This window comes from Mesoplodon densirostris, chromosome 19 (genome assembly GCF_025265405.1).
Source record: "Mesoplodon densirostris isolate mMesDen1 chromosome 19, mMesDen1 primary haplotype, whole genome shotgun sequence".
NCBI classification, from domain to species: domain Eukaryota; kingdom Metazoa; phylum Chordata; class Mammalia; order Artiodactyla; family Ziphiidae; genus Mesoplodon; species Mesoplodon densirostris.
In genome coordinates this window covers 37,145,792-37,378,272 of record NC_082679.1, presented here as the reverse complement: position 1 = coordinate 37,378,272, position 232,481 = coordinate 37,145,792, and the positions used below count along the sequence as shown (strand labels likewise).

Below are 232,481 nucleotides of genomic sequence, written 5' to 3'. Positions count from 1 at the left end.
ATGGGTGGCCCCAAGAATGAGGCCAAATTGCCCCGGCCCTCTGTACCCAAGGGGTCACATGCACTCACTTGGACACCTTTAAAAGCCTCTCCTGTTGCACCTGGATGCCAGAAGTCCCTGGCAGGCTGAGCACACACGGAGCAGCTGAGCACAGCCTGGAGTACGGAATCTGGTTCTCAATTCCTCCAAGTGGCAGGTCTCACTACTTCTCCACTGGGTTGCCAGGTTTCTACCGCAGTTAGTTGCACATCAGTTGAGACTGAGACCTGGAGGTAACACAGCTCATCAAAATCCTTGCATCATGTCCATGGATCACTTACTAGCCACGTAGTCAAGTGCTCCACCTAGGAGACGGCGGGGTCTGGGCAAGGGCAGTTAATTGGAATCCTCCGCACACCAACAGCCCAGGAAGGCCTCTCCTTGGCAATTCCAGTGGCCTTTTGAATCTAGTGAGGATGAAAAGTGGGGGTTGACACTGCTGCAGAGACCGTGGTGTAACAAGAGGCTCGTCCCCTCCTGTTACAAAGAATGGATCCAGGAGCTCCTCAGCCAGGACAAGCCTGCTGGTGAGCCAGCCAGGCCCACCCCTCCCCCAGTGCTGCTCCCACCAGCTCCCCTCGCCCCAACTTATCTGCAGAGGGAGGCTCACAGCCATCTCTGTTGATGGGAAGCCTGCGCTCCTGGCCACAGCTTGACTTCAGGACACTGTTCTGGGGGGATGCAGATGAAAGGCTGAAGGATGCCGTGACTTCTACATATGGCGTACCTGAACTCTAAAAAAAAATGAGCCATAGAATAACAGTTCTTGCATATGAATTTTGTAGATAAAAACGGAAGTTTCTTTGCCTTATCTTCCTTAAAACGGGATCCAGAAGCATTTTCTTGGGAAAGGGTGCAGGGAAAGACCAATTAGATGAGACACGTGGGGGCAGAGCCTACACATCATAGTCTCTAGACACTCCACAAGCGACTCTAAGGTGCAGTCAGGGGCGCCGAGAGATGGAGGCGTTGAGGCGACGGAGAGCCTTCAGGGCAGGCAGACGCTGTTCCCTGACCAGCTCGGCGGCAGGGCCACGGCTCCTCCTGCATGCGAGGCCCTGCTCCACAGAGCTCTCTCCACTTCCTCCCCGTAGTCGGGAAAGGCGCGCCCAGAGAGGACCACGTCTGCTGGCTAAAGATAAAAAAGCATACTGTCTGCACAGCTCAAGTGGGAAACCAGGTCCAAGTGGCCACCTGGGCACCCAGAATTTATATCAACACAAGAAAAACATCCACAAGGACCATCAATCTCTACAGTATATAAAAGCCTCAAAATTAGGGGGAGAAAAAAAAAGAAAGCGAGAACCCAAGATATCAGCAGAGCCAAAAGAAAACGGAGGGAGTAAGGGAGAGCACTTCCAAGAGCCCAGAGAGGGCAAGGGCACCTCCACCACCATTCACAGAGCACCCAAACACTCAGTTTACAAACGCGAACCAGCAGCCTGGCCTCCGCTTTGGGCTACGTGGCGGAGCACGAGGACAGGCTCCCTTCCTGGAGACAGCCAGCACAGTGAAGGGGCCATGGGATGGGGACCACCTGATGGAATGGTCTAGCCTCCTGCCCTTGCCCTTGGCATCTGTCCCAGATGGCCTCAAGAAGTGACAAAAGCCAAGAGAGACAATACAATTAGTGCCCAGAACCCTTTACTATCCAGGTGTAAAATCTAAGGGTGAATTTAGGACTTCTCTTTTGGGGTCATTTTAAAGGCATGGCTCCACTTTGATCACTGTCATACTGCTGTATTCCAATGTCTCAGGTCCCTCTAAAATTGACTCCAAAACATTTTCTCTTTTCACACATCTGAAACATAAGAACACATGGAATTGGTATCATCTTTAAATGTGTACAACATGCACACATACATAAGGACGAAAAAACCCTCCAACCAAAACGGAACACACAAAATCAAAACGCGTTCTAATTTCCGCACCTCTGAAAAAAACTGCCTTAGCTCCCAGCCACACACAACACACTAGGAGAGTTTGCTTTTTATTATCATTATTATTGTTTTACAATAAAAACAAATAGCTATGCTCTCAGCAAAGCCAATTTAAAAAGAAAAAAAATCACAGAAATTTACTAACAGCATTTCAAGATAAGGCTTTTGAAAGATGTATTGAAATAAATTATCTCAGCCTAAACATCACTCTATTTTCAGTTACTTCTCAACATTCTAAAAACTTTGTTAGGTAAAATACATTTAACTTTGCCAATAATTTTAGATAATACTGGATTCTTCCCAGAAGGACTACCATAAAACTATGCTTTCAAACATTAAAAAAAAACTTAATCCAGTAGGACATAAAACTGAACTAGGTAACCTATGATTGTATGTTTCAAATCCTTCAAGTTAAATGAGTCAAGGATTTGAAAAAGTTCAGACCTGGGTCTGCTCCAAGGCAGGTGGACTCAACATCTTACCTTTCTACGTTTAATTAAACCAACAGGAACACAGTTATGAAAATGAAGGGCTCCGGGGAAGAAAGATACAAAAGATGTCTTTTATTTCTTCAATAAAGCCCTCCAAAAATTTACTCTCCCATCTTGTAAGGCCCACATTTTCTCCAAGGACCAAACCCAGAGCCTTTGGCATTACCTAATTTACTTTAACAAGGAATTAAAACCATGAACCAAGGCTTGCTGCTTAACCCTTTCCCCGTGTCCGGGGGTATGGGGCGGACAATGAAATGCAGAGAGGAGAGGACAGACACACGGCGTGTACTCATGAGATATGGGAGCACCAGCGTTAACGGAAATAAAGCCAGCTTCGGATAGGGGGCTCAGAAAGCTAGTCCCGGATATACTGGGACACGATGGGTCACCTCCTCACACTACGTCCCTGGGCTTTCGTCTCCTCTGCTGCAGGTATCAAACCAAGCACTGTTCTTCCAAGATGCCCTGCCGGCCCAGGTGTCCAGGAGCCCATAGGTCTGGCCTCTGTGACATTCTGAATGCCTCCGCACCAAGAACAGCAGTGTGACAACATAAATTACCCAGTGGCGTGGAGTCAGGCTCAGGCTGCACACCTCCACACCGCTTTTTATGGATCCCGCCCCCTGCGCCTCCCGATTCCCCCCCAACCCCCCCATGCCCACTTCCTGCCACATTTGGAGCTAAAGACACCAGCATTTGTTATGACTTCTGCATAAAGCCGTCATGGAAGCGGCCCCCTTCAGGGTCTCTGGCTGCCCACTTCCTCTTGATCCTCCCCCACCCCTACGAAGTCCAGTCAACGCAGAAGAGATCATGCTTAGAGTTAAAATGTGCAATGTTTCTAAAGGGAAGAGAAATGTCACATAGAAGGTATTACAAAAACGGATTAAATCTGTCAGCTGTCCACACACTATTAAGACCACGTGCTTTACACGGCGCAATGCAGTTGAGCCCACTCCTTCACTCAGCAGGCAGAGCTGGGGACAGGCCTCTTCGGCTCGGGAGGAGGCGCTAGGAGCTCTGCTGCTTCTGAAGTCTCCGCTCCGCAGCAGCAGCCAGCATCCTTCGACGCAGGGTCATGGGGTCAGAGGTCGTGCCTTCCGAGGGGAGACAGCTGTCCGAGGCTGAGTCATCTTCAGAACTTCTGTTCAAGAAACGCCTACAAAAAACAAAGGACTTGAGGGATCAGGGAAGCTCTGGAACATGCACACACACAGAAACATACAATGTGCTTCTTTAATTCCCCCACTTTCCCGGCACCGTCATGAAGCTGTCACTCAGCACCACCCCGTGAAAAAGATACCTGTCCCTGAACAGACGGGCAGAAGTTCTCCGCATCAGGCGGCCGCTCAGCTCCTCGCTCTCCTCCGGCTACCCCCTCCCCATTTACACACACAGCGCGAAGTCCCCACTCACAAGGCCTGCGCTGGGCACGGAACCCACCCACGGGAACAGAACACCAGCCCCGTCCCTGAGAGTTTAAGTAACGAGCGCCTGCGCAGCGACAGAACATTCCCGCTCCGGCGGCTTCCGCCTGGGGCTGGGGGTCGGCGCTTCGAGGCCAGATGCATGCAGAGTGGCCAAGATGGAGGACTCAAGAGCTGGACATCAGGCCAGTGTTAGCCTCTCTAGGCCTCAGTTTCTTCAGCTTTAAGTCTGTCTAATGGGTATAATTACCATGCTCCCTCTTAGAGTTAAGGGAATTAGAGTAATTAACATAAAGGGTCTAGAACACACTGGCACAGAAGTGCTAACCGTGTAAGGGTGGCGGAGAGCATCCACAAGGAGATGCCTGCAGCACCAGCTGGAGGTTACTACTTGGGCTCAATGTTACCAGATCCTCAGGTTTTTCAACAGAGATTTGAAACCTGAAGCTTTAGCTGACAGGTGATAGGTTTTCAGCGCTGGCATCCATGACAAGGGCCTTCAGGCCCGGCGGGGGCTGCGGAACCCGCTCACCTCCGTGCCTGCTGCAGGAGGTCGTCCTTGCGCTGCACCAGCATGCGCTGTCTCTCGTCAGCGGACTTGGAGAAGCGGCTCCCTCGGGCCTCAAAGTCCTCCCCTTCACTGGGCTCCGCTTCCAGCTCGCCGAAGTCCAGTGCCTCCTCCAGCCGAGGACTGAGGTCCAGCGGCATCCGCTCGGTCTGGACACGCAGGAAGCAAGGGACTGCCGTGAGCATGGGCTGCCCTGCCAGGCAGATTCCCCATCTGACTGGTGCCCCAAATAATGCTCTTCTGGATCCCAAAGGAGGCAGGCTGCCCGGCAGGGAACCGCGGGCACACATGTAACGGCAGACATGGGCTCCTGAAGGGCAGGGCCTGACTCACATGGCATGTTCAACGTTACGGAATAAGTGAATGATTACCAGTATGAAAACAGAAGCACCTCAAAACAGTACTCTCAGAAGATAACAAAGTTAACTGCTTATTTGCATTCTGGGAATTTTCTGTTCAATGCTACTTATTGCTCTAAAATTTAAACAAGTCTTATCACATATACTGCACAAATTTTATACCCTCACTTGACTCTGAGAACAGTTAGGCAGATAAAAAATGGTAAATTCTGGGTTTCCCTGGTGGTACAGTGGTTGAGAGTCTGCCTGCCGATGCAGGGGACACAGGTTCGTGCCCCAGTCCGGGAAGATCGCACATGCCGCAGAGCGGCTGGGCCCGTGAGCCATGGCCGCTGAGTCTGCGCGTAGGAGCCTGTGCTCCACAACGGGAGAGGCCACAACAGTGAGAGGCCCGCATACGGCAAAAAAAAAAAAAAAAAAGGTAAATTCTAAGTATCTTTGTTAAAACCGATATAATATCATGTGGTTCCTCGCATAACAGGATATAATAATGGGACTCTCTCTGTTCTGGCTGCAGCTGTGAAGGCCAACACAATGCCCAGGAGCCCCCAAAGGCTCAGGCAGCTGCCCGGCCCTGCTCATGCTCCCAGACTCAGGCCCAGACCCAGGCTGGCCAGCGTCAGCCCAGCACCCACCTCCAGGCGACAGCAGAGTTGAGGAGGAAGAGGCTGAGAGGCTATTTTTAAGAGTTCTTGGTGTGCGCGCTTTTCTCTCACCCACCCTCGCCACCTCTCCTTGCCCTCAGCCAAGCGAGTGAGGGACTTCAAGAGAACCATGTGGGGACTTTCCTGGTGGCGCAGTGGTTAAGAATCCGCCTGCCAATGCAGGGGACACGGGTTCAAGCCCTGGTCTGGGAACTAAGATCCCAAATGCCGCGGAGAAACTAAGCCCGTGCGCCACAAATACTGAGCCTGTGCTCTAGAGCCCGCGAGCTGCAACTACTGAAGCCCGTGCCACAACTACTGAAGGCCGCATGCCTAGAGCCCATGCTCCGCAACAAGAGAAGCCACCGCAATGAGAAACCCCGCTCGCCGCAACTAGAGAGCGCCTGCGCTCAGCAACGAAGACCCAATAGCCAAAAAATAAAAATTTTTTAAATTTAAAATAATAATAATAATAATAAAAAAGAGAACCATGTGGCCTGACTCATGTGCCCTAGAGTTTGGGGGACACAGAGACTGGTGGTGACTAACACACCTGAGAAATCTAAGAGGAAGAAACTGGCTTGTAGCAGATTTTAAAAATGCTTCGCTGGGAGCCAGTTCAACTTCCACTGACTCTAAGGCACTGCTGTGTGTGTCCTGGGGGAGGGGATGTAGGTCCTGCGGGAGAACCAGCCTGAGGCTGTTGAAATTGACTTTGCCCAAGAGGACCACTGGGAGGGGTGAAGGGAGCCCCATGAAGGAAGGGGTGGTCATAAATAGCCAGCCCAAGTTCAAACTCAGTCGAGGTTTCCGGTACTAGACAGGACAGGGAGAGCTCTACAATAACAGCTGTAACACATATATATACAGATGTGCACATGCGTACACGTACACACACACACACACACACACACACACACACTGGGGTCACGTGGCCCATCTTAACCCTCTCTCCTCCTGAGTCCGACCCTAGAGGAAGTTAGAAAGAAGAGCTGGTGAGTGGAGGTGGAGGTGGTAGGAAGGGAATGGAAGGCCACCCTCAGGTCCCTGCCGGCCTCCAGCCTGATTCACGTAGGCCTGAGCTTGGGCAGAGGGGAGACCCCGAATTAAGCAACGGGCAGATCTGATCTGATGACTGGGATAAACTGAGGTGTTTATTAACTGTTATCCAAGAACTTTTTATTTCCTGAGAACGGCCAAAAGTGTTATATAGCAAGCTTCTTTGTGAAACAAGTGCCTTCCTTCCACTATGTTAAAAAAATTCAGAAACCTTCATGCTCACTCTAATAGAGATGGGCAATCAGGACAGAAATCGAACGTGCTGTACCCACAAGGCCCCCAAGCCAGCCTAGTATCCAAATCTGAGCGAAGCCAGCTACGATAACTGGAAACACAATGAGTCCCTTCTTCAGAAGCCAGATGCCATTTTACAAATGCTGCACGACCCAATTACAGACTTGGATACGAAAATTTTAACTCAGCAACAGATCTGAAGAATTCTTAGGAGTTTTTACTGTTTCCTATTTGCAGGGAAAGGCACGTGAGGTGAAAGCAGCCTGCATGTCACTCGTCAGTGAAAGCAGCTGCTTCCAGCAGAGCCCTGACCGACGCTGGCAGAGAAGGCGGCGCCATCCTCAGGCCCCAGCCCCTGTGTGGGGAGCCCCACGAGTCACACCAACAAGGAAACACAAAAATAGGGCTGCCTGAGGCTTCTTCAGTCTCTTAAGAAAACTTCTGGAAAGCACGGTAATTGAATAAGCAAATGGGAATTCCAGAAAAGGGACACGAACCGGAACCCCAGGCTGCGTGGGGCAGAGCATGGCGTGGGGCTGAGGCACCTCTGCCCTGGAAGCCAGACCCAGGAGCTCCCTCGGGTGCACGCAGCTACCCCGGGTCACCCAGCGTGGCTATCTAGGCCAACCTGGTTCCCAGGGGAACCACACTTCCCCCCACCCCAGGGGCCTCGTTTTTGTGAAATGCATGAAGTCCCTGCAAATGCTGAGCTGGACAGGCGAGGCGTGGGGGGAGAATAAGCTGAGGATTTGGGCCCTAGAGAGCGGAGCCCAGCGCAGTCACCCCAGGTCCCGGGCCCAGCCTCACGCTGCCCTGCCTAGTGCCGCCACTCAAGTCCACAGCGGCAGGGCCGGCCCGGCAGAGCATGACTCTTTTCTCCTCCAGGTCCTGAGGCCAGTCCCCAGGGAGGGGGCTGCAGGCCACGCCCAGGCACAGCAAGGTCTGTTACCCTTGGACACCGAGACGACGCTGGCATAGACGACGCTGGCGCACGGCCTCCTCCCTACTCTCGCCCTCAGCCGTACAAACGTCAGAGGCAGGGTGCAGACCCCCGCCAGGCCCCCTGCTGCTCCCCATCCCAGACGCGCTCTCTCTAGTACGCAGGCCTTACCTGAATGGAAGCTTCTCCGTCCTCCTGCTCGCCGTTTGGCCTCTCCACAGGACCGTTCAATGCAGGCCTAATGCTCTCTGACCGCTGAAAGAGGAACAGCAGCACCGACGGTGCAGAGCCGTTCTGAGCTCGGCGAACGGGCACGGGGGGACCTGGAGCATGGGGGAGCTACGACCCCAACCGTCTGAGGTCAGCAGACCCCACAGCATCGAAGACATGAGAGTGCTACTGAGCTTAAAGACACAGCAAAGGAGCCTGAGGCCTAAATCTGAGAGTCATCAGTGGGCCCACGTTTAATTTCCCTTTCAGTAACAGTAACTGCACAACAATAACGAAACCAACAGCAGTTAACACCGACAGGACACTTTGGAAAAGCACTGACACCATCATCGCATTCATCTCCTTAACATCCTGTGAACTAGGTACTGCTGTTCTCACTTTCATCCAGGCTGAAATCCTGGCCCACGCTGCAGACACCTCGGGGCCCTGCGCATGTCCCTGAAGGTCTGCCCGCTGCGTGCTGGCTGCCCAGTTTCTGTGTTTCATCGCCTGAGGACACACTCTGGCTGTGTGAAGGAACCTGGCCCCCGCTGGAGGCAGCCCTCAACCAACAACTGATGGGAACTGGTGTATAAGCACCCTGGCTCCTCCCCCCTCAGGAGGAACAATGCATTCTACACTGGACCCCAGAGGCCTCCAGCGGGCTCAAGCTCTAGCTGCCCACGATGGTAACTGCTGGATAACAAACCCTTTATCCACTTCACAGCCCCACCTGCTGCCTGTGTTTCCTGGAATACTTCCCATGTTTCCTGGAACACCTCCCAAATTAACTACTGGCAACTGAATCCCTATCTCAGGGTCTGCTCCTGGGGAAACCCAAAGTCACAACCAGGTCAAACAGGTAAGGACCACTGAGCCACCTCTAATACCTCAGCCCCTTTGACTCCCAAGTTGAGGCTCATTCCCTCTTCCAAGATTCTCACGCTTGAAGATTTTACTAACAGATTTCCATGTTTTTGCATACCTAAGTTGAGTAATTTCTTGGTATATGATTCCCTAATCACATATATCCTTTGGTCCTGCCAGAAAGCTTTCTTTAAAATGTCAATACTTTTGTACCCATCAAAGAGGTTACATGATGGGCCAGGAAAAAAAAAAAAAAGTCAAAAATATAAGCCTCACATACAGATAGGAATTATACCCAGTGGAAAGCCATACCAATGTGCAAAGCCAGGGACAGAGGGCGATACCTCCTATAGCCGGGGTTAGCAAACTATAGCCTGTGGGCCAAGCACTCCAACAGTTTTTGTAAACAAAGTTTTACTGGAACACAGTCATGCACGTTCATTTACATATTGTCCATGGCTCCTTCAGTGCTACAGCAGGAATTGAGAAGTTACAACAGATAATGCATGGCTTGCAAGGCCTAAAATATTTCAATCTGTCCTTTATAGGGAAAGACTGCCAATCCTTGTCCAAAAGGAACCGATGCTAGGACGTCCTGGACCGGCAAGGGCAGGCTGGTTTGGGGTGTATATCTGCACAAAAAATTAGGCAAAGAGTTTTGTCCTTGTCTTAATCCAAGCCTCTTGGATGGGTCTGTTCTCAGTCATAATCTGGAAAGTTAGGGAATTCACAGAAACCCTTCATCAAATCATAAATGATATTCAGCTGTTAAGTAACTAGAAAGTTAATCTAGAAGATTAAGCCTTTGTGAGGACAGAATTCATTTGTCATGTCTGAAACCTCAGTTTACCTGTGTGGGAAAAGGTACTTGAATCCGTCCTTCTAAAATGTTGTCTGTTGTTATTTCAACTGAGCGTGTCAGCTGGAGGTCCTGCAGTACTAGGTGGTATGGAACCTGGGGAAACATCTCTTGAATCTGATGAGCCTATAGGAATACAAACAAAGAAGCCATGAAATGTTCACTCTCAACAGTTACTCACTGAGGTCATGGGGTAAGGCAGCCTCTGGGCACTGAACTTGGTGACCTGCCTTGAAAACACAAGTAAGGGGCCACCTCTATGCCACAGATTACCGTCAAACTGCAGGGTTTTTTTGGTATTTTTCCAGAATGCCAAACAGAAAACTTGGGGACAACATCAACTTCAAATTTAAAAAGCCCAGAAATCCAACTGAAGCCCAAGACAGGCTGAACTAGAATATTCTAGTTTTAAAAAGCATTCATTTTAAAGCTCAGTAAAATTCAGGTATATAAACATGTTCTGCTTGAAGATTTAACTCCTAAAAGGAACAAACTTCTGATACACACTACATGGGTGAAATTCAAATGCATTAAGTGAAAGAAGCTCAACTCAAAAGGCTATGTACCCTATGATTCCATTTATATGACATTCTAGAATAAGCAAAATTACAGAGACAGAAAACTGATAAGTGGCTGCTACAGGCTGGGGGTGGGAGAGGAAGTGATTACAAAGGGGCATAATGGAATCTGGGGGGAGGCGGAAAGGAACTGTTCTATATTTTGATTATTGTGGTGGTCACATGACTGAATGAGTTTGACAAAACTCAGAGATGGATACTAAAAAAGGTGAATTTATTGTATAGAAATTTTACTTCAACTTAAAAAAAAGACTACAAAAAAAATGTAATTGCTGGGACTTCCCCGGTGATCCAGTGGTTAAGAATCTGCCTTCCAATGCAGGGGACGCAGGTTCAATCCCTAGTCGGGGAACTAAGCTCCCAAATGCCGCAGGGCAACTAAGCCCACACGCCGCAACCTCTGAGCCCACGTGCCACAACCAGAGAGCCTGCGTGCTGCAGCTACTGAGCCGGTGCATTCTGCAGCCCACACGCCACAACTAGAGAAGGCCATGCGCCGCAGCGAAGATCCTGCATGCTGCAACTAAGACCTGATGTAGCCAAATAAATAAAATAAATAAAAGTAAAAAATAAAAAAATAAATGTAATTGCTGATGTTGCTCTGGAGCTGCAGTTTTCAAACTGTACTCTAGAAACGTCTCGGAGGCCGTCAGGGCTCTAGGGTGGGCGCGTGTACAGAGGGGAGCAGGCAGAGATCTCGGCGCACCACCACCGGTACTCTTATCCGAGCAGCTCCAGACTTTTTTCTCATACGTGCATATTTATTTTACAAATGCTTATGTTCAAGGTTTTATTTGTGGAAAAGTCCCAATGATCAAAAGAAAAAATGACAAGGAAACATATAATTGCTTTGGGGGCACAATAAAGTCTACTGTTGGGATAGTGGCTCCCAAGGAATATGCTGTCATGTAGAAAAAGAGGAACGTGTCCCAGTATCAGGCCTAGAGAGAAAAGAACGGGGTGAAACCTGTGCAAAGCTTCACTTTGGGTCATCGTTGGGGCAGGGAGGACAAGACAAGTGTGTAGGACAGAAGGACCCGGAGCTCCACGGACCTGGGATCCCCTCATTGTTTCTATGAATGTGAGTTGATCATTTTTCAAAACGCAGGTCAAGTCAAAGCTAACTGGGCAAGAGTCCAAAACAACCTCAATAATCAGATAACATTCTCCTCTATTTTTTTTTTTTTCGCGGTACGCAGGCCTCTCACTGCCGTGGCCTCTCCCGTTGCAGAGCACAGGCTCTGGACGCACAGGCTCAGCGGCCATGGCTCACGGGCCTAACCGCTCCATGGCATGTGGGATCTTCCCGGACCGGGGCACGAACCCGTGTCCTCTGCATCGGCAGGCGGACTCTCAACCACTGCACCACCAGGGAAGCCCTCCTCTATTCTTAAAAAGGTCCCCTCTCATTTCCCAAATAAAATAAGCCCAAGATTCAGTTTATTGGGCCAAAGCTTTACTTCCAGAAAATCCAGCAAGTTATATATTAGACTTTTAAAAAAAATGTATTGTGACAGTAAATTACTTGTGCTAAAAATAGGCTATTCCAATCCACCATGCAATGGGAGGAAAAACACCAGGGCCTGCCTGAGAATTCTAAACACACCAAATCCAAGAAGGTAATTCTCATTCCTGGGAGGGTTACACGTCCATGAATTCTGATTTTTTTAAGGGGGCAGGTGAGGTGATCCACCTGAAGAGCTTCAACAGCTGCCCGACCCTGAAGTACCCACGCAGAGCCTGACCCGAGCCATCAGCGGCCACGCAGGGCTGTGCACTCCCAGTCCATCTGCCCTCACAACATCACTCTCGCTCTCTGCTGATGACCTGGCTGAGTGGCTTCACTGAGAAAGCAGAAGCCCGCGGGAAGCCAGGTCTATTTTTTTTTTTAATGGTCAAAATCGTATAACATAAAATTGCCCATCTTAACCATTTTTAAGTGTACAGCAATGTTAACTATACACACACTGCTGTGCAACAGGTCTCCAGAATGCTTTCATCTTGCAAAACCGAAACTCTACACCCACTGAACAGCGACCCCCCCACTCCCCCTCCCCCAGCCCCTGGCAACCACCATTCTGCTTTCTAAGAGTCTGAGTAATTTAGATGGCTCATGTAAGTGGAATCACGCAGTATTTGTCTTTTTGTGACTAGCTTATTTCACTTAGCATAGTATCCTCAAAGTTCTTCTTTTTCAGGCTGAATAATATTCCACTGTGTGGACAGAGCATTTTCATAATCTATTCATCTCTGATGGACACTTAGGCTGCTTCTACCTAGATGGTTATTATGAGCCATGCCTTCTTTTTAAACTGTATCTCAAAATGACACGCCTCTAGCTACGTCCATCCTGCCTCCCAACAAAGGTGAGAATGCCCCTCTCCTGGCTCCGGCTCCCAAGCCCACCCTCCACCTCAGGTCTTTGCCTTCAGTTAACTTTTCTGTTTGTTCTGTACCATCAATCTCTCCCCCTCCAGTGATCATTCCTATTCGCACACCAAGCATGTTTTAGAATCTTTTTAAGAAGACTCTTGGGTACTCAAAAGAACTGAAAGCAGGGTCTCCAAGAGATATTTGTACACCCATGTTCATAGTCCCATTACTCACGATAGCTAAAACATGGAAGCAACCCAAGTGTCCACCGACAGATAAATGGATAAGCAAAATGTGGTTTATTCATACAATGGGATATTATCCAGCCTTAAGAAGGAAGGAAATTCTGACACATGCTACAACATAGTTGAACCCTGAAGACATTAAGCTCAGTAAAATAAGCCAGTCACAAAAAGATAAATTCCGTATGATTCTGCCTATATAAGGTACCTAAGTAGTCAAATCCACAGAGGAAGAAAGGAGAATGGTGGCTGCCAGGGGCTAGGGAGGAGGGAATGGGGAGTTATTGTTTACTGGGTATAGAGCTTCAGTTTTGCAAGATGAAAAGAGTTCTGGAGATGGATTGTGGCTGACAGTTGCACAAGAATATGAATATGCTTAATACCACTGAACTGTACACTTAAAAACGGTTAAGATCATAAATTTTGTGGTACGTGTATTTTATCACACTTTAAAAAATAGAAAAAAAGAAGACCCGTGGGGAAAAGAAAAAGAATACATACTTAGCATTTGCTTATATGTGTATGTAAACATTCTGGAAAAACACAACACAGAAGAAACTAATTGAAGTTGTTACTGCAAGAGAGGAGGGTGTCTGGGCAGATGGAGGAAAAGACTTCACTGGATACTCTCTATAGGTTTTGAAATTTATGGATAAATGGCCTGCTCTAAAATCTTTTTAAAAATATATTAACAAAAACTCCTCTGACGGCACACCCCTATCAAGCCACCTCATTTCTCCACTCCCTCTTATAACACACTGCCAGCTACTGTGTGTCTTCAGCTCCCACTCATTTTCCAATCCAACAATCTAGTACTCAGCCCCTAGAGCCATGGAAACTGCTTGCTCCTCTCCAGCTGATTAACCACCTCCACTCTGCCAAACCCAACATGCACTTCTCTGGCCTCATCTTCTAAGAATTCCCACATGGTTGACTTGACGCTTCTCCTGGTTTCCTTCCTTCTCAATCACTGCCATGGCTCCTCCCATTCAGCCAGACCTCAGTCCTGAGCCCTCTTCTTCTGAGCTACCTTCTTTCCCTCGAAGAGATCCAGTCCCCTACAGACTAAAGCTCCCAAATGTCTCTCTCCAGCTGGATCTCTTTCCTGAGGTCCAGAACTGTCTACATGACATCTCTACTTGGATGTCTCATAGATACCCCAACTTCCCCAGCCAAACAGAAGGCCGAGTCCCTGTCCTTCATCTGTTCCTCCTCCCGTCCTGCCCATCTCATACATGATACCACTGCTCAGCTGCTTGACTGAAAACCAGCACTCCCCTCACCCCACTACCCCTCATCCAAATCAAAGCACTGTCAAGTCCATCCGTTCATCTTCGAAAAGCATCTGAAATCCGCCACTGCTTTTCATCTTGATTTCCAATGCGCTGGTCCAAGCCACCACCTGTTTTTGCCTGAACTACTGCAACAGCCTCCTAACTGGTCTCACTGGCTCCATTTTTGCCCTTCTAAAATTCATTCTCTCAGAAGTAAATTATTCTCTGTTAACTGTCCTGCCAGTCCCCTGGGGGAGGAAAAAAGCCCTGAATGGCCTTCTCATACTTTCATTACAGTATCTAAACTGGACTGTAGCCTACAAACCCCTGCGTGACCGGGCTCTGCAACCTCCATTTACGTCACAATCTTGGTTCCGACTCGCAGGCTCCAACCACAATCACCTGTTTTCAGAACATTCTCACCTCATGGCCTACTGTTTCCACTGCCTCTTTCCCCGATCTGCCTCCTTCTCTTCTCAGCCTTCATGTTTCAGCTTAAATATCACCTCTTAAGACTTCTCTGAATGGCTCCTCTGGAACAGCCTTCACCCACCACTCCACCACATCACCTGCCCTACTGCCTGCAGAGTCCTCATCCCCGTGGGCAACGATCTTATCTGTTCGTGTTTATAATCAGTCTCCTCCCCCCCACCCCACGTAGAATTCACACTTCTTAAGAGTAGGGCTCCTGTCCACCTTGTTGACACTACAGGTGCTACGCAATTTGTTGACACTGCACAGTGCCCGTCTCGGGAACAGACTTTCAGTACACATTTGTTGGACTAACACAGGTTGCATTTTTAAGACTCCTGCATTTATCATCACAATGAACACTACATTTCAAAAACGGTGAACCATGTTTCTCCAACACTGTAAAATAAAAATATACACCATATGACAAAGCTTTAGGAAAATACGAAGAATTTTGAAGTATGTGGACAATATCCTTGAACCATGAGCATGCTTGAATATCTCAAGGGGTGTGTGTGTATATATTTATATTTATATATGTATATCCACAGGCATGTATGTATGTGTGTGTATGTGAAGGTATACTCATTTATTTACTTTGGGAAGGGGGGAGAGGGGGCTAAAATAACACATTCAGTAGGCCTACGACAATTTTTAATAAAAGTCACATCATTCACTCCAGCCAATAACTCCCCAAATATTTTTGGTGAAAATCAAGAGGTGTCCCAACACTAGCCTAGATCATGAGAGTGAACTTAGTAGTGCTCAGAAAAGGTTAGATTATCTGCCACACAAGTAAAATGAAAGCTGGTTTCCAAACCAGTTTCAAATTTTAAAGCGCAGGGATTGAAGTCATCCCAGTGAATAAGATGCTCCTGAAAATCCTGCCATTTTTTTTTTTTAATCCCGCCGTTCTGCCAGAGCAGAGTGAGACCGACTGAGTCATGCACACTGCACACATTCTCTAGCTTTTCCTTCCCTCCCGATTATTAATCACCTTTTAAAAGCAGTGAGCGGTTCTTACCATTGCATTAAGCTGGGAGTTGCTTGCCTGAGTAATGCCTAGAATGTTGGTGGTGTGCATCACTTCGACTGAAAAACTTGGCAGCCAACTTGCAATCCGGGACCCTAAAACAAAGAAGAAGCCAGCACAAGTCTTAGAGACCTCTTTCCCCTGGCAGTTACTCTGCAGTCGGCCACTCTATGGTACCAGCTGGTACTCACTGAGGGCTTACTTTACACCAGGCCTTTTGACCAAGTGTCCCATGTGGATTAGCTCATTCAATCCCCACTAAAACCCCACATGGGGGCTTCCCTGGTGGCGCAGTGGTTGAGAGTCCACCTGCCGATGCAGGGGACATGCGTTCGTGCTCCGGTCCGGGAAGATCCCACATGCCGCGGAGCGGCTGGGCCCGTGAGCCATGGCTGCTGAGCCTGCGCGTCCGGAGCCTGTGCTCTGCAACGGGAGAGGCCACAACAGTGAGAGGCCCGCGTACCGCAAAAATTAAAAAAATAACCCCACATGGGTTTATTATTATTATTATTCCCATTTTACTCTTCTCAGAGATTTGACTCTAGTGCTCTTGTTGGTTCCCCAAGGCACTCGAAACTGAGGTAACTTGCCCAAGATCACAGCATTTAATTATGGTGGCCAGGACTTGAAGCCAGACAGTCAGGTTCCAGAACACTTCACCACTGGGCTTTCCTGCTTTCCAGTGGCCCTGGATCCACACAAACTCAATCCCTCTCTCAGGCTACACTATAAGGAAGGTTTTCAGGGCTCTAAAGCTGCTACAGTAGATGAGAATTTGCCCCTCTCTTTCACGATACACACAAATACTACGCATTTGCAGACATCATTTTCATGAAGTATTTTTTTTACTTAATAATCTGGTTTAAAGACTTTAGTTTTCTGATTCGAAATTCTTTTCAAAGAGTTCTATAACACAGGTTTGCAGACTAATGGTACCAAGAAGCCTGCTGCTTCTGCCATTTCACTAAGGAAAGGCGTTCTTAAGATATACCACCACCAGGGGGCTTCCCTGGTGGCGCAGTGGTTGGGGGTCCGCCTGCCGATGCAGGGGACACAGGTTCGTGCCCCGGTCTGGGAAGATCCCACATGCCGCCGAGTGGCTGGGCCCGTGGGCCATGGCCGCTGGGCCTGCGCGTCCGGAGCCTGTGCTCCGCAACGGGAGAGGCCACGGCAGTGAGAGGACCGCGTACCGCAAAAAAAAAAAAAAAGATACACCACCACCAGGTGTCAGCAGTAAAACAACTCCATTATCAAGCACACATTTAAGGAGGATTTCCCTTTCCTTCACAAAGGAGCACTGAGGCCTGGAATGTAAAACAAGTTCAATGGCCATCTCAAAGATCTTGCCTGGATAGATTGTACCCAATAAAAAGCTGGATACTTATTTCATGTACTTACTAGGGAGAAATAAAGTTAGTTACCTTTATCTATTTTGACTAAGTTTTCAGTAATAATTCATAAAATAATAGCTTACATAGCCAGGACCCATGTCCAAGATCTGCTAGTCTATTTCAGAAGTCTTACGTGGTAGAGGCCATAATTAGCAGCCACAAAGCAGCCCCTCTACACCTGCCCAGCATCCCTGCCCAGCCAGCCAAGCAGCCACCATCCCCTCCTCTCAGAGACTCCATTATACTCCTTTGGTCCTTCCTATCAGGGATTTCAATGTGTTGCCACTCCCACCGTGTTCTACCCTTAGAAACTCAATCAGAGACCTGAAGAGCACTCCTCTTAAACAAATAGTCCAGGGATACCTACTTTAGAGTAGGAAATATGAACCCACAGAATTTAATGGTATTGGAATTGATGAAAATCAACAACAGCCTGATGTAATGTGAATTGAAGGATGTTCAATCAGCCCTTGACATGGTGCCCATGACCTTAGAATTTTAAGTGTGGTTTTATTACAACTCCTTTCAATATTCTGGAAGATGGAATATTCATATTTTATGGGCAAAGAAACAGGGTTCTAGTTCTGATTCTCCTTCTGGTACCCACTGGAAAGGCTGCTCAATGACCCTTCATTATATGCTAAGTATCACATGGATTCAATAAATTACTAGCAGCAGTTTAACTACTAAGCTGATTCAGCATGCTCCTTGCGGTCACAGTTGATTCAACTGTAACTACTTTCACCTCCTCGCACCCCCCGTCCCCCCAGTTCACACAGAATCTAGCAAAATGCCTGGCACAGAATAACCCCTCGGTACTGTCTATACTTACCGTATAGACTTACCGTATAAGTATAGACTTACTTACTGTCTATACTTATAAGTAAGTATACTTACTTAAACATTTTCAATTAAAACTGAAATATAACATTAAACTCGCCCATACAGGGCAAGTTATAATTAAAACATCATCCCTTAAGGGGAGAAAACCTTGGCGGATGGTTTTAGAGGTTGAAACCAACTAACCATCGAAGTGGAAGAAGTGATTGTGTTGGTTTAAGCGAGGTCTGCCTTCAGCGGCTGCTACAGGAACCAAATTCTCATCCAAGTTCTCTCCTTGATGCTCTTCCCTGACACGATTATTGTCGGCAATATTAAGAGACATTCTGCATGTTGGACAGGAGGTGTCTTGTTCTAGCCAGGAACGAAGACAGGAGCTACCAAAAAGTCCAAAATAAGATATCCTTAGCATATTTTGTGAGAATTCACCAGAAGTACTCTGAATGTATCAATGAGTTGCAATTTTACTTTCTATTTACCACTAGCAAGATTTAAACGTTGAGAAACACTTGCTGACATTACCTCTTTGCCCTGCTTCACTCTAATGTACTTCTGGTGTATCCTGCTCCGAACGTTAATTTGTTAACATACGTGGTCATCTACCAAGCTCCTGGGCATGACCCTTCTTCAGTAAGACTTCATCACCTGGCTCACCATCCTCCTCTCCAGCTCTATTTGAGGAACTTAAGATCCATGTGGCTGAACCATCCAACACCCTTGCCTCTCATGTCTTTGAATCCTCTATTCCAATGATCTGTTCTCTCACTCTACTTTAGCCTCCACTAACCGTGGCCTTCTCTTTAAAATCACGACTTCTAAGATCTCACTCTCCAACTAAAGGTCCTCTCCTTCCAGCTCGCCTCTTATTTGCTAAGACCTCCCATCCACTTTTTCATCAAGCATCACCCCCCGCCACCGAGCCTTCCTTCCGTCTTCACCCAGAGTACCTACAACCTTACGTCCATAATCCCAACTTTTCAACCCTCTTATATTTGTATTCTGCTTTCCCAACCAGGCTGAAAAGCGTCTTGTGCCCTTTTTCAGGAGATGATAATGCCCTATTTAAGGCAGTCTCTCAGTAAATACTTGTGCTGCCCATTAAAGGAAGTATACTAAAAAAAAAAAAATGAGGTTGGATGAAGTGATCTCCAAGGTCCCTTCCCAATTTATAATAATACTTATCTTTCTCCTAAGATTTCAAGGGGCCTTCCATTCCATAATAATATATTATCTTTCTTCTAAGAGTTCAACGAGGCACTGAATAAAAATGCTCACTTCCTCTGTGTCTTTTCTTTTTTAGTATCTGGGAACATGTGCACACATAAGGTTACACAGGAGAACCTCACCAAAATGTGATGATCCTCAGCATCTCTAGCAACCAAATGGTACTTAAGTACCAAAACTTTCCCAGAGGCCAAGATGAAGCTACTTCTTACTATCTCTCTGCTGGAAGAATGTATGACAGTAATGTTCCAAAATAATGAATGTGTACATTCAACTCTATCACACTTTGAAACAATAAAGTACCTATAATTCCTGTTTGTGATCATGTAACTATTAGCCAAATAAATGATTATATTTTTTAAAGTTCATTTCCCCTTAATGAACACCCTTAAATCACACCTCTAGTAAAATCAGCCTTGTGGGAGACTACCAAAATGTGTAAAATCCTTGCCTTCCAATAATGCTACCTGTGACACACTTTTCATAAGCAAATCTAATTTTACTTCATACTCTGCAAAAACTTCCCACATTGTGTATGATAGCCTAAAAACTCCAAGTGAGTACAACTGGTCAGATATAGTTGCCTTCCTTGGGAAAAAAAAAAATGCCAAACTTACACAGCTAAAGAAACCAAACTTCAGAGAAAACAGTTGTATTTCTATATAACTATAATAATATTCTATTGAAGGATTCTTTCTTCTCTGTCTAAGTATGACACTTCAATGTAATTAAATATTTACTGGACTCTGAAATCTTGCCAAGACATCTTCTACAGCAACAAATTATCTAGCTATAATCTGTTGAAATCTAGACATTTAGCTTTATGGCAAATGAATCTGTCATAGATTATTATCATACAATCCTGCCCCAATCTATTAACCAAAGCTATAAAGTAAAGCAAACCAAGAAGAGATCCTAACAATTGTTTGCTCATGCAACCCCAGGCAGACAGGTGTTTTAAAAATTAAATCCTAACTCTTAAACAACGACTAGGTCAAGAGAAAATCACTTGGGCAGTTAGAAAATATTTTGAGACAAAAGAAAACAGAAGCAAAAGCACAACATACCAAAACTTATGAGATACAGCAAAAGCAATGCTCAGAGGCAAATTTATAGCTAAAAACGCCTAAAAAGAAAAAAGATTTCAAAACGACAACCTAACTTTATAACTTATGGAACTAGAAAAAGAGCAAATGAAACCCAAAGCCAGCAGAAGGAAGCAAATAACAAAGATTCAAGCAGCAATAAATGAAATAGAGAATAGAAAAACAATAGAGCAAATCAATGAAATCAAAAGTTGGTTCTTTGAAAACATCAAAGCTAAACTGACAAATTTTGGCTAGAGTAAGAAAAGAGAGAAGATATAAATAACTACAATCAGAAATGAAAGTGTGACTACTACTACCAACCTTACAGAAATTTAAAGGATTATAACAGAATACTAGAAATAATTGTACTCCAACAAATTAGATAATACAGATAAAATGGACAAATTCCTAAGCAACACAAACCCTAAACAATACACACACACAAAAAAAACTACCATAAAACTAATAAACAAATTCAGTAAAGCAGCACAGTAAAAGAGCAACATGGGGCTTCCCTGGTGGCACAGTGGTTGAGAGTCCGCCTGCTGATGCAGGGGACACAGGTTCGTGCCCCGGTCCGGGAAGATCCCACATGTCGCGGAGCAGCTGCGCCCGTGGGCCACGGCTGCTGAGCCTGCGCGTCCGGAGCCTGTGCTCCGCAACGGGAGAGGCCACAACAGTGAGAGGCCCGCATACCACACAAAAAAAGAGAGCAACATGAAAAATCAGTTATGTTTCTATACACCAGCAATGAACAATCCAAAATAGAAATTAAGAAAACAATTCCATGTACAATAGTATCCAAAAGAATAAAATGCCTAGGAATAAATGTAACCAAGGAGATGAAAGACTTGACACTAAAAACTATAAAAGATTGCTGAAAGAAATTGAAGAAGACCTACATAAAAGGAAAGGAATCCCATGTTCATGAACTGGAAAACAATATTGTTAAGATAGCAATCTTCCCCGAAAGTAATCTACAGATTCAATGCAATCCCTATTCAATTTCAATGGCCTTTTTTGCAGAAATGGAAAAGCGGCTCCTCAAATTCATATAGAACTGCAAAGAGCCCCAAATAACCAAAACAATATAAAAAAAGAAAAAGTTGGAAGATGCACCATTTCCCAATTTCAACTTACTACAAATCTACAGTAATCAAAACAGCAAAGTACTGGAATAAAGATAGACATATAGACCAATGGAACAGAATTGAGAGTCCAGAAATAAACTCAAACGTCTATGGCCAAATGATTTTGCCAAGGATGCCAAGAACATTCAATGGGGAAAAAAAAGATTCTTCAACAGATGGTGCTGGGACAACTGGACAGCCACAAGCAAAATAATGAAGTTGGACCCTTACCCTCACTTCATGTACAAAATTTAACTCAAAATGGATCAATGACCTAAATGTAAGAGCTAACACCATAAAACTATTAGAAAAAAACTATCATGACCCCAGATTTGGCAATGGATTTAGATTTGACACTGAAAGTATGACCTACCAAAGAAAGAATAGGTAAACCGGATTTCATTAAAAATTTAAAACATGTGTGCACCAGACGACGTTACCAAGAAAAAAGTGAAAGGACATTACAGAATGGGAGAAAATATTCGCAAATCATACATCTGATAAGGGTTTAGTATCCAGAATATATAAAGAACTCTTACAACTCATCAACAGAAAGACAACCCAATTAAATTAGGATAATTTGGCTTGAACAGATATTCTCCAAAGTTGATACACAAATGGCCAACAAGCATGTGAAAAAATGATCAGCATTACTGGTCATTAAAGAAATACAAATCAAAACCACAATGAGAAACCATTTTACGCCTCAGGATGGCTATTATCTAGTGTAAAATGTAAAATGGTGTACTCGCTATGGAAAACCATATGATGGTTCCTCAGAAAGTTAAACATAGAATTACCATATGATCCAGCAATTCCACCTCTGGGTATATACCCAAAAGAATTGAAAGCAGGGTCTTGAAAAGAAATTTGTACACCCACGTTCGCAGCAGTATTATTCACGATAGCCATAAGGTAGAAACCATCCAAGTGTCCATCAACAGAGGAATGGATAAACAAAATGTGATATATACACACAATGGAATATTTTTCAGCTTTAGAAAGGAATGAAATTCTGACACATGCTACAACATGGATGGACCTTGAAGACATTATACTAAGTGAAATAGCCAGATATAAAAGGACAAATATTGTATGATGTGCTACTGTGTGAGAGCAGTCAAATTCATAGAGACAGAAAATAGAATGTAGCTGCCAAGGGCTGGGGAGAAGGGGAGATTGAGGAGTTAGTGTTATATGGGTACAGAATTTCAGTTTCAGAAGATGAAAAAGTTCTGGAAATGGATGGTGGTGAAGGTTGCACAACAATGTGAATGTACTTAATGCCACTGAACTGCACACTTAAAAATGGTTTAAAAAATGGTTAAAAGCTAAATTTTATGTTATGTATGTATTTTTTTACCACAATAAAAGCATAACATTTGAGAATTATCATTTTAAAAAACCCACCATAGGGCTTCCCTAGTGGCACAGTGGTTAAGAATCCACCTGCCAATGCAAGGGACACAGGTTCGAGCCCTGGTCCAGGAAGATCCCACATGCCGCGGAGCAACAAAGCCCGTGCGCCACAACTACCGAAGCCTGCGCGTCTAGAGCCCGTGCTCCACAACAAGAGAAGCCACCGCAATGAGAAGCCCACGCACCACAACGACGAGAAGCCCCCACTCGCCACAACTAGAGAAAGCCCATGCACAGCAATGAAGATCCAATGCAGCCAAAAATAAATTAATAAAAATAAAAATAAAAATAAAAAACCCACCATAATGAAACACCACTTCCTACCAACTGGGATGACTATAATAAGAAAAACAGAAAGTAATACGTATTGGTGAGGATGTGAAGAAATTGGAACCCTCGTACATTGTTGATGGGATATAAAATGGTGCAGCTGCTGTAGCTAAGTCTGGTGGTTCTTCAAGAGGTTAAACATAGAATTACCCTGTGACTCAGCAATTCCACTCCTAAGTATATACCTAAAAGAAAATCAGGTACACAAATGGATACCCATTCACAAATGTTTATAGCAGCATTATTTGCAATAGCTAAAAAGTGGAAATAACCCAAATGTCCATCAATGGAAGAATGGATAAACAAATTGTTTATTGTTTTAAAAAATTTAAATTCAGCCATAAAAAGAAATGAAGTACTGATACATGCTACAACTTGGATGACTTTGAAAACTTTATGCTCAGTAAAAGAAGCCAGTCACAAAAAAGTCACGTATTATATGATTTCCTTCACATGAACTGTCCAGAATAGGCAAATCCATAGAGACAGAAAGCAGATTAGTGACTGCCAGGTAACATGGGGAGGGAGGAATGGGTAGTGATTTACTTTAATGAGTATGAGGTACTATTCTGGAGTGATGAAAAAGTTTCGAAACTAGAGAAGAGCAGTGGCCTGCACCACACTGTGACTCCACTAAATGTCACTGAATTGTATACTTTAAGATGGTTAACTGTATGTCATGTGAATTTTGCCTCAACCAAAAACATTAAATCCTAAAATTAATCTAATCATGTGATTGAAAACATTTCTTCTGGGGTGAAATACACTCTCTTTTGAGTTAGTCTTCCAAACTGTTCCCAAGCTCCTTAGGAACTACCTGAAAGTTTTTTCAGAAATGTGTGTGAATTCTCTGGTCTTCCAACCTCATCAAGCAGCACCACTACCCATCCAGTCGCACAGCTGCAAAACTAGGAGAATCCCCAACGCCTCATATTCCTTGTTTTCCCACAGCCAATCTAGCACCATGTGCTTCCTAATCCTTCTCACGTCTGTCCACCCTCCTCCAGCTCCACTTCCACCACACCAATCCACAGTCCTCTCAGCACATACCTGAACCACTGCAGCCCTTACTAACTAGTCCCCCTGATCTTTTCAAACTGCATCCCTGACCCCAAGCCCCCAAGCCCCTGCAGGGTCGCTCATGCTTCACCCCTGACCCTCAAGCCCCTGCAGGGTCGCTCATGCCTGCTTCTCCTGCCTCAGCAAACACCACTCCTCCTTTGACATTCTGAGCTTCAGCCCCACGGGTTCTCTTTAATTCCCTGGATACGCCACACTCCCTCCTGCTACAGACATGTTCCCTCTGTCTCAAATGCTCTTCCACCTGATCCCTTCTTCTGCTGACTTAACTCCTACTCATCATCAAGAGTCACTTTCTCCAGGTGGGAGTCAGGTTCCTTTGTTACAAGCTCTCAAGGACCACGTTCCTTTTCTTTAGAGCACTTATCTCAATTCATCATTACATGCTCATAAACACACGTGGTTAATTCATGTCAGTCTCCTCCATTAGGCTGAAAGCTTCGTGAAAGCAAAGACCACATCTGTCATTTTAATTTAATTCCCCAGAACCCAACACAGCACCCAGCACATTAAAAAAAAAAAAAAAAAAAGAAATCAATAAATGTGTTGAGTTACTGATACTCCAGCTCCAAAGCCCTTGTAATATTAAAAAGGAGAAGAAAAACTATTTGGGAATATAAAATAAGGAAAGGAAGATTAAAGATGTAAAGATTATAACTTTCTCAATATGCAAAATTGACCACAGATACAAAAGGCCAAAAGATACCTCAAGGTCCATCAACACCAAAAACATCCAATCTATAAACAGAATGATTTGGGTTAAACAGACACAGTTCCTGTGAGATCTCTAAAAATGAATAATGTAAGGCAGTGAGGACTGCAACACAGAGACAACAGGACTCCCTGGGAACGGAACAGCCTGTACCACACACAGATCTAGTCCAGTCGTGAAGGTTTGCAGAAGATCCCATTTTCTAATTCCTGATAACACAGTCACAGTTCTGGACTGCTTAGTGCTTCTCGTCTGATCCCCATCTCAGCACACTTGCCTGGTGTGTTTTTTTATGTTGCCTTAGGGCATGTGCAAAATGCAAAGATATATATTCTCACCAGGGTAAGAATAGGGAATAAGCTGTTAGAAAGCAAGGATCCCCCCACCCCTTTAAGTCTTACAGGCGTATTTGCTATATCTCAGAACTTAAATGGAGAAGGAATATGAAGACAGCTAACACACCCAGAAACTAAGATGGTAACCTGTGAGTGGGGAACAGTCCTGCCCTGCAGGCAAGAGGCTGAAGAATAAGGAAGACACACCCAGGCTCCCCATCCCACTCAGTACCAGCACCATGGCCAGCCTGAGGGAATGTCCCCACTCCTTGGCTAAGGCTGGTCTTAAGCCCCGGCACAAAAAGCACCCACGTGCCCCTGGACAGAACATCAGTCCCATGTGGCCCTTTGCAAAGCTCCTACTTGTGGAAAAGATGTCCACAGGGCAGTTTCCTCGCAGCCTGCATGGAGTCCCAGCAGATGGCACAGTCATCGTTATTGACAGCCAGCTCCTCTGGAGTTGCAACCGCAAACCTGTAAAAAACAAAGTGCAACTGGCAGGGATCTCCATCAATTCCACACACAAATACTGAGCACCACTTACTTCATAGACTTCACCTTTAACAGCACAGTTACAGAGGAATCGTGTTCAGTAAAAAAATCTCCACCCACGAAAAATTACACCTGCATTCTCTTCATAGCCCACCAAAGAGCAAGAAATCTATACACAGAAACTGACTGTGTCTTAACAATGGCTCCTGTTAGTGATGACTTAAGCGAACATTTCTGGGTAAATCAGAGGAGTTAAGACCCCTCAGAGAGCCAAACTGTTCCCTTGGACACAAAAAGGACACCCACTGATCTCACACTTTCAGGCGTGGTTTAGCCTCAGGATGGCAAGTGAGTACCTCCTCCACTGAGGTTAAGAGTATGAGAGAGAGTATGTGTGTGTGAGCACACATGCATAAGGAAGAAAAAGGGCAGAAGCCCAAGGAAACATCCATTTAATAATAATGATGATAAAAATAATGACCTAATAAAAGAACCTAATCTTTACTGAGCACATACTATGTACCCAGTACTGTTCTAAGTAATATTACGTTCATTATCCCATTGAATCCTCCCAACAGTTCCAGGAAGAAGGTTCTGCTATCATCCCTAGACTTAAGCAAGTGAGGGACAGGGAGGTAAGTAAATTGCCCAAAATCACACGGCAACTAAGTGGGGCTTCAAACCCAGGCAGTCTGACTCCAGAGCCTATACTCTTTACCATTCCGTTAACAGTTTACAAAAGCAGGTTCTCGTATAATCTGGGATCTGTTATTATTAAAGATCTCAAATGAGTCAACATGAGCAACGTCAACTTGTGCTTAATTACCTGGCTTCCATGTTTCCAACCACTCGCAAATAGTTCTTGTGCCGGCGGATTCGACGTTGTACCTCATGAAACAGGTAACGCAGCTGCATAAAGATGACCAAGCTGGCCATGGATAACCAGATGTTGCCAAATAACTTAACAAGAGGGAAAGAGAATAAAATATACAATAAAAGTGAATGTGAACTTGCTACTGCTGAGAGTGCGGTATGCAACAGAAGCTCTGAATTGTGGGCGAAGGTGAACTGGAGCAGTCATTCAGAAAGCAAATGCACACATTTCTCTCACTACCCTGAACAATGTACATGCTCTCTGGCCTAGTCATTCCATCACCAGCAATCTTTCCTGAGGAACTAATCAGAAATTTTAAAGCTTTATGCAAAATGATGCCCCTCCATGCAATTATAAAACAGAAAATCAGGAAATGGACACAATGCCCAGTAGGGGAATAATTATACTGTAAACTCATATAATGTAACATTATATACTCATTATATTTATTATAAAATATAATTACATCCTATTATTATATTTTATATATAACATTTTGAAGATGAATTACATGGGAAAATAATATTTAAGTGAAAAAAGGATAAAAGTACTTTAAAAAAACTAATATGTGACAAAAAAAGGTACGCAAAGATGTGAAGTAGCAAACAACTGAATACAATCTAAATATTCTATTATGGGAGCAGGCTGTTCAATGGCTGGGGGTGGGGGAATAGGAGGAAGGTGGTCAAAAGGTACAAACTTCCAGTTATAAGATAAATACGTAGTGCGGATAGAACGTACAACATGATGACTATAGTTTTAACAGTGCTGTATGGTATATTTCAATTAAATCATCGCACTTCTATGTTGTGGAAGTTTTATCTTAAAGGTATTAAAATGATTTAGAAGAATTGTTGCTAGCATAGGAAGATGTACATAATATACTAGCTACAAAAAGCCTAAACTATATGCCCAATACACAATCTCCATTGAAGAATGTATGGATTTGAATATATAAAGAAGCAGTAAACACAACAAAATGTCAACAGTTATCTCTGGATATTTGTTTTTGGGGGGGCCTTTTTATTTTTAAAGTATGTTTTGAAAGTTACTTCTAAAAAGTAGACTTATAGAAATGCGCTATGTTTTACCCAAAAATTTTTAAATGCTACTTTGATAGGCTTACAATTTAAATAAAATGCCCACCAAATATGTTGATTCTCGCCATTCACAGATCACTGAAGTGCTAAACCAATGAAGCAGGTTTTCAGCATGGTGATTTCTTGTACATCAAAGTAAAATGTAAACGATGAAGTAGGAGGAATTAAGAATAAAGACTTTGTTTTTAATTACAAAGATAGAAAATTTATGAATCCATGAAGTAGCTAACACAGTGGGAATTCCCTTTACCACCTACAAAGTAACTGTTAAATATTAGAAGCCACAGAAACTATGAGGAGAGGAATTCCCTTAATTTCATGCTAAAACAATTATCTACTGACTTGGTCAGCAGAGTCACCCACGTCTCCTACACAGCAAACACCTCCTGAGCTGGGCACCAAACTCATTCTACACTGCTTTATACCTGTTGGCCAAAAAAAAAAAAAAGGAAAAAAAAGGGAGGGGAACAGCTGCATCATTTTTACAGTCTTTAAGTGGGTCATCCACAAATGTTTCATCTGTTAAACCCTGTACTAAACAGGGTTCCTGATTATAAAAAACTTAGCTGTCTGTTAGAGCTCCTTCTGGGAAACTTACCAACATGTGAATATGATGCATGAGGTCCAGGGACAACAGAGTGAGCTCCATAACAAAATCTGTGTAATAGACATATGTTCCCTTTCCTTCCCACGTTCCTTCGTGATTGAGGTCCCAGAGGTGAATTACATATCTGCAGTGAATAGAGAAGAATCATGTTAATGACTTACTGTTACAATTGAATTTGTTTTAAACATGATATACTACAGTCACATTTTTATAAATTTTTTACATGTTGTATCTTTTTATTTTTTTTTTGGTATGCGGGCCTCTCACAGTTGTGGCCTCTCCCGCTGCGGAGCACAGGCTCCAGACGCGCAGGCTCAGCAGCCATGGCTCGCAGGCCCAGCCGCTCTGCGGCATGTGGGATCCTCCCGGACCGGGGTACGAACCCGCGTCCCCTGCATCGGCAGGCGGACTCTCAACCACTGCGCCACCAGGGAAGCCCCCTACATGTTGTATCTTAAAATCAACTGTATGAGTAGACCTCCATCACCACCCTCCCAAATTTCTACTCACCGTAAAATCACATGAGCAGTCCTCACTGTCACAAGAAGAGACTATTTTAAAAAAGAGAGATTTTTTTCTTTTTAGTAAAATTTAGGATTGCTCAGACCAAATTTACTTTTACAAAGTGATAAAAGTTCTCAGTTCAATTAAAAATCAGGTTGGAGGTGGGGGACTTGGAGGAGGGTAGTCACAAGGTACCAGTTATAAGATAAATAAGTCCTGGGGATGTAATGTACAACATGATGACTAGAGTTAACCGTGCTGTATGGTATATTTCAAAGTTGTGAAGAGAGTAAATCCTAAGAGTTTCTATCACAGGGTAAAAAACATTTTGGGGGGTATGAATATGCGATGATACTTATCGTGGTAATCATTTCACAACAAATGTAAGTCAAGTCATTATGCTGTACACCTTAAACTTATACAGTGCTATATGTCAATTATATCTCATTAAAACTGAAAGAAAAAAAAAACAAGTTACCAACCATTTTATTTCATGTGCTTCAAATTTCCATGGAATATTTTCATGACCTAGAAACAACTTTCATTGAGCCTTTTCCTGTTAATAGGTGGCAACCAATTACACCTGTCCATTTCTTGGGCATGCCTTCTACAATCTTGAGGTCATTGAGTTTGACAATCACTTATATTTTATACTGCATTAAGTCACCATAATCGATTATCCTAAGAGGGTGTCTGAATACTTGGTGACCCTATACCCAAGGTACAGCTTAGGTACTACTATCCTAGATATGAATCCCTGCTCTCTATATAATGCTTTCTGCACCCCCTTCACCCACACAGAATAAAACAGATGAAGGAAATCAATAACAAAATAAGACCCTCATAGTATTCTGTATTAAAGAAACTGATACTAAGAAAAATTTCTTCTTAATCTAGCAGAATAAAACTGTTAACATTCTTTACGTTTGAGATCAGGAAACTCCCGTTTACAATGGAAAATATTTTACATAGAAGAGAAACACTAGAAACATATGATTTAGTTCAAAATATCAAATCTGTAACATAAATTATCTTAAAAAAATTAATGAGCTAAAATGAAAATATGCCCTATGACCCAACAGACCTATTTTAAATGTCTTTAATTTTAGGTATACCGTTTTTCAAACTTTGGCCTAATACTAATTAAAAGTTAGAGAAACAAACAAGGAAAACCCAGTATCATTCAAATGGTGATTTATAGTAAAATATATCTAAATCAAACTAATTAATGTCAGAGTAAATAAAATTTTAAACATATTTTTTTACATTTGTATACCTTTCACATACAGAAAGTATTCAACTAGGATTGCAAATGTTTTTATTAAGTACTTAAATGTTCTTTCCTTATTTTTCTTACACTACTATATTATACTCTGAAATGAATGCTATTAAGCAAAATAAATTTTAACCCTATTCTAACTATTCCCAATTAGTACTTCAAACTTAGTGTTTTGATATTAGCTATCTACTGATACTGATATTAGATATCTATTATTTCATTTTTTCCATTAATAATAGCAATTATGGACAAGATAAAAGTATTTTGCCTTTGGCCTGAGGAAAAAAGCAAATATAGCCACTGAATATAAAGAACATACAAAAAATTTGATTTCTATCGAACAGAAATTAGTATTTTCAGAAAGGGTTTAAAAGTAAATTTTAAAATATACATGAACATCTCAGATTATTCTTTCAAAACAACAGTTTGCATATATACTGTATTATTCTATAAAATCTTAATTTATGGCCTATCTAAAATAACCAATTACAGGATATTTCCCTACTAATTGTTACCAATCATTGTTTACAATATCTTAAGGAGAAAACCCTTCCCACTTGGAAGTCACAGAACTTGGATTGTGCTACTTTTGCCACTTTGGCACTTCAAGCAATTCACTTCACCCTCCATGCCCATTTCCCCATTAATAAACAGGTATAATAAAATGAGTCAATATATGTAAGGTATTTAGAACAATCCCCAGCATAGAGTAAGCACTATATAAATGTCGGCAAAAATAATTACAGTTGACCCTTGTGCAATATGGGAGTTCATCCCCATATAATTTATAGTCGGGCCTCCGTATCCAGTTCCTTTGCATCTGTGAATTCAACCAACCAGGGACCATGTAGTACTGTAGAATTTATTACTGAAAAATACCCATGTATAAGTGGACCCACACAGTTCAAACTCACGTTGTTCAAGGGCCAACTGTACTTTTTATTATGTTGTAGCAAGGATCACGTGAAATAACATATGTAAAAGCAATCAGTACCAATACCCAACCCCAAACAAAGGAACTCAAAAAATACTTGTTAAAATGAAGACCAGATAGCCACTGTGGGTGAAAATAATCTGTCAATAATCCTCTAGCTTCCTTGAAAACACATAGGAACATAATCAGAGCAAAAACCTGTCTCTGCATCTTACCTCTGCAGCCATGAAAGCCAATGTGTGCATCCCATGGGTGTAGCCTGTGACACAACAGACAACTGCTAATCCACAGCAGGAAAGCAGCATAGCAACCAGTAGAGACAGAACTCGACCATGGCTACTCATTGGTGTGGTGGGAGAAAAGGAAAGCTAAAAATGCAAAACAGGAGAAGGAAGCTCATTCTTCAGCATGGCAGTGTTAATTAAACCTGACTAAGCATGGCAGTGTTAATTAAACTCAAGATTAACCTTGGGGTCTTTGCTTGGAGGTCTGTGCATAGCCGCACGGCCAAATGGAAGCACAGAAAAGTATCCCATCACCAGATGGTCAAAATTCTCCAACCAACCTAAATATGAGTATGAGCTGATATTTTGAGATCTCTATCATTTAATTTATGGAATATAACAATATACATTATATTTGCATCTCAAGTTCTCAAGGATCCTCCTACCAGTGGGATTATAAGCCTCTAGAAACAATTTGCCAAAGGAATGTAATTCTCTCTTCTAGCTTCAACAGGACTCAACTTCAACAGGGCAGCACCACATTCTGCTGTGTTCTTTCACAATCTTGTTCTAGCCCTAATCCCTCAAAGTCACTTGGGAGGACATTCCTAGCCCGTTCACGGCTAGGACAACTGAAGTGTAATCCAGGTGCAGACTGACTACTATCATAATGCTATGTTAACAGTATACAGCTTGGAAAGGAAGGCCTGGAGCTGTGACTCCTGAGCAGGAAGGTGTAGATACCAAACCAGTCGGGGAGGTCAGGAGCGCCTGTCCATGGCCTGGGATGGGGGTTGAATTATGAAACAGCTGAAGGCTTTGGAACTGAGATTAACTCACACAGACGGGCAAGGACCACCATGGTCCATGAGGACTGGGTAAAGAAAGGGGCAAGCAGGGTTGTGGAGTGGGTTTAAGGGAGGGGCAGGATTGTAGGCGTCCATTTACTGGGGATCCACGAGATTAGTTCGGGACTACTAACAAATGAAGATTCACCCACACAACTCTGAAGCCAAGAGGCAGATCTTGTACCCAGACAGAAAAGGTTCACTTCTCCAGGGACCAAGGAAGCCAAGAGAGCTAATTCAGTCCTGCCCCAGGGTGGAAACAATGTAAGCTAGTCAGAAAGAAGGGCTCCAAGAACCAGAGTAAGAAGGGGGAAAATGGAAGGAGATTAGAACAGAAAACATCTGGAAGAGACCAGCTTTTTTTCAGTTTATATATTAAGGTTTCCTTGCGCTGTGATCAAAACAGTTTGTGTAGGTGATCTGACCTCACGTGGGTTGTAATGCAACACTACTGGGGAGGGGAAGGAAACCTCCCTAGGGGACACTGCTCCTGCATTCCTTGGCTGCTGCAGAAAGTTTCTCAAGAAACAGGTAGGAGGTACCTGATCCAGGAGCCTTCCCTGGGAGAGCTATCCTGCACATGTGTGTCACTGCTCATTCATATTACACAACTGAGACCTGGCAAATGTGTGCCTAAGCAGGAGAAGAGCTTGGCTAAAAACTCACATATTCAAACCGGTCCTTGCAGAGCTGAACCATCAGATGCAGAAATACCAGTCCAGCAAACCAGAGGCACCACATGACCACTTCTTCCACTGTCTGGACATTCAGCACACCAAAAATGAAAATGAACTTGTAGAAAATGAAATTCCAAAACTTGTCTTTGAGGTGCTAAAAAGAAAAATATTTATAAAGGTGATTACCATTATACCTAACCCATTCAAGGAGAAGGTAACATAACAAAAGCTGGCTTCTAAGGAGAAAATAGTCTATTCTCAGCTTTCTAACACTTGTCCACAAGAAAATATCAATAGAAGGCAAAGAAAAAAATGAGCCCTCTGAAAAATAAAGGGAAGACACCTAGAAAGTAATCTATAGATTTTGGATTGAATTCCTTAGTTATGAAATTTTAGCCATTAAAAGGGGAGTGATATTAGTTTAGTACCTTATGTATTAATAATACATATACTTCTAACACAAAATAACAAAGAATGGTGAGAGCTACAAGTATCATTTTTAATACTTCTACTCTCTAGATTTTTAAAACAAACAAAAGAAAAAGACTGGACATTCTTCTTCCTTTTTTTTTTAAAACATACTTCAGATTCCAAAATAACATATGCTCATTTGCCAGCCATAATCAATAATGTATGAAAAAGTACAAAGAAAATTAAAACAAAAATGATGCCTTAACATTTTTATGCATTTTTCTTCCTAAATGTAAAACATTGATTTTTGTATACTTTTATTTCACTTATATTGTGAGAACCTTACCAATGCCAATGAATACTGTCTGAATAGACCACTTTAGTGGTTACACATGGACACCGAAACGTTTTTTTCACCATTCAGAAAATGTTGCAATGAATATGTTTGTACAAGTTTCTATTTTTTCAGCATCATAGAATCAAAGCTTACGGATATTGTTATGGTTTCTAATAAGTAACATCCATCTGATTTCCAAAGAAGTTATATAAATGTACACTCCCACAGAAGTATATCTGTTTCACTGTACCCTTTCTTACACTGAGGATGTCCAGTTTTAAAAATGTTTACTATCCTGAAAAAAAGGGCAATGAGGGGCGTCTAGCCAACAGATATTAAAAGATACCTCAAGCCATCTGTGGGAGTGGTGGCAACTGAGTGCAGAGGATAAGGATGAAAATATGGCTCCTAAGTATACTTTTATGTATAGTTTTGAACCATGTAAATATTTCACAAATTCAAAAACTTAGAAAGAAAAGCAAAATTGAATAAAAACATAAATAATTGAACCTACATGTGGAACAAATTGATAATGTGACTATTTAAAGATAAGAGTTACTTGGAGAACTTTAAAACACTGTACTCTAACTGTACACCCTTTGTTCAGAGAACAAAATGAACTAGGGATCCTTGGTGAATGTCTGTTTCCAGATCTGGGGCAGGAAAGCATGAAGTGAACCTAGAACATTTTGTGTCCTGGTTCTGAACCTTCACTCCACCATCTATCTGCTGTGTGGCTTTGGGCAAGTTACTTACAATCCCCAGGCTTTGGTTTCCCCATCTATAAGACAGGTATTATAACAGTGTATATCTCATAAAATAGTTGGGGTAACTCAGTAAGTTAATGTATGTACGGTGCTTAGACAACTGCCATAGTAGGCGATAAGTGCATTTAAAAAATTCCTTGTTCTACACCGCCACTTAACAGGTGGAATATTTGTCCAATTTTAGGTAGTCAATGTCTTTGCCTCTAGCATTACTCTATTTCTTGAAGTTTAAGCACACAGAGAGTAAACCCATGTCAATTCTGTAGCATTCTAACTCAAAACGGCACTTAATAAATGCTACTGGATGACACTGGTCAAAAACTGTCATCACTGAATAACACGAAAGACGTGATCTATACTGAAAAAAAACTGAAAGTAGAGTTGAGTGACAAATGTGCCCATCACGATTACCTCCAGGTATTCGAAAAATCTCTGTAATACTCCAGGGTTATGTTTTCTGTAAATTCTGAACTGATATTTAACATTTTAGGAAAAAGAAAGCCGTATGTAAGGCCCACTGGTGCCAGATCAATCCACCAGCAATGAGGTTGCTTGCCTGGCCTGACCAATTTCTGGCCCATAAGTCAAAAGTTTTTCTTGAAAACAAAAGAAGCATCAAAAAAAAGCTTCTGTATCCTACCAAAAAACCCTCTATGTTCTACTGATCCCATCTGGGAGACCTCTGGAGTCGATATTTTGGAGAAAGTACTGAATACTCACTAATGAAAAATTTCTGGGAAAACAAACAGTCCTGCCCTTAACGGCATCCAAGGGCTCAACTCTAAACTAGGACCTCAGCTGATTTAGTAACAAGAGATTTGGGTTGAAAAGGATACGTAAGGGGTGAGGTCACTGTTGTACTTTTAATGTAGTAGGTTCCTGTGTCTTACCACTGGGATAAGATAAAGTACAATATAGTTCTGTTTGTATGTTATTGTTTTAAAGGCCAGTTCTAAATTCTTACTTTAAAACACACTATTCTACACTCCATCCACTAAAATCCTTGGGGAACTGCCAATCTGTACAGTATGCTTGTGGCATTACTTCTTTAATGGAAGCACCTCCTGCTCATACATACATTCTGAGAGTAATGTTCAAATGTCAGACTATCTCACCTGAACACTGCTTGTAGAATGATGCATCTTAATACACTTTTCCAAAGGGAAAAACTAAAATCTCTTGGTAAATTCCTTTGGAAAAGAACCCATATTCTAAAGAATGATATATACAATTACTCAAACTAAAACACGTCTGAGCTTCTTTTAAAATTACCTCATAAAAGTCATGGGGAAACAGCTATAAAGAACAATATTGGGACAACTTGGATACATTAAATACGGATTGTGGATTACATAAAGTATTTCATCAATGCTGAATTTCCTGATTTTGATCACTGTGCTATGGTTACATAAGAAAATGTCCTTGCTCTTAGGAAACACATATTAAAGTACTTGAGGTTAAAGGGGTATGATGTCCCCAGTTTACTCTCAAAAGGATCACAAAAAATATGTATATATAAATAAAAGGCAACTGTTAGAGTAAATGGGGAAAAATGTTAATAACTCTGAATCTGGATGAAGTCTATATAGGAGTTCTTCATATTATTTGTACAACTTTTCTGTAAGTTTGAAATTATACCAAAAATTTTTTCTTTAATCTGGTCACAAGAATGCATCCTTGCTATCTGGACTTACCTGTCTTTCGCTCACTCGAAGAGGGCCAAACACAATACACTGGATTAGCTTAGCCACCAACATCAAAACACAGCAAGCAGTATTTACTAGAACCTGTACACAAACCAAAGAAAGGAAGTTTATTTCCTTCTGTTGAAAAATAAAAGCAGCTCTAAAAATTTTATATTAGGAATTCAGCCAACGTTTCTAATGACTGAGACTTTCCAGTTTTCTACCAGTACAAGATAAGTAATATTTGAAGGGGCACATTTTTATGGGTGGCAGGGTACGGATGAGGAGTGGGGAGGACGGCACCAGCTCAGCAGTTAACTCACAGAGCCCCGCCCCAACATGTACCCTCCAGAAGGCCATCCTCCCCTTCAGTCTTAACTGAACTGTGTGTAAACTTTGTACTGTATGCACCTGAAAAAACCGTAAGTATCTCCTAGGTACATCACTTCCTACATTAAGATTTTGACAGCCTAGAAGAAAACTTTTCCAGAAAATGCAGTTATCATGAACAGTGAAGTCCAGCACCCAAACATCCTGCCCTGCCCTGTCAGAAAAATAGGACATGTGGAGAAGAGTGTGGATGGTCATAAAAAAGTCACAAGGTCATAAGGAACTGAGAATCAAAAACATACACATTTTCAAATGTATTGCAATGGGACAAAAGATATCTGTGGTTGGTGTTGGCCTTAAAGTAAAGGTTCTGGGGCATTTGAGGGGAGTGGAACCAAGAAAGCAGGAAGAGCTGAGAACTGAAAGGCAACCATGAGACACCAATGACTATCCAAAGCCTTCTTCACCAGCAAGTGGAAAACTTTCTTAGTAATTAAGAGAGGGACCTCCTTACACCTAAACAACCAATGTAATGCTTACAAAATGAAAACGTGGGCTGCCCCTGACTCAGAGGCTAGAGGCACATCACATTACTGATGCTCAAATGATTTCTAAAACCACAGAACCTGAAAAAGCCAAAAGGACCTTGATGAAGATGGTAAAGAGGACTTTTATTAAGAGCAAATGAAAACAAACACCAACAACATAAAGGCTGCTTCAATCTTTGATTCACTAAGTTTACAGGAAGGTGGCCATATTCCTCTTTCCAGGTCATTCTTCCATCTACTTTTAAAAGAAGCAAATGAAATTTTAAGAAAAAGTAAATAAAAGGAAGGTGACGGAAGAGAGTAAGGTAAGAAAGCAAACTCCCTAAGATCTCTTCAGGTTCCCTAGTGCTTCACAGCATCCAGCCCTTTGGGAGCCCTGACGCATTACATACAACGAGTGGTAGCCCTGATTCATTACAAAAGATTAAATTATGTTTAGTTACATTCTGCCTGTCTAATGGGGCAAGGAAGTATGTGATGTATTTTCAAAGAACTGAAACAAAAATAGTGCTGAAAAATGAAACTCTTCTGGTAATTAAATCCTTCAAATAGCCAGGAAAAAACTCAAATTAGTTATCCAAAACATCCCACCTCCCTAACATGACTCCCTGTGGAGCAGCCCTATTCAAAACATTCCAACAAACAGTGTAGAATACTAAATTTTAAGGAGATGAAATAGAGGTTTAAAAGGCTCATCTTCATTGTGCTCTAAACCAGTTAATGGGAACCCCAATCAGGTTAAATTAAGTAAAATTAAAATTAAGTAAAATTAAGAAAAAATGTCATAAGACAAAACTACAGCCCCAATCCTTCATGCCATATCCCCCAGCTGAACAGGATTTTTAAAATCAGCCAAACATCTCCAGCCTAATTACAAAACAATTTTTAAAAATTCTTCCTGTTTTTGCAGGTAGGCTTACAAAGTAAAGAAATAAATTCAACACATTTAGCACCTACTTGCTCAAGGCATGTGGGACATTAAGAGAAATGAGGGTGATCTGGACCCTGCACTCAAAAAGCTTTTAGGATCTACAAGACACAGCTTGGTAAGCATCTAACAGACCAAGCCAGCTGCTGTGAGAAAAACAGAGGAGAAATCAAATTTAGGGTCACTTAATCATTTCTCTACGCTAAACAGCATTCTCATACACCTTGGGTTACAAAATAAGAAATAAAGTATTACTTCTCAGGTAAAACTTTTCTTAAGTTTTTCTAAGTTCAAAAATGAGGTATAGGGCTTCCCTGGGGGCACAGTGGTTGAGAGTCCGCCTGCCGATGCAGGGGACGCGGGTTCGTGCCCCGGTCCGGGAAGATCCCACATGCCGCGGAGCGGCTGGGCCCGTGAGCCATGGTTGCTGAGCCTGCGCGTCCGGAGCCTGTGCTCCGCAACGGGAGAGGCCACAGCAGTGAGAGGCCCGCGTACCGCAAAAAAAAATAATAATAATAATAAATTAAAATAAATAAATAAATAAATAAATAGGGAACTCTACTCAATATTCTATAATAACCTATATGGGAAAAGAATCTGAAAAAGAATGGCTATATGTATATGTATAACTGAATCACTTAGCCGTACACATGAAACTAACACAACACTGTAAATCAACTATACTCCATTATAAAATAAAAATAAAATAAAATTCCAAATCAGATCCCACTAGGTCACCAGTGATATCCTTACAGAAACAACACTTCAGCCCATATTTAAACCAACGGAATTCAGACAAACTTTCTCACCTCACTTTATCCTTGCAGACCACAGTAAAAGTACTAACCTCATTCTGCTCTACACAGCTAACTAATCTTTCTTTGTGGGCAGAATCCAAACTTAAATGTAAGTAAATCTAAGTACAAGGGGTTCACTGGAGCACTGTTTATAATAGCAGAAAAATGAAAACCAATTAAATGTCCATCAGGGAGGTTACTTCAATAAACCGTAAAACAGCCATTCAACAGAATACAATGAAGCCAGGAAAACTAAGTCAGCAGTTCTGCATTTACTAGCATTATACAGAAACTTCAAGATAACTTGCTCACTGAAAAAAAAGCAAAGTGTAGAAATGTGATTACTATGCTACCTTCTGTGTAGGAAAAAGAAAGAATATGTATACATACCATATATATTTGTATGATATGTAGATGTGAACTGTGTCGACTTGATCAATCTGGGTACTTCTTAGTCTTCTACTTAACACCAGCACTAACTACCCCCTCCCCCCACAAAACACACCTTCTATCAATCTCCTCCTTTAAGGACAACTGGAATGTTACTTTTCTGTAGGCTCCCAGTGACAAGTATAAAATGCCAGTAATGCAAACTCCCCCTTATTATACTGATGCTTGTGTTCCTCTTTGCACAACATTAGGGAAATAAATGAGATTACGTATACAAAGCATGCAGCATACATCTAGCAAGCAATCAAACAGCAATCTCCTTCCCTCCGCACTATAAAGATTTTTCCTATATTTTTAAGTTGTCTATCTAGGCTTATATCCTATTATTTACAAGTTTAGTCTTTTTCTTCAGCTGCCCCAACATTTCTGGAGCTAACATTTTTCTCTAATCATCTTTGGAATATTCACCTCATAAAGACTCAAACCTAGTAAATTACTTTCAGTTCTCAAGTTGTATAATTATGTGAAGATGGGCTCTTTGAAGCAGGAGTCAGAAACTTTTTCCCTAATGGGCTATCAGACAGTAAATATTTTTAGATTCTGTAGGCCACATGCTCTCAGTCACATATTCTTCCTTTCGGAAAAAAAAAAAAAAACTTTAAAAATGTAAAAACCATTATTAGCTAATAGGCCAAATAGGCCAACACGGTTTGCCAATCCCTGCTCTTAACGGTCAGATGACTTTTATCCATTTTCGTTTTTGGTGACTTTTTCCCTTGACACTTCTATTTAAACTACTTCATTTGCATATAATTAAGTCATCAGAACCTTAAAACTTGTTTCATATGTCTATTTCTCCATTTTACCATGTCCAGCTCTTACAGTTTTAAAAGCAAATACATAAAAAAGAAAAAGAAAAAACCAGAACTGAAAAAAAACCAGGAGAAAGTAATGAAACTAATGAGTAAGATTAATGAAGTTGAAAAGCCAAAAACACCTGAACAATTCAAAACAATGATGGAAACTGATCAGGAGGTACTTTAATGGAAGTGACATCTGAACAATGTAAAATTACCCAAGAAATGAGTAACAAAATAAAACCTAATCTGGAATGAAAGTTCTAGAAAGACATGAAGAAACAAATAATCATGCCAAACCTGGGTAGGTGTTAGTGCAACAACCCTGGGAACCTCCCCTCACACCTGTTCTCAATGTCAGTGCCAGAGGGCCACCTGGAGAACTTTCCTTGGGGACTGGAGTCCTAGGTCACTACATCTCCTGGCCTCTTCCCAGTCTACACAAATCCATCTTCCCCACTGCGGCTATAGGTCCGCCCCTGAAAAGATCATCTCATCATGACAGCCCCTCCTCCCCTCCACTCCCGCTTAAACCCTCTGGCCCATGAAATAATGTTCACACTCCTTAACAGAGCAGGCAAGGTTTACATCATCTGACCTTCACCCCATACCCCATCCTCTCCCTCATCAGTTTCTCAACCATTAACATGCCTAAAATCACCTAGGATATTAATCAAAATGAAGACATTATATCAGTATCTATATTCATCTAAACTGTGCCCTACAAAGATAAGTTTTAGAGATTCCAGTATGCAAAATAATATCTAGCAGGATTTGCAAACTGGCAGAAAGATCAATTGATTGTTTTGTCTTGCCGTTTTTTAAAAAAATATTTATTTATTTATTTGGTTGTGCCGGGTCCTAGTTGCAGCAGGCGGGCTGCTTAGTTGGGCTCCTTAGTTGTGGCAGGTGAACTCTTAGTTGCGGCACGCATGTGGGATCTAGTTCCCCGATCAGGGATCGAACCCGGTCCCCCTGCACTGGGAGCGTGGAGTCTTATCCACTGCGTCACTAGGGAAGTCCCTTGCTTGGTTTTTAAAAAATTGAATCTGAGTGTCCTTGGGCAGGGAAAGAAAGGATCCATTCTGACAAAGGCCCCGCCATATATTCTCCTAATAATGCGATCTGTCAGGCCTCCGAGGAAGGCATTTGAGATTTTGACTCCCACTCGTCTACTAAAGCAGAAACTTAAGTAATGAGGAAAACTGACAATGCATACATGGAGGGTCTGAGGAACCAAGGAAGACCAAGATAAGTGTGAAAACCACAGAGGAAAGATGGAAGAAAAACAGCAAGATCAACTGAGAAAGGTAAAAAATCATCAGCAGATAGGAAGAAATTACAAACTCGCATGAGGCAAGACCTGTTGAAAAAGCTGGGAAGAAAAGGAAATTTTCTTAAAAGTAATAATTTTCAGAGAAAATCAACAGGCTTTATGTAATGTTTTATGAAGAGGTGTTAACCTTGGAATTTGAACATGAGTTTTGTAAAAAACTCTGGCGAGGGGGCAGGGAGATCATTAAACAATACTAGTAGTTGTTAAATACTATAGCAGTTCCATTTCAAAGGCTTATTTGTACCTTATACTTAAATAAATAAATATATAAAAGACTACATTATAATCTCAACATTTGGCAAAATCACTCTTCACATCACAGTTTACCTGCCAACTGAAATGCAAAAATAGATTTTTTAAATCTATGTTTAATAGAAATTAAACAAGAGACGTGTGGCTGAGTTCTTTCTCTTCTCCCTTGTTCTGTACTGTAAGATTCAGCTTTACACAGCAGTGGAGGAATGGAACTTCACCCTTCACTGCCTTCTACTCATCTCTTCATCAGAAGGACCAAGAGACTTGATCCACACCCACAGTTCATAAATCCCACTGCTTCCTGATGAAGCACAGCGGGATTAATTATAACAAATGAGTTGTGTATCATTCTGTGTACTTGGAATATTAATCCCAGTCACTTACAGCCGGCTCTCACCCCAAAACGGGAATTTACAGAAGACAAGACTCTGGACCCAAGACACCACAGCACATCCAAGGGACAGACTTCAGTCCTGGAACAACCTTTCTGATCGCCGTGGGGTTTCTGTGAGGCATTCAAAGGCTAAGGTAGAAGCCAAGCTCTTAAGCCAAAATACTGTTGATCTACCCGCCTGAAATTATTTGTTCTAATAAGTGAAACCAGCATTTATGCCTTGTAAATGCTGCTTATCTTACACTGGCAGACAAACTGGAAACCGAGTTTTAAAATGGATCACTAAAAGGAGAAATCCTGAGTTCAAATGGAGAGACACCTCTTGACTCCGAATGTTTTGGCTGCCTTCAGACATCAAAGGAAACTTTCATGAACCACCAGGTAAAAGCAGCAGGAAAGGAAGCAGTTTGTATGTTTGTTCTACCCAAAGAGGACAATCACATAATAAATAGAAAAAAAAAAAAAAAAAAAAAAGGTCTCTCTCCAAACAGGAATGTCCGAACACACCCAGATGCCTAAAATTCTCCTATGCTCAACATCCTAACTGTCTCTTCCCTCTCTTCGTGGGAAACCTGTTAACATTTCCGGGTCTGACAGAGTCCGAAAAGCCTTCCAACTTCCCTCCACAGTTTAATAAAATAGCCGGGGTAACTGACTGGCCGGTCCCAGCCTCCCAGGTCAACCCGCTCTTTGAGGACTCCTTGTTTCCTTCCCGGTGGTCCCTCAGAACCCCAACTCTGCTCCGCCATCGTTTACTTCTCCCCCCAACCCACCCCAGCACCTCCCCCCTACCCCCCGGCCCTGACCCTCCCCGGCCGGCCGCGTCCCCTCGCACCCCGCCTCCTGCGCCTCCCCAACCGCGTCCCAACGTCCCTTCCTCAGGCCCTCAAAGGCGACCCTGCCCTCGGGACCCGCCGCTCCTCACGACCCCAAAGCCACCCCCGCCAACCCCTCACCGGGTCTTTCAGTGGCGCGCACGCGGGCGGGGCCCCGCCCCCCGGGCCTCGCACTCGGGGGTCCCGGGGGGAAGAGACCCCGGCCCCAGCCACGCCCCCCACAGATAATGGGTGACATGGCGGTCCCCACAATCCCCCGCCCGGCTCCTCTCCGCTCCTCCTGGGGGGACCCGGCAGCCTCGCTCACCCACACGAATAGGCTGTCCGAGAGCAGGTACTGGGCCACGTCGCGGGCCCGGGGTCCTCCGGTGCTCGGCCGGACGAGCGCGGCCAGGTCTGGCTGCACCGCGGGCGTTACCGGCTCCTCCTCGGCGGGCCCAGGCCCGGGCCTGGCCTCGGGCTGGCTGAGAGCGCGGTAGGCGCTGACGATGGTGCCGAGCAGGGCCAGGCCGCTGAGGCCCGTGTAGGTGCGGAGGCTGGGCCAGGGGAAGCGCTCGAGGAAGAGCAGCGGCATGGCGGCAGCGGCGGCTTCCAGCCCCCAGGCCTCCCCGCGCTGCGGCCGGGCCGCGGCGGCCTCGCGAACGGCGCCCACGGGCTCTGGCGTCGCCGTTGCCGTCGCCGCTGCCGCTGCCGCCTCGCCGGGCCGGGCCGGGCCGCTCCTGGCCGCTCGCGCCGCTCCGCCCCGCGCCACTCCCGCTGCTGCCCCTGCCGGCGCGGAAGATCCTCGGCTGGCTAGGGGCGGGCCGCCGCCCCCAGCAGGGTGCGGGCGGGACGGGCGCGGGGGCGCGGCCTCCGTCCCCCGCCCCCATCGGTCGCGCCGCCGCCTGGCTGGCGAAGGCCTCGGCTGCAGGCCCTGGGGCCCAGAACCTAGCATTATCCTCCGCCGACACCCCAGCTCGGCCTGGCCCGCGGACGCACAGGGCACCCGACCGGGGCCGAGCCCAAGCGTCACTCAGGCCCGACGGCGCTGACAAGCGGTCGAGACCTGGCTGCGTGGCCGATCCGCGGGACGCGGGGACCCCCACCCCCGGGCGTCCGGCCACTTGTCCCTTCCCTTGCTTCCTTAAAACTCCCCCTTAAGCAGGTTACCCCGGAGCACCCCCTTCGGGCCTAGGAGCTTCCTAGGTGGCTGAAAGAGGAGATGGTGCTTAGGGAATAATAGAAGCCCTGACCTCATAGAAAGAAAATTAACCAACGGTCTTAAATTCTTCGCAAATAAAATTTCTGCTGTTTACTCGTAACCTCCAGCAGAGTCTAAAACGAATCCGATTAAGCAGGAAATAAAAATGTGTTCCGTCATACACCAGGTAGGAATGTAAAATGGTGCAGCTATTTTGGAAAGTGGTCTGTCAGCTCCTCAAAAAGTTTAAACCTAAGAGTGACCATTTGACCTTGCAATTCCACTTCTAGGTAAGTAACCAAGAGAAATGAAAACACCACCGCACAAAATGTGCACACAAATGTCAATAGCAACGTTATTCTTAATAGCCAAAGGTAGAAACAACCCTAATGTCCCTCAAGCAATGAATGGATACCTAAGTGATACCCCCTACAATGAAATAGTATTCAGCCATGAAAATGAAGTACTGATACATGCTGCAACATGGACAAATCTTGACAACATGCTAAGTGACAGCAGCCACACAAATGGCCGCATAGTGTGATTCCATTTATTCGAAATGTCCAGCACAAGCAAAAACATAGGTAGACAGAGAAAGTAGATTAATGGTTGCTTAGGGAGATGAGGGAACTGAAGTATAAAAGCTAAACATGGATTTCTTTTTGAGGTGATGAAAAGTGTTCTAAAATTGTGGTGACTGTGGCACAACTCTGAATATACTAAAAATCTTTAATTGTATATTTATATGGTGAAATATGTAAAGTATAGCTCAATAAGACTGTTAAAAAAAGAAAGAAAAGCACTACCAAAAAAAAGTGCTACCTTGGGGGTCTTATTCCCCAAGGCCTGTACTAGTGCCTGATGCAGAGTAGGTATTCAGCAAATATTTGTTGAATCTTACAAACTTTCAAAAGAAAAGGACTAAAATATATTCAAGGTCTCTTTCATACCTAATATTCTAATTCTAAAAGTTTATTAGTTAGAAAACAAAAGATCGCTCAGCTCGTTATTACTACCCAATTTGTAATTTTTAGAAACATCCTATTAAAGGGCCTGTGATGAACACAACAGTATGGCTTTTACTGGGGAGGGAGGATGAGCGCGTACACACACACACACTTATTTATATGAGATCTATATGATTAAACTTTCAGTTTCCTTTGGTTCTCTACCTGCAGCCATTTGATTAAAATGCTGAACTTTCAACTTCATTGGTAAATCAAGTTTTATACGGAAAAAAGGATAGTGATTTTCCACAAGTAACAGTTCTACTTTATCTGAGCCCCCATAAATTTTAAACCACACTATCCAACTATCCAAATTCAATCCAAGCCACAATAGTTATAAAATATCATATACCAAACTTGTCCTGTCACCATAAGGGGCTACTGTTAATAAATCTGTCCTTATTAAGGTACAGTATTCCACCACCTTGAATTCAAAGTGTTATACTCTGAGTTATATTTTGAGAGAACCACTACTTTCTACGTGTTAAAACTTCAGGCAGCCTGTTTCCTGGAATGACTTTGTGTTTAATAGCAACTTTTAACATTTGATTCTGACTACATAAAAACTATAGTCTAAATATTATACTTTCAGAAGCTTGTAATTTCTGAAGATTCAATATGAGAATAGGTGACATTAACCTAACTATATAAGGTTATTTTTTATTTGCATTTTAAAAGATCTTAAAGGTTTGCATCTGGACATCTTACTGGGATAATTAGTATTTGTTCTGCCAACATTTTGTCCTCAACCCATTCCAAGAAGGTAGCCAGGCTTTTTGCACATCCTTCCCTCAAGGATTTTTTTTTTCAAGGACAGAACCCACCTTCTAAAGTCAACCAATGCTCCTGGTTCTTTGTACTGCATCCTACATCATGATAGGAGTGGGAAAGGAGACCAGACTCAGGGGGATGAATACTAGTGTGGCCAGGAAGGCTGGGCCATAGACATAGGGGCCACCTGCATCATTTGCATCCTAAGGCCCAAGTGTAGCAGGGAGGCAATGGAACCAGACTTAAGAAGCTAGTTCAAAGCAGCCGCATAGCACAGGGAGATCAGCGCATAGCACAGGGAGATCAGCTCGGTGCTTTGTGACAGACTGGAGGGGTGGGATAGGGAGGGTGGGAGGGAGGGAGACGCAAGAGGGAAGGGATATGGGAACAGATGTGTATGTATAACTGATTCAATTTGTTATAAAGCAGAAACAAAAAAAAAAAAAAAAAAAGCAGCTAGTTCAGCTTGGACAAATATCCATGGAGTCCATGATGGAAGCTAGAGGTCTCCCCACCCCCACCTTCATTTCAGAGTGCCATTTATGCTTTCTGGATTCGTATGACTTTGGGTAGGTCCCCTATTCCCAATAATGACTGAGACTGAATTCCCTGCCATTTTGTGAGACGGGGGCTCTGATTTGGTTTGATTTAAAGGAAATAAATATAACATTTCAGACAAACCAGAGTTGTGAAGATTCGTATCTAGATACATTATAGCTCTTTTCATTTTAAAAAATATCCAAAAGCCTTCTATATTCATGATCTCATTTGATTTTCACCATCCTGTGAGAAACGCTGAGTAGTCTGGGTGTTGTTTAAGGTTCTCAGCAGCCTAGGAACTGAACTTCATCATCTAATCCAGTAGCCTTCATTGTACTCCCATGGAATTCTGCTTGTGTTTTCATTAGCTGGACCAATGTGTTCCATTACTAAATCTAGCAGAGGGGAAAAAATAATCAACTCAAGTTCATAGGGAAAAAAGTAAGTTAATGGGAACATTTCAGTTTTTAGCTTTTCTTTCATAATTTTTCATAGCTCTTTGGTGCCTGCTATAAACTAGTAAAATTTTCAGAAAAACTCTGCAATAACTGTATCAAGTTTTGTTCAACTTTTGTTCAGATATAAAGTCTCAAGCCTATGGTTTTATTACACATATATTCTCACGTTTTGAGTAAACCGTTTCTATTACAATAACGAAATTGAATTGCAAAGTACTGGGTCGGCCAAAAAGTTCATTCGGTTAACGAATACATCGTTCAATAAAGTTCTTGGTGAAAATTAATTTTTTTTTTTTTTTTTTTTTGCAGTACGCGGGCCTCTCACTGTTGTGGCCTCTCCCGTTGCGGAGCACAGGCTCCGGACGCGCAGGCTCAGCAGCCATGGCTCACGGGCCTAGCCGCTCCGCGGCATGTGGGATCTTCCCGGACCGGGGCACGAACCCGTGTCCCCTGCATCGGCAGGCGGACTCTCAACCACTGCGCCACCAGGGAAGCCCGAAAAATGTTTTTTATTTGTACTTAAAACCAAGTGAACTTTTTGGCCAACCCAATATTACAAAAGTAGCAAGCATGGTGTCACAGCACATCATTACCTCCAAGCAAGTTTGATTAAAAAAAAAAAACCAAAACTAAAGTCAATACTCTCTTTGGAAACTGATGAGTCCCCAATGATATAACACAGTTAACAAAATTGCATGGCAACTTCTAAATGCCAGTCTTCAGGTTCCAAATCCAATGACCCTTTCACATTGCAGGAAATCGCATCTGCCTAAGACAACTGCCAACACACAATGGAGGAATGCAAGGGGAGGGCAATATGGATGTCCCAGGTCTTCAAGCCCTTGCTGTTATGCAAGTTGTCTCTTACCTAATGTAATGGCCTCTGGCCAATGACACTGAAAAAGAACCGTGCAGGATTTCTAATGGCACGCTAAGATTAGTAGCCACACACAAATTCAGAGCCATTCTAATTTTTTTTATTGAAATGACAATAAAATAAAAAAAGAACAGTGACCATTTTAATCAAACTTTTACTTTACAAATATAAAAATATAACCAAAATTTCAGTTTCTTTTATACATTTTTCTATAAACTTAATGCCAGAGAAATTCCCAAAGCCAAACTATAAATGATGCTTGTACATTAGAATGTGAACGCAGCAACCAAAGTTTAAGTTTTTAAATGCGCTGATCTTTCCCTTAACAGAACATAATACATTTTCTCAATTTAGCTCTAGTCTTACGATACAATCCATCACTAAAATACAAATTACATCTAAACTGGCTTAATCTAGATTTACTTCAGTTTTTAGTCAGTTTTTTCACAAAAACAAGCTAGATAAATATAAACTAATATTAAAATGTGTTTTATGGCTCAAGTCAAATTACAGTATTATGCTTCTCATTACATATTTAGCAAAGGCAAACTGCTTCAAATGAGTCCAGTTTAACCCAAATAATGAGTAATGTAAAACATGTGGAATAATTATAGGAAATCAAACCTCATGCTTATATAAGCTGACTTGTATTACAGTCAAAACCCACTAAGCCTTCTCTGATAATGGGACATACAAAATTTTGCACTCTCTGAAACAGTCTTAGTGATGGGCGCATACTGTTCCAAACACTATGAACTAGTGAAAACATCAGGTTTGAGGAACTCAAACATGGAAAAGGTACTCCAAAAATTTCATCTCAAAAAATGAAGTCATTAAAAACCCGAGAGTGTAAGAGTCGCACCATTTAAGAAAGGGAATTTTAAGCTGATTGCCTGTTGGCCTGCTGAATTTGGAGGACCTCTACCCCTCACTTCTAATTAACCATGTAAGAAAACAGACTGGCTAGTTTGGGTATGTTTTATCCAAATAAAATGCTAACTTAACAGAACCCTTAAATATAAAAAATAATAACTGAACCATACAATGCTAATTACAAGGGAAGACAATGATAAAAAGTAAAAAGTCTTAACTACTGTTAAAAGTACAAATTCATACACAGAATTATCATAATGCTATTTTAAGTATTATCTACTTTTAAAAAATCACGTCTTCACCACATAGAAAAAAATAGATTTCACTTTTCTTCAAAGGGATGTCAATTCTAAATATGATTTAAAACATTTGAGTAAAACTTTTTAGTTTTTCCCTCAACCTACTGAATATTTTCCAATGCCATTTAGTAGTCGTATAGAGTATTCACTACTTAGATTACTCAGGGAAAAGAACACGGCATATATTGTAATTATACAATGCAAAAGTGGGCTCTCATTTACAAACAAACCTGGAACATAGAAGGCATTCAAAAATATAAGTTAATCAAGAGCTCATTTAAAAACTAGTCAGTATTTATTATTTAGAGAATTGGAATGCACATTTTAAGACTGTTGGTTCTTGAAGAAGTGTGGTAAGAACTTACTTAATGAAAGTGTTAAACAGTACCCTTGTACCCTCTTTCTAATGGAATACATCAAATCTGAACTTCCCTAGTTCTACTATTTTCATCAGGAAACTTAACAAGAGAGCATTGGGATACTATAACTAACCAGTTCAAATACAAGTTTAAAAAATTTGTGTTTGTGTTATGAATTTTACACTCAAAACCAGATCTATTATATTCCAAAGTTACTAACTCAGCCAACTTACTGTTTTTCTCACTTAAGCCCCAGGGTATGGATGACTGACTCAAGCACTTATACAACTGGGAAGTAATGCTCAAGAAAGAATTTCTAGGTCAAAGCTTAAGTTACAAAAGGACACGAGTGCCCTCGAATCAGATGACTCTTCAACTCAAACACTCCTTACTGACAGCACTTTATAAATCACACCAAGAAAAAGTCTGCCTCTCCTCACTCTCCCCAAATGGCAGGAGCTCACACACCTGCAAGTCACCACTGCAGCTTTTCACTTGGATTCCAGAAACAATCATGGAAGGTGGGCTAGGTCGAGCCATCTCCATCTCTGCCTTCCCCAATCTTGTAGGATTCATCAGTGAGCTCACCAGTAAAATTACAGTTAAGTTAGAAACAAGTGAATGTAAACCAGAAGGGCAGGACTGTTACACTTGAAGGAGGACGACTATCCACAAAACTAGGGGCTTTTTCAAAGGAGATCCCTGGTCATTTTTGGTCCTGGAGACCGGTGCTCACCTACTACTAAGCATGGGCACAGTTATAGTCACTATTAGATACGTAATTGTGTGAAGATTTGACAGGACCTCAACTAAATAAACTTGAATGTTTATAAACATAATTGCTCAATTGCTCTTGGTCTGATTTTCTCAAGTCTAAATAGGGAAGAATGTATGATGTATCTGTCACATCACCCAATATTCAGGAGAACAGCCCTGTGGTCAGTACCATAAAGACGTACAACTAACCAAAAGGTCATTTCTATCTATTAAAAACATTAACTGTGTCAATCTCTTTTCTTTAAGTAGCTGCATCTTGTAAGATTTCCTCTACATTAAACCTACAGTCAATCATTTGTAATAAGGCATACACAATATACCATTAAGCAATAACACAACCAGCAAACTCTTTTGCCTTAAGATTTTTTTTTAATTCCCTCAAATTTGATCCTAATTTAGAAGTGTTTTTAAAACATTTTAAAATTTCGTATTTTTCTCTTAGGCTGACAAAATCTAATTCTGATTCAGATCATTCCAAAATATTTTTGAAAAGGCTTTGTGTCACTTGTTAAAACCAAATTTTCATCTCTTTCACTGTAACTTCACATCAACTGAAATAACTAACTTTACAATCCAAGAGTTCAAAACGTAACAGATCCACTTTTAGAAACTTCTTTCACCTTCACAGATCACCTAAGATACATAAATTCCAACAGCACAAATGTTGTAATTTGTGCATTATGGGGGAGGGCTCTAATGAGCGCTGGATCTCTCTCTTTTTATACCAATGCCCATAACGTTCCCCAGCCTAGTCAATTTTAATAGTTTCCCGTCTGTTTAATTAGGATCTTTTGTTTGTGAAGTAAGATCTGGTGATACCGGTATAAAATGTACTAGTCAGTAACACACTGGGAGTTCTGATGTAATAATACAACTCATTAAGAGTGTAAAACTGGTACAGGAGTTGCACCTTGGACTAACTCAAGCAAATCTAGCTCCCAAAAGTAACAGAAGATCCTCATCACAAAGATCTGTAACACGGTCTTGGAGTATACCCCCAAGAATGGTATCGGAGCAAGGGTCCCACAAACTTTATTGACCTAAACCTGTCATTGTCTCTTAACATTCACCTGCTTAGTAGGGGAAAAGCAATCCTTGCCTGTAAGAATTTTACAAGTTTAATGTGAAATTAAAAAACAAAACAACAACAAAAAAACAAATAGAAAGAAGTCCACTTTCTTTAATGTTGTACAAAAAAGTATGAGTAGAACCAAAAGTAAATTAAACATTATCACATTTGTTTACACCACAATTGAGTTTTTCATATTAACTTTACTATTCAAACAACAGAAAGTAGGTGGTCATTTAGGGACTGGGGGAGAGATAAAACCAAAAAAACTTTTCTAGCATGTTTATTCTACACTGTGTATAGCTGTGCTCACAGAGACGGCTTCCCTTACTTCTCTGTTGCGCAGGAATTCAGTTGTATATAAAATTGAACCTGAATTTTAAAAAGAACAATATCTTTATTAAAAACAGTATTATTTACATAGTTTCTACCTTACTTGATAAAGAAATTTATTTGGACATTTCAACCCTCCCTTGACATTTTGGGCATTTTCTACACAGAGACACCCTTTTCTTCCACCTGTCACATCTTACACATTAAATAACAGTATCGCTGAATACTTACAATTTAAAAAACTTTTAAGAGTGTAAATTTGATTAATTATCCACTTTCCTTGAGGGAAGGAAAAGTTTTTAAACCTCATTGTATTCTGACCACTCAGCACAATTCCTGTTACCTGATAGGTAGTGTTTAAATAAATGAATAATATGACTCTTTTTACATATCCCATACTTCAACGTGTAACCCATCAGCAGACCAAAGCAGAGAGCAAAAGATGAAGTCTGATTTCTGTGCCAAAATAGAAAGACCAATTTCATACTAAACAGGCTTTCATAGAAGGCCAAAATCACTACTGAAATTGTTTTTAAACTAACATTTATTAAGCACTTACCAGGTGCCTGGCATTATTCTAAGCACTTTATATGTGTTATTTCATTTAGTCCCAACAGTTCTATGAAGCTGGGACTACCATCCCCATTTACAGATAAAGAAACAGGTATAATAATTTGTCAAAGGTCACACTGCCAGGAGGCAATGAAGATGGAATTCAAATCCAAACCCTGGCTGTAGAATCCATATTATTAACCACTATGTTATTCTGATTGACTCAAGGACCTCAACCAGTACAAGTCAATTTAAAAAACAAAACAACACACATTTCTCATCACTCTATCTGCCTTAAAAAAAAAAAAAATCAAATTCCATGTAAAAATTCAGGACTTAATCCCACATGCCTCAACTTGGGCCTGAATAGATTTCCAAATGGAAAGAGAATATGTATTACACCTAGAGATTCAATTCTCCACGTTTTTATATATGTAACTCCTATCATATTTATTATCCTCATATTTATTATACATTGCTGACTACTATTTTACCATCTCTTCTTTGAATGAAGACTTCAAACTTAACTGTAGAGAATACCAGATTTGGGGAAGAAGAGATGCACAAATACCAGAATGTCATGCTGCAACTTAGGGTCTGAGGACACAGTCATATTTAATCTTTGGCTTAATCTGCACAAGACCTAAGGATCCATCTACTGTCTTAGTTTCCTTGAAGACCAAAATTTATGAACCGTCCCTCCTCAAGTGGCTTGGATTATTTTTAAGTCTGGCAGTTTAGACTTATCAACCACAAAACATCCAATTTTCCATACCTGCTCAAAAGCTGGGGGAGACTAGAAATGATGGGTCCATATCCAGGTGCATTGTCATACAGTTCAAAAAGTGGTGCAGCTACCAGCTTGTAATTTTTAGGGACTGCAAACAAGGCTAAAATAAGATAAAACAGTATTCATTTTCTATATTTTCTTATATAATCACTGCTTCTACTTCACTAGTAAAGTAATAACCAATTTTACATTTGAGAAACTTTTGAGGAAAAAGATAACTCTCATTAACACACTTTGGTTGTGTCTTTTAAGCGAAGTTCATAGTCACAGCTTTGAAACTGACTCTCTAAAGAGATCTATGCTGTTAACAACCAAGAGCACCTTATGAGTGCTGGTCCTGGGAGAAGGGGGAGAAGACCCCTGAGCTTCTAATTTACTTTGAATTCCATTTTAAAAGTAACAAAAAATGGAGCAATTATTTGTTAATATGCACAACAGAGCTAAAGACTATATTAAAAAAAATCAATTCTTCTGTCTCCTAAAATTTTCAGTTTATCACAACGTGAAAATCAATACAAGCAGCTAAACAGTTATTAAAAATACTTTAATCTGGTATTCTAGGCTCTAGTTACTTACTTTTCCCTGTAACATGACTGGCAGATCCAAGAAAAACTAGGTAATTCTGTATAAAAATGGTATGTGCTTTTAGTTTAATGATAAATCCCCAAATTCAAGGAACTTGGGGAAAACACAAGTAGAAGTATCCTTGACATTACACTGTAAAAGTTTTTAGATGGCTGCCTTCAAAAACAAAATAACTTACCCTTCTCTTGAAGCTGAACCAAAAACAACTTCTTATGTTCCTTAGGTTTTGTAATATGTGCAGGAATATATGGATACTAAAATAACAAGAAAATAATTTGTAGTTGCCAAGACATCCCTGATACCTCCCATGCCTCCACTGACCAACTTCTCCTGTTTCAGACATTAAGCTCAAATATCAGCCCTCTGAGACCAAGTTCCTCATAACCCCAACACAATATTAACATGTATACCATGGCTTCATTTATTTCTTACATGTTTACTCCCCAATATACTGTAAACTGCTTGGAGAAGAAGAATCCTTTCTAGTCTTCCCTTTACCAGGATCTGGTACCTAACAGATGTACTAATAAATAAATGCTTTAATAAATATAAAATATCAAGTAGTAAACCATTCAACTGTTCAAGACAATTAAATGTGTACACATAGGATTTATTGCTTGAGAAGTTTAAACTCAATGAAGTCTGATACTGATGTTTTTAATAAAAGTTGTCTTTTAAAAATACATCATTACTAAGTTAAATTTTCTAGAATCTTGATGTGGACATGTTTACTATATTAAAAGTTTAAATACAGCCCGTGAGGTATTTAACAGGACATTCCTCCCCACAACAACCACACATGCATATGGGACACATGCTGCAGGAACACCAGGTGAGCCGTCTTTGTCAGCTGGACAAAGTCAAACTGCTTGTGAAAAATGAGAAAATATTTTGAAGAATTTAAAGGGATGAAAAGAAATCAGAGAGAGAAGGTTGCTACCTGAGAAAGAAGAATTTTAACACAGAGAATTTTTTAAGTCTAAGACAGAGATTTCTTTTTGTTCTACTGTGTGCGTGTAATGAAAACCTCTCCTACATCTCCCCTTAATACATTCAGAAAAATCTACTTTTCTTTTGGAGTATTTGAGGGCAGGGGAATTAAAAAGTGCTGAAAATAGGCATAATGGGAAAGGAGGATAAAAACAGTGGCTGCCAAAAGGAGGTATTATCACCCCCATTTTATGTAAGGAACTTGTGCAGAGAGGCTAAGCATCTTTCCCATGACGATACAGCTAAGCAGCGATGCCAGGATTCAATTGAATCTATCCAACTCTCATCTAACTATAAAAGCCTATGTTATTTCCCACTATGCTGTCCCAGTGGCACCCAACCAGTACTCTGGCTAGAATAATTATGTACCAGAGCCATCCCTAGGGTATAATGAATCAAGACAGTTATCCTAGACTTTGGAGGTACCCTACACTATCATGAAAACCAGGCACATTGGCAGCAACAGAGACAAAGAAGTGAGAAGAGCCTGAACAGCACAGTGAGACCTGTGGTTCACATACAACAAAAGTTCCCAAACCATGGCCAAACCAGTGACCAGCATTACCCCAGTTTTCTTCTACTCGACGCTATATGTTCCTTTTCGTTTAAGCCTTTGTTTTCCATTCCTCATCTTGGTGTTTAAGCCAACTGCACTTTATACAAAAAGACCAGGGACATGGTGTGATGCTCTTTTCCCACTGACACCTAACCAATACCCTAAATTTACTAAATAAACACACAATCCTTATGTCATATCTTATACTAACAGAGCCAAGCTTAGGGTTCAGTGAATTAAGAGAACTGTCCTAGAACCGTGGTAGGGGAGGTGAATGAGGGTATTCAGAAAAGTAGCCTGGAAAATGGTATTATTACTGAGCATTTTCCAGTTAGATCAAGGAATGTTCAAGAAACCAAAAAAAAGTTTATAATAATTGTTCTATTTATCTTTGGACCAGGAACTTCACTACTTCCAGATGAAATTATACTTTCCTAACGCCAGGACAATTCTCAGGTAGTGAGCATGAGCACCAGCTTCCACAGCACGTTCTCTTCCTATCCTGCAGCTACACCAGAGTCAGAAGACAACAAACAGAACAGTCTTCTGCTTGGCTAATATTTTGAGCAATTCTTGACCTGGAACATCTTATCATGCAAAGAAGTTATCAAAGGCATAGAGCCTTGTCAGAAGAATTCAGGATCCAACTTACTAAGGCTCGCGTTAGTCAAAGATAGGAAAATTTGAGCATTAGTAACATTATCAATCATTACAATGGATTAAAACACATCAAATATATTGAAACCCATTAGGTCAAACGACACTTTAAAAGGTCACCAAAAGAGATGCTTTTTGTGCTTCTCATTGGTTTCTCATCCCACCTCAAATTTCAGGGAGGCTGTGCTTTAAACTGTCAAAAAGCTCCCTTGCTTGCTTCCAACATCACACTCTTGCTTTTCAGCCTCAAAGCATTTCCAAAGCCCTGGAAATTCTCTCAACCAGTGATAGGTCTCAACATGAAAGTGCAAGGGAGTTATTACAACCCTCATCCAATGGGGGATGGAAGTCCCTGGCCTTCCATCCTTCCAACAGACAATTCTGAGGTGCATCCCTCATGGTCCTTAGCAGGATCAATCCAGCTACCCACAGCTATAATAAGATCAATTATGTACCGTTTTTTAAAAAAACAAACAAACAAACATCTGCTGCTTCTGGTCTCCCTTTCCCTGCACTCTGCTGCTTCCTGGGATCACATCCTAAACAAACTACCTGCACCCAAGTCTTTGTCTTACTCTCTTTTTGAATAAAGTCATGACTTTGGAGGATGCTAAGAAATTAACTCATTCTTCTGAACACTGGTAGGTAGAGGAAAAGAAACATCTGTTTTTTCCTACACAAACTATACCTCAGGGTAACAAATAATTGGCAAGTTTTTCTTTACATAAGGAACACAATCCTGATGAATTAATAGATTTAGGAAACTATTACCCATGAGCTACTAACATTATGAAAAGAAACAACCAGACATTAGAAAATTCCTGATGGAAGTAAACAATACCACCTGTGTTAGCCAGGCTCCAAGATCACCCTCAATGATCCCTGTCTCATGGTATCTCCTCCCACAATGTACTATGTTGGTCTGTGTGACCAATAGCATACAGCAGAAGTGATGAAGTGATGGTATGTCACTGCGAAGATTAGGTTATAACAGACTGGGACGCCAGCTGTCTTACTAGGAGTTGCACTATGGAGATGCTCTCACAACAACTGAGGGAGGCCTTCGGTCAGCAGCCAACAAGGAACTGAAGCCTTCAGTCCAACAGCCCAGGAGGAACTGAGAGGTATGCTAACAAATAAATGTGTGAGCTTGGGATCAGATAATTCAGCCTCAGTCCAGCCTTGAGATAATGCAATACTGGCCAAGAACTTGACCATAATTTAGCTGGGTGACAGAACCACCCAGCTAAGCAGCTCCCAGATGCCTTACCCTGAGAAACTAAGACAATAAATGTCTGTTGTTTTAGGCTGCTAAGTTTTGGGAAAATACGTACACAGCAATAGATAAATAATATAGCACCTATTACAAGCCTTGTACCCCCTTCGCAAAAAACTGAACCCAAATCCAGTCTCGTGATCTAACTAACCAATTTATATAGGACACAGAGGAAAAAGCTATGTGTTCAATGATAACAGGGGAATGCAATCAGCAATGAAAACACTAAGGACTTTAAATGGCCTGTCTCCATTAGCAAATAAATTACAAGGAAAAAAAGAAAGATAGGGAGCCAACCTACAGAAGAAAAAGAGACTTAAGAGACTATCCTAGGGACTTCCCTGGTGGTGCAGTGGTTAACAATCCACCTGCCAATGCAGGGAACACAGGTTCGAACCCTGGTCCAGGAAGATCCCACATGCTGCAGAGCAACTAAGCCTGTGCGCCACAACTACTGAAGCTGGTGCACCCTGGAGCCCGTGAGCCACAACTACCGTGTGCTGCAACTACTGAAGCCCACGCGCCTAGAGCCCATGCTCCACAACAAGAGAAGCCACTGCAACGAGAAGCCCACGCACCACGATGAAGACCCAACGCAGCCAAAAATAAATAAATAAATAAATAAATATTTTAAAAAGAGACTATCCTAATTCAAACAAATTATAAAAATAAAATTTGAAACTATCAGGGATATGTGAACAGTGACTACACATTTAATGATATTATGAAATTATTTATTTTTAGCATGATAATGGTAGTACTGTGGTTATGTTTTTAAAAAGATCCTTACTTTTTAAGAGATGCACATTAAAATATTTACAACTGAAATTATATCTAGGATTTGCTTCAAAGTAACCCAAGATGAGGGCAGCAGGAATGGAGCAGTCAGGGGAGGGATAGGGTTGGTGAAGTTTGACCATGAGTTGCTAACTGCTGAGGGTGGATGACAGGTAATGAGGTTTGTTTACTTTTACTATTCTATTTTTGTATATATTTGAAATTTTCCTTTAAAAGAAAAAAATGCTTGGCTTTTTAAATTTAAATTAAGTAGGGAAGAAAGGAAATTTCAAGTCAAATTCTACTATGATCTTTTTAAATGGCTGGAATTAATCAGCTTCCTACTTCCCCAAATGCCCAGCAAATGTAACGGAACACTAACCTGAGGAGGTTCAAAATTTGGTCTCCACCAGTTACCAATGCAGTCATCAATAACCCAGTCTTGCAGGACTCCATCTTGACGACCCAATATCTGTCAAAAAGAAATGATAGAGCCAGTAAACAACTAAATATACATAGCCATGAATATCCTTCTTCAGTGAAGAAAATATCTTTGGCAGCACTCCTAATGGAGACTAATGGCTAATATGCCTCCCACATGGATTTCCTTTTGTAATTTGTTTATTATTTATTATCTGTGTCACTCTGCCCAAGACACACTATTAGTTCAAAATTAGCAGTCTAGCATCAACATAACCATGGAGGACCAACACATCTGGTCTCTGCCCTTGCTATGCATGGAAAACCAAAGGTGATCAATTACCTACACCAGCCAATAGCATAGTTTTTTCTAGAATCAACTGTAGCTTTTGTAAATCACCCATCTAACCAACCTATAGAAATAAGTGTGCAAAATTCACAATTTTCATTTCTATAAATATGTATAACATAAGATTAAGGTTATTTTAATCAAAGCTATATTCTATATATTTTAATTGGTCAAAAATTCGTAATGAGAAAGAACAGTTCCCTGTCCCACTTCACCATTCCCACTGGCTATAACTTTCAACTCTTAGCTGTTTTCCCCCAATATTTGCCTCTATTTTTAAAAGCATTCTTGTTTTTAAATAGACAGTTTATCTCAGTTTTACATTTACAGAAAAGTTGAAAAGATGGTACAGAGACTTCCCATATATCCCATACCCAGTTTTCCCTACTTTTAACATCTTACATAAGGACAGCACATTTGCCACAACTGATGAACCAATACTGATACCTCCTTATTAACTGAAGTCTGTATTTTAATCAGATGACCTTAGTTTTTATCTAATGTCCTTTTTTCAGTTCCAGAATCCCATCTAGGATATCACATTATATTTGCATTTCTCCTCAGGCTCCTCTAGACTGTGACAGTTTCTCAAACTTTCCTTATTTTTTATAACCTTGACAGTTGTGAGGAGTACTAGTTAGGTATTTTGTAGAATGTCCCTCCATTAAACTGCTAGAAGTCTATAAGTCTCCCTATTCAGGATGTAAACTTTCATGTATTCTCCCTGCCTCCTCAACTTTTTCATTGTTTAGTGTTTTCTGATTCAGTCTCTACAGAGAATTAATCAGCAGCCAGTCTTTGCCTAAATGTACAGAGTGGGGAAGATGATCTAGGTATATAAATAATCCTATACAGACTGCCAGTCAATTCAGTTTTCAGTCCGTACATGCCCCCTATTTCACTGGCACTAGGCACCCCCAATTCCTTGGCCTTTCTGGTGTTCTACAGTGCTGGGTCCTGGACTTGCCCTTCGGCTGGGCTGAGGTTCTGGCTAAGTCAGTTATGATTTGCTCATCTGCCTTCTAGCTTCTAACAGTTTTTTCTTGCTGCTATCTCATTTCGCACTCCCTCAATCCTACTGGATTCTTATCTTTCTATAACCCCTTTACTACTTGTCGGTAGAGTTCTGAGAAAAAGCTGAGGTAAGCAGGTAGGTTCAATCTACCATATGTAAATGAAAGTCCAAATGCAGCACAATATTTAAGAGTTGTAATGCATTTAAAAAATACGAAAAAGAGGGCCTCCCTGGTGGCGCAGTGGTTGAGAGTCCGCCTGCCGATGCAGGGGATACGGGTTCGTGCCCCAGTCTGGGAGGATCCCATATGCCGCGGAGCGGCTGGGCCCGTGAGCCATGGCCGCTGGGCCTGCGCATCTGGAGCCTGTGCTCCGCAACGGGAGAGGCCACAACAGTGAGAGGCCCGCATACCGCAAAAAAAAAAAAAAAAAAAAAAAAAATACGAAAAAGACAAACCAATAGGTCAAAGTGGTAGAATTACAGATGATTTTAGTTTTGTCTCTCCTACTTTCTGTATCTGCCAAGGCTGTTGTACAGATATGTATTAGTTTTGTAACTAAGCGGGTGGGGGGATTGCATGCTAAAAAAGAAAAATATTTAATAATGAAAACAGCTTACAATCTCAAAAACCTCCAGCATCTATATGCATTTGGCCCCAAGTCTTTAGAGGCAGACATTAGAACAACTTCTAAGAAGTAGCACAACTTGGGCAAAGCCTAAAAGATATGGGCAAAAATGAAAACAGGTATATAACAGAAATCATTCCCTTGTCAAAATTCTATTGACACCTCCTCTGGAATAAAACTATCTGCATTCAAATCTCCAGCTTCACAACACACTAGTTGTATAACATCAAGCAAGTTACTTGAACTCTCTGTGCTCTAATTTCCTTATCAGTAAAACAGGATTAATAATAGTACCCACTTCCTAGTGCTGTTATGATGAGTAAAGGAATTATCGCGTGTAAAGCACGTAAAGTGCTTAGCAGCCAGTACTCAGTAAATGTTGTTTTATTAACCATTATTGCTGTATCTACAATATTAATGTAAAATAATGTTAAGATAAAGTAAGTATAAGTTCAACTTGCAGAAAATAAACATTGTACTAACACTCTCAGGTTTAAGTTTTATTTATTGAAAACTAAATAGTTAAAACTCATCCTTTTCAAGACAAAAAACCTGATTATGCATTAAGCTGATGGTATTTAAATGAGCATTAATGAAACTGTCAAAGTGGTTAAATAGAAAAATACCTCTGTCATTAAGCGTTTTAGTCCTTCAACTTCATCTTCTCCTGGGTTAAGCTCACCACCAGGTCTGTATAAAGGTTAAGAATTTCAGCTTTCAACTTAATACAATTTTGGGATAACAGGAAGAACACAATAATAGTTATTTCTATCAAGTAACTGCATAACACATTTCAGTATCACATGATAAGGCAATCAAAGCAAACTAATGTCAAATGGAGGGGGAGAATGTGCTAGAAAATTGAATTCATAATGTTAAGTCGCCAGGCTAACAGTACACAAACCCTAGTTTTAAATAAACAAAATAGGTACCACAACATAAACATCACATATTTGCTGGAAACCAGTCCATCCCACTCTTTTCTCTCTGGACGTTATCTGGTGATAATGGAGTCGAGAAACGCCCAGAAAGCAGTGGACCCACATTCTCTAGATCTGAAGAATGGGGCATTTTTCAAAATTTCCAAACTAGGTATTTGAGAACTCTCTTTTTGGTACAATCTGGTCAAATAGTGGTGGACTAAACACGTATTGAGAGATTTATGAGCTTAAATGAGGAAACTAAACAATTATCTATAAAAATGTAACCCATTTTAAGAATAGGAAACACTATTCATCCTAAGCAGGAAATAATATCAATTGTTCTTAGTAATGCTACAAAGACACCTAGAAATTGAACTTAGACTCATTTGTTTCATAGGGCTCCTATCAAGCTCAGTCACTAACATCAACAATACACAGAAACATGCAGATTTGTACTTAGGCAATAAATGAGCACTGCACTGGAGAAAAAAATGCTTTTGAGTTTCTCTTTCTAAACACTCCATTAACAGCAGTGTTTGTTGAGATAAATGACTAAAAGCTAAAACTGTATTCCAAAGCTGCGGAGAACAGCAATCCTATTAAAAGTTGTTAATTTCCAATGACACTTACAGTTTAAAGAAAGTTGTTCCCAGCTGTAGCAGTAATACATGGGGTAGCCGGTGCTCATGGACAATCAAAACCCCTTCTACAGTCCTCCTCATGCCAATTTTATCAAATTCCTCCCTCATGCGCTGAAATCTGGCTGCAACGGAGCTGTCCTTCTCATAGAGGGGCTCTTTTGTACCAAAAGTGTAATTGGTAAGAGGGTACCTGTGATCCAAAGACAAACATCAAAGAACTGTAGAACATTAATTTACCAGGACAGATACCAATCACATATAAGGAAACCATGGTAAAAAGTTTATATATTACACTCAGAGACAATAGGATATGTCCAAAGTTAAACAACTAGTTAATAAGACAGCGGAGACCAGAATCTAGCTCTTTGGACTCTAAGGCCAGAGTTTTCATTAGATCAAGCTGCTACTTCATACTTGAACTTTCAAGCACAGATGACAGTATCCTTAAAGCCCTTAAATGCTTAGAGGAGTGGGTATCTGAATAACTGGTTTTAGATCATGGATGCTACACTAACACTGCCAACCTGGCTAATGTGCCCTAGAGTTCCTCTACTAATCTAATCATAAATTCTATTAATTATGGGTGCTAATGGCTAATCTCTCTTTTTCTACAAGCTGAGCCACCACTTTCCATCATCTCCCCAGTTATTTTCTATTTCTCCCAGTCAACTATCTTCAGACTTTTCTCATACCTTTCTTCTTCAGATGAACTTTTCTTTCCCTTCTAAGCCTTTTAACCTTCTGCATTTATTCTATTCAGTATCCTTATTCTTCCTTTCCCCTCATTTGAATCTTCTGCCCACTAGATGTAATCTGAATATTCTCTTCTCCTTTATCAAGAATTCAAAATACGACTTATACTGAAGACAGTTTTCTTCTTGTCTAGTAAGATTTTTTCCTTAAAGATAGTTTAAAAACTCATATTTATATTTCATCACAGGTACTACCTTGTAACCCCTCGATCATAAGACTTACAATAAGAAGCCTTTGGTTATAAGCCTTTGAGTAAGAATGCTTTGGCCACACTTGTCTGTCCCCAATGCATTTAGTCTACCAAAACACCTTGCATTAGAAATCAACAACAGTGTAACTAATCCACTTAGTTATTCTTGAAAGGGGAACAAACCAAGGTTACCAAAACTTTAAAAATTACTTTAATCCCAGAAGCCAAATTCTAGGCATAAGTGAAGCAGCTCTAAAATAACTAAAATGAACTATTTCCAAGATGCTTTAAAGATTTTAAGAATCTCCCCAGCAGACTCAATGCTAAATCTAACATCTTCATCACTAGCAGCAGCAATCCCATACAGCACTGTGTGCCCTGCAATTAAAAAGAAAATGCTTTATATATATTAACATTTAGTTCTCACAACCTGAGTTACAAAGAATTGAAGACAGCTATAACACACCTCTACTGTAAAAGCCAGCTCTCCCATCACGAGATGCCATCAAGATGAAATGTAAGAATTTTCAGCTGTGAAATGAGAGTGCCAGCCCAGACACATCTGTAGTATTCCCATCATACTGTGAGCTTTGTAAATCAGGGACTACACCTTACTTCCTCACCACTGTATACCCAGCATTATTCCCGGTGCCGGCTACAAAGTAAGCATTCATGCAATATCTCATACAATACTTCCTAATAAAATATATTGGAGAAGAGAGAACTTGTTTTCAATTCAGACCATTACTCACCTATGTGAACTGAGTTCGCAACACAATCATTTCTGAATACTGTTTTTATATAGGAGAGGGAAAGTACTGCAAATCCATTAACCCATAACTTTAATGGAGCAAAAATTAAAACATTTTCACCGTTAGTTCCATATAATGGCTTGATGCAAATTGATCCAATAATCAAGGTAAATCAAGGGAAAATTGTGAGTCCTAGTTCTAATTACCAGTGAAAGTAATCTAGAAGCTGTGCTTTCACATTTTTTAGAAGAAGATTTAGCCTTTCCCATTTCACGGGAATATTATGAGGATTTTTCTAAAGACATCATAGAAAATTAAAATGCTATTATGTTAGTGTAATAGCTAAAGATATTAACTTGTATACTATCTACTAGTTCCAGATTTCATAAACCCAACGTTTTTATTACCTAAATTTCCAGTACCTGTTTTGTCAAATAAAACAACAATAACCATCTTTTCAATTTCAAATCGCTTTTTTTTTTTTTTTTTTTTTTTTTGTGCTGTACGCGGGCCTCTCACTGCTGTGGCCTCTCCCGTTGCGGAGCACAGGCTCCGGACACACAGGGTCCGCGGCCATGGCTCGCGGGCCCAGCCGCTCCGCGGCATGTGGGATCTTCCGGGATCGGGGCACGAACCCGTGTCCCCTGCATCGGCAGGCGGACTCTCAACCACTGCGCCACCAGGGAAGCCCTCAAATCGCTTTTGAGGAAAGAAAGTTCATTTATTTGAATATAAAATAGAGAAACACCTAAAGTGTCCTACCAAAACACCAGTATCAGTAAATCCTTGCACCCTTTAAATACTGACCAGCATAAACTGGCCGTTTTCTTCCATTAGGGTCAGCACCACGGTGCCTCACAAACTTTCAGAGGTGATTAAAAAAAAAAAAAAAAAAAAGCACACTGATAATTTCTTGAGCAAGACACAGCCCGAATGTCAATTCCCTGTCACAGCGAGGTTACTTTTGAGAGTGGCTTCGAAATGCAATGGCTTGAAGAGCTTAAACAGAAAGATGCTGAAAATAAACGCAACCCGCAATGGGATCTCTGGAGCTACATTTTGGTCCTCGCCACGGTCTGAAAGCCCAACCACAAAGAAAGTCCCAGCCCCCTCCCAAGCTGGGCCCTCCTGGGCTCTTGGATGCTGTCGCTGCGGCAGGGAAGACACGTGAATGCATAGGGGGAAGCCAGATAGCCCTGAGCAGACGAATAAAATGTGTATTCAGGAGCTGAAACGCAATAAAGCAACAGAGGAAAAACACTAAACCTGCGCATTATAGCTAGATCTCGAAAGCTTACTATTAGAGCAAAGCGAAAACTGCAAAAGCGATGCTACGTTATACCACTCATGCCAAATAAAAACACACAAAACGATACCATACACGCGATGCTGAAGGATAAACACCACGGTTTGCGGCCGCTTATCTCCGGAGAGGTGAGGAAAAAATGAGTTCACAGCAAACGGGGTTTTCCTACAATGACTGAATGCAGGGGCATGGGAACAAGCCATCTTTCCACAAAAGGGAAAACCCTCTCAACTAGGACTCTAGCCCCGTGGTGCTGGAGGTCGAAGAAGCGGAGTCCCCCGAGGGCGCGCCAGAAGGAGAGGACTGGAGTCTTTAGGGGCGCTCACGACGAAAGGGATGCCGACAGGACAGCGCGCGAAGGCCAGGCCGCACTTACAGGTTGATGGTGCGCTCCAGGGTGAGGGGCTTGGTCTGCTGGATGTACTTGTTGCCGAACTGGTTGACCCCGCGGGGCCAGCCGGTCTGCGAGCGATTGGGCGGCACCACGGACATGCTGGCGAGCTCGGGCACTAGAGGCAAGTGGAAAAGGAGAGGCAGGGAGACGTTCCCTGTGCGGACAGCCGTTAACCGCGTCCCACTCAGTAGCCGCCGCCCGCCATTAACAAGAAAGCGCCTGAGGAGGCGTACGCACGCCGGAAGTGCAGCCGGAGCCTCTGGCGGCAGGAAGTAGAGAGGCGGTGGCCTTCCCGACCGAGCAACATCGATCCAATCGCTGCTGGGATGGCCACAATATCTGGAGCTCCCATTGGTAAGTCGGGTATGGGGTCCGCCTCCCTTTGCTTTGGTACTTCCTATTAGATAGCGGTGGAGAAACACGGGAAATGAGGCATTCTGGGAATTGCAGTCTCCGTAGGAAAAGAGCCGCTAGATTAGCGTGACGTGGGTCTTGCCGCTTGCGAGGAGATGAGTGGAAAGCGGCCTGCTGAGCCCGTCCCGAGCCGGGCTGGGAAAAAGGGAAAGAAGGAGGTGATGGCGAAGTTTTCGGATGCTGTCACGGAGGAAACCTTGAAAAAGCAGGTGGCTGAGGCCTGGAGTCGCAGGACGCCGTTCCGCCACGGTAAGCGGGTGCTGTGAAGGGGGAGGCGCAGCACCGGGTCGGGAGCCTCTGAAAAAGTCCTGGCACTCTAGCCGATTCCTGAGCAGCGAGGCCACAGGGGAAGAGGCTCTTGGAGAGAGCGTGACTTTGCCACCTCCGACTCTCCTGCCTGGCCTGCTGTCCCTTTTCCAAGTTCAGTTTGGATTTAGAAACCTAGAAGAGGAAGAAATGAAGGCCAGGGAGTTTCGGGAAATACAGAGCATGCAAGTTCATGGAAATTCTGGAATTAGAGGTGAGGTAGAATCTTCTTCACTGATTGTGCGTCGTTGGGCAATGAGTTCAGCTCCTTACTATGTAAAGTAGGATAACTAATAGTATTTCCCTCGGAAAGATGTTGACTGTGATTAATAAGCTAATGTATGTACGCATCAATACATATTTTTCTGAGTAAGGACCAGTAAACATTTGGACGCATAGTTGAGTGGCTTTTGCGGTTTTCCTCCGAAGGTAACGCTCGTTTGTCCCATGATAGCGTAGCCAGAGCATTTGTTGGGAGCTGCCAGATAGCAGGCACCTGAGCTTACTCAGTTTTGCCGGCCTGTAGTTCAACAACGTGACCCATGAAGGTAAACATGGTTTTGACCAAAGGAAGGAACCTTCATCAAATGATTCCAGCCTCAGCTTCAAATATCACCTCATAGGATAAGAACTCTGCTTAATGCATCATGCTTTGCCTTCTGAAGTTTGCCATGATTTTTGTTTCAGTGGTTGAGTGCTTTAAGAGATGAGTCCTTGGTGTCCCGGATGCACATAGAAAGTGGTAGCTTAGTGTTTGGAGTGTAAGCTCTGGACACTCAGGGACTTTTCAGTTTCCTTATATGTGGGATGGAGATAGTGATGACGTCTACCTTAAAACTCTTGAGAAGATTAAATGAGATAATACATGTTAAAGCGCCACAGTGCCTGGCAGCTGGTGGGAGGTGGTGGTGGTTTGTATTAGAGGGGTACATAATCTATCCCACCAGAAGCAGTGGGTAAAAAGTTGAGGTAAAACTCAAAGAGTTAGAGGAGGTTATGCCTGACCTGACTTTTTTTTTTTTTAAGAAGTATGAATTTTATAACTTCCTCTAGCTGTAACTTAGGCAAAGAAAAAGGGTTGAAGAAAAATTGGCTGCCAGTATTGTTATTCTTGTTTTTAATTTGCTACTCTCATTTGAAGTTTGGGGGGAAATGAATTAAGACTCTAAAATACATTCAGTTGAATAAGTAATCGTTGAACTAAAAAACCCCAAAAAGAGCAGAAATCTTAATTTAGTGATATCGTTTGTACTCATCTTAAGGACTAATATTTTTAAGCACAATACCTTTAAAAAGTAGTATTAAGTGGGAAAAAAAAAAGGAAGAGCTTATAATTCTTCCCCAAAATCTTAAATTTTAGGTACTAGATTTCTGAAAATTCATGACCATCCCTTTTGTATTCTCTCTACTGTGCTGCTCACAGGTCAGAAATACAAAAGGGGGCTTCCCTGGTGGCGCAGTGGTTGAGAGTCTGCCTGCCGATGCAGGGGACACGGGTTCGTGCCCCGGTCCGGGAAGATCCCACATGCCGCGGAGCGGCTGGGCCCATGAGCCATGGCTGCTGAGCCTGCGTGTCCGGAGCCTGTGCTCCGCAATGGGAGAGGCCACAATAGTGAGAGGCCCGAGTACCGCAAAAAAAAAAAAAAAGGGAAAAGTCATAGATAATGCTTTCCTCCCCACAGAAGCCATTGTCATGGACATGGACCCCTTTCTTCACTGTGTGATCCCAAACTTCATCCAAAGTGAAAACTTCTTGGAAGGACTTCAGAAGGAACTTTTGAACTTGGACTTCCATGAAAAGTATAATGATTTATATAAGTTCCAGCAGGTATTTATGGCCCTTTCACATTAGCTTTTCCACTTCAGAAATTCATTTTCTATAAAATCATTGAATACCTTTAGACTTGAGGTTTTAGTTTGGGTTTGCCATTGAGGGTCCTTGCCTTGACTTTGTTAAAAGCATTCATTTATTTAACATAAGCTGAGTGTTAACTATGTGTTTGGTGCTTTAATTATTATATGGAAGTCTTTGCCTGTTCCTACCCTGAAAGCCTTTAAAATCTAAAATAATAGAGGTGATAGTGATGGTGAAAGATAGTCCGAAAATACAGTAAGCCGGTAAGTAAATACATTATAAACAAAAAGGATAAGTACATTTTGGGGAGTGGTATAATGAAGAGAGTAGTATGTTGGAAGGTAATAACCATTTAAATTTTTGAGTTCATGTCTTTGTTTTAGGTGGCTTTCTGTATTGCAGTATGTCCTGCAGAGAGTTAGATCTATTCTTTTTAAATCGGTGGACAGTTGAATTTGGCAGAAAAGACTGTTTCAAAATCAAGGCTGGTTTTCCTACTCATAGAAGACAGGCCCAGTCTAGGTATAAAAACATATAGGTCATTGGTTTCCCCAGTTTGTGGGGGATATCTTTTAGTACATGGTGTACATCACTCTTAGAAATCGTTATAGAACCTCAAGGACATCAGCCTTTAAAATCACAAAAAATAAAATAAAAGTGAAGATTAAGAACTATTTTGTTTTCTTTCCATTTCCCGCTGATTTCTTTTTATCTGGGATAAAAGAGTAACAAATTTCTCTGTCTTGCATTTATTCTTTTACACTAGAGCCGGTTGTGTCCCCTAGTCTGGCTATCTTTGGGCCTTAAACATATGATTGAATTAACCAAGTTAGGTTAAATACACAAATGATGTTACTCTTAATAATTCAGAAAATCTAATGAAAAATAACTTTCATCCATAGTAAAGTTGTATAGGTTAATTAAAAACCATGGTTGTCTGCCTTTGTAATTATATCAGCTTTGATAACACTAGGCCTCTTTTGTTGATTTGGGGCTATATGCATCTGATTACTGAAATTGAGAAATCAAAGTGGTTCTTACTTAATGCAATTTGGTAGATGAAAATACTTCTAATTGTGAAGTCAGTGAGAGGCAAAATAATAGAAAGGGTACTGGGTAATGAGAGGAAAAAGAAGCAGCCATTACTTTAGATCCCCATGGGTGCTTGATGAAACTCTGCTGTGAATAATTTTTACTATGCTCACTTTGGGACTGAACTTCTTCATCCTAAGACAGTAAATATAAAACCTGCTTTCAGTCTCCTGTCCCATAAAACTTCAATTATATCCCTTTTTCTTTGCTTGTGCTGTGAATTGACTTGATAATTGGGTCTATAACAACTTCCAGTCCTCCTAACCAAGTTTGTCATTAGGAGTAGCCTGATACTCTGTATTTTAAAGCAAGCATTACTGAGTGCATGCTTTATGCCATGCTAAGTGCTTTATATTTATTAATTCATTAAATCCTTATAATGATACATTAGTAGTTCCTGTTTCACAGATAAAGAAACTACATCAGGTTTTCCTTCTCTTCTGGATCATTCCCTTCAACATACCAAAAAAAAAAAGAAAGAAAGAAAGCTGTTAGTTCTTCTTCTCTTAAGGAAAAAAATGCTGTTGACCTAACTTTCCCCTTCAGCTATCACCCCATTCCTCTGCTCACCTTGACAGTAGCATTCCTTCTGAGTTATCTATAGTGTCTCATATTCCTCTTCTGTTCTCTGTTAAGCCCACTTTATTAGGCTTTCACCTGTTACACACCACTGAAACTGTACTTGTCAAGGTCACTCACAACTTCCACATTAGTAAATCCAGTCATCAGTCTTCAGGCCTGGTTTTACTTGACCCTCGGCAACATTTGACCTACTTTGTTACTCCTCCTTCCTGGAGACTCTCCCCCGAACTCCCTTACTTTCAGGAAACCATGCTCTCTTCATTTTCCTTCTACCTCACAGGTGAGTCCTTCTTAGTTCCCTTCGATAGGTCTTCCTTTTGTACCTGGCTTCTTAATGACAGAGTACTCTAGGGCTTAGCCTTTGAATCACTTCCAAACAGATTGCAGAGAGTCTCATGGCTTTGCCTTTACTCTAGGATACTTAGGAAGTGTCTCACACTTTCCAAAACTAAACTCCTGACCTTCTCCCCCTAAATCTGCTCCACCTGCAATTTTCCCCATCTCAGTTCACGACAATCTTTCCAGTGGCTGAGGCCAAAAACCTTGAGGTTATCCTTGATTCGTCTCTCACACCTCATCACCAGTCCATTGGGAAATGCTGTGGGCTCTACCTTCAGAATATATTCAGAAAAGCCCACTTCTTTCCACTTCCACTGCCAACACCTGTCCAAGCCATCTTTTTCTCTCACCAGGATTATTCTCTTAGCATATTAACCAGTCTCCTTGCTTCCACCCTTGCCCACCTACAGCCATTGTGTTCTTTCATTTTTTCATTGTGTTCTTTTAAAATGTTAATGGAGGGACTTCCCTGGTGCCACAGTGGTTAAGAATCCACCTGTCAATGCTGAGGACACGGGTTCAATCCCTGGTCCAGGAAGATCCCACATGCCGTGGAGCAACTAAGCCCATGCACCACAACTACTGAGCCTGAGCTCTAGAGCCCGCAAGCCACAACTGCTGAGGAGCATGCCCCAACTACTGAAGCCCACGCGCCTAGAGCCCATGCTCCACAACAAGAGAAGCCACCGCAATGAGAAGCCCGCACACCACAATGAAGAGTAGCCCCCGCTCGCCACAGCTAGAGAAAGCCCGTGTGCAGCAATGAAGACCCAATGCAGCCAAAAATTAAAATTAATGAAGTAAAAAAAAAAAAGTTAATGGACCCAAGAGAACTGAAAACATTTGTTCACATAAAAGCTTGTACATAGATGTTTGTAGCAGCATTATCTATAATAGCCAAAAAGTAGAAACACCCAACGTCTGTCAACTAATGAATGGATAGACCAAATGTGGTGCATCTATACAATGGAATATTATTCAGCCAGAAGAAGGAATGAAGTACTAAGTACTGCTGCAACATGGATGAACCTTGAAAACATACTCCGTGAAAGAAGCTAGACACAGAAGGCCACATATAGTGTGATTCCTTTTATATGTAATGACCAACAAAACATATATAGAGACAGAGAGTAGATTAGTGGTTGCCAGGAGCTGGGGGGAGGGAGAGTGGGATGGGGAGTGACTGCGTGATAGGTACAGGGTTTCTTTTTAGTGTGATGAAAATATTCTGGAATTAGTGGTGATAGTTGCACAGCAGGTGAATATGCTAAAAATCCACTGAATACACACTTTCAGGTGGTTAAAATTGTAAATTTTATGTTATGTGAATTTTATCTCAGTTTTTAAAAATTAAATGAGATCATATTATTCCTTTGCCCCAAATCTCCAAAGGTTCTCATTTCTCCGAGTAAAAGCCAGAGTGGTTCTAAGGCTCCCATTGCATCTTTGGCCCCTTCTCCTGCTGCTCTCCCCCAAATCGCTGTTGCAGCTGCACAGGCTCCTGCAATTTCTTGAACAGGCCAGGCATTCTTCACACTCAGGACCTTGAATGCGCTTTGCTGAGATATTCCCTTGGTACACCTCCCAATCTCCTTCAAGCCTTTGCTTCACCTCAGTGAAGTCTAACCTGGCCACCAAATTTATAATTGCAAACCCTTCCCCACTCTCAGCACTTCTGGTCCCTCGTACTCTGCTTTATTTTCCCTCGACATTTGTCACCTTTTTTTATACTGATAATCGACTTTTTATGTTTGTTGTCCCTCTCCGTCAAGAATGTAAGCTCCACTGTAATAACTATGTAAGTATTTGTTGAATGAATAAGGCACAGAGAGGCTAGGTAACTTGCCCGAGTCACAGAGCTGCCAAATGGAGGGGCCATACCTCAAACCCAGGCAGTTTGGCTTCAGAGTCCAGGCTCTTAACGACAATGCTCTACTGCCAGAGTGTTCCCTTAACTAGTCTCCTCTGTGTGTCTGATTTATGAAGGAAATCCTTTTTTTCTCTTTTTTTCATGATCAAGTCTGATGATCTGAAGAAGAGAAGAGAGCCTCACATCTGTGCTTTAAGGTAAACAAGTGCTCATATTTGTTGGGTGCATAATATGTGCCAGACAGAGGAGTAAGTGCTTTAAACGTTATGTCATACAACCTTTGTTCGCATTATTGTCCCCTTTTGTAGAGGAGGAAACAGACGCTGAGAAATTAAGTAACTTCTTCAAAGTTAACTAGGTAAAAATTGAGGGAACTAAGATATAAACCTAAGTCTGTCTGATTCCAGGGCCCAAGTTCTCAATGATAAAATGTTCAACCGTTAGTAATCAAGGAACAAATTAACAATGGAGATACCATCTTTCACATGTTAGTTTGCAAGTATTTAAAACAAAAACTCCAGTGTTGACAGAGGGGTAGATACCTTTATACAGTGCCGCAATCTTGAAGATAGTTTTGAAAGGTGTATCAAAACCCTTAAAATGATGCTTGTCTTTTTGTAGTGTAATTCCACTTATAAGAATTTATCCTGAGAAAATAATTAAGGGTGTGCTCAAAAATTCTATACAGGATTGTTTATTGTGATGGTGTTTCTAACAGTGAAAAATCACAAATTAAATGCCCACCCATTAAGATTTACATAGCTAATGGTACAAAACAAAGTGAAAAACTATACAATCGTTGAATATGATGTGACTTATTATTTTTTTTGGCTGCGTTGGGTCTTTGTTGCAGTGTGCAGGCTTTTCATTGCGGTGGCTTCTCTTGTTGCGGAGCACGGGCTCTAGGCACACGGGCTTCAGTAGTCGTGGCTCGCAGGCTCTAGAGCGCAGGCTCAGTAGTTGTGGGGTACAGGCTTTGTTGCTCAGCGGCATGTGGGATCTTCACGGACCAGGAATTGAATCTGTGTCTCCTGCATTGGTAGGTGGATTCTTAACCACTGTGCCACCAGGGAAGTCCCAATGTGTGTGACTTTTAACACATGAGTATGGTAAAGTTATTTCATCATTCTAAGATACTTTTTGTGTGTGTATTTTAACCTCTCTGAGACTCAGTGTCTCATACAATTATTGTTGTATCCTATTTTTTGAAGTGATGTATAAAACGATGATACTTCTTGTAGGCAAAGGCATATTAGGCTAGATGAAATAAACTTATCAAGAGAAAAGTTAAAATAGCACACATGGTGGATCCCATATGAAAAACGAGACATATATTTGGATACCTACGTGTGTACAAAGGAAAAGACTTGGAAGGATGGAATGTTTAAATCTGGTTAGTAGGACTACAGGTTTTTTAAAGTTTCTTTTTACTTATAATAGGGTTTTTTCCTAGTTTTGCTACAGTGAGCCCATGTTACTTTGTAATAGCTGTCTATTTTTCATCTATACAGTACAAGTTATATTTTCTCATTCTTTTTTCTCTGCAATATTTCCATAAATGGTAGCAGTCTGCAGAGTTTATTTCTTCTAAATCCTGAAGTACTGCTCACATGTTAACTGTAACTCATAATATTTCATATTTATTTTAGAACTTTTTTCCCCCAAGACTATGCCTTAAAGCACTATCTCATTAGTTCATACCACACCTCTGGTAAGCATTTCTTTCCTGTGGGACTGAGTTACATTCTGTATCCAACGCATAACAGCCAGATGGTACGAGAGATGGAATTCCTTGGTCTTTACCGAAAGGTGATCTTTTTATTTCCCAGTTGGGTTCTGTGATTTCTCTCATGAATACAATTAACAAATGAGAATGACAGCAGAAAATAACCCTGTCGTGACACTTTCATAGGGTAACTAGAGAAAGAGCTTTCTATGGAATAAATTTGTGGAAGCTGATGTTACCAGTAACAGAGGGAGTGAAGGCTTTGATACTACTAGTTACATAAAACATCAAGATTCAAGATTTTGCAAAAATGTTGACCACCTACATTACCTGAAGCCTGGTTTAGCAGTTTGCTATGCTGACCTATTATGTCTAATTTGCAACTCTGCCTACAAAAGTTACATGGCACTTTTGTTTGGACTAACCAAGCACAATATTTTATAGAATTTTTTGGATTGGGTAGCATACAGTGTAAAAAGATATTTGGTAATAAAATTTCAGGGCATCAACCTGGAGACTTGGTATCTAGTTATTAACAGTACAATTGCATTTTATGGGGATTTCAGTGATGTACATTTGGACTAGAATGATCCAAAAAATACCGTCTCTTCATGTGCAAAATTTGAACTAACATAAACCCTTTAAAAATGTTTTTTAAAATGTTTTTCCAGTTTTATTGAGATATAATTGACATAAAAATGTTAATTCATCAAAGTTAACATAATTTCAAAGTTGACTGCCAACTGATTAAGTTTTAAATTGTGTTAGAGTTCTATACAGAGCCACTTTAGCTGGTAAATGGAAATGTTCAACCATCTTTGTTTTTTTGGTATCCTGTTAATATCAGAACTTCTGTGAAAGAGTTTATTATTACACAATTAGCATAATAGTCACCATTATTTTAATCTACAACAGTGTCACCCACCCAAGTGTTCATTAAACAACAGTGCTAGTATTGGTGCTGAAAAACAGCTCTAAAAATCAGTGACTTCGGACTGGAACATTGGTGTTCCTATGACAAAGGCCAGACCACTGTCGTGATAGGGCAATACTATAAATTTAAGAGTAAGAAAAATAAGATGAGGGACTTCCCTAGCGGTCCAGTTGTTAGGACTCTGCGCCTCTGCTGCAGGGGGCACTGGTTCGATACCTGGTTGGGGAACCAAGATCCCACATGCCACATGGCACAGCCAAAAAAAAGAAAAGAAAAGAAAACAGTAGAGCAAAAATATATTGCAGTAGAGAGATTTACATTTATTTCTCTGGGACTGTTACTCCTAAACTTTGCAAGTTTAAAGTGAGGAGCATTCTCAAGAACGGATCTTAAATAAACCAAAACCTCCAGGAAAAAATAGTTGTGACATAGATCCAAATGGAGCCCACATTATGGTGTAACAAGTTATCTTTTGTTTACATTTCTAGGAAAATTCTGTTTGAACATTTCCGGGCTTGGCTTTCAGACATTTCGAAGATTGACCTGGAATCAACCATTGACGTGTCCTGTGCTAAATATGAATTCTCAGGTAAGAAAGATTAAAATCTTGCTGTTGCTAAGATTTAAAGGCTTTATCTAAATGGTGATGGGAAGACAGTTGTCAGTGTTCCAGAATCCTAGACTTCGTGTCCCTTCATAGCATGAGGATCTTCTTAATGAGTACAATCTGACCCAGGTCATGTACAGAAATGCCCATCTTATTGGAAGGTATAAGGCAGTGGTTCTCTTTGGGAGTATGATGAAAGCTATGAACATATTGTAACGAAGCAAGGGCTTGTGTGCCCAAGGCACACAAAGCCAAACTCTTGACAGCAGTGTTTATAGCAAAATAAGGACGCCAAGCAAGGAGAATGGGCAGCTCACGCTCAAAAAATGTGAACTCCCCAATGGCTTTCAGGGAAGGGTTTTTAAAGACAGGGGAGAAGGTTTTTGGATGCATGATCAGCTCGTGGACTTTCTTCTGATTGGTTGGTGGTGAGGGAACAGAATGATGTTTCAGGAATCTCAATCACTGACCTTCTGGTTCCAGCCAGAAGTCTGGGGTCTGTGTGCTTGTGGTCAGCATATAATCGCCATCCTCCACCTGGGTGGTGAGGGGGTTTCTTAGTTTCTGCAGAACAACTCAAAAATATGTATCAGATTCTTATCTCTATCCCTTCAGGAGGAACTAGGAGTCCTGTGACTCTCCTTTCCTAATCATTAACTGCTTGAGCCTGCTCTTTGTAACCTGGGGGAGGCCTAGGAGACAGAAGCCTTTTTTTCTATAAACAAGAAACAAGGGACACAGAGGGGCTTTTGTGCCCAGGAAGGCCTTGCAGGGTCCTGCTTGGTTTCAGTATTTTCAGAAAAAGGCCAATAATGCACATACACACCAACTTTGCATACAGTATCAGGAAATTCAGAGGTGATGGTGTAAACTACTCTTAAACTTCCCAGGAAACACATATTTCCCTCAATGTCTTTTTTTTCTTTTGAAGGTAATGAGTGAATATATTCTTAAGGAAGAAACGTCAAACAATATAGAATACAGTGTAATCCACAATTGTCCCCTTCACCTTCTCCTTGTCCCTCTTTCTCTTCAGATGTGTCCACTGTCACCAGTTTGGGGTGCATCCTTCTTGTTACCTTTCTGAGCATATAAATGTCCTTTTGATAATATGTTTGGTTTTCATCTGGAAGGAAAAGTGTTTTGTGTTTTGTTTTACTAAATAAAATTCTGCTTTGGGTTTACTCTCCCACATTGCCCTAGGGAAGTACAAATTGGTACCAGCATTTTGAGGATAACTTAGAGACATGAAGAGTCATATCATATGCCCTTTTTTTAACTTTTTTTTTAATTTGAAGTAATTTCAAACTGACAGACAAGTGGCAAGCATAGTACAAATAAGTTTTTTCCATTTTACCTGAGACTAGGTTGCCCTTAGGATGCTCCGTGACCCCTGAGTACTTCAGTAACTCCTACAACATGGACACTTCTGCTGTGTGACAGTAAGAAGCCATCAGAATCAGGAAACTACAATTGATACATTATTCCAATGTAATCCGCAGGCTCCGTTCAGGTTGATGTGGTCCCTTATAGCAAAGGGATCTGGTCCAGGGTTGTGCATAGCATTTAGTTGTCATGTGCCTTCAGTCTAGAACAGTTCCTCAGTCTTTCTTTGACCTTCATGATCTTGATGCTTCTGAAGATTTACAGATGAGTTATTTTGTAGAACTTCCCTCAGTTTGGGTTTGTCTGCTCTGCTTTCTCATTAGATATGTGTTCTTTTTTTTTTTTTTTTTTTTGCGGTACGCGGGCCTCTCACTGTTGTGGCCTCTCCCGTTGTGGAGCACAGGCTCCGGACACGCAGGCTCAGCGGCCATGGCTCACGGGCCTAGCCGCTCCAGGCAGACTCTTCAACCACTGCGCCACCAGGGAAGCCCAGATATGTGTTCTTTTTACTGCATCTTATCAAGTGGTAGATGGTGTGTCATATTACTAGTGATATTAACTTTGATCGCTTAATTAAGGTGGTGGCTGACATCAAGTTTTTCCACTGTAAACTTGTTCTTTTCCTCTCTTTAAGTTAATAAGTATTTTGTGGGGAGACACTTTAAGATTATGTAAATATTCCATTTCTCATCAAACTTTGATTCACTTGTTTCAGCATCCACTGATATTTCTTACTACAGTTATTACTATGCAGGTTGCCAAATGGTGATTTCTTTCCTAATAAAATCATTTCTTTATTAGTTGTCATTCTACTGTAAAGAAAACCTTTCCCCAGTTACTCATTTGTTTATTTATGTCAGTGTGAATTTAAGGATTACTATTTATGTAATGGTTACTGTCATTATGTTGATGCTCATATTGTCCCTGATTTGATCAAGAGGAGCCCCTTTAAGCTGACTTCTGTGTCCTTTTAGTATGTCCTCATGTTAACTGAAACAAACTCGGGTTGCTCACAATGCACAGCAAAGCCAATCTCCTGAAACCGGGTTGTGGTGAGGGAAAGTACAGTTTATTCCAGGGCACCAGACAAGGAGGGCGGGCCGCTCGTGCCCAAAAGAGCCAAGCTCCCCGATGGGTTTTAGGGAAGGGTTTTTAAAGGCAAGGTGAGGGAGAGGGTCACAGGGTGCGTGATCAGCTCGTGCACAGTTCTCTGATTGGTGCATGGTGAGGTAACAAGGTGAGGTCACAGGGGTCAGCGTCCTCAGTCTTCAGGTTCCAGCCGGTCTGAGGGCTATATGCTCGTGGTCAGCTTTTCTCATCTGCTGTGGGGGGTCTGGTTTCTATAAAACAGCTTAGGAATGTGTGTCAGACTTACCTTTACCATTGAAGCAGAACTGGGAGTCCTTGTGACTGACTTATTAAGTTATGGCTACTCTCGTCTGCCTGCCCTATCTTTGTTTCTGCATTCTTTATTCCTCAATCATTAGCTGCTGGGGCCTGCTCTTTGCTTCACATGGAGGGCCTAGGAAGTCACAGCTTAATTTCCATGGCCTCTTTTCCCAATCAGCAATAAGCAGGGGACACCAAGAGGTCTGTCACCGAGAAGGCCCCTATGTGGGTTTCACTCACTTTCACTCATCATTCTTATTATATCTTACTTCCTAGCAAAACAAGATTTTCCAGGGTTATCTTATATTTCCTGTGCTCTAGACAAGTCACATTGATTCCTCTGGTTTCATTTCCACACCATAGGGTTCATTCTAGATTTCTCCTTTTCCATATTTGCAATTCCAGTCTTCAACCCTAAGAAATCTGCTTTCCATTATTTTCAATATGTTTGTTTATTAAAACAATCCCTCCGTGTGGAATGATCTCACTTCACCCATAGCATCCCCTCCCCTCTCCCACCTTGCCCGGATGCCTATCTTGCTCAGTCCTAGAATAACTATGCAGCCATTAAAAGAGATGATAGAAAAGACATTTGCCATGTAATAAAAGAAAAAAGGCCACAAAACAACCACTGTAGGATGCTATTTTTTAAAAAGCAAATACATGTATGTTGAAAAATACTGCAAGAATATATGTAAAAATTTTAGTAGTGATTGTCTGAGTCTGTATATGTGTTCTTCAGCGTTTTTAGAGTTTTCTATATTGACAGTTTTATTCCTGTAATTATAAAAGAGGAGAAATAAGTGTCATTTTAAAGCTGGAGGAGCTGACGTTACGGAGGAATAGCAGGTGGACTGATAGTGAGCGCAGAGTCAGATGTCCGCTGCTCATTGCCGCACAGGGACATTATGGTGCACGCTGAACTATTGCAGATGCCCTGCTCTGCCATGACGACGAGCTGGAAGGACGCCGGATTGCCTTCATTCTTTACCTGGTTCCTCCCTGGGACAGGAGCTTGGGGGGCACTCTGGACCTGTACAACGTTGATGGTAAGACAAAGGCGTGCTCTTCAACACCAACAGCCACTTCCGGGTCCTTAGGCGCTCTGTCTGTGCTCCTCGGGAGATGGAAGCTCTTCATTACAGTGGCGACCACAGGGGGATAATTGCCAGCCCTGACAGCCACCTCTCCTGAGTTGTGCCTGAAATAATCATTACTCCAGAGATAAGTTAGAGCCGAGTTAAGATGAGGAATAGTCAGACCCTGCTTCTGAATGCTGGCCGTGGGAGGGTAGAGAACATGTGCAGCCACCCGTGGCTATGAATCTGCCAGGACCAGTGCCTCTGATGGGAGGTCAGGGTCTTTTTTATTTTTTTTAATGACTGACACCAGAGCTCGACTCCAGAAGACGTTCAGAACCTTTTCCAGCCTTCATCAGTAATAGAGCATGGTGGAGTAAGAACAGATATCACCTAGCAGAACTATATAAGAGAAACAGATGGAAGGGGGTGGCATATGGAGATCTGGAGGGGACATTTAGCTACCCGTAGAAATTGGAAAATTGTCAAGGTGAAACGAGGCGGCCTGGAAGTGATTAATGATGATGAAGCACATTTACAGATGTGTTGTCTCCCCATGCAGAACACTTTCAGCCGAAGCAGATTGTCAAGTCTCTTATCCCTTCATGGAACACACTGGTTTTCTTTGAAGTGTCTCCAGTATCCTTTCACCAGGTAAAGACTGTGAGCCACAAATACATAGAGGGCCAAAGAGTATGCTTTTCAGTCGCCTGTTCTCTAAATGTGACGGCTTCCGGTTGGACTGTCCGGCCAGGTTGTTTTCACACCTAGTGTGAAGGGTCCTGAAATTAGTGAGCCTTGGCTGGTAATTTGCCCCGCTGGTCTTTGTATTGACGTGCTGCTGGTCTTGTCCTTTCAGGTTTCCGAAGTCCTGTCTGAAGAAAAGTCGCGTTTGTCCATCAGCGGCTGGTTTCATGGTCCTTCACTGACCAGGCCTCCCACCTACTTTGAACCTCTCATACCTCGGAGCCCTCACATCCCACAAGATGTAAGGATAAATTCCTGTTGCTGGGATTCTTGTCTTAGAAAAGCTGTGGCATGTCATTTGCTTTTCTGGTTTTAAAAGTGGCTCATCCTGATAACAGAACTAGGCTTTGAGCTTGCCTTTCCACCCTTCTTAGATACACTTTTGACAGTGTCTTTCTAAGGCAGAGCTTTCCAGAACTTTATTTAACAAGGAGAAAATTACAAAGTGAAGATATGCATATATTTTACCAGTGTAAAATGATGTCAGAACAAAAGCAGTAGGAATTATTAACTCACCCTTTGCACCTGCTGCTGCTTTGTAGCATGAAATTTTGTATGATTGGATCAACCCTACTTATCTCGACATGGAGTACCAAGTTCAAATTCAAGAAGAATTTGAAGAAAGCTCTGAAATTCTCCTAAAAGAGTTCCTTAAGGTAGGCCAGCAAATCCTGTCTGATATACCACATTTGGCTTGCAGCCTTGCTTCCTGGGTGGGTGAAGAGGCATCACTAAGAGTTTTTGTTGCTCTTTTTTTTTTTTTTTTTTTTTTTTGCGGTATATGGGCCTCTCACTGTTGTGGCCTCTCCCGTTGCGGAGCACAGGCTCCGGACGCGCAGGCTCAGCGGCCATGGCTCACGGGCCCAGCCGCTCCGCGGCATGTGGGATCCTCCCAGACCGGGGCACGAACCCGTTTCCCCTGCATCGGCAGGCGGACTCTCAACCACTGCGCCACCAGGGAAGCCCGTTTTGTTGCTTTTTGTTTTGTTCCTGGTTAGCATGTTTACATCATCCTCTTCTTCAAATATAGAAATGATGATAATAGTTAACATTGGTATCAGTCGTATGTTAGTGGGTCGAGTCCCTTGGGTATTCCCGTTCTCTAGAATCTTAATCACACACACTTTTTTTAAATTTTATTTAATTTATTTATTTTTGGCTGCACTGGGTGGGGACTACTCTTTTTTTTTTTTTTTTTTTTTTTTTGGCGGTACGTGGGCCTCTCACTGTTGTGGCCTCTCCCGCTGCGGAGCACAGGCTCCAGACGCGCAGGCCCAGCGGCCATGGCTCACGGGCCCAGCCGCTCCGCAGCATGTGGGATCTTCCCGGACCGGGGCACGAACCCGTGTCCCCTGCATCGGCAGGCGGACTCTCAACCACTGCACCACCAGGGAAGCCCGGGACTACTCTTCATTGCGGTGCGTGGGCTTCTCGTTGCAGTGGCTTCTCTTGTTGTGGAGCAGGGGCTCTAGGCACGCAGGCTGTAGAGCGCAGGCTCAGTAGTTGTGGTGCACAGGCTTAGTTGCTCCGCGGCATGTGGGATCTTCCCGGACCAGGGCTCAAACCCGTGTCCCCTGCATTGGCAGGTGGATTCTTAACCACTGCGCCCGCCACCAGGGAAGTCCCACACACACACTTCTATATTGGGGATGAGTGGTGTGTAGTTCCCATCCTAGTCATTTGATGACTATGGTACTTACCAATTACTTTTAAATAATAGAAAGATTACTGATTAACAAATTAGTAACAAATGTTTGAGAATGATGAGGTAGCACATTATAATGGAGAGAGAACTAGGTTAGAAGTTAGAAGACTTTATTATTATTTTTTTAAATTTATTTTTGGCTGCGTTGGGTCTTCATTGCTGTGTGTGGTCTTTTCTCTAGTTGCAGAGAGCGAGGGCCACTCTTCCCTGTGGTGCGTGGGCCTCTCACCGCGGTGGCCTCTCATCGTGGAGCACGGGTTCTAGGCGCACGGGCTCAGTAGTTGTGGCTCATGGGCTCTAGAGTGCAGGCTCAGTAGCTGTGGCACGCACGGGCTCAGTTGCTCCGTGGCATGTGGGATCTTCCTGACCAGGGATTGAACCCGTGTCCCCTACATTGGCAGGCAGATTTCCAACCACTGCAGCACCAGGGAAGCCCTAGAAGACTTTATATTCACATCTTGGCTACGTGGTTTTACTGACCTGAGCAAATTACTAAGGTCTCACTTTTATTTCATCATCAGTTAAACTGGAATAATACTTGCCCATCTTGAAGAGTTGTTGTGAGGGCAAAATGAGATCACGTATGCGAGTGTGGTTTTTCCCAGGTGACCCTGGGTCCCATGGAATCACAGTCCCAAGAGTTGGTGCCTCCTTGAAAAAAAGGTTGAGAGACACTACATACTGCCTCTCTCTCTGAATTATACAGCTGACATAGCATATTAAGGAATTTGAGAAGTATTAATAGTAAATAAATTTGTTTAACCCTATTTAATTCAGCTCACCTAAACCATCCTTTGGGATCCTTTTTCCTGTTTTACAACTGATAGGATTACTGTTTGTAGAATACTCCATAGGAAACTGCATTAAACAAGTACTTATAAAGGCTCTTATGGAGAATATTTTAATAGATTAATCAGCTTCTTGTACTACACTGGACAAGTTTAGAATGCTGATTAAATCAAGGGAATGAGCTGAGGCCTAAAGAATCCGTATTATTATATAGACATTTTCATTATAATAAATGCAGGAATTTGAGAGGTTTAGCAATTTGATGTAAGACATACAGCTACTTAAGGAAATGGCCCAAATTGACACTCATGTGACTTGGCTAAAAGCATGCTGACGACTTATCCAGTCTTTGCTCTGGCTTCAGCGTATCAGGACTGGGGGAGGTTGTGTGAAAGGGATGAGAGTCACCTGGCCCTTTTAGGAATCAGCCAGCATGATTCCGCAGAGCTGCTGTACCTGCAAGACCAGTGTGGGATCATAGGGAGATCTGCTAACTGCTGCTTCATTTGCTCCTTTTCCAGCCTGAGAAATTTGCAGAGGTGTGTGAGGCTTTGGAGAAAGGAGATGTGGAATGGAGCAGCCGAGGTCCCCCTAACAAAAGGTAGAACCCATCATCCAAGACATTTGCTTCTGCCTTCAACACCTGCCTGCAAGGCTCACCTCCAATAATAGGGCATTTGCCCAAATGATGTTTTGTTCCCAGGGACATCCAGTAGCAGGCCCTAACAAAACCTCATTATTGTAACAACTTGGACGTTAGTAAGCTATGCAAGGTTTAGGGAAAGAGATACAAAGCTAATGATCAGCTTTCATCCCATGAGTAATATTACATCTGTGGCTTTGATGAACACCTTGGCATCGCTGCTTTCCAGGTTTTACGAGAAGGCTGAGGAGAGCAAACTTCCCGACATCTTGAAGGACTGCATGGCATTATTTCGCTCCGAGGCAATGTTCTTGCTGCTCTCCAACTTCACAGGCCTGAAACTTCACTTCTTGGCCCCTTCAGAAGAAGGTGAGCTTGAGGACAAAAAAGAGGGAGAAGCAGCCTCTGCTGCTGAGAACACTGAAGAAGGGCCTAGCCGCAGTTCTGAGCCAGAGAGCAGGCGGGCGGCCATCAGCAACAGCAGCCAGCAGAGCAACGAACAGACGGACCCAGAGCCAGAGGAAAACGATGCAAAGAAAGGTAAGCTGCTGTTGCGTTCTGTCCTTCTTTTACTATTAGGTATTCACGATTCAGTCATTTATTCATTCAACAAACATTTCTTAAGCACCTACTATATGCTAGGCCCTATTTCTGGAGAAGAAGACAGACAAGGTCTCTGCTCTCCCTGGCTTATAGTCTGTTGATAGTAGGAGAGGACAGAGATTAAATGATACACGAACAACAAGAAAACATCAAATAAGGATAGGTGCTCTGCAGGAGATCTGAATAGGGTTATGGGCTGAGGAATGACTGGTGGCCTCTTAGGTGAATGGGCAATCTGGACCAGCCTGTCTGAGGAGCTGTCATCCAAGCTCAGATCTGAATGACAAGAAGGATCTGCTAGAACAGCATTCCGGGGAGGAAGAACAGCTAGTACGTTGTATTAGGCTAACAGTAGTACAGATGGTGGAGAGAAATATGACTGGCTTTACCTAAACGTACTCTAAAACACAGGAACACAAAGAAGAGGAAGGTGAGTGGCTTCTTTCTGCTAAGAACCAATATCAGCCTAAGAAAAACTTGCTTGAATTTGGACAGATAGGTAGAAGGAAATTATTAAAAGCAGAGGACGTTTAATCGTCTACAAACAAGATGGAATGGACACGTGACATTAAACTAGTAGAATGTACAACACCAAGAATGAACCCTAATGTAAACTGTGGACTTCAGTTAATAATGCACCAATATTGGTCAGTTGTAACAAATAAAGCACACTAAAGCAAGATGTTAATAATAGAGGAAACGGATGGGGAGGGGCAGGGGTTGTGTGTGGCAGGAGTAGAGGGACTGTACTTTCTGGGAAATTTAATTTTTCTGTAAAAACTGCTCTAAAAAGTAAAGTTTATTTAACAATAATATTCATGTTATTTTAAAGAAAATTTCTGGCCGCTAAATATATACTCCATCTGAAAATCATGGTAAAGAGAAATAGAAAGTCAACTTTTTTTCATTATAAGGCTTATATATTTAATAATATAATGGAGCAATAGGTCAGCTGAAGGTTTATGGAAATAGTTTCTCTTTAGTGCTATAACTGTTCCTAATTATCATTCTTTTGCAATTTACAGTGGTATCAAGGTTATTTTTTTCTGGCCTTCTGTTGTTTTTTTCTTAGAATCAAGTGTTCCCACATGCCAGGGGGAACTGAGGCATTGGAAGACTGGTCACTACACTTTAATCCATGACAACAGCAAGACTGAATTTGCCCTGGACTTACTTCTCTACTGTGGCTGTGAAGGTAAGAGGGACAGTCTCTCCTGAGTGACCCTCTCTAACTGAACCAGTTCACAAGTAATTTGCCTTGGCCAGGATCTCAGATCACAGGAGCTCTGCTGGAAGGCATCTTAGGGGTCATGAATTTCAGTCATCTCCCAACTCAAAGTACTATTTGTATCTGTGACCAAGGTATAGGAGATGAACTAAATCATAATTTCCATCTAATGAACCCCCCAGAGCTTTTATGTAATTGTCCTTCTAGGTGTATTTTATATTTAGTTCTTAGTTTTCAGTTCTTATTCAGTGTTGGTTGAATAATAAATTCAGGCTCATAAGTCAGAGTTGGTTCTACTGAACTCCCAGATCCCCGTTTTAAACAGCATGGGATCAATGATTCAAACAGATGATGTAACTCTTGCAGTGAGAGCTTTCTGAATGCTCTTTGTTTTCCCTTCATAAGGCTGGGAGCCAGAGTATGGTGGCTTTACCTCCTACATTGCCAAAGGAGAAGATGAAGAGGTAAGTTGCTTCTGATAGCAAACCATCCTTTTTTAGTTCTTGAAGACACTTTCATTCTTCAGAGACACAACTTTTATGACCTTCTGCCAGGGTCTTTAGGTGATAAATCCACATTGGTCTGGCTGGCAGTGGTTCTAATTTCTAGTAGAAAGTATTCAGCATGGAATAAAGAGGCTAAAGGATAATCACTAAGCATTCTACCCGGCTAAAAGAAATTCCAAATAAATTAAGAGTCAGATGGTGCATTCCCATGAATCTTTCAATGTAGTAAGAAATAAATGCATTAGGTAAAACTTTTCTGGGTATGTACTGGAATGGGGCCTATTGGAAAATGCTGGACAGCAAGATCAATAGCTCCTCCTAGTAAAGGATACTTTAAAGGATCCTCTATCGCCGGAGGCTGAGTATTTGATATGGAACCATCTGTTTAAGAAAAGAGGTGAGAATAATCTCCGTGTTCTGATGTATCACTGTATTTGCCTATTTCAGCTGCTAACGGTGAATCCAGAAAACAATTCTTTGGCATTGGTCTACAGAGATAGAGAAACTCTGAAATTCGTCAAGCATATTAACCACCGAAGCCTAGAACAAAAGAAAACTTTCCCAAACAGAACAGGTTTCTGGGACTTTTCATTTGTCTATTATGAATAAGGTTGGGCAAAGCTGGAAAGAGGAAACCCTTCCTCAGTACTGGGACGTCTGGAAGAGTTAGGCATCGAGTGAAGGAGAGCTACAAGGTGACCTGTGTGACAGCGTTCTTAAAACTGTGTGTGGTTGTCCTTTAGTAGGGCTCATAATGATTATCCTCAATCTAGACCTTGAGCTTGGAGCTAGGTACTTATCTCTTGATGTAAAATAAAAAGGGGTTTTGTCTTTTTCTTTAACATTCAGTTCATTTTCCATATTGGCTTCTTCAGTGATTGATTAAAAAACAATATGTGGTAAAATATACGTGACATAAAATGTATATTTTTCAAATGTACGGTTCAGTGACATTAAGTACATTCACATCGTTGTGCAGCCTTCACCACCATCCATCTCCAGAACTCTTCCATCTTTCCCAACTGTACCTCTGTCCCCATTAAATAGTAACTCTGTACTTTCCCCTCCCCCCAGCCTCTGGCAACCACCATTCTACTTTCAGTCTCTATGAATCTGACAACTCATATTCCTCATAAGACAAATAATAGAATGTCTGTCCTTTTGTGACTGGCTTATTTCACTCCGCATAAAATCTTCAAGGCTCATCCATGTTTCCAGTGATTGACTTTTTTAATATGGACTCATAAATTTATGACTGCAGATTCTGTCCTTCCTAATTTCACTGGTTTAGAAGATTACAGAACCTTACACCCTGTTCATTCTGGGCCCACTGCACTTCCTCCCACTGCCTATGGCTTTGTTCCACTGTGACTCTCTCTGGACTGTACAGACTAGGCGATGTGTAGTCTGTTCCCTTGGAAAAAGCCTGGCCTAAAACCACGTGGCCACAAGAAAGTTCTGGTCGGTAAAGAAGATGTGCAGTAGTTTTCAGGTGCCCACTGCTCTTCCATCCTGGAGTTGTGCCTCCACTATGACTAAATGATTTTCTAATCTCACATATGGCTTTCATTTCCTAAATATTATAGGGTCAGCTATCAAACTAGTTGCCTTTCTTGAAGAGACCAAATACTAAAGACCATGGCAAAATGCCAAGAAGCTGTCCATTTTGTTACCTTCTTTTTCCCCTGAACTGTTCAAGGGGATTATATAGTAACTGCTACCCATGTGCATGGGCGTGTGTGGGTGGGTGTAAGGTGTCACTACATGTTTAGTTGAAAGATGCTATTCTCATTCCATTCCAGTGCTGTCTCCCTGTTAACTTCCTCTTCTCTTATGTGTATTATTAGCTATTGCAGTAGCTTTTATCTTGGATTTTACTCATTAAATGAAGAAAATGAGTTGCACTTTCTTTTAGGTTGATGGTTTCAAAATTTTGATCTTGTACCCCAATCAGTAAAAAAATGGTTTAGCATGTATGCTCATTATATGGATATTTATCTATAAATTTTACACATGTACTAATATTCAGTATTAGTTGTTATAAAACAAACACTAATTTTAAAAAATTGAGCTACAAAGAAATACCTAGCACTAGTTCTCATATTGTCTTTCCCCACCAACATGGTGGGGGGACCATTTACATGCATACTTTTTTGGGGAGCACAATTTTTTAACCATAGTGTAGTGACCCTCAAGTGGGATTACAAGTACTACTCTGTTACTAATGGTTTAAATTTCAAAGCTTGCCTTTTCTTTTAAGTTCCTGCAGACTGAAAGTCATCCCTATAATATTACTTTCACTCACTTGCTTTCTGATGTGTTTTTGTAAGTGCCAGCAAGAGGGGTGAAGTTCTAGTTAACACCTTCTTAGTGGCATAACCCCAGGAAGCCCCAGGGAATAGGGCTGAGCAGGTGAAACCACCATGTGTGCCAAGCTTAGAAAACAGTTTGAGACTCATGGTTGTAGGTAACATCTAAGAGTTCTGGAGCACTGAGTCTAAGTCATAGCATCCTACACAAGCAGTAAAATGTGTTTATTACATTCTCCTTAATCTCAGTGTGTTTATGGTCTGTCAACACAGCAGAATCATCTACACACTACAAAAAAGGATTCTGGTGTCCAAGGGGAAAGAATCCCTGAGAGCCAGACTTTGATGTTGCTGATAGTTACATCATTTACAGTTGTACCTCTTAGACTGTGAAGGATGGTGTAACTCGCAGGTCAGTTTTCTCCACTGAAGGTACCCAGTGATGAAGAAGTTGCTTTTCCTCAGCATTTCATTCTTCATCTTGACTTTTAGGGCCTAGAGCTGATGTTGACAACTGTTAAGTAGCAACAGAGGAATTAAAACATGGGCATCTTTTTTATACTTCTTGCAGAGAAAAGCTATGATATTCACCTGTAAAATATGTCATCTCATAATTCTTATAATTCCTTTCAATAAAGGAAGATTTTTTTCCCAAATAGCTTTATATATATATATATATATATATTTAGACTATCTATATAATACATGTTTGTTGTGAAGAACACAACATGTAAAAATATGAAGTAAAGGTCACCTGGAATCCCACCATACTGTGATAGCCACTGTGTGCTATGTGATATATCAACTTGGCTAGACTGAACTACATTTCCCAGGACCCCCTTCCCTCTGTTTCTAGTTAGGATGAGCCACACATTCTTGTGCAAGATATGGAGGGCCAGAATGAAGCAGGAGCCATTTTGTAGCTCACACACTCTGTAGCTTACCTGCTGGCTCACCTTCTCAGTGTGATTCCACGTCTGCACCTGCAACTGCTCCACCGTCCCTGGCTCTTCCTCCAGCTTCTCTGATGAAGGGTCTCCCCACACCATCAAGGTCAGAGGCAAGAAATGAGATTTTAATGTGTCCTTGTGGGCTCCAGCTCATGCCTCTGGGTTCCAGCTTGTTCCTGTTCTTCCCAACTCTACATCCTTTCTGACTGCCTGTCCTGTGGGCTTCAAGTTCCAGCATCAGACTAGAAAACTGACAGACTACACTTTGCCACTTCCTACAATTGTGTAAGGTCAAGTTCCCATGACACATTCCCCTTATCATGTTAACCATTATGTAAATAAGAACATTTTCAGAAAGTTACTTTGAAAGTATATTAGTATTTCTGTTAAGCGAAGGAAAAATAAAATATTTAAGGAAGAACCCCATAAATCTAATTTCAGTCCCTCACTTAAAGATGTAGAAAAATGAAACCTAGGAGAGAAAGAGGCTGTTACGTTTTGAACCTGGCTTTTCTACAGCTCATTGACTGCCTCAAACTCCTCTGAATGTGGTGTTTCTTTCCCAGAGAATGCTGAAAAAAAATCAATGCTTGGGCTGCCTCTCCCAGACCAGCATTTCCTCAGCAAGTAAGTTTCGGCTGCGGTACCTCTTCCGTACCATTACATACTGGCCACTACTACAACTGAATGAGAAAATCAAACCCTGTTAAAAGAGTCCTTCATAGAGAGAATGATATCAGCGGCAGGCTCTCCAGCCTGCGTGAACTGGACATTCCTACAAAAACAGATAACTCCTTCTCTGATTGACAAAAGATCAGTCCACATAGGCAATTTTGAAAACTACTTGGAAATTGCCCATGTGGCTTCATGTCAGGAATAGCACATTTCTCTACCACACAAATAAAAAGATGACTCATGAGCTAGAACATACAGTGTGGGCAGGGGCCAGATGGGGAAGAGGCAAAAATGCAAAACACCAGGCTGCAATGGGTGTCTTACTGTACTTTAGTGTCAAAGTGAAACGAGATAATTTAGTTTTCTGATCACAGGACTCTGCACTGGCAGATTTGTAACCGCTAATTATAAAATTTGAAATGTTAATAATGTTGAAAATCATTCTTGTAAAGTACTTCTAGGGTTGCATAATAGTTGTAAAGTTCCTAGTTCTTTGATTTCTGAATCCACTGACAGGCTTACTGAGGACAAACACTTCCATGGGGGGCAGCAGATGCTTTCCTATGCTCAAGGCACTGGCTCAGCACCATGGGGAGGACAAAGCTGATTAAGATGCAGCCCCTGCTCTCACTTAATTGCGGATTAAGATTTATATAAACACAGAATGTAATAAGGGTTAAAGAATAGACATGGGAGAGGAAAGGTCTCCTGAGAGAGCATTTGAACTGAGCCTTGATGTAGTATTTGAACAGGCAGACATGGTGGGAAAGAATAAAGACCATACTCTCTCTAAAATATTGAATACCTGAATCTAGGGATAAGGGGGGTGACTTTAAAAGGGATGCTTTAAAAATGACTAAAAAGCTTTCTCCCAGATACCAAAATCCTCAAGATCAGCTTTTAAATGAAGGCAGAGTGTTCACTTAAAGCTTCAACAAAATTCAGCAACAAAACAGAGCTTAAGCTGTAGCTGCAGAAGGCACTCAGATTCTATCAGGATAGAAAAATACAGCAACAAAATAGAGAAGTAGCTGATAACCAAACAGTTTTTCTCTTCCCTAAGCTGAACATGACTTCTAAGAGGATAAAAAGGGTGAATACTATGAACATTTTCATCTCATCTAGTCTTCACTCACTTGGGAGCAGTCTGAAATAGCAGAAAGGGCCATGACTACTTGGTTTCCAACTTGTACACTGCGACTTAACCAAGCTATAGGACCCTGTAGAAAACATTCTGCCTGTGTGAGCTCAGAGATACTAATACCAAGAGGATCAAATTAATGTGAAAATAACCTATTTGTAATCTATAAGTCAGGGCTATAAAAAATAATCTTGCTGCAGGTCGACTCCTTCAAGCCTTGGCCATGAATATTTTTAGGTGTAAGAAGGAAGCCTGGGGGCTGAAGAACAACAGAATGACCTTTAATGAGATGATTCTTTAAGGGTCCCTAAAAATGAATAATGCCATACAATTTAAAACCAGCACCAACTAGAGATTTTAATCTCAAAAGGTGTAAGTTAGACTATGGCTAAAACAGAAAAAGACCCCACGGTGGGATTGCGTCTTGCCAGTAGCTCTGTGGCTCTGGCAAGTAATTAATCCCTGCGCTTCAGTTTCTTCATCTCTGAAGCAGGTATAAAAGATTACTACTTTGGAGATTACTGAAGATAATATAGTATATGTGGATGTCTTTTGAGCTTACAGGTTGAAAATGCAAAACAAAGGTATTAGAGGGGCATAACAGTCTCATAAAAATTAGGGCTCCTTAAAGCTCACATTTCAGAAATAGAAGAGGTAATCCTAAATGGCCAAACGGAGGAAACTATGAAATTAATTTACCACAGAGGAAAGGCCTGTGTTCTGTATAGTCTCTTTGGGGTTTCATACAGGTCAGTATTCTGATTCAGAGAACAGATTCCTCACTAGACAATTTCAATAAAAGGATTACAGCCTGCCAGATGGCTTACAGAATTATTAAGGCTGTTGAATAAAAACCTGTAGGATGCAATTCCAGAATCTTTTCTCAAGTCTGTACTGCAGAACCAGGCTGCCAAAGTAGCTGCTCCTGACAGATCAGGAAGCTGCTTGTGAAACCAGGAGGCACCCTTTATTGCATATATAAACATAGGACTGCCTCAGGCTAAGCCACTAAATCAGCTACCATTTACAGGTTCCAGAACAGCATCACAGTGCTCCATTCAGGAAACCTCATGTGCAAAACCAGGAAGCTGCCACTCTAGCTTCAAGGTCCCCCAGTCATGCCAGCTTTTCTACTACCCAGAATCTATTTCTGCTACATCGGCAAGCCTCAGAGACAGAGTTTGGCTCCAGAACCACACTACATTTGCTATAATCCACATTGATCAAATACATGCCCAATATCCCATTTATCTCAGTTCAAATTTCAAGTCTCATGTGATTGCATCTGAAATGCAAGCTGAATCAAACCTGGATCACCAGCTGAAAACGAATTGGAGAAACTTCAGTTTTAGCTTCCTGCTCTTCACAGGAAAGGGAAGTCACACTAGAAGAAAATTGGAACAGATATTCTGAGCCAAACCTCCATAATTGCATTAGACTTCACCCTCACTTCTCCACATTCAGCTCTGAAAATTCCAAACGGTTTTTTGTTATACAGAGAATTATATATATGGCCCATCTTTGGACCAAAGTCTAGAACATTCCTACTGTACATAAGTTCTTAATAAGTATATATTCAATAAAATGACGTGAGGTTTAAAAAAAAGGCGCACAAATTGAATATCCATATTTTTGTTTTTCTCCACATAACACAAATGGTTTTATGCAATTCTGATATGGTGGTGATTTTACAATCAGTCAACACATAGTGCAACACCTTTAAATTTTAATGAAAAAGTAGATAATCTACTTTAATTACAATTTCAAGAAAAAAGATGCATCTACATACTGACTTTACATACGTACAGAAAAACTGGACTTTGAAGCCCTAATGTTTCAAAAGTATTCATTTCCCTCCATACAAACCTAGTGTATTCTGCAACAGTACTACTGATTTTAAAAAAGAGAAAGTGAATACACTTTTCAGATGCAATGCTTTGTCCTTCATTTGTACAACTCACCAAGGTGGTTTTCGCTCTCAGCACCTTGGGTTAACCAGGATGTGATCCAAAGCAAACCAGCCTAGAAGTTTAAGGAAAAACCCCTTCTAGCAACCTAGTTACCTATCCTTTCCTCTCCTATGAAGAAGCTGTCCCCACCCGCATGATTCGGAACAGCATGTTGATGTTGTTGCTTCGAATCGCATCCCGACACGCAGTGATCACCTGGTTCTTTGGTTTTCCAACTGTAAGAGAAGAAACATCAAATCCATATGAGCCAAGATTATTAAAAGTGAAATTATGAATCAGAGGCTATCTATAAAAACAACATAAAACTAGGGTAGAAAAGAGTTATAGGTAAGTACAAATTTAACCAATTTATCTTACCATTCCCTAAAAAAGATATATACCCTTGTAAGGGACTTTATCACAAACCAAGCTTAGAAACTATCTCACACCTAGAAACCAAGGGTCAGTTTTAGAAATAATCTTTGCTAAGTGGATATGAGCTTTGATCCTTTTCTATAAAAGGAGGTCAAAGCACTGACCCAAAACAGCAGATTCCAGGTATAAATCTCTAGCTGATATTTCTGCTTCCTTTGGTTTATTCTGTTGTTCTTTTTGTAAATTTTAAGTTGGACACTTAACTCATTAATTTTCAGTCATTTTTATTTTTTTCTAATAGGAGTATTTAAGGCTTTCCTCTTGAGTATATGTCACTAGGTTTTTCTTTAGAGGATGCAGCAAGATCTAAGAAAAGGAGCTGAAAGTGTTCTTTCCCTCTGAAGTCTGCAGACTAAAGCCAAACAATAGGCTGACTGAAACTCAAGTGAACGGTGCTAACTTCAGTATGAAAGGCATCTTTATAGATACAAGCCCTGATATGAATTCTTGAAGCTACCACCATCTTCAATGGTTCTCACCCCAAAATTACAGACGAAATACAGTGCTACAAAAAGAGACTTACCACGTAGACGACCTGCCCTTTGAATCGCTTGATTTACTGCTTTGAGGCTTCCCAACAGCTCTGTGTGATTGTTACAGCGAATTTTATATCCATTGAGCAAGTCTTTATTAAGGTCATATAGTTCCATATAGCGATTCTTCATTGTTTTCCTGTGTACATCAAGAGAAATTTTACACCACTGTACCTCAATATGGCAGGCTTAAATGAAAAGACTTGCAAACTTCTTAGACATTAAAAAAAGGAACAGGGCTTCCCTGGTGGTGCAGTGGTTGAGAGTCCGCCTGCCGATGCAGGGGACACGGGTTCGTGCCCCGGTCCGGGAGGATCCCACATGCCGCGGGGCGGCTGGGCCCGTGAGCCATGGCTGCTGGGCCTGCGTGTCCGGAGCCTGTGCTCCGCAACGGGAGAGGCCGCAACAGTGAGAGGCCCGTGTACCGCAAAAAAAAAAAAAAAAAAAAAAAAAAGGAACAAACCAGATTTTTAGCTGTATTGTCATTAAAACAGGGTAACTGCTAAAGTCTGCTTTGAAAACATTGAGAATTTTCTATGAAATACTGTTTCTTCCAAATAAATGGAAGACAAGTGGCCTTCCTTGGTTATTGATCCATGGTTTGTTTGAACTTAGGAACCAAGAATTATCATGCCTATGATATGAGGGGTGATGAAAAGTGAGTAAGGTGATAGGCTATCTTCCAAGCTTCAGATTAATACTGACAGTTTCTTGTAAAGGTAAACATACACTTACTATACAACACAGCAATCACATTATGCCACATTTCACCCATAAATGAAAATATGTCTGCAAAAAACCTGTATGCAAATGTTTATAGCAGGTTTATTCTCAGTCACCTAAGTCTGGAAACAACCCAAATGTCAATTAACTGGTGAATGGATACACAACGTATGGATATCCATACAATAGAATACTATTCAGCACTAATAAGGAATGAACTACTGATAACTTGCAACAATATGGATGAATCTCAAAGGCATTACGGTAAGTGAAAGAAGCCAGACCCAAAAGGCTATATATTTGTATGATTCCATTTATATGACATTTAGGAAAAGGTAAAACTATAGGAAGAGAAATTAGATCAGTGGCTGCCAGGGCCTAGAGGTTAGGAGAGGTACTTGATTCTGGTAGTAGTATAAATTTCCCCAAATTTATTGAACTGTAAACCTAAAAAGGGTGAATTATCTACATGTATATTATAAATTATATATCAACTAACCTGGCTTTAAAAAATACAAACAATGTATATCTGATAGTCTCTAAATTAAATATAAATAAATCAAGAAAAAAGGAATTTAGAGGTTGCTGGTCACCTCCCTCCAGTTTAGCACAGTCAAATGCCTAAAGCCAGCAACATCTCTTTCACTTAAAAAAAAAAAAAAAAAAAGCCAGAGAGAGAAAAAAAGGAGCCCTATAGATAAAGTTGGCAAAAAAAAGCAAAAATCTTATATACCTCAGAGAAAACAACTGGGAGAAAATGAACTGGAAAGAGGTAAAACTATCTCAATTTACAAATAATACAGCATACCTCTGGAAAAACTGAACTATAAGATAATTCAGTAAAGTAGTAGACTACAAAATCAACACAGAAAAATCAAGTGTTCATATAGACAAACAAAAAAAGAAGATATAATGTGGAAGAAAGAGCCTATTTACAATTGCAAAAAGAAAATACCTACACCTAAACTTGACAAGCAATGTCTGATACCTACATGAACAAAACCATAAAACTCCTGAAACACATAAACATGCCTTGAGCAAAATATAAAGACATACTGCATTCTTAGTAAGACTGAACATCACTGTAACAATGTCAATAATAAATTTAATGTGATCCCAGTAAAACTACCTACTTTTTTCTGGAGCTAAAATAACTGATAAAGTTCACAGAACAAACAAGCATGAGTAGCCCAGAAAACCATGAAAAAGAAGAGCAAAAGGGTTGGGGGAGGGGCACCTAGCCATACCCGACATTAAAACATACAAAGCATTTTTAAGAAAAGAATCGCACTGCCAAATGGAGAGACAAGACGGACGGATAGAGCAATATAGAAAATCCAGAAATAGACCCACTGCATATGGAAATACATTATATTATAAAGGCAGCATCTCAAATCAGTGGGAAAACAGGCTTTTAAAGTAGTATTACTGAAACAATGTGACAGTCACATAGAAAAAGATAAAACTGAATTTATAACTTACACTGAACACCAGGATAAACTCCAACTGTAACAGACTTAAATGTAAATATACAAAATACTAAAAGAAAGTATAGGTGAATTTCTCTACAAAGGGGAAGTAAGGAAACTTCTGTAACTAGAACTCAAAATGTAGAAGTACCAAGGAAAAGATGGATCAATTTGACTACATAAAAAATTTTAAAAGCTTTTATATGCAAAACCAAAAATCTAAATAGGCAAAAGAAATAAACAATTTACAGGGAATTCCCTGGCAGTCAAGTGGTTAGGACTCCAAGCTTCCACTGCAGGGGGCATGGGTTTGATCCCTGGTTGGGGAACTAAGATCCCTCATGCTGCCTGGCATGGCAAAAAAAAAAAAAAAAAGAAAGAAACAATTTACACACCAAAAGAAACGCAAATAGCCCTTAAAATAATGAAAAGATGCTCAATACTGCTCATAATAAATGAAAATTAAAACAATGAGACCATTTCTCACCCACTGAATTGGTAAGTTTCCGAGAGTTTGCCAACATACTCCATTGACAAGACTAAGGGAAACAGGCACTCTCAGAGGAGAATGCAAAATGATACGACAGCTATAGAGGGGAATTTGGCAAAATCTTTCAAAACTGTATACACATTTATCATTTTCCCCAGCAATCCCATTTTAGAACTTTTCCCCAAAGATACCTGAGTAAAAATATGAAAAGATTTATGTAACAAAATTATTCACTGCAATATAATAGCAGAAGAGCAACCCAAATGTGGAGAACTAGCTGAATAAACATCCAGAGAATAGAGTATTGTGCAGCTATAAAAACAAATGAGAAGTATCTCTGGCTCCGGACGCGCAGGCTCAGCAGCCATGGCTCACGGGCCCAGCTGCTCTGCGGCCTGTGGGATCTTCCCGGACCGGGGCACGAACCCGTGTCCCCTGCATCGGCAGGCGGACTCTCAACCACTGCTCCACCAGGGAAGCCCCCATATAAGGTTTTAATAAATATGTAATAAAATCAAACCAAAAAGGAAAAAATGTCAATCCCCTAAGATTGACAGCAAAATGAACCAAATGAATCTAACTGTATATCACACTTGTAGCATGACCAAAAAAAGAGGAATTATTTCAAATGACTTTAAAATATAGTAATTAGACTAAAACTCCCTACTAGAACACACTCTAAAGACACAAAGAACTAGAAAAAAAGCCTTACACCATTTTCAGCAATCATACTGTTGGTAGTAATATTGGTATTATCCTTAAATGTTGTGTGTGTACCATAAGATAAAGCCAATAGTTCTGTTGACAGTGGTTAGAGACATGATTTCCAATGTGAGAGAGAAGAGATACACCGTTAACATCAAAATTAAGTAAGAGCCTGTACTCATAAATTTGAAGTGGAAATAGTATGAATTCATGATATATTTGCTCATTGAAAAAAATATATACATTACCTGGCTTTATCTATGGAAAAGGTCTCAAATCAATATCCAACCCAGTAGCAATGAGCATCTCTAATGCTCAGACTATGATCTCCATTTCCCACTATAAAGGACCAGGATTGAAGAAATAGCTGATTCCAGATTCAGAAGAGGATATATACCAGATAAGCCTAAAACATCTTGTACAAGAAAACAAACTAATGAAACTAATAGGTCTGTCCAAAGGCATTGATAACTGCAGCCAACCTGAAAAGGCTTCTACTGGCCAAAGACAGGACAACTAAGCCACCATAAAGAATATCTGAAATGGCCTGAAGCACATTAAAAATGTTAATAGGATTTTAAAAATCTCATTGGTCAACTTGGAGATGCTAGGGAACCAACTCATTATTTTAAAACTGATAGTGTGTCATTCCAGTACAAACTGTACCTCAGGGAACCAAATAATTCATTAATTCATGAGGGAATGTTACTCTTTATATAAGTACTTCAGCCAATTTACAAAGAAAAAATAACAATTAAAATATCACTATTTTGCAAACCCCAGAATAATTGATTTCAGCAGTGATCATCAACAGCTGATAACATAATAAAAAGAGACAGCCAGACGTCACATGCATCCTCACAGAAGTACACAGCACCACTTATGAAGCATTCTTGCTAAAAAATTGAACCTGGATCTGATCAATCCTCTATATCTAACTACCATTTTCACAGAAATACAGGGGACAGAAGAATAATACTAAACATTACCACAGGATACAATCAACAAAATCCAAAGTGGGAAACTACAGAAGACGGAGAGAGTTAGGAGAAAAAGTGAGCAAGCAAATATATGGATTAAAAGAGATTTATCAACCAAATTCAATGTACAGTCTTTGGTCTCTGAATCTTGATTTGAACAAAACAACTTCAAACACACAAACACACACACATACATTTGAGACAACTGGGGAAATTAAACACTGACTAGATATTTTGTGATATTAAGAAATTATTTTACATTTTTCTAAGTGTGATAATGGTATTGTGGTTATTGTTTTTTAAAGGTTTATTGTCTGAAATATTTGTGGCTAAAATTATATGATGTCTGGAATTTGCTTCAAAATAATACAGTACCTAGAAGAGGAAGAAGGTGAATGTGGAGATGAAACAAGATGAGCCCTTAGTTGATGACTACTGAAGCTAAGTAGCTGCTATAGAGGAAGTCATTATATAATTCAATCTACTTTTGTGTTTGAAATCTTCAACAATATAACTTTCAGAAATCACTGACTTCTGAGCAAGACCATTTTAACTATGTGCTAATGATTCAGGCCTTTCAGAAAAAAACAAGCAGCACCTTAGGCGAACTCTTGCCTCTAAGATGCACACATAAGCTTCACCTATCATTGGTGAACTATTTCACTGAATCCACCTCAGTACATTTTATTGCCAAGATAAATTTTGCATCTTAGCAAGAAGCTAGACGTGCACAAATTTGTTTTTAACTTTTTATTCTAAACTATAATACATATTCAGGGACTTCCCCAGTGGTCCAGTGGTAAAGAATCTGCCTTCCAATGTAGGGGACATGGGTTTGATCCCTGGTCGGGTAACTAAGATGCCACATGCCACGGGGCAACTAAGCCCGCACACCACAACTACTGAACCCACGCACCTCAACTAGAGAGCCCGCATGCCACAAACTACAGAGCCCACGTGCTCTGGAGCCTGTGCACCACAACTAGAGAGAGGCCCGAGCGCCACAACGAAAGATCCCGCATGCTTCAACGAAGATCCTGCGTGCCGCAACTAAGACCTGATGCAGCCAAAAGTTTTAAAAAAATTTTTTAATATAAATATTAAAATATAATACATATTCAGAAAAACTCAAAAAACAAACGCTTGTTAACTAGGTCAAGAAATAGGACATTGCCAACATTCAAGAAGATTCCCAATGTTTTCTCTCTGAATTGAGTCCCCTCCTCCCCAAGGAGAATATACTATCTTAAATGATAATCTCTTCCCTGTATTTCTTTATATTCTTATCATCTATGTATGCTTCCCAAATGATATAGCTTAGTTTTGTCTGTTTCCAAACTATATAAATGGAAGCATTTTGTACATATTCTTTTGAGTCTTACTTGTTTCAATCTCCATTATGTTTTTAAGATTTGTCCACGTTGTTACATGTCATCCAGATACGTGCATTCTCATTGCATGTAGTATTCCACTGTACAGATATATCATAATTTATCAGTTATATTAGTATGGATTGTTTCCACTTTGGGGTTCGTATGAACGATGCCTTTATGAACATTCTTGAACTAATATCCTGGTTTATATGCACAAGTTTCTTGAGGTTATAAACCAGGAGGATTGCTGGATCATAGGGTGTGCACATTTTCAACTTTACTGATGATGCCAAGTTATTTTCCAAAGTCTCTGTACCTATTTACACTCCTACTAGTAGCATCTGAGAGATGTTACTCCATATCGCTGACGCTTTCAACCACGTACCTGTCCTAGCCATGGTAAATACTCACATGTCCCTCATCAGACGAGCATCCTCAGCTCGAACCAGCAAACTTCGGATCAGATTAGAATTATCAGCCATGTCAGCACTGAGCTTCTGATGCACTGAGTGATATTCATCCACCTGGAGACCATGAACACCCAGGAATTAAAAAGACCTCACAGGGACTTCCCTGGCAGTCCAGTGGCTAAGACTCTGAGCTTCCACTACAGGAGCCATAGATTTGAGCCCCGATCAGGGAACTAAGATCCCGCATGCCGCATGGTGGCCAAAAAAAAAAAAAAAAAAAAGCACCTCACAAACGTCTTGAAAGCTAGATAAATTGAAAAGACGCTATGTATTATATACCAAGGCCCTTTTATTTCTTATTTATTTATTTATATTTATTTTTGGCTGTGTTGGGTCTTCGTTGCTGCACGCAGGCTTTCTCTAGTTGCGGTGAGCAGAGGCCACTCCTTGCTGTGGTGCATGGGCTTCTCATTGTGGTGGCTTCTGTTGCTGTGGAGCATGGGCTCTAGGCGGGCAGGCTTCAGTAGTTGTGGCACGTGGGCTCAGTAGTTGTGGCTCGTGGCTCTAGAGCACAGGCTCAGCAGTTGTGGCACACGGGCTTAGTTGCTCCGCAGCATGTGGGATCTTCCCAGACCAGGGCTCGGACCCGTGTCCCCTGCATTGGCAGGCGAATTCTTAACCACTGCGCCACCAGGGGACCCCTACCCTTTTCTTTCTGCCGTTCACTTGCCCCATCTTAACTATCTCCCGGGTTTCATCTCCTCCTGTGCTTCCTCCAACCCTCAAAATGACATTCGATGTGAATCTTTCCCACGTCTTAGCAGCGTGAGCCCAAGCAACACAAATATTAACATTTTAGAGATCTGGGGTAGGGATGTTGTTGTAAGTGGGGACAAATCACAATCCTTTTCTTTTTTGATTTTGGGTTCTTGGAAAGCACTAAACCAAAAAGCAAAGTAGATACAACAGATAAGATGACAGGCTAGCAAAGGAAAATGTTCATTTATTGTTTTTAAAGTGTCCCTCCAAACCAAACACAGAAAGCAGGGTGCAAGAGCTAACCACTCACTTTTTTTTTTTTTTTTTGCGGTACGCGGGCCTCCCACCGCTGCGGCCTCTCCCATCATGGAGCACAGGCTCCGGACGCGCAGGCTCAGCAGCCACGACCCACGGGCCTAGCCGCTCCGCGGCATGTGGGATCTTCCCAGACTGGGGCACGAACCCGCGTCCCCTGCATCGGCAGGTGGACTCTCAACCACTGCGCCACCAGGGAAGCCCAACCACTCACTTTTATAAAAGATATCTTTTTAACTCATGAACTCTCCAATACTAGCTCAATTTTTATTTTAAGAATTTTCAAAAGTTCTTTAGAACATGACTATCATGTAACATATGTACATTTGTAGTACCACTAATTTAAGAGAAATATTTCAAACATTATTAGACCACAATGTTCTCTCAAATGCACCCACCAGGTGCCCTCACCTTAACTAGCACCTTTCGTAATTCCTCGAAATAGACAGGGAAATCGGCTTCTACCTGAAGGTCCTCAATAGCAAAAAATGATGCCATCGACTGGATGATATCACCAGCCAAATCAATATCATCAGTATTTATAGTGATCTATCCAGAGAAAAAAAGACAAGTTAGCATCCTTGGACACTAAAGATGAACTTGGCTGAAACTACCTGAAATTCCCCATATCCAACACATTTATTGAACATAAATGTATATGTGGTGATAAATAAAGATAAGGTCTAGCCCTCAAGTAAATTACAAACCACATTAATTATTTCTAACAGCAGGCAAAAAAAAATCAATCCTCTTGCCTTATAAGCTGAACAACAAGGTCATTCAGACAGTGAAAATGTTTTGTCCTCCTCTGTATTCCTAAACTGTCCCAAATTAGGCAAGGAATGGGTGAAGGGAAGCGGGGAGAGAGGCAGAAAACCGCTGTTACAGATTATACGCCCTCGTCAGAGATAACACTAACAGACTAGGCTGAAACACGTGGTTTTACGACCTTCAGATTGGTTTCACCTGCCTCACTTTACACTGAACGTTAAATGTTACGTGAGAAATCTGTGCCCGTGACAGTAAAAATTACCTCTCCACTAAGTTTTATTTTTATACACAGCTGGCCACCGTTCCGCAAGGATGTGAAACACATTTGAAATGGAACATTCTGAATGTCAGTGTCCTCTGGTAACAGAAAGTTCTGGTTGAGCCACATAAAAACCTTAAAGATGAACAGGATGAAATGAATTTCCATTTTTAAAGTACAGTCATTACTAAGAGTTATCCTGCTTTCTAGTTTTACTCCTTGGAAATATAGAACAAAACAAACAAAAAACAAAGAATTATACTTCACCCCCACCAAGAAAACACTATTCACACTCCTTTTTCCCACCCCATGCATGTTCTTAAGGAACATTCATAATTATGTCTGGTCCCACAGCATGCGTAATTTTATAGCATTTTCTACTTAGACATTATCTTATGTGCAATGTGGAAATGATTCAGGTATGAGGCTAATTCTTTTTACATGATAGCTCTTCTGTGGCTATATCCTGCTTAAAATCATTCCATTCCACTCTTTAAAAAATTTAAATGAAGTTTGCACACATACAGCACAAACACAGAGATACATCCACACTATAAGAATTAATTTTAATATAAATAATAATACTTTACAGTGGTTTGCTACACAGGTTCCACATAAGGTCCACCTGTGAGGCCTTTTGGAAGGGGCCACCTGTAGAGTTTCATGTTTCACAGGCCAGGAAGGGGCCTGAGAATCTACATGATTAAAAGCCTCACTGAGAATTCCAAAGTCCAGCCAATGTTAAAATCCATAGGTATTAGTCCTTTAAACTTTACAAAATGCTATTATACCAATTATGTAATCCTCAGGGGCCCCCTTGTGAGGTAAGACTATCCTCACCTACAGATAAGAAAACTGGGACTCAGACTGGTGAGGGGAATTCCGTAAGATTGCTAAGAATTTACTAGTTAAGGTAGCACTTGAACCCCAAAAATGTTCCCATTTCCAAGTCCCCACTCTCTTTCCATTCTGATGCACGCTCCTCTTGGAACACTAGATCCAACCACACTAAGACTATAAGAAAGAGAGGAATTGAAAACTGGGAAGAATTCACCTGTGACTAAGGATTGCTTAGATAATAAATTATTAATAATTATTATTACTAATAAATTATTCAAAATAAATATTTCTGAATTGAATATCCAAAATAAATATTTTTGAATAATTTTTCAAAATGGGAGAAGATATTTTAGCAACATTTTTGGTACAGGTTATAAACAATCCAACTCCAAGCTACATAACTCTTTCATGTCATGTTTACTGCTACCAAATAACACATTCATGTAATTTTCCCCTTTCTACAAAAAAACATCCAAAGGATTCTAAAGTGCAAAAGTGTTGAAAGAGAAAAGCCAGATACTCACCCTCTGTGCCCGTTCTGCGATGATAAAGTTGACATAACTGAGCGGTTCACTGGCAGAGTCCAGGCTGGTCAGCGCATACATGGAGAAACGGGGGAGTTGTCTTGTCAACTCAAACACATGAAACTGGGTGCTGTGGCCAACCAACGGAACACAAGAGAACTGTTTATGTAGAATTTATTTCAAAGGGCAAGGCCCAGAAAATAAATGTAACGTCACTACCAGGTCATCAAGCTGACATTTAAGGGTTTCAATAAAGAAACTCCCCCAGCCCAAAAAAGACTTGAGGGTTAAAGTCCCATATGTAGGGGCTTCCCTGGTGGCACACTGGTTGAGAGTCCGCCTGCCGATGCAGGGGACGCGGGTTCATGCCCCGGTCTGGGAGGATCCCACATGCCACAGAGCAGCTGGGCCCGTGAGCCATGGCCGCTGAACCTGCACGTCCGGAGCCTGTGCTCCGCAACGGGAGAGGCCACAATGGTGAGAGGCCCGCGTACCGGAAAAAAAAAAAAAAAAAAGTCCCATACGTAATGGTGTTTGGGATTTAGTGACATTATGAGTCTGTACATATCGGGCTGGCCAAAAAGTTCATTCTGTAAGATGTTACAGAAAACCCTGAACGAACTTTCGGGCCAACCCAATACATGCCTGCACCAAGGGTTTAAAACACTCTAAAAGGAATGTGAAAAGGTTTTTATCTTCCAAAAATCTAGTGGTTTTCTTTCACTAGCTGAGGTTACATATGACTCTCATGTAAAGGTGCAACCTAACCTTGTAGTCTTAGTGGCCAAAACTAAATCATCCTTTAAATGTATTTTTGGAAGTTTTGTGAATGAGATCATCTGACTAAAACCAGAAATAACCATCTTAAACTTACATACTCATTATTTTTTTTGAAAGATTTCAAATTAGAGAAATAAGAGGTCATAGGAAACCTTGCCTGGGTGGGAAGAACCATTAAACGGCTTCTCCGGCCCCAGAGAATCCATGACATAATGGGAAATCCACACATTTTGCTAACTGCTCTCTGGAAATGAACTGTGACTTGCAAAGGGTCACCTGCTCCTGTAACCCACGAAGGTTTTCAAGTGCAGATCCACAGGGACATCTTTGGGAGGTGTAATTGGGATGCGGATGGAGCTGGAAAGGCTGTGAATGCTGGGATGCACCACGTGGCTTTCACCTAGAAAAATTCCCTCTGCAAAAATCAATACTGCTCGGATGATGGTGTCTGCAGGGAAGAGAGAAGACAGCAGTCCAAGAACCACTCCAAGATGGCACAGGTGCCAACACACCAGCTCCAAGGAACAACTTACCATTAGAAGTGGAAATGCACAACTCTGCATGGGCAGCCTGCACCTCGCTCCCCAGACTGACGGAGAGGGCAGTGTGGAGCTTGGTGTTGGCCGGGATGATGCCCCGATGCCCATCAGCCTCATTCAGTGGACTGCTCAGTTCGGCCTGCAAAACATCCCACCCACTTCCAACTCAGTCACCGGAACAGTGAACTAATGTAATTTTAAATAACATGGCTATTTAGCTTCAGAAGACAGATCCCCCATCATCTTATTCACGTGATTCTTTAGACTTCAGAGGACTCACCTCATTAGTGCTCTCGCTCTAACCTGGCTTTTCCCCGAAGGAAAATACTCTCATCCCTTCCTGTGGTTAGGGTCCAGTGTCCCCCAGCATGTCTTTTATATTTTTCTGCATTTTTTTTTAGTAACTAAAGAAATTCACTTAATATAGCAAATTCAAATACAGTTATGCATCATGGGACAAATTAAAATCCTACTCCCCAGCTCATCCTCCAGCCAGTTTGGTACATACATGTATATATAAACACATGCGCGTGCACGCACGCACACACACACACACACACACAGAGCTTCTGCAGTTGTCAATTTTTATGTTATTTGTTGTTGAAAAAGATAAAAGTTACTCTATACATATTGTTCTCACTTCCTTTCATTCAGTAATACCAGATACCCTTCCATATCAGTCCCCATATATATACTTCATTCTTTTGAGCTGCTTAATATTCCCCAGCCCACAGTCCCTACTACTGATCAAAAGTTAAGTTGCTTCCAACTGTTCCCTGCTACAAATAGTGCTGTGGTAAATGTCTCTGAACACTCATGCAAATACTTCCATAGTTTAGCTGCCCAGCAGTGGAATTTCTAGGTTAAAGGATACACACCCTCTTCATTCTGACACTAGCAAAAAGGCAAACCATCTGTGCTTCCACCAGCGGGGAGGGGGAGCCCACACCGTGGCAGACGCTGAAACTCTTCTTTCACAGCTGCCAATCCTCCTGGTCATTCTCAACTTCTCAGACTCCCATGGGCCCTCCACATTAGGACCTACCTTGGCATTGTCCTCATAGTTACGGAGCTCCAGCAACAGGTTCTGCTTTTTCTGACTCAGCTCTCGGATCAGGTCCTGCTCTACGCTGGTGTCCATGAGGTTCCCTCTCATCTCAGCCGTGCCTGGCAGGTAGCCCCGGACTGACAAGAGGAAAAAACACTCACCAGACTGAGGGATAAGCCCAGGTACAGCCAGGTCTACCTTTAAGTCATCAATTACCTGTTCTTAAAAGCTAAGTTTTCATTTCCCCAACTTAGGTGAATTTATTAGGATGAAAGGATATCAACACAAACACTTTATAGTGGAATTTACCAGTATTCAGACCCAAATCAAAATCTGACTTTTCAAGGATTTTCCCACTCCCGATTTACTTTCCCCATCCACCGAGCAGCAGATTAACTGTATGTGGCCATCCATCCGGTAATCTCCCTCCACCACACCAGCAACTGCAGAAGAAAAGTTGTCCTTAAAGATGACCTCCCCAGTTCGGTCACTTCGAGCATCGACCTAAAAATAAAACAAGAACTTGAAAAATAGCTTATGCTACAGTTTTTTTTAAATAACACAAAATTTTAAAGTTGAATCAGCTTTAAAATCAGCTATGGTCTAGTAGTTTTCAAGAGTATTCCATGGGGCCCTGTGGCTTCTCAGGACGTACCTACAACCATCAGGGCCAGGGGGCCACAATCAGCTCTGTTTTCTTTTTCTTATTAAGTAAAAGCTGTTTTACATACTAGCCTGCACATAGTATTTCCTTTGCAGAAGTAGGTTGCCTGAGCGGCAGTACATTTAGAATATACAGAACAGTGCAAAAGTCCAAACTGCCTGGGTTTGAATTCCAGCTTTGCCACTGGGATCTTTTTTTGTCTGTGGGATCTAGGACAAGTCTCTTAACCATTCTGTGCTTGGCCTCCTCATCTGGAGGTCAATAATTGATTGATCTGGAGATCAATAATAAGAACATGAGGAAAATAACTGTATCCACACCTCAGAGTTGTAATGAGGCCTAAAGGAATTAACACGTGGTAAGCACTCAGAACAGGGCCTGGCACATAGAGGCATACAAGACATGTTAGCTCTATATACAAACCTTATCTTTACTATACATAAATGTATACTATATAGTTATAGCTAAAGTTTGAAAAATGCCAACCTAGCCCAATCTTCCACCATATAACCTTTTGTAATAGCCCTGTTTAAGAGTCCCTCTTCTGGGACTTCTCTGGTGGTCTCAATGCAGGGGGCCCGGGTTCGATCCCTGGTCAGGGAACTAAGATCCCACATGCCGCAACTAAGAGCCCGCATGGTGCAACTAAGACCTGGTGCAGCCAAATAAATAAATAAATATATATATATATATTTTTTTTAAAAAGAGTCCCTCTTCCACGTACACTACTGAGACACCTCAGAGAGCCCTACTATCCTCTGAGTCTCCTCTTCCCAAGGGAGGCAAATAACTAACCAACCCATCAGAAACAAAAGCATCTCAAAATGACAATGAAGGATAACCACTTAAAATAATGACTTTGTTCTAAGCAAGAACATATGCATTATATTAATAAAAGGCTAGCTACAGAAAATCTAATAGAGCAAGCATCTCAGTGACCACCATTTCTGTCTTTTCATAAACATCCTTCTGGGCAAAACTTTGCATGAAAAACACTAATTTAGGTCATAGCTTACTACTAGTTCCTACCCCTTGTCTGAAGAATACCATGCTCTTAATAACAACATCAGTTAAGCCTGAAAAGTATGGATGCTAAAGCCTGTAAAGTAATGAATGGCCCGTATTAACCAAAGCTCTTTGCACATTAACAGAACCCTCGAACTCAGATTGAACTGAACTTGCTTCTTTCTGACTACTCCATGGCCTTCAGCATTGCATTTCCACAATATTTAGCAAACGAGGGTTCATTTGCTAACTAAGAAACAGGACTACGAATTTATATTTCTGTGGATTTTCTATTCTTTTGCTTTATCCAACATGAAGGTTTTGCCTTGGAAGAGAAGATGAGCCTCCAACTCAACAAATGACCTACTAGAGAAAAAGTCAGTTGGCTAGTCGCAGTTAATTTAGTAATTTTGTACCTATATTCACCTGCTGGATCTATATATTTTCCTTTTAATACTATTTCTGTTAAGTGCAGATATCAATTTTTCTACTTATATAATGAACTGTATAGTTTCTTATCTTTTTTATGCCCTACAACAGATTATATAATAGAAATTTCTTAAAATTTTGAAAGCATTTAACGAGAAAAACATCTAGGTCCAGAGTCAGATCTGAAGGTTACTTTCGATAACTTCTCAAGTCAAGTAGTTTCTAATTCTCGAATCAACCATAATAATTTATATTCCTCCAGAACAGGGTCCCCTTTATGGATTTTCAAGTTTCTTAATAAGCAACTACATGGTCTTCCTTTATCATTTTTAACACCCATTGCCAAAGACAAAACCAAGTGGAGAAGTAGCAACCAACATAACAGTTTTTTAGAATCTGTTTTTCACACAACACCAAAGGAAGGTTACAAGGCACTGGCCAAAAGTAAAGAAAAATCAAAGAAGAAAAGAATTGGCTGATCTCCTCCAGGCAATCGGCACTGACAGATGAAAGAGCTAGGGCAAATGGTATCCATGGAGATCCGACAGCTACTGAAGCAGTTGCTAACAAGATAATCCTGACTTGCCAAAAGACTGTAGAAAATTCTGATCTGAAGTTAAAAAAGGAAAGAAGCAAAAAAATTCTATTTTGAAGTTCTAGCTCAGAAAACAATATGCTAACATAATTCTTCCCATTAATCCTGTTTTTAGTCAGACTTGAAGATTTACTAGAAAAGAGCTATACACACAGTTCACTATTAGCTTATTAAAAATCCTTTTTTTTTTAACGCACTTATGCTTAGGATCAACTTGATTAAATTGATTCTCATTCCTTCAAGGAAGAGATTCAGGAAGAACCTTCCTAGAGATTTTCCCCAAATAGCGCTTATGAGACGGAAAGGACACTCACTCACTCTGCAGTGTTGATAACTAGAGCAAGAATTAAAATACATGGGAAGATTATAAAGTTACATTTGAAAGCACAGCCAAGGAACTCAAGTTTATATTCTCGTGTTACTGCTCTGAGTCATACAGCCAATGTATCTCAGACAATTATTACTTTAAATCATACTTGAACTCTACTGTTTAAACTTACCTTCCCATTGGACCAACCGGTTATCAGTTCACACACTCCATCAGAATTAAGGTCAAAAGCATGAATGCTCATGGCATGATTTTTGGACTGAAAGGAATTTCAACAATTAGTACATAAGTCTCTCAATAAGTATAAAATCCCTGAATCTCAGAGGCTTAATCATACTAACTTTAATTCTCCAGTATCGGGCTGTTTTGTCATAAACTCCAACTGTGCCATTGGAAAGGGCATAACCAAATCGACTGCCATACATGGGACAAAGAGAGGTGATTATCTGCAAAAAATAATGATAAACACACAGTTCATTAAGGCTCAATTTAATGCAAAGTGTGGCTTTATAAAACTGCATGCCTTGCTATAATATAAGTATGTTAAAATTAGATTTAAATGCACTTCCAATCCATTAGAGGGGAATGCATTCCCCTTCTCTATGATCCGTGTCATCTATTTCAGAGTTGGATAATCAGCATTAAATAAACTCCCAAAATTTACTGTTTTAGACTGAGCATATGTAGCAAGTTTCAACAAATTAGTATTTTTTAAATAATAAAATTAAGGAATTAAGGAGGGAATAAGCCACATACACAAGATCTGGAATATGTACAACAGATGTTACACACACTAACTCAAAATGTTTTAATTATTATTCCAGTTTCCTTATGATATCCTACAGCCTAAATTTTAAAAGGACTTGTAAAATCCACAATTAAACATCTTTTAAGTGTATACTTTTCTATGACATAATTTATTGTTTGCTAGAGATGAAAGACGTTTTTTAGAAGAAAACATAATCCTTTGAAAAGCAAAAACCCAGCACATGGACTTCTGTATCTAACAATATATATAATGTATATATTATACTGAAATATTTACAGAATTATTAGAGGATTTAACATACTTAAGAGGACAAAATTTTAGATACTGAAAAAAATTATCCTTAAAAGTTAAAACCAAAGTTTAATGATATCTATGATCCTGCAGATCTACTTTCTAATTCTGACACTAATACAAGAGATATAAAGAAATAAATTGTATAAAGCAGAGAATAGTTGTGGAATTTCTTCTACACCTACAGCTTTTCTATAAAACCACCCACTTCACTTAACTCTGAATACAAAGTGCTGGGTAGGACTCCAGAATTATTTAGCTCAAGGCATTCTTTTGGCAGTGCTGTTCAACTGCCAAATAAATTATAATTTTGCTGATGTGTGAAAAGACATTTGAACTAGGAACAAAAATCAAACCAAGAGGACAGGAAAACAGCTCTGAAATGAACAATCTCATGAAGTCCACATTTTCGTAAATTTAGCCCCAGTTTCCCTCGGTCCCTTAGTCCTTCATTAGCTCACTAGTTTCTTCTTTTGCGGACTAGAGGATCAAGAGGCACCTCAAATCCCTTGCTCTATTTCATGTTCTTCTGTCCTTTTCCAGGATTTAGGGAAGAGGTGTTTCAAAGAATGCACTCCCCTCACATCTAGTATTGACAATAAGCAGAAATCCAACAACATCCCAATGATTCCCTAAAAGAGAAAAGATTTACTACAAATTTTTTTTAAACAAAAAATTTTTTTAATGTATTCATTTATTTTTGGCTGCGTTGGGTACTCGTTGCTGCTCGCAGGCTTTCTCTAGTTGCGGCGAGCGGGGGCTACTCTTCATTTTGGTGCACAGGCTTCTCGTTGCGGTGGCTTCTCTCGTTGCGGAGGCTTCTCTCGTTGCGGAGCACAGGCTCTAGGCATGCGGGCTTCAGTAGTTTTGGCACGTGGGCTCAGTAGTTGTGGCTCGCGGGCTCTAGAGCACAGGCTCAGTAGTTGTGGCGCACGGGCTTAGTTGCTCCGCAGCATGTAGGATCTTCCCGGACCAGGGCTCGAACCCATGTCCCCTGCATTGGCAGGCGGATTCTTATCCACTGCGCCACCAGGGAAGTCCCGATTTACTACAAATTTGAATGAAAGGGAAATGGTAATGCAGGACACAGCACCTACAGGCCAGTGATTCTTAAGTTTTTTTTTTTTTTTTTGCGGTACGCGGGCCTCTCACTGCTGTGGCCTCTCCCTTTGCGGAGCACAGGCCCCGGACGCGCAGGCTCAGCGGCCATGGCTCACGGGCCCAGCCGCTCCGCGGCATGTGGGATCCTCCCAGACCGGGGCACGAACCCGCGTCCCCTGCATCGGCAGGCGGACTCTCAACCACTGCGCCACCAGGGAAGCCCTTAAGTTGTTTTTTTAACAGGGTGGTGGCGACCCCCTTCAAGAATCTAATGAGGGGACACATCCTTTTTCGGTGCAGGAGCCCGCTTTGTCCCGCTTTGCCTGGCACAGCTCTAAAGCTATTCCTTTCTACTTCACCCAGAACTCTGTCTCTGAGATCCTATTTGGCACCAGTGCACAGAGGCCAAACTTTCAAGACCAGGAGGGAGTGGTTAAAAGGACTGGAACCCCTCGTGGGAGAGGGGAACAAGTGGGAGGGGCTGGTAGAAGGATAACGTGCCCTGCAATTTGGAAGATTAAGGTTTCGTGTGTGGAGCGGTTCCCAGTGTCCACAGACTCCTGGGTTTGGAGCAGTAGCTTGTCATGGATGTAGAGAGTGCTATGGTTGGGAAGCCCAGGAGCTGGGTGGCCACGCTGTTCGGTTAATTTTGAGATAGTGTAGGAGACAGTTCAACGTGCAGCTTGGTGGTCAGGCTGCCTGGGCTTCACTCCCAGCTCTGCTACCTACTAGCTGTGGGACCTTGGCCAAGTGTCAGATGGAGTGTGTAAGCCTCCATCCTTTCATCTGTAAAGTGGGCTTAATTGTAGCACACCTTATGGGATTGGTGGGAGGATTATACTAGATAATTCAGGAACACACTTACATAGTGCTTGGCTCGTAGAAGGTGCTCAGAAGTGTTAGCTAGTATTTTTACTGTTTTTTAACGCTTCCACACAATTGTTGAAGTCACCTGCAATCATGTAAGAGATGAAAGGAAAAGGGTGAACTGGGTGCCAAAGGAATCCATGACTTTTGGGGGGTGGCTCCAAACAGGTGACAAGGAGAGGGAGAAGCATGAGCTTCAGGGGAAGAGGGTTTTGTGGATAAAAGGGCAAGAGAATAGTCTGAGAGTGTAAAGAAGCAGCTAAGAGAATACTGACCTCTTCCCTGCAGATGCAGAGATATAAATTCTGGAGAGAGAGAGAGAGGGAGAGAGAGAAACACGAGGAACACGGGTATGAATATGAGAGGACACAGTTGTAAATACAGAATTGTTTGAGTCCGAGACTTCCCTTGTGGGACAGTGGTTAAGAATCCGCCTGCCAATGCAGGGGACACGGGTTCGAGCCCTCGTCCCGGAAGATCCCACATGCCGCGGAGCAACTAAGCCTGCGCACCACAACTACTGAGCCTGTGTCTAGAGCCTCAGTGCCACAACTACTGAGCCCGTGTGCCACAACCACTGAAGCCCGCGTGCCTAGAGTCCATGCTCCGCAGCAAGAGAAGCCACCGCAATGAGAAGCCCACGCACCGCAACGAAGGGTATCCCCAGCTCGCCACAACTAGAGAAAGCCTGCGTGCAGAAACAAAGACCCAACACAGCCAAAATAAATACATAAAAAAAAAAAAAAAAGAATCTAATGAAAGCTAAGGATCTTCTCTCTAGAAAAGCACACATTAAACACATACACATAAACAAAACCGCCCCCATATGGACACACATCTTCAGACTGTTGCTTTTGGCACTCACTTCTCCCCTTCATTTTCCTCCATCCACAGCTATTAGTTTACAACCATAATAACTAAGACTGCATAAAAAGTATAGTAAGTCAAAGTAAAAATCTATAATAAAGGTAAACCAGGGCTTCCCTGGTGGCGCAGTGGTTGAGAGTCCGCCTGCCGATGCAGGGGACACGGGTTCGTGCCCCGATCCCGGAAGATCCCACATGCCGCGGAGCGGCTGGGCCTGCGAGCCATGGCCGCGGAGCCTGTGCTCTGCAACGGGAGAGGCCACAGCAGTGAGAGGCCCGCATACAGCAAAAAAAAAAAAAAAAAAAAAAAAAAAAAAGAGAAATACAATGGAAAAAAAAAAAAAAAGGTAAACCAGTTAAAATCATTGATAACACTTTTATATATCAATATGCACGTTTTGCTTTGTGGTCTACCTTTTGTAGTCAGGGAAATAGAAGCCTGACACCCCTAGACAGCTTTGTAAGTGGCGAGAAGCGAGGATGAGTGGCCAAGGTGAGTTCTGAGGCTGGTGCCCTCAAGCTTTTCCGATACAGACTCCCAAACACCACCTGATTCAATTTTGCACAATCCCATCATTTTGATCTCCAAGACTTCCTTCTGTTTTTTTTTTTCTGTCCCTTTACAATGGTTACAAGCCATTGCTCCTTTATCCCTTTCTCCTTTCTTAATTCAGAATATCCTAATTCTTTTTTCTGTTTCCATCTTGCCCAATCCTGGAAAACCAGCAGCAAATAAATATCCTGAGAATACCAAAACTACAAAGGATAAGAGTAATCTTCAATGTTTTTTTAAAAAAAAAAAACTCTTTAAGAAACATCTCAGGTTCAATTACATGAGTAATTCTAATCACAAAAAAACTAGTCAAGTTCTCTAACATCTGATTTTTAAGTTTACCTATAGAAATGTGCCTAAGTACTTAATTTGAATTAAGAGAAAAAGTATAAAAATCTCATTTACACACTTTATTCAATATTCAACCCCATTTAATACACATGAGGAGGAGGCACAAAGCTACCAATCCTGACCATATGCCACTTAACAGCCATGAGCTTGTAAGAGAAACTTAACAGGGAAACTTAACATGTTCCCTCATCTGTAAAATGAGAACTAATAATACCTTCATAACAGGGTTGTTGTAGGATGAGTAAGTTCAGTGCCTGGCATATTTCAGGTGCACAATAAATGGTTGCTATTATTATCAGTAGTATGTATTAGCTCATTAAAAGAAATACCTTTATGTGCTCAATAATTTTTCTGTATTTAATCAGTCTTTTCAAGATATATCTTGATAACGGATATTTAAAATGCTTCTTTCTCTATAATGCACAGCTCTGTTTAATCCCCACAGTTTTTACCTTAAAACTGTCTGGGTTGTGAGAAGATGTCCCAGCACTCTCCTTTAGTGGTACACTTGACTATGCTAATTTGTCGAGGTTATCGTAACTCTGATACCTTCTTACACTTCTTACCTCTGTTTCTGTCATTTCTGCCACAATCTCATCTTCTTTAAAAACTCGGATATCAAAATCCTCAGACCCAACAAGAAGCTGAGAGGAAAAAAATCATACATATTTAGTTCAGCGAGTGAACACAGCAAAATTTCCAAAAATAAAACAAAAAAATCGCACGATACTTCGTATGTTCCTACAGCCACCCAGGAGTTCCAACTTCCCAGTAATGTGATGCTCAGAAAGGTTCCTTCCATTGAGAAGGTCAAGATTCAGTCAGTGAAGAAAAAGTGGTTACTATAGATCCTGCCATGTGGGCTGCACCTCCTACCCAGAACAAGTTCTTTCACCAGGCACCTGAAAATGTTCTTGGTTTGGTGTCTGTCTGCCTGCAGGTGGAAGCCCTGTTTTAAAGCCGGAGCCCAGTATCCGTGGACAAGTGGAGGTTAAGTCAATGCCCAACCCAGTACTTCACTGGCTGCTCAAGAAGTTAATTTCTAGAGAAACCATTAGAATAGTTTAAAAAGGCTAAGAGCCAATCTCTAAAACTTTCAGATTACTGAAAAAGTTGGCTAAAACTGAGAACTAGGTACGATTTAAAAGCATTGGAATCAAGTTACAAGACTGTGAATGTGACTGCGATCCCATCAAATGTTCTGCCTTCTCTCCCTGTCAGGTGTCTTTGAAACATCATGGTCTTGATCTCTGTATTAGACAAACACAAGTAAATTATTGTTGAAAAGAGAGGAGAAAGACAAATGAGGCCACTTAGCTCATCATTTAGGCAACAGAGCACCAAAATCACCTGTGAGAAGCTAACAGCTCTCTCAACACTAATGTCACCGTCAGGGGAAAATGTATGTACTCAGCTGAGAAGTATACACAAGTGAAGTATCTCCTCCCGCACGTACCTCTTTCTTCCCATCACCATCAAAGTCACACAAGGCCAAGGAATGAACATTATCTCCAGTAACCTGAAAATAGAACCAAAATCATTACCATACCATCTTTTTTCACTTAATCCAAACACAGGAGCTACATGAAAGAGAGGATGATACAAACCACTAATTTAAAACTCTAATTACTCATATCCTTTTTTTAATGTACAGAATTATAAACATTGTTCTATTTTGTTTCTATTATTCATTACAGTTAGTGGTAAAAAACAAACAAACAAGACCTAAAGAACATTAAAAGTAAAACTGTTTAAGAGTACTAAAGAGAGTACTTCATTCTTCATACCGTCCAAAAGAGATCATTTCCTTCATGATCGAAACCCTGCAGAGCACAATTTCCACCAATAATTGCAAGAGGAGAGGAAATGTCTCCCAATGTCCCCAGCACAATTGCATTGGCCCCATCTGCTACCTAAGAAAGGAAAAAAGACAGGAACTCTCAAACACAATGCTGCACGGGCACACTGGAGGTAACATATACCCCTCTTTTTATTTAGATACTCAGAGTCGTCTGTCATCATTTCTGAGAAGCCACATGGTCTCCTGAGAGGCAGGCCAGGGCTGTCCACTGAGGACCGTGTCTGTGGCTTATGTGTGCTCATGCAAGGATGAGCACAGACCCAGGATAAACTCAGGCCCTTGGTCTCTCACACTAACCTGCTACGATAACCTGCTACAAAATCCCAGGCTCTCTTGGACCACCAGGTTCTAAAGGCCAAATTCCCCAGAGAATCAAGACTTATGCCTTTAAACACCCAAACTTTTGTAACCTATTTTAACTATTTTAGATGGAAATCTTTTTAATACTTATTACTCAGTTCTCTCACTACTGCTCTTTTTTAATCGTAAAGTAAATTGTAAAGTACTAAAAACTACAAACACCTATAGACCCACCATCCAGAAATAATAAGTGTCTTGACTTCTTGAATAAAGTACATAAGCACAATTTAATTTATTTTTGGAAGATTCGAGGACATCTTTGTAAACACTGTTTATTGTATAGGAAAATAGTCCTTACTTACATAATCTTTAAGTAGGAAAACTATAAAAAATAGATTGGCTATTAAAAAAAGAAAAGAATTCATAAGAAGCCAAAACTACTAACTGGTCAATCAATCAAGTTAAAAGGTAAAAAAAATAAACTGGGAAAAATAACTGCAATATATAGGACAAAGAGTTAATATTTCTTGTTAATGAGAGTTAATACAAAGTAAATAAATAAGAAATGGGTAAACACACCCCAAGCAAAAATAAATAAATAAAATAAACAGGAAATTCACAAGAGAAGAACTACAAATAGCCAACAAGTATGAAAAAATGTTCATTCTACAGTACATCATTTTTGACTTTTCAGATTAGCAAAGATGAGACCTATTGTTCGTTAGGGTGTGATAAAACAAGCACTCTCATGTTCTGAGGGGTAGGTGGGAAAACAGTAGTCTTTCTAGAGAGCAGTTTAGCAATATCTAACAAAAATTTCACTTAGAAAAGGTTTTTAACTCAGCAATTGTAAAGCTGAATTCTTGTGATAATTAATTTTATGTGTCAACTTGGCCAGGCCATGGTACCCAGATATTTGGTCAAACATTATTCTACACGTTTCTGTGAAAGTATTTTTTAGATGAGATTAACATTTAAATCAGTAGACTCTGAGTAAAGCAGATTACCCTGTAGAATGTGGGTGAGCCTCATCCAATCAGTTGAAGGCCTAAGTAGAAAAAAGACTGACCTCCCTTGAGGAAGGAAGGATCCTGCCACCAGACTGCCTTTGGACTTGAGCTTCAACATCAGTTCTTTCCTCTGTCTCTATCCTGCTGGCATAACCTGCAAATTTTGGACTTGCCAGCCTCCATAACTGCATGAGCCAATTCCTTAAAATAAATCCATCTCCACTCCCTCTCTCTCTCTCTCTCTCTCTCTATATATATATATATACATATACATACACATCCTATTGGTTCTGTTTCTCTGAAGAATCCTAATACAGTCCTAAACTCAATTTCAGTCTTATACAAAAATACAACAGTATCTTTGTCACACTGAAATAGGCAAAGATTTCTTAGGACAGAAAGAGCACTAACCATTAAAGAACAAATTGATCAGCAAGACTTCATCAAAATTGAAAACTTCTGCTCATCAAAAGATACCTACCTATTGGAATGAGCCACGTATTGAGAGAAAATATTTATTTTACATGAATCTGACAGAGAACTTGTGCCCAGTATATCCAAAGACCATCTACGAATCAATAACACACCCAAACTACCAATAAAAAATAGGCAAAAGACTTAGATGATTCACAAAAGAAGACATACAAATTTTTTAAAAGCACAAGAAAAAGCGTTCTACATCACTGGTCACAAGGAAAATGCAAAATGAAACCACAGTAAGATACCACTTCACACCTACTAAAATGACTCAAATTACAAAGATGGGCAACACCAAATGCTGACAAGAAATGTGGAGCAAATGGAACTCTCACACATTGCTGATGGAAGTGTAAAACAGTACAACTACTCCTAGGTATTTACCCAAGATGAACTAAAACATATGTCCACAAAAAGACTAGGACAAAAATGTTTACAGAAACTTTATCCATAATTGCCCCAAACTGGAAACAACCCGGATGTCCATCCCACATGTCCATCATCAGAAGAATAAACAAATTGTGGCATATTCACACAATGGAATTACTATTCGGCAACAAAAAAGAACTACTGGTAGGGGCTTCCCTGGTTGTCCAGTGGGTAAGATGCCATGCTCCCAATGCAGTGGGCCCAGGTTCGATCCCTGCTTGGGGAACTATAGCACACACGCATGTAGCAACTAAGAGTCAGCATGCCACAACTAAGAGCCCACATGCTGCAACTAAGAGCCCGCATGCTACAACTAAGACCCGGCGCAGCCACAATAAATAAATATTAAAAAAAAAAAAGAACTACTGCTAAATGCAACAAGTATGACTCTCACAGACGTTAAGTGAAAGAAGCCAGACACCAAAGAGTACATTCTGTATGATTCCATTTGTGTGAAGTTCAAAAACAGGGGAAACTGGGGGCCTCCCTGGTGGCGCAGTGGTTAAGAGTCCGCCTGCTGATGCAGGGGATACGGGTTCGTGCCCCGGTCTGGGAGGATCCCATATGCCGCGGAGCGGCTGGGCCCGTGAGCCATGGCCGCTGGGCCTGCGCATCCAGAGCCTGTGCTCCGCAACGGGAGAGGCCACAACAGTGAGAGGCCCACATACCGCAAAAAGAAAAAAAAAAAAAAAAAAAACAGGGGAAACTAATCTAAGGTGACAGAAATCAAAACAGTGAATATCTATAGGGAATAGGAATTGACTGGAATGGGGCACAGCAAAATTTTCTGAAGGGATGAAAATGTTCTACTGGGTTGGCCAAAAAGTTGTTCATTCCGGTTTTTCCATAAGATGCTTCCATAACACCCCCAATATATTTTTATTGGGGGGTGTTGATTACAGGGATCAAAACTCATTGAACTGAACACTTAAGGTTTGTGTATCTCACTGTATGTACATTACCTCAATAAAAAAATACCAAAGGAAAAAAACTGCATTTCTAAGAACTTACCCTTAGGAAATAATCAGAGAAGTTGGCAAAGATATATGCTTATGAAATTCTCAATTGTAATAGAGAAACTATGGAAATAACATAAATATGAAACAATATGGAAAGGGTTAAACAAATTATGATATATTTTAACACAATGAAATACTATAGAGCCAATAAGAATAAAGCATAGATATATAGTAACTTCAATATAAAGTTCAATACAATACATATATTTCTGAATAAAAAGGCCACATGTAGTATCCAGGGAGTAGAAACAACCCAAATGTCTATTAAATGATGAATGGATAAATAAAATGTTGTTTATACATACAATGGAAAATTACTCAGCCATAAAAAGAATGAAGTATGATACATGTAACAAAATGTCCAGAATAGGGCTTCCCTGGTGGCGCAGTGGTTAAGAATCCGCCTGCCAATGCAGGCGACACGGGTTTGAGCCCTGGTCCAGGAAGATCCCACATGCCGCGGAGCAACTAAACCCATGTGGCACTATTAATGAGCCTGCGCACCACAACTACTGAAGCCCACGTGCCTAGAGCCCGTGCTCCGCAACAAGAGAAGCCACTGCAATGAGAAGCCCACGCACTGCAACTAAGAGTATCCCCCCTTCCCCGCAACTAGAGAAAAGCCTGCACACAGCAACAAAGACCCAACACAGCCAAAAATAAAAAAAATAAATTTATAAAAGAAAATGTCCAGAATAGTCAAATCTATGGAGATAGAAAGTAGACTGGTGGTTGCTTAAGGATGAGAGGTTGGGAGAAAATGGGAAGTGACTACTAATGGGTATGGGTTTTTTTCTGGAATAATGAAAATGTTCTATAATTGATTGTGGTGTAGTTACACAACTCTCTGAATAAACCACTGAACTGTATACTTTAAATAGGTGAGTTGTATGGTATATGAATTATATCTTAATAAAGCTATTATAGAAAAAAGTAAAAGGCTACATGTATATAGTATGATCCCATTTTGTAAAAAAAAAAAAAAATCACTCACAAATACTTAGTAAAAAGTCGGGATAAATCAATTCAAGAGTTAAGTGCTATTTCCAAATGAAGAAACCATGCGTAATTATTTTTATTTTGCTTCTATATCTTTTCTATAATAAATTTGGATTATCTGAGAATTAAAGTTGCAGTAGCCTGTAGATGGCAGTCTACAGTAAGTGCTTCTCCTAGAAACTACTATACTAAACTTTAATGCAAAGCCACCAGGAGACCTGTTTGCTGGCTCCCTGGCTGTTGGCAGAACTCTCAATGGCAAATCTTGACAGATGGAAGTAGCACAGATATACCTCCTGAGAGATAAGCTGGAGTGTCAAAAAGCGGTTACCAACCATGACCAAATAAATGTCAAGTACACAAAGGAGATGTAAATGACAAAATCCGCATGTTTTTTAACTACACTACAACAACCACATAAAAAACCGAAATAAATGTCTGATCTCTTTTAATCATAAAAAAGAAAAAGTGGACACTTAATGGGTAATGGAAGTTTTATGGTTATAAAGGGGTATACTTACCTCTCTGTAGAACAAATCTGAATTATTGTAGACATCATAAGCCAGAAGATTAGTCTGTGTCCCCACTAAAAGAGCATCATAGCCAAGTTCAGGGTTCAGTACTCCTGCAGTCAGGCAGCTGACTGCCTGGTTAATGTTGAGAAGCGAAACATCAGACTCCAGGGGGCTCTGCAAGACCCTGGATGCACTGAAATGCTGGCTCCGGGTATGAGGGTTGTGAATAAAAACCTAAAACAAAAACAGTTAATTACATCCCCTTAAAATACCAAAAATGTAAAATTAACATACATCTTTTTTAAAAAGACTCAGGTTATTAACAGATATCAACATTAACAAGAAGTGACTTTAATAATCTACAAAACTTAAAACACCCATACACAGTTCTGTGCAAGGCTGGCTTTCAATCACTGCAAACTGTGGAAACCCAGTGGTTCTTAGCCTTATAAAGAACAAGGTAATAGCCAAGATCTAGTTGTTGCTTCCCAGGGCAGCTTATATACTACCCACCAGTAGAGTGTTAAAGCACTCTTACAAACCATCCTTTTCCTGGTCAACCTATAGGAAGCTGCTACGAGCTACAATGTGATTGCTACACACGAAGATCAGAGAAAATAGAATAATAAACACTTCCTTCAGTATCTTCCATCCAAGCACCTAACTAATTCACTTCCTAACCCTTAAAACTGGTAGTTTTAAGGTCTGGTAGGTAGTAAATTTGTCTTACAAACCTAAACTGAGTCACACAAAGCAAGCTTCTTGAAGGCTTTCATAGTCTATACTAGTAAGGCAGAATTAAATAATTAGCTCAAAGTTAATTAATTTAGCAGTTTCAACTATCATAAATATAATCATCTGAGTATCCCTACAAATCTTTAAATTTCCTTGGGCTTCTCTAAAAGGAGGTTTAGACTAAAACATGCATTCTCAAGAGGGGTGATATTGCTCTCAAGACGGGTGGATGGGTTTGGGGTGGGGGGGATCTTAGACATTAGAATGGCTTGTAGCCTCCAAAGGGTCTTTATAAAAACAGATATACTGTATGTCTGTGGTATTAAAATTTCATTAGGGAAATTTTAATTTTCTGAAAAAAGCTCTATAGGAGGCAATATGGAAAAAAAGAAAAGGATGAGAAACTGCACTAGAGATGCCTTAAGCCCCTTCTAGTTCTAAAATTTGCTAATTTTAAATGAGCATTTCACCCCTTGGTATAAATCTGTAACCAGGCGAGGCCAGTTTGGTTGCTCCACTCAAAAGGCCAATACTGGAGAGACACGTGTTGGTGGAAAAGGAAATTTTGCTTTACTCAAGAGGCCAGCAACCTGGGAAGATGGTGCACTAATGTCCTAAGACCATCTCCAAGTTGCCAGTTAGGAGACAAAGGTTTTAAAGGCAGTGTGAGGGAGGGATCTGCAGGGTGCGTGAGCAGCTCGTGCACAATTCCTGGATTGGTTGGCATCAAGCTGAAGTTTCAAGCATCACCTATCTTCTGGCTTCAACCGGTCTGGGGTCTACGTGCTTGTGATCAGCAGTTTTCATCTGGTAGGAGTCTGCTCCCTGTAAAAACAGCTTAGGAATGTGTGTCAGACTTTTATAGCTTTCAGGGAACTGGGAGCTGGGAGTTCCCGTGACTCCTTATGGCTGGTTTAGAGTCTAAATTGTTGCCAGTTTCCCAGCTCAACAGCTTGTTTCTCCACCTTCCCATTCCTAATAATTAACTCTTGAGTCAGCCTTCTGAGACTCAGGGCAGGCCTGGGAGACTAAAGCTTTTCTACAAACAAGAGGCAGGTAGAGGACATGGAGGGGAGGGGTCTGTCCCAGGAAGGCCCCATAGCGTCCTGCTTGGTTACAATGCCTGCTTTTCTTTGATAATCCTCAATCCTGGGGAGGAACAGGGGTAGAACAAGAAAGGAAACAAAGTTTGAGATAAAGAAGTTAATCATAAACTCAGCAGAGGAACTCAGTTTTAGGGGACTCGGTTTTAAATCCAAGCAGGATTAGTTTTAAATTATTATCTAAACAAGGTAACCTATTCGACAAAAAATAATTTTTAAAAGATTGGTTAGAAACATAGAGATAATATGTGTAGCTACTGAATACTGTGTTCATGTTCTCATTTGTGTAATACTTTACAACATGCCTTTATAAACATTACTGCATTTGGTCCTCACAACATTTGGTCCTCCTGATATACAGAGGAGATCAGAAGGGTTAAGGCCCTTTCCCAAGGTCTCACCACTGATAAGTGACAGGGCTAAGATGCAAGCCTGGTGTCTGGCTCCAGTAATCTCTAGTCACATCTTACTTCCTTTTATAACAGTTCTGAACAAAAGAATTCTTACAGAGTCTTCTAGTAATTAGACAGGCTGAGAAAGAACAGGAGGAAAAATAACCTATGGACTTCATGTTCACTGTTATTGGGATGAAAAGAGTTTGGAGATCGCTGTCAAGAGCAAGAGCCCCAGGAGTCTGGTTTCTCCCTAGTTCCCCTCCTGCTGTTCTCTGCATAGAGCAATCAGTGCCCTGGAGACTCACCTGTCCCTCAGGCTCAGTCACACAACAAACAGATCACTCCCAGTGCCTTCAGCCAAAGGACTGGCTGAAGTTCACATATCTGTTCTGGCTGAGGGGGTGTTGCTGACAATATAAATTCCAACTAGGCCCTCCAATTCCATGGTGAGAGGAAACATGTCCCCCGAAGAACTAATGTTCATCCTATAAGAAACCCCTTTTTAAAGCATCCTTGCTCAGGTTCAGAGACCAGATCCCAATAAGTCAGCCCCCCATTCACAACAGAGTCCCACTGAAAATGACAAAATCCTGTTTCTAGAGACATGGGCCCCGACAGTCAAGGAGGTAACTTTAGCCTTACCTGCAATGTTTGTTTTTAAAGGAAAATATATTTGTGTATTATTTGGATCATAAAATAGTACCAATTTTTTCTTTAAGTCTAAAGATAAAAGATCAGAACTTTTCAGATTTGTTTTTGAAGTTCTGAATATAAAGTGTCCAATTACACAGGACATAGGAACTTCTCTCTCTCTCTCTTTTTTCCCCCCATCTTCGGAAAGAGACTTAGAATCAAGTGTCCCTGCCTCCCACTCTAGGTCACATTCTAATGAAAGTGATTCCATAGAAACCTCTGCCTGACCTTCCCGCTTCCACTCCTACACTCCCCTCCCTGCAGCTCTGTTGCAGCACCAGCCAGTGATCCTTTATCTAAAACATAAACCGAATCCCATCACACACTTTATTAAAACCAAGGTCTTTACGGTGGCCTACAAGGCCCTATATGATCCAGCCGCTGGCTACCCCACTGCTTCCCTCAATCCATTCCAGCCCCAGCAACTTTCTTGTGTTTCTGGAACACACACCAAGTATATCTCTACCTCAGAGCCTTTGTACTTGCTGATACACTTACTCCACCTATCTGCAGGGCTGATTTCCTCATTTGCTTCAAACCTCTGATCCACAGTTATCAGAGGCCTATCTGACCACCCTGTCTAAAATAGCAATCTCCCATCACCCCCAACCCCTTACTCTGTTTTTCTCCCATGGAGACAGTGTGTGTGTTTCTGTTAACTATCTGGCTCCCCCTCTCAAAGTAACCTCCAAGGGGATGAGACTTGTCTGTCACCTTCACCCTTGTAACTGCAGAGCTAAGAACAGTGCCCAGCACATAGCAAGCCCTCAATAAATCAGGGGCTGAGCTAATATCAATGGGATCTTTTCAGCCCACTTATGTAGCTGCTATGCACCTACAGCAGAACCAATATGATTTTTTGGTATTTGTCAGTGCCTACAAACATTATTACGTATGAGGCTCTGTGCTAAATGCTTTCCTCCATTATACAACTTAATGAAAATGAATCATTACTTTTTACTTATGTATCCCAAGGCACGGCATATGAGAAAACATACAACATAGGTGGCAGTGTCTCGAAAACTATAAATTATATAAATGTTAGTTTATTAAATCCACACTGGGTCAGAGAACATGCACTCTAATCTCATTTCTACCGCTTTCCAGTTGACCAGCCTCAAACATTGCTTTGAACCTCTCTGAACCATTATTTCTAATCAGTAAAGTGGGAGTAATAAGAAGAAAATAACAGCTAACAGTTAGTGACCACTGCCTATATGCCAAGCGCATGACATGTATCAGTAGTAACTGACTTAATCCTCTTAGCAACCCTATGTGGTAGATACTAAGTACCTTGCTCAAGGTCATGAACTTAGTAGGTACCGGAGCCACAATCTACAACACCTGTGCTATGTGGCAGCGGTTGGCAATTTAGCAAGGACGCTGAGATGATTAACATAATAAGGCTTTGTACCTGTTAGAAGTTATTACGCTTGGCGTCACAGTATTCCATGTTTTGGGGGCATGCCTCCATCAACACACAGTTTCTTGATTTGCCTTGTCTGCTGTCCTTCTGGACTATAAGCTTTCTGAAAGTCAGGACTCCAATTTTCTCTCTGAATCCCCAAGATCTACCACAAAGGAGGTGTCCAGCAAGTCTGGTAAATGCTGAATGACCATACCTTTTTCGTCTCTGTAATTCCCACACCTTGCCCAGCACCCGGCACATAGTAAGCCCCTAAAAGGTACTTAGTAAATAAATTATAGAAAGAGACGTGACTGTACATGGATAAAGATCGAAAGTGCAATTTGAATCACTTAAGGGGCCTGTGTGATTTTTTTCCCCCCGTAAAGTTGTTGGCTCTGAGAGGCAGTCTGAGATAGTAGGAGTTCCAGAGCGAAGGGCAGAGGGCCTGGGCTCTAATCTGGGGTCTGCCATTACTGCTAACCCTGACCAAGCCATTCCCCCTCTGGGGTTTTCTCTTCCGTAAGCTCCCTGTCTGTAGAGAGGCATCAACATTGTCCGAGTCTAAGTGCCTGAAGACAAGTTATCTGCTCAGAAAAGCCGTTCTGCGTGATTATTCATGATGTGTGCGCAGGATGGAGAGCTAAGGAGACTACCAACCCGTTGCCGGGCAACCCTGGCTGGGGGCGGAGCCTGAGAATGAGCAGCTGGACTGCAGGGACCTAGCGGGCGGAGGTCGTGGCGACTCCCGGGGCCCGGGCCCCGTGCGGGTGGGAACGGGTGGGAACGTGTGGGAGCGGTTACCTTGCCTGCTTGGGTAGCGGCCGCCAGGCACGGGTGAGTCCCGTCGTAGCGCCCTACGGCCACCATGCGGGGGCTGATTTTGTGGCGCAGTTTCAGAGTGAACACAGGCAGCAGCATGATGGCGACAGCTCAGGAGAAGAGGGCTAGTGGTCCGATACCGGTGCAGCGAAGCCGGCCTCACACGCGGCGGTGAAGAACGCGAGGACCAAGCCGGGCGGGAAACTGAGCGGGACTGAGCTGGACCCCAGGCCACCGGCTTTTTCTGCGGCTGCGCAGGCCCGCCCACCTAGTTCTGCGGCTGCGCGGTCGGGTCTCAGGCTCGGCTGAGGCTGAAACTGGGTCTCGGTGGTGGGGTCGTGTCTTTAGCAGCTGAAACTTGTCCGCGTTGGATTCGACTCAACTAACAGGTCTACAGTGGCGGTGTCTGAGCCAGCGCACCCCTGGGGCTTCTTCTAGCACTACAACCAAGCTGCTGCACCGTTGCAGACTACGCGCACGTCAACCACACTCCAAAGGGTCATTAATTCAAGAAATATGCCTTGAATGCCTACTCTTCTCCTTACTTTAGCTGTTATGTTGATGCTCACAGTAGTTACTAAATATATAGACTCTTTAAAAAATGTTTTAAACTCTCACCTTTAAATGGTCCATGGCTCTTTGTAAGATGCTCTATAAATTTTAAATGCGAACACGAAAATTTGAAAAGTCATTAAACTTCTCGACATTCATTCAGATAATTTTTGAGGGTTCACTATGTGTCAGGTACTGTTCTAGACAACAGAGGTATGGTAGTTAACATGAGACAAACCTCTGCCCTCCATTTCGGGGGAGACAGACACTAACTGAGAAATACATGTGGGAGCTCTTTTGGTAGTAAGTGGTAAGGAGGGAAGAGGGATAGAAGTTTGGAGGGAGTGCAGTTTTAAATAAGGTGGTGGGGAAGAGACCTCACTGAGACAGTCACGTCCAGGCAAGAACTTGAAAGAAGTAAGGGAGTCAGTTTTGAGGAAGAGTGTTCCAGCAGAGGAAATTCAGGTGCAAAGGTACTGAGGAATTGCTCTGGCTGCCTTCCAGAAATAAACGGTTAGGGCTGAGGGACGAGATGAATGGGAAGCAACAGAGGAGACTGAGAAGGAAGCCAAGTGAAGAGAGTGTTGCCAGGAGTAGGAAAATAACCGTGTCAGATGCTGTAGATGGGTCTTGAAAGATGGGTTCTAGAATATTATTGATATTTCCATTTTGTAATTACAGCCGTACAAACGAGCATCTTTTTTCAAGCGTACTGGTGGGGGGGTGTCTGTGACTAGTTGTAATCTCTTCTGGAGATAATGTCAAAAGACTAAATTTGGGCTTCCCTGGTAGCACAGTGGTTAAGAATCCGCCTGCCAATGCAGGGGGCACAGGTTCGAGCCCTGGCCCGGGAAGATCCCACATGCCACGGAGCAACTAAGCCCGTGAGCCACAACTACTGAGCCTGTGCTCTAGAGCCTGCAAGCCACAATTACTGAAGCCCGTGTGCCACAACTACTGAAGCCGGCGCGCCTGGAACCTGTGCTCCACAACAAGAGATGCCACCGCACTGAGAGGCCTGCGCACCACAGCGAGGAGTGGCCCCGACTCGCTGCAACTGGAGAGAGCCCGCACACAGCAACGAAGACCCAACGCAGCCAAAAATAAAATAAATAAATAAATTCAATAAATAAATTTATAAGAGACTAAATTTGAGGGCCTCGATGGAATGTAAGGTCTGAGCCAATAGCCCGATAAACCCCGTCTGATAGGCCCTGCCTCTGGCTTCTCCCAGCTCCTTTCTGCCTCAGTGTCTCTGCTTCACTGCCTAGACCCCACAGTCCTGTAGCACTTACCCAACCAGCCCTGTAATGGAAATTGCCCTGGGTCTGTTCTCCTGCCTTTTACCATCAGAACTTTGTGAGGTACCCCTCCCCTCAGCCCCTAGACTCTGCCTCCAGGGAGGCATCAGCTCACAGAATCCACTCCCTTTTGCTAATAGCTGATCACAAGGCTGACAGGACACCCCTCCCAGGAACAGCTTGAAAGGAATAAATCTCTAATAGAGGTCATCTCACAGTCTTCATTTTTCTGACAAACATGTATTGCGGGTCTCTGTGTGCTAGTCAGTGTTCACGTAGTTAGGGACACCATGGTATACAAGAAAGACATAATCTGTGCCCTCACGGAATTTACATCTAGGAGTGTATTCATTTGCTAATACACCACCATAACAAAATACCACAAACTGGGTAGCTTAAACAACAGAAATTTATGCAATCACAGTTCTAGAGGCTGGAAGTCCAAGATCAAGATGCCGAAACAATTGATTTCCCCTGAAACCTCTCTTGCTGCCTCTTCCCATGGTTGTCCCTCTGTGCATGCACCCTTCTCTGTGTGTCCAAATTTCCTCTTCTGGTAAGGGCACCAGTCTGATTGGATCAGGGCCTGCCCTAAGGGCCTCATTTTAACGTAATCACCTCTTGAAAGGTCCTAACTCCAGACAGGCGCATTCTGAGTACTGGGTGTTAGGACTTCAACAAATGAATTTGGATGGAGGGGTACACAATTCAGCCTGTATCAAAGGGACAGGGAGAAACAGACACTGAACGTGAAAGCAAATAAGATCACTTTCTCTGATAAGGCTGATGTGCTGAGGCTCAGAAAAGGCTTTTCAGAGGAAGTGACATTTGAACCAAGAGCTTTATGACAAGAAAGTGTCAGCCATTAGAAGATGTGAGGGAAGGGCATTCCAGACAGAGGGAACAGCAAGGGCAAAGGCCCAGCCTGGGCACGTTTGAAGATCAGAAAGAAGACAAGGTGGCGGGAGCCTAGCGAGTGAGAAAGAGAGGCCAGGAAGGGCCACAACACACAGGACTGTGAGCCACACCAAGGAACTTGGGTTTTAGTCTTTAGCAGGCAGGCAAGTCCATGGCCTGCTGGATATCCACGTAAGGCTGGTCTTGGCCTCCATCCACCTGGTGAAGCCTCGCTCACTCAGTGTACTGCCTTGGGGGCCTGCAACTTTGCTTTTGCTCTTCCCAACAGGACAGTACCAGCAGCAGTGGCAGCCATCACTGACATTTAATGAGCATTTTCTAGGTGCCATTCTGAGTACTTTATATGGATCATCTCTCTTACTCCTCCCTATGAGGCAGATACCACTGTTATCCCATTTGACAGATGACAAAACCTTCCCAGAATCACCTCCTCCCTTCATAACTCTTCACTGCTTCCCCATTTGCAGCCAAAGTAAGTTCAAGCTCTTTGACAGATTATACAAAGATCTCCAAGTTCTGACCACTGTTGGCCTCTGCAGCTCTGCTTTTGCTGCCTCTTGCCTCAAGCTCAGTCCCTTCTCAGCTGCTTTCTTAGCCTCTCTGCCTTTGCTCACGCTAGCCCTCTGCCTGGAATGTCCTCACCCCCACCTCATAGGTTGGACAGCACCACTCCAGGGAGTCGTGTCTGACGGTCTCTCTTACGGCAGCTACCACACTTGGGAGGTAGCCTCCCTTCCTCTCTGTGCTTCCATGGGTCCCCCAGCAGTCACATCACTCGCCATATTGGGGGTATTTGAGTCTTTGCATCACAACCCTAATTAGGAACAGCATGGATCCCCCAGAAGGGTAGAGAATCCCCATCCTCCCTGCCAAGTACTGATCAGGGCAGGGACTTGGAGGCCTTCCAACCATAGCCAGGAGAGGCTGGCCTACAGTCTTCTCTACCTCTCACCACCCACTAGGAATCACTGGCTTTTCAGAGGGGACACATTCTTCACATCAGGGAGATCTGAGGCTCCTGAGAGCCCAAGACTTGGAGGGGAGGAGCTTGTGGGCTCTAGGTTGTCAGCATTCCATAGCAGGTAAGCCCACAAGCCTTGAGAGCCTGCAGGCCTGGGTTTAAATTCCTCCTCGGTCAATCACTAGTTGAGACTGGGGCCCATCATTTAATCCTCACTCCCACATGTATTGAGTGCCTTCTCTGTACCAGGCACTGGACACACTAACTCACTGAATCCTCGCAGCCACCCTCTGAGGGAGATTCTGTCATCATCCCATTGTACAAGAGAGGAAACTGAGTCATGGGCAGTTTTATAACCTAAGTCCAAGGTCACACAGCTGGGAAGTGGCAGAACCAGGAGGGCTCGCCCAGGTGGTCTGGGCTCCAGAGCCTGAGCTGCTAACCACTGCACGTCCTGTCTCCTTCAGTCAACCCCCCAAGCACCAGTGTCTCTTCTAGAAAAGAGAAAGATTAATAGTACTACTTCTGGGGAATGTTGTTGTGAGAATTAGACCAACGAATATAAATAAACGACTTGAAGCAATGCCTGGCACTTAATAAGGGACCCCATAAATGGTTATTATCGTCGTTATTATAAGGTTATTATTATTACCTATAGCTGAAAAGGCTGCTTTTGACTTGTTAGGGTTGCTATTGTAATAAAGTTGGTGTCTTTTTTCTTTTTTTCTTTTTTTTTTTTTTTAGCAGGTAGCTTTGTTCCAAATATCCTCTCAGCACTGGGGATAGAAAAAGCAACCTCACTAGTCAAGGTCTGGTGGACCTAGTTGAGACCAAGAATTTAGATCCTGACTTACAGGGGCCATGCCTGCCACCTGCCTCTACCTCTGTGTCCTCACCTCGCCTATGCAAAGCACCCACACTAGAGGGTGTGCAGGTGTAAAGAACGGAGGCTCTCACACATCAGGACTCAGGATTAAAGGCCTAGACAGAGGCGGGGTGAGAGGGCCCCCAGGACCGGTGGCCTCCACTAGTCTAGTCACAGAGTTGACGTCTGGGAAGTGGACTGGGGCAGGGGAGCAGCTGGAGAAGCATTTTTGCCTTTATCTTTACGCACTGTGGTGTTGGCTGTTTTTATAGTGAGTTTGTTTACTTCTGTAATTAACACATACACACAACTTGAAAATAAAGGAGTGTGAGGGTGGGGACTGTCTGTGAACTTCAGAGATCCACAGCCTCTCCCCACCCATTGCCCCAGAACCTGCCGATAAAGGACCCCAGCTTTAAGTTTCCCCAAACTTAAAGCGAGTGACCATTAGGCCATGGAGGGGCAGGGGCCGGGGATCACTGGGCAGAGCAGACGGCACAGAGCCTGGCTCTGTGAGAACGGTTCACAAGTAGCCCTCCCAGATGCTCCATCCTTCAATCTTTCATCACATGACTCCCTGGTAACTCTGGGATGAGTCTACTGGGGGCCGTGAAGGTGAGACCGTTCGTGTTGGTCTCTTCTGTCAGCCCATGTCACACATGTGAAATGAGGAGTACAAGACTCACATGCAAAGGCACTTCACAGCATGTCACTTACACAAAACAGGAACAGCTAACCTTTGGTCAGCAGACAGGGAAAAGCTAAATAATAATAATACTAATAGGAGCTAACATCTGTTGGACACTTACTATGTGCCAGACTCTAAATTATTTACTTGTATTTTTATCTCACTTAATCCTCATAATAACTCTGTGAGAGAGGTAATATTATTATCCCCACTTTACAGTTTGCACAGACTAATTTCAACTCCAATTTTCCTCTACTCCCCACCTTATTCCACCCCAACCTGCACATTTCACTGAACTGGTAGGAAATGCCATCCATCAGGGTTAGGTACCCCCCCATCACCCACTTTACCACACCCCAACCTCAGAGACCCATCAGAACTAGGGAGGCCTACTGATGCCAGAAAATGGGGGGAGGGGTCTCCGACCCCCAGTCTCCTGTGGTTGCTGCCAATATCCTTGTCCAAGGTCTCAGTGGTTTCTTGTTATGGGGGGTTCTCTGATACTTCCATAGGACTTGAAACGTCCTGGAGAGGCCAAAAATCCCAGCACCCAGGGTCCCATATCCCTCAAAGCATCATTGCCTTCTTCTTGGGGCTCTTGCCACATCCCCAGGTGAGGCCGGGGTCCACAATGGTGCTCAGATGCTTGTAGCTTAAGTCTGTGAATAACCTCAGGAAGAGATGCTGAAAGTCAGACTAAGTGAGAAACACATATTAAAATGGAAATTTTTCATCAAAATTCATCAGCTGTACACTTAAAATAAGTAATTTTATGGTATGTAAATTATGCCTCTAGGAAGTAGATTTTTTTTTTTTTTTTTTTTTTTTTTTTTTTTTTTTTGCGGTATGCGGGCCTCTCACTGTTGTGGCCTCCCCCGTTGCGGAGCACAGGCTCCGGACGCGCAGGCTCAGCGGCCATGGCTCACGGGCCCAGCCGCTCCGCGGCATATGGGATCCTCCCAGACCGGGGCACGAACCCGTATCCCCTGCATCGGCAGGCGGACTCTCAACCACTTGCGCCACCAGGGAGGCCCGATTTTTTTTTTTTTTACGTTTTGAGATCAACATATAAGATCATGTCGCTCCCTTACATAAAATCCTCCAATGGCTTCCCATTACAAGTTGAACAAAATCCAAACTTTTAACTTGGCCTACGGAACTCTGGTGTCTGCGAATCAACCCAACACACCTCATGGTCTCACCTCAGGGCTTTTGCACTTACAGTTCCTTCTGCCTGGAATGCTCAGCCCCCAGATCTTGTCAAGCGTGGCTCCTATGTGTCAATCAGATCTCAGCTCAAAGCTCCCCTCCTCAGAGATACCTGCCCAGTGCCCCAGCCCTCGCTTGCTCCATCTCTCTCACTCTCACATCACTCTGCTTTATTTTCTTCAAAGTGTTTCTCTCTTTCTGAGATGATCTTCTTTATTTATTTCTTTGTGGTTTTTTTTTGTCTCTCCACACTAGAATTCAAGTGTCTTGCCCACTTTTGGTAGGGGAGTCCAGTACCTCCCTACCCCCACCTCAAGAGAAAGAAAGAGAAATCAGGCAGATGGAGGTCAGTGTATTACTTTTTCCTTTGTAAGAAGTGATAATGGAGGGACTTCCCTGGTGACACAGTGGTTAAGAATCCGCCTGCCAATGTGGGGGACACAGGTTCGATCCCTGGTCCAGGAGGATCTCACAGGCCGCGGAGCAACTAAACCCGAGTGCCACAACTACTGAGCCTGAGCTCTAGAGCCCGCGAGCCACAACTACTGAGACTGTGCGCCACAACTACTGAAGCCCACGCGCCTAGAGCCCGTGCTCCACAACAAAGAGTAGCCCCTGCTCGCCGCAATTAGAGAAAGCCCACGTGCAGCAATGAAGACCCAACACAGCCAAAAATAAATAAATAAATTTATTAAGAAAAAGAAGAAATGATAATGGAGAATGTGACTTCTATTTGCCAGAAAATGGGCTTCCTAATCCTGAACTCCAGAATCAGGAGATTTGTTCATCACTGGAAAACTACAGGCCAAGTCCTGGGGGCAAGCCTCTTTCACCACCCTTGGGGGAATAGGCAGGCCAGCTCCCCGGGGCGGCTGAGCTGCACACCCCAGGAGACAGGGCAGAGCAGCAGGAACAAAGGACACCAGGACTGTCATGCAATGTTCTCGCTGCCTCTGCAAAGGATACTCCAGCCTAACGTCGTCCAAGTGTCTTCAACAGTTCCTGGCACATAATGGATAATACTAAATATTTGGTGAATGAATGATGTCTATGCAAATATGTCAACATTCACGTCTTAAATAACTCATTTGGCAGGACTTACTAAACCACCTTACAGTTCCTTCCACCCGGAATGCTCAGCCCCCAAAGCATTTCAAGCCTGACTCCCATGTGTCAATCAGATCTCAGCTCAACACTTCCCTCCTCAGAGAGGCCTGCCCGGAGCCTCCATCTCTCTCTCTCATGACCCTGGTCCACTCTGTAGGACCGGCCGACATAACTTCTCCCCACTGAAAATTTCAAAACAGATTGTATGGTTTTGTATTACTGGGCATTGAGAAGTGACACCTCTTCCTTTTTCTTATTTTGTACCATGACACCCACAAGACCATGCTTGACATTCTGGGCATGAACTAAGCATGATTCATGATTCTGGGTGAGCCAGAGGCTCCTGAAGTGAAGAAGGGAAGCCATGAGGGGATGATTACCACTTGCACACATATGAGGACCAGAGTTATTATTTTTTTATAGAAACAACAATAAAGCAATGCTTTCATACATCACATTCTCAGTTATTCAAAGACTTAGTAAGTTACATTTAAAGACCCTTTAAGGGGCTTCCCCAGTGGCACAGTGGTTGAGAGTCCACCTGCCAATGCAGGGGACACGGGTTCGTGCCCTGGTCCGGGAGGATCCCACATGCCGCAGAGCGGCTGGGCCCGTGAGCCATGGCCGCTGAGCCTGCGCGTCCGGAGCCTGCGCGTCCGGAGCCTGTGCTCCGCAACGGGAGAGGCCACAACAGTGAGAGGCCCACGTACTGCAAAAAAAAAAAAAAAAAAAAAAAAGACCCTTTAAGAAAGTAAAGATTTTTGTCTAGCAGGATTCAAATATTATAACAGCCTTGCCAAACAATTCGCTCAAAGAAACAGATTTTGATTAATTTTTGTTGATGTTCTTCTAATACTCTCTGGCTTTAAGCATAAGCTTCTGATTTTGAAATCCTTATGTAACTTACATGAGTTGTGATTTTTTTTTTAATCTGCAAATCTTCTCTCCTTAATCTTTCTGTTGTTGTGATTGATGAAAAACTACTCCCACTTTCATCTCCACCTGCCAAGCCCATGGTGGCAAATGGTATTGATTGATGGGGAGGCGTGACCAGAGTGAGCTGACAATGACAAGTCAGCTCTGCCAGGGCAACGAAGACCCAAGAGTCTTCAAATTACTTTTAAATTAGAGGAGGCCACAAGGATGCAGGGAGCCCAGCATCCAAGGAGCAGTGGAAGTGGTTCCTGGCCCAGACCACCCCCAGGGTTCAGATCAAAGCTGATGGCTGGAGTCTGTCCCAGTTTCCAAGGAGTGTGCTCTTTATAGCCTCCTGGAGCCATACGTAGGTGTGGGCATGGGTGTGGGCACTGGACGCTGGCTAAGGCTTGTCTCAGCTTTCATAACCACCTATTTGGGCAGGAAGACAACATCTGGGGCAACTGGTCTGGAAAGTTTTGAGTTTTTCTACCTTCTTAGGAGTTCCTGTAGCTGAAAGCAGTGTGCAGCTTTGCAGATCTGAGCATTCTTTTTTAATATCTATTTATTTATTTGGCTGCGTCAGGTCTTAGCTGCGGCAGGTGGGATCTTTCCTTGTGGCACGCAGCCTTCTCTCTAGTTGTGGTGCGCGGGCTCCAGAGTGCATGCGGGCTAGTAGTTGCGGCACGCGGGCTTAGTTGCCCCACGGCAAGTGGGATCCTAGTTCCCCGACCAGGGATCAAACCCGCGTCCCCTGCGTTGGCAGGTGGATTCTTAACCACTGGACCACCAGGGAAGACCCCATATCTGAGCATTCTATCTTCAGGGAGCAGGGCAAGCTGAAGGGAACTCCAAGTTCCATTTCTACAATCATGACATTTCCCAGTAGGAAGAGGCCAGAGAGATTGCCAGCCCAGGCTTCTAACCAAGGCAAGAATCACCATCCAGCTCCTATTTGAATACTTCCCGTGACTGAAGGGCTTATGACTCACATGGAAGCCATTACATTTGAACACGTTTCTCAGAAATCTCTTACTTATGTTGGGTCATGTATTCGTCTCTCTATAGAAATAGACAGATTGACTTCATCACTATACCCATGTGGGATCCTCAGGTGTTTGAAGATTTATCATCTTCCCTCCATGGCTTCTTTATGCTGAACACCCCCAGGTGGATCCTTCAAGGGTTTGGGAGTTTGGGGGAATGAAATTCCTAGTTCCTTTACCCACCTGGACACACTTAACCATTACTTCTCCCTTAAGGAGCCTGCTTTGAGAGGAACTTTAAAGCAGATGTGACATATTGTGAACCCTCTCCTCCTACACACACAGACGTCCTTTCCCTCCACCTGCCTCAAGCTCCCAGGGACAAGGCCAAGGTGATGACAGCACTACACTACCACACAGAGAACAGGGGTGTCAGGCAGCCGTGAAATTCTCCAACAGTGACACCAGGAAACAAAGATCAGGGCTATTTTTTTGAAAAATAGACAGAAGCAAATGACCAGAGTGCTAAGGCTTGATGGGTCCCTGCGAGACACAGAACACATGCTCAACTGGGATGGCGAGAAACTGAATGACAGTGTGGACAGGACTTGGGAAACCAACACGGGAAAAAGAGGCACCTGTTATGGGCTGAACTGTATCCTCCCTGCCCCACCAAAAAAAGGTATGCTGGATTTCTAACCCCCAGTGCCTCAGCATGTGACCTTATTTGAAGCTGGGGTCTTTGCATAGATAATCAAATTAAAAGAGGTCATTAGGGGCTTCCCTGGTGGCGCAGTGGTTGAGAGTCCGCCTGCCGATGCAGGGGACACGGATTCGTGCCCCGGTCTGGGAAGATCCCACGTGTGGCGGAGCGGCTAGGCCCGTGAGCCATGGCCGCTGAGCCTGCGCGTCCGGAGCCTGTAACATTATTCAGCCATAAAAAAGAATGAAGTACCAAAACATGCTACAACATGGAGGAACCCTGAAGACATTATGCTAAGTGAAATAAGCCAGACCCAAAAAGACAAATATTATATGATTCCACTTACATAAGGTACTAGAATAGACAGATTCATAAAGAGAGAAAGTATAATAGAATAAAGGTTACCAGGGGTTGGAGGGGAGGAAAGAATGAGGAGTTAGTGTTCATTTATTTATATTTTAAATTAACACTTTTGCTCTTTTTTTAAAATATATTTATTTATTATTTATTTATTTATTTTGGCTGAGCCAGGTCTTAGTTGTGGCACGTGGGATCTTTAGTTGCAGCATGCGGGCTTCTTAGTTGCTACATGCGGACTCTTAGTTGTGGCATGCATGTGTGATCTAGTTCCCCAACCAGGGATCGAACTCAGGCCCCCTGCATTGGGAGCACGGAGCCTTTAAGGGCTGGACCACCAGGGAAGTCCCAGGGGAGTTAAGAGTTTAATGGGTATAGTTTCTCTTTGGAATGAGGAAAAAGCTCTTAAATAGTAGTGAGAATTACATAGCACCGTGAATGTGCTTAAGGCTCCTGAACTGTATGCTAAAAATGATAACATTTATGTTATGTATATTTTACCATAATAAAAAATATATATATTTTTAAAAAGTGTCATACAATAAAAAGGAAGTCCCCCTCTCACCCCCATCCTCACCACCAAAATCCACTCCCTGGAGACCTCCCTGAGACCAATTTCCTGGGTCTCCTGAAGAGGGTCTGTGACTACATAGGTAAGTCCACTCTTCCTATGTATACCTCTCTCCCTAGATTTTGTTTTCTCCATAAATGGTAGCATACTAGACTCAGGGGTTTATATTTTGTTTTTTGCACTTAACAATATGCTTTGGAGAGCATTCTCATTCTCCTTTTAAGACCACAGAGGGCATTCCTGCGCAAAGCCTTTTACACAGAGAGTGTTCACATAACATTTGAAGAGGACAACATTTGCATTGTAATAAGGCACAATGTCTTCACTCCAGAGAATGAACTAGGAATGAGACTTTCAGAAACCTGCCGAGTATATAATGAGAGGTGAGGATACAGTCTTTTCAGTTCAGCTTAACAAATATTTATGGGGAATTCCCTGATGGTCCAGTAGTTAGGACTCCACGCTTTCAAACCCTGATCGGGGAACTAAGGTCCTGCATGCCATGCAGCGCAGCCAAAAAAACCTTCCCCCCTGCAAAAAACAAACAAACAAAAAACCCCACAAATATTTTGGAGGCCACACCAGGAAAAAGGTCCTTTGTGCGATGCTGGTATAATAATAGTCAACAGCTATAAAACTCCTAACATGTGGCAGCTTGTGTCCTACACACATTAACTTATCTAATCCTCAACCTTATGATGTAGGTGCTATTATCAATGATTTCCATCTTACAGGTCAGTACTCCCAGGCATGAAGAGGTAAGTGACTTGCCTCAGATCACATAGCTAATGAAAGGCAGAACTGGGACTGCAGCCACAGAGTGGGCTCTAGGGCCCTTGTTCTTGCTCACTACGGCCCGCTGCCTTGCTGCCTCTCAGGCACACAAACATTTATGGCATTTCTCGCCAGGCCCTGGGCTTCCTCCCCAGAGAGATATAATGATGCCTTTTGACAAAGCCCCAAGCTCAGGGAGTTAATTGAAAGAGGGGCACAGTTCACCCTAATGCAAAACAGAGAACTGATTGGTGTTAAAAGAGAAGAACATATGGAAGGTTCTGGAAGTTAGAGGGGGGATGATGAGGAACCTCGAAATGCCCCATGGAGGAAGTGGCATCTGGCTATGAAAGGAAGCAATGTTTATGGAGCAGCTGCCCCACACCAGATGCTTGATATGCTGAGTGCTTCCAACAACCTTACCTGCATTTCATAGGTAAAAAAACCTGAGGCTCCCAGAGATGCTTTAAAGGGGTGAAGGGACTTCCCTGGCTGTCCAGTGGTTAAGACTCTGCGATTCCAATGCAGGGGGCACAGGTTCGATCCCTGGTCGGGGAACTAAGATCCCACATGCAGCGCGGCCAAAAAAGTTAAATAAATAAATACCTAGAGGAGCTGACTGTTTGGGGATTTTCTTCCAAGGTGATAAATATTATTTTTATTTTTATTTTTTTTAATATTATTTTTAAAACAGTGGGGGTGAAGCCAGGATCCTCTCCCAGGCTGGTCTCTAGGGTGGGGTCTGGCCACCAGCCTGGCAGGGTGTTCCCGATGCCACTGACATCAGCTCTCCTCTGTAGGGCTATGTGGGATCTTGAGTCAGCTTGGTGTGAATCACAGCTAACTAACAAGCCAAAAGCAATTTGAAGATGACATCGCCCGTACAAAGGGCTGGTTCCCACAGTGCAGAGACAGTCTGGGGGGAGGCTGCGGTGATGACAGTGCAGGAACAGGGTAGGGTTTCCTAGGCAGAGCAGCCTTGAGCCAGGAGGCTCAGCTTCCAGGCTGTTCCCCAAATTTTCTTCTGTGGCCCCAGAGGTAGCCACAATCTAGGGCAGAGTTGCCCAAACTTCAGTCTTCCGTGCATACTCCCCCCAGATTTTGCCATAACTGCATTCTGCCTGTGCTATAATTTACTTAGTCTTTCCATTACATTGATTCAGTTAAAAATTATTCATCCTGGGACTTCCTTGGTGGTGCAGGAAGTCTTATCCAGACTCCGCGCCCCCAGTGCCGGGGGCCCATGTTCGATCCCTGGTCAGGGAAATAGATGTCACATGCATGCTGCAACTGAGAGTTCACATGTCACAACTAAGGAGGCTGTGTGTCGCAACTGAGGAGCCGGTGAGCCGAAACTAAGGAGCCCACCTGCCACAACTAAGACCCGGTGCACAGTGGTAGCCAAGAGCTGCTTGTCCGCTCTGCATGGCTAGGTCTGGAACAAGGAGGCTCAGGCTTCAGCTTCCTGGTCTCCTGTGCTTAAGCTCTGGTTCCAGGTCCAGTGCTGCCCACCTTTGCCTAGATCCTGAGGGGCACAGAACCGTGGCGGTCTGCCCAGTGTGGTGTGTCTTGGTGTGGCTTTTCAGCATTGTGCAGCCCAACTGGATCTGAGCCTCCAGGTGACAATGACACACACATAGCCCTAGCAGTTCACAAGTCGGGAGAGGGGTATAGGTTTAAATGCAGGTGGTTTGAAGGAGAGATGTTTAATAAAGGCTTTGATTTAATCTTGAAAAAAAAAAAGACCCGGAGCAACCTAATTAATTAATTAATTAATTATTCATCCTAAGCACAAACCTCGTGCAATTACAAATTCCATGTGTTAGTTGCATTTCTTTCTAATACGCATTAATGTCAATTAAAACTAGTAAAACAACGACGTTTTTCAGCATACCATCTTAAAGCCTCTCCTTTTCGGGAACCCCAGGCTAGAGCACCTCTCTCCCTGGTGAGCAGAGGATTCACTAACCCCACTCCTCCTCTTGCTCCATGACCTTAAGCAAGTCCCTTTGATTTCTCTGGGCCTCAGTTTCCCCATCTCCAGGTTCCTAATAGCTCTAACATAATGAGGTGGTGAAATGCACAGATTCAAGCCATTCAGCCTGGGTTAGAATTCCTGCCTTCCCTTTCTTGGCAGTGTGACTCCAGGCAAGTCACTAAACCCACCTCTGGCTCAGTTGCACCATCTGTGAAATGGGGACTACTGCACAGGGCTGTTGAGGGACCTTCTCTAAGGACCTTACTCTGACCACCTTATTGTATATGCCACGTGTCCCCTTCCCCCAGCAACTTCTGACCCCTCTTATTCTTCTCTACTTGTCCTTTTCTCCACAGCAGTTATTACCTCCTAACGAACTATAGGATCGTTTGATCGATTATGTTTATTCTTTTTTTTTTGGCCACACCACACAGCATGTGGGATCTTAGTTCCCCGACCAGGAATCGAACCCATGCCCCCTGCAGTGGAAAAGCAGAGTCTTAACCACTGGACAGCCAGGGAAGTCCCATGTTTATTCTTATATTCCTCCTGCTTTTCCCTGAGAATGTAAACTCCCTGAGAGATGGAATACTCATCAGTTTTGTTCACTGATGTATCGCAAGCATCTAGACACACATGTGCTTTTTAAATTTGGGGAGCAATTGTGGTTATCCTGCAGTTTGCATGTCACCATCCATGACAGAGCACACTTGTTTCCTCACCGCCCTCCCACACAGCATACTTCACATTTTGGGATCCCTGTCAATCAGATAGATTTTTTTTTTTAATGTTATCTGGTTGTAGTTTGAATTTGCATTTCTATTAGTATAAGTGCAGATGAGTATCTTATCATTTGCTCTAAGAGCCATTTGTATTATTTTTTCTATACTTGTATGAATGGTCTAAGTTTTTTCACACAGATCCAGCCCTCCCACAGGGAAACCCATGGCATCGATCTCAGGCTGAGCCCTCTTTGGACCCCTCAGAGGACTGAAAAGAAGAGGATCCATATCTTCTGGTACGTCCAGATCACAATCATGCTCAATGACTCAAGTCTCCTTTTGGGTTTTCTAGCTGTAAACCAAGGGTGATAATTTACCACGGGCACCAGGAAGGTGACAGCCCAGGCCCAGGGCAGCCCCCAGCTCTCCAACCAGCAGGCTGCAAGTGTCTGTCCCACTGGCAGGCCTGTCCTCAGACTCTGCAGCACTCCTGCCGCTCACCCCAAGAAACAGAACTTCTTAGTCCTTCTGAGTTTTTATTTTCTCCCCACGTCTTTAAAAAGCTGTGGTGGGAACAGAATACTTCATTCAAAGGAGGCCCTGAATTGCCCTTTTGTGCTGCATCAATTCCAAGAACCAGCTCAGTATTCTCTGAAAGAGAAAAGACTTGGACTGAAGCTGGCATCCTAAGAACCCTGGAGGCCAGGTCGTCATTAATTAGCCACTGGCATCTTTGCCTCCTTAATATGCAAACAGAGCTTCTGCTCAACCCAGCTCTGTGTAGATGTTGATTTTAGAGGGGGATTGTTTTCCCTCCAGCATCTGCAAGGAGAGTTCCACAGACCAGGGCTTTTTCTACCTGGGGACGTGGCTGAGGGTGGTTATTTCCAGGTGTCGGTCATTCTCTTGACCATGCACACATGGTGGACAAAGCCCGGGGTTCCGAACAGACAGACCCGGGTTCAAATCCTTGCTCTGCCCCTTCCTGGCTGGATGACCTTGGCGGATGACCTCTCTGAGCCAGTGTGTTGTCATCCCCATATGGATCTACAATATAGTACCTACTTTGCAGGTGAGAAGCTGGTGTCTTGGGATGAAGAAAAGATGCAGAAAGGGTGTTTGGAGATCACAGAAGAGGTATTCATTGGCCAGGCTTTCCTCGAAGGAGATGAGACCAAGGGAGTAACCACTGAGTTCTGGAATGATACAATCAAATCCTATTTTGGGGGCGGGGTGAAACTCATCAACTTCTTATAATTCTATTATTCTCAAGGTTAAAAAAAAAAAAAATCCTTGCCCTGGTGGCTCCTAAGACCCGTGTAGGCTGGACCCTGTACCCTCCTAACCACCAATCCACCACTTGGCCTTGGGCTTTGAGGTCCCAGAAGTGTGGGCCTCAATTCAGGTCTAGGAAAATTTAGAGCACCCTCACCCCTCCTCCAGCCTCTGATCCTGGAAGCTCACTCGACCTGGAATATTGCCCCACTCTTGTCTCCACTCTGGCTAACCCTTGCTCAACATTCAGCTTTCAACTGAAGCATCACTTACTTGGGATTAGGGGTGGGGTTCCTGAAACCCAGAGTGGATTATTGGCTCCTTAGACACCCTGCAATTTCCATCTTGTAACGTGCACTGCCTATGTCATTTCTGACTCTCCGTTTTCCTTGCTGGGCTGCAAGTTCCGCAAGGATGCATTCTTAGAGCCGACACTGTGACTCCCTGTGACTGGACCCACTGAGTCTCTGGGCAAGGACAGAAAGGGAACAGAAGGGAGGGAAGGAACGGACAGGCTGGTGGGGAAGACAGGGAGGTACTGGGGGTTCCCTGGAATCCCACAGCATTGCTATCTGGGGAAGGCCTGGAGATGGGGCGGGTGGATATACAACTTGGTGGCACTTTAAGGAACAGTCCCATTCTGAACTTTGGTGGGTATTTCACTCTCGGAAGCTCCAAAGTCATTTTCAAACCCTAATTACCCCACACATTAGAGCCCCAGGGAGCCACCAAACTTGGCCTCAATCCTCCCATTTGCAAATTAGAAAAACTGAGCCTCACAGTTAAAAGCTTGCCTGGAGCCAAAAAGGAAATCAGCCTAAAAGGCGGCTCATTCCTCAGGAAACCACTGGGTGGAGCAAGAACTGGAAACAGAGACTACTAGGGGCCTCAGTTTACTTCCCTGGGTGAGGAGACACCCCGCACTCTGTAATTCCTTAATTCGCTACTGTGGATTTACTTAGCTCAGGGGCTGCCGAGAGGGAGCACGCAGGCAGGTCACATTCAGCCCTCAAACGTGTGCTGTGAAGATCTCAGTGTTTTTTATTTTCTAAAAAATGTTTATTTATTTATTTATTTATTTGGCTGCGTTGGGTCTTTGCGGCACACAGGATCTTCATTGCCACGTGTGGGATCTTTTTTTTTTTTTAAGATTTATTTATCTTATTTATTTTTGGCTGTGTTGGGTCTTAGTTGCGGCATGTGGGATCTTCATTGAGGCATGTGGGATCTTTTGTTGAGGCGCGCGGGCGTCTCTCTAGTTGTGGCGTGTGGGTTTTCTCTTCTCTAGTTGTGGCACGCAGGCTCCAGGGTGCATAGGCTCTGTGTTTTGCAGCACACAGGCTCTAGTTGAGGCGTGTGAGCTCAGTAGTTGTGGCACACGGGCTTAGTTGCCCCGTGGCATGTTAGTTCCCTGACCAGGAATCAAACCCGCGTCCCCTGCATTGCAAGGAGGATTCTTGGACCACCAGGGAAGTCCAGTGCGGGATCTTTAGTTGCAGCATGCAGGCTCTTCCTTGCAGCATGCATGTAGGATCTAATTCCCTGACCAGGGATCAAACCCAGGCCCCCTGCATTGGGAGTGCAGAGTCTTAACCACTGGACCATCAGGGAAGTCCCCTCAATGTTTTTTAAAGATAAAAGATTTTTTAATAAAAATCTAGATTTGAGAGTTCTCTTGAAAAATCAAAAGGTCTTGCAATACTGGCCAGGATTCCATTTTCACATGTGCAAGGCTGGCTAGAGCTGAGCAGTGACTGCCTCCTTTACACAGGGGGTGTGTTCACCAATTTCCCACAGTCCCCACTGCTCCCTCTTGTCTCCCACCTGGCTCACTTCTCTCATTCATGAAACCTGCTGAACCCTGTAGGTATTCAAATCACAGTTCTTGAAGTATCTCCTCCCCTTTAGTCACTACCTGCTAGCTACACTGGCCTTCTCTGGGTTTCTCAAAAAAGTCAAGCTCTTTTCAGTCACAGGGCCTTTGCATAATCTGTTCTCTCTGCCTGCAACACACTTCCCTCCACCAGTCTCAGCTGAAGGTTACCTCCTCTGTCTGAATTAGGTTCCCCTTAATGGATCTGTGATTCTCTCTCATATCACATACCACAACTTATAATTATTCATGTGTATGCTTATTTATTTGTCTCTGTCTCCCCTACTAAAATAGAAACCCAAGGAGGGCAAGGATTGCTTGGTGTTATTGATTGCTGAATTTGCAGCATGCAGCCCAGAACCTGGCCTATCTTATGAATTTGGTAAATATTTGTGGTATGAATGCATGAATGAATGCTGGAATGCATGAGTGGGACTCTGCCAGCTCCATGAGCATCTATTCAATGACAAGAGGCCAATCCTCCCTGTCTTCTGGCAGGGTTAGTAAGAGGATAGCATTTTTCCAGCCTCCCTGTGGGATTCACTCAAACCCATGTTGGGCAGGCCCATGTGTTCCCTTTTTCCAGAAGCTCTGGGATGAAAGGTGAGTGAAAGCACTTAGGGGCACTTGCATTCAAACCCGGGTACATTTGTCAGGCAAGTACAGAGGACTAAAGTGATCAAAGGGATGATGAGATGACAGAGCTTCAAAACGAGGCTTCTTCCAGATAGAGAAAAGGAGACTTTAATTAAATCTCTAAAATCCCAACTGGATGCAGAGGGAGGGATGATGGACACCCAACCTCAACTGTTAGAAGAAGGAGAGGTTCCACCTTGAAGTTTAAAAGAGTTTAAGGCAAAGAAAAGCCACACACACACCCCAACCTATTTTTCTCAGAAGGACCTTATGATGTTTCCTACCCCAAGACAGAGGTAGGATGGGCCAAGAATAAAAACAGGTTTAAGAAGGCTTCAAATTGCTTCCAATCTGTCAATAGGTGACAGATCTGAGGCTAGGTTGGAGGCCCTTTTACAACCGTGTGGTCAATGTTTGGCAAATGTTGAATGAATGGGATGGCATGAATGTCACGGCAGCATTCCTCTCCTGCAAGTGCCCACTAGACCCTGATCAAAGCAAGAGTACTGGGTTAAAGGGATTCAAGTGATCGCATATTTGATGCTTCTGGTATCTCCAAGCTGTACCTGACTCATGTTGAAAAAATTCATCTCCCAATAACTTTCTTCAGCTTCTCAAAAGTGTTTATGACTTAAAAAAATTTAAAAACACTAAGAAGAACTGATGAGGTCACCGTTTCCCAAACCCGGCTGCACACCAGAACATCTGAGGAGTTTAAAAAAAAAAAAAAGGAGACCCTCCCCAGATCCCACTCCAAGCCCACTGAATCAGAATCCCTAAATATTTGTTTTTTTAAAAAAGCTTTCTCTGGATAGTTCTGATACCCTCAACCAGAGACTGGTCTGAAGTCTCTAGAAAATAGTAACCAAAAGTCTTAGTGAATTTTAAGGGACTCTGCACTCCTGAAGCTTTAGAATTCTGAGACAGAGGTCACAAAATAGGCCTATGGGCTGCTCTGGCCTATGGATGTGTTTGTACACAAATGATGAGGAGAGTATTTTAAAACAATAAACAAACAACTCTGATTACTGTTTAAAAATGGCAATATTTCACACATGTACACAAAATCCAGTTTTCCATTTCTCCTAAAAAATTAGAACAGATGGCAAAATTGGACCCTCATTCCCAAATCCCAATATTCAACTGGAGCTTAGGCAATTAGCCACAGTCCCCAGAACTGTCTATTATTATAATCAGTTGACTTTGCTCTCATGCATTAACTACCTAGCTCCCAAAGTCACTTCAGTTCGAGACCCCTATTTGAGGTTTCCCCAGAAAATCGCCAGCTTGGGAGATCCTGCGGTGATTCCCCAATTGAGACAGGGGCCGTCTGCTCCTGGCTGAGCTGGGGCTTGAGGGGCCTCAGGTCCACACTTTCCCCAGCCCCCTGCCTTCCACCCTGCTGACATCTAGGAGTTGTCCTGTCACTCCAGCACTGGGGCCAAGGACTTCAAAGCCAAACAAGATCCAAATTGAATTGGCACTAATCCTCTTCAGTCTCGACCTCTTTTCTTCTGCCAGGCAGAACTTTCCTGCCTCTGCTGGCTTCCTATTAAAATTAACAAGCGTTGCAGGCAGACATCAAAGGCAGGGTTGTGCCTTTAATATTCCAGGCAGGCCCAGGCTGTGATCCCAGCCCCTCCCCCTCTTGCTCTCTTCCAACTGAACCGGGGAAAATGGTTCTGGTGGGAGTGCCAGAATCATCCTCGTCTGTTTGATATTTGCACCAAGGAAAATTCCAGGGCCAGCAGAACATCTTCACAGCAATATTCTTCAAAGTGCCCTGCAAAAACTGGCCAATTATTCTTAAGAGGCACCCTTAGAAAAGTGTGTTATTATCCCCATTTTATTAGCAGGGAAACTGAGGTCAAATGGCTTGTCCAAGGCCATACAGAGAAAGAGGGAGACGGAATCAAAGCAGTGGCAGCGTAAGACTATGTCCATCTAAGGCTCACTCAGACCTGGATCTGGCCCAGGAAGTCAAGCACACCTAGGCGCTCCTGCCCAGCTGGGTTGTCGTGGCCACCCCTCCTGGTTCTCACGCTGGGTTTCCCAGACCCAAACTTCACAAAGACAGTAGTAACCCCACAGGTGCTGAGGGGAGGTGACAAGCTCTGTCATCAATCCCTTACAATGCAGGAAATGACTGCCCTGGATAATTAGTCTCCTCTATACAACCCTCGAACTGTTGTCTTTGTTTTTTTCTCCCTAACATTACTGGGGATAAGCCGATTATTTTCAGAGAACTATGTATTTATACTGGAGAAACCAACAAATTCAATAACTAGTGCACTATGGTTCTGAGTTGTTAGTGAAATCCCTGCCAGGTGTGTGTGTAGGGGGCTCTGTGGGTTGAGCCTTGCTTCCTCTATCTAAGGGGCCTGTTCAAACAGAAGTCCCCAGACCCCAAGGATTTTGGAACGGGAGAAAACATTGATCTGGCGAGCCCAGAACACACTGCAGGGGCTGCAGGGCCTGGGCTGCTGAATTGGCTCCCACATCTCTGGAGGAAAAGCACAGCTAAAAGTGCCTGCAGACAATTAACAATTAGGGAAGTTTCTCCCAAATGTGGCTTTGATCCCAATGCTGGAGACATTTACAGACTGCTTTGGTGCTGGCTGAGGGGTTACTCCTTTAGAAATCTTAGAGACAGGCATCTTCTAAACAGCTGTCTCTTTACCTGCACTCGGAACAGACCACCAGCTACGGCACCTCGTCGCTGTTTCGGGGAAACTGTGGCCCAGGGCAGGGAAGTGAACTTGTGAGTGAGCAATCCCAGTGAGTGAGTTTAGAGGACTCAGGTGCCCTGACTCCCCGGCTGGGCTTCTTGCCCCAGGAGAGAAAAAAGAAGAAACAAGAGAAAAAGTGAGCTGTGCAAAGGTGAAGGGGGAATGAGAGAAAAGAAGGAGGAAAGAGGAGGAGAAAGAAGAAAGGCAAGCAGGAGGAGAGGCAGGGGGGGAGACGGGCACAGAGGCAGCGCATTTATTTCACCATCTGAGCACACACGTCTATGATGCTCACCAATGGTTTCTTCTCCGGTGTCTCAGCTCCCCAGTTACACAATTCTTCTTTGTACCCTTGGGTAAGGCAGGTGGCACCGTGTGAGCCCCTCAGTGGATGCTTAACCCAAGCAGGTGGTTCTGCAAATGGCCTCACTCCACAGTCACCTAAGAGGTTTCAAAGGCCCTGGGAAGTTTTCTTCCTCAGTTCATCACATGGCCCAGATGATTCACACTGTGGATGGACTGGTGGCCGGGACACTTCCCCTCTAGGGCCTCAGGCTCCCAATCTGTAAATTGGGTTGGGATTGAGACAAGGTCTGCACCACATTATTGCCCTTACAGCTCTGGCACTCTAGAATTACGTTAATTCCAGGAATTCTTCTGTTTCCCTCCTTCTTTTTCAAGAATTCTCCAGAAGCATTACAGAGCAAATCCAGAACGCCTTGCTAAGAATCAATTTCAACCTGAAGGAAGGGTTTCTAAACAAAGGGGATAAAGTGCAGAAGCCTGAAATGAGCTTTGCCAACTGGGCCCCAGTGGGCTTGCGGAGGACTTAAGGCTGAAGATGCAGCCCCCTCTACTCTCACACCCTGCCCCCCGACACCTTGAGTGGTTTTCCTGGGCTTACACCGGATGTTCATCTTTATCAACCAAGGTCGCTTTGAGCCTCCAACAGGGGAATTATTAAAAACCAGCAATGTGGGAAGACAGAGACTTGCCACATGTCTGAGAAAATAATATATAGACTGATGCCAAAGTGGGATTGCTTAGCACTACGTCCTACCGAACGATGGAGGAATTCAGCATTTTAGGAAGAAGAGCGGACCACGTAGAGAAGACGTGAGGGACCAAAAGTCTTACGATAGTATGCTCAACCTTGGTAGTAATTAGGGAAATGCAAATCAGCAGCCAGGGATATGCCATTTCACATCTGTCACACCGGCAAAAATGAAGGCTGGCGGTACCAAGTATTAACAAGGCCATGGAGAATTGGGCACTTGAGTACATTGGTCATGGGAGTGTAAACCCCTGTGGTGAGCAATTTGGAAAGATCTAGTAAAGCAGAACAAGCATGTCCCCTTCAATCCAGCAAGTCTACTCCTAGGTATACCCCCTACAGAAACTCTGGCACATGTCACATACAGAAACACTATACGTGGATATTCACTGCAGCAGTGCTTATAACAATGAAAAAGTGGAAACACCTAAATGCCCATCAACTGGATAAATTGTGAAGTAGTCATATAATAGAATAATATAAAGCAATTAAAATCATAAATCTCAAAACACTGAGCCAAAAAAGCAAAAAAAAAAAATTGTAAGGCTACAAAGAGAATGATGCCACTTTATAAAAGGTTTATAAACCTGTAAAACAAGGGTGTGTAACTTTTATAGATACATATGTAGTAAAACTAGAAGAACATGCATGGGCATGATAAACACTTCATGAAATTGGTTCCCGGGTTTGGTGATGGAGTAAGAATGAGATTTGGAAAGTTTACACGGAGGGTTTCCACTCTGATTATTTTCTTCCTTTAACAATTGAAATGAACAGGACAATGTTAATATCTGATAACACTGGAAGGTTCTATATTTAATTTTCTATCCTTATCTGTTTTTGAAATCATCCCAAGTTTAAAAAATAATTTTAAAAGGAGAAAACACCACTATGGAGAACAGTATGGAGGTTCCTTAAAAAACTAAAAATAGAACTACCATATGATCCAGCAATCCCACTCCTGGGCATATACCCAGAGAAAACCATAATTCAAAAAGATATATGCAGGGTTTCCCTGGTGGCGCAGTGGTTGAGAGTCCGCCTGCCAATGCAGGGGACAGGGGTTCGTGCCCCGGTCCGGGAAGATCCCACATGCCGTGGAGCGGCTGGGCCCGTGAGCCATGGCCGCTGAGCCTGTGTGTCCGGAGCCTGTGCTCCACAACGGGAGAGGCCACAACAGTAAGAGACCCGTGTACCACACACACACACACACAAAGATATATGCATCCCTATGTTCATTGCAGCACTATTTACAATAGCCAACACATGGAAGCAACCTAAATGTCCATCGGCAGATGAATAAAGAAGATGAAGTATACATATATAATGGAATATTACTCAGCCATAAAAAAGAAATAATGCCATTTGCAGCTACATGGATGGGCCTAGAGATTATCATACTAAGTGAAGTAAGTCAGACAGAGAAAAACAAATATCATACGGTATCACTTATATGTGGAATCTTAAAAAAATGTTGATACTAATGAACTTATTTACAAAACAGAAACAGACTCACAGACTTCGAAAACAAACTTATGCTTACCAAAGGGGAAACGTTGGTGGGGAGGGATAAATTAGGAGTTTGGGATTAACATATACATACTACTATTTATAAAATAGATAATCAATAAGGACCTACTGTATAGCACAGGGAACTCTACTCAATATTCTGTAATAACCTATATGGGAAAAGAATCTGAAAAAGAATGGATATATATATATATATAACTGAATCACTTTGCTGTACGCCTGTAACTAACACACTTTAAATCAACTATAATATAAAATTTTTTTAATGTTATTTAGATTCACATGTAATAGGTTTATTATTGTTATTTTAAAGAATTAATAAATGTTTTGAGAAAAAAAAAAGAAAGCACACTGGGCCTGAGTTCCAATTGGGATTCCAGGGGCAGATCTGGAAGTTCCCACTGTTCCCCTGGGCAAGGTCCCTAACCTGGAAGGCAGGGCTTGTGTTCAGTGGTTTTCCAACTGGTCCTAGCAGCAGCAAACCACGCTCCCCCCAGCCCCCAGATAAAATCATTATAAGAGGGATTGAGGGGGTGGGTTGCATAAGACAAAACAGATTTTAGAAAGAGGAGCTGCCCTGTTTAAATAGGGGGAGGGGAGAGGGATGGGACCTAGCATCCCATCCACAGAAGCCCCTGCAACGCACCTTTGTGAAGCTCTGGGGCTCTGAGCCTGCACAGTGCAAAAACCTCCAGTCCAGCCCCAATATTCCATGAGGAACCCAGAGGTTACCTAGACAGAGAGAAATGAAGGGCTGAGACTAGGGTGAGGCAAGGGAGGCACCTCGGGGGCAACGTTTAGGGAGATACTCACTCTCAGGCCCGTTCAAAGGCCGCCCTGCATTTGTGTGTCCTCACAGAAACCTGCTTGCTTTCTCCTTTTCTGATAGCTATGGACATGCTCACCACCCCTCCTGGAAAGCACGCTTGTGAGGACCAGGCCCTGTGTCTGGCTCTCTTACTGCATCCAGAGGGCTAACCCAAAGCCAGGCACATTGTAGGCCCCAAATATGTTTGCTGAGTAATTGATTAAGGAAGGGAGGGAGGGAGGGAGCAAAGGAAGGAGGGAAGGAGGGATGGAGGGAGGAAGGAAAGAAGAAAGGGGGAGGGGGAAGGGAGGAAAGGAGGGAGGGAAGGAGAAAGGAAGGAGAGGATGAAATAAGGAAGGATGGACGGACCCGAGCCTCCTGCGCCCTCTCCAAAGCTGCACCACGCAGCTTGTAGGATCTTAGTTCCCTGACCCAGGATCGAACCCCGGGCCCTCAGCAGTAAAAGCACAGAGTCCTAACCACTGGTCCACCAGGGTATTCCCCAGCAGCATTTTTATAATAAAGAAAATGTGGTACAAAGGGCCCAGGGCAAGGGCAGATGCAAGAAAGCCAGTTAGGAAATGAGTCCTGAATCTTCACGGGAGGTGACGGTGGCTCAAACTAGGTGACAGAGATGGAGGCAGACAAGACGTTGGTGTGCTTGGAGGTGATGCCCGGAGCAGAAGCTCATCTGGGGAGTCTGAGATGCTGTCTGACGTCCACGCGGACATGTTGAGTAGCAGTCAGAAATATGAGCCTGGAGTCGAAAAGAGAGGCCCAGGTTGGGGGTGTAAATGGGGAGTCTCCAGCACATAGGTGGTATTTCAAGCCATGATCCTGATAATTTTTTATGTCTTATAAATAAAAGAGCTGAAGCAAACATGACCAAATTGACATCTGTTAATTCCAGGTGGTAGATAAAGTGGTGTTTATAATACTGTTCTTTGTACTTTTTAGTATGTTTGAACTTTTGTAATAAAATTAATTAATAAACAGTAGAGAAAGCCACAAGGTTCCAAACGGCCGAACAGTCCTGCCTTAGAACTCAAGAGTGCGTGCTGGCAATGAGTCAAGGAGCCAGGTTCAAATCGCCCCACCACGAACCTAAGCTGGGTGACCAGGGCTTGACCCTGTCTCTCTGGGCCTCTGTTTCCCCATTTGGACAAGAAGCTGGCCCATGACTTCTCAGGGTTCTTTCAGCACTGACCATCTTGATTCAAGCTGGTGTCCCCTGGGGCTTCTGCCTGCTTTGATTTTGTCCACCCGTATCTTATGCCTAGTCCTACAGAGGAAGCCAAAAATACCCTATAAGAAGGCCTTGTAGGTGGAAGGTCAACTCTGACTCCAAGCAGATGCAAACTGCAGCAAGGGAAGTCAGAAAGGAAGGGCAGTGCCCCATGGTCCCCAGGCCCTGGGACCCAAAAGGAACTAGGCTGAGCTTAAAAGCTGGGAACCCAGAGACTAAAACTCTTCACAATATTTAACTGCTGATGAATGCATCCCACTCAGGACCCTGGGACCAGTTGTAGAAGAGTCTATGAGCCTGAAACATACAAATTGGGTGAGTGATACAAATGGGTGAGTGGCTGAACCAATCTGTCAGCTGTATTAGGCACAGATAATAATAATATGAATAGCGAAATAATGATAATATTTATGTGTCAGATTCTGAACTAAGTGCTGAATATGCATTCTCTCATTTAACCCTCACGATGACAGCGCCATGGGGTTATCATTTTCATGAGCCACACTTTGCAGATGAGGAAACTGGGGCTCAGAAGGGTTAAGCAACTTGCCCCCAATCAGGCAGCAGAACCGGGATCAGGACCCAGGCAGCATGATTCCAGATCTCCAGCTCTTGGTGAGCGACAAGATCCTCTAAATCTCTTCAACAAGAGCTGGAGAAGACAGCATACATGTAACTCTGTTGAGTCATTTATTCATCATCAGCTCATCCATATTTATTGAGCACTGTGTGGCAGCACTCAGCATGCCTGGCCACACGGCTGCTGAGATGAATAAGCACAGCCTCTGTTTGTGAGAAGACCGTGGTCTAGGGAGAGGCCAATTTATAAACCAGCGTTATAAAAACCAATGGCTCGGGCTTCCCTGGTGGCGCAGTGGTTGAGAGTCCGCCTGCCGATGCAGGGGACACGGGTTCGTGCCCCGGTCTGGGAGGATCCCACATGCCGCGGAGCGGCTGGGCCCGTGAGCCATGGCCGCTGAGCCTGCGCTTCCGGAGCCTGTGCTCCGCAACGGGAGAGGCCACAACAGTGAGAGGCCCACGTACCGCAAAAAAAAAAAAAAAAAAAAAAAAAAACCCAGTGGCTCCAGGCTGCTCCTGGGGAGACACCTATGTCCAGAGGGGCCCTGTATGGGAAAGGGTGGTGACCCAAGCCCAAAACGTGGACCAGGGTGTGGAGTGACATCACAGGACCTTTCTCTGCCGTCTTCGTGGCTGAACCTCCATTCCCAGGCCACGAGTCCCAGAGCTGCTGGCAGAAACTGCTGGACGCAGGAACAGCGGGTGTCTAGCTTTGACCTCTGTGGGAGGGGGAGAAGATGACAACGCAGTCGTTTAGGTTAAGAGGTGGAGCGTTAGCTGCTCCTCTGGAACAGCCCATTTCACTGTTCTGAGAAGAGCCACTTGGAGAGGCCGTAAGTGGAGAAGGAGATATTTAGGGCTCAGGGGCTCAGAGGAGCTACAACTGCTGTGTGGCCACAGAAAAGCTGCTCAAGCAGGACTGCTTCTTTGCAGAGGAGCTCTTACCTCAGGGCCCCTGGTGGGAGTGGGAGGAGGCCCAGCAATGGGATTTCAGAGATCCACAAATCCCTTGAACTTGCAGCAGGAAAGGAAAATGTCATGTATTTGTGCTTTTTTTTTTCCTAGGTAGAACTTTCATCAGATTTTCAGGGGCCCCTTGAATACCCTGAGAAGGCTAAGGATCACGCCTCTGAAGAAATACAGTCATACCTCAGTAGCCACAGCGTATAGGTTCCAGGACCCCAGCGGATACCAAAATCCACGGACAGTGAAGTCCTGTACAGAAGATGGCGAGCACAGTCCACCCTCTGCAGCTGCGGGTCCCACCGCTGTGGGAATGGAGGGCCAGTTGCCCTGGTATTTATTTTCTAAGTGCAGATTTAAGCTGTGTCCCTCAGCCAGTCCATGTTCCTGGGGTGGCGTGTGTGTTCTTGTTTTCCTGCTGCCATGCAGAGGTCAGGAGCTGAGACCCAGGAGATGGCCAAAAGGGCAGACGGGGTCTGTGGATGCGCTTCCCCAGGCCCTAGGGGACACCATGTAACAGGAACTGGACAGCCCGGGTGCAGTCAACATGGACTCTACCACCTGATGCTACACATGGTTGTTTCAATCCACACAGCCCAGAAACTGGGAAATAGCTTCATGCTTGGGGATTGGATTTTGATACTATCATTCAGTTGAGGCCTTAAGCAACACTGCAGTGTCAGTCATCCAAGGGAGAAGCAACTCCTGGCTCAGAGAGTGAGCAGGGAGGAGAGACGGCTTAGATAAGGGGGAAGGGAAATCCTTTCCTTTCTCTGGGCTCACTTATCTGGGCCAGACCTTCCAAGGCATTCATATCTGCTACAGGGCACACTCGAGAGTGGAAGGCAAGGGGGAAGAAGCTGGACCTTCCAAGAGATGGGCTGGGACTGGGCTGTAAATGCAAGCGTGGGAAGGCAGATTCAGCCTTCGGGCTTTGAGAGCAGCCCTGCCGGGTCGTGGGTTTCCTGGGCTGAGATATCCTCCAGCCCTTCTGCACCATTAGCTGTTTTTTGTTTTTTAAAATAAATTTATTTATTTTTGGCTGCGTTGGGTCTTCGTTGCTGCACGCGGGCTTTCTCTAGTTGTGGCGAGCGGGGGCTACTCTTTGTTGTGGCGCGCGGGCTTCTCATCGTGGTGGCTTTTCTTGTGGGGGAGCACGGACCCTAGACGCAAGGGCTTTGGTAGTTGTGGCATGAGGGCTCAGTAGTTGTGGTGCACAGGCTCTAGAGTGCAGGCTCAGTAGTTGTGGCACACGAGCTTCATCGCTCTGCGGCATGTGGGATCTTCCCGGACCAGGGCTTGAAACCGTGTCCCCTGCATTGGCAGGCAGAGTCTCAACCACTCTGCCACCAGAGGAGCCCTTTTTTAAAAATAAATTTATTTATTTTATTTATTTTTGGCTGATTAGCTCTGTTTTTACTCATCCCTGGCTCCCCAGTGCCCAGCACAGTGCTTGGAAGGTGCTGAATGAATGAATGGGCCTGGATCCCCGACTACACTGGATCCTTTGGGGCAGGGACCATTTGGGGACCACTACAATGTTGCCCCTCCCTATCCTTCCCCAGTGCCCTGATGACCATGGGGCTGAATCCCTTTCTCCTCACTAGAAGTTCTCAGCTCAAACCCATGGCTCCATGGGTCAGACTACACATGGGAGGAACTATCTCCACTGGTGGTGGCCAGGGCCACTTTTTGGCCTTTCAGAGTGAGGAGGAGGGGGCGAGAACACAGGAGGCTAGTTCCAGGCCCCTCCTAATGTTTAGGGGGGACAGAGCAAGAATACAAGTGGGAGGTCCACATACTACCCCGCTGAAATAGTTTAAAGTTATAAATCAGATAAACAAATAAAATACTTTCTACCCTCCTACCTTAACATTGCAACCTCGAATGCAGAGGTGCCTGGAGATCTACCCCATGGCCCCAACCCCCAATCTGTGGTCCCTCTCCCTTCTCTCCGCACCCCTAGCTCCTTCCTTCACACACCCCTGTGGGCACCAGCCCACACATCCAAACTCTGTCTGTACCCCCAGCAAACAGCCACCCGCGGCCACCTCTCAGGCCTAGAGGGACACACACTGGCTGCACATCTGTCCTTGGGAGCCTGGGGAAGAGGACTGAGCAAATCCTTAGAAGCAAGCAGGCTTGGGAAGACAGAAGATTCCAGCATCCAGGGTGCTCCACATGTGGTCTAGAAAGAGAGGTTACAGGCTCTGAGTGGGCACCTGCCCCTGACTTTAGGGGGCATGGCCAGGAGGGGGCCTCAGTGGGGCCTTCTAAAGACAGGGCCCAGAATAGGGGCCCCCGCCTGCACATGGTAAGGGCTTTTATAGTCAACCAGGGGAGACAGATGAGACCCCGGGCCAGGACAGGAGTAGCCCCTGTGAAGGAGGGAACAGAAATGGCAGATAATAGTATGTGTAGGACTTGGAGAGGGGACACAGGTAGCTCCCAATCTGTGCGATGTGACTGCAATTTGAGCCTGAGCCTGGCTCCCTGACACCTCAGCAGGTGGCAGGTACAACCACCTGCACCCTTTGTGAAAAGCCACCTAAATGACTGTACTGCTTGCCCTCTCCTCTGCCCTCCTCTGCCAACACCCAGCCCATGGCTGGGCTGTGTGCAGGGCGTCTGGCCCCAGGGAGAGGTGGGATGAGCCCAAGTCTACACCCACATGGCCATAAATAAGAAGTCTCTGGTCGCTGCTCACTCAGCCTCACTTCCCCAGCTGTGACAGTGCCGGAGCCTCTCAGACACCTGGACCATGGACCCTGGGGAATGTACCTGCATGTCTGGTGAGTAAGGATGCCCACCCTGAGATTCTGCGACCTCTCACCAGCTTCCCACAGGGAGCCTGCAGGACTGTGATTAATGCTTCTCTTCTTCCAATTAGAAGCACCAGTGGGGTTTGTGTCAGACTGGCCACCTCTGCGGCAGCTCCCGCTCTCTGTTGGATACCAGCTTGATTTGCTAGAATTAATAACCTGGCTTAGGAATGACTGGTGGGACCTAGCGGCAAGCCTCTGGGAGCAGCCACCAGGGCGGGGGAAGAGCTCTGGCCCAGACCAACCTGCTTCTGGTCCATTGCTCCCATCCACTCCTGACACTTATTATTTCCAAGCCTCAGTTTCTTCATCTGAAAAATAGGGTTATTGATCCCCAGCTGCCCACCTCCTAGGGTTGCTGTGAAAGGGTTAAAATCATAAAGCATTTGCAGATGTCAGGGGAGTTATTCGAAGCACATGCCGACCTCCAAGTCTGAAACTGCTTAATTCCATGGAAGCATGTTGGCCAGGAGAAGTGAGGTCAGGGTTCAGAGCCATCTTGGTTTTTATGACCTTTGGAAACGGCATCAAGAAGTCTCACAAGCCTCCCTGGTTCCTAACAGGACATGTCTGTCCCCAAAATTTGCCAAAAAGACAGAAGCTTTCAGCATCTTGAGACTCAAAACAAGAAGTGGGATGAGTTTTTTTTTTTTTTTTAACATAGATGGTTTTATGATATGGAAACAAGTGGTAACTGTGACTCTCATTTGGGCTTGTTTATATCCTTTGCCCTTCCTCCTACACATTCAGGATTTCCACCTTGCCTGATACCTTGAAAAGGTGAGGAGTTGAGGATTTCCATCTTGCCTGATACCTTAAAGTTTCTGAGAGTCCCCAGGGGACCTTGGGCTTGGCCTAACTTAGTGGTTCTCAAACCTGATTGTACATCAGAATCATCTGGGTTGCTTTTATTTTTTTTTCTATTTTTTGGCCGCACTGCGCAGCACATAGGATCTTAGTTCCTTGACCAGGGATCAAATCCATGTCCCCTGCAGTGGAAGCGAGGAGTCTTAACCACTGGACCACCAGGGAAGTCCCTGGGTTGCTTTTTAAAAAATACTGATTCCCTTTCTTCACCCAGACCTATGAATCATAATATCTCAAAGGTTGGCCCTAGGAATCTGCATTTTAATAAGTACCCCTAGGGATTCTGATGTAGTCCCCCCAGTTTCTGTCCATGGACTGTGACTGGGAACCACTGGATGGTCTTCACCACTGGGGTGATTCTCAGCAGCATCTTCAACCTCTTGTCCATCCACTGACCAAGGGCAGCCCAGACCCCCGGCCACTAAGATGGCCTGCAGCATGCCTGTGTGCCCGCTCCACCTTGGTGCTCATGTTTGTGGCTCTGTTCTTTCTCCTAGGAGGAACCTGCACCTGCGGAGACAACTGCAAATGCACAACCTGCAGCTGTAAAACATGTAAAAAAAGTGAGTCTGGTGACTGGGGCTATGAACTGCTGGCGGGGAGCTGGAGTCCATTTCTGCCATCCTCAATCCTCCAGCCACGGTGGGATTGAGGGGGTCCTGGATGCCTTTACCCATTTGGGAGGGATCTGAAATGAAAGCTGAGTCCCCCGGGCTGCAGCTGACCTGGGGGTGAGGGCATCCTCAGTGTTTCAGGGGTTTGGATAAGAAGAGGGCTGAGGGGAGGTTCCAGCCTGCCCAGTAGTGAAGGGAATGGCCTGGCGTCATGAGCCCTTGGATCTGCCACTGTCCAATGGCAGTGGGCCAACCCCTTCCCCTCCCTGGCCTCTGATGGACTCTGGGTGACCCCTGAGGTCCCTTCCAGCTCTAACATCCCAACACTTCCTGTCCCAGGTTTTTTGCTCATGTGGATCGGAACCTGTGTGTAGCATGCTCTTGTTTTCCTACTTCCTTCTAAGTGGTGAAGGGGGAAGTGGTCAGATAAGAGTGTTGACCCAAAGCTGATCTGTCCATCTCCTGCCCCTTCCAGGCTGCTGTCCTTGCTGCCCCCCGGGCTGCGCCAAGTGTGCCCAGGGCTGCACCTGCAAAGGGGCCTCGGACAAGTGCAGCTGCTGCCACTGAAATGCATCCATCGTGCTGGGGACAAGGCCTGGAAAGCCTCTGTACAGTGCATTAGTCGAGGAGTTGGAATGACTGTACAATAGGTTGTGCTTTTTATATATTTGCCCAGGTCATGTGGTGGCGAAATTCATATAAAGTGTTTGGAGCAATAAAGTTTTCACTTGTGGTTGTCTGGTGGCTCAGAGCAATGTTTTATCCTAGACCAGCAGGGCCAAGAAGGGCTGGTCCCATGAAGATACAGTAGGCGCCAGCCTGTACCCATTCTGCAGATGGCTGCTAACCCTGAGATCCTACCGCTCTGCCTGAGGGTTTTCTCATGCAGCACGAGCTTGCTTGACGCATGCACAGGGCAGGCCGCCCCTGGGAACAGCCCTTAACAGATGACAAACAGGAGTTAGTAAATTCGTAACAGCAGCATCTTTACCCTTACAATGGGACAAATCTGAGTCATGTTCTATACCATCCTCCAGAAGTCCTCAGCAGCAATGAACTCCGATAGCCCACGGAGGTAAACATACTCCTTATTGGCTTCCTTCCTTCTCTGCCTCACTTCTCCAGCCTCTTTCCAGGGCTTCCTGGGATCCCCACGCAAAGAAACTACTTGTACAGGGTCCGCTTTCAGGGTAACCTAATCTTTTTTTTTTTTTAAGTAAGGTTTTATTTATTTATTTATTTTTAATTTATTTTTTGGCTGCATTGGGTCTTCGTTGCTGCGCACGGGCTTTCTCTAGTTGCGGCAAGCGGGGGCTACTCTTCGTCGCGGTGCACAGACTTCTCATTGCGGTGGCTTCTCAGCACGGGCTCTAGGCGCACGGGCTTCAGTCTAGGGGGCAGGCTCAGTAGTTGTGATGCACGGGCTTAGTTGCTCTGCGGCACGTGGGATCTTCCCAGACCAGGGCTTGAACCTGTGTTCCCTGCTTTGGCTGGCAGATTCTTTTTTTTTTTTTTTAATTTATTTTATTTATTTACTTATTTTTGGAGGGTCTGTCTCTGGCCCCCCTCCCCACAGGTGAGGAGTCTGAGGGTCCAAGGAGACACATCCACCTGGAACTCTCATACCTGTCCCTCCCCCACTGTCCCCATCCCACCAACTAGACAAGGCTTTGGGTACCTGGGGCCAATTCCAGAGTCTGTGTGGGCCTTCTTCCCAGGTTGGTCCTGCCTGAGGGTAGACCATGCCACCAGTCTGTGTACTCCTAGGGCTGAGGGATGGCCAAGGGGCAGCTGTATTCAAGGATGGGAGATGTGTGGATAGGGACTGAGGGCTGGCACATTGATGTTTACAGTGTGGAACGGAGGCAGGGGTGGGAGGTGAAGAGATGAACTACAGCCCAATCCTCCACCTTTGCTTTTGCCCCAAAAGCCCAGCAAGTGTTCGGGGGAGGCCTCCACTAACAACCCTGGAGAAGAATCCTGTTTTGACCCCACTTTACAAATGACGAAGCCGAGGCTTAAGAGATTCAATGGTTTGCTCAGAGTTATGAGGCTAGTAAGGGGCAGACCTGGGACCTGAATTTAGGGCTGCATGACTTAGAGGTTGTGCTCATGCCTATGCTAGATGGATGGAGCCGAGAGAAGGCTGCAGGTAATCCTGCCCCACACCCAGGCATAAGAGGTCCCTGTCCTGGGCCTTGTGCTTTAGAGAGCCTACATATCTAAACACTCAAAACACAAATTTATTGAAGAATACATGGGGCCTCTGTCACTCACGAGCTAGTACTTATTTGGCACAGTGTGATCAATTAACCCTAAACCCTGGTCTGCTCTTGTGTCTAACACTGTTCCTTAAGAAAATACTCCTCCAGCTCTTGTCCTATGTCCTCAAATCAACAAAAAGTGAGTCAAAGACCTTAACAGATGCCTCACTAAAGAAGATATACAGACACCAAAGAAGCATATGAAAAGATGCTCCACATCATATGTCTTCAGGGAAATGCAAATTAAAACAACAAGGAGATACCACTACACACCCATTAGAATGGCCAAAATCCAGAAGACTGACAACACCAAATGCTGGCGAGGACGTGGAGCAAGAGGAACTCTCATTTGTTGCTGGTGGGATGCAAAATGGTACAGCCACTCTGGAAGACAGTTTGGCAGCTTTTACAAAACTAAACATACTCTTATATAATCCAGCAATCGTGCTCCTTTGTATTTACCCAAAGGAGTTGAAAACTTATGTCCACGCAAAAGCCAGTACATGAATGTTTTATAGCCGCTTTATTCATAATCACCAAAATCTAAAAGTAACCAAGATGTCCTCCAGTAGATGAATGGATAAACTATGGGACACCCACAGTGTGAATGGAATATTATTCATCACTAAAAAGAAATGAGTGATCAAGCCATGAAAAGACATGGAGGAGATAAATGCATATGACTAAGTGAAAGAAGCCAATACGAAAAGGCTACATACTGTATAATTCCAACTAGATGACATTCTGGAAAAGGCAAAACTATGGAGACATTAAAAAGATCAGTGGTTGCCAGGGGCTGGTGGAGGGAGGGACGAATAGGCAGAGCACAGAGGATTTTTACGGCAGTGGAACGACGCTGTATGATACTCTGATGGTGACTGTATGTCACTAAACACTTATCCAAACCCATAGAATGTACAACACCAAGAGTGAACCCTAATGTAAACTATGGCCTTCAGGTGATTATGACGTGTCGATGCAAATTCACCAGTTGTAGCAAATGCACACTCCGGTGAGGGATGTTGATAATGGGGGAGCCTATGCATGTGTGGGGGCAGAGAGCACAAGGCAAATCTCTATACTTTTCTTTCAGTTTTGCTCTGAACCTAAAATTGCTCTAAAAAATAAAGCCTACTTTAAAAAAGTATCTGTATGCCAAGAGAGTTTATGGATGGTCCCAACGCCAATGTCAGAGATGGAAACTGCTTTCAAAGTGCAGGATGGGGACTTCCCTGGTGGCGCAGTGGTTAGGAATCCACCCGCCAATGCAGGGGACACAGGTTCAAGCCCTGGTCTGGGAAGATCCCACATGCCGCAGAGCAACTAAGCCCGTGTGCCACGACTACTGAGCCTGTGCTCTAGAGCCCGTGAGCCACAACTACTGAGCCCACGTACTACAACACCTGAAGCCCACGTGCCTACAGTCTGTGCTCTGAAACAAAGAGAAGCCTCCGCACTGAGAGGCCCATGCGCCACAAAAAAGAGTAGCCCTCACTCACCGCAACTGGAGAAGGCCTGCGCACAGCAACGAGGACCCAATGCAGCCAAAAATAAAAATAAATTAATTAAAACAAACAAAAAAAAAAGTGCAGGGTGGGTCTGAGTGGAAGAAATGAGAGAAAGGACAAATTAACTCATAAATCTTTCTCCTCAAAAAGCATGAATGCAATAGATTCTCATGTCATAAAGTATCGTTTCCCATTAGTGTGACACATGAATTTCTCTTAGTTTTCTTTGTGTTCTAACTTGTGTTTCCAGAACATTCATGAGTTTATGCTATTTGTAAAAGTTTCACAAGGCAACTGAGGAATATTTTGTAATAATAAACATTTCATATTACTCTTAAATTTATATATCTACACATATTTATAAATGTCAGTTAGATACACATTGAACTCTAGAACTATGAACACTTTTATTTTTATAAAAATTCTTATTAAAATTTCATTAACTCTTTATAAAATTAAATAATATAGGTCAGTGAAGCTAGATGGAAAAAACTAGATGTCCTTGGTAGCCTCCTTCAGCAAGTTCGACCATTTCTGGTCCTCTTGAAACAAGGAGAAAATAACCTCATTTGCCTAAGCCACTGTGCAGCTGAAAGCAATTTGATACATCGTGTAAGTATGATTAAACCCTCCATGCTCTGTCTGTAGATTGATTATGACACTTGAAATAAACAGTTCTTATGATATTATGAATAAATAAATACTCTTTACTGGAGAACTAAGGGTGAATGGATCCACAGAGAAGGATATGTAACTTGATGTCACTGAAATTGAGCTACTTGAAGGAGAAAGGAGATAAGAAGGATACTCTCTTCTGAGACATGCTCAGAATCAGGATACAGGATACTTTTTAGTTTGCTTCATATTTCAACTACCATTTTCTTACAGGGCTTTTGTTTTTCCTGGCATTTCTAATTGCCAGGAATTTTCTCTCCTGCTATTTGTTAAATGATCTAATATCCATTACCTTCTTTCCTGATCGTCTGTCTGACGGTCATTCTGGGTTCCCTTTACATTGCTCTCCTGGGTTGGATTCACTGCTTCTTGGATACCCTGTCATCCTCTATCTTGGACTTTTATTTGCTGGAGTACATCCTCAAGCAATCTTTTACCAAAAGGATGAATTAGGGGAAACTTTCAGAATCCCTAAATGTTGGAAAACACCTTAAGTTTTCTCTCTTGCCTGATTGATAATTTCGCTGGATGTCCCATTTTAAGTTCAATATCATTTTCTCTTAGCCCTTCTGAAGGTATTGCTCCATTGTTTTACAACATTCAGTGTTGCTGCTATGAACACTAACATGACCTTTATTTCTCACTGTAAGTCTGTTTTTGAGAAATTTCTCAGCCTTTCTGCAATACTTTTATTGATCTTTAAAAATGTTGTCAATCATATTTTTAATATATAAGAACTCCTTCTCTGAATGTTTATCATAATACCCAGGTTTTATTTTTCCTGAATGGAGTCATTTCCTGAATCTCCCTGATGACTTAAAGGTTTTTTACTCTTATTATTAAGTTTTCTGACGGTTTCTTGAGCTATTTCTGTTTCTTTGAGCTGAAAGCAGGCTCTGTGGGTGCGAGTGAGACCTGTTGGCTGGCGGACTTGGTTCTAACGTGCCCAGGTAGGCAGCTGGCAGCAAGTTCTGGCCTGTGCCTCAGTGTCAAAGCAAGAAGGGCCCTCTTCTGTCCCTCACCTGGGAGCTTGGCCCCTGTTAGACTGGTTACTTCATTTCTTTGGAGGATATCTCACGGTCTCAGCCTGAGGGAAGCTGGTGGACCCAGACAAGTGGAAGCGAAGGAAGCCATGTGGCAGTACTACAGCCTCTTCTCCCATCAGTCACCACCCTGGTTTCTGCACCTCCTTCCTCTTCTCTCCCTGTTTGACTCCTCAGCTAAAACAGAACAGGATACCCACCCCCACCCCGTAGACTTCTCTACTTCTTGATCTGAGCTGTGGCTTCCTCTGTTCCCATGTACCCATAAATGTGATTCGACCCCTTCCGGTATTCCAGGAAAATGTTAAAATCTGATTCATTGATCCAAGTCATCCTCCCCCACACCAATTCTCTGCTGTTATGAGTTTTTCTCTCTATCTGTCTTTCTTTAGTTTCTTTCCATGGATTTTCAGGAGGAAGGAGAGGTAAACGCACATGCTCAGCCTTCTATCTTGAACCAAACATCTGGGCTCGGCTTTTTATTGGTATTATTTGAATGTCTGCAACAACCCTGCAGGATAGGGATTATTATCTTCATTCTACAGGTGAAGAAACTAGACTCAGAGAAGTTAAGGATATTTTCCCTCACTCAGGCAGGACCAGCTGAGAGGGAAGCTTGAAGACCATAAGGGAAAATGAGCTGCGGAAAAGGCCGAAGTGAAAAGGGAGCCGAGTGGTTACACGTAGTCCTGAATGGGTAACACCTGAGCAGAGCAAGGAACCCACCAAGGAAAGCCAGTTTAGGTCAAGAAAAAGAGAGCTTTCACATGGCAGAGCCATGTGGAGTAGGAAAGCACTGTGTCAGCAGGCTGACACATCATGGATTGTGCTCCTGTGTTGCCTAAGGGACAATGGAGACCTCAGATAGGCTGTGATAGACGCTGCACCCGCCCAGGCCACACTCCAACTTGGATGGAGACCAGAAGAGGGTTTGGTGGGAAAGGAATGGAGCCCAGGTCCCAGGGCGGGGAGGGAAGTTCCTCACGTGGACTGCAGGGGGCGCTCCAGACACAGAGGCAAGGGCAGCCGGGGTAATCCCTGAGTCCCAGGGAATTGTACCTGGGGGTGGGAGGGGGGAGGCGTGTTTGAAGATGTGTTCCCACCTCAGTCTGGCTGGGTTTGGAGCCCAAAAGATCTCAGGAAGGGACTAGAACTCTCAGACACCGCCGCCGGAGGATAAATCAGGACAAGTTCTCCAGGGGCCGATTAGGCTTTAGGTGGAAAAGGCCTTAACAAGGTGCAAACCGCCCACATTCACAGGGCAGAAGGCTTTTAAAATAATTTGGCAATGTACGGCAAAGACTAAAACCGTCCCCATTTGTCCCAGTAGTTTCACTTCTGGAAATCTATTCTAAGGAGTTCACCACAAATTCAGGGGAAAAAAAAGCCTCACTCACTCACAAAAAGATTCATTTTCACTATTTACAATTGTGAACAACTGGAAATAACTTTAAGTCCATGAAGCTGCTCAAGTAAGCCATGGTCTGTGCACACAACAGGATATGATACAATCATGAAAAATGCAAAAACACAGGAAATGATTATGGTAACAATCTTAAATAAATATTAGGCTACAAATTCATTACGCAGGAATTTTTTTTGGAAAAAGAAGCCAGGGCTTCCCTGGTGGCACAGTGGTTGAGAGTCTGCCTGCCGATGCAGGGGACACAGGTTCGTGCCCCAGTCCGGGAGCATCCCACATGCCGCGGAACAGCTAGGCCCTTGAGCCATGGCCGCTGAGCCTGCGCGTCCGGAGCCTGTGCTCCGCAACGGGAGAGGCCACAGCAGTAAGAGGCCCGCATACTGCAAAAAAAAAAGAAAGAAAAAAGAAGCCATACAAAATATGGAAATGAAATATACTAAAATGTCAACAGTGGTTGTGTTCAGATGGTAGATAAAGATAATTCTTTACTTTTCCTTCTTTCTATTTTTCTGAATTTTCCACATTTTACTGAAGTAGCATTTTTAAAAATAAATACTGTTTGAAAAAGAAAAAATTATGTGTACTTTGAGCCAGAAATTCTACTTCAAGGCATGTTGTGTCCTAATGAAAAAATTATGAATGGACCCGCACAAAAGATACCAAGATGTTTATCACAGCATGGAGTATAATAGTGAAGATTTGGAAACAACAAAAATGTTTCAAACTTGGGGATCTGTTAAATAGATTGTGGAATGAACCTACTAAAATAAAATTGTAGAAGTCAAACTTTTTTCATGGACAGATGTTCATAATCTACAGATAAGCAAGGGAAAAGTCATTTGTAAAGCAGTGTTTACTTTAGGCTTCTATTTTTATATTTGAAAGGATTACATATGTATTTTTTTAAGTTTTGAAAACTTTCCACAATAAACAAAAAAGGGAAAAGAAGGGAAGGGGAGCTAGATCCAGATGTCTTTTAATCTGAGGCACAGATGGCCTGATTTGTACAATTTATGTTTGAAGACAGGGGAAGGGCAGAGTATTTGAAATTGAAACTGTCTTAGAACAATTGGGCCAAGTGTCTGCAATAGACATTAGCTAGATGGGGGCCTCCCACCCCCTCCAAACCCAGCCTCATCACCCACCTTCCCTGGCAGGTGCTCTCAATTGCTTTCGCATATTTCAGCCCCCAAATATCTTCATCAAGGAGGCAGGGCTAGCCCTGACTATCCACGTTTGATGGAGGATGACCCAGAGGTCCAATACAAATTTGTGATAAGGCAGGGGTTGGAAAGCAGGCTTTCTGATTCCCCTGGCTCCCTTCCCTACATGTTTGAGCTGCTAAAACTCATCTCACAGTTTTATAGGGTAAACGTAAAGCAGGATTTCTCAACCTCAGCACTACTGACATTTGGAGCCAGGCAATCCTTTGTTTTGGGAGGTTATCCTATGCATTGTAGGATCTTTAGCAGCATCCCTGGCCTCTGCCCATTAGATGCCAGTGGAATAGCTGTCTCTCCCCACCCAATAGGTTGTGACCACCAAAAAAGTTTCTGGACATTGCCAAATGTCCCCTGGGAGGCAAAATCGTGCACAGGTGAGAAACACTGAAGTAAGATGAGATGTGAAATAGACTGTCCCCAGGGTCATTCCTTGGATTAGGCGATGCCACTTGTCCCCAGACCGGGGCAGGAGGGGGAGGGGGTCCAATAAGGAAGGAAGAGAGAGGAGACTGGTTTGTGTAAAAAGGCATAGGTGCTGCTACCCTACACAGTGCTCATCTTACTGTGTGTTGACTTTTTATTAAACGGCTCCTTACCCACAGGGTGGGTTCTTGGAGAAGACGGGCACTGTCCTACTCAGCTTTGTGTCTGCTGTTCCTAGCACAATGTCTGCATTAAGGCAGAGCTCAATAAAGATTTGTGGTATGAAATGAAAGAATTCACCACCACATGACTCACTAGGCAAAGCAGGATGCTGGGGACCATAGGATAACTTCATTAATACATATCTAATTCCACCTGAGTCTTTTCCTGACCCAGCCTTCAACAGTGTCCACAAAAACTGAGCCCAAAGTTGGGCTCTCTTGGTTCTCGCATTGATTCATTCACTCAACAATCAAAGGATAGGGCTTCCCTGGTGGCACAGAGGTTAAGAATCGGCCTGCCAATGCAGGGGACACGGGTTCGAGCCCTCATCGGGGAAGATCCCATATGCCGTGGAGTAATTAAGCCCGTGTGCCACAACTGAGCCTGAGCTCTAGAGCTCACGTGCCACAACTACAGAAGCCCGCGGGCCTAGAGCCCGTGCTCCACAACAAAAGAAGCCACTGCAATGAGAAGCCTGCACGCCGCAACAGAGTCCCCGCTCGCCTCAACTAGAGAAAGGCTGCACGAAGCAATGAAGACCCAAAGCAGCCAAAAATAAATAAATTAAAAACAAAAACAAAAACAAGCAAAGGACATTTCAGGTGTGCAGGGAGCTTTGCTAAAGAACAGAATCAAGAAGAGAGGAAGGAATCGCCTCTTTCAGCCTCGGCCTTCTGGGACCTCAGAGTCGGCTAGGGAGACTGTCAGACTAACTTGTCTCCTCTCCTACAGGGTAGAAAGTATCTAGACAAACCCCCATAGAAGTTCCAAAGAGGGCAGTTACATCTGGCTGTAGGCAAGACTGAAGACTTCCTGAAGGAGGTGGCCTCGAAGGATTTTAAACAGGTAGAAATTGTGGGCAGGAAATTACAAAAAGAGGCAACAGCAGAAGCAGAAGCATGGAGGCAGGAGAGCTTGGGGCATATTTCTGGGTTAGCATGGATTACATTTGGTTGCCAGGGGAGGTGGGGGCCAGACAATGAAGAGATTGGAAAAGCAGGCTAAGGGGAACTGGCATCCATCATTTGCAAATTCTAGATCCTAGAAGATTTCTGAAGACAGAAGTGTTCACTGAGCACTGTTTATTGAGCACATATTACGTGTTAGGCAATCAGCTTGAAGAACCTCACTTAATGTGCTGGAGAGGGTGTGGAGAACGGGAAACCCTCTTACACCATTGGCTGAAATGTAAATTGGTGCAGCCACTATGGAAAACAGTATGGAGGTTCCTCAAAAAACTAGAAACAGAGTTGCCATATGATCCAGCAACCCCACTCCTGGGCATATACCCAGACAAAACCATAATTCAAAAAGATATATGCACACCTATGTTCATAGCAGCACTATTTACAGTAGCCAAGACATGGAATCATTCTAAATGTCCATCAACAGATAAATGGATAAAACAGATGTGGTATATATATATATATATACACACACACATACAATGGGATATTACTCAGCCATGAAAAAGAATGAAATAATGCCATTTGCAGCAACATGTATGGACCTAGAGATTATCATAATAAGCAAAGTCAGAAAGAGAAATACAAATACCATATCACTTATATGTTGAATCGAAAATCTAAAATACAACACAAATGAACATATCTACGAAACAAAAACAGACTCACAAATATAGGGAACGGACTTGTGGTTGCCAAGGGTGAAGGAGGGTAAGGGAGAGAAGGATTGGGAGTTTGAGATTAGCAGAGGCAAACTATTACATACAGGATGGACAAACCACAAGGTCTAACTGTACAGCACAGGGAACAATATTCAGTATGCTGTGATAAATCATAATGGAAAAGAATATGAAAAAGAATATATATATGTATAACAGAGTCACTTTGCTGTACAGCAGAAATTAAAACATTGCAAATCAACTGTACTTTAATAAAATGTTTTAAAATATGTCATTTAATGCTCACCATAACCCAAGAGGTAAGGAGTGTTATTATCCCCATTGAACAGCTGAGGGGAACTAGGGAGATTGAAACTCAGGTCTGTCTGACACCAAAGCCAGTCGCTCTTAAGAACTGCAGTCTTCACTCACTGCAGTTCGAAGATTCGGGAAGTGGTGTCAGGGTGGTCTGGGTTTTGTGGGCAGTGCAGAAACCCCCTTGTGCTTCTGCTGCGGGAGCCCAGCAGACACCCAAGAGCGGCCCCTGCAGTTCAGGAGCCCCGGCTAAAGGGGACCCTTCCCCCATCATAGCGCCCTCCCTCTGAGCCACAGAGGAGCAGCCAGAGCCCCGAACAAGAACTTCTGTGACAGGGTGGCCCTTGAATCCCAACCCACCAAGCCTCAAAATCAGCTCAGGCTGAGCCTCTAACTCTCCCAGGGTTTAATAACTACTCGCCCAGGCCCCCCACCGAGAGGGGATGGCAGGCCCCCTCTGTCCCTACTCTACTGAGGAGGTTCAGCCTCTAGCGAACACTCCAAGTTTCAATCCGTAGAGCCAGGCGTACACACTGAGCACCAAGATATTGGCACATATGCTGGGGTCATCCTGGCCACCTTATGAAACCTGAAAGCGTGGAGACAGCCCTTCCTCACCTCCTTCCTCCAACACCCCCATCCCACCAACAGCCAAAGAGAAGCGCAGACTTTCCTTGTGGCGTTTCAACCCCACACAAAGGTGCCCATGCTCAGCTAGGGAGGACGCAGGAGGGGAGAGGAGACAGAACCAGCAGCCGGGTTGGCTTTGAGCACTCGGGGGGTCAGCCTGGTGTAAGGCAGTATTTCCCCAACTGCAGTCCTTTCAGAACCACCTGCACTATTTTAGTCATCACATATCACCTGGTCTATTATTATACTGAAATTCATCTGGAAAGGAAATCTTGTATCGCTGTTATAGAGGAGAAATTGCATCATGTGCCATAAACAGGGGGTAACCATGGAGACAGAGAAGAAATGAAGCAAAGTTATGCCATTTCTAGCCAGGTTCTGTAGCAGGCTGAGGCTCCCTCCGCATCCCTTCCCTGACTCCTTACCCTCTCTCTCTGTTAAAAAGAGGAACAGGGCAAGTGTGGGACGAGCACTGAAGACATCCTAGCACCAAATTGCGTCTCCTTGAGGTAATTAGGAAGACTGATGGAGACCTGAAAGGGGAATAACCTTGTGTTTATGTGTGTCCAGGTTGTTTAATAAATTCATCTCACTTTGGGAAGCTGGACCACTGGAATTAGACTTGGAGTCAAGAAATGGGGTTCAAGTTCTGGCTTCACTACATCCTTGCTGTGTGACTTTGGAAAAGACCCTTGCTGTCACTGGGTCTCCTCATCTGTTAAAATAAGGCAGATGGTACCCATGGCATGGGTTATTGGGAGGAGTCTCAACCACTACTCAAACCCTGAGGTGAGTGGGGCAAGGATAAGACAGGGAGGGGACGGGCACTTTGCCAAATCAAAGGTAAGACCCCAGGTGCATCAATAATCTGCTGGCAGTTGGGAAGCTAATGTCACAAAAGGCTAGAATTGGGTCCCCAGAACCTAGTTATTGCAGCTCACGACTGCCCCAGGCTCAGAGATGTGGTCCCCTGGAGATGAGAACTGGGCCCCTGACATTGTAGGGGTGGAACCTGGTCCAGGCTAGGGTTGGCTTAGAGTGGAGAGTCCATCTCCACTGGGAGGTCTAAGTCAGGGTCTTGATGGCCTCCTGCCACTCTCAGGTGTGGAAAACCACTTGTATCGTTGGACAGGCTGGGTTCACTCAGGGCACTGCACATCATGGAGGGCCTATATGGGGCATTATCAGGGGCCTCAGACCTGCCTTGTGGGTAAAGAGGCAGGATGACTTTCTTTGTTGCAGACCTGAAGATTCTGCAATTCCACAAAGTTTACTTGGGATTTCAAAACGTAGTTGGCAAAACAAACAAACAAACAAACAAAAACATAGTTGGCTATTCACAAGCCTGGCACATAATAGGCGCTTAAAAACTGGAACTCATGGCAAATTGAATTAAAGGTATCAGGGCAAGCTGAATAGCACTGTGCTTAGATTCAAGTCCTGGCTCTGCCTCCAGGGCAAATCACCTACTCTCCCCAGCCTCAGTTTCCTCATCTACAAAATGGTTTAACAATGCCTACCATACACTTATTGGAAAGAGTCAGTGATATAATATGTGGAGTGTTTAGCTCCACATGGTGCTCAATATGGTGCCTCAATATGCATAGTAAGCACCCAGCAAGTGGTGGACGTTATCCATATTAGCCACTAGTAGTCATCTGGTCAACCTATGTGAAAACTGAAGAGACACTTTTGTGAGTTCGGAAAGCTAGTTATTGGAAGAGCTGGAACTAGGAACCATGGGGCTCTTAGACCAGTGCCTCTTCCCCTGCTTCAGCTGCTCCTGTGAATAACATTGCTCATTCAACAATCATTCTACTAATAAGTCTCCAGATCTCTCCAAGAAATTACTTTACTTGCAGATAAGCAAGTTTGCAAACTCATTTGGTATACTACTGTTTTCCCAGGCTTCTAAACTATTGCCCAATTTTCAGTCCCAGGATAATAAATTGGGAAAGTCTTTTTAAGAGCAACACCAACAGTCTTAATCCTGCACTGAACCAGTTTCAGCCAGGGGTGGGACTTGCTGGACTCCTTGCTTTTTTCTGAGATCACCTGGGGATTTTCCATCCATTAGTTGGTGTGACCCTGAATGATCTCCACCCCTCAACCTGATCCTGCCTCCTGGCCCCAATCTAATTAAAAAGATAAGCATCTCCATGAGCTGCCTTCTCCCAGGAAGCACTGGGATTGGGTGCAGGGCCCAGGGTGAAGATTGATGTTTGTGACTCAGCTGGTCCAAGCCAACACCTGGAACCCATGTTAATCAGAGGCAGCTGCAATTTAAGAAGCACAGAACCGAGGCTAACACTGAAGCTGGGTGTCAGGTAGGAGCTGTGGGGATCCCAGGCTCCTGCACAGTCCTACCCTGACCTCCTGAGTCTCAGACTTAGTTGCATGGTTGGTAAGAGCCAACATGGTTAGGGCCGTGCTCTGAGAGCTTTCCGAGTGCCATCCGATTTAAGCCCTTGACAAACCTGTTCCCATTTTACCCTCCACGGAAATGTTAGCAACTTGCTAGTAACTTGTCACATTACTAGTAAGTGGCAGAGTCAGACTGTGAACGTGAGACAGGCTGGAACCTGGGACCCTTTGCTGCAGTGCTTGCACCTGAACAAACCTCTCCTTGAGCAACAAAATACAAAGAAACTATAGGGGACTAAAAATAACTGCGTGCATGCACAGTTGGGGCAAATTATGAACAAGATACAAAAAGACCAAAAACCCACACAGCACCAGCAAAGGGGTGGGCATACCACCTAAGCCACCACTTGGGCTGACCCCCGGACCCACCCCTACCCTCACCCCATATAAGGAACCAGCTCACCCCCCTTCAGGGAGAGAGCAAGGGAACCCGCCTCCTGCTGCAGCAGGAGCCCCAGTAAAGTCTTGCCTGGGGACTTCCCTGGTGGCGCAGTGGATAAGACTCCGTGCTCCCAATGCAGGGGGCACAGGTTCCACCTCTGGTCAGGGAACTAGATCCCACATCAGGGAACTAGATCCCACATGCATGCTGCAACTATGAGTTCTCATGCCACAACTAAGGAGAGCCCTCGAGCCGCAACTAAGACCCGGTGCAACCAAATAAATAAATATTAAAAAATAAAAATAAAAATAAAAGCCTTGCCTGAATTTCTTGTCTGGTCTCTTATCAATTTCTATTGATTAAGGAGGCCAAGAATCCCGGTCGGTAACCAAGGCAACAACTTGACTTCAGAGCCATTCATTCATTCATTCATTCAATAAATATCTCCTGAATGTCTCCCATGTACAGGACACTGTTCCAGGCACTTCATATGTCAGTGAACAAAAGAAATGATTCCTTATTGGATCACGGTGCTTAAATTCTAGCAGGGGGCGACAGCACATAAGCTTTACAAATAAGTAATTTACTTCATTAGAAGGTGTTAAATGCTATGAAAAAAGAAAAGATAGAGCAAAGTATGGGGGATCAGGAGTCCTGTGGGTGTGAGGTATGTGTTGCAATTTTAAACAGGGTGATCACGGTGGGCTTCATGGAGACAGCAAGATTTGAGCATCAGTTTAGAACAAAGAAAGAAGGGAATGAGCCATGTGGATATCTGGGGAAGGAGCATCAGTGGCAGAAGGAGCATAGAATAAGTTCACATTGTGAGAATTAACAAGGGGTCAGAGGGAAATAAAGGTGGGGGTGATGGGGAACCCTCTGGAGTGATACATCTACATGAAATGCTCTTCGGAGGTCACAGAAGCTGAGAACTGAAGGATGAGGGGCCTGGCCATGTGAAGAATTGGGGGGAGGGTGTTTCCGAAGGATGTTGTTGTTTTCAGATCTCTCAATATCCTGGCCACCCTTAGGTGTGGGGTGATACAGAGAAACAGAACAGTGGGAGATATACATATACACAGAGAGAGAGAGAGACGTTAGGAATTGACTTACATCATTATGGAGGCTGAGAAGTCCCACAATCTGTCACCTGCAAGCTGGAGACCCAGGAAAACCGGTGGTGTAATTCAATCCGAGTCTGGAAGCCTGGGAACGGAGGAGCCGATGGTGTAAATCCCAGTCCAAGTCCAAAGGCCGGAAAGCCAGGAGTCCGAGGGCAGGAGAAGGTGGATGTCTCAGCTCAGGCAGAGAGCGAATTCACCCTTCCTCTGCCTTTTTGTTCTACTTGCACCCTCAGTAGATTGGATGATGTCCACCCACAATGGTAAGGGTGATCTTCTTTACTCAGTCTTCTGATTCAAATGCTTCTCTCTTTTGGAAATATCCTCACAGACGTGCTCAGAAGTAATATTTAATCAGCTATCTGGGCATCCCTGAGCCTGGTCAGGTTGACACATAAAATTACCCATCACGGTGGGTGGGGGGCGGAGATTGTTCTCCCAGCTCAAGCCTAAATCCCGAGGAAATCTGAGGCCCAAGGGGAAATGGCGGGGAGGCACCTTTGGCTGAGTGTGTTGGGATACACATCTCACCTGGCACTGAAAGCCCGAGACAGTGAGGCCTTGAGTGGGGTCAAGGCTAGGGCCTAGGCCAGACAAGTCTGAGGCTGGAGTGCCCTCAAGCAAAACAAAAACAAACAAACAAGAAATAAACAGTAGTGCTAGAGATGGTGGGCTCTGTGATCTGAAATTGCATGAAGCCACTGTTGAGAACCAACCCGGGCTTCACGTTAAATACCTTGGGATGTAAGATTATATCGCCTCCTCTTTGGACTCCTCTTTCTTCCCTTTTTCCCTTCCTTCAACTTTACTGAAACTTAAGACTTGTGGGGCAACACGTAGCAAACTTGCAAAAGCCTGGAGAAAGCTAGCTCAACCCCTTATTGGAGGCCACTTGGAAGCTAGTATTTTGGGGGTGGGGAGTTTCCAACCAACATTTTAAACTGCATTGTCCAGCTCAGATTTAGAAGAGGCTCAGCTTTGCATGGGGGAGATTCGGAGCAAGGTCCACTCTCGCCTAGCGAGTCTCTGTCTCCCCCGCTCAGCGGAACCAAAGCCTGGGGACTCACCAGACCTGCCTTCCTTGGGAAGCAACCTTGGGACCACCTCCAAAGAGGGAGGGCTGCAAATCCTACACAGGTATTGACTCTTTAATCAAGAGAAATTGATGAGGCCAGATGAGAAATTCAGGCAAGCTTTTACTGGGGCTCGTGCTGCAGCGCAAGGGAGTGAAAACGAGAAACAGGTGCCCTTGCTCGCTCTCCAAGGAGGGTGGGCTCATTCCTTAAATGGGGTGAGGGTAGGGGCCGTTTGGTGGGTTGGGCCGGAGGGGTGGCTTAGGTGGTCTGCCCACTCCCACGGTGGTGCTGTGTGCAGAGATCATGCGCAGTACCCTGATTTTACTCTTGGCATTTCAGAAATGGCAGTTGGTTTGTGGTCCTTTTAAAGTATCCTGCTGTTCATAATTGCCCCGACTGCGCATGCGTGGTTATTTTTCGTCTCACAGTTTTGTTTTGTTTTTTTAATTTTTTGGCCACGCTGTGCGGCATGTGGGATCTTAGTTCCCCGACCAGGGATCGATCCTGTGCCTCCTGCACTGGAAGCACAGAGTCTTAACCACTGGACAGCCAGGGAAGTCCCTCTTATAGTTTCTTTGTAAATGAAGAGATGTTTGTCCAGGTTCAAGTGCAAGCACTCTGGTAGAGAGTCCCAGGTCCCAGCCTATCTCAGTATCTCTTTTTAAAAAGTGGAAATTGGGTGTGAGAAGGTGATAAGATCCCTTTGGGAGGGCTTGTGGAGGAAGTTCCATTCTTGGCAAGGAAATAGGTGTTCCAACCAAATGCCAGATGCTAACTTCTCCCACCCTCACCTTTCAAATATTTTATTGCAGGAGTCCTGGGATAATTTTTTTTTTCACTGTCTCTAGATGAGCCTTGCCCCTGTGAAGCCCAATACAACCATGTGAAAGGTGCTTGCACTACAAGCAGGAAAAGTGAGGCTTCCCCATGGGGGTCGCCATGTGACTGCCCTGTCTGAAATGCCATTAACAATCCTTTCTCCTGCTTCTTTAACCCTTGACCAGTTGTCTTATGCTGTCCTTTGTTCCTCTGTTTCCTAGGGACTAAGTGTCTTGATTTGCTGAGTGAGGACACAGACTTATTAGCAAAGGACATGAACTGTTCTGTGTCCGGCTTCTGTGGCTGCCGGCCACATCACTTCAATCTCTGCCTCTGTGGTCACGTCGCCTCCTCCTCTTCTATTCTCTGTGGATCTTCTAAGGATGCTCATCACTGGATTTAGGGCCTATCTGAATAATTCAGGATGATCTCACCTTAAGATCCTTAATTTAATTACATCTGCCAGTCCCCTTTTCCAAATAAGGTAATAGTCACAGATTCCAGGATTTGACATGGATAGCTCTTGAGGGGCCATTTTTCAGCCTACCACAAGTACAAGGGACTCAGAAACCCAGCAGAAGTAACAGATGAAAGGAGATCCGCTTCCCTCTGAAGCTGAGATGCAGCCACCTAGCACCGCTACCCTTCCTCCGTCCCCAAACTCCCACTAGTCACCCCAGAACTGCCCTCTAGGCCTCCCAGAGCAGGTCTCTCCCGAAGCCAGTTTGCGAGGGCCCTTCTGGTGGTGTTCTCTCCCCATGAGACACACAGGGAACGGAGTCCTAAAGCAGCACGCTGGCTCAGCAGCCCACTTGGATGAGGAATCATAGAATAAGGAATAAGGGGGGTGGAACGGATAAGAGGCAGGGAAGGGCTGGGGAATAACAAAGCCTTTTTCTCTCCCTCCGCTTTCAGAGGCGGGAAGTGTGCACTGTCTGCGGGTAAGCAGCTGCGGCGGTACACACGGGCGGGCAGGCGGGCGGGGCAGTGTCCCCCCCTGCACACGGTGGGAAGTGGGCGGCTGTGCGGCTGTGCGCGAGGCAGCGGGGGTGGGGGGGGCGGGCAGCGCCCGAACGTGCACACGGCGGGGGAGGGGTAACGGCTGCCGCAGTGCGCGCTTCCGCCCAGGCTGGTGCTCCCAGACGGAGAGGAGGCGCGCGCGCCTGGAGCGCTGTGCCTACGCGCACCCGCCTGGGGCTATAAAATCCTCGCCACCTGCTGCCGCTAGTGCGTCCAATTGCCCGAGAAGCCAACTCACCTCCTCCGGCGGCAGCTCCTCTCGACATGGATCCTGAGACCTGCCCCTGCCCTAGTGGTGAGCCCCCGCCCCCATCCTGCGGCACAGCGCGCCCCTTTACTTGCATAGAACCCCGTGCCCTATGCTTTTGCTCAAGGACATTTGGGGAAAGGGAGCCTTATTTCCCCCAAGGGGCCTGGCCCCACCCCAAGTTTTACCACTTTAACCCTTCCTGTGGCACCTCCCTCTCTAGGCGGCTCCTGCACCTGCGCTGACTCCTGCAAGTGTGAGGGATGCAAATGCACCTCCTGCAAGAAGAGTGAGTGTGGGGACCCCTCTGCCCTTCCCCTCCCCGGTGTGCTCCCCGGAGCACAAGGCCTGTCCATGCAATACAGAGCGACCCCTAGGCCCCCTGTTACATTGCTTTGACTCTTACTGTAACAGAACCACCCGGGAGGCCTTAAGACTCAGTTGCAGGGGCGGCCCCTCCCTCAATGATTGTTACCTTAGGCCCTACGGTGGCAAGATGTTTTTGTAAATTCCCGGAAGATTCTAATGGGCAGTTGGGATTGAGAACTGCTATCCTGGTCCAATTCCTCCCCTCAAAACCTCCAGTGCCTGGGGAGCCATTAGTGAGGCTGGGGGTTAGCTCTGGAGTTGGGGTCCCTTGGGCCATCTCGGGCCTTTGTGGATCCCCTCGATTTTACCTCCCCTGAATCTCCCCGAAGCAGCTGAACACGCAGGGGGAGAAGGAGGTGGGGGGAAGGCACCCTTCTTCTTTGCGTGTTAGACTAGGCGTGGAGCACCCCACCCCATCCCCCCACCATGAATCTCCTGGACTCCCTACACCTGTACCATCTCTGCTCCTGCAGCTTTATCCTTCAAGTCCATTTACCCTGGATGTTTTCTCCTCCAGGCCTACAACTCCCCAGCGTGGGCCTAATCCCCCCATCCCCGGGAGTCCTGTGCTCACAGAAGGGGCTGTGGGCTAGTTACTAGGTAACCCTCTCCCAGGGTAGCCCAGAGCGTAGCTGAGACAACAGAGATGCTGAGTCAACCCAGGTGTGAGACTAGGAAGGGGGCAGTGACCTCTGGCATCCCTCCTTTTTCCCCTCCCTCTTGATGGGGACAGATGGGGGAGGAGAGGCCATCAGACTGGGTGCCCCTATTTTATCTGCAGGCTGCTGCTCCTGCTGCCCCGCAGAGTGTGAGAAATGTGCCAAGGACTGTGTGTGTAAAGGCGGAGAGGGCGCCGAAGCTGAGAAGTGCAGCTGCTGCCAGTGAGGACGTGCCCCGTGCAAAACGTGTGTAAATATTGCTGGGTGGCCCAGTGCCACCTGTCCCCGTGGTGAGGCTCGGCAGTGTGTCCCCTTCCCCTGCGAGCCACTGGCAAGTGACAATAAATCCTATGAATGGCATAAACCAAGGACTGGTCTCTTCTTAAAGGGGAAGGACATGGAGGGTAGAAGGAGCCTCATCTGAGGGGACGGCTCAGTTGGAATATAAAATCCTGAGATTGGCCACTGGTCTTTCTGGAACTCGGATGGAACTTTGGGCGCTGAGGACATCCTCCCGCAACTTCATATGGCACTTGACCCTCTTGCCAAGTCAAGCTTAACTCTGGGGAAAGAGACCAGACCCATATGGGTCTGGTCTCTTTCTCCTGCCTCTCAGCCTCACTCTCTGCATCTGTACAATGGGGTTGGGGGAAGTTAAAACCAGCCCCCAGCCCCAAAGGCCTGCGGTTCCTGGAATTTTCTAGCTGCTCCTGCAAAGCTGCCTGTTTTCAGGGTCATTAGAGGAGAGGCCAGGAGGCCTGGGGCCTGTCTTGGGAAGCCGTCAGCTTCGTTTCCAAGGTCACCGCCCTGAGCAGCCTGTCTCCCCAAACAGATCGTTCAGATCCTTTTCAAACCTTCTCATTTGGCAGTTTGTGTCCAGCTCCTTCCTTCTTCAAGGGGAAGTAGGGTAATGAGTGCTTTAATCCACGGTAGTTGTGGTGCAGTCCTTGATAAAAGGGAACACGCAGATCTACCTGGGTTGAATGGAAAAGAAAAATAGAATTCTGGCAGAGAAAAGTTTCCCAGTTAAGAGAACACAGTGCTGCTAACATGTCAGTTTTCCTCCAAGTTATTTTATCAGGACAGTCCATTCAAAAGCCCACCAGGATTTTGTTTTTTAGCCTAACAGGCTAAGTTTCAAAAAACAGAGTGCCAGAAAAGCCAAGCCAGTTTTGGAAAGGAACAACAAAAAAGGCTTGTTCTAACCACATACCAGTACTTGTTCTAAAGCTCTAGGAAGTGGTGTCGGCTCAGGAATAGAACAGTTGGACAGAGAGGATAGTTCAAAAATAGACCTCAGTGCAGCTGCAAGTAAGAGACATGAAATCAGCAGTGAAAGGATACACTAGTTAGTGAAAAGTGCTGAAACAATGGGCTATCCCTTTGCATATCAGATAAAAAATAATTTCCAATTGACTTAAACACCCAGGAGCAAAATCAAAGCTGTAAAAGAATTTGGAAGAGGAAAATAGGAGAATGCTTATTACTTTGGGGTGGAGATACCTCTTTTAACTAAGACACCAAAAAGATTGATAAATGTGAGATTATCTCATACAAAGTTCTCTTAAGTACATTATCTTACTTGATCCTTACAACTCTAGAAGAATGGTATGATTATTAAACCAATTTTACAGATGGGGCAATAGGGCTTAGGGTAATCTGCATGCAGTCTACTGAAAGATAAACTGAGGCATATTAAAATTTTTAAGAGTTGATTTGAGCAAATATCTATTCAAATCGGGCAGCATCCAGTGTAGCAGATAGAAAGGAGCTCAGAGGAGCTGCACAAAACGAAAGACTTTAGCTAGAAGGGAACAAGGAAGTCATAACAGGCAAAAAAGCAGGTTGGTTATTGCAGTTACTTTCCTTCAGGGGATGGCAGAGGCCTCTCAGGCAGATTACCTAACTAGTGCTGATCAGGTGATTCCTGCTTGGTTAAAGATTTCTGGGAGAGCCGAAGTCCCTGGTGACGTGGGGCTTAGCATAAGCAACTCCATTTTGAGCCTGCTGTCTTGTGCTTAACAGGCGACAAAGCTAGAATGTGGTAGAGCCAGGATTTGAACCCAGGCTGTCTGACTAAAGTCTAGGCTCTTAAACCTAACCACGCTTGTCTTCTCTGCTTGTTTCTGGCTTGCCTTGTGTTACAAAAAGCATCAAAGCTAAATTACCTCACACCCATTAGGATAGTGTCTGTCCCTTTGGGCTGCTGTAACAAAATACCACAGATTGGGCAGCTTATAAACAACAGAAATTTATTTCTCACAGTTTGAGAGACTAGAAGTCTGAGTTTAGGGTGCCAGCATGGTTGGGTGAAGCCCCTTTTCTGGGTCAGAGACTTCTCATTGCATCCTCATATGGTGGAAAGGACTAGGGGCTCTGTGGGGTTTCTTTTATAAAAGCACTAATCCCATTCATGAGAGCTCTACCCTCATGACCTAAGCACCTCTCAAAGGCCCCAAAGGACACAAATATTCAGACCGTAGCAGATGACCAGTATCAGGAAGACAAAGAAAACAAAAAAGCAAAATAAGTGTTGGCAAGGATGTGGAGAAATTGGAACCTTTGTGCACTATTGGAGGAAATGTAAAATGGTGGTTCCTCCAAAAATTAAAAATAGAATTACCTTATGATCCAGCAATTCCACTTCTGGGTATATACCCAAAAGAACTGAAAGCAGGGTCTTGAAGAGAAATTTGGAGGGTATTTTAACAGTAGTTACTCAAATTTAAAACGTACATACCTTCAACCCAGGAAGTTCACTGTCCCATCGTTGGTATCAGCAGAAGTCTCAAAACAAGCTAAATATCCTTCAGGAGTGAAGTATAAAAATGGTCATAATGAACATCTGATAAAAACACATCTGCAGTGGAAAGACCACCACATCTTACCATTCAGTGGGGAAAAAACCCCAAGGTGTATGTATAGTATAATGCTAATCACATTAAAAGGGAAATTTATATATGTGTATATGTGTGTGTATATATATATATATATATGGGCAAGGGTGTCTCTGATGAGCGTGTGCATGATGGTAGTGACAGAGGTGCTCAGGGTGTCGGTGATTTGGAAGGAGATCTTGCAGAGGTAGGCTAGTTCATCACCTCCACGATGTTGATGATCTTCTCACAATAAATATATCTATTTTTTCTATCCCACCATCTAATGCCAGAATCCACCAGCCTCTGTTCCTATTGCTATGGTGACAGGAAACTATCTCCCAAGGCGGTCCCTTCCAGTCGTCACCAGCTCTAATTGCAAGAAAGGCCTTTCCCACCCAGAGCAGAATCTTTATTCCTGGTACTGCCCTTGGGACCACAGAGCACAAGTCTATTCTCTTTTTTTCAGCATTGCAGCAACATGTAGGTGTGGCATCAGAAAGTCCTGGGTTCAAATCCCCACACTGCCACTTACAGCTGTGTGACCCTGAACAGGCCATGTAACTCTTCAGTGCCTCATCTGTAAAACGGAGATACTAACAGCATCTGCCCTGTAGGACTCTGCCGAGGTCTAAGTGAAATAAACTCAGAATGTCCTGAGGCATAGTACGTGCTCAATATTATGCCCCATGACTACTATGGCAGATGAGAGATAATTGCAAACATGTTGACTCCTTCCATCAAGACCTGGGGTTTTCATCCCTTCCCCTCGAATCTGGGCAGGCTCTGTGGCTTCTTGACCAATCAAAAGTGGTGAAAGTGACCTGTGCTAGTTTCAGGGCCCAGGGCTTAAGAGACACAGCTACCACTCCTGTCTCTTGGGAGTCTCACCCTTGACGCCCTGAGTCAAATGTAAGGAATCTAATTGCCCTGAGGCCACCATGCTGAAGAGGCCACAGGAGGGAGCTCTGGCCTTTAGTTCCAGCTGAGCTCAGCCCTCCAGCCACGCCTGCTAGAGTGCCAGACACCTGAGTGAAGCTGTCTTAGATCTTCCAGACCAGCCCATCCACCAACTGAATGACACCAAATGACCTCAGACAGTGATACATGAAACAGAAGAATCACCCAAATGAGCGCTTCTCAAATTCCTGACCCACAAAACCAGGAGCGACAATAAACTGGTTGTTGTTTAAACTGCAGTTTTGGGTGATTTGTTGCACCGCTACAGGAGCAACCACTGTCCACATATCCGAAGGTAACTGTTTTCTTGCAGATTGAACCTGCCCACCCCTCTCAGTTGTTGCTCACATGATGGGGTTTTGAGTCTTAGGACTATTGTGATCAACTGTCTTCTGGACTGTTGAAGCCCAATAATGAACACAGCCCTCAGGGTGGTCTGCCCAACTGTGCCAGTTAAGAATCTATCCAGAATGATTTAAACAAAAAAGGAAATTTTGGACTCACAGTGGCTTCAGGCTTGGCTGGATCCAGGTGCTCCAATGATATTGTCAGGCTCCATTTCCTTTACGATAAATTTATTCTCAGGCTCTTTCTCATGCAGACAAAGGCTCTAGAAACTCAGCTTCACACGCTTTCAGGTTGAAGTCTAGATGGAAAGGGTATCTGTCATTCTCCTAGCATTTCCAGGAGGAGTTCCATTGATTCTCTCTGGTTCATGGCTAGGTGACTCAATCAGAGCCAAACACTATGTCCAGGAAGATGGAATTTCCTGGGAGCCCACGAATGGGGCCTACTCCATCCATCATCTTAGTCCACGTGGACTAGGAGTAGGGAAGGGTGATTCTACAAAGGAAACCTAGGGGTATTGTCACAGGGTAAGGATGAATGGATGATTCAGCAGCAGAACTAAAAATATCCACATTAGCAGTTAAAAAGAGATGAAAAACCACCTCCCTCATTCTGGATGGCATACTTCTATTAATGCAGACTAGGGCCACATCATTGCCTCATACTGATAACTCACACCAAGTTTGCAGAGGGGTGTTTTTCCTCATCTTATGCTGCTTGGCTTCATTTTCCTCACTTCCTACCACATGTGGACTGCAGGCATTAGAAAGTCCTCCCTCTCCACCTCTGTCCCACAAGGCTTACAGGGGTACAGAGATGAGCAAAACTGGGCCTGGGCTGTCCTGCACCTTTGCTGATTGGTCATCCCTCTCCTCTCAGAGTCAAAATGACTTAAGGGAGACAGCTTAGACCTGAAAACAAATTTTACTGCCAACACAGATGGCCCAAAACCAGGGCTTGATTCAATACTTTACAGGGCAAAAACAAGCGTTATTTTCTCCTCATTGAGTTGGATTGTTTTCCCTGAGTGGACAAGTGACCATCTGATTTATAAGAAACCAGGAATTTTGCATGTAATGTGGGTGCATATGTAACAACAACAACAGCAAAATCTGCCCACCATCCAAAGAGCAGCCCTTCCATGCTCTCGGTCCACGGGGCTGCCAGACACAGCGAGATTTCTGAGACCTTGGCTCTAAAATCAGAGCATGTTTGCATGTGACCCTCAAATTCTAGTACAATCTGATCATTTGACAAATGAGTAAACTGATGCTCAGGGGAGTCCTGGCCCATAACAGCCCCAAGGTCACTCAGCAAGTGAGTGGCAGAGTGACCATTAGAATTTAGTCCTTCTGACAGTTCAACCCTCCTGCCCTGCTTGGAGTTTCTGAGTGAACACACAGGTCCCAGAGCGGTGAAAAACAAGTTTTTTACTTTCATTTTGTAATCGGTCCTAATGCTGGGGGGCAGGGCTGGGAAGGGAGGACACATCAGGGGATTTACCCCTATTAATTGATTTGACAAATATTTATTAAGCGCCAACTGTAAGCTTGGCCCTGGGCTGAGGGCTGGAAGCACATTTCAGGGGCAGTGAGTGCTCTTGGTGTTTTCAGTGGCAGGTAGGTGTGGAGGGACAAAGATCCCAGAATCACACACTTTCCTATGTATTACAGACATGGGAAGTGCCAGGAAGGAAAAGGACAAGCTGTTTACCAGCACATTCCACAGGCATCCTGACCTAGCACAGGGGTCAGGACGGGCTCCCAGGTGAAAGTGACGTCTGAGCTGAGCTGTGAAGACATTTCCACAGGACTTTACAGTAAATGCTGTGAGGACGGCCTGTCCTCCGCCCACCTCCTCACTAAACTCCCCACTGCAGCAACCAGCATTCCCTAAGCCTGCCACCAACCTTCCAGTAACCTGCTCTTCTGAAGACACACTCTGGGCAATCCCAGGATAATGATCTAAGATCCATTTCACAGCAGCCAGACATGTTCCAGCAGGGAAGCAGGATGTACCTCCCCAGAAAGGAATTTGGACCGCACTTCCACTCTTCCCCTCTGCATCCACTGGGGAAGAAAGTTCTTGTGAGGTTTTCCCTTCCAAATGTTCCATGGGAATGCCAACTTTCCATCCGGCTGCTTCTTCCATGGGCTGGAATACAACTCCTTCCTCTTCCCCTGCCTGGCGAAGACTTTCTCACCCTCAGGCCCAAGGCAATGGCCCACCTGACTGGCCCACCTCCTCCCAGGCTGGACTGGGTCTCCCCTCTGTTCCCCCTGCCTCTATCCTAGCCATGACCCTGGTATTACTTTCCCCCACACACCCATGAGGCTGCCCCAATGACTATGAGTTTCCTGAGTACAAGGCTTGTGGCTTCTTGATCCTTATTCTCCCCTGTTGGTGTTGTCTACCCTTAGAGGGACTTCAGCATCTGCTGGGCCCACTGATTTGAACCAGGCTCTGCCACTCACTAGCTCTGCGACCTTGGGCAAGTTACTTAACTTCTCTGGGCCTCCATACTCTAAAATGGGAATGATGACTAGTCCTTACCTCACAGGGTTGTTAGAGGATTAAATGAGAGCTCGCACATGACACTCTTACACCTTCCCTATCACATGCTAAAGCACTCGATATACAGTATGTCATCAATAACCAGCCCACGGCTTTAATATGATGCTACACAATTTTTAAGCCTTGACGGGTGCAAAGAGGTTTTTTTTTTTTTTAATCTGTCCTGACTTCCCACCGGTTTCCCCCCCCCCCCGCCCCCCGAGCAGGGTCCGCAAGACCCACTCTCTTAACTACTCAGGTTCAAGCACAGGGCACCGGACGGACGCGGTGGGGAGGGTTGGGGTGGGGCGTGCTGGGGGAGGGGGAAGGCGGTGGCGGGAACTGCGCACACAGCAAAGGGCAGGGGTCAGGGTGCTCCGCGCACAGCCCGGGACAGCCCTGCACGCGGGGTCCGCGCTCTGCACCCGGCCCTCCTTCGCCGAGGCGCATGTAGGGCGGCTACTGAGAACTGGTGCCCGGTGGCCCGTGTGCACAGCTCGCTCGGGGCGCCGCGCGGGCCGCCAGTGACTCAGCGCGGGGCGTGTGCAGGCAGCGCCCGCCCCGGAGGGCTTTTGCACTCGCCCCGGCTCCTTCCCGCTATAAAGGCAGGCCACGGCGCCCTCCGCTCCAGCACGCCCCCTCGACATCCTTGCTATCCTTTCGTGCCGCAGCCTCCGGACCCCAGCCTCCGCTTCCTCTCGCCATGGATCCCAACTGCTCCTGCACCGCGGGTAAGGAGATCTGATTCGGGGTTGGGTGTCAACTGTAGAACTAGAGAAGCAATTTCTGACTCATCACTCACTTTCCGGGCACAAATTGCCCCTTTCGAAAGCGTTTTGGTGTACCCGTCTCTATTCTAAGTTAAACTAGGAGATCCCGTGTGACCGATAAGGAGATCAGAGTTCGTGGCTTGCCCAGGTTCCCACGAGTTGGTTGTGGAACTGGGACTCAAACTCAGGCTCCTACACCCATGCCCGCGTTCGAGTCTCCGGAAACCGTTTTTATATCGGCCGTTCTCTTTGCAGGTGGATCCTGCCCGTGTGCCGGCTCCTGCAAATGCAAAGAGTGCAAATGCACCTCCTGCAAGAAGAGTAAGTGGAATTTTCTCTACATCTACCCCTAACGCGCCCACCCCCCCGCCAGGCCCGCCCCCACGCCCCCAGCCCTCTACACCACGGAGGGAATTTAAATAGGGCAGTAGGTGCCCCTTCCCTAGGGACGGTGGCGCCTCCACTGGAGAGGACGGGAAGCCTTATTAATCCTTTGTTCCAAGCGCTCATCTCTGCCGCCTCCTTCCCTTCCCCAGGCTGCTGCTCCTGCTGCCCTCCGGGCTGCGCCAAGTGTGCCCAGGGCTGCATCTGCAAAGGGGCCTCAGACAAGTGCAGCTGCTGTGCCTGATGTCACGGAGAGCCTGCCCCGGGTGTAAATAGAGCAACCAGGACAAACCTACATTCCTCCTTTTTTTTTTTGTCCTATAAAATACAAAAATGATTTAATAAAAGTGGTTGGCTTTATTCTGGCTGTTTTCCTTGACTTGACCAGAGCTGGGGTGAGGGACTGGACTAGAAGTACAGAGACTTGGTTTCTGGACCAAAATGTTAGCCCTTAACAAACCCAGTGCCTTGTTCAAGCCACATTACCCCACTGGGCTTCATCTTTTGTAAAATGGGAGAGCCTCAGGCCAGATGCTATAAGGACACTGGGCACATACAGGGTGCCCTCTGTTTTCAAGTCAAGGGTTGGTGGCACAGAAACTTCTCAATCCAGAATTCTCATTCTCCATGGTTTCCCTGTTCAACTTCAGTTCCTCGCTGGATTTTAGTCTTGAAAGTGACTAAAGGGGTGGAAAACTCCCTCACCTGCTTGAATCTAAATGGGGTGTCTAAAAAATCCCTGTAGGACTTCCCTGGTGGCGCAGTGGTTGGGAGTCCTGCTGATGCAGGGGACGCGGGTTCGTGCCCCGGTCCCAGAGGATCCCACATGCCGTGGAGCGGCTGGGCCCATGGGCCATGGCCACTGGGCCTGCGCGTCCGGAGCCTGTGCTCCGCAATGGGAGAGGCCGCAGCGGTGGGAGGCCCGCGTACCGCAAAAAAAAAAAAAAATAATAATAATAATTTTAAAAAAATCCCTGTGGTGAAGGAACAGACTTCATTTCCCATCCACTGCAGACCTAAACCTTGGTAAAAAAACAAAAATAAAACTATAAAAATGCCACAGAACAATACAAAGCCCACGTTTTTAGATTCCACATGTGTAATTTCAATCAATATATGAAAAACAAACAAAATTAGAGATTTAAAAACGTCGCACACATGTTCATCGAAGGTGTCCATTGAGCACCGTTGCAATCTGTCCTTCCAAAATGCAGCCCTTGGCTACTTGAAAGCAGCAAAATAACTAGGGGTGTGGAGGGAATTACACAGTCATTTCCCATGAAGAGGGCATGTGCCTGAGAATTAGTTCCAGATGGACTATTTCATGTCCGCCCATGCTGGGTGACGGCAGATTCTGCAGTTTTGAGGGTGTGGTGATGTTAGGCAGGAGTGAGGTGCCCTGTGACTTGTAATTAATGCCAGCAATTAGTCCCCCTGGCTATTTGTGGAGGGAATGGCTATTTGATGTAAAATAAAAGAGAAAGGGCTTCCCTGGTGGCGCAGTGTTTGAGAGCCCACCTGCCGAGGCAGGGGACACGGGTTCGTGCCCCAGTCCGGGAAGATCCCACATGCCGCGGAGCGGCTGGGCCCGTGAGCCATGGCCGCTGAGCCTGCGCGTCCGGAGCCTGTGCTCCGCAACGAGAGAGGCCACAACAGTGAGAGGCCTGCGTACCGCAAAAAAAAAAAAAAAGAGAGAGAGAAAGACAAGTCACGTGGCCCAAGAGTCAAGACCATGCTTGCCCACAGTTGCCCTGTGTGAAGAGGGGATTTCAAAAACCAGCCTGTGCTGAGGGCATGGGCGTCTCAGTTCACAGCCTGTTTCGCCACAGATGGTATGGCCTGGGCATGTTACTCAACATCTGAGTCTCTATTTTCCCATTTGTGAAAAAGAGATTATATCTCTATGTGGGGATTAAATGATAGTGTCCTGGCTTAATAAGCAGTGGCCATTATGATCATTATGTCCACACTGACATTCAAGAAGAGAGAATCCTTTTAGCTCCCAACAAGCTCTTGGGGAAAAGCTCATTGGTTTAGAAGCATTATTCTGGGTTGGAGGTTAAGGGTGGGATTGGAAATTTGCTGATCCGGTGCCAAAGGGAGTATGGATGACCTCCAAAGAGACCCCCAGGACAAGATGCTGCCACAGCATTTGGACAGACTCAGAAGCCTTTCCCATGCTTCGTGTCATTTGATCTGCACAGGAACCAGTGACAGAGTGAATGTGCAGGGGCTGGAATGATTGTGCTGATTCCAGAGAGGTTAAGCAACCTGCCCAAGGTCACACAGCTCAGAGGTCAGAGGTCTGAACCTACACTACAGCTGACCTCACCCCCTGGCCACAGCTGGCAGATAATGATGTCACTGAATGCTAAATCCTGCCTCTCACTATTCAGAGTTAGAAGGACCTTTCGAAATGGACAGATTGTGCTCCTGGCTTGACACATGCGAAACTGAATTCCAGAGAGGTCACAGAACTATACAGACTGCCTGCTCAGTGCTCTTCCCATTGCTGCCTCTGTGCCAGCTTTCAACATCTTCATCTGTCATATGAAGTCCTGGTGTAAGATCGTGGGTGAGGGCATGATGCTGCAGTCAGCCTGCATGAGTGCCAATCTCACCTGCGTCACTTATAGCCACAGGACATAATCTCTCTGTGGCTCAGTCTCCTCCACTTTTAAAGGGGCAAAATAAAAGCATATGATTCAGAAGATTAAAGAACTAGTACATGTAAAGAACTTAGTATGGTGCTTGGCACCGGGTGAGTGGTCTACAATGTTAGCCATTTATTATTATTATTATTATTATTATTATTATTATTATTATTATTATTATTAACATAGGGGGTATTTATTTACCTCTAGACACAGAAGCAGTGGTGGTGTGCCTAGCTGTGTGTCCTGTGTTGTCCTCATCAACTGATCAGCACTGGGGATTTATGAACCTGAGCACAACAGTCTGTGCCCTTTGCTACCACTTGCACCAGTATTTTACTTAACATTTTTCCTTTAATGATTTATATGTTTTAAAATATATTTGTATTCGCATTCTCCAGAGAAACAGAACCAGCAGGATGTAGGTAGGTAGGTAGATAGAGAGATAGATAAAGAGAGAGTGAGAGATTTATTTTAAGAAATTGGCTCATGGAACTGTGGAAGCTGGCACGACTGAAATTTATAGGGCTAGCCAGCAGCCTGGAAATTCCAGTAGGAGTTGATGTTGGTTGCAATCTTGAGTCTAAAGGCCGTCTGGAGGCCCAATTCCCTCCTTTCAAGAGACCTCAGTTTTTCTCTAAGGCCTTCACTGACTGGATGAGGCCTTCCACATTATGAAGGGTAATCTGCTTTTCTCAAAGTCTACTGATTTAAATGTTAATCACATCTGAAAAATACCTTCACAGCAACATCAGGCTAGTGTGTGATCAAGGATTGGGCATGACAGCCTAAAACACGTTGGTACATAAAACTAACCGTTAGAGACCACCACTTATCAAACTAGCACCCACACAACTTCGTAAACCGTACTTAATCTCCCAAGAAAGACAATAACAAGGTCATACTTCTGCCTAATATGACACAACTATCCTACCTACAACTGAAAATGTATAACACTGTCCCCAAAGGAGGACGCAAAGTACTTGGGTGATGGTCACTTTTGTACTCGATATCACGTAACAAATACTGTGATGTTAACAATACGTAAATACTACAATGTAAAGTCAATACATTCTATGTTATATGAGAAGGGGATAAAAGAGGGAAGAAAACAAAGATATTTGTCGTATATATATAAACATATTTATATCAAAATAATGAAGTACTCCTAACAATTATAGTTGTCATTTCTGTTTCTGGAACTGGTCATGTGGTTATAGCTGACATTTATAAACATCTTCTTGGGCCTCCCTGGTGGCGCAGTGGTTGAGAGTCCGCCTGCCGATGCAGGGGATACGGGTTCGTGCCCCGATCTGGGAGGATCCCATATGCCGCGGAGCGGCTGGGCCCGTGAGCCATGGTCGCTGGGCCTGCGCATCCGGAGCCTGTGCTCCGCAGCGGGAGAGGCCACAGCAGTGAGAGGCCCGCATACCGCAAAAAAAGGAAAAAAAAAAAAAAAAAAAAAAAAAAAACATCTTCTTACACGACCTATTCTGTATTCCCTTTGCTCCCTGCATGCACCTCAGTTGGTCATGGTTCTTTACGATGCTGGGGTGGCCCAAACCTTCATTTTTGAAGGGTCTGAGCCTTTATCAGTCCTGCCTTGATTGGGTTGTTAGAGTAGTTTTTCACTGACTTTAATCACAGGGCAGGGTAGTACTAAGAGATGCCCTAAGGGATCTTCTCTATTCCATAGGCTTTTTTACAGCCATTGCAGAGTCTTAACCAATAAGCCTAGAGTAGTTGCTACTTCTTGCAACTAGCTCCGAGCAGCATAATATCATCAGTGTACTGGACCAGTATGATGTCTTGCAGAAAGAAAAGGCAAGCTAGGTCCTTGAAAACAAAATCATGACATGGGCCTGGAGAGATGATAAGCTTGAGGCTTATCTTTGTTTAAAAGATTTCAAGCAGTACACTGATGTTGAAGATACATCAAAGGAAAACTTTGGGCCAAAGGAAAACTTTATCTTTGATCTTCTTCCCTTGGGAAGCTGACTGGATTCAGATCCAGTGGCACTACTTCCCAGCTCTGTGACCCTGGGCAAGTTATTTAACATCCTTGTGACTTACCTTTCCCACCAGCCAAATGGGCTCATAAATAACAGTATTCCTCTTTTTGAGTCATTGTGAGGGTTGAAAGATAAAAAAACGATTAACCAGGTGGGACACACACACAATACTGTCTAATGGTCAGTAATAATGAAAGGGAAACAATTATTTTTCTTGATATGCACATGCTAGATCTGCCTATCACCTAAAATGATCCCTCCCCTGAACGCATCCCACTTTCTGAACAACTTCCCTGGAGTGAGGTGGGCTGGCTAGGCTGTGGAGAGTCTCTGGAGAGTTTTGTGCAAAGGATCCAGACATATGTGCCCATAAATCCCTTCAAACTTAAGAGAGTGGAGGAAGGATGGAGCAGAGGCCAGCGTCCGCCTTGAAACTGAGACAGAAAAATAGGGCCTAAGTCCCTCTGGGCACAGGGAAAGGAAAAGTACTGGGAGGCAAACGTCACATCCGCGCTGGGACGCTGCACACAACTCCTTCGGCTCTTTCCACCGCCCCCTTCAAGCCAGAGACGTGAGCACAGGCCAGGGGGGAGGGAGGGGGAAGGGGGCAGCGGCGGGGGGACTGGGTTCCTGGAAGACTCCGGAACAAAGGTGACTGCCTACCTTGGGAAAATTGGGAAGGGGCGGGCAGGGAAGCTGGGACACCGAGAGCCGCCCGGCACACCGTCCCTCCGCGAGTTCTAGCGCCAAAGGGGCGGCCGCAGCGCTGCACACCGACCCAATCCTTGCTCACGGAACGCTGCGCTCAGCCCGGCCAGCTGCGCACAGCTCGAACGGGCGCTGCCTGCTGCACAGGCGCAGATCCCCGCGCCGCGTGCAAGGCGGGGGCGGGGCCTCTGCGCCCGGGCCGCCTCCTCTGGGTATAAACTGAACCCGCCGGCTCCTAGGTTCCAACACGCCCCCAACCGGCCCAAGACCCTCTTCTTCGCCACTTGCTTTGGACCCCCGGCCTCACCTCGCCTCCAAATGGACCCCAACTGCTCCTGCTCTACTGGTGAGGAACGCCTGGCTCTGGAACTTTGGATGCCCCTTCCCCAATACCAAGAAGCATCCCTGTGTTTGGAGGAGGGAGGAATATTTTGAGCTTGAGCTGAAGTGGGCTTCTGTAGTTAACCCGGCACGTGCTTTCTCCCTGGACAAGCGCCTTCATCCCCCATTAGAGCGTTTCCATCCAACTGGGGCTTCCATTTCAGAGGCGAGAGGCCTGAGGCTCAAGGCTGTTCTGCGCCACATCATCCAGGTCTCAGGGGGCTTCTGGGTCGGCCGCAGTGCTCTGTCCAGGCCTCTGCATTCCCTGTGCCGGGTGCGAGGGGACATTGCCTCTTCTGGGCTCAGAAAGAAGGTCCTGGCCACCAGACCCAGGCATCCTGAATGGGTTCTGGAGCCTGGGACCATACCTGTGGGGTAAATACAAGGCAGTACATGGCCCTTTGCATAGAAGGGCAGAGAAGGAGGGGTGAGACTTCTGTCTGTTCTATGCTGGACAGGAGTCCCTAGCACTGGGCCCTGCACCCAGGAAGAGGTGGCAGGGAGGGATTGCTGACCATCTGCTGTACCTCCTGCATCCCCCGCCCTGCTCACTGCTGACCTTTCCTTTTCTGGCAGGCGGCTCCTGCAGCTGCGCTGGCTCCTGCACCTGCAAAGCCTGCAGATGCACCTCCTGCAAGAAGAGTGAGTGTAGGGCTTTCTCTGGGAACCTGGGGGCTGCAGCTAGGGTGAGGGAGGGAACCCAGAGCGGGCTCTGAGTGTATGGCTCTGGCGGGGGGGCTGGTCTTCCTTTGCCCTTCGGCACCTGTCACTGCTCCTTGTGACTTTCTGCCCTGTCCTGGGCTTAGATGAGTCAGGGCAACCATTTCCTAGTGTAAGCCAAACCCCAATATCCTCCCAACTTTCTTGGAACAGCACATGTTTTTCTGTACTCCGGATCCTTTGGATCTGAGGGCTTGTGGCAGGGCTGCTGTTGGACAACGAGTAGCCTGGGAAAGTCATCGATGACATCTGCTTTCCCCCATCTCTCCCCAGGCTGCTGCTCCTGCTGCCCCGTGGGCTGCGCCAAGTGTGCCCAGGGTTGCGTCTGCAAAGGGGCCTCGGACAAGTGCAGCTGCTGTGCCTGATGTCGCAGATGTCAATGGAGGAACACGGGCCGACCTGCGTTTTTATACAACTCTGACTTGATTGCTACATTTCCTTTCCTATGAAATATGTGAGTTGTAATAAAAGTTGTTGACACTCTTCCGACTCGGCTCTTTTTTCTGTGCATTGGGAATAAGGGCTTTTGTGCCATCCAGGGCTGGTGTAGGAGACTGGATGAGAAGTGCAGAGACTTGGGTACTGGAACAAAATATGAGTCCCTAACAAACTGAGTGCCTAAGACAAGACACACTCCCTCACTGGGTTCATCTTCTGTAAAATGGAAGAGCATTAGACCAGATGCTCTAAGGGTGTTGAGCAGATACAAGGTCCCCTCCATTCTCATGGCAAGGGTTCGTGGCATGGCAAGGGTTGGTGACTTCTCAATGCCTCATTTCCCATCCTATAATTTCCTTGGCTAACTTCACTTCCTCACAGATTTTAGGCTTCATAGACTCTAAAGAAGTTGGAATCACACCTCCAGTTACCTGAATCCCTACCTGGAAGTCTCAAACTCCCTGCACTGAAAGATGTGTGAATTTTCTAGCTGTGGTTTTTATTTTCTAACTTCACAAACCTAAACTTTGGTAAAATAAAATTAAGTGAACTACTAAGAAAAATTTCAAAGGACACAAAATACAAAACCCAATTTTTGATTCAATAAATTTGAATAAAGGTATGAGGATCAGAGTAATACAGGAAAAATTTAAAAAGTAAAAACATGTTTGTTCACCTGAAACTAACACAATATTGTAAATCAGCCATACTTCAATCATTAAAAAAAACCCATGAGTTCATCAAAGGAGTATGTTGAACACGGAAAACACTTTCAAAGGCCCCACTGTGTGGATCACCCACACCTGAAGTAGCTCTTCCCACCATCCCCACAGGGAACATCCATCTCGGCTGGCCCAGTGCCAGTGAGAGGACACCTGCTACCCCAGAGAGCTCCCTGCAGTGAGCTGTCTCTGAATCTTTGGAAATTCCTTTAGGTCAGGCTGAACGCTGCCTTCAAAATCCAGCCCTTGGCTACTGGAAACCAGCAAAGTGACTAGGAATTTGTAGGTAATGCCCAGCCATTTCCCAACAAGAGGCAGAGTACCTGGAAACTGGTTCCACATGAAGGACTTCACGTCTGCCTGTGCAGGGTAGTGTCAGATTCTGCATTTACAACGTGGTGGTGGTATTTATTAGGAAGGAGTGAGGCGCTGAGTGACTTGTGAATAATGGCGAGAGCTGGTCCTCCTGACAACTTCTGGAGGGATTTGCTATTTGATGGAAAGTCAAAGAGAAAGACGAGTCACGTGGCCCAAGAGTCAGGACCGCACTCACCCACAGGTGTCCTGTGTGAAGAGGGGATTTCAGGAGCCAGCCTGTGCTGGGTGCATGGGTGCTGGTGTCAGGCAGTCTTGGTTCACAGACCACAGTAGCCCTTACCAGCCGCGCATCCTAAATGAGTCGCTCGACCTCTCTAAGTCTCCATGTCCTATAAAAAGGAGATGATATCCCTGTGTGGTATTGAGAGTGGCCTAGCTCCTCACTAGGGCTTAATAAACTCTGTCTACTAGGATGCTTCTGTTCACAGTGACTTTACTGGGACACAATCTTGCTGAATTCCAACAAGCTCTTGGGGAAAGGCTCATGGTTTTGCAAGCATTACTCCAGGCTGGAGGTTAAGGTTTGATTGCAAATTTACTGATCCACTGGCCGGGGGAGTGCGCATGCCCTGCAATAGCCCCCCTAGGATAAGATGCTGCCACACCATTTGGAGGAACACAAAATCAATGCCCACCCTCCCTATCACTTGATCTACATTGAACCAATAACAGAGTGAACCTGCAGGGGCTGGAAGGATTGCGCCAGCTACCCAGAGTTTCAGCAACCTGCCTAAGGGCACACAGACCATATTCAGAGGTCTGAAGCTATAGCAAGGCTGTCTCACCTCCTTGCCAAAGGTCGCCGATTAGGAGGTCACTGAAGGCTGAGTCCTGCCTATCATTATTCAGAGCTGGAAGTGTCCTTTCAGACAGTCTAGTTGTGCTTCTGGCTGCAGAGATGGGAGACTAAAGTCCAGAGAGGTCACAGAGCTATGCAGAGGGATGTGACTGCCTGCTCAGTGCCCTTCCCGCTGCCGAATACTGAAAGGGAAATAACCACTCTTCATGCTGTGCTCTTTAATGCCAGGTCTGCCCATCACTTACAATGATCCCTTCCACGGGGTGGGATCTCATCCTTTGGGAACCTCCATCCTGGTGCAGGGTGGACTGGCTAGGATCAGGAAATCCCCTGCCAAGTTTAGGCCAGGAGCACAGGGACAAGTGTGCCCACCCATCCATTCAGTAGTGCAGAAAAGAACGAAGGATGGGAGGCAGAGGCCTGAGTTGGTCGCGGTGCTCTTACGGAGAAACGTTAGAGAAGCGCTGCCTAAGGACCATGATGGGGACCAGGACAGGAAATGGTGGGGGAAGAGGGAGTCAGAGGATTGGTGGTGAAGGTCACATCCACCGCGGCTCTCTGCACACAACTCCCAGGATCCAGCCATGCCTGGGACGGGAGCGCGAGACTAGGATTGCACACGGGTTCCGGAAAGGGTGAACGTGAAGACAACAGCGCGGGGGCCGGGAGAGGGGTGGGGAAGACAGCAAGGACACAGAGGCTGGGTTGCTGGAAAATCCCGGAACAAGGTGGCTGCCGCCCTCGGGGAAATCGGGAGGGGCGGACAGGGAGGCTAGGACACCGCGCACCTCCTGGCAAACAGTCCCTACCGGCGAGCAGGCACCAAAGACGGCTCTCCGTGGAGAGGAGACGATGTGCACTGGGAGAATCCTGGGCTCGGCCCCGAGTGTTGCTCATAGCCGGGCCCCGGGCGCTGAGGGCGAGGCGGGCGCCGACCCACGGGGCGGGTGCAAGGAGGGGGTGGGACCTCTGCGCCCGGGCAGCCTCCTCTAGGTACAAACACTGCAAGCAGGCTCCTAGGCTAGACACGCCTCCCACAAGGTCACGTGTTTCTTTGCTGCTTCCTTTGGACCCCAGGGCTCGCCTTGGCTCCAAATGGACCCCAACTGTTCCTGCCCCACTGGTGAGGAAACCCTGGCTCTCAGCCTTGGATGCCCGCTTCTCAGGCACAGGACAGAGGGTCCCTGCGGTTAGATGAGGAAGAATTTTGAATTTGAGCACAAGTGGATGCCCGGGGTTCACCCAGTGCTTTCTTCTTAGCGAGGGCAGCGACAGCATTTTATCAATTATTTTTTTTTTTTGACCGTACCACTTGGCTTGTGGGAGCTTAGTTCCCTGACCAGGGACTGAACCCAGACATTAGAAAGTGAGAGTGCTGAAACCTAACCACTAGAGCGCCAGAGATATCCAGCCTCTATTTTTGAATGGAGAGTACAGCGGCTCAAGACTGTCTTTGCTGATCACCCTGCAGGTCAGGGGTTTGCTAAACCCAGTGTTTGGAGGAGGCCTCGGACCTGCCAGGACTGGATGGGAGGAGGGGACACTGCCTCTTTGGGGTTCACACCAAGGGCCCTGGCCCCCAGCCCCAGTCAGCCTGGGCTGGGTCTGGAGCCTGGGACCTTCCCTGTGGAGTCCCATCAGGAGGGGACCTACTCTCCTTGGACCAGAAGAGACGAGCTGGGGCTTCTCTATCCGCCTGAGTGGACACGAGTTCCCAGGGCTGCGTCCTGACAGAGGAGGAGGGCTCAGGGAGGCATTGCTGACCGTCTGCTGTAGCTCCTGCATCCCTCTCCCTGCTCACTGCTGGCCTTTCCCTTCCTGGCAGGCGGCTCCTGCAGCTGCGCTGGCTCCTGCACCTGCAAAGCCAGCAAAATGCACCTCCTGCAAGAAGAGTGAGTGTGCGGGGCCTTCTCTGGCAATGTGGGGTGTGGGCTGAGTGTGAGGAGGGAGCCCAGAGCTCAGCAGGCAGGAGCAGGAGAGTGACCAAACTGCCCGGCACCCAGCTCACCAGGAAGGGATTCTCAATCAGAGCTGGAATCACTTACGACATATCCGAGACCCAGACGCGCACTAAAGAACAGGGAGACTGAGGCCCAGACGGGTCACCAAAAAACAACCTCAGACCTGTCACTAGAACTAGTCCTCCTGCCTACTGAGTCACGCTTCTGAACCCTCACAGGGACTGAAGCACAGTAGGGACATGAACGAGTGACCCTGTGTGGCTTCTCGGACCTGGTGCAGCCCCTTCCTGTCGAAGCAGCCCAGAGCCTCCCTACCCCGAGCGGGAGCTGCTCTGTGAGGGGTTTGCCTCCACTTTGATCCTGAGGACTTGGCTCACATCACTGGTGGTGCTGGGGGCTGGCTTTGTCTTGTCTCCAGAGGCCCTGCTCAGTGTCTCTCCAAGGCGCTGTGCCCTGTCCTGGGCACAGATGGGGCAGGCAACCTGAACCTAGTGCCTGAGAGCAATTCTCTCAGGACAGAGGACACCGTCGTAAACTCAGGGTCTGGGCCTGAGGGCGGCTGGGCCAGGCCTGCTGTTGGGAAGGGTGGGTGCGGACAACGCGTGGTCCGACTGCACGCTGCCCTTGCCTCCCCAGGCTGCTGCTCCTGCTGCCCCGTGGGCTGCGCCAAGTGTGCCCAGGGCTGCGTCTGCAAAGGGGCCTCGGACAAGTGCAGCTGCTGTGCCTGATGTCGCGGAGAGCCTGCCCCAGGTGTCAACAGGGCAACCAGGACAAACCTGCATTTTACCGTTTTTCATACAAGCGGACCTGACGCTACATTCCTTTTTCTATGAAATATGTGAGTTGTAATAAAAGTTGTTGACTTTATTCTGGCTCTGTCTTCCTTCTTCTGTCTTGAACAAAGAGACGCCGTGCCCATCAGGGCTGGCGTGGGGAACTGGACTGGACGTGCAGAGACCTCGGCTCTGGACCAAAGAGTACCCCCCCACCCCCCAAAACACACGCACACGGAGCGTCTTAGCCCCTTAGGTTAAGTTGAGCTTCAGTTTCTCAGCTCCAAATGAAAGCCTCGCCAGATGACATAGGGCACTGGACACACAGAGGACACACTCCCTCTATTCCCCTTACGAGTATGGATTGCAGAGAACGTTGTCCATTTCTCATTTTCCTTCTCTGGGGGCCCCTGCCAAACTCAGTCCTCGGTGATGAGAGCCTGGAAAAGTACCCAGAGGGGATGGAATCCCACACCCCTCTTGTTTGACTTCTACATGCGACTGGCGTCTAAAACACCCTGGAAAGACCTATTTGTATTTTCTGCCACCGTTTTAACCCTGGTCAGTAAAAAGAATCGCTGAGATAAAATAGAAAAGGACACGATATGTGACACCCATTTTTCCCTTCAACACGTCAAATCACCTTCATACGTGGAGGAGCAATTCTGAAAGCTGGACGCTTTCATATGCTGCACTTACATTGAAGGTGTGCCCGAGTCCTGGGAACGCTTCACAGACGCCCCACTGTGCGGACCACACACGCCTGGAGCAGCTCTGCCCCCTGCCTCCCCACAGGGAACATCAGTCTTGGCTTGCCCAGGGCTACTGACAGGACACTCGCCACCCGTGACGGCTCCCTGCAGGGCCTTGGCTCTGAGTCTTCGCAAGTTCCTCCCTAGATCAGGCTGACATCTTCCCTTCCCTCAAATGCAGCCCGTGGCTACTTGACACTCCGATAGTGACTTGAATTTGGTGGGAATTTCCCAGCTGTTTCCCTGAGACTTGCTTTCAGAAGAAGGACTTCACGTGTTCCTCTGCAGAGTGATGGTGGTGCTGCAGTGCGGAGGGCCTGGTGCTGTTTATTAGCAAGAAGTGTGTGCTGAGGGAACAGGTAATATATTTCAGGTGTTGCGCCCCCTGGCGGTCTGGGGAGGGAACGCCTAGTTGATGGGCACTCGGAGAGACAGAGGAGACACGTGGCTCAGAAGTCAGGAGCAAGATTGCCCACAGGTGCCCTGTGTGAAGGGGGGCATTTCAGGAGCCGGCCCGTTCTGCGTGCGTGGGTGTTGGTGTCAGGCACTCGGGATCACAGCCAGCAAGCCACTTCCTGACCTGGCAAGTCACTGATACTCTCGGAGATTTCATTTCCTCCTTTCGATAAAAAAGATTAATTTCAATGAGGGGGAATAAGCCAGATAGTGGCCCGGCTCCTAGCTCGGGCTTCCCGAACGGTGTCCTTTATGATCGCTCTCTCCACACTGACATTTGTGCACAGAGAATCCTTGAGCTCCCAACAAGCTCCTGGAGAAAGGCTCCCTGGTTTGCAAGCAAGCTCATGGTGAGGGCACAGATGGATAGGAACCTTGCTTATCCGGTGCCAGAGGGCGTGGGGAGGTTCTCCAACAAGCCCCATGGAACGAGGCACCGCCACAGCATTTGCACAGGCTCAGTGAACCTGCAAGGTCTGGAGTGAGGGTGCCAATTGCAGAGAGGTTAAGCAACTTACCCAAGGGCACACAGCCTGTACTCAGAGGACGGCGCCTACACCACAGCTGTCCCACCTCCCGGCCACAGGGTGCCGGTCATGACATCACTGGAGGCGGAATCCAGCCTCTCCTTTTTCAGGGCTGCAAGGGTCTTCGGAGACAGTCCAGCTGCGCTCCTGGCTGCAGAGGTGGGAGGCTGAAGCCCAGAGAGGTCACAGAGCTGTGCAGAGGGCTCTGCCTGCCAGCTCAGGGCCTTCCCACTGCCGCCGCTGTGCCAGGTGTTCCGTGTTCTCACCTTTCATGGGATGACATGGTGTCCGGTTGGGCGGGGGGCTGCAGTCAGCCTGCAGGAGGGCCAGTCCCACCTGTGTCACATACAGCCCTGTGACATAACCTCTCTCTGGCTCAGTCTCCTCTGCTCTAAAGGGCAAAATAATAGTGTCTGGCTCTCGGGATTACAGAATTGAATACACGCAAAGAAGGTCAGAACCTACTGGGCACTCAGTGAGTAAATCCATCGGATCACCGATTCACTTATTTATCTCTTTATTTATGTGTTATCATTAGCCTAGGAGACATTGTCCTCCTTCCAGACACGCAAGCAAGGATGGTGTGTTTAGCTCTGTGCTCTGGGCCGTCCTCATCAACCCTGTGAGCCTGGGACCAGTTCCCCTGAGAGGGTTATCCGGCCTTCCCGCCAAGAGCCGTTGACACTACAAGTAGAAAGCCGTGAGTCACACAGTCGCCGTCCTCCTGACACATACAGAAGGATCCTGCCATTTCTGCTGTCACCTGCATCCGGATTTCCTGACCATTTTCTTTTCAGCGATTTTCCGAAATACGTTATACCAAAAGAAACCTCTTGAACACTACTGAAGGAGAGAGTCAGAAGGTAGCCACAAAGTCATAAATCCATTCCTATTCTGTCACTCTGGTCGCCCCCAGGATTGAGCTGGACATGGTAGAGACGGGCTGAGGACACAGCTCTGGGCCAAAGGGGAGCTTTCTCACCGACTCCCTCTCTCAGCTGCGAAGGACAAAAGCACAGAAGCAGGGCACCACTCCCCAGCACCGTGTGCCTGCCTCCGGAGCCTCCTTGTACTGTAGGTAGTTTGGCCTTTGGGAAACGGGCTCCTGACTAGGATCTCCCTTCCCGGTTGGTGTGACAGTTCAAAGAGCAAAAGTGATGAACAAGGCTTGGCCTGGACTCCACGGTGAGTAACTGTCGGGACTACTCAAAGGGAACTATCCACTTGTCTCGCTTTGTTATTTAACGCCAGGTCTGCCTATCACTTACAATGACGCCATCCCTGGGGAGCATCCCATGATTAGGGAACCTCCACCCTGGCGTGGGGTGGACTGGCTACAGTGAGGAGCCCCCCTGGAAAGTTGAGGCAAAGAAGCCCCCGCGGAAATGAGCCACGATCCCTTCAGGAAAGGAAAACACAAGTGAGGAGGACTAGCGGCTGAAGGCAATGTTCACCGCGCTGCGGTTCCAGGAGACGGTACCGGAAACATGCTTCCAAAGGACCGTGGTGGGGACCGGGGCTGGCAACGCCTGGGGACACATGGGCTGGGCGAAACGGTGCTGAGGGTCACAGCCGCCTGCCGTCTCTGACACCGCTCCCCGGCTCCAGCCAAGCCAGGGACACGAGCGGGAGGCGGGGGCTGTTCTCAGGCTGCAGGAAACGGCGACCCGCAGGCCGGCGGCGCGGGGCCCGGGGCGGGGAAGACCGGAGGACGCGGGAGCTGGAGTCCTGCGCAACCCGCCAACAGGGTGGCTGCTCCCGTCGGGCACATTGGGAAGGGGCGGCCAGGGGGCTGGGACACCGCTTACCGCACGGCACCCGGTTCCTCCGCTCCAGCCGGCCCCGAAGTGGAATCGTGCGCTCGGCCCCGCCTGTTGCTCACAGCCCGGCCCAGGGCGCTGAGGGCGCTGCGCACGGCGCGGGCGCGGGCCCGGGCGCGGGCGCGGATCCGCGGGGCGCGTGCAAGGCGGGGGCGGGGCCTCTGCGCCCGGGCCGCCTCCTCGGCCTATAACTGAGCCCCCGGGCTCCTCGCTCCCACACGGCCCCCACCGGACCCGTGCAGCCGCTTCGCCCCTTGCTTTGGACCTCGGGCCTCACTTCTCCTCCAGATGGACCCCAAGTGCTCCTGCCCCACTGGTAAGGGAGCCCTGGCTTTGAGCCTTAGGATGCCCCCTTCCCAGGCACAGGACGACAAGGGAGGGTTTTGAGTTTGAGCTCAGGAGGACTCCTGTCACGGGTCCGGGGCTTTCTTGGTAGCCAGGCCCCTGGGAGCATGTCAGTCTCCCTTTGCCTCTCTGTTGACACTGAGGGCACGGAGGCTCCAGGCTGTCCTTCTTGAGGTCACCCAGCTGGTCAGGGGATTGCTAGACCGGGACCCCGTGTTTGGAGGAGGCCTCGGAGCTGCCAGGACTGGATGGGAGGAGGGGACACTGCCTCTTTGGGGTTCAGGCCATGGGCCCTGGCCCCCAGCCCCAGTCAGCCTGGGCTGGGTCTGGAGCCTGGGACCTTCCCTGTGGAGTCCCATCAGGAGGGGACCTACTCTCCTTGGACCAGAAGAGACGAGCTGGGGCTTCTCTATCCGCCTGAGTGGACACGAGCTCCCAGGACTGGGTCCTGACGGAGGAGGGCTCAGGGAGGCATTGCTGACCGTCTGCTGTAGCTCCTGCATCCCTCTCCCTGCTCACTGCTGGCCTTTCCCTTCCTGGCAGGCGGCTCCTGCAGCTGCGCTGGCTCCTGCACCTGCAAGGCCTGCAGATGCACCTCCTGCAAGAAGAGTGAGTGTGCGGGGCCTTCTCTGGCAATGCGGGGTGTGGGCTGAGTGCGAGGAGGGAGCCCAGAGCTCAGCAGGAAGGAGCAGGACAGGGACCAAACTTCCCGGCACCCCCCTCACCAGGAAGGGATTCCCAATCAGAGCTGGAATCACCTTCGACATGACCGAGACCCAGGCGCGCACTAGAGAACAGGGAGACTGAGGCCCAGACGGGTCACCAACCAACAACCTCAGACCTGTCACTAGAACTAGTCCTCCTGCCTCCTGAGGCACGCTTCTGAATCCTCCCAGGGACTGAAGCACTGTAGGGACATGAGCGAGCGACCGTGTGTGGCTTCTCGGACCTGGTGCAGCCCCTTCCTGTCGAAGCAACCCAGAGCTTCCCTATCCCGAGCGGGAGCTACTCTGTGAGGGGTTTGCCTCCACTTTGATCCTGAGGACGTGGCTCACATCACTGGTGGTGCTGGGGGCCGGCTTTCTCTTGCCCCCGAGGCCCTGCTCACTGTCTGTCCAAGGCGCTGTGCCCTGTCCTGGGCACAGATGGGGCAGGCAACCTGAACCTAGTGTCTGAGAGCAATTCTCTCAGGACAGAGGACACCGTCGTAAACTCAGGGTCTGGGCCTGAGGGCGGCTGGGGCCAGGCCTGGTGTTGGGAAGGGTGGTTGTGGACAACGCGTGGTCCGACTGCACGCTGCCCTTGCCTCCCCAGGCTGCTGCTCCTGCTGCCCCGTGGGCTGCGCCAAGTGTGCCCAGGGCTGCGTCTGCAAAGGGGCCTCGGACAAGTGCAGCTGCTGTGCCTGATGTCGCGGAGAGCCTGCCCCAGGTGTCAATGGAGGACCACGGGCCGACCTGTGTTTTTCTACAACTCTGACTTGATTGCTACATTCCCTTTCCTATGAAATATGTGAGTTGTAATAAAAGTTGTTGACACTCTTCCGACTCGGCTCTTTTTTCTGTGCATTGGGAATAAGGGCTTTTGTGCCATCCAGGGCTGGTGTAGGAGACTGGATGAGAAGTGCAGAGACTTGGGTACTGGAACAAAATGTGAGTCCCTAACAAACTGAGTGCCTAAGACAAGCCACACTCCCTCACTGGGTTCATCTTCCGTACAATGGAAGAGCATTAGACCAGATGCTCTAAGGGTGTTGAGCAGATACAAGGTCCCCTCCATTCTCATGGCAAGGGTTCGTGGCATGGCAAGGGTTGGTGACTTCTCAATGCCTCATTTCCCATCCTCTGATTTCCCTGGCTAACTTCACTCATAGATCTTCCTCATAGATCTTAGGCTTCATAGACTCTAAAGAAGTTGGAATCACACCTCCAGTTACCTGAATCCCTACCTGGAAGTCTCAAACTCCCTGCACTGAAAGATGTGTGAATTTTCTAGCTGTGGTTTTTATTTTCTAACTTCACAAACCTAAACTTTGGTAAAATAAAATTAAGTGAACTACTAAGAAAAATTTCAAAGGACACAAAATACAAAACCCAACTTTTGATTCAATAAATTTGAATAAAGGTATGAGGATCAGAGTAATACAGGAAAAATTTAAAAAGTAAAAACATGTTTGTTCACCTGAAACTAACACAATATTGTAAATCAGCCATACTTCAATCATTAAAAAAAAAACCATGAGTTCATCAAAGGAGTATGTTGAACACGGAAAACACTTTCAAACGCCCCACTGTGTGGATCACCCACACCTGAAGTAGCTCTTCCCACCATCCCCACAGGGAACATCCGTCTCGGCTGGCCCAGTGCCAGTGAGAGGACACCTGCTACCCCTGAGAGCTCCCTGCGGTGAGTTGGCTCTGAATCTTTGGAAGTTCCTTTAGGTCAGGCTGAACGCTGCCTTCAAAATCCAGCCCTTGGCTACTGGAAAGCAGCAAAGTGACTAGGAATTTGTAGGTAATGCCCAGCCATTTCCCAACAAGAGGCCGAGTACCTGGAAACTGGTTCCACATGAAGGACTTCATGTCTGCCTGTGCAGGGTAGTGTCAGATTCTGCATTTACAACGTGGTGGTGGTATTTATTAGGAAGGAGTGAGGCGCTGAGTGACCTGTAAATAATGGCGAGAGCTGGTCCTCCTGACAACTTCTGGAGGGATTTGCTATTTGATGGAAAGTCAAAGAGAAAGACGAGTCACGTGGCCCAAGAGTCAGGACCGCACTCACCCACAGGTGTCCTGTGTGAAGAGGGGATTTCAGGAGCCAGCCTGTGCTGGGTGCACGGGTGCTGGTGTCAGGCAGTCTTGGTTCACAGACCACAGTGGCACTTACCACCCGCGTATCCTAAATGAGTCGCTCGACCTCTCTAAGTCTCCATGTCCTATAAAAAGGAGATGATATCCCTGTGTGGTATTGAGAGTGGCCTAGCTCCTCACTAGGGCTTTATAAACAGTGTCTATTAGGCTGCTTCTGTTCACAGTGACTTTCCTGGGACACAATTTTGATGAATTCCAACAAGCTCTTGGGGAAAGGCTCATGGTGTTGCAAGCATGACTCTAGGCAGGAGGTTAAGGTTTGATTGCAAGTTTACTGATTCACTGGCAGGGGGAGTGCGCATGCCCTGCAATAGCCCCCCTAGAATAAGATGCTGCCACACCATTTGGAGGAACACAAAATCAATGCCCACCCTCCCTATCACTTGATCTATATTGAACCAGTAACACAGTGAACCTGCAGGGGCTGGAAGGATTGCGCCAGCTACCCAGAGTTTCAGCAACCTGCCTAAGGGCACACAGACCATATTCAGAGGTCTGAAGCTATAGCAAGGCTGTCTCACCTCCTTGCCAAAGGTCGCCGATTAGGAGGTCACTGAAGGCTGAGTCCTGCCTATCATTATTCAGAGCTGGAAGTGTCCTTTCAGACAGTCTAGTTGTGCTTCTGGCTGCAGAGATGGGAGACTAAAGTCCAGAGAGGTCACAGAGCTATGCAGAGGGATGTGACTGCCTGCTCAGTGCCCTTCCCGCTGCCGAATACTGAAAGGGAAATAACCACTCTTCATGCTGTGCTCTTTAATGCCAGGTCTGCCCATCACTTACAATGATCCCTTCCACGGGGTGGGATCTCATCCTTTGGGAACCTCCATCCTGGTGCAGGGTGGACTGGCTAGGATCAGGAAATCCCCTGCCAAGTTTAGGCCAGGAGCACAGGGACAAGTGTGCCCACCCATCCATTCAGTAGTGCAGAAAAGAAGGAAGGATGGGAGGCAGAGGCCTGAGTTGGTCGCGGTGCTCTTACGGAGAAACGTTAGAGAAGCGCTGCCTAAGGACCATCGTGGAGACCAGGACAGGAAATGGTGGGGGAAGAGGGAGTCGGAGGATTGGTGGTGAAGGTCACATCCACCGCCGCTCTCTGCACACAACTCCCAGGATCCAGCCATGCCTGGGACGGGAGCGCGAGACTAGGGTTGCACACGGGCTCCGGAAAGGGGGAACCTGAAGACAACAGCGCGGGGGCCGGTGGTGGGGAAGACAGCGAGGATACAGAGGCTGGGTTGCTGGAAAATCCCGGAACAAGGTGGCTGCCGCCCTCGGGAAAATCGGGAGGGGCGGACAGGGAGGCTAGGACACCGCGCACCTCCCGGCAAACAGTCCCTACCGGCGAGCAGGCACCAAAGACGGCTCTCCGTGCGCAGAGCGGACCCACGTACACTGGGAGAATCCTGTCTCGGCCCCAAGGGTTGCTCACAGCCGGGCCCCGGGCGCTGCGGGCGGGGCGGGCGCAGATCCGCGGGGCGGGTGCAAGGAGGGGGTGGGACCTCTGCGCCCGGGCCGCCTCCTCTGGGTACAAACACTGCAAGCAGGCTCCTAGGCTCCACACGCCTCCCACCAGCTCACGGGCCTCTTGGCCGCTTGCTTTCGACCCCCGGCCTCGCCTTGGCTCCAAATGGACCCCAACTGCTCCTGCCCCACTGGTAAGGAACCCCTGGCTCTGGGCCTTGGATGCACGCTTCTCAGCCCAGGACACAGTGTCCCTGGGGTTAGATGAGGAAGAAGTTTCCATTCGAGCACAAGTGGACGGCCGCGGTTCACCCAGTGCTTTCTTCCCAGCCGGGGCAGCGACAGCATTTTTTTAACCTATTTTTTGTTTTGTTTTTTGGCTGTACCACTCAGCTTGTGGGAGCTTAGTTCCCTGACCAGGGACGGAACCCAGACACTAGGAAGCGAGAGCGCTGTCCCCTAACCACTAGATCGCCAGCGATTTCCAGCCTCTATTTTTGAATGGGGAGTACAGAGGCTCAAGACTGCCTTTGTTGAGGTCACCCAGCAGGTCACGGAATTGCTAGACCCAGGGTTTGGAGGAGGCCTCGGACCTGCCAGGACTGGATGGGAGGAGGGGACACTGCCTCTTTGGGGTTCAGGCCATGGGCCCTGGCCCCCAGCCCCAGTCAGCCTGGGCTGGGTCTGGAGCCTGGGACCTTCCCTGTGGAGTCCCATCAGGAGGGGACCTACTCTCCTCGGACCAGAAGAGACGAGCTGGGGCTTCTCTATCCGCCTGAGTGGACACGAGCTCCCAGGACTGGGTCCTGACGGAGGAGGAGGGCTCAGGGAGGCATTGCTGACCGTCTGCTGTAGCTCCTGCTCACTGCTGGCCTTTCCCTTCCTGGCAGGCGGCTCCTGCAGCTGCGCTGGCTCCTGCACCTGCAAGGCCTGCAGATGCACCTCCTGCAAGAAGAGTGAGTGTGCGGGGCCTTCTCTGGCAATGCGGGGTGTGGGCTGAGTGCGAGGAGGGAGCCCAGAGCTCAGCAGGCAGGAGCAGGACAGGGACCAAACTTCCCGGCACCCCCCTCACCAGGAAGGGATTCCCAATCAGAGCTGGAATCACCTTCGACATGACCGAGACCCAGGCGCGCACTAGAGAACAGGGAGACTGAGGCCCAGACGGGTCACCAACCAACGACCTCAGACCTGTCACTAGAACTAGTCCTCCTCCCTCCTGAGTCACGCTTCTGAATCCTCCCAGGGACTGAAGCACTGTAGGGAAATGAACGAGTGATCCTGTGTGGCTTCTCGGACCTGGTGCAGCCCCTTCCTGTCGAAGCAGCCCAGAGCCTCCCTACCCCGAGCGGGAGCTGCTCTGTGAGGGGTTTGCCTCCACTTTGATCCTGAGGACGTGGCTCACATCACTGGTGGTGCTGGGGGCTGGCTTTGTCTTGTCCCCAGAGGCCCTGCTCAGTGTCTCTCCAAGGCGCTGTGCCCTGTCCTGGGCACAGATGGGGCAGGCAACCTGAACCTAGTGCCTGACAGCAATTCTCTCAGGACAGAGGACACCGTCGTAAACTCAGGGTCTGGGCCTGAGGGCGGCTGGGCCAGGCCTGCTGTTGGGAAGGGTGGGTGCGGACAACGCGTGGTCCGACTGCACGCTGCCCTTGCCTCCCCAGGCTGCTGCTCCTGCTGCCCCGTGGGCTGCGCCAAGTGTGCCCAGGGCTGCGTCTGCAAAGGGGCCTCGGACAAGTGCAGCTGCTGTGCCTGATGTCGCGGAGAGCCTGCCCCAGGTGTCAACAGGGCAACCAGGACAAACCTGCATTTTACCGTTTTTCATACAAGCGGACCTGACGCTACATTCCTTTTTCTATGAAATATGTGAGTTGTAATAAAAGTTGTTGACTTTATTCTGGCTCTGTCTTCCTTCTTCTGTCTTGAACAAAGAGACGCCGTGCCCATCAGGGCTGGCGTGGGGAACTGGACTGGACGTGCAGAGACCTCGGCTCTGGACCAAAGAGTACCCCCCCACCCCCCAAAACACACGCACACGGAGCGTCTTAGCCCCTTAGGTTAAGTTGAGCTTCAGTTTCTCAGCTCCAAATGAAAGCCTCGCCAGATGACATAGGGCACTGGACACACAGAGGACACACTCCCTCTATTCCCCTTACGAGTATGGATTGCAGAGAACGTTGTCCATTTCTCATTTTCCTTCTCTGGGGGCCCCTGCCAAACTCAGTCCTCGGTGATGAGAGCCTGGAAAAGTACCCAGAGGGGATGGAATCCCACACCCCTCTTGTTTGACTTCTACATGCGACTGGCGTCTAAAACACCCTGGAAAGACCTATTTGTATTTTCTGCCACCGTTTTAACCCTGGTCAGTAAAAAGAATCGCTGAGATAAAATAGAAAAGGACACGATATGTGACACCCATTTTTCCCTTCAACACGTCAAATCACCTTCATACGTGGAGGAGCAATTCTGAAAGCTGGACGCTTTCATATGCTGCACTTACATTGAAGGTGTGCCCGAGTCCTGGGAACGCTTCACAGACGCCCCACTGTGCGGACCACACACGCCTGGAGCAGCTCTGCCCCCTGCCTCCCCACAGGGAACATCAGTCTTGGCTTGCCCAGGGCTACTGACAGGACACTCGCCACCCGTGACGGCTCCCTGCAGGGCCTTGGCTCTGAGTCTTCGCAAGTTCCTCCCTAGATCAGGCTGACATCTTCCCTTCCCTCAAATGCAGCCCGTGGCTACTTGACACCCCGATAGTGACTTGAATTTGGTGGGAATTTCCCAGCTGTTTCCCTGAGACTTGCTTTCAGAAGAAGGACTTCACGTGTTCCTCTGCAGAGTGATGGTGGTGCTGCAGTGCGGAGGGCCTGGTGCTGTTTATTAGCAAGAAGTGTGTGCTGAGGGAACAGGTAATATATTTCAGGTGTTGCGCCCCCTGGCGGTCTGGGGAGGGAACGCCTAGTTGATGGGCACTCGGAGAGACAGAGGAGACACGTGGCTCAGAAGTCAGGAGCAAGATTGCCCACAGGTGCCCTGTGTGAAGGGGGGCATTTCAGGAGCCGGCCCGTTCTGCGTGCGTGGGTGTTGGTGTCAGGCACTCGGGATCACAGCCAGCAAGCCACTTCCTGACCTGGCAAGTCACTGATACTCTCGGAGATTTCATTTCCTCCTTTCGATAAAAAAGATTAATTTCAATGAGGGGGAATAAGCCAGATAGTGGCCCGGCTCCTAGCTCGGGCTTCCCGAACGGTGTCCTTTATGATCGCTCTCTCCACACTGACATTTGTGCACAGAGAATCCTTGAGCTCCCAACAAGCTCCTGGAGAAAGGCTCCCTGGTTTGCAAGCAAGCTCATGGTGAGGGCACAGATGGATAGGAACCTTGCTTATCCGGTGCCAGAGGGCGTGGGGAGGTTCTCCAACAAGCCCCATGGAACGAGGCACCGCCACAGCATTTGCACAGGCTCAGTGAACCTGCAAGGTCTGGAGTGAGGGTGCCAATTGCAGAGAGGTTAAGCAACTTACCCAAGGGCACACAGCCTGTACTCAGAGGACGGCGCCTACACCACAGCTGTCCCACCTCCCGGCCAGAGGGTGCCGGTCATGACATCACTGGAGGCGGAATCCGGCCTCTCCTTTTTCAGGGCTGCAAGGGTCTTCGGAGACAGTCCAGCTGCGCTCCTGGCTGCAGAGGTGGGAGGCTGAAGCCCAGAGAGGTCACAGAGCTGTGCAGAGGGCTCTGCCTGCCAGCTCAGGGCCTTCCCACTGCCGCCGCTGTGCCAGGTGTTCCGTGTTCTCACCTTTCATGGGATGACATGGTGTCCGGTTGGGCGGGGGGCTGCAGTCAGCCTGCAGGAGGGCCAGTCCCACCTGTGTCACATACAGCCCTGTGACATAACCTCTCTCTGGCTCAGTCTCCTCTGCTCTAAAGGGCAAAATAATAGTGTCTGGCTCTCGGGATTACAGAATTGAATACACGCAAAGAAGGTCAGAACCTACTGGGCACTCAGTGAGTAAATCCATCGGATCACCGATTCACTTATTTATCTCTTTATTTATGTGTTATCATTAGCCTAGGAGACATTGTCCTCCTTCCAGACACGCAAGCAAGGATGGTGTGTTTAGCTCTGTGCTCTGGGCCGTCCTCATCAACCCTGTGAGCCTGGGACCAGTTCCCCTGAGAGGGTTATCCGGCCTTCCCGCCAAGAGCCGTTGACACTACAAGTAGAAAGCCGTGAGTCACACAGTCGCCGTCCTCCTGACACATACAGAAGGATCCTGCCATTTCTGCTGTCACCTGCATCCGGATTTCCTGACCATTTTCTTTTCAGCGATTTTCCGAAATACGTTATACCAAAAGAAACCTCTTGAACACTACTGAAGGAGAGAGTCAGAAGGTAGCCACAAAGTCATAAATCCATTCCTATTCTGTCACTCTGGTCGCCCCCAGGATTGAGCTGGACATGGTAGAGACGGGCTGAGGACACAGCTCTGGGCCAAAGGGGAGCTTTCTCACCGACTCCCTCTCTCAGCTGCGAAGCGACAAAAGCACAGAAGCAGGGCACCACTCCCCAGCACCGTGTGCCTGCCTCCGGAGCCTCCTTGTACTGTAGGTAGTTTGGCCTTTGGGAAACGGGCTCCTGACTAGGATCTCCCTTCCCGGTTGGTGTGACAGTTCAAAGAGCAAAAGTGATGAACAAGGCTTGGCCTGGACTCCACGGTGAGTAACTGTCGGGACTACTCAAAGGGAACTATCCACTTGTCTCGCTTTGTTATTTAACGCCAGGTCTGCCTATCACTTACAATGACGCCATCCCTGGGGAGCATCCCATGATTGGGGAACCTCCACCCTGGCGTGGGGTGGACTGGCTACAGTGAGGAGCCCCCCTGGAAAGTTGAGGCAAAGAAGCCCCCGCGGAAATGAGCCACGATCCCTTCAGGAAAGGAAAACACAAGTGAGGAGGACTAGCGGCTGAAGGCAATGTTCACCGCGCTGCGGTTCCAGGAGACGGTACCGGAAACATGCTTCCAAAGGACCGTGGTGGGGACCGGGGCTGGCAACGCCTGGGGACACATGGGCTGGGCGAAACGGTGCTGAGGGTCACAGCCGCCTGCCGTCTCTGACACCGCTCCCCGGCTCCAGCCAAGCCAGGGACACGAGCGGGAGGCGGGGGCTGTTCTCAGGCTGCAGGAAACGGCGACCCGCAGGCCGGCGGCGCGGGGCCCGGGGCGGGGAAGACCGGAGGACGCGGGAGCTGGAGTCCTGCGCAACCCGCCAACAGGGTGGCTGCTCCCGTCGGGCACATTGGGAAGGGGCGGCCAGGGGGCTGGGACACCGCTTACCGCACGGCACCCGGTTCCTCCGCTCCAGCCGGCCCCGAAGTGGAATCGTGCGCTCGGCCCCGCCTGTTGCTCACAGCCCGGCCCAGGGCGCTGAGGGCGCTGCGCACGGCGCGGGCGCGGGCCCGGGCGCGGGCGCGGATCCGCGGGGCGCGTGCAAGGCGGGGGCGGGGCCTCTGCGCCCGGGCCGCCTCCTCGGCCTATAACTGAGCCCCCGGGCTCCTCGCTCCCACACGGCCCCCACCGGACCCGTGCAGCCGCTTCGCCCCTTGCTTTGGACCTCGGGCCTCACTTCTCCTCCAGATGGACCCCAAGTGCTCCTGCCCCACTGGTAAGGGAGCCCTGGCTTTGAGCCTTAGGATGCCCCCTTCCCAGGCACAGGACGACAAGGGAGGGTTTTGAGTTTGAGCTCAGGAGGACTCCTGTCACGGGTCCGGGGCTTTCTTGGTAGCCAGGCCCCTGGGAGCATGTCAGTCTCCCTTTGCCTCTCTGTTGACACTGAGGGCACGGAGGCTCCAGGCTGTCCTTCTTGAGGTCACCCAGCTGGTCAGGGGATTGCTAGACCGGGACCCCGTGTTTGGAGGAGGCCTCGGAGCTGCCAGGACTGGATGGGAGGAGGGGACACTGCCTCTTTGGGGTTCAGGCCATGGGCCCTGGCCCCCAGCCCCAGTCAGCCTGGGCTGGGTCTGGAGCCTGGGACCTTCCCTGTGGAGTCCCATCAGGAGGGGACCTACTCTCCTTGGACCAGAAGAGACGAGCTGGGGCTTCTCTATCCGCCTGAGTGGACACGAGCTCCCAGGACTGGGTCCTGACGGAGGAGGAGGGCTCAGGGAGGCATTGCTGACCGTCTGCTGTAGCTCCTGCTCACTGCTGGCCTTTCCCTTCCTGGCAGGCGGCTCCTGCAGCTGCGCTGGCTCCTGCACCTGCAAGGCCTGCAGATGCACCTCCTGCAAGAAGAGTGAGTGTGCGGGGCCTTCTCTGGCAATGCGGGGTGTGGGCTGAGTGCGAGGAGGGAGCCCAGAGCTCAGCAGGCAGGAGCAGGACAGGGACCAAACTTCCCGGCACCCCCCTCACCAGGAAGGGATTCCCAATCAGAGCTGGAATCACCTTCGACATGACCGAGACCCAGGCGCGCACTAGAGAACAGGGAGACTGAGGCCCAGACGGGTCACCAACCAACAACCTCAGACCTGTCACTAGAACTAGTCCTCCTGCCTCCTGAGGCACGCTTCTGAATCCTCCCAGGGACTGAAGCACTGTAGGGACATGAGCGAGCGACCGTGTGTGGCTTCTCGGACCTGGTGCAGCCCCTTCCTGTCGAAGCAACCCAGAGCTTCCCTATCCCGAGCGGGAGCTACTCTGTGAGGGGTTTGCCTCCACTTTGATCCTGAGGACGTGGCTCACATCACTGGTGGTGCTGGGGGCCGGCTTTCTCTTGCCCCAGAGGCCCTGCTCACTGTCTGTCCAAGGCGCTGTGCCCTGTCCTGGGCACAGATGGGGCAGGCAACCTGAACCTAGTGTCTGAGAGCAATTCTCTCAGGACAGAGGACACCGTCGTAAACTCAGGGTCTGGGCCTGAGGGCGGCTGGGCCAGGCCTGCTGTTGGGAAGGGTGGGTGCGGACAACGCGTGGTCCGACTGCACGCTGCCCTTGCCTCCCCAGGCTGCTGCTCCTGCTGCCCCGTGGGCTGCGCCAAGTGTGCCCAGGGCTGCGTCTGCAAAGGGGCCTCGGACAAGTGCAGCTGCTGTGCCTGATGTCGCGGAGAGCCTGCCCCAGGTGTCAATGGAGGACCACGGGCCGACCTGTGTTTTTCTACAACTCTGACTTGATTGCTACATTCCCTTTCCTATGAAATATGTGAGTTGTAATAAAAGTTGTTGACACTCTTCCGACTCGGCTCTTTTTTCTGTGCATTGGGAATAAGGGCTTTTGTGCCATCCAGGGCTGGTGTAGGAGACTGGATGAGAAGTGCAGAGACTTGGGTACTGGAACAAAATGTGAGTCCCTAACAAACTGAGTGCCTAAGACAAGCCACACTCCCTCACTGGGTTCATCTTCCGTAAAATGGAAGAGCATTAGACCAGATGCTCTAAGGGTGTTGAGCAGATACAAGGTCCCCTCCATTCTCATGGCAAGGGTTCGTGGCATGGCAAGGGTTGGTGACTTCTCAATGCCTCATTTCCCATCCTCTGATTTCCCTGGCTAACTTCACTCATAGATCTTCCTCATAGATCTTAGGCTTCATAGACTCTAAAGAAGTTGGAATCACACCTCCAGTTACCTGAATCCCTACCTGGAAGTCTCAAACTCCCTGCACTGAAAGATGTGTGAATTTTCTAGCTGTGGTTTTTATTTTCTAACTTCACAAACCTAAACTTTGGTAAAATAAAATTAAGTGAACTACTAAGAAAAATTTCAAAGGACACAAAATACAAAACCCAACTTTTGATTCAATAAATTTGAATAAAGGTATGAGGATCAGAGTAATACAGGAAAAATTTAAAAAGTAAAAACATGTTTGTTCACCTGAAACTAACACCATATTGTAAATCAGCCATACTTCAATCATTAAAAAAAACCCATGAGTTCATCAAAGGAGTATGTTGAACACGGAAAACACTTTCAAAGGCCCCACTGTGTGGATCACCCACACCTGAAGTAGCTCTTCCCACCATCCCCACAGGGAACATCCGTCTCGGCTGGCCCAGTGCCAGTGAGAGGACACCTGCTACCCCTGAGAGCTCCCTGCGGTGAGTTGGCTCTGAATCTTTGGAAGTTCCTTTAGGTCAGGCTGAACGCTGCCTTCAAAATCCAGCCCTTGGCTACTGGAAAGCAGCAAAGTGACTAGGAATTTGTAGGTAATGCCCAGCCATTTCCCAACAAGAGGCCGAGTACCTGGAAACTGGTTCCACATGAAGGACTTCATGTCTGCCTGTGCAGGGTAGTGTCAGATTCTGCATTTACAACGTGGTGGTGGTATTTATTAGGAAGGAGTGAGGCGCTGAGTGACCTGTAAATAATGGCGAGAGCTGGTCCTCCTGACAACTTCTGGAGGGATTTGCTATTTGATGGAAAGTCAAAGAGAAAGACGAGTCACGTGGCCCAAGAGTCAGGACCGCACTCACCCACAGGTGTCCTGTGTGAAGAGGGGATTTCAGGAGCCAGCCTGTGCTGGGTGCACGGGTGCTGGTGTCAGGCAGTCTTGGTTCACAGACCACAGTGGCACTTACCAGCCGCGTATCCTAAATGAGTCGCTCGACCTCTCTAAGTCTCCATGTCCTATAAAAAGGAGATGATATCCCTGTGTGGTATTGAGAGTGGCCTAGCTCCTCACTAGGGCTTTATAAACAGTGTCTATTAGGCTGCTTCTGTTCACAGTGACTTTCCTGGGACACAATTTTGATGAATTCCAACAAGCTCTTGGGGAAAGGCTCATGGTGTTGCAAGCATGACTCTAGGCAGGAGGTTAAGGTTTGATTGCAAGTTTACTGATTCACTGGCAGGGGGAGTGCGCATGCCCTGCAATAGCCCCCCTAGAATAAGATGCTGCCACACCATTTGGAGGAACACAAAATCAATGCCCACCCTCCCTATCACTTGATCTATATTGAACCAGTAACACAGTGAACCTGCAGGGGCTGGAAGGATTGCGCCAGCTACCCAGAGTTTCAGCAACCTGCCTAAGGGCACACAGACCATATTCAGAGGTCTGAAGCTATAGCAAGGCTGTCTCACCTCCTTGCCAAAGGTCGCCGATTAGGAGGTCACTGAAGGCTGAGTCCTGCCTATCATTATTCAGAGCTGGAAGTGTCCTTTCAGACAGTCTAGTTGTGCTTCTGGCTGCAGAGATGGGAGACTAAAGTCCAGAGAGGTCACAGAGCTATGCAGAGGGATGTGACTGCCTGCTCAGTGCCCTTCCCGCTGCCGAATACTGAAAGGGAAATAACCACTCTTCATGCTGTGCTCTTTAATGCCAGGTCTGCCCATCACTTACAATGATCCCTTCCACGGGGTGGGATCTCATCCTTTGGGAACCTCCATCCTGGTGCAGGGGGGACTGGCTAGGATCAGGAAATCCCCTGCCAAGTTTAGGCCAGGAGCACAGGGACAAGTGTGCCCACCCATCCATTCAGTAGTGCAGAAAAGAAGGAAGGATGGGAGGCAGAGGCCTGAGTTGGTCGCGGTGCTCTTACGGAGAAACGTTAGAGAAGCGCTGCCTAAGGACCATCGTGGGGACCAGGACAGGAAATGGTGGGGGAAGAGGGAGTCGGAGGATTGGTGGTGAAGGTCACATCCACCGCCGCCCTCTGCACACAACTCCCAGGATCCAGCCATGCCTGGGACGGGAGCGCGAGACTAGGGTTGCACACGGGCTCCGGAAAGGGGGAACCTGAAGACAACAGCGCGGGGGCCGGTGGTGGGGAAGACAGCGAGGATACAGAGGCTGGGTTGCTGGAAAATCCCGGAACAAGGTGGCTGCCGCCCTCGGGAAAATCGGGAGGGGCGGACAGGGAGGCTAGGACACCGCGCACCTCCCGGCAAACAGTCCCTACCGGCGAGCAGGCACCAAAGACGGCTCTCCGTGCGCAGAGCGGACCCACGTACCCTGGGAGAATCCTGTCTCGGCCCCAAGGGTTGCTCACAGCCGGGCCCCGGGCGCTGCGGGCGGGGCGGGCGCAGATCCGCGGGGCGGGTGCAAGGAGGGGGTGGGACCTCTGCGCCCGGGCCGCCTCCTCTGGGTACAAACACTGCAAGCAGGCTCCTAGGCTCCACACGCCTCCCACCAGCTCACGGGCCTCTTGGCCGCTTGCTTTCGACCCCCGGCCTCGCCTTGGCTCCAAATGGACCCCAACTGCTCCTGCCCCACTGGTAAGGAACCCCTGGCTCTGGGCCTTGCATGCCCGCTTCTCAGCCCAGGACACAGTGTCCCTGGGGTTAGATGAGGAAGAAGTTTCCATTCGAGCACAAGTGGACGGCCGCGGTTCACCCAGTGCTTTCTTCCCAGCCAGGGCAGCGACAGCATTTTTTTAACCTATTTTTTGTTTTGTTTTTTGGCTGTACCACTCAGCTTGTGGGAGCTTAGTTCCCTGACCAGGGACGGAACCCAGACACTAGGAAGCGAGAGCGCTGTCCCCTAACCACTAGATCGCCAGCGATTTCCAGCCTCTATTTTTGAATGGGGAGTACAGAGGCTCAAGACTGCCTTTGTTGAGGTCACCCAGCAGGTCACGGAATTGCTAGACCCAGGGTTTGGAGGAGGCCTCGGACCTGCCAGGACTGGATGGGAGGAGGGGACACTGCCTCTTTGGGGTTCAGGCCATGGGCCCTGGCCCCCAGCCCCAGTCAGCCTGGGCTGGGTCTGGAGCCTGGGACCTTCCCTGTGGAGTCCCATCAGGAGGGGACCTACTCTCCTTGGACCAGAAGAGACGAGCTGGGGCTTCTCTATCCGCCTGAGTGGACACGAGCTCCCAGGACTGGGTCCTGACGGAGGAGGAGGGCTCAGGGAGGCATTGCTGACCGTCTGCTGTAGCTCCTGCTCACTGCTGGCCTTTCCCTTCCTGGCAGGCGGCTCCTGCAGCTGCGCTGGCTACTGCACCTGCAAGGCCTGCAGATGCACCTCCTGCAAGAAGAGTGAGTGTGCGGGGCCTTCTCTGGCAATGCGGGGTGTGGGCTGAGTGCGAGGAGGGAGCCCAGAGCTCAGCAGGCAGGAGCAGGACAGGGACCAAACTCCCCGGCACCCCCCTCACCAGGAAGGGATTCCCAATCAGAGCTGGAATCACCTTCGACATGACCGAGACCCAGGCGCGCACTAGAGAACAGGGAGACTGAGGCCCAGACGGGTCACCGACCAACGACCTTAGACCTGTCACTAGAACTAGTCCTCCTCCCTCCTGAGTCACGCTTCTGAATCCTCCCAGGGACTGAAGCACTGTAGGGAAATGAACGAGTGACCCTGTGTGGCTTCTCGGACCTGGTGCAGCCCCTTCCTGTCGAAGCAGCCCAGAGCCTCCCTACCCCGAGCGGGAGCTGCTCTGTGAGGGGTTTGCCTCCACTTTGATCCTGAGGACGTGGCTCACATCACTGGTGGTGCTGGGGGCTGGCTTTGTCTTGTCCCCAGAGGCCCTGCTCAGTGTCTCTCCAAGGCGCTGTGCCCTGTCCTGGGCACAGATGGGGCAGGCAACCTGAACCTAGTGCCTGACAGCAATTCTCTCAGGACAGAGGACACCGTCGTAAACTCAGGGTCTGGGCCTGAGGGCGGCTGGGCCAGGCCTGCTGTTGGGAAGGGTGGGTGCGGACAACGTGTGGTCCGACTGCACGCTGCCCTTGCCTCCCCAGGCTGCTGCTCCTGCTGCCCCGTGGGCTGCGCCAAGTGTGCCCAGGGCTGCGTCTGCAAAGGGGCCTCGGACAAGTGCAGCTGCTGTGCCTGATGTCGCGGAGAGCCTGCCCCAGGTGTCAACAGGGCAACCAGGACAAACCTGCATTTTACCGTTTTTCATACAAGCGGACCTGACGCTACATTCCTTTTTCTATGAAATATGTGAGTTGTAATAAAAGTTGTTGACTTTATTCTGGCTCTGTCTTCCTTCTTCTGTCTTGAACAAAGAGACGCCGTGCCCATCAGGGCTGGCGTGGGGAACTGGACTGGACGTGCAGAGACCTCGGCTCTGGACCAAAGAGTACCCCCCCCACCCCCCAAAACACGCACACGGAGCGTCTTAGCCCCTTAGGTTAAGTTGAGCTTCAGTTTCTCAGCTCCAAATGAAAGCCTCGCCAGATGACATAGGGCACTGGACACACAGAGGACACACTCCCTCTATTCCCCTTACGAGTATGGATTGCAGAGAACGTTGTCCATTTCTCATTTTCCTTCTCTGGGGGCCCCTGCCAAACTCAGTCCTCGGTGATGAGAGCCTGGAAAAGTACCCAGAGGGGATGGAATCCCACACCCCTCTTGTTTGACTTCTACACGCGACTGGCGTCTAAAACACCCTGGAAAGACCTATTTGTATTTTCTGCCACCGTTTTAACCCTGGTCAGTAAAAAGAATCGCTGAGATAAAATAGAAAAGGACACGATATGTGACACCCATTTTTCCCTTCAACACGTCAAATCACCTTCATACGTGGAGGAGCAATTCTGAAAGCTGGACGCTTTCATATGCTGCACTTACATTGAAGGTGTGCTCGAGTCCTGGGAACGCTTCACAGACGCCCCACTGTGCGGACCACACACGCCTGGAGCAGCTCTGCCCCCTGCCTCCCCACAGGGAACATCAGTCTTGGCTTGCCCAGGGCTACTGACAGGACACTCGCCACCCGTGACAGCTCCCTGCAGGGCCTTGGCTCTGAGTCTTCGCAAGTTCCTCCCTAGATCAGGCTGACATCTTCCCTTCCCTCAAATGCAGCCCGTGGCTACTTGACACCCCGATAGTGACTTGAATTTGGTGGGAATTTCCCAGCTGTTTCCCTGAGACTTGCTTTCAGAAGAAGGACTTCACGTGTTCCTCTGCAGAGTGATGGTGGTGCTGCAGTGCGGAGGGCCTGGTGCTGTTTATTAGCAAGAAGTGTGTGCTGAGGGAACAGGTAATATATTTCAGGTGTTGCGCCCCCTGGCGGTCTGGGGAGGGAACGCCTAGTTGATGGGCACTCGGAGAGAAAGAGGAGACACGTGGCTCAGAAGTCAGGAGCAAGATTGCCCACAGGTGCCTTGTGTGAAGGGGGGCATTTCAGGAGCCGGCCCGTTCTGCGTGCGTGGGTGTTGGTGTCAGGCACTCGGGATCACAGCCAGCAAGCCACTTCCTGACCTGGCAAGTCACTGATACTCTCGGAGATTTCATTTCCTCCTTTCGATAAAAAAGATTAATTTCAATGAGGGGGAATAAGCCAGATAGTGGCCCGGCTCCTAGCTCGGGCTTCCCGAACGGTGTCCTTTATGATCGCTCTCTCCACACTGACATTTGTGCACAGAGAATCCTTGAGCTCCCAACAAGCTCCTGGAGAAAGGCTCCCTGGTTTGCAAGCAAGCTCATGGTGAGGGCACAGATGGATAGGAACCTTGCTTATCCGGTGCCAGAGGGCGTGGGGAGGTTCTCCAACAAGCCCCATGGAACGAGGCACCGCCACAGCATTTGCACAGGCTCAGTGAACCTGCAAGGTCTGGAGTGAGGGTGCCAATTGCAGAGAGGTTAAGCAACTTACCCAAGGGCACACAGCCTGTACTCAGAGGACGGCGCCTACACCACAGCTGTCCCACCTCCCGGCCACAGGGTGCCGGTCATGACATCACTGGAGGCGGAATCCGGCCTCTCCTTTTTCAGGGCTGCAAGGGTCTTCGGAGACAGTCCAGCTGCGCTCCTGGCTGCAGAGGTGGGAGGCTGAAGCCCAGAGAGGCCACAGAGCTGTGCAGAGGGCTCTGCCTGCCAGCTCAGGGCCTTCCCACTGCCGCCGCTGTGCCAGGTGTTCCGTGTTCTCACCTTTCATGGGATGACATGGTGTCCGGTTGGGCGGGGGGCTGCAGTCAGCCTGCAGGAGGGCCAGTCCCACCTGTGTCACATACAGCCCTGTGACATAACCTCTCTCTGGCTCAGTCTCCTCTGCTCTAAAGGGCAAAATAATAGTGTCTGGCTCTCGGGATTACAGAATTGAATACACGCAAAGAAGGTCAGAACCTACTGGGCACTCAGTGAGTAAATCCATCGGATCACCGATTCACTTATTTATCTCTTTATTTATGTGTTATCATTAGCCTAGGAGACATTGTCCTCCTTCCAGACACGCAAGCAAGGATGGTGTGTTTAGCTCTGTGCTCTGGGCCGTCCTCATCAACCCTGTGAGCCTGGGACCAGTTCCCCTGAGAGGGTTATCCGGCCTTCCCGCCAAGAGCCGTTGACACTACAAGTAGAAAGCCGTGAGTCACACAGTCGCCGTCCTCCTGACACATACAGAAGGATCCTGCCATTTCTGCTGTCGCCTGCATCCGGATTTCCTGACCATTTTCTTTTCAGCGATTTTCCGAAATATGTTATACCAAAAGAAACCTCTTGAACACTACTGAAGGAGAGAGTCAGAAGGTAGCCACAAAGTCATAAATCCATTCCTATTCTGTCACTCTGGTCGCCCCCAGGATTGAGCTGGACATGGTAGAGACGGGCTGAGGACACAGCTCTGGGCCAAAGGGGAGCTTTCTCACCGACTCCCTCTCTCAGCTGCGAAGCGACAAAAGCACAGAAGCAGGGCACCACTCCCCAGCACCGTGTGCCTGCCTCCGGAGCCTCCTTGTACTGTAGGTAGTTTGGCCTTTGGGAAACGGGCTCCTGACTAGGATCTCCCTTCCCGGTTGGTGTGACAGTTCAAAGAGCAAAAGTGATGAACAAGGCTTGGCCTGGACTCCACGGTGAGTAACTGTCGGGACTACTCAAAGGGAACTATCCACTTGTCTCGCTTTGTTATTTAACGCCAGGTCTGCCTATCACTTACAATGACGCCATCCCTGGGGAGCATCCCATGATTGGGGAACCTCCACCCTGGCGTGGGGTGGACTGGCTACAGTGAGGAGCCCCCCTGGAAAGTTGAGGCAAAGAAGCCCCCGCGGAAATGAGCCATGATCCCTTCAGGAAAGGAAAACACAAGTGAGGAGGACTAGCGGCTGAAGGCAATGTTCACCGCGCTGCGGTTCCAGGAGACGGTACCGGAAACATGCTTCCAAAGGACCGTGGTGGGGACCGGGGCTGGCAACGCCTGAGGACACATGGGCTGGGCGAAACGGTGCTGAGGGTCACAGCCGCCTGCCGTCTCTGACACCGCTCCCCGGCTCCAGCCAAGCCAGGGACACGAGCGGGAGGCGGGGGCTGTTCTCAGGCTGCAGGAAACGGCGACCCGCAGGCCGGCGGCGCGGGGCCCGGGGCGGGGAAGACCGGAGGACGCGGGAGCTGGAGTCCTGCGCAACCCGCCAACAGGGTGGCTGCTCCCGTCGGGCACATTGGGAAGGGGCGGCCAGGGGGCTGGGACACCGCTTACCGCACGGCACCCGGTTCCTCCGCTCCAGCCGGCCCCGAAGTGGAATCGTGCGCTCGGCCCCGCCTGTTGCTCACAGCCCGGCCCAGGGCGCTGAGGGCGCTGCGGACGGCGCGGGCGCGGGCCCGGGCGCGGGCGCGGATCCGCGGGGCGCGTGCAAGGCGGGGGCGGGGCCTCTGCGCCCGGGCCGCCTCCTCGGCCTATAACTGAGCCCCCGGGCTCCTCGCTCCCACACGGCCCCCACCGGACCCGTGCAGCCGCTTCGCCCCTTGCTTTGGACCTCGGGCCTCACTTCTCCTCCAGATGGACCCCAAGTGCTCCTGCCCCACTGGTAAGGGAGCCCTGGCTTTGAGCCTTAGGATGCCCCCTTCCCAGGCACAGGACGACAAGGGAGGGTTTTGAGTTTGAGCTCAGGAGGACTCCTGTCACGGGTCCGGGGCTTTCTTGGTAGCCAGGCCCCTGGGAGCATGTCAGTCTCCCTTTGCCTCTCTGTTGACACTGAGGGCACGGAGGCTCCAGGCTGTCCTTCTTGAGGTCACCCAGCTGGTCAGGGGATTGCTAGACCGGGACCCCGTGTTTGGAGGAGGCCTCGGAGCTGCCAGGACTGGATGGGAGGAGGGGACACTGCCTCTTTGGGGTTCAGGCCATGGGCCCTGGCCCCCAGCCCCAGTCAGCCTGGGCTGGGTCTGGAGCCTGGGACCTTCCCTGTGGAGTCCCATCAGGAGGGGACCTACTCTCCTTGGACCAGAAGAGACGAGCTGGGGCTTCTCTATCCGCCTGAGTGGACACGAGCTCCCAGGGCTGCGTCCTGACGGAGGAGGAGGGTTCAGGGAGGCATTGCTGACCGTCTGCTGTAGCTCCTGCATCCCTCTCCCTGCTCACTGCTGGCCTTTCCCTTCCTGGCAGGCGGCTCCTGCAGCTGCGCTGGCTCCTGCACCTGCAAGGCCTGCAGATGCACCTCCTGCAAGAAGAGTGAGTGTGCGGGGCCTTCTCTGGCAATGCGGGGTGTGGGCTGAGTGCGAGGAGGGAGCCCAGAGCTCAGCAGGCAGGAGCAGGACAGTGACCAAACTTCCCGGCACCCCCCTCACCAGGAAGGGATTCCCAATCAGAGCTGGAATCACCTTCGACATGACCGAGACCCAGGCGCGCACTAGAGAACAGGGAGACTGAGGCCCAGACGGGTCACCAACCAACAACCTCAGACCTGTCACTAGAACTAGTCCTCCTGCCTCCTGAGTCACGCTTCTGAATCCTCCCAGGGACTGAAGCACTGTAGGGACATGAGCGAGCGACCGTGTGTGGCTTCTCGGACCTGGTGCAGCCCCTTCCTGTCGAAGCAACCCAGAGCTTCCCTATCCCGAGCGGGAGCTACTCTGTGAGGGGTTTGCCTCCACTTTGATCCTGAGGACGTGGCTCACATCACTGGTGGTGCTGGGGGCCGGCTTTCTCTTGCCCCAGAGGCCCTGCTCACTGTCTGTCCAAGGCGCTGTGCCCTGTCCTGGGCACAGATGGGGCAGGCAACCTGAACCTAGTGTCTGAGAGCAATTCTCTCAGGACAGAGGACACCGTCGTAAACTCAGGGTCTGGGCCTGAGGGCGGCTGGGGCCAGGCCTGGTGTTGGGAAGGGTGGTTGTGGACAACGCGTGGTCCGACTGCACGCTGCCCTTGCCTCCCCAGGCTGCTGCTCCTGCTGCCCCGTGGGCTGCGCCAAGTGTGCCCAGGGCTGCGTCTGCAAAGGGGCCTCGGACAAGTGCAGCTGCTGTGCCTGATGTCGCGGAGAGCCTGCCCCAGGTGTCAATGGAGGACCACGGGCCGACCTGTGTTTTCCTACAACTCTGACTTGATTGCTACATTCCCTTTCCTTTGAAATATGTGAGTTGTAATAAAAGTTGTTGACACTCTTCCGACTCGGCTCTTTTTTCTGTGCATTGGGAATAAGGGCTTTTGTGCCATCCAGGGCTGGTGTAGGAGACTGGATGAGAAGTGCAGAGACTTGGGTACTGGAACAAAATGTGAGTCCCTAACAAACTGAGTGCCTAAGACAAGCCACACTCCCTCACTGGGTTCATCTTCCGTAAAATGGAAGAGCATTAGACCAGATGCTCTAAGGGTGTTGAGCAGATACAAGGTCCCCTCCATTCTCATGGCAAGGGTTCGTGGCATGGCAAGGGTTGGTGACTTCTCAATGCCTCATTTCCCATCCTCTGATTTCCCTGGCTAACTTCACTCATAGATCTTCCTCATAGATCTTAGGCTTCATAGACTCTAAAGAAGTTGGAATCACACCTCCAGTTACCTGAATCCCTACCTGGAAGTCTCAAACTCCCTGCACTGAAAGATGTGTGAATTTTCTAGCTGTGGTTTTTATTTTCTAACTTCACAAACCTAAACTTTGGTAAAATAAAATTAAGTGAACTACTAAGAAAAATTTCAAAGGACACAAAATACAAAACCCAACTTTTGATTCAATAAATTTGAATAAATGTATGAGGATCAGAGTAATACAGGAAAAAATTAAAAAGTAAAAACATGTTTGTTCACCTGAAACTAACACAATATTGTAAATCAGCCATACTTCAATCATTAAAAAAAAAACCATGAGTTCATCAAAGGAGTATGTTGAACACGGAAAACACTTTCAAACGCCCCACTGTGTGGATCACCCACACCTGAAGTAGCTCTTCCCACCATCCCCACAGGGAACATCCGTCTCGGCTGGCCCAGTGCCAGTGAGAGGACACCTGCTACCCCTGAGAGCTCCCTGCGGTGAGTTGGCTCTGAATCTTTGGAAGTTCCTTTAGGTCAGGCTGAACGCTGCCTTCAAAATCCAGCCCTTGGCTACTGGAAAGCAGCAAAGTGACTAGGAATTTGTAGGTAATGCCCAGCCATTTCCCAACAAGAGGCAGAGTACCTGGAAACTGGTTCCACATGAAGGACTTCATGTCTGCCTGTGCAGGGTAGTGTCAGATTCTGCATTTACAACGTGGTGGTGGTATTTATTAGGAAGGAGTGAGGCGCTGAGTGACCTGTAAATAATGGCGAGAGCTGGTCCTCCTGACAACTTCTGGAGGGATTTGCTATTTGATGGAAAGTCAAAGAGAAAGACGAGTCACGTGGCCCAAGAGTCAGGACCGCACTCACCCACAGGTGTCCTGTGTGAAGAGGGGATTTCAGGAGCCAGCCTGTGCTGGGTGCACGGGTGCTGGTGTCAGGCAGTCTTGGTTCACAGACCACAGTGGCACTTACCAGCCGCGTATCCTAAATGAGTCGCTCGACCTCTCTAAGTCTCCATGTCCTATAAAAAGGAGATGATATCCCTGTGTGGTATTGAGAGTGGCCTAGCTCCTCACTAGGGCTTTATAAACAGTGTCTATTAGGCTGCTTCTGTTCACAGTGACTTTCCTGGGACACAATTTTGATGAATTCCAACAAGCTCTTGGGGAAAGGCTCATGGTGTTGCAAGCATGACTCTAGGCAGGAGGTTAAGGTTTGATTGCAAGTTTACTGATTCACTGGCAGGGGGAGTGCGCATGCCCTGCAATAGCCCCCCTAGAATAAGATGCTGCCACACCATTTGGAGGAACACAAAATCAATGCCCACCCTCCCTATCACTTGATCTATATTGAACCAGTAACACAGTGAACCTGCAGGGGCTGGAAGGATTGCGCCAGCTACCCAGAGTTTCAGCAACCTGCCTAAGGGCACACAGACCATATTCAGAGGTCTGAAGCTATAGCAAGGCTGTCTCACCTCCTTGCCAAAGGTCGCCGATTAGGAGGTCACTGAAGGCTGAGTCCTGCCTATCATTATTCAGAGCTGGAAGTGTCCTTTCAGACAGTCTAGTTGTGCTTCTGGCTGCAGAGATGGGAGACTAAAGTCCAGAGAGGTCACAGAGCTATGCAGAGGGATGTGACTGCCTGCTCAGTGCCCTTCCCACTGCCGAATACTGAAAGGGAAATAACCACTCTTCATGCTGTGCTCTTTAATGCCAGGTCTGCCCATCACTTACAATGATCCCTTCCACGGGGTGGGATCTCATCCTTTGGGAACCTCCATCCTGGTGCAGGGGGGACTGGCTAGGATCAGGAAATCCCCTGCCAAGTTTAGGCCAGGAGCACAGGGACAAGTGTGCCCACCCATCCATTCAGTAGTGCAGAAAAGAAGGAAGGATGGGAGGCAGAGGCCTGAGTTGGTCGCGGTGCTCTTACGGAGAAACGTTAGAGAAGCGCTGCCTAAGGACCATCGTGGGGACCAGGACAGGAAATGGTGGGGGAAGAGGGAGTCGGAGGATTGGTGGTGAAGGTCACATCCACCGCCGCCCTCTGCACACAACTCCCAGGATCCAGCCATGCCTGGGACGGGAGCGCGAGACTAGGGTTGCACACGGGCTCCGGAAAGGGGGAACCTGAAGACAACAGCGCGGGGGCCGGTGGTGGGGAAGACAGCGAGGATACAGAGGCTGGGTTGCTGGAAAATCCCGGAACAAGGTGGCTGCCGCCCTCGGGAAAATCGGGAGGGGCGGACAGGGAGGCTAGGACACCGCGCACCTCCCGGCAAACAGTCCCTACCGGCGAGCAGGCACCAAAGACGGCTCTCCGTGCGCAGAGCGGACCCACGTACCCTGGGAGAATCCTGTCTCGGCCCCAAGGGTTGCTCACAGCCGGGCCCCGGGCGCTGCGGGCGGGGCGGGCGCAGATCCGCGGGGCGGGTGCAAGGAGGGGGTGGGACCTCTGCGCCCGGGCCGCCTCCTCTGGGTACAAACACTGCAAGCAGGCTCCTAGGCTCCACACGCCTCCCACCAGCTCACGGGCCTCTTGGCCGCTTGCTTTCGACCCCCGGCCTCGCCTTGGCTCCAAATGGACCCCAACTGCTCCTGCCCCACTGGTAAGGAACCCCTGGCTCTGGGCCTTGGATGCCCGCTTCTCAGCCCAGGACACAGTGTCCCTGGGGTTAGATGAGGAAGAAGTTTCCATTCGAGCCCAAGTGGACGGCCGCGGTTCACCCAGTGCTTTCTTCCCAGCCGGGGCAGCGACAGCATTTTCTTAATCTACTTTTTGTTTTGTTTTTTGGCTGTACCACTCAGCTTGTGGGAGCTTAGTTCCCTGACCAGGGACGGAACCCAGACACTAGGAAGTGAGAGCGCTGTCCCCTAACCACTAGATCGCCAGAGATTTCCAGCCTCTATTTTTGAATGGGGAGTACAGAGGCTCAAGACTGCCTTTGTTGAGGTCACCCAGCAGGTCACGGAATTGCTAGACCCAGGGTTTGGAGGAGGCCTCGGACCTGCCAGGACTGGATGGGAGGAGGGGACACTGCCTCTTTGGGGTTCAGGCCATGGGCCCTGGCCCCCAGCCCCAGTCAGCCTGGGCTGGGTCTGGAGCCTGGGACCTTCCCTGTGGAGTCCCATCAGGAGGGGACCTACTCTCCTTGGACCAGAAGAGACGAGCTGGGGCTTCTCTATCTGCCTGAGTGGACACGAGCTCCCAGGGCTGCGTCCTGACGGAGGAGGAGGGCTCAGGGAGGCATTGCTGACCGTCTGCTGTAGCTCCTGCATCCCTCTCCCTGCTCACTGCTGGCCTTTCCCTTCCTGGCAGGCGGCTCCTGCAGCTGCGCTGGCTCCTGCACCTGCAAGGCCTGCAGATGCACCTCCTGCAAGAAGAGTGAGTGTGCGGGGCCTTCTCTGGCAATGCGGGGTGTGGGCTGAGTGCGAGGAGGGAGCCCAGAGCTCAGCAGGCAGGAGCAGGACAGGGACCAAACTTCCCGGCACCCCCCTCACCAGGAAGGGATTCCCAATCAGAGCTGGAATCACCTTCGACATGACCGAGACCCAGGCGCGCACTAGAGAACAGGGAGACTGAGGCCCAGACGGGTCACCGACCAACGACCTCAGACCTGTCACTAGAACTAGTCCTCCTGCCTCCTGAGGCACGCTTCTGAATCCTCCCAGGGACTGAAGCACAGTAGGGACATGAACGAGTGACCCTGTGTGGCTTCTCGGACCTGGTGCAGCCCCTTCCTGTCGAAGCAGCCCAGAGCCTCCCTACCCCGAGCGGGAGCTGCTCTGTGAGGGGTTTGCCTCCACTTTGATCCTGAGGACTTGGCTCACATCACTGGTGGTGCTGGGGGCTGGCTTTGTCTTGTCTCCAGAGGCCCTGCTCAGTGTCTCTCCAAGGCGCTGTGCCCTGTCCTGGGCACAGATGGGGCAGGCAACCTGAACCTAGTGCCCGAGAGCAATTCTCTCAGGACAGAGGACACCGTCGTAAACTCAGGGTCTGGGCCTGAGGGCGGCTGGGCCAGGCCTGCTGTTGGGAAGGGTGGGTGCGGACAACGCGTGGTCCGACTGCACGCTGCCCTTGCCTCCCCAGGCTGCTGCTCCTGCTGCCCCGTGGGCTGCGCCAAGTGTGCCCAGGGCTGCGTCTGCAAAGGGGCCTCGGACAAGTGCAGCTGCTGTGCCTGATGTCGCGGAGAGCCTGCCCCAGGTGTCAACAGGGCAACCAGGACAAACCTGCATTTTACCGTTTTTCATACAAGCGGACCTGACGCTACATTCCTTTTTCTATGAAATACGTGAGTTGTAATAAAAGTTGTTGACTTTATTCTGGCTCTGTCTTCCTTCTTCTGTCTTGAACAAAGAGACGCCGTGCCCATCAGGGCTGGCGTGGGGAACTGGACTGGACGTGCAGAGACCTCGGCTCTGGACCAAAGAGTACCCCCCCACCCCCCAAAACACACGCACACGGAGCGTCTTAGCCCCTTAGGTTAAGTTGAGCTTCAGTTTCTCAGCTCCAAATGAAAGCCTCGCCAGATGACATAGGGCACTGGACACACAGAGGACACACTCCCTCTATTCCCCTTACGAGTATGGATTGCAGAGAACGTTGTCCATTTCTCATTTTCCTTCTCTGGGGGCCCCTGCCAAACTCAGTCCTCGGTGATGAGAGCCTGGAAAAGTACCCAGAGGGGATGGAATCCCACACCCCTCTTGTTTGACTTCTACACACGACTGGCGTCTAAAACACCCTGGAAAGACCTATTTGTATTTTCTGCCACCGTTTTAACCCTGGTCAGTAAAAAGAATCGCTGAGATAAAATAGAAAAGGACACGATATGTGACACCCATTTTTCCCTTCAACACGTCAAATCACCTTCATACGTGGAGGAGCAATTCTGAAAGCTGGACGCTTTCATATGCTGCACTTACATTGAAGGTGTGCCCGAGTCCTGGGAACGCTTCACAGACGCCCCACTGTGCGGACCACACACGCCTGGAGCAGCTCTGCCCCCTGCCTCCCCACAGGGAACATCAGTCTTGGCTTGCCCAGGGCTACTGACAGGACACTCGCCACCCGTGACAGCTCCCTGCAGGGCCTTGGCTCTGAGTCTTCGCAAGTTCCTCCCTAGATCAGGCTGACATCTTCCCTTCCCTCAAATGCAGCCCGTGGCTACTTGACACCCCGATAGTGATTTGAATTTGGTGGGAATTTCCCAGCTGTTTCCCTGAGACTTGCTTTCAGAAGAAGGACTTCACGTGTTCCTCTGCAGAGTGATGGTGGTGCTGCAGTGCGGAGGGCCTGGTGCTGTTTATTAGCAAGAAGTGTGTGCTGAGGGAACAGGTAATATATTTCAGGTGTTGCGCCCCCTGGCGGTCTGGGGAGGGAACGCCTAGTTGATGGGCACTCGGAGAGAAAGAGGAGACACGTGGCTCAGAAGTCAGGAGCAAGATTGCCCACAGGTGCCCTGTGTGAAGGGGGGCATTTCAGGAGCCGGCCCGTTCTGCGTGCGTGGGTGTTGGTGTCAGGCACTCGGGTTCACAGCCAGCATGCCACTTCCTGACCTGGCAAGTCACTGATACTCTCGGAGATTTCATTTCCTCCTTTCGATAAAAAAGATTAATTTCAATGAGGGGGAATAAGCCAGATAGTGGCCCGGCTCCTAGCTCGGGCTTCCCGAACGGTGTCCTTTATGATCGCTCTCTCCACACTGACATTTGTGCACAGAGAATCCTTGAGCTCCCAACAAGCTCCTGGAGAAAGGCTCCCTGGTTTGCAAGCAAGCTCATGGTGAGGGCACAGATGGATAGGAACCTTGCTTATCCGGTGCCAGAGGGCGTGGGGAGGTTCTCCAACAAGCCCCATGGAACGAGGCACCGCCACAGCATTTGCACAGGCTCAGTGAACCTGCAAGGTCTGGAGTGAGGGTGCCAATTGCAGAGAGGTTAAGCAACTTACCCAAGGGCACACAGCCTGTACTCAGAGGACGGCGCCTACACCACAGCTGTCCCACCTCCCGGCCACAGGGTGCCGGTCATGACATCACTGGAGGCGGAATCCGGCCTCTCCTTTTTCAGGGCTGCAAGGGTCTTCGGAGACAGTCCAGCTGTGCTCCTGGCTGCAGAGGTGGGAGGCTGAAGCCCAGAGAGGTCACAGAGCTGTGCAGAGGGCTCTGCCTGCCAGCTCAGGGCCTTCCCACTGCCGCCGCTGTGCCAGGTGTTCCGTGTTCTCACCTTTCATGGGATGACATGGTGTCCGGTTGGGCGGGGGGCTGCAGTCAGCCTGCAGGAGGGCCAGTCCCACCTGTGTCACATACAGCCCTGTGACATAACCTCTCTCTGGCTCAGTCTCCTCTGCTCTAAAGGGCAAAATAATAGTGTCTGGCTCTCGGGATTACAGAATTGAATACACGCAAAGAAGGTCAGAACCTACTGGGCACTCAGTGAGTAAATCCATCGGATCACCGATTCACTTATTTATCTCTTTATTTATGTGTTATCATTAGCCTAGGAGACATTGTCCTCCTTCCAGACACGCAAGCAAGGATGGTGTGTTTAGCTCTGTGCTCTGGGCCGTCCTCATCAACCCTGTGAGCCTGGGACCAGTTCCCCTGAGAGGGTTATCCGGCCTTCCCGCCAAGAGCCGTTGACACTACAAGTAGAAAGCCGTGAGTCACACAGTCGCCGTCCTCCTGACACATACAGAAGGATCCTGCCATTTCTGCTGTCACCTGCATCCGGATTTCCTGACCATTTTCTTTTCAGCGATTTTCCGAAATACGTTATACCAAAAGAAACCTCTTGAACACTACTGAAGGAGAGAGTCAGAAGGTAGCCACAAAGTCATAAATCCATTCCTATTCTGTCACTCTGGTCGCCCCCAGGATTGAGCTGGACATGGTAGAGACGGGCTGAGGACACAGCTCTGGGCCAAAGGGGAGCTTTCTCACCGACTCCCTCTCTCAGCTGCGAAGCGACCAAAGCACAGAAGCAGGGCACCACTCCCCAGCACCGTGTGCCTGCCTCCGGAGCCTCCTTGTACTGTAGGTAGTTTGGCCTTTGGGAAACGGGCTCCTGACTAGGATCTCCCTTCCCGGTTGGTGTGACAGTTCAAAGAGCAAAAGTGATGAACAAGGCTTGGCCTGGACTCCACGGTGAGTAACTGTCGGGACTACTCAAAGGGAACTATCCACTTGTCTCGCTTTGTTATTTAACGCCAGGTCTGCCTATCACTTACAATGACGCCATCCCTGGGGAGCATCCCATGATTAGGGAACCTCCACCCTGGCGTGGGGTGGACTGGCTACAGTGAGGAGCCCCCCTGGAAAGTTGAGGCAAAGAAGCCCCCGCGGAAATGAGCCATGATCCCTTCAGGAAAGGAAAACACAAGTGAGGAGGACTAGCGGCTGAAGGCAATGTTCACCGCGCTGCGGTTCCAGGAGACGGTGCCGGAAACATGCTTCCAAAGGACCGTGGTGGGGACCGGGGCTGGCAACGCCTGGGGACACATGGGCTGGGCGAAACGGTGCTGAGGGTCACAGCCGCCTGCCGTCTCTGACACCGCTCCCCGGCTCCAGCCAAGCCAGGGACACGAGCGGGAGGCGGGGGCTGTTCTCAGGCTGCAGGAAACGGCGACCCGCAGGCCGGCGGCGCGGGGCCCGGGGCGGGGAAGACCGGAGGACGCGGGAGCTGGATTCCTGCGCAACCCGCCAACAGGGTGGCTGCTCCCGTCGGGCACACTGGGAAGGGGCGGCCAGGGGGCTGGGACACCGCTTACCGCACGGCACCCGGTTCCTCCGCTCCAGCCGGCCCCGAAGTGGAATCGTGCGCTCGCCCCCGCCTGTTGCTCACAGCCCGGCCCAGGGCGCTGAGGGCGCTGCGGACGGCGCGGGCGCGGGCCCGGGCGCGGGCGCGGATCCGCGGGGCGCGTGCAAGGCGGGGGCGGGGCCTCTGCGCCCGGGCCGCCTCCTCGGCCTATAACTGAGCCCCCGGGCTCCTCGCTCCCACACGGCCCCCACCGGACCCGTGCAGCCGCTTCGCCCCTTGCTTTGGACCTCGGGCCTCACTTCTCCTCCAGATGGACCCCAAGTGCTCCTGCCCCACTGGTAAGGGAGCCCTGGCTTTGAGCCTTAGGATGCCCCCTTCCCAGGCACAGGACGACAAGGGAGGGTTTTGAGTTTGAGCTCAGGAGGACTCCTGTCACGGGTCCGGGGCTTTCTTGGTAGCCAGGCCCCTGGGAGCATGTCAGTCTCCCTTTGCCTCTCTGTTGACACTGAGGGCACGGAGGCTCCAGGCTGTCCTTCTTGAGGTCACCCAGCTGGTCAGGGGATTGCTAGACCGGGACCCCGTGTTTGGAGGAGGCCTCGGAGCTGCCAGGACTGGATGGGAGGAGGGGACACTGCCTCTTTGGGGTTCAGGCCATGGGCCCTGGCCCCCAGCCCCAGTCAGCCTGGGCTGGGTCTGGAGCCTGGGACCTTCCCTGTGGAGTCCCATCAGGAGGGGACCTACTCTCCTTGGACCAGAAGAGACGAGCTGGGGCTTCTCTATCCGCCTGAGTGGACACGAGCTCCCAGGACTGGGTCCTGACGGAGGAGGGCTCAGGGAGGCATTGCTGACCGTCTGCTGTAGCTCCTGCTCACTGCTGGCCTTTCCCTTCCTGGCAGGCGGCTCCTGCAGCTGCGCTGGCTCCTGCACCTGCAAGGCCTGCAGATGCACCTCCTGCAAGAAGAGTGAGTGTGCGGGGCCTTCTCTGGCAATGCGGGGTGTGGGCTGAGTGCGAGGAGGGAGCCCAGAGCTCAGCAGGCAGGAGCAGGACAGGGACCAAACTTCCCGGCACCCCCCTCACCAGGAAGGGATTCCCAATCAGAGCTGGAATCACCTTCGACATGACCGAGACCCAGGCGCGCACTAGAGAACAGGGAGACTGAGGCCCAGACGGGTCACCGACCAACGACCTCAGACCTGTCACTAGAACTAGTCCTCCTGCCTCCTGAGGCACGCTTCTGAATCCTCCCAGGGACTGAAGCACTGTAGGGACATGAGCGAGCGACCGTGTGTGGCTTCTCGGACCTGGTGCAGCCCCTTCCTGTCGAAGCAACCCAGAGCTTCCCTATCCCGAGCGGGAGCTACTCTGTGAGGGGTTTGCCTCCACTTTGATCCTGAGGACGTGGCTCACATCACTGGTGGTGCTGGGGGCCGGCTTTCTCTTGCCCCAGAGGCCCTGCTCACTGTCTGTCCAAGGCGCTGTGCCCTGTCCTGGGCACAGATGGGGCAGGCAACCTGAACCTAGTGTCTGAGAGCAATTCTCTCAGGACAGAGGACACCGTCGTAAACTCAGGGTCTGGGCCTGAGGGCGGCTGGGGCCAGGCCTGCTGTTGGGAAGGGTGGTTGTGGACAACGCGTGGTCCGACTGCACGCTGCCCTTGCCTCCCCAGGCTGCTGCTCCTGCTGCCCCGTGGGCTGCGCCAAGTGTGCCCAGGGCTGCGTCTGCAAAGGGGCCTCGGACAAGTGCAGCTGCTGTGCCTGATGTCGCGGAGAGCCTGCCCCAGGTGTCAATGGAGGACCACGGGCCGACCTGTGTTTTTCTACAACTCTGACTTGATTGCTACATTCCCTTTCCTATGAAATATGTGAGTTGTAATAAAAGTTGTTGACACTCTTCCGACTCGGCTCTTTTTTCTGTGCATTGGGAATAAGGGCTTTTGTGCCATCCAGGGCTGGTGTAGGAGACTGGATGAGAAGTGCAGAGACTTGGGTACTGGAACAAAATGTGAGTCCCTAACAAACTGAGTGCCTAAGACAAGCCACACTCCCTCACTGGGTTCATCTTCCGTACAATGGAAGAGCATTAGACCAGATGCTCTAAGGGTGTTGAGCAGATACAAGGTCCCCTCCATTCTCATGGCAAGGGTTCGTGGCATGGCAAGGGTTGGTGACTTCTCAATGCCTCATTTCCCATCCTCTGATTTCCCTGGCTAACTTCACTCATAGATCTTCCTCATAGATCTTAGGCTTCATAGACTCTAAAGAAGTTGGAATCACACCTCCAGTTACCTGAATCCCTACCTGGAAGTCTCAAACTCCCTGCACTGAAAGATGTGTGAATTTTCTAGCTGTGGTTTTTATTTTCTAACTTCACAAACCTAAACTTTGGTAAAATAAAATTAAGTGAACTACTAAGAAAAATTTCAAAGGACACAAAATACAAAACCCAACTTTTGATTCAATAAATTTGAATAAAGGTATGAGGATCAGAGTAATACAGGAAAAAATTAAAAAGTAAAAACATGTTTGTTCACCTGAAACTAACACAATATTGTAAATCAGCCATACTTCAATCATTAAAAAAAAAACCATGAGTTCATCAAAGGAGTATGTTGAACACGGAAAACACTTTCAAACGCCCCACTGTGTGGATCACCCACACCTGAAGTAGCTCTTCCCACCATCCCCACAGGGAACATCCGTCTCGGCTGGCCCAGTGCCAGTGAGAGGACACCTGCTACCCCTGAGAGCTCCCTGCGGTGAGTTGGCTCTGAATCTTTGGAAGTTCCTTTAGGTCAGGCTGAACGCTGCCTTCAAAATCCAGCCCTTGGCTACTGGAAAGCAGCAAAGTGACTAGGAATTTGTAGGTAATGCCCAGCCATTTCCCAACAAGAGGCAGAGTACCTGGAAACTGGTTCCACATGAAGGACTTCATGTCTGCCTGTGCAGGGTAGTGTCAGATTCTGCATTTACAACGTGGTGGTGGTATTTATTAGGAAGGAGTGAGGCGCTGAGTGACCTGTAAATAATGGCGAGAGCTGGTCCTCCTGACAACTTCTGGAGGGATTTGCTATTTGATGGAAAGTCAAAGAGAAAGACGAGTCACGTGGCCCAAGAGTCAGGACCGCACTCACCCACAGGTGTCCTGTGTGAAGAGGGGATTTCAGGAGCCAGCCTGTGCTGGGTGCACGGGTGCTGGTGTCAGGCAGTCTTGGTTCACAGACCACAGTGGCACTTACCAGCCGCATATCCTAAATGAGTCGCTCGACCTCTCTAAGTCTCCATGTCCTATAAAAAGGAGATGATATCCCTGTGTGGTATTGAGAGTGGCCTAGCTCCTCACTAGGGCTTTATAAACAGTGTCTATTAGGCTGCTTCTGTTCACAGTGACTTTCCTGGGACACAATTTTGATGAATTCCAACAAGCTCTTGGGGAAAGGCTCATGGTGTTGCAAGCATGACTCTAGGCAGGAGGTTAAGGTTTGATTGCAAGTTTACTGATTCACTGGCAGGGGGAGTGCGCATGCCCTGCAATAGCCCCCCTAGAATAAGATGCTGCCACACCATTTGGAGGAACACAAAATCAATGCCCACCCTCCCTATCACTTGATCTATATTGAACCAGTAACACAGTGAACCTGCAGGGGCTGGAAGGATTGCGCCAGCTACCCAGAGTTTCAGCAACCTGCCTAAGGGCACACAGACCATATTCAGAGGTCTGAAGCTATAGCAAGGCTGTCTCACCTCCTTGCCAAAGGTCGCCGATTAGGAGGTCACTGAAGGCTGAGTCCTGCCTATCATTATTCAGAGCTGGAAGTGTCCTTTCAGACAGTCTAGTTGTGCTTCTGGCTGCAGAGATGGGAGACTAAAGTCCAGAGAGGTCACAGAGCTATGCAGAGGGATGTGACTGCCTGCTCAGTGCCCTTCCCACTGCCGAATACTGAAAGGGAAATAACCACTCTTCATGCTGTGCTCTTTAATGCCAGGTCTGCCCATCACTTACAATGATCCCTTCCACGGGGTGGGATCTCATCCTTTGGGAACCTCCATCCTGGTGCAGGGGGGACTGGCTAGGATCAGGAAATCCCCTGCCAAGTTTAGGCCAGGAGCACAGGGACAAGTGTGCCCACCCATCCATTCAGTAGTGCAGAAAAGAAGGAAGGATGGGAGGCAGAGGCCTGAGTTGGTCGCGGTGCTCTTACGGAGAAACGTTAGAGAAGCGCTGCCTAAGGACCATCGTGGGGACCAGGACAGGAAATGGTGGGGGAAGAGGGAGTCGGAGGATTGGTGGTGAAGGTCACATCCACCGCCGCCCTCTGCACACAACTCCCAGGATCCA

General features: G+C 46.1%; 10 protein-coding genes and 1 long non-coding RNA gene across 17 annotated transcripts; 7 read left to right on the top strand and 4 right to left on the bottom strand.

Annotated features, from left to right (window-relative positions):
* Nucleotides 1–3,398: 3,398 nt before the first annotated feature.
* AMFR (autocrine motility factor receptor) lies at nt 3,399–43,298 on the bottom strand. Of its 2 annotated transcripts, none has more exons than XM_060085127.1 (14): nt 42,878–43,298; nt 35,909–36,001; nt 32,689–32,853; nt 31,166–31,318; nt 28,744–28,784; nt 28,225–28,357; nt 26,479–26,612; nt 25,524–25,634; nt 18,029–18,219; nt 15,603–15,706; nt 9,632–9,766; nt 7,876–7,959; nt 4,433–4,617; nt 3,399–3,632 (listed from the first exon to the last, which is right to left on the bottom strand). In XM_060085127.1, exons 1-14 carry the CDS (start codon nt 43,142–43,144, stop codon nt 3,485–3,487), a joined length of 1,944 nt encoding a protein of 647 aa, XP_059941110.1. In that variant the 5' UTR covers nt 43,145–43,298; the 3' UTR covers nt 3,399–3,484. The 2 variants fall into 2 exon arrangements, with proteins under 2 accessions (XP_059941110.1, XP_059941111.1); XM_060085128.1 differs by having other exon boundaries at nt 42,882–42,965.
* A 7,573-nt stretch (nt 43,299–50,871) lies between these two features.
* Nucleotides 50,872–64,895, bottom strand: NUDT21 (nudix hydrolase 21). Its single transcript, XM_060084484.1, has 7 exons — nt 64,648–64,895; nt 61,260–61,460; nt 60,333–60,396; nt 57,679–57,768; nt 53,219–53,294; nt 52,441–52,555; nt 50,872–51,152 (listed from the first exon to the last, which is right to left on the bottom strand). Exons 1-7 carry the CDS (start codon nt 64,761–64,763, stop codon nt 51,131–51,133), a joined length of 684 nt encoding a protein of 227 aa, XP_059940467.1. The 5' UTR covers nt 64,764–64,895; the 3' UTR covers nt 50,872–51,130.
* A 234-nt stretch (nt 64,896–65,129) lies between these two features.
* Nucleotides 65,130–85,374, top strand: OGFOD1 (2-oxoglutarate and iron dependent oxygenase domain containing 1). 2 transcript variants are annotated; one of them, XM_060084553.1, is made up of 13 exons: nt 65,130–65,328; nt 67,068–67,213; nt 71,274–71,320; nt 74,272–74,372; nt 78,098–78,214; nt 78,807–78,898; nt 79,104–79,232; nt 79,534–79,647; nt 82,007–82,086; nt 82,358–82,668; nt 83,804–83,926; nt 84,365–84,423; nt 84,913–85,374. In XM_060084553.1, exons 1-13 carry the CDS (start codon nt 65,175–65,177, stop codon nt 85,072–85,074), a joined length of 1,635 nt encoding a protein of 544 aa, XP_059940536.1. In that variant the 5' UTR covers nt 65,130–65,174; the 3' UTR covers nt 85,075–85,374. The 2 variants fall into 2 exon arrangements, with proteins under 2 accessions (XP_059940536.1, XP_059940537.1); XM_060084554.1 differs by lacking the exon at nt 79,534–79,647.
* Nucleotides 85,375–91,246: 5,872 nt separating this feature from the next.
* BBS2 (Bardet-Biedl syndrome 2) lies at nt 91,247–124,259 on the bottom strand. 2 transcript variants are annotated; one of them, XM_060084181.1, is made up of 17 exons: nt 124,007–124,259; nt 118,878–119,105; nt 114,049–114,174; nt 113,718–113,780; nt 112,828–112,905; nt 107,805–107,909; nt 107,636–107,722; nt 104,811–104,946; nt 104,440–104,579; nt 103,389–103,533; nt 103,132–103,303; nt 102,076–102,205; nt 100,715–100,846; nt 100,093–100,230; nt 98,609–98,721; nt 92,448–92,596; nt 91,247–91,725 (listed from the first exon to the last, which is right to left on the bottom strand). In XM_060084181.1, exons 1-17 carry the CDS (start codon nt 124,121–124,123, stop codon nt 91,619–91,621), a joined length of 2,166 nt encoding a protein of 721 aa, XP_059940164.1. In that variant the 5' UTR covers nt 124,124–124,259; the 3' UTR covers nt 91,247–91,618. The 2 variants fall into 2 exon arrangements, with proteins under 2 accessions (XP_059940164.1, XP_059940165.1); XM_060084182.1 differs by lacking the exons at nt 91,247–91,725; nt 98,609–98,721 and having other exon boundaries at nt 92,458–92,596.
* Nucleotides 124,260–150,881: 26,622 nt separating this feature from the next.
* Nucleotides 150,882–188,473, bottom strand: LOC132480110 (uncharacterized). Of its 3 annotated transcripts, XR_009530597.1 has the most exons (6): nt 188,312–188,473; nt 179,432–179,573; nt 177,832–177,898; nt 175,946–176,065; nt 170,894–171,279; nt 150,882–151,077 (listed from the first exon to the last, which is right to left on the bottom strand). It is a non-coding gene; the product is annotated as an uncharacterized LOC132480110 (long non-coding RNA). The 3 variants fall into 3 exon arrangements; XR_009530596.1 differs by lacking the exon at nt 150,882–151,077 and having other exon boundaries at nt 170,308–171,279; XR_009530598.1 differs by lacking the exon at nt 150,882–151,077 and having other exon boundaries at nt 170,308–170,986.
* LOC132480524 (metallothionein-4) lies at nt 154,083–156,191 on the top strand. The gene is made up of 3 exons (XM_060084769.1): nt 154,083–154,113; nt 155,508–155,573; nt 156,100–156,191. The coding sequence occupies exons 1-3, from the start codon at nt 154,083–154,085 to the stop codon at nt 156,189–156,191; spliced, it is 189 nt and encodes a 62-aa protein (XP_059940752.1).
* Nucleotides 182,414–183,342, top strand: LOC132480108 (metallothionein-2). The gene is made up of 3 exons (XM_060084003.1): nt 182,414–182,559; nt 182,854–182,919; nt 183,135–183,342. Exons 1-3 carry the CDS (start codon nt 182,532–182,534, stop codon nt 183,224–183,226), a joined length of 186 nt encoding a protein of 61 aa, XP_059939986.1. The 5' UTR covers nt 182,414–182,531; the 3' UTR covers nt 183,227–183,342.
* On the top strand, nt 188,149–189,943 carry LOC132480109 (metallothionein-1E-like). Of its 2 annotated transcripts, none has more exons than XM_060084005.1 (4): nt 188,149–188,219; nt 188,596–188,702; nt 189,314–189,379; nt 189,731–189,943. In XM_060084005.1, exons 2-4 carry the CDS (start codon nt 188,675–188,677, stop codon nt 189,820–189,822), a joined length of 186 nt encoding a protein of 61 aa, XP_059939988.1. In that variant the 5' UTR covers nt 188,149–188,219; nt 188,596–188,674; the 3' UTR covers nt 189,823–189,943. The 2 variants fall into 2 exon arrangements, with proteins under 2 accessions (XP_059939988.1, XP_059939989.1); XM_060084006.1 differs by lacking the exon at nt 188,149–188,219 and adding an exon at nt 188,258–188,299.
* Nucleotides 189,944–202,815: 12,872 nt separating this feature from the next.
* LOC132480745 (metallothionein-1E) lies at nt 202,816–204,509 on the top strand. The gene is made up of 3 exons (XM_060085136.1): nt 202,816–202,950; nt 203,647–203,712; nt 204,418–204,509. The coding sequence occupies exons 1-3, from the start codon at nt 202,923–202,925 to the stop codon at nt 204,507–204,509; spliced, it is 186 nt and encodes a 61-aa protein (XP_059941119.1). The 5' UTR covers nt 202,816–202,922.
* Nucleotides 204,510–212,829: 8,320 nt separating this feature from the next.
* On the top strand, nt 212,830–214,523 carry LOC132480445 (metallothionein-1E-like). The gene is made up of 3 exons (XM_060084685.1): nt 212,830–212,964; nt 213,661–213,726; nt 214,432–214,523. The coding sequence occupies exons 1-3, from the start codon at nt 212,937–212,939 to the stop codon at nt 214,521–214,523; spliced, it is 186 nt and encodes a 61-aa protein (XP_059940668.1). The 5' UTR covers nt 212,830–212,936.
* An 8,335-nt stretch (nt 214,524–222,858) lies between these two features.
* Nucleotides 222,859–224,566, top strand: LOC132480308 (metallothionein-1E). The gene is made up of 3 exons (XM_060084413.1): nt 222,859–222,993; nt 223,704–223,769; nt 224,475–224,566. Exons 1-3 carry the CDS (start codon nt 222,966–222,968, stop codon nt 224,564–224,566), a joined length of 186 nt encoding a protein of 61 aa, XP_059940396.1. The 5' UTR covers nt 222,859–222,965.
* Nucleotides 224,567–232,481: the final 7,915 nt, after the last annotated feature.

Bases quoted from the DNA above. Each gene is read 5' to 3' on its own strand.
- AMFR (XM_060085127.1), bottom strand. From the start codon at position 43,144: ATGCCGCTGCTCTTCCTCGAGCGCTTCCCCTGGCCCAGCCTCCGCACC. The intron at 32,854-35,908 runs GTAAGTCCAGAT...TTTTCTTTTTAG, and splicing joins TTCGAGTGAGCGAAAGACAG to CACCTCAAAGACAAGTTTTG. The intron at 7,960-9,631 runs GTAAACTGAGGT...TTCCTCTTTCAG, and splicing joins AAGTACCTTTTCCCACACAG to CGGTCAGAGAGCATTAGGCC.
- NUDT21 (XM_060084484.1), bottom strand. From the start codon at position 64,763: ATGTCCGTGGTGCCGCCCAATCGCTCGCAGACCGGCTGGCCCCGCGGG. The intron at 61,461-64,647 runs GTAAGTGCGGCC...TTTGGATCACAG, and splicing joins CTGGAGCGCACCATCAACCT to GTACCCTCTTACCAATTACA. The intron at 51,153-52,440 runs GTATGGAAAATT...TTTAAAATTCAG, and splicing joins CTCCCCCAGCTTTTGAGCAG to GTTCAATTTTATATACAACT.
- OGFOD1 (XM_060084553.1), top strand. From the start codon at position 65,175: ATGAGTGGAAAGCGGCCTGCTGAGCCCGTCCCGAGCCGGGCTGGGAAA. The intron at 79,648-82,006 runs GTAGGCCAGCAA...CTCCTTTTCCAG, and splicing joins TCCTAAAAGAGTTCCTTAAG to CCTGAGAAATTTGCAGAGGT. The intron at 82,087-82,357 runs GTAGAACCCATC...GCTGCTTTCCAG, and splicing joins CGAGGTCCCCCTAACAAAAG to GTTTTACGAGAAGGCTGAGG.
- BBS2 (XM_060084181.1), bottom strand. From the start codon at position 124,123: ATGCTGCTGCCTGTGTTCACTCTGAAACTGCGCCACAAAATCAGCCCC. The intron at 100,847-102,075 runs GTGAGTATCTGG...TTCATCTTTAAG, and splicing joins TCGCAGAACGGGCACAGAGG to GTTTTTATGTGGCTCAACCA. The intron at 91,726-92,447 runs GTAAGTCTCTTT...CTTCTCTTACAG, and splicing joins AAGGGCAGGTCGTCTACGTG to TTGGAAAACCAAAGAACCAG.
- LOC132480524 (XM_060084769.1), top strand. From the start codon at position 154,083: ATGGACCCTGGGGAATGTACCTGCATGTCTG. The intron at 154,114-155,507 runs GTGAGTAAGGAT...TCTTTCTCCTAG, and splicing joins GGAATGTACCTGCATGTCTG to GAGGAACCTGCACCTGCGGA. The intron at 155,574-156,099 runs GTGAGTCTGGTG...TGCCCCTTCCAG, and splicing joins CTGTAAAACATGTAAAAAAA to GCTGCTGTCCTTGCTGCCCC.
- LOC132480108 (XM_060084003.1), top strand. From the start codon at position 182,532: ATGGATCCCAACTGCTCCTGCACCGCGG. The intron at 182,560-182,853 runs GTAAGGAGATCT...TTCTCTTTGCAG, and splicing joins CAACTGCTCCTGCACCGCGG to GTGGATCCTGCCCGTGTGCC. The intron at 182,920-183,134 runs GTAAGTGGAATT...TCCCTTCCCCAG, and splicing joins ATGCACCTCCTGCAAGAAGA to GCTGCTGCTCCTGCTGCCCT.
- LOC132480109 (XM_060084005.1), top strand. From the start codon at position 188,675: ATGGACCCCAACTGCTCCTGCTCTACTG. The intron at 188,703-189,313 runs GTGAGGAACGCC...CTTTTCTGGCAG, and splicing joins CAACTGCTCCTGCTCTACTG to GCGGCTCCTGCAGCTGCGCT. The intron at 189,380-189,730 runs GTGAGTGTAGGG...ATCTCTCCCCAG, and splicing joins ATGCACCTCCTGCAAGAAGA to GCTGCTGCTCCTGCTGCCCC.
- LOC132480745 (XM_060085136.1), top strand. From the start codon at position 202,923: ATGGACCCCAACTGCTCCTGCCCCACTG. The intron at 202,951-203,646 runs GTAAGGAACCCC...CCTTCCTGGCAG, and splicing joins CAACTGCTCCTGCCCCACTG to GCGGCTCCTGCAGCTGCGCT. The intron at 203,713-204,417 runs GTGAGTGTGCGG...TTGCCTCCCCAG, and splicing joins ATGCACCTCCTGCAAGAAGA to GCTGCTGCTCCTGCTGCCCC.
- LOC132480445 (XM_060084685.1), top strand. From the start codon at position 212,937: ATGGACCCCAACTGCTCCTGCCCCACTG. The intron at 212,965-213,660 runs GTAAGGAACCCC...CCTTCCTGGCAG, and splicing joins CAACTGCTCCTGCCCCACTG to GCGGCTCCTGCAGCTGCGCT. The intron at 213,727-214,431 runs GTGAGTGTGCGG...TTGCCTCCCCAG, and splicing joins ATGCACCTCCTGCAAGAAGA to GCTGCTGCTCCTGCTGCCCC.
- LOC132480308 (XM_060084413.1), top strand. From the start codon at position 222,966: ATGGACCCCAACTGCTCCTGCCCCACTG. The intron at 222,994-223,703 runs GTAAGGAACCCC...CCTTCCTGGCAG, and splicing joins CAACTGCTCCTGCCCCACTG to GCGGCTCCTGCAGCTGCGCT. The intron at 223,770-224,474 runs GTGAGTGTGCGG...TTGCCTCCCCAG, and splicing joins ATGCACCTCCTGCAAGAAGA to GCTGCTGCTCCTGCTGCCCC.